At 47.6% G+C, this 278,145-nt stretch overlaps 2 protein-coding genes across 9 annotated transcripts; one reads left to right on the top strand and one right to left on the bottom strand.

The window, feature by feature from the left end:
* On the bottom strand, positions 15,048-28,683 carry NSMCE4A (NSE4 homolog A, SMC5-SMC6 complex component). Its single transcript, XM_018041579.1, has 11 exons — positions 28,286-28,683; positions 27,520-27,597; positions 24,867-24,997; positions 22,541-22,692; positions 20,436-20,535; positions 19,594-19,684; positions 18,586-18,680; positions 17,218-17,266; positions 16,252-16,340; positions 16,075-16,161; positions 15,048-15,219 (listed from the first exon to the last, which is right to left on the bottom strand). Exons 1-10 carry the CDS (start codon positions 28,575-28,577, stop codon positions 16,087-16,089), a joined length of 1,152 nt encoding a protein of 383 aa, XP_017897068.1. The 5' UTR covers positions 28,578-28,683; the 3' UTR covers positions 15,048-15,219; positions 16,075-16,086.
* On the top strand, positions 66,906-273,766 carry TACC2 (transforming acidic coiled-coil containing protein 2). 8 transcript variants are annotated; one of them, XM_013975232.2, is made up of 24 exons: positions 66,906-67,144; positions 69,997-70,075; positions 75,015-75,074; positions 88,231-88,343; positions 113,582-118,840; positions 119,406-119,519; positions 156,831-156,956; positions 173,246-173,380; positions 226,442-226,578; positions 235,131-236,442; positions 240,452-240,512; positions 241,633-241,834; positions 248,680-248,741; positions 249,779-249,894; positions 251,280-251,451; positions 252,716-252,856; positions 253,743-253,832; positions 260,695-260,838; positions 261,303-261,379; positions 262,800-262,843; positions 268,815-268,975; positions 269,194-269,300; positions 269,958-270,078; positions 273,208-273,766. In XM_013975232.2, the coding sequence occupies exons 2-24, from the start codon at positions 70,043-70,045 to the stop codon at positions 273,271-273,273; spliced, it is 8,853 nt and encodes a 2,950-aa protein (XP_013830686.2). In that variant the 5' UTR covers positions 66,906-67,144; positions 69,997-70,042; the 3' UTR covers positions 273,274-273,766. The 8 variants fall into 8 exon arrangements, with proteins under 8 accessions (XP_013830686.2, XP_017896772.1, XP_013830687.2 ...); XM_018041283.1 differs by lacking the exons at positions 66,906-67,144; positions 69,997-70,075; positions 75,015-75,074 and having other exon boundaries at positions 240,464-240,512; positions 273,208-273,763; XM_013975233.2 differs by lacking the exons at positions 66,906-67,144; positions 69,997-70,075; positions 75,015-75,074; positions 253,743-253,832 and having other exon boundaries at positions 273,208-273,763.

Raw genomic sequence — 278,145 nt, 5'->3', positions numbered from 1 at the left:
CATAGCGGGTACTTACTAAATATCCCCTAGGTTGGAGTACACATGTAGGTGTTCCGTGGATTGGCAGGGTAGGCGAGTTGAACACTTCCCTCTTTTAAGGAAGACAAATGTCAGAGCCAGTTCCTGTCTTGTGCCCAGTGCCACCGTATCTTGCAACTTTCAAACAGAAGCTGAAAGTCAGATTTTTTTTTTTTTTCCTTAGTACAGCTTTTAAATGTTATTTTAAAAGAACTTTTTAACTGTACAGGCCAAACACAGCATGTATATAAGCTGAATTCAGTGCACCAGTCTCCAGTTTGCAACCACTATTTTAAAGGGGATTTTTCAAAGAGTAACGATCCAGGAGTAAAGTATAGAAATGAGTGACTGCTTCCAACGAAGTAGTATTCCTTAATCTTTAACTCTGTATAGGCAAATAATTTAAACCAGTCTGTCCTTATGTTTTCCCCCTGTTGGTAATAAAGTTGATCATCTTTTTACAATGTTTAAAAAGGTGAAATCATGAAACTTGGAGAAACAGGTAAACTTTTGAAGTCAGTTTCAACATTCTTGACCCCAGGGCCCTCTGTGCTGGCTATGTGCCTGTAAACACGTCACATTGCTAAGCATCACCTGTGCCTCACACAATGAGGAAAAAAAAGCCTAAGGATAACTATGTAGCATGCAGGAAGACCCTAGCTTTATCCAGCTCCTCCCAACTTCTTAGATTTAAAGGCCCCTTACTAGATCTCAGTACCCATGTTCTTGAACACAGACCTTGTCCATCTTATTACAGCAGATGTGATTACTTCTTGTCCTTTCCTGGACTACACAGGAAACAAAGGCCAGAGAGGCCATATAACTTGCCCAAGATCATACAACTAGTAAAAGACAAATAGGAGGAAAAGGTGATTTTAAAAAAATTAATTGAAGAAGAAAAGAGATCGACAAATACTAGGTTTGGACTTGTGTCACACAACAGACCCAGGTTCAATCCCTGGGTCGGGAAGATCCCTGGAGGATGAAATAGCAACCCACTCCAGTACTCTTGCCTGGAAAATCCCACGGATGGAGGAGCCTGGTAGGCTACAGTCCCTGAGGTTGCAAAGAGTCAGACACAACTGAGCGACTTCAGTAGACACAAAGTTTTCATCTTTCAGGCCCCAATGAGAAAAACAATGCAAAGTTTCATTTAGTTTCCATCTTGGGGCAGGGGTTTGGGGAATTGGAAGAGGGCACTATTAGAATGTCCTTTTATTTATGAAACTGCCAATTATAGATAGCTGTCTTTGTTTATAACTTTCATACTTGACAATAAAATGCTGACAACACTAGCATGTTTGGTTCCATTAACAGTTTACATAAACTTGAGTGTGAAATTGAGTTTACAAAACTTCAGTGTGAGGTTCGATCCGATCCTAGGCACTAATGATGTAAAGGACTCTGCATGGTGATAGACCCATGATTCTTGCATTAAAGTGAAACGTGGGACTTCACTGGTGGTCCAGTGGTTAAGAATCCACCTGCCTGTGCAGGGCACACGGGTTCAATCCTTCATCCACATGCCATGGGGCAATGAAGCCATGTGCCACAACTGCTGAGGCTCTCTAGAGCCTGAGAGCCACCTGCGTGCCCTGGAGTCCATGCTCTGCAACAAGAGAAGTCGCTGCAGTGAGAAGCCCGTGCATCACAACTAGAGTAGCCACTGCTCTCCAGAACTAGAGAAAACCCTGAACAGCAGCAAAGACCCAGCACAGCCAAAATAAAAGTTAACTGATTTAACTAAAATTTTAAAAAATAAAGTGAAATGTGTTTCTTTGAATAAAGTGTTGAGTAGATAGCAAGTTTGGGAGGGGTGTGCAGTTAAATACAGAGAAGAGGGACATGCTAGGAAAGAGCTGCGTTATGAGCAGAGGCAAGGAGCTAGATACGGGCACCAAGTGTCTCAGGTAAGGGTGGAATCCTAGAAGACACTTTCCTCTGTGGGGCACTCACTGCCAGGAGACCTCAGATTAGACCCCTTCTCTCCTCTGTCTAGATGTTTCTGCTCCAGTCAGTATTCTTGCCTGGAGAATTCCATGGATAGAGGAGCCTGGCAGGCTGCAGTCCATAGGGTCACACAGTCAGACACGACTGAAGCAACTTAGCATACATACACGTACGCACTGGTAGCCACTAGCCACATGTCCCTACTGAGCGCCTAAAATGTGAATAGTGTGACAGGGAAACAACTTTTATTTAAATTTATGTGGATTTTAAAATTGAGGCAGTACAGACAAGCAGGATAAATGCCCCAAAACCAAAAACCTGCATGTAGGCATATGATGTTCAAACTGCAGAAAATCTTCAAAACGGATTCTCAAAGACAAAAAGAAATTTTTGAGCCAGAGAGAGGAAAAATTTTCATCTGTAGAGGAACAAGGATAAAAATTACATCAGTCTTCTTGTTAGAAACCATGCAAGCAAGAAGAAAGGGAAGTGAAATATTTCAACTATTGAAAAACACCACCAGCCTAGAGTTCTGTATCCAGCACAATTATCCTTCAAATGTGAAAGAGAAGACTTTCTCGAAGAAAAATGGAGGGCGTTTGTCACCACTAGATCTGATTTGCAAGAAATGTTTAAGGAATTCTCCAGAAAGACAGAAAATAATACAGGTCAGAAACTCAGACCTACTTTTAAAAGAGCATTAGAGAAGGAATAAATGGAGAGGTAAAATCAATTTTTAATCTTTCAAAATCTTAGTTGATCTGACAGATAACAGGCTTTTTAGTTAATAATACAGGGTGCAAGCTTATAGGTAAGTGAAATGAGTGATAGCAGTGTTTTAAGGGATGGGAGGCAGGAACTACGAGGGCCTCCTTCATAGCTTAGTCGGTAAAGAATCCACGTGCAATGCAGGAGACCAGGGTTTGATTCCTAAGTCAGGAAGATCCCCTGGAGAAGGAAATGGCAACCCACTCCAGTATTCCTGCCTGGAGAATCCCATTGACAGAGGAGGCTGGCGGGCTACAGTCCATGGGGTCACAAGAGTCGGACACGACTTAGTGACTAAATCACAACCAGCTAGGAACTGTGAATACTGTTATAAAAAAGTTCCTGCACTGCCTCTGTAGTAGCTATTTGAAAAAGAACTTGGATTAGTTGTAAATGTATTCTGCAAACTCAATGGCAACCATGTAAAAAAGCACATATAATTGTTATGCTGAGAGAGGAGAAAAAATAGAATCATAAAATGTTTAATACCAGATACGGCAAAATACGACAAGGATGACAAGATGGTTGGATGGCATCCCCAACCTGATGGACATGAGTTTGAGCAAGCTCTGGGAGTTGGTGACGGAAGGGAAGCCTGGCGTGCTGCAGTCCATGAGGCTGCAGAGTCCGGTACAACTGAGTGGCTGAACTGAAGGCAAAGTAAGAGTGGAAGACAAAAGTAAGGTAAAGCAAGAGCAACAAGTAGAAAACAGCAACAAATATGGTAGATACTAATCCAGTTATATCAATGATCACTTTAAACACCAATGGTCTAAATACAGCAATTAAAAAAGACTATCAGACTGGATAGAAAATGAGAACCAACGTTATCTACAGGAAATGCCACTTTAAATATAAAAACAGATTAAAGGGACAGAAAGATAAACAGTAATAAAATACTTTCATGACTTGATGTTTGAAATTCTTTGATATTTTTTCATCATAAAATTCCCATATTTACTTTTTTAACTCATTTACTACTGAATGAGTTGGAGACTATGGTTTCAAGCGCATCTCTACAAACAGCACATTTTAGAAGGGGTAGGTTTTATTTCTACTGAACAAAAAGCCAGGTTGTAATTAATCACTGTATTTTCTCCTTTTCACTTTTTTCTTTCCTTTTTAAGAACTAGAGCATCATAATGGGCTACGTGAGGACTTTGAATGGATGCCGCTCACATGTATGGTGAAGGGTATCGTGATGTGACTATGCAGAGTCATTTTCATTAATGTTATTTCAACATTGGTGTCTTTTCTGCTGCTTCAGTGACCAGTTATGAACATATTAATAATTAAATAGTATATGACTAGAAGTATATTAAACAGTATCAAAGCTCAAAACTTCATTGCAGCAACAGTATTTAGGTGAGTGACAGCCAGCTAAGTAATAATGAGACCATGCCACTTGCCCACCTGCGTATTTGTCCAACCTCCTCCTGCTACTGTGAGTGTGCCTGCAGTATCCACTCCAGGGTACTCCACCGACCACAATTCCATTGCCATGGACGGGACACAATATATATTCCAAAAGGAGAAAGATGCTCCTGTTACCTCGAAAGATGCTTTCTCTAACTGCCCTAAACTGGGACACTTCTCTGTGTAAAACAGGCCCTTCCACTTTCTGTCTGTGGCCGTTTACCCCAGCTCTCCCTAAAGCTCCTGTCCTGCCAAGCAGATGCTGTCTCCACCTACCACCTCACAGTAGTTTCAATCTAGGATAGTGATGACACACAAAAAAAGCTTGTGACTGCTTCTGGTTGCCCTAGAAATCAGACCAAGGCATCCCAAAGGGTCAACAGTAGGTAGCTGAAAAGTCTGCAAGAGGGCCAGAAACTTTAATGGCTGGAAAACAGGAATATGCAGAATTGAGAATGGGAGATTAGAGCTGAGAGAAGAGGACACGAAGAGAGGAAGAGTGAAGAGCAGAGATGTTGCTCATAAAGCTAGCGATTGATAGGGCAATGGCTGAGGCAGAAGACACCAAAGATAAACAGCCTGGGGCCCTAGGAACAGCGGAAGTAACCAGTGATGTTCAGAGGAGAAGGTACAATGGGGGGCTGAGGAAGGAGCAGCTGGCAGTGCAGACCCAACCCTCCCAGCCTCCTTTGGTGACCGACTCAGAATGGTTGGCTCTGAGTGCAGAAGAACAGTAGGTATTACCGTCCTTACTTTTTGAGTAAAGGCAGGAGAGTATCATTTGTGCGGGGATGGGTGCAGCACAGGAGAGAAGGCGTGATCTGGAGTCACCCAGACACATCCCGCCTCTGAAACAGACTGTGGGGTCACACAGACACATCCCACCTCTGAAACAGACTGTGGAGTCACACAGACACATCCCACCTCTGAAACAGACTATGGGACTCTAGCAAGTCCCCGAACCTCTCTTCACCTCAGTCCACCTGGCCGTGAAATGGGGGAGAATGAGGCTGTTTGGAAGACTAAGTAAAGGAATCTATTTCCGTTCTTAGTACTATGCCGAGAGTATGATAAACTCTAAAATGTTGCTATGGAGATAATATAAGAATTGCTTAACAAAAAATATGAAAGCAGAAATGAGTCTGAGAAATTAAATAGCAAATAGTGGGGGTTTTTTTCCTAGTTCTGTGTTATAAAATCCTCCTCTTTTGCTAAGAGAAGTCAGAAAAACAATATTTACAACCCAGATTGCTACACAGAGAACCCTGTTTGCTAACTGAGGAGGTTAAGAAGCAAGGTCTTGAGGATGCCTAAATATGATTGTGCTGTGTCATCAATGGATAAAGTCTCTGCTTTATTTTTCTGCATTAAATTAAAACCACAACCCTTTCTTGCTGTCAGATTGTTTTATTATCTATTTAAAATGTAAATCTTTCACAAGATTAATGAAATGTTATAGTTAGTGGTTATTGGAAATTAATGATAGCTTATAGATTGAATTTATTGTTCATCACCTCATGCATAAGTGAACTTAAAATGGACTTAACTTTGAAAACTCAGCTTCTCATCAAAGGCAAGTTCTCTGTTCTACTAACAATATACACCGTGGTTTGTGGAAGTTGAAATCGTAACTCAGCTTCTCCTCTGGTAAATATACGATTGACAGCTTCAACCTCAGACACAATTTGGCTCTTTGTTTATGCTTTTACCAAAGAGCATTTCTTCCTTAATTCAAGAAAAGAAAAAAATTAAACATATCATAGAGCCCTGCCTATTGACACACAGAAACACCTTTTGCTACATATTAAAAGTGAGTCCCCAAATCAACTCACATTACCTTTCTACCAGAGTATGTTTCCCAAAACCTTCCTCCAAGTCTTAGTATAATTTCTCTTTTTGCTCTTCTAGATTGGCCTGGGCCAAAAATATTCAAGACCCTCGGATTGCAGTAGGTTCCCACTCCCCATTAGAAAAGAAGATTAAGGTGAGGAAATACGTTTATGTGAACATTGGAGCCAGTCATAAAATCATAAAAATGTGCCACCAGGTAAAAAGGGCCCAGGAATTTCAAGGGAGCATGCTCTGCTTGTACTGTTTGATTCACTGAACACCAGTGGTGCTGGCTGGATAGCAGTGAAGAAAAGAAACACCCTGCCCTCGTAAGGGCTTAGTCCAGTGAGGGATGCGAACATTAAACAGATAGTGGCTGCAGACTGTGAGAGGTGTCGTGAAAGGAATTTTGTTTTATTTGAATGAGTTTATAGGTCTGAAGGAGTGACACTTAGGCTAAAAACTATAATATATACATATGTGCCCTAGGGAGAGTTGCTATATTTTGTGTTTGGGAGTATGTAGAGGAAGAATGCCTGAAAAGACTCAGATGGGGAAGCTTTTGTGGAACAGAAGAGTCAGTGCGGCTGCAGCAGAGGGAGCAAGGAGTCCCCCTGGGAGACTCGTTTGGAGCCGTAATCAGGAACCAGTTTACGGATGCCATCCTGGACTCTGTGAATTTTCTCCCAAAGCAGTAAGATGCTGTCCCAGGTTTCTGTGCAGGAAAAGTGGTGTGTGCAGATTTATGTAACACAAGAGATCATGCTGGCTGCTGTGTGACTGGTCTGATGGGGCTGGAGACAGAGGGAGAGAAGTGGATTCAGGGAAGCTAATCAGAGGCTGCTGCCCTCTAGGGTGGGGGCATTTTGAAGTTAGAAGGGGCAGATCTGAGAGGGGAAGACAGAAGGAAGCACTGTGACGGAAGAGACACGTGGGGCCGTGAAGTAGGCATATCCAAGTGAAGCGGAGGTGAGCGCCCCGACTGTCTCTCTCACCCCTCGCTCCCACTCCAGTGCCCGACGCACACGGTGCATCACTTGTCGAATGATCAAGACTGTCTTGGTCCGAGGAAGCCCGAGTGTGACTGTGCTCCGTCCCAAGTTGAGTTTCTCGGCTACACTTTCCTCCATTACATGTAGAAGGCAGCCAGCAAAGCAGGTGGAGGGGGTGGCCATGACATGGGAAGAGGATGAGGGACCTTTCAGTTACTTGGGACATTCGGCTAATGGCTGGAGTAGTGCAGGGGCCCAGCGTAGCCTTAGGCACACTCCCTCAGCTACAGCCTGGAAGTAAAGTATTCTAAGGAGCAGAGAGCAGTCCCCTCTGGAGAATGCTGCTGAGAGGCCCATGTGACCCAGACGAGAGCAGGCTCAAACAAGGGAGTGGGGGGAGGATGGAAGCTAAACTTAAGAGGTAACTGCTTCAAGTTACACAGCGAAGGGGAGCAAAAGAGGGGATGGGCCGTAGAGGAAGTGTTTTCCTTTTTTGTTTGAAGATGATATATACTCAAGCATAATGTTATGCTGATGGATTGATCCAGTAGACAGGAAATTTTGAAGCAGGGAAGGGAATTTGATGGTTGTAAACTGAAGTTCTCGAAGCTCAACAAACAGAGGTGGAAGAACTGACATCTATTTTTCGCCTGCTCTGGGCCTTCATCACTGCACGCGGGCTTCCTAGTTGCGGCGAGCAGGGGCTACGCTTGTTGCAGTGCACGGACTTCTCATTGTGGTGGCTTCTCTTGTTGCACAGCACAGACTCTAGGGCGCACGGGCTTAGCTGCCCCACAGCATGTGGGGGTCTTCCCAGACCAGGGATCGAACCTGTGTTCCCTGCGTTGGCAGACGGATTCATAACCACTGGACCACCAGCAAAGTCCCAGAACTGGCTTTTGATAGGTGAAAGGGCAGGAAGGCAGAGTCCAGGATAGATGCATGGGGTTGTTCCTGCAGTGGGAGGAGTTCCTGAGGGCCTGCTTCTGGTTTTTCAGGGATGTGAGGGAATGCAGGGGGAGGGGAGGGGAGGGGAGGGGGCTTGAAGAGGAAGACAGGAAACAGTTACAAGGCCCTAACTGGGCCATAGTGTGAGGGTGCCAGGCGGGGCTGTGGCTGCGTGAGAACTGTGCCATGGCCCGTATAGAGAGTAAAGCACAGCCAACTGAAAAGAGCTCTCATACTTCCCTTGACAAGAGTTTAGGTGGTGTCCATTCTTCAGAGGTGAGGAAGTTGCTAGCCCAAAAGACTCAACAGGAGAATGAAAGACTCGATCAACTTAAGGCCGTGTCTTTTGACTTCCGGTTCGCCCAAGCAGAGGCATACTACTATCAGCGCTACCAGGAAATGCTGGAAAAAGCATGCAAGCACAAAATGGTTCCAGAAGGGGAAATTAGAACAGAGGAAAAGGAAAGGAGACCACAAAGCGAGAAAAAAGAAGATGCTAAAAAATGGCGCTATTTAGTGTCCGACAGAGAGCTGAACCAGGTACAGAAACACATACACCGAGCCGAACAAGCCAGAGGCCTCAGAGACCGCAATTATCAACTGCTCCCTCAAAGCATCTCAAGTGAAATTCCTTCCCACGAAGTATTAAACCTGAAGAAGGATGTTTCAACTGAAAACATCCAGAAAACACACAAAGCTAAGGCCAAGCAGTACAGAGTGGCCTGGGCAAAGAAACAGATAAAGGGACATCAAGACCGAATGATTCGAGGGAGAGAACTCACAGAGCAAAGAAATGATCAACGACGTGCTCAAAAAATACCTGCACAAGCTCCCCCTTTCCTGAAACCTCGAGTGAAGAAAAAGGAAGTAAAAGAATATGAATGGGTCACCGCCTATCCCATTGTCCAGCCTTATGCGGAAGCACTTTTAGAAGTGACCATTCTGATGGAAAAGTCCAAAAAAGAGAGTAAAATTGGAAAACCACTCCGAAGAGAGCTCTTGAGTATACCATCATTTATGAGAAGTCAACTACAAAAACATAAAGTTTAAATTATTTTCTAGATTATTGTATTTCTTTTTCAGGTGAGCATACCTCCATAGATGTTGGTGCAGTAAAATCTAATATCTTCTAATATTGTTTCTAAATGCATCACACTGGAAAAAAAAGAGAGAGGTTAAACCCCAAGCTCAGCATTCCCAGTGTTTCAGCTCTCTGTATAGCTAACCCAAAACCTTGTGAATTAAAACCACCACCATTTTATTTTATCTCAGTTCAGTAGCAGCCATTCCAGCAGAGCTCAGCTGGGCCATTTTTCTGACCCCATGTAGCACCACTGGCAATGCTTGGAAACATTCAGGTGGTGGCTGGGCTAGTCCGTAGGTCCCAGATGGCTTAGCATGGATAGCTAGAAGGCTGAACCTAGCTGGTCCCTCTCCTTGGCTTCCCTCCCCAGGTAGTTTAAGGGCCACGTAGTAGTTGGACTTATTACCTGGTGATTCAGGGCTCCAGGAAGCTTATGACCTAGCCCCAGAAGTCCCAGAACATCACTTCTGCTTATCCTACTAATCAAAGAAGCCACCACAGCCTACATTCAAGGGGGGAGAAGCAGACTTTTTGTCTCAAAAAAGCATGGGCTTTTTATTTCTACCTACCACTCCAAACCTCTAAAGTCGGTCACACACCTCTATTCTTTATTATACTTTTCATTTTTCTTTTCTGTGAACACTGCTCATAGGAACAAATATTGTTATCCAAAGAATCCTGCAATTCCGCAGCTTCTGCATTGACCTTGACTAAAGAACCCTGGCTCCCTCTCTAAAGACAGAGAGTGTAAAAGTTAGAATTATGATGCAGACAACACACTATCTTGGGTTTTCCAATGCACCTAAAATTTAACTGGATATCATGTACGTGGGCCCAGGGCTTCCCTGATGGCTAGTTGGTAAAGAATTTGCCTGCCAACGCAGGGACATGGGTTCAGTCCCTGGGTCGGGAAGATCCTCTGGAGTAGGAAATGGCAACTCAATTCAGTATTCTTGCCTGGGACATCCCATGGAGCCTGGCAGGCTAGTCCATGAGGTCACAAAAGAGTTGGACATGACTTAGCGACTAAACAACCTGGGTCTAAACCCTAGACCTGCCCAGAGACTCTAGAACATGCCCCTTAAGGGGCTTTCAGTCTATTAGGGGAAGAGAACAGCACATGAGATAAAACAAAGCTATGTCCAATTCTATGGTATAAAAAGGTATACTGACCATAAGGACTAGAGGAGGGTAGCAATTGGTGGGGGATATGGGGTGTGAGAATGCGTTTTGGATGACAACTCCTTGGGTGGGCAGAACAGGAGAAACTCAACACTGATGCCTGCCTCCTGCCAGCCACCCGTCAGCACAGGAATGAGGCACAGACTCTCTCAGTTCCCCTGGGGGATCTCCACTGGAAACAAACAGAAGGCAATGGCACCCCACTCCAGTACTCTTGCCTGGAAAATCCCATGGACGGAGGAGCCTGGCGGGCTGCAGTCCATGGGATCGCTGAGGGTCGGACACGACTGAGCAACTTCCCTTTCACTTTTCACTTTCATGCATTGGAGGAGGAAATGACGACCCACTCCAGTGTTCTTGCCTGGAGAGTCCCAGGGACGGGGGAGCCTGCTGGGCTGCCGTCTATGGGGTCGCACAGAGTGAGACATGACTGAAGCGACTCAGCAGCAGCAGCAGCAGCAGCAGCAGAGGAGCACAGAGGGGCTGAGGTAAGCGCAATGTGCTTTTAGAACACAGCGTTCTAGAGCAGCGGTGCCCAGCCTTCTTGGCACCTGGGACTGGTTTAACAGAAGACAGTTTCCCACAAGCCCCGGGGGAAGGGAAGCAGGAAGGTTTCAGGATGATTCAAGCACATTACATTTATTGTGTACTTTACTTCTATTATTATTACATCAGCTCCACCTCAGATCGCCAGGTATGAGATCCCAGAGGTTGGGGACTCCTATTCTAGAGGAAAAGATGTTTGGGGAATGTTCTATGACTTTGATTTTTGAGAACAGGTGAGTTTGGGTTTTTTTCCCTTCTCTTCGGAGAGTTGAAGAATTAAATGGCCGATAGTCTCGCTGTCCAGATAACTTGTTGATAATTTTTTTAAATAGCGATAAAGTACATGGAAAACTCAACTACAAAAAGGTATAAAATGCAAAGGAACAGCTTTGCCACCTTAGTTTGCAAAAGGTAACCACTTTTAGGGTTCTTAATGATGAGAGTCTGAAACAAGTAGAATACAGATGGAGGAAAAATTGACTCTAAACATACATGCTTGAAGAAAATAAAATGTTAAGACCACATGTTATGTGATTCGATTTATGCAAGATGTCCAGAATAGGCAAACTTATGAAGATAAGAGATTTATAGACAGAGTGCAGGTTAGTGGTTGGATAGGGCTTAGGGTTTAGAGTGGATGGAGGGGGGCAGTGACTGCTACTGGGTTGTGAGGACAAAAATGTTCTAAAACCAGATTGTGGTGATGGTCGCACAACCCTGAAAATGGACTAAAAAATAATGGATTAATTACACACTTTAAATGGGTGAACAGCATGATATGTAAAATATATCTCAGTAAAGCTGTTTTACCAAAATGAAACCAACAGCAGGAATTCAGAGAGGAGGAAGCAAGCCTGGAAATGCAGGTAAAAGGCCTGGTCCTCTGAGGCTTTGAACATTGATAAAGAGCTGCTGCTGCTGTTAAGTTGCTTTAGTCATGTCCGACTCTGTGCAACCCCATAGACAGCAGCCCACCAGGCTCCGCCATCCCTGGGATTCTCCAGGCAAGAACACTGGAGTGGGTTGCCATTTCCTTCTCCAATACATAAGAGTGAAAAGTGAAAGTGAAGTTGCTCAGTCATGTCCAACTGTTAGCGACCCCATGGACTGCAGCCCACCAGGTTCCTCCATCCATGGGATTTTCCAGGCAAGAGTACTGGAGTGGGGTGCCAGAGCTCAGGGTATCAGATCTCAAAGGCAGTGGGGAGATAGCTGAGAAATGGACAAGTGGTCTTGAAGACGTGGAAGAGATCTGAAGGAGAGACCGGAAGTGGGGACACAGACAGGAGCCTGTAGCAGAAAGCTGGGCAAGATGCAGAGAATCAAGAGGCCAGATAGTGATTAGAGACTGATGAAGGCAGAGCCTGTGGGGGTAAAAGAGAAGAGAAACCCTAGGTTTCTTTCTCATTAGTAAAGGTGCAATCCAGGAATTACATGGACAATAATTTTAGGAGCTGTTTTCAGTTCAGTTCAGTTCAGTCTATCAGTCGTGTCCGACTCCTTGAGACCCCATGGACTGCAGCACGCCAGGCCTCCCTGTCCATCACCAACTCCCGGAGTTCACTCAAACTCCTGTCCATCGAGTTGGTGATGCCGTCCAACCAGTTCATGCCCTGTCGTCCCCTTCTCCTGCCCTCAATCTTTCCCAGCATCAGGATCTTTTCAGATGAGTCAGTTCTTCGCATCAGGTGGCCAAATTATTGGAGTTTCAGCTTCAACATCAGTCCTTCCAATGAACACCCAGGACTGATCTCCTTTAGGATGGACTGGTTGGATCTCCTTGCAGTCCAAGGGACTCTCAAGAGTCTTCTCCAGCACTACAGTTCAAAAGCATCGATTCTTTGGCACTCAGCTTTCTTTATAATCCAGCTCTCACATCCATACATGACTATTGGAAAATCTATAGCCTTGACTAGACAGACCTTTGTTGGCAAAGTAATGTCTCTGCTTTTTAATATGCTGTCTAGGTTGGTCATAACTTTTCCTTCCAAGGAGTAAGCATCTTTTAATTTCATGGCTGCAGTCACCATCTGCAGTGAACTTTGGAGCCCCCAAAAATAAAGTCTGCCACTGTTTCCCCATCTATTTCCCATGAAGTGATGGGAACAGATGCCATGAACTTAATTTTCTGAATGTTGAGCTTTAAGCCCACTTGTTCACTCTCCTCTTTCACTTTTAACAAGAGGCTCTTTAGTTGTTAACTTTCTGCCATAAGGATGGTATTATCTGCATATATGAGGTTACTGATATTTCTCCCGGCAATCTTGATTCCAGCTTGTACTTCACCAGCCCAGCATGTCTCATGATGTAGTCTGCATGTAAGTTAAATAAGCAGGGTGACAATATACAGCCTTGACGTACTCCTTTTCCTATTTGGAACCTGTCTGTTGTTCCATGTCCAGTTCTGTTGCTTCCTGACCTGCATACAGGTTTCTCAAGAGGCAGGTCAGGTGGTCTGGTATTCCCATCTCTCAGAATTTTCTACAGTTTATTGTGATCCACACAGTCAAAGGCTTTGGCAATCAATAAAGCAGAAATAGATGTTTTCTGGAACTCTCTTGCTTTTTCAGTGATCCAGCGGATGTTGGCAATTTGATCTCTGGTTTCTCTGCCTTTTATAAACCAGCTTGAACATCAGGAAGTTCACGGTTCACGTATTGCTGAAGCCTGGCTTAGAGAATTTTGAGCATTTCTTTGCTAGCGTGTGAGATGAGTGCAATTGTGCAATAGTTTGAGCATTCTTTGGCATTGCCTTTCTTTGGGATTGGAATGAAAAGTGACCTTTTCCAGACTTGTGGCCACTGCTGAGTTTTCCAAATTTGCTGGCATATTGAGTGCAGCACTTTCACAGCATCATCTTTTAGGATTTGAAATAGCTCAACTGGAATTCCGTCACCTCCACTAGCTTTGTTTGTAGTGATGCTTCCTCAGGCCCACTTGACTTGACATTCCAGGATGTCTGGCTCTAGGTGAGTGATCACACCATCCTGATTATCTGGGTCATGAAGATCTTTTTTGTACAGTTCTATGTATTCTTGCCACCTCTCTGTAATATCTTCTGCTTCTATTAGGTCCATACCATTTCTGTCCTTTATTAAGCCCATCTTTGCATGAAATGTTCCCTTGGTATCTCTAATTTTCTTGAAACACCTCTCTAGTCTTTCCTATTCTATTGTTTTCCTCTATTTCTTAGCATTGATCACTGAGGAAGGCTTTCTTATCTCTCCTTGCTATTCTTACTCTGCATTCAGATGCTTATATTTTTCCTTTTCTCCTTTGCTTTGGGAGCTGTTATACACGTATGTTTAAAACAGGCCCATATGCTGTCCAACAAGCCACTGGTTATGGTACATCTGTGGCTTTTCAGAGAAGTTTAGTCCAGAAAACTTGGGGGAATGTTCAGGACATAGATGAACTACAAATCATGAGATTCCTAAACTGGTGGAAGGGGAACCAGGGAGAGGACCAAGTAAAAGGATGTACAGTTTTCAGAAAGTTTTCAAGTGTCAAATGCATAGTATTTACCCATTGGATTTAACAATTTTGGAAGAGTCACCAACAGCAAGCCTTTCAGGATGGTGGGAAAAGAGGTGCCCCACAGCGTGGTGGGAGTGCTCATGAGGAGACAGCAAGTGATTGTTACTTTAAAAGGAGGTAACTTGAGAAGGGTCACAGTAATTTTTTGAAGCCGAGAGATGAACAGGGTTGAAGGGCAAGCGCTGGGTATGGAGAAGGGCTGACTGACAGCAGAGACCCGGGGATGGGGACGCAGGAGACCAGAGCCTCTGCAGATGAGACAACCCTACCTCTGACATCAGAGGGAAGGAGTGAGAAAGGACGGGTGGAGAAGGGCAAGAAGAGGAACCAACTAGGACTCAGAACATCAAGGACGGACCTGACGGCCCAGCACCCAGGGGAGCAGCATCACTTGACCCAAAGCTGCACAGATTTTCTCTGTGGCAGTCAACAGCCCTCAGGGCAGAGGAAGGACTGCTGCTAAGATGAACCCAGGGTTGGCGTTGCCCCAAAAAGTGGTCTGGCTTGGCTTGAAAGAGGATTGAACAGTTCCTTGTGTGTAAAACAGGCTGAAGCACATAAAATTGCTGATATTTGACTATATCTTACCTATGAAAACAGTTTCATATGGTACAACCTAATAAGTGTTGACCTGACTGGCTAACTTTACAGCCAAAAAAGATGCAGAGAACCATAATGATCTTTAAGCCATTAACAACCTAACTAAAACTTTCAATGGGACAGGGCTAGATAAAGCAGAAACTCTCCCAAGAACAGAAAATACAGAATAACTGCAATTATTTGTACATATGGCAATGAATTTCCTTTAATCCAAGACAAACATGACAAATTCATTAACTATCAAAAGCTACATTTTATTAAAAACAATCTGTCTTTAAAAATGTTTGATCATACAATATATACAATACATGCTGCTTTCCTTTTTGGATTTCAGCATCCACATGAGTCCTAAAAAACAAAGGAGGGAAATAGCTGATTAACAGTTTATAAATGGTAAATCGAAAGTTCATTTAAGAAGATGCATAAAGGAAATCTGCCAACCAGCTCCTCCTCAGTGAGGAGGGCCCAAGCAAACCTACAGTATAGATCTTATGTCAGTTCTCCTCTTCCCTTCAATTACTTTGGAACAAAAGCTCAAATAATTGAAGCATATATTAAGAGTTTACACTAAGTCCTGAAAAGCTAGTTTTAACTTTAACTCAGAATCCCATTTTACAGATTTACAGAGAAGGAAAGCAAAGCAGAGTAAGACTAAAGGGGCAGAGCCAACAGGATCCCATCTCCTGATCCCCACCCACAGCTGTGTGCAGTACAGAATACCAGGTCATTTCTAAGATTCCCTTCCTCATCTCCTTAATAAAAACGGAGAATTATTTCATAAACAAAACACAGGTTTCAGAAATGCCCATTACCAACATCATTCCAAGGTAGTTCTATCTTAATTTTCCTTTTCTACTTTGTCTGCATAAAGTAAGCCAACCTAATGGGACAGTGAACAAAACTGATGGGAGGATTCAATATTCCATCATCTCATTTATCCATTTGTTGCGGGGGTGGGGAGAATGCCAAACCAAGACCAATCTCTGCTCTGTCTCTTTCAACTGCACATCTTAAGGCCACCAAAGGAATCAGTCCAAAGGTGGGGACTTGCAACCACTAGGTCGTGTTCTGCCCTTCTCACCAGTTACACACAATTTTAAGAATGGGGCACTAGAGGGAAGCAAAATCCAATTTCACCAGAAGATGAAAAAGTGAGACAGAAACTATGCTAAATACATGCAGCTGTCCCAGGGGAAATGTTACCTTCAGCTGGTGTCAAGCACTTAGCCTCTGCCGGCTCTGACTTGAAGTAATCACAGGCTCTGAGATCTCAAAGGTCCTCACAATCTCCTGGTAGAGAACAGACAGCATGTGGGCACTGGGTTTACAGCAAAGGAATTCTTGGAAACAAACTGCCCGGGGTAACACGCAGGGCTTTACCTCCCAGTCTCGATAACTCAAGGCTATAATTGCTTGATTCCTAATTTGAGTGTTTTGGTCAATTCCTCGACTTTCTTCATTAACAGGCTCTGTTTGAGAGGCAAAGTTTTCGAATCAGAAGAGGTAATCTGAACAGACACCAATGAATAATAGGAAAGACACCTGTACCAAGCAGACGCTTAGAATATTATATTCTTATTAGGAATTCATGCATTAGTGTTGTATTATTACAACAGAAAGTAACCCCGCTTGCTTCCATTTAAAAAAAAAATACATATGGTAAAATAACACATTCCAATCATTTGAAAAACTCTGCCTATCTATGAACCAAACACAGAGCTAAGGTCTAGTGCATCCAGTATGAAAGTAAGAACTTTTTAAAGGAATCGGTAAATGCAATGAAAACACTTCATTCTGTACAGGAGGCCTTAGAAGACAAAGAGTAATGGAGAATGTGAATCATTCAACAAAATTAAGATTCTCTCTGCATTAAATTAACCATGCTCTTTAATATTTACTGACATTTGTAAATTGTATAGCAATGTTCTTTTTTGACATCAGTTTTCTAACTGTGAGAGATATTTAAATGAAACTTGTATATAAAAGAGGCAAAACAATGAGAAAGAAAACAGATTCTGGAGAGGAGGAGCTGGCATTAGGGATAAAATAGAAGGAAACTATAAAAATAACTGTAATTACAGACTTTCTGAATTAAAATTTTAGGGAAACTATATCATTTCTTGTTATTCTTAACAGCAGTAGATGTTGAATCAATGATAGAACTGAATCCATCAGTTTTAAACTATGATCAAGTTTTCAGTATTTTCAGTTAGTTGAGGAAGACATTGTAAAAGTTCGTTACCTAAAATAAAAACTCAATTTACACTTAATAAAATACATTTCACACCCTCCAGTAACAAATACGTTTTCTTTAAAACTAACTTTTCTGGACATAGAATCATTTACCTATTATTGGCAGTCGGTCTTGGTCAAGTCTTATTCTTGCAAAACCATCCTGTAACACAAAGACTAAAATTTAGATTCAAAACCTTCAGCCACTGGATGAAAAAATTACTCAGTGAGAAAATTCTAAACCTTAGACAATCAAAATATACCATGACAATAACGAGGAGTGTATACAGACAAGCCTTCTCTCATATCTCCCTGTGTGTGGGGTATCTTTCAGGTTCTAATCAGCTCGCTTACCCGGGCACAGCCTCATCCCCAAGATCTCTTAAATAAAACTACAACCATCTTGGCTCTTTGACTGATTCACACTTTTTGAGTACTCCACATTGTATCATTATGATTATTTTTTTTGGCTGAGCCATGCAGCTGGTGGGATCTTCGGTCCCCCAGCAGGGACTGAGCCCAGGCCCTCAGCAGTGAGAGCGAGCAGTCCTAACCATTGGACTGCCAGGGAGTTCCTGAATACAACACATTTTACGATGCGTAATACTATCACTGACCGTTGACAGAATACGCTTTAGCTATCATTTCTGAAAAAACACTTTTGTCAAAAAAAAAAACCAAAAACTTTTTGTCAACACAAGATTTGATTTTGTTAAAATCGAATTAATCTTAAAAGTGCAGGATTGCAACCGGACATAAGACTGAAGACAGCCTGGAGAAAATTCTCAAGGTACTCTTCTGAGAATTTTTCTTTTTCTTTTTTTCTCCTAAACCATCTGTTTTGAAATTACTTCAAACTTAAAGAGTTACAAGACTACTGCAAAGACCTCCCATACACTCTTTACCCAGGGTCACCAACTGTTCGTGTTTTGCCATATTTATGTTACTGCTTTCTCTCTCTGAAAGTGACACTGTAGTCGCTCAGTCGAGTCCGACTCTTTGCGACCCCATGGACTGGCTTCTCTGCCCATAGAATTCTCCAGGCAAGAATACTGGAGTGATGTGCCATTTTCTTCTCCAGGGGATCTTCCAAACCAGGGATTAAACCTGCCTCTCTTGCATCTCCTGAACTGGCTGGCAAATTCTTTACCACTGTGCCACCTGGGAAGCCCTTTTCCCTACAATTTTGGTGTATATTTCTTGAAAACAAGGGTATTTTCTTATATAACAACAAATTTGGGAAATTTAACATGTATATTACATAGTTACCTAATCTGTAAGCTCCAAAAATGTCTACAGTGTAAAAGCAAGCACTTAGTTTTTTAGCTAGTGTTTTTGGCCTGTGACTCGTCAGTGTTTTGCTACAATGGGTCTAAAACACATACTGGTTAGTACAAATTCCTTAGCCACCTCTCATCTATACCTGTTATTATTTACTCTCTTAAAAGCAAAGAAAAACAGAGAAATAATCTTAAATCTTACCCTTATAATAAAAGAAACATGAAAGATGTTTTCCACTGTCCGGGGGAAAGAATGTGGATCAACCACAAAGTCAAAGAAGGACATTGGAGTATCAGCTAAAGAAAAAAGAGGAAAAAATTCTTCAACAGAGGACAAATTACTTTTGCTCATCAATTAAGACCAATATTCTCTAGTGTTAACCAAAGAAAGAAAGTGGGTATTCATCCTATTATGGGATGGAAATCAATACAACCCCGCTTGAGGACAATCTGGTGTATCTATTAAAAATCTGCATGCCCACTTCCCTGGCAACCCTCCTTTAAAAAGCTATCCTACAGAAATATTAGCACACGTGTATGAAGTGGTATGCCCAGATTTTTCACTCCAGCAGTTTATACAAGAGAAAAATGCTATAAAGAACTTGTCCACTAAATAGAGGATTTGTTAAATGTATGATAGATACACTCACCCAATGGGAATCACTGAAAAGAGTAAGCAGGATCTGCATGTATCAATATGGGAAAATGTCCAAATGGACAAGTCATCTTGCAGAAAAATGTGTATATTATTTTGCTTTGAAAAAAGCAAAACACCACCATCACCAACAACAAAAAAATCCCAACTACTTACTTAGTTGCATATTTATTATGACTGACATAGACATAAAAAAAATCTGAAAATACACACATCACATTTTATAAGTGGCGACCTCGAGGGAGTGAGGTCAGGTAGAACAGGTACTTGACTTTTTACTTTTCTCACATCTTTGGCCATGTATTATTTTGTAACAGAAAAAATATCCCATCTTTGAAAAATAAAAATGAGAATTTCTTTCACCACTATGGTGGGATGGACATGTTCTCATGGGATTTCTAGAGAGAAGTCTCATAAAAGACATGTCAAGAGAAATCAAAATGATTCAAGCATTACATATATGCCTTTTAAATAAAAATAGCTTCTCATTGCAAGTGACACAGGCCTAACTGACAAATACAGATTGTTCCATTTTAAGCTTGGTATCGTACTTACGATCTTCTTCAAAGTATGTTTGCAACAATCCCAAGATTCTTTCTACTTCTTTTTCTGTTGCTTCTTGATGAGACTCTTCCATTCTTTTTAACTGAAAATATAAAGCTGTTATCAAGCAGACTGACCTACTTGCCTGCCTGTTAAACCTTTTCTGCTCTCTTCCCCGGCCAAACTCCTCGAAATATCTTTTACTTAGGATTTCTAACAGTTTTTATTCCTGTCTTAAAATTGATAGTTAAAAAAGATTTTTCTAGCTTTAGTAACATTTTCATATGAATTATCTAAGAGAGGAGTAACATGACCAAATCCATCATTTTTAGGTTGAATGTAAAATAGCAAATTATAAAAGGGGCAGTTTAGAACAGTGGTTCTCACCTGGGAGTGATTTTTCTGCAGCGCCCCCCACCTGCCATGAGACATTTTCTAACACTTGGTTATCATACTTGGGACTGGAGGGGGGAACATGAGAGGAGGCTGTTAGCATCTAGTGGGAAGAGGCCAAGGATGCTGCTAAACATCCTACAATGCACAGGAGAGCCTCTCACAGCAAAGAATTATCCAGCCCCAAATGCCGACAGTGCCGAAGTTAAGAAACCTGTTTTGGGAGAACAAATCCATACTACAGAAATGAGTTAAGACCTAAGACAAGTGGTCCATCCAATAAAATGTTTAAAGACTTAAACATATCAAAAATGATTCAAACATTAAATGATTACTTTTTAAGTGACAGAACCTGACTCCAGACCCAAACGCTGAGAAAAGACGGCCAAATTACATGTATATGACACTAATGGCTATTTTAAATTAAGTGTTTTTAAAAAGTAACATTTGAACAAACAAACCTGGGCAGGCATCGCCTGCTGCTCTTCTATCATACGAACTTTTCTTGGACGTTCAATTCGTGGCTTTGGGACAGGGCACTCTCCTTGTATTGAACCCAACCTAATGAAAAATATGCTTTCATGTCTTTGTTTTTAAAACAAACTAATTTCACTAACTGAAAGCAGTTCCCACAGCATCCTCAAATTCAGACCAGGCATCAGTGGTGTATGAGTGACATCAGACCAAGACTCTGTCCGGTTTGTGACAGCCTTTCTGCTCCTCTGTGTTTCTCAAAGAATTCAACCAGATTCCTCCTCAATACCTTCGTATTTTACTCTCAATAGTAAGTCAGTCAATATGCCTGTGGTCCTCCCAGCTAGCCTGTTGTCTGTTTCACAGAGCCAGCTTCAGAGATCAGGGGAAGGACGAACGTGTGTGGGGGATGGCGATGAATAACTCCACTGAGGTTAAAAAAGCCTTTTGTTCTGGGGGTGCCAGAGCAGAGCCCCACTGCCTGCGACTCCAGAACACACCTGTCTTACGAGATAACAGGTAAGGCAGAGGCCATGGGATTCCTTTCCCTTTTGGACTCCCTCCACCTCCCAAAAAAGCCCTACAGCAACAGACATACCAGGCAGAAACAACCAGGGCCTAGAGAATTTAGTCCACTGTGGTCCCTGCACTGGAGGAAATCAAAATATACAGTACAGATCCCATGTGTGCGCTGAGTTGCTTCAGTCATGTCTGACTCTCTGCAGCCCACCAGGCTCCTCTCTCCATGGGATTCCCCGGGCAAGAATACTGGAGTGGGTTTCGGGGATTGAACCCGAGTCTCTCACATCTCCTGCATCAGCAGGCGGCTTCTTTACCACTAGGGTCAACCAAGAAGCCCAAGCAAATCTTACCAGATGGAAAGAAAACATGGGGGAAAGGACACTGCAGGCCAAGGCAACAGCAAGTACAAGGCTGCAAAGTTGTAAGTAAATCACTGTGGCCACAAATTGGGCTAAATGATGACAAAAGGTTTAAGTTATGTAACCCAAGGCTATCTTTCTTTCTTTTTATTTTTATTTTTGGACATGCCTCGAGGCTTGGGGGATCTTAGTTCCCCGACCAGGGATTGAACCCACACCCTCACCAGTGAGAGCTTGAAGTCCTAACCACTGGACCACCAGGGAATTCCCAAAAGGCTATCTTTAGATCCTGCATTTATGCTGGAGCCTAGTTCAACAGTAAAAAAAAAAAAGATTTAGACTTTTCCTATAATAAAGAAGTTTGATCTTTTTGCTGTAATATACAGTGATTCTGGGCACCTGAATTAAGGTAAGTCTTGTTAAAAACAGATGCCTCGGGAAATACGAAGAAAACCCAGACTTACTAAATCTCCATCTCCAAAGCCTTCTGAGGCACTACCAATTTCAGGAGGTTTAGAAGGGCACTCAGAATAGACAAATGCCCTAAGCTATCCACTTAAGGAAGAAACCACTTGAGTGGCTGCCCTGGAGAAATTATCTACTGGATATTTTAAAGGCTGTCTTACAAAAGAACCAGTAAGAGTTGCTCTTAGCCTCTTCATAAGACTAAGCTAGGAAATTAAGACAGGAGCCAATTCCATTTGAGTATAAAGAAAAGCTTTTCAAAATCAAAGCTGTATCCAAAAAAGATGAAGTGGGCAGTTTATGTGACAGTGACTCAACTAGTCTTCAAATATAGGACAGCGATCATCTAACGGAATTATATATAATAAATGGCACTTTACATATATTGGTAGAATCTTAAGATACCTTTCATAGGAGGTATCATCCTCCTACGTAATATGGACTTTTAAAGATGGTAAAGCCAGACATTATGTCACAGACCTAAAGTCTCCCACGCTAGAAAGCAAAGGTGCCAGCAGAGTGCCCTGCTAAGGGGATGCCAGCCCACGGCCTTTCCTGCTCCAGTTAAGCTGGATGAGGATCCATCCGCAAGATACTATGGGCTTTTAAATCAAACTTTAGAAAGTCTCCGAGCAATGGCATCATGACTGTCTGCTCTACAATACCAAATAATTGTTGTCCCTACAATAAAACACAATTTAAGGTTTACAAATGGCTGGTCTGTCGGATTTTCAAAATAATCTTACAGAAAGTGGAATGTATGGGTTTTATTAAAGGTGTTTTCTGCTGTTTTGCCTGATATTTTCCAGGAGTCATAGACTATGAGTTCAAAATCAGAACTGTCTTCATCACGGATGAGTTCTTCAGCTTCTAGCGGATTTACACCCATATGAGTCAGCTACAAAAACGAAGGGAAACAGAAACCCCAGTTAAGCCACAAGCAATCATTTACAGCACTCAATTATCTCTATCACTACACAACAGGCCAGAGGCAAAGTCTGTTTTCAGTGTCCTAACATGTTGGCTCAATTTCTTATTACAAATTTCCTGTTTTCAAAGGCACCTTCTTTTTGGCAGAAACTATTCTTCAAGGTACTCAGGACTTTTTGGTGAGAAAGTGAGATGATCCAGACCAAAGGGTCTCAACCAGAGCAATTTTTTAAGCCTCTCCCCCTCCCCCCCCGCCCCAGCATTCTATCTAGAGACACTTTTGATCGTCACAACTGGGTGGATGGCAGGGAGGGCCGTGTTACTAAATGCTGTAGAGGGCATTTAGTGGGTAGAGGCCAGGATAGTGCTCAACATCCTACTGCAGGTGCCCCCCACAACAGAGACTCAACCAGCCCAAAATGCACGTAGTGCCAAGGCTGAGAAGCCCTGCTCTAGCCCCCTGCAGGACGAGGGGCGGACATACCAGAACTTAGCTCGCTGGGCCTGATCACACACAAGTCATTTTTAAACTATCAGCAATGCTGAATTAGCATAAAAATAGAAATTCACATCCCTAAGCAAACGCTCTGGGATAGAACATGGAAGTTTAGCTGGCTTTCAATTTTCATTTCCAGCCAACCTCCTGGAGACCCCTGATTAGCTTGCAGATTAGGATTTCCAGGGAGCAGCACCTAGCATCAGGGAGAGATTGACTCATCTTAAAGGTGACTTCCTGGGAAGAGTTGGCGGAAGTCTAATAATTGTCTTATCTCAAGCTATCTTGCAGAAAGTGTATTAAATTTGCTTTTATGAAAGTACATTTTTATAACATTATAAAATTATGAAATGCCTAGAAGTTATCAAATTAAAACAGCAATACCATATAAAAACAGTAATAAAAAGCCCTCAGAGAGCTTAACCCTTTAAAGGCAGGTAAACTTTGAAGAAAAGAGAGGCTGCCAGAACCCAGTCAAAGAGAGACGGTCAGCTCTATTCCATTCTCCTGCCAACCGTTCTACCACTGCACACTTGGAGAAGACATTTCAGTTTTTATGTGGTAAAATCTGCCAATTTTTTCTTTATAGTTCTTATATTTGGGGTAATACTTGAAAAAAATCCTCCCGCCAGAGTCTATAGACAGCTATTAGATTGGGGGTCAGCATGGACCGCTTTAAGACTTACGGAATTTAAAGTACAAAGCTCACCCTGATAAATAAAAGTAATTTTTAAAAAGATTACCCAATATATAGTCAACTTTATTTATTGAGCATTTTCCAAAATGCACTACACTTCAAGTTTTTTAAAAAAAATTTTAAGGTTTAAAATTTAAGTTAAATTTTTTTGTAAGTTAAATTTTTTAAAAAACCTAAGGTTTTGAAAACATCAAAAACCTCATCTGCCTCATGCCTTTACAAAATAATTTATCTGTTCGGATCTCATGGTACTAAATCATTTTAATAACCTTTTAACAAACAGAAAGTTAATGTCCTAACAGAAATGCTAGGACAGAGGTTGGCTCAAAGTAAAACCAAGATAAAGAAAAAAAAAAAAAAAAGTAAAATACAAAGTTCAACTCATTGTGCTTTTTGGGGGCAAAAAAATTCATCAAGCCAAAGTTTCAAAATTTCAGGTAACCACCATTCAATCATTAAGAGGCAAAGACAGTTGAATAAAACAACAACAAAAAACAAAAGCAGAACCCCAGTCATATTCGTATGGTTCTGAAATACTCTCAAAGACAAATCAAAACATGCCCCTCCCCCAGACGTAACTCATATCCAGCTGTACTTTGCCTGCATGTGGGTTTCTGCCCAGCCTAGCACAAAGGTCCCGGGTCACTGAGAATGAACTCCTGAACTGACAACCGAGTGAGGGAAAAAATGGCCATTTGAAATAAACAGCACCCTGATTCTTAGAAGGCTAGGAGGTTTTCAAACTGCTCTCAATTCCCAACCTAGATTCCACCACATAGTCCGACTGTCATGTGTTTAATCTGGTAAGATCTCTCTGGAGGAATCTCAGACCCAAACAAAAGGGAAAATGACGTGAAAACCATCTGCATATGGATATAAGCAAAGTGGATAATTATACAATATGTGGCATGAAACATTTTTTATTACGATTCTGTAGCTTTGAACTTACTAGAGTTTCCACATATCGTAACATATCAAACGAGTTCAGATCAGAACGCAGCTGCTTTGCCTTCTCTTTGCCCAAATCTGAAGCCAGAACAAGAAAGTGGGCATCTAGGACTGCTTCTCTTGCTCGGGACACTATTCAAAAAAGAAGGAAAAGACACACATTACAACATACATGTTTATCCACAGGCATTTTCCCAAAACTTCCAACTGCACTTAACTCCCCATTTCCCATTGGACCAAAAGGAAAAAAAAAAAATCTCAAACACACTCATCTCTGTGTAAAAACAGGTTCCCCTGGTTAGCTCACCAAAATCTGAAATCAAAGCTGACCAGTCTTCCTAAAAAGCCAGCTCTCTCTACTACACTGTTCCTGCTTCTGGGAACTGAATAAAAATCCCTTCATTAACTGCAGTTTAACAAAACCTCCATCATCTCTAACACTGGCTTTTCGACCCTCGGACTCCAGTAACCCATCCAGGCACTATGAACACCTGTGTTGATGATGGAAGCCAAGCTGAATGCCCACGTGTGTAAGGCGTTGTGCTTGGGCGTGGCCAAGACCGGTAGGTAATAGGTACGTTGTCGAGGAGCTTCAGGTGCAGTTCCGTACTGGGCAGGTAGTGGGAGGGGCAAACCCTGCCTGGCAGCACAGGTCCCACCAAATGAACAGCCTATAGGCAGCAGGGCCATGACCTCCGAGCATGGATGATCCAAAAAGGGTCATCTTTTAACATTTAAGATAAGCTGCAGACAAGGATTTAAATAAAAGGAGACAAGCAGGAAACGGGGCCAGGAAACTGAAGATGAGGTTTGGGGAGATGAAGGGGAGGGTTCATTAGAGGAAGACACAGGACTGAGGGGAATCGGTTTGACCAGACCCCGAAAGGGAACAGGCAGTGTGGAACCATGCTCCAGGAACACCAGCAAAGGCGAACTGAAAAAGCAGCCAAGAGACAAATCCGGCAGGCAGAGTTCAAACACACAAATGCCTCTGCCTAGCTTGCTCCTCAAGGCCATTTCACTTGAATTTTTGATTGCCCAAACATTCCTCAGGCTGATGAACGCACTGACTCCAAGTTTTGAATTCATATGCATAATTTTCTCCCCAGTTTTATTTCAGGAGAATTACTGTGAACATGACAATGAATGAGAGACAAGAGGCAAAAGCTAGAGACTAGTTCCTGGGCTGCTGCAGACCTGACCTCCCCTCCCCGCCGCCAGCCCGTCACTGCCACGAAAGCTGTGAGGAAAGTGCCCATCTCCCACGGGTGGGTTCACGTCTCTAAGAGCTGCAGAACATGCAGTCTGTATATATGGAGGATACAGAATCCTTTGTTGGCTGACTGTCTCCTAGGGCCTGGTTGAGTGACTGTGCCTTAAAAAGGCGACCCAGCTAGCATAGTAGAATTGGCCAAGCAGGAAATGATCTGTTAATCAACAACTTTTCAGCGGTGGGTGAATAATAGGGGACAAGGGGTCAAGAGCAACCCTGAAGAGACAGCCTGGAGGGGGGGGGGGTCCCAGCTCAGAAGAGAAAAAGCTAGAGAGTGGAGGAGGGGTTGCACCAGGTGAAAAGAAAGAAATGTTCTGGTTCTCAGAGAACATGTGGAGTGGTGGTGTCCAGGCAGCGGCCAGCTCTGTTGACTTCTTCACCTGCATGGGTCTGCACTCTCCTCTTCTGCTCCCATAGAATTGAGAGAAAGGCCAGGAGGGAAAAGTAGTCTGAGGACTTGTCCCCGGGCTCTGTGACCCAGTGCCCACACCATCAGGGGCCGCCTGACCTGTCCTGTCTTCAAACAGAGAGACCACTCTTAGCACTAACAGTGCTGCTGCTTTTCATTCAAACCAAGCTTTTATTTCAGAGCCCCCTTCGCCCCCAACAATGCTAGAGTTCAGTGCTGAGATTCTTCTCTTTCTCAGGCCCCTCCCCTCACTGGAGACCAACAGGGCCACCTCTAGACCCAGCCATCCCCACTGGGTTATATCAGGTGGACCAAAAGCAAGGAGCTTAGGGACGGGAGGTTGGGAGGAAGGCAGGAAAAGAAACAGGATGTCAGAAGCCAGCTCAGTTCTTGCTTTAATACATCTAATGCATCCTAGGTAGTCAATAGAGTAGAAAGATAAGACATAAAAATTCTCAGCAGTCAATACAATAGAAATATAATACACAGAAAGTTCTCAAACTTGAACAAGCAACAGAATCTCCTGGGGCGCCTGTTAAAACTGGCTGCTGCTCCCCATCCCCAAATAAAGCCCTTACTACTTGTTTGTACTTGTGAAAGTGAAAGTGAAGTCGTGTCCGACTCGCCCACCAGGCTCCTCCGTCCATGGGATTCTCTAGGCAAGAATACCGGAGCGGGTTAACCATTTCCTTCTCCAGGGGATCGTCCCTGACCCAGGGATCGAACCCAAGTCTCCCGCATTGCGGGCAGACGCTTTAACCCCTGATCCATCAGGGAAGCAGTGCTTAGGGACTGATAAGTGCACAATCATAGTAGTGGTGCTACAAGGGAAAAGGTTCCAAAACTAGTAAAGCACTCTTATAAATATGGGGGTTGTTTGGTATCAAGCATTCGGTTCTCATGCAAAACTAATTAAAATTACCCTAAAATATATGATCACAGAAAGCTTCCTTTCATAAAATAATGAATTACCTTCATTAAAGAGAGTGTTGGCCTCTTCAAGGACCTCTGTTAACTTGTCGCTGGCATTCAATATATCCTCCCGGTTTTCTATTTTAAAAAAATACAAGCTTTGGGAAAGGTGCTCATCATAGGCTAACAAGTCATTGACAGAGTAACCAGCAGCAGCTGGAGAGCCAAGTCCCAGCCCCTACCCCCACCCCCGCTCCCCGGTGGAATTATTTTCAGCTGTATTTCTTTAACCAAAACGGCCTGACAACAGAAAAGATGACTACCCCTTTAGCAGAATGAACTTGAAAAGGGGACCCACTTCGCTCCCCCTAACCTTCACCCATGGGCTTCCACGCCTTCTGCAGCCTCTGAGGAGCGCTCTTAATCAGAAGGACTCTCCAACTCTGCAAGCCACAGCTTGCACAGCCGGGCCACCCAGTTTCAGAATAGGTAGGTCCAATACACTGGGGAATTTGCATTTCTGGCAGCTGCCTCGGGCGGGCGACTGCCGGCGGGGAACCGCTGGATCTAAGAAAATGCGCCCTGGCTCCTCATGCCTCCTCTCCCCGGCTTCCAGACCGCGCCCGGCCTCGGGCGGTCCCGCCCCTGGGGGACTCGCGCGCCCCCGCCAAGGTCGTGCCTTGCGATCCGCACGACAGATGCGCGAGCGCCTTGTAAACCCCGAACCCGGGAGCGGCCGGGCGGCGCGGGGCTGGTCCCAGGCTCCACGAACCAGCCGGGCCGCGCAGGGCCTGCGCGCGGTTCCCGCCTCGCTACCCTGCCTTACGTTGGACCGAGTTGATAAGCGCCCGGTACTGATGGCGGATCTGGCGGCACAGACTGGGGTCGGTCTCCTCCTCCAGGCTCGCCGGGTCTATCATCTCGTCCCCGGAATCCGACGGTTCGGTATCCTCCAAGCCCGGGCGCTCTGGGGCCTCCCTGCGCTCGGGCGCGGCGCCGCGGCGGGACCCGGGCGACAGCGGGGACCGCGAGCGGGAGCGGGAGCGGGTGCGATCCCGGTGCGGGTCGCGGCCCCGGCCCCGGCCCTCGGGCCGGCGGCCGCTGCTGTCCCCGGACATCGCGCCAAGCCTCCCTGCAACTTTGGAACGGCGGAAGTTCGCGCCAGAAACTGAAAGCCCTGCACACCCTAAGCGCCTGCTCCCCCCGGAACGCGGCTCCCTTGCCGGCGCGAGCGCACAGCGACGCCTGTGGCTGGAGGCCGGCGGCAGGGGCCGAGGCCGGGGACTCAGTGGTTACAGCGCCGCCAGGCGGGCACCGGGCGGCTCAGGCCCCTGACTTTGCACGCCCCTGACGTTGGATACCCTGTGATCCCACTTTAGATGCTTATAATCTTCGTGGTCTGGTCCTCCGTGCCCACCTCATTAGACTTTCACCTTCCCCGGGGTCTCCCTGGCTCTCCCGGACCCAGCCACACCCTTAAAACAAATACTTAGCATTCTTCCAGCTGGAAATTCATTCCAAGCTCCAGACAGAAATATCTGGGACATTGCCAGGTAATGGGCACGCAGACCGTGTTTGTTGATCGAGTCTCCTGCAGTTAAGCAGGATGCGCGCTGGATATGGAGACGAAAGATGAGATTCTGCCACTCACTATCTGTGACCTTAGTTCCTTGAGCCATTATGGCAGGGACCCAATGGAGTTTATGAACAGCTGGTAAACCCCCTCCAGTTTTTTTTTTTTTTTTTTGAAAGTGAAAAGTGTTGATCACTCAGTCCTGTCCAACTGTTTGGGACTTCATGGACTCCAGTAGCCTACCAGGCTCCTCTGTCCATGGAATTCTCCAGGCAAGAATACTGAAGTGGGTTCTTCAGTATACTGAAGAATACTGAAGTGGAAACCCTCAATTCCTGCATTGCAGACAGATTCTTTACCGTCTGAGTTTATTTTTGACTGCACTGGGCCCTTGTTGCTGGGCGGGCAGGCTTTCTCTAGTTGCCACCAGTGGGGGGTTTATCACTAGTTGTGGTTCTTGGGCTTCTCATTGCCTTGGCTTCTCTTGTTTTGGAGCATGGGTTATAGACTTCTGGGCTCAGTTGTGGCACAGGGGTTTGGTTGCCCTGTGGTATGTGGGATCCTCCCAGACCAGGGGTGGAAGCTGTGTTCCCTGCATTAGCAGATGAATTCTTAACCACTGGACCACCAGGGAAGTCCCAATCCCACCTTTTTTGAGGACAGAACAACTGAACAAACAGAAAATTGACAAGGTTCCTTGAGTTTCTTGGAGTAAACTCTGTTAACCATCGTTTTTAAATATCTACACCTTGACGGTTTATGTTCATATTTGGTCCTCAAGCTGAAAGATTCTAAAATACTTTTAAATGGGTCTAAAAACGATGAAATTATATTAATACAGTTTTAAAGATAAGTATATGAATCTCCCATGTATTTTGGATTGTATTGCAAATATTTCTCAAGAGTTCTTTTTGGTGCTGAGAACCCATTTTTTTCAAAGAAACAATGTCAGTTGAGTTACTACCCAAGTCTACAAAAATACCATGTTGTGAATCAGATGTACTCAGTTTGAGGTAAGCACTATTCTTTGAAGCATATATCACACCTTACTCCTGCTTAACCTGGATTTCAGGAAAGTTATGCCCTGAAATGAATCATGGTAATCTCATCCCCATTCCCTGAAGATCGAGCTAGGGATAGGACATGATTCTGTTCTGGACAGTGATAAGGGAGGCAGATTCACATTTGCATCACTCACAAAGCCTGCAGAAAAGAAAGTCTTTATCACCATCCTCACTCTTCTTTGTGATGCTGGCATGAGGAAATGGAGTCTGGCATGATGGCAACCAATCATCTGTCTACTACTGACGAGAAGACAAGCATGAGAAAAGACCAGAATACTGGGAACACTGGAGGGCAAGGATGGACATAGATGTGACTGAATTGCTGAGTGTCTTGGAGTCTGCCTACCTCCAGACTCCTTGTTAAGTCAAAGTGTTAGATGCTCAGTCGTGTCTGACTCTTTGGAACCCTGTGGACTGTAGCCCACCAGGCTCCTCTGTCCATGGGATTCTCCAGGCAAGAATACTGGAGTGGGTTGCCATTTCCTTCTCCAGGGGATCTTCCCGACCCAGGAATCGAACCCAGGTCTCCCGAATTGCAGGCAGATGCTTTGACCTCTGAGCCACCAGGGAAGCCCTATGGGACCCAGAATAGCCAAAACAACCTTGAAAAAGAAAGACCAAGTTGGAAGGACGCATGCTTAATTCCAAAAGTTACTACAAAGCTATAGTAACTAAGACTGTAATACTGTCATGAAGATAGACATAAAGATCAATAGAATAGAATTTAAAGTCCAGAAATCAACCCATACGTCTACTTGTGCAGGCATGTACATGTTCAGTCATGTCCAGCTCTTTGCAACCCCATGGACTGTAGCCTGCCAGGCTCCTCTGTCCTTGGGATTTCCCAGGCAAAAATATTGGAGCAGGTTGCCATTTCCTCCTCCAGGGGATTTCCTTACCCAAGGGAGCGAACCCGAGTCTCTTGCATCTCCTGCATTGGCAGGCAGGTTCTTTACCACTGAGCCACCTGGGAAGCCTGTCATACATGCATGGTCAACTGATTTTCTGCAAAAGTACCAAGATAATTCAATGCGACCCCATGGACTGTAGCCTACCAAGCTCCTCTGTCCATGGGATTTTCCAAGCAATAGTACTGGAGTCGATTGCCATTTCCTTCTCCAGGGGATCTTCCCAACCCAGGGATCAAACCCAGGTCTCCTGCATTGTAGACAGACGCTTTACCATCTAAGCCACCAGGGAAGTCCAAATACTATATAAATAGCTTTAAATATAATGTAAGTGCTACCTAAGTGTTGCCAGTGCATGGCAAATTCAAATTTTACCTTTTGAAACTTTCCAGAGAAAAAATCTTTCCAAAATATTTTTTTATCCTTGGTCGATTGAATCCGTGAATGCAGAAACCTCTGATCTGAGGGTTGATGGTATACTTTTAATACTGCTTACCTGGAGTAGAAATAAGAAGAGAAATAGGTTATTAAATCTGTACTGCTTCAGTGATATGTTAATTGTATCATTTCAGAAGAGAAATTAAACTTTAAAATGTTAATTTTCAATCTGTACTGTGGAACAATAAGTACAAATTAGTAATCAAAAAGTGCAAATCAACATTTTCAAGGATATAGGTGTTTAATGGTCTCAAGGTCTAAATATGGTTGTCTGTTAACCTTCTCACCCCACAAGCATTGCCCTGTGTTTTTTAGAAAAGAGTCCACAGCCATGCTAGTCAACAGCACTTAGAACAACAGCTGGTCAGAGAAAGTTCTACACTTGAAGTGATTTCTAGCTGACAAAAAAAAAAAAAAAAGACCCACAAATGATATTAGCTCAAGGACCTTTTATAGCATGCTTAAGCCCTGGACTTCACACCATTTATCTAAAACTTCCCCCACCCCCGATTTCTTTTCTTTCTGTTTTTAACATTAAAGAGAACTTGTAGAAAGTTCTCTGGTGGTCCAGTGGTTAGGACTCTGAGCTTTCACTGCCAAGGGCATAGGTTCAATCCCTGGTTGGGGAACTAAGACCTACACAAATAAAAAGGATAGATATATATTTTTTAAAGCAAGTAATTGCTTATAAAAGAAAAGAGAAACTTGTAAAGAAATAAAGGCCGACAAACAATTTTTTTCCTAAATTAAACAAAGTTTGTTCTCACATTTTTTTCTGATCTTTCTCATGCCTTTGAAATCAAGTGTGTTCATATGATCACTTGTTCTATATACTTGTCATTCAATGCTAGACCCTTAAGACCTCATTAATGCTTTGGATCATGGTGTCTCTAATTTGAATGTGCCTATGAATTACCTGGGAAGGGGCCCTGTTAAGGTACAGATTGTGATTTCCGTAAGCCTGGGAGAAGGCCTCTCATTGTCCATGTCTCACCCTCAGGCAATGCCTATGATGCTGCTCATGGACCAACCCCTGAACCAGATGATTTGGTAGAGCAGAACCATTTCAGTTCACAGTGCTTGCCTCGGGGTACTACAGTAAGATTTTTCTTCTCATTTATTTTTTTTTTCTTTTTTTTTTCTTCTCATTTAGATAAACTTCACATATCATAAAATCCATTCTTTTACAGTGTATCATTCAATGTTTTTTATTATATTTACAGAGTTTTGCAAATATCACCACAATTATTTTAGAACATTTTCATCACCTGAGGGAAAAACCCCATGCCTATCAGCAGACTCTCCCCCACTACCCCCAAGCCTCCCCCAGCCACTGGCAACCAGGAACCTATTTTCTGTTTCTCCTGATTTGTCATTTTCCTCTGGACGTTTCACATTAGTGGAACCATGCAATCATGTGTTGTCTTTTTGTATGTGGCGGCCTTCATTTAGCACAATGTTTCCAAGGTGTGTCCGAGTTGTAGCATGCGTCAGTCCTTTCTCTGGCTGGATGATAGTCCACTGTGTGGACTGACCACATTTGGTCTAGCCATTCATCAGCTAATGGACACTTAGCTACTCTTACCTTTCGCTATCGTGAATGCTGTCTTGGCATTTTTCAAGAGTGCAAAGGGGCCCCTGTTGTGCCACACTCACTTGATCATCCAAGAGTTGGTTGCATGTAAGGCATGTGGGATCTTAGTTCCCCAACCAGAGATCAAACCAGCGCCCCCTGCATTGGAAGTCCTGAGTCTAAACCGCTGGACCCCAGGGAAATCCCAGGAGTATGATCTATTGTGAACATTTCATTTATGCCCTCCTTCTCCTCTCAATATTCTTATCATATTTTTTCTTTTTTAAAAATCAGCCTTAGCTATGCTATTTTGCCTGATAATAAGGATGTTAATAATGCTACAAAATTGCTGTTATTTTCATTTTTAATTACTGATTGATTTCATGAGTAACATTTGCTAACTTTTAAATATCCCAATCTCAAAACATACTTGAGATAGTTTTCAAAAAATTTTTTGGCACAGAAAACAGGTTTACATATTAATATTGGTCTTCTCAATTGTGTAAAAGAATGCGAACGTTTGCCTAAATGTTATTATTTCTTCGTACACAGAAATTCTCATTGTATTTATCTCACATCAGAAACATGGTATATGTCTACTGCTTTTTAGTCTATTGCCCTGTTATTTTTTATACACGGCACTCTTTTAAAAACACATACCAAACCTGATACTCAGTGTATTTATTTAATTTTAATTGGAGAATAATTACTTTACAATATTGTGACAGTTTCTGCCATACATCAACATGAATCAGCCGTACGTATACATATGTCCCCTCCCTCTTAAACTGCCCTCTCATCTCCCTCCTCCTCCCACCCCTCTGGGTTGTCACAGAGCACCAGCTTTGGATTCCCTACATCATACAGCAAATTCCCACTGGCTTTTTTACATATGGTACATGTGCCATAATGTACATGTTTCAATACTACTCTCTCAATGTATTTTAAGATATAGAGAGTAATGCAGTTTAGCAAAACTCTGAACATTGAAATTAGTGGTTGAAATTAATATTGAAAATATTGCAAAGGGGATGAAATTTTCATTACATTCTAGCACTCTTTGGGAATGCTCACTTACGTTGATATTCTGGATCTCCAGTTTTAACACACACACACATACCCTCATGCGTACACACACACACACTCTCTCTCTTCTTTAGCTGATATACTTCTCTGACAATGGAAAAACAGCACACTTTCCTTCTGGGCAGAGCTATCAGATATCACAGGAGAGATATCCCCTCTTGGCCAAATGAAACAGATGAGACTGTAGGCATAATGGTTAACCAGGCTTCATTGTAAAATAGACTTGAGCTAATTTCTTACTAATTTAGCCACATTACTTAACTGTGTTGACTTACTGCCCTTACCTCTAAAATGAGGACAATAATTTGGCATCAGAGTTATTATAAAATATTAAAATCAGTCAATATTATCCTATCTAAAGTTCTTAGCACAAGCTAAGAAATACATATATTTTAGCTTAATTATTTTTGTTCTTGTTAGTCTTGTGTTACTTAAGGAGTGCCCTGGTGGGAAATATTAAGGAAAAAAAGGCAGGAAGGAAAAATAAACATGGGAGGTGATTAAGGGACTAACAGGAGTGGATAATTTACACTTGATACTGGTTGGAACCTAGCTTAGGAAAGTTGATCTAAGGCATATTATGGATGCATGCATGCAAGGTCTCTTCGCATCTGACTCTCTGCGACCCCATGGACTGTGGCCTGCAAGACTCCTCTGTCCATGAGATTTCCCAGGCAGGAATACTGGAGTGGGCTGCATGCCCTTCTCCAGGGGATCTTCCCAACCCAGGGATCAAACTCAAGCATTGGCAGGCGAGCTCTTTACCACTAGTGCCACCTGGGAAGCCCAATGCGTATTATAAAGGGCTTCAAAATAGAGCAGCTTTGTTTTCCTTTATTATTTATTGACCACTCTGTGTGCAAAGTGGACAGTTTGCAACTTGATTTGATGTATAGAACTTTGCATGCATAAGAATGCACATCTTTCAAATACTCATGGAAGCTTCATGAAAATGGATCAAAGGCAATAAAGAAAAATTAAAATCTGCGAAGTAGAAAAACCGTAAAAAGTGAATCATGTTAGTTAACACGTATATTCTTTTCTTAATCTAAATTTTTAGACTTTCTCTATTCTTTGTAAATATTGTTTGTAACTAGGTTTTTATTACCATTGTTTGTTTTTAAATTTATTTTAAATTCAAATTTAGATTAAAATAAATATTTATTTTTATTTTTAAAAATATTTATTTGGCTGCACCAAGTCTTAGTTGCGGCATGTGGGATCTAGTTCCCTGACCAGCAATCAAATCTGGGCTCCCTGCATTGGGAGCGTGGTGTCTAGGCTACTGGGCCACCAGAGAAGTCCCTAAAATGTATTATTTTTTGTTTTGAATTTATTTGTTTTTTAATTGAAGGATAATTGGTTTACAGAATTGTGTTGGTTTCTGTCAAACATCAGCATGAATCAGTCATAGGTATACATATGTCCTCTCCCTATTTATTTAAAATTTAGTTAATTTCTGCTTTTCATGGCACTCCTACTTTCTAATTTCCGAAGGTTAATTTAGCTCTTCTTTCACAATATCTTGAGTACATTTATTTATTTACTTTTAGTCTTCCTCATTTTGTGTTCCTTCTTTATTTTAAAATAAATTCATTCATAGTGTTAGTTTTCCACCATATACCTTAAACTTGAGAGCTAGTACTTTTATTTCATTTTTTTTAAATAGGCATCAATTTTAACTCATATTTTTCCTCTTTTTCAGCTAAGGATGCTGTGTGCTTAGTCGCTTCAGTCGTGTTCAACTCTGTGACCCCATGGACTGTAGCCCTCCAGGCTCCTTAGTCCATGCGATTCTCCAGGCCAGAGTCCTGGAGTGGGTGGCCATGCCCTTCTCCAGGGGATCTTCCCAACCAGGGATGGAACCCACGTCTCTTACGTCTCCTGCAGTGGCAGACAGATTCTTTACCACTAATGCCACCTGGGAAACTCTCCAAGAGGAAGTTTCAGATTTCTACTCTTGCACATATAAACTACGGGACTCTGGAAGCTACCTCACCACCCTGACCTTTAGTTTTCTTATACCTAAGTAGGATTAATGATAAGGATCCTCAGTTCAGTTCAGTTGCTCAGTCATGTCCGACTCTGTGATCCCATGGACTGCAGTACGCCAGGATTGTCTGTCCGTCACCAGCTCCTGGAGTTTACTCAAACTCATGTCCATCGAGTCAGCGATGCCATCCAACCGTCTCATCCTCTGTTGTCTCCTTCTCCTCCCACCTTCAATCTTTGCTAGCATCAGGGTTTTTTTTTCCAGTGAGTCAGTTCTCATCAGGTGGCCAGAGTATTGGAGTTTCAGCTTCCAGTGAATATTCAAGTCTGATTTCCTTTAGGATGGACTGGTTGGATCTTCTTGCTGTCCAAGGGACTCTCAAGAGTCTTCTCCAACACCAGAGTTCAAAAGCGTGAATTCTTTGGTGATCCTAGGGAGTGTTATAAAATTTTTTTAATTGGCTTTTGTTTGTTTGCTTTTGTCATTCTTTGAAACTAGTCTCTAGTTTCACTGAATTTGGGTCAGGAATTTGTAGAGATTTTTTTTTTCTTCTTTAAAAGTTCAGTTCAGGGGCTTCCCTGGTGGTTCAGTGGTTAAAAATCCACCTTGCCATGCAAGGGACACCGGTTCCATCCCTGGTCCGTGAGGATCCCACATGCCGCTGAACGCCTAATTCTTTGAGCCACCACTACTGAGTCCATGCACTGCAGCTACTGAAGCCTGAGTGCCTCGAGTCCATGCTCTGCAACAAGAGAACCCATGGCAATGAGCAGCCCACACACCGCAACGAAGCGTAGCCCCTGCTCACCACAACTGGAGAAAGCCCACATGCAGCAACAAAGACCTACCGTAGCCAACAAATAAAATCAATACATAAATCTTAAAAAAAAAACCTTTAAATAATTCAATTTAATTAAACGAAAAAAGCAATTCACTGATTTCTCCTATCCACACCTTGCCTCTGAAAACCACTTTTCTCTGTATCTATGAGCTTGATGTTACATAAGTATATACGTATGTATATGTGTTAAATTCCACATAGAAGAAAGATCATATGGTATTAGTTTCCCTCTCTCTGACTTGTTTCGCTTAATACCCTTGAACTCTATCCCTGTCATCACAAATGGCATGATTTCATTCTTTGTTAATGACTGAACAATATTCCATTGTAAGTGTATACCAGCATTTTCTTTCTAATTCATTCATCCATTGATCTTACTTAGGTTGTTTCCATATCTTGGCTACTGTAAATAACGCTGCAATGAACATGGGGGTGCATACATCTTTTCAGCTTAGTGTTTTTGTTTTCTTTGCATAAACACTCAGAAGGGGAGGTGGAATTTCAGAGCCGGACCACTTGCCACCTGGCTGACACTGAGGATACTCTCACTGGTGGCAGATGATATACAGATTGTCCCTGGCAGAGGAGTGGCACTGCAATTGTTAAGTGAACCATTTGTGCTTCTTCCTAGATTGATTTCTGAATCTGAAAATGACAAGCAATGTTTTATTGGATTTCTGTGAATATTGTTTAGCAAGGAGCTAGTGATCAATATGATTACTGGTTCCATTTTTTTTCTTATACTTTAGATTTCTCCTACAGTTTATGATTGCTTTGATTGCACTATTTGAAGAAATATTTTGTCATCTTTTCCCAACTTTTTTCATCCAGTTCAGCTGTTCTACTGGAATTCTCTTTTAATCTGGAGATTTCTGCCCCAGCGCCCTCTGTCTGCACACTTCAATTTGAAGGAGCTGCAGTTCCAGTCTTGTGTACAGTTCTCCTCATGGGGCTTCCCATTCCTGCTTCCTTCTGTCAAATCCATTGTTTTCTGGATTCGACGTTTAAAACCTTTCTTAATTTATGCCCTGATTTTGTGGAGGCACTTTCTTAGAAGAGTGGTAAAGGGGAAAATTTTATGAGTCTGAAAAATGTCTCTAATCTGTCCTTCCACTTGGTGGATGATTTGACTGGACATAGAATTTTGAGTTGAAAACGGTGTTTGTTTTTTAAATCAGAAGCTTAAAGGCATTGCTTTGTTGTCTACTTGAGACAGATTCTGATTCAATAGCTGCTCAACAAACATTCCAGGTAGTGCTTTAGGCATTGGAGATACAATGTTGGCTATGACAAAGCTGCAGGCCTCGCCTGGTCATCCAGTGGTTAAGATTTCACCTCCCAGCGCAGAGGGTTGTGGATTCCATCCCTGATCTGGGAGCTAGGATCGCACATGCCCTGCAGCCACAAAAAACGAAACAAAGTGGAGACAATATGGTAACAAATTCAATAAAGACTTTAAAAATAGTCTGCATCAAAAAAAATCTTTTGAAAAAAGACAAAGTTGCTACTCTCATGAAGGAGACATAATAAAAACAAGAAAAAAAGACTTGGTTTGTGCTATGAAGAACTGAAATAAGGCTAAGGATATAAATGCTGACTGCTGCTGCTAAGTCGCTTCAGTTGTGTCAGACTCTGTGCGACCCCAGAGACAGCAGCCCACCAGGCTCCCCCATCCCTGAGATTCTCCAGGCAAGAACACTGGAGTGGGTTGCTATTTCCTTCTCCAGTGCATGAAAGTGAAAAGTGAAAATGAAGTCCCTCAGTTGTGTCCTACTCTTAGGATTTGCCCGGCAAGAGTACTATGCTATTTTAGATATGATGAGCAGGGACACCTCAGAGGAGGTGACATTTGAGATGAGAGTTGAATTGTGAGAAGTAGTGAGTCATGCAAAGATTCAGGGAACATGTGTTCTAGTCAGAGACAATGACAGAGAAAAGTCCTCGAGGATAAAATGAGTCTGGCACATGTAACTGGAGTGTGGTACACAAGGGAGGAAATGCTAGAAAATGAGTTTGGTTCTGATTCTCTTTACTTTGTAAGTGACCTAGTATGTTTTATTTCTAGAAGCATTTAGGGGGTGGTGGTAACTTGAGATGGCTGTGAACTCTTTGATATTTCTCTCACTGAAATGGAAGATCTCTGTTTCCTCCCCTTTAATCTGGGCCCTGTGATTCTCTGATGAGTAGAATATAGTAGAAATGGCACTGTGTCCATTTCTGGATTCGAAAGATCTGTAGTTTCTCTTTCCTGTGTATTGAAACAGTCGCTCTTGGAACCCATCTGCCATGCTGTAAGGAAGTTCAAGACACAGGAAGAGGCCGTAGGTAGGCCGCTGCTGAGCTTCTAGCCAGTCTGTGTGACCTGCCAGCCATGGGAGTGAGCGTTTTGAAAACCCAAATCCATGGAGCCTTGGAATGACTCTGGTTTTAGCTGCAATCTCATTGCAGCCACATGAGAGCCCTCTCCCAACATGAGAGCTGGCTAACTGAGCCCTGTCAACTCATAGGACAGTGAGAAATAGCTTTAGTTATTTCACCAGATGCCTTTTCAATTTGGAGATTCATCTTCTTCAACTTTGGGAAATATTTTTGTTATTCTCATATTTTTTCTTTGATAATTTCTTCCTTCTTTTTTGTTCCATGTCTGGATCTCCTGTTAATCAGATGTGAGATGTCATGGACTGACTCCCTAAGTCTCTCATATGCGTTCATATTTTAAATCTTTCTTTAAATCTATTTGTAAGTTATTTTTATTAAGTTACCTTTAACTTTCTGCTGTTGTTTCTTTTTCCAGAATACACGGCAAGTGTGGTTTTCAGTTTCGGTTTTGCTTTTGTCTAATTGATAGGCACCAGGAAGGGGTGAGATGGGGCGTTGGCTTCACTTACACCTGGTTTTTATTTTCAGCCCGTTCTCTTGGTTCTCTTGGGAGTTTTCAGCTCTCTGCAACGTTCCTGGTGTTTCATTGCCCCTCTGCCCCCAGCTCTGGGCTGGGACACCTCAGCTCTGATTCCCCTGTGATCAGTGTCCATCCCCTTCTCGTTACCCATAAACATGGAGCCATCTCTTGGCTGGTGTGCTGGCCAATTTGCTTCATTATTGCCCTAAGACGCTTGAAAACAAAAAACATCCTTTAGCGATCACTTTAATGAAGTACCTTGAAGGGAAAGGGTTAAGTGTGTATGTTCCACTTGCTTCCTTAATGGGAGTTTCTTTTTCACTGCATAAGGAGATAAGGAACGGTAAACATTATCTTTTTATTTTAATAAAGCCACCTATTTACTGTCATAATAAACATTAGTTTGAATTTACTTTCCTTTTAGAACTTTTAAATAATCAGCAGTTCTAGACATTTCCCGGGAAATGTTTCGTTTCCTTTTCATTCTCGGCCATATGCTAGTAATTTTCAGCAAGTCTGGATTCATATGATTTTGAATTGGGCAAATAAGTAATACAAAATAAAAATATTATAAAACCTTACTTTATAAGCAAATTTTGAAATATGTCAAATATCCTCAAATTAAAAACAATCTTTTGTTAATTAGTTTTTAGGTTAAGAATCCTTTCAAAGCTGACTGGACAAATGATGAAAACTGCATCGACACAGTAGCCATGTGGTGGCGCCACCTCCGCTGGTACGGACGTATCTGCCGTTTTTTTCCTCAAGACTGAGGGAAGGAACCACACGGTTCATAGGCATTGGGACTTTCGCTAGTGATTTTCAGTCAGTTCAGTTCAGTCGCTCAGTCGTGTCCGACGCTTTGCAACCCAATGGACTGCAGCACGCCAGGCTTCCCTGTCCATCATCAACTCCCGGAGTTTGCTCAAACTCCTCCATTGAGTCAGTGATGCCATCCAACCATCTCACCCTCTGTCGTCCCCTTCTCCTCCTGCCTTCAACCTTTCCCAGCATCAGGGTCTTTGCAGATGACTCAGTTCTTTGCGTCAGGTGGCCAGCATATTGGAGTTTCAGCTTCAGCATGAGTCCTTCCAATGAATAATCAGGACTGATCTCCTTTAGGATGAACTTGCAGTCCATCTCCTTGCAGTCCAAGGGACTCTCAAGAGTCTTCTCCAACACCGCAGTTCAAAAGCATCAGTGCTTTGGCACTGAGCTTTCTTCACAGTCCAACTCTCACATCCATACATGACTGCTGGAAAAACCGTAGCTTTGACTAGATGGACGTTTGTTGGCAAAGTAAGTTTAGTGTAATCAAAAGTTTTTTTTTTTAATATCTCAAGGCAGTCTAGCCCAACCATGGTGCTTTGGTACTAATGTGAGGACTAAAAAAAAAACGCTTCTGGGTGAATGAACTGGGAACAGAACTTAGATTTGCTAGAAAACCTTGCAGGAGGGCAAAACAGCTCACAATGACAGGACAGGAGGTTGTTTAGAAGAATACATCATGTAAAATATGGGAGGTGATGCTGAGAAAATTACGGATAGCACTAAGATGCACATTAACCACAATGACTGTGGACCCAGGTCCTCTGAAACTATGTCTTTGACTTCCATGCTTGTTCTTAAGGGAAAATATGACTTAAAATACTTGAGGGTTGGATTACACAAGAACTTCAAGAAAACATCAAATGTGATCATCCTGAACCATCCTATTCCTGAATTTTCTGCTTTTAGAGGGTTTTTATATCCTTGTCTTATTTCAACTGTGTAGGCCCGTGGAGAAGGTGAGGTGGGGGACAATTTTACACCTGATGAAACTGAACATATAATGTTTGGACACTTGACCCAAGTCCAGGTTAGAAAGATGAATCGGGACTAAACATTCAACATTTAGACGCCTCATTCAAAGCTCACTCAGGTGTTTTGCTATTATAGGGTTTTTACATACACACACATATCACAGAACTCCATCTTCTTAAAGAATTCCTTCTCAATTCAATCAAAATATTTAAATATATGAGAAGTAGGATTTATGATCAGTTGAATTCAGTGCTCTGAATAGTAGAATAGTTTTGAAAATTAAATATTAACGCTAATGAAAATTAGATCACCCTTCAAATTTTCTTCAAAAAATTACTATTCACATGAGTTAAAATTCCTAGACCAGATAAGGAGGCAATCTTCCTCTTTCTCTGGACCCCAGTCTCCACCCCTCCCTGGCCCATCCTGGCCCGCCCCCCGGAAGCAGCCTCTGTCACTAGTTTCTCTTGTGAATTCCTAAAGAGAGTCATTAATTTATGTATCATAATACAGTATAGTGTGAGTTTTTCAGAACATAGAATTTATATACTGTACATAATACTATACATCGTATGCAAACTTATACCCTCCTTTTTTTTACGTAGATGGTGGGTGACATATTAGACACACTGTGCCGCATCTAAATTTTTTTTCACTTAATGATGTATCTTGGAGAGTTTTGGGTGTTGGCATGTAAAGAGCACCCCATCATTTCTAAGGGTTGCTCAGTTTCCCACTGCATAGTTGCACATTTAATTCATTAAATGAAGGAGGAAACAGAACAGGCTCAATCTTGAAAGCAAGACTCCATCTTGGGCCAGATTATGAGCTATATGCCCAGTATCTATGGAGACGACATACCAACTGAAAAAACAGGCCCCCCGGAAGGAAGAGCCCCAGGGCTCTCCATCGCCCAAAAGAGTACCCTAATTATCTGTGTAACAGAATAGAATCATACATTCTATTATGCTTACTGGGGAATGACCACAACCTATTGACAACTGACCGCTGTTGACTACCTAGGCTTAAGGCTTATGAATCACGGGTTAACTTTGATTGTCTCTCTCTTTTTCCTTTGCTCAGACTAGTTTCAGGGAATTTTGGGGATGTGGGTTTGGACACATACGCTTAGGGTATATAAGGTTTTCACAAAAGCTGGTCAGGGTCCTTGGCTAAGAGGATACTCTGCCTTGGGCTCGCGGGTGTAATAAACTGTACTCCACTATCTGCATTGTCTTTCTGAGTGAGTGTTTCCCAGAATGTGTGGCTACAATAAAATACTGATGGAATTTTTTTTTTTTAGGTATCTTTGCCATTTAGAATCAGCATTAACAGCCTTTGCTCACTTCCCCTTTCCCAAGGGGGCCTAGTGACATTTTCAAAAAAGACAACTTGATTTTACAAGGCTGGTAGAAGTTGACAGTGGCCTGTCCCCATTTACCAAAAGAACTTCTCATTTTATAGCTTTCTTTTTTTTTTTTTAAAGACCATTTTGTTTTGAAAAGTAAGCAAAATATAGAACTGCCCTCAAGAAAATTTGATTGCAGCCTGAAGCAGTAGAGACTGGCTTCAGATCCCAGATACACTTAGAAAAACAGAACACCTCAGGCTCCCAGTACCTACAAGCTCTCTGCCCCTTGTCGTCCTCCTTCTGGGCAGCAGAGGTTTCTGGAAAGTTGCCTCTGGCCTGGGTCAGATTGCTTACACACTGCCGGCTCCCAGGCCAGCGTTCCCAACCTTAAGCCAAGGCACATTTATAGAACGCTTCCATGTGATCCTGGGAAGACAGACCGCGGGCGCAGGGCAGTGCTGAAGAGCCGTAACATCAGGAAGAGAGGGCCTCTCCCCCTCTCTGCCCCTCATGCTGAGAGGATACTGGGTGAGTAAGCCTCAGATTGATGGCTTTATTCCTTTGAGCAACATGTGCGTTAAACTGGTTTGGCTGCCGAGATTAGCGGGGTAAAGGCATTTCTTTCTTTTTTCCCCTTATAAAGGGAAATTGAAGGCCCATCTGTGCTTCTTATTTCTCCCCTTCTGATTGTCTCCAAAGCCACATAAACCGTATTGTTTTCTTTCCACTTAGTGATTTGTTGCTTTTGGTAGGACAAGTCCTCATTAACGTAGACCTCCGTCTCTTCCCTGGTAAAATAAAGTTTGGGCTAGGTGACTATTGAAATTTCTTCTGGCTTCTGTGATGATTCTGCCAACGGCAAACTGGATTTTCAAGTATTTATGAGCCTGTGGAATGATGATTTAAGAGAGCCCTGAGGGCCTGAGACACCAAGACTTTATGACAACAAGTTATTTTAAAGCTGGCGATGCTGTTGATTTTGACATGTTTGCACAGCGTCTCTCTAGGCTCCGCAAGTACCTTTTCAGACCTGCTTCTGACGTCGTGACTGCCAACTTGAGCTGCCATGTGATTTCAACAAAAGCCGAGTGTTTCTGAGTTTGACTTGGTGTCAGCTATAACCCAGTCATCAGATCACACTGAAGTAAGGCAGTGAACTTAGCCTCAGGAGAGAATCTAGCAGCTCAGTTAAACACAGTGGAGTGTGGGAGTGTGTGTGTATACGTGAGTGTGTGTGTGTGTGTTTCATTTCACAGCACGTTCCGTGCAACAGAAATGCACAGACTGAAATTCTTTATCCCACTTACTCTTGCGTATAATCCAGTGTGTAATAGCTGAGTTTGTGTGGATGCGGGGGACAAAGCTCCTCCCAGTTTTAGCTGCGGCTCCCATATTGGCCCACCATCCTCTCCAGTGAATACCTGTGGGCTCCCTGGGGGGGCGGGGGGGGGGAGTTCCTGCTCTCAGGTCTAGCTGACCTTGCCCTGTTGCTTCTCTCTGTGTCCTCCTGCATGGATGCCGAAACCAGGTGGGCCCTGTGGATGGCTGAGGTTAGGGGAACCCTTATAATCCAGTTCTGTTGTGAGTGTCCACAGGTTTTTACTTTTACTATGCAGTTTGTTCTGTCTGTTTACAAGAGGGGTTTTGGGAAGACCTGAAAACTCTGCTGCCACCATCTTCCCAGAGGGTGGCATTTCCCACTCTGCAGGCATTTAATTGCACTCAGGGAGACGAGCTCGCTTCTGCAAGAGCGCTTATGGGTAGTCATGAGGGTCTGGCCCAGGAGCCAAGGCAGCGGGCAGGAAGGGGACAAGAAAAGAGACCTCGAGAAGGAAGAATTCAGAGGGCTTGGTGAGTATGTATTGGAGAGACAAGAGGAATGAAGCAGAGGGGCAAATAACAGATAATCATCAATTCATTCAGTGAGCATTTAAGTGATCTCCACGTACCAGACTCCTGGAAACAGTGGCAGGAAAGTCACATAATCCAGGCCCCTGTGGAGCCCCCAGGCTGGTGGGGAGACAGAGACTAAGTAAGCAATCACAACACAGTGTAGAGTTACCGTGAGAGCCCCAGGGGATGTGGCTGAAAGAATGTGGGCCTCTCAGAGGAAATGGGAAAGTCAGGAGAGGGACTGGCTGGGAGATATCAAATGTGCATTTCAGGAGGTTGAGTGACTATGCATCATCCAAGTGGAGATATTCATCAGAGAGTTAAAAATTCAGTGGAGGTGGAAGGGAGAGGTCAGGGCTGGTGTCTAGATGGGGAGTCTTCTCCATGGGCTCAGTAGAGGAAGCAAGGGGACCTGTGGAATCTTCTAGGAGAAACCCAGGCTGGAAGACCAAAACCTGAATCTCATTAGAGGGCTTTACAAAGAGGAGAAAAGGAGCACTGGAGAAGGAAAAAGAGAACGAGGTTTTGCAGCACCTTTCAGAAAAGTCCTAAGTGGAGGGAGTTTGTGGAGGAGGGTGGGTAACAGTGTCAGGTGCTACGGAAATGCTAGAAGATGAGCACTGTGAAGAGGCCAGAGTGTGAAGGTCATGGGCAACTTTTGAGTGTGGTTTTAATCCAGGAACATTTGGTTGCAAGAAACAGAAATTCATTTAAAAAGAGAAAGGGGGATTCGTTGAGAAGACACAGCTCTGCGTTGTAGCAACTCTTTTAACCCCTACTTTTCAGTTCCTACCTGCTTCATTCCAGTCTGAAGGTGGGCCCATCTCTGCTGGGCGCCCATTCCAAGTCCCCACTCAGGTCAGCACACACAGGCTCTGGGGGTCTCTGGCACTGAGCTAAGCCCTCCTTCTTATTGCCTCCTGGCTTGTAGCCTCCTTCATGGACTTCCAAGACCCCTATCAAATAGCAACAGAGGGCTCGATTTCTGTAGCCAGGCTGCTTATATCTGCGCGAAGCTCTGGAATGCCTAAAACTGGTTGTGGCTCAGGGTTCCGGGGCACCAAGGTAACATCCAGACTCTACCAAGGTCCAACTCACCTCTGAATAGTTGCCTTTGGTGCTGATCAAATCCTGAGTTACAAGATTTAAACCATGAAATATTATTTCTTTCTGCTTGTGCTCCTTTGGTACAAAAGGACTGTGAGGGTTTGGAGGTGGGTGAAGCTGGAGTGATCATTTCTAAGTAGGACCAGGTTTCTCATTTTGTGGGGACACAATTTTGTAGGTGACTCAATGAGTTTATAAAACATGGCCCTGGGAATTCCCTGGCAGTCCAGTGCTTTCATTGCCAAGGACCTGGGTATTATGAGTGCTTAGTCAGTATGTGGCGGGCAGAGAGGAGAAGGATGAGAGTGTAGGTTTCACAGCAAAGCATAAAGGCAAGCCCTTGTAAGTCTCCTGCTTGAGTGTGTGATTTGGTGGGAGTAGAGAAGTATAAGCCAGGTGGCTGTGACAAGTGCAGGCAAGGATGTGGATTTAATAGGCCAGGGGTAGGGGAGGGCAGTGGGTGGCTGATAGGGAAGGGAGAGAGCCAGGACAAACGCCATTGACCAGATTGTGGAGTATCAGCCAGCAGAAAACCAAACTCACTGTGATGCTCACGCTGGTCCAATGCTCTGATTCCCAAGGAGATGACAAGCCTAGGTGAGATTTGTCCGGCTCAGCACAAGAGATCCCATCCCAACAGCAAAGGCAGGGCATGGGGACCAAGACTCCACGTAGTGAGACAAGAGAGGAGCAGCCAGACACCAACCAAGAAACACACACAGAGAGACAATCTTTGTGGGCTTGGCTGCACCCTCTGACGGTCGCTGAATAACCCATGGCCCTTGTCCTGGGGTTCTTGATTCAGTTGTGTTCAGAAGAGGTGGAGATCCATGTGTTTTTACAATCCTAGCCTGGCAGGCAAGTTTGTGCATATGTTTCAATCATGGGCAATGCCTACGTACAGCAGGGGCAACTCAGGATAGCTGCCACTTTGCTAACATTTCGTAAATGTTAATGGAGATGTTTAAAACTGACATAGTGGAGTCACTGGTGTGAGAGGGTGCTCTGAGTTTGTGACCTAAAAAGGGGAATTTCTGCTCCACACTCAAGTCAGGGAACAACTTGGCTGAGCCCAGTGCCAGAAGTGGTGCCAAAGAATTATAAAGAGATTAAACCCAGCAACGCAGGCTAATGTTGTTCCAGCAAAGAGGGCTCACTTTCTGTAGCCAGGCTGCTTATATCTGCGCAAAGTTCTGGAATGCCTAAAACTGGTTGTAGCTCAGGGTTCCGGAGCACCAAGGTAACATCCAGACTCTACGTCCAGAGGTCCAACTCACCTCTGAATAGTTGCCTTTGGTGCTGATCAAATCCCAAATTGCAAGATTTAAACCATGAACTATTATTTCTTTCTGCTTGTGCTCCTTTGGTATGAAAGGACTGTGAAGAGTTTGGAGGCGGGTGAAGCTGGAGTGATCATTTCTAAGTAGGACCAGGTTTCTCATTTTGAAGGGACACAATTTTGTACATGACTCTATGAATTTAGAAAACATGGCCCTGGGAATTCCCTAATGGTCCAGTGTTTTCACTGCCAAGGACCTGGGTTCAATCTCTGGCCAGGGATCTAAGATCACACAAGCTGAGGGGCATAGCCAAAACAAACAAAGAAACAAAAAACAGGAAAAAAAAAACAAACAAACAAGGAAAAACATGGCTCTGTATTCACTTTTGGTCACTTAAGAAACCACCCCTATGATTACACTTCTGCCGAAACATAGGTTCAAGTTAGGATCTGATGACGTTATTTTGCATCTCGTATTTCATAGCAAACAGATGAGACAACAACTCTTGAATCCTGTCAGTCACAAGATCATCCTCTTATGTGTTCCAGTTCTTTGAAGAACGTTTGGTGAGGGTATTGTGTGCAGCAGCATCTGGCAGAAGCATCTGATGTGACGTCTGTTGAGTGCACTTCCCTCTCCCCCAGCACCAGCCCCAGGCTGTCTAAGATTGAGATGCTTTTGCAAATGCCTCATTCCTTGGTGGCTTGGGCCTTCCCAGGTGGTGCTAGTGGTAAAGAAGCTACCTGCCAATGCAGGAAACAAGAGACATGGGTTCAATCCCTGAGTCAGGAAGATCCTCTGGAGAAGAGCATGGCAACCCACTCCAGTATTCTTGCCTCGGAAATTCCATGGACAGGGAAGCCTGGGGGCTACAGTCCATGGGATCACCAAGGGTTGGACATGACTGAAGTGACTTATCACACAGCACACACCACTGGTGGCTCACTCAGTAAAGAATCTGCCTGCAATGCAGGAGACCACCTGCAGTGTAAGACACCAGGGTTCGATCCCTGGGTCAGGAAGATCTCCTGGAGAAGGAAATGGCTACTCACTCCAGTATTCTTGCCTGGGAAATCCCATGGACAGAGGAGCCTGGCGGGCAACAGTCCACGGGGTTGCAAAGAGTCGGACACGACTTAGCAACTGAAAAACAACAACAACAAATTACTAGCAGGTCACCTTCGTGCATGCTTGGAAAGGGATGATCTGATTGCAATCATCACCATGGATGGGGCAAAGATCGACTCAGTTGGGGTTGTTGGAGAACTGGAGTCACACATGAAAGAGGAAGAATTTCTTTCCCTCTCTCCCAATCTCCTTCCCTGTCTTCACTTTTTATTGTGCTTTTCAAGCATGCACAAAGGGAAGGAGACTATTATAAGAATCCTCATATACCAATTACTAGTTTCAATGATTATCCACATCTGGACAATCTTATGTAATTTATAACTCTACTTGCCATTAACGTCTGTCCCAACTGTGATACTGTTTTCAAGCAAATCATTCCATCATTTAATCAGTAATATTAAGGTATCTACCTCTAAAAGATGAGGACTCTTTTTAATATGTGTATAATAATAACATCGTACCTAAAAATAAACAGTAACTCCTTAATATTAAAAATCCTGTTGGTATTCAAATATCACTGGTTGTGTCATTTTTTAAGGCAGTTTATTTCAATCAGGGCTCAAACAAGAACCACAAATTTCCTTGGGTTGATATGTCTCTTAAGGTACTTTTCTATTTCACACCCCTCTTCCGCCCAAGTTTCCATAATTCTCCTATATCCTCCATTATATATGTCCTCCAGAAACTTCCTGTCTTTCACCATTGTAGTTACCTATAAGTTCTTGTCGGCTACTTCTGCCTCTAGGACATCTGTGTGTCTGCTTTTGTTGATCATTCTCCCTCTTGATTTCTGTTTTCTGTTCTGTTTTCCTCCTTCCTCACATATCCAGCAGTCTGTTATTATGTATTGGGTATCATAGTAGGTACTACATTCTATTCTCTTCCTTTAAATAATATTGTATTTTCCTCTACAGGCAGTTAAGTTACTGAGAGATTGCCTTGATTATGTGGTGGCTTAGTTTTAGACCTTGTTCAGTTCAGTTCAGTCGCTCAGTCATGTCCGACTCTTTGCAACCCCATGAATTGCAGCATGCCAGGCCTCCCTGTCCATCACTAACTCCCAGAGTTCACTCAGACTCACGTCCATCGAGTCAGTGATGCCATCCAGCCATCTCATCCTCGGTCATCCCCTTCTCCTCCTGCCCCCAATCCCTCCCAGCATCAGAGTCTTTTCCAATGAGTCAACTCTTCGCATGAGGTGGCCAGAGTATTGGAATTTCAGCTTCAGTATCAGTCCTTCCAAAGAACATCCAGGACTGATCTCCTTCAGAATGGACTGGTTGGATCTCCTTGCAGTCCAAGTAACTCTCAAGAGTCTTCTCTAACACCACAGTTCAAAAGCATCAGTTCTTTGGTGCTCAGCTTTCTTAAAGTAGGTCTGTTTTGATTTAGCCCTAATTCCTAGGGGATAATGTTTAGTCCTGAAATATAGTCTTTATTCATATGGTGTAGCTATTCCAGGGTTTTAATGAGAAATGCAAAGCATTAACCAAGCCCCTCTAATTCCATGGGAGGGGGGCCTTCCCTGATGGCTCAGACAGTAAAGAATCTGCTGGCAATGTGGGAGACTCAGGTTTGACCCCTGGGTCATGAAGAAACCCTGGAGAAGGGAATGGCTACCCACTCCAGGATTCTTGCCTGGAGAATTCCATGAACAGAGGAGTCTGGCAGGCTACAGTCCGTGGGGTCGAGAAGAGTTGAACATGACTGAGCAACTAACACTTTCACTACACTTCTAATTCCATGGGACTTTGAACTGCAAACTACCCGCTCAACACTGGGCAGTTGCTTTAACCCCCTCTCAGATCTTTTAGCTTCTAGCTGTTGCTTTTTCTTGAGCTCTTTGGAGCTCACCCTGAGGTTGTGAGTTCTAGGAATTGGTCAGAGACTTGAGGGGAATCTGTGTACAGATTTTGGCTCTTTCCCTAAAGAGCTTCCCCCTTCAATTCTATCCTCTCTGGCAGACTCAAACTCTGTTTCTTTAACTTAGCAACAGTGAGATTTTCTGCATGAGTTTAGGTCCCCATTTATCCAATAGTAAAACTATTAGATTTCAAAGATAAAAGATAAAATTCTCATCACCTCCAGAGAGAAATATCAAATAATTTATAAAGCCAAAAGAATTAGAGTGCTTTCATATTATTAAAAATCAACACACAAAGCAAAGTAATCATGCAATAGCATTTTAAAACCCCTCCAAAACCCAGTGAACTAAAGTGTGAATGAAGGAGTTCATCTTCAGTCAACCTGTTCTTTATCTCTCAAGGCTAGAATAAAACAGGTTTCAGCATATAATAACTTATGAATTCTGCTGCCTCAGGAATTGATTGTTCTGGGTGAATTTTCCCAGGTATTCAGTGATTCCTTTCAATATGTACAGATTCAGGTATTTTTCTATTTCAGGAATTTTTTCTTGGATCAAAGTTTTTAAATATCTACTCTCCTCCATTGCTTTGTTTTCTTGTTCAAGGTCTTCAACAAAAGGGATATTACTCTCTTTGTCTCCCATTTCCGTATTTTCTCTCTGACCCTATTTGCTTCTTTCTTCTTCTTCAAAAAAAATAGTTTTAATTATGGCTGATGCCACAACTAGAATTTATTTATTTTAAAATGTTGTTCAGTGTTGTTGGCTGCCCTGGGTTTTCATTGCTGTGTGTGGGCTCTCTGTAGTTGTGGTGTGGCGGTCGCTCTCTCGATGCAGTGTGGAGGCTTCTCACTGAGGTGGCTTCTCTCGTTGCAGAGCACAGTCTCCAGAGCATGGGCTCAGTAGTGGTGACTCATGACTTAGTTGCACCGTGGCACGTGGAATCTTCTCGGGCCAAGGATCGAACCGTGTTCCCTGCATTGGCAGGCAGATTCGTACCCACTAGGTCACCAGGGAAGTCTTATTTGCTTCTCTCTTGTGTCTTTTTTCATTCTCGTCATCATTTACCTGATTTTCTTCAGTGCCCTTGTTTAACTTTTTTTTTTGAATCTCTTCTTTCTTGGGTGCCTCATGATTTATTTACTTCTGAGGTAATTCAGCTGTTTTCTATTTCCTTCCTGAGTCCAGTGAACTGTCTTTACATTTCTCCCTGATTTTTGTTCATTGAGTTTTTGACTTTCCAGTCTGAAGTGTTTTACTTATGCTCGACAGCACGTTAAAAAGCAGAGATGTTACTTTGCCAACAAAGGTCCACCTAGTCAAAGCTATGATTTTTCCAGTGGTGGTGTTTGGATGTGAGAATTGGGCTATAAAGAAAGCTGAGCGCTGAAGAATTGATGCTTTTGAACTGGGGTGTTGGAGAAGACTCTTGAGAGTTCCTTAGACTGCAAGGAGATTAAACCAGTCCATCCTAAAGGAAATCAGTTCCAAATATCATTGGAAGGACTGATGCTGAAGCTGAAACTCCAATACTCTGGCCATCTGATGCGAAGAGCTGACTCATTGGAAAAGACCCTGATCCTGGGAAAGATGGAAGGCGGGAGGAGAAGGGAACAACAGAGATGGTTGGATGGCATCACAGACTTGATGGTAATGAGACTGAGCAAGCTCAAGGAGTTGGTGATGGACAGGGAGGCCCGGCACGCTCGCCCGGCATGCTGCAGTCCATGGGGTCGCAAAGAGTCAGACATGACTGAGTGACTGAACTGAACTGACTTATGCTCGAATGCTTGTTTAAGAACATTTAATTGTTTGGTGTTGTTGTTGTTCAGTTGCCAAGTTGTGTCCAACTTTTTGTGACCCCATGGACTCTAGCACACCAAGCTATTCCATCCTTCACTATCTCCCAGAGTTTGCGCATATTCACGTGTATTGAGTTGGTGATACTATCCAATCATCTCATTCTCTGCCACCGTCTTCTCCTTTTGCCTTCTATCATTCCCAGCATCAGGGTCTTTTCCAGTGAGTCGGCTCTTCATCAGGTGGCCAAAGGATTGGAGCTTCAGCTTCAGCATCAGTCCTTCCAATGAATATTCAGGGTTGGTGGACTGACTTCCAATTTTCTTCTGCTTTCTAGCTGTTTTGAGGGTGGGGAAAGATTTTCCCCAGGTGATATATATGAATTGCTGTCTCCTGATATTTCCTGTTTTGCAATAGCTCTGTATAGATTTGTTGACATTCCTCTTTTGCATTTTTATAACATTGGGATGCTCTCCAGGATTGCTGGGTTAATACTGCCCTGTTCTGTCTGCCAAGTTTGGTGGCACAGGGTGGGGAAGGTTTTGTTGTTCTCTTTTTCCCTTGTCAGTCTCTAAATTTTCTCTTGCTCCATCTTTTCCCCATTCAGCATGCAGTTACCATAGAGTGCTTCTCCTGTGGTTTTTGCTTTTTTTCCCCCTCCCCCAGAGCACTGCGTTTTACATCACGCCTGTCTCTTTAAATGCCCTGTGTTTTGAGACCCTGCCCGTTTGAAGTCCAGGCTCTGATTTGCTCACACACTATTTTTTTTTTTTTTTTTGGTATTTTCTGACTTAGAGTAATAAGTCAGACTTAATCATTCTGACAATAATTTTAAACCAACTTCATCTTCCTTCTGTCTTCACTGTTTTTCTGATAGCAAAGAAAAAAAAATCATTCAAAGTCAGTCTGAGAAAGAGGAAAATTTCATTCCATTCAAACTGAGGATTATAACCCATGAGACAACCTCCCAGAGAGCTCTGAGAAATGCTCTGCGGAGGTAAAAGAGGAGGCCAATATGTCTGTGATTTTGCAGAAGAGAATACGTGCAATCAGGGACACACTTGAACAGAAGTTTGCTGCTAGCCAGAGGAGCAGACATTTTAGTTAATAGTTTTGGTGCTTTTTTAAGTTAAGGGAAAATGTAAGAATCCAGGTTCATAAAAATTTTCTCCTGAAGATATCTAACTATCTGAAGGCCTGTTTTGTCAGTTTTCGCAGAGTACAGAGTGCCTCATCCTGATCTTTGTCCTGAATTCCTTTCAAGGTGTATCGTATGCAGGTCTGTGACTATAGTGGCTAATGACTTGTGTCTGGTAGAACTGGGTAGTGCTTATCTTTTGGAAGCATATTAATTCCTCCCAAGGTTTGGGAGGCATTTTGTGTCTAATTTGTCCCACTGCACTGGGAATTCTCATTCCTATTTCAGGTGATGATTTTGTTGATAAGCCCCTCAATGTGCTGTTGCTGAATTAGCTCTGTTAACAGAAGTCCAAAGCCTCTGGGCCATCTGTCTTATTAGTCTGTTTGGTTCAGGAAATGGTTTCTTCTTGTTGACTCTTATCTAGGTGTTAGACTATTACCATCATGGTGTTATAGGACTATATATTTGATCAATCATTTCAAGTAATCTAATCATTGTTAATTTTATCTGCAGCTCAGTCACACATTTGATAATGCAAGAACTTAGGATCTAGTAAATAGGCAGAAAACAAGTAATACACCTAGTAACACTAACAAGGTCCTAAGTAAGTATTGGGGCATTCCAGATAGTGCTAGCAGCAAAGAACCCACCTGCCAATGCAGGAGATATGAGACTCAGGTTCCTGGGTTGGGAAGATCCCCTGGAGGAAGGCATGGCAACCCATGCCAATATTGTTGCCTGAAAAATCCCATGGACAAAGGAGCCTGGTGGGCTACCGTTCCTAGGATTCTAGAGTCAGATGTGACTGTAGCGACTTAGCACACATACGCAAGTAGGGAATTAAGCAAAGAACTTCCATTAGGAGCCACCCAGTATCTTCCCAGGTTATCTGACCTGTCTGTTCTGCACCAATCACTATCTTTAAGGGAAATGATATATCGACATTATACATAAAGTTCACCAAAGATGTCCACATGTACAAGGCAAGTGGCGGGTCATCATAACCCCTTACAAAACTGAGAAAGAAATATTTTATTCTAAGGAGTTACCTGACTTGTGCCAGAAGGAGAAAAATTGGTCTTTATGGTTGGATGGGTATTTCTGCCACTGTGGAGGGGGAGTCTGTTGAGGTATAATACAGATACGTGATACATCCCAGAGGGAAGGGAGGAAGCTCAAGTGGGCAGAGAAAATTGTTCTGTTTAAATTTTTCTTATCTTGTCTTGAAGTGAATTTTTCTTGGCTACACCATGTGACATGCAGGATCTTCCCTGACCAGGAATCAAACCTGTGCCCGCTGCACTGGAAGTGTAGAATCTCAACCACTAGAGCACCAGGAAAGTCCCTAAGGTGGGAATTTTTATCCCATCACTAGGGTACTAGGTCTGTCTGTGCTTTCTATAAAGTTCCGTGCTGGGGTGAGCATGGGAGCTGAGGAATTGTGCTCTGGGACTGTCTGAGTTTTCTCTTTTTATTTACAGTTATTTTGAAGGCTGCTTAAACTTCTCTTTTATACTAAGGACCTGGTTTTTGCATACATTTCCTTTCTCTTTCTCATTGTTTTGTATCATTTGGGGCGGAAATAGTGGGAGGCAGGTGGTTAGGATACCTCTATTGTTTCAGCTGTCCCCATAGCTAACTTAAAAACAGGAAAACAGGGGCTGTCTGTAGCTCAGTGGTTCCTTCGACTACAGAGTGATCAAATTACCCAATTACCCTCTCTGAGGCTGGTTCGAGACCAGCAGATGCTCTCCAGTCCTTAACAAAAAAAAGGAAAATAGGATTAAGATGTTCTCTTTTTCTTGCTGAAAAGAATAAGACTTAACAAAGTCTTTAAAAAAATAAGACAACAAAATCTTATTTATTAGGACTTTAAAAATTATATAATAACTATTTTTATCCTTAGGACTTTAAAAATTATATAATAACTATTTTTATCCTTATGTTTAAAAATCAATTAATTATTTTTCTGGCTGCACCGGTCTTAGTTGTGGCATGTAGGACCTAGTTCCCTGACCAGGGATTGAATCCAGTCCCTCTACACTGGGGGCATGGAGTCTTAGTCACTGGAACCACCAGCTGCTAAGCTGCTGTGCAACCCCATAGACGGCAGCCCGCCAGGCTCCCCCGTCCCTGGGATTCTCCAGGCAAGGACACTGGAGTGGGTTGCCATTTCCTTCTCCAATGCATGAAAGTGAAAAGTGAAAGTGAAGTCGCTCAGTCGTGTCCGACTCTTTGAGATCCTATGGACTGCAGCCTACCAGGCTCCTCCATCCATGGGATTTTCCAGGCAACAGTACTGGAGTGGGGTGCCATTGCCTTCTCTGGAGAAGTCCTCTAATATTTTAAAGATAAATTTACAACAAACTTACCTGAAGAACAGAGGTTTTAGAAAGCTATTTTCTGTTTTACATAATGAAAGTGCCCAGTGTTAGCCAAAACTCTCTCTAAAGCCTAACAATTACATTTGCAAAGTCTTATGAACTGTGTCATGTCACTACGTGTTAATCTCCTAGTTGTGTTGACTCTTTGCAATCCCATGGACTGTAGCCCACCAGGCTCCTCTGTCCGTGGGATTTCCCAGGCAAGAATACTGTAGTGGGTTGCCACTCTCTTCTCCAGGGGATCTTCCTAATCCAGGGACTGAACTTGGGTCTGCTGTGCATGGCAGGCAGACTCTTTACCATCTGAGAAGGCAAATATCTTCCATTTCTTAGTTTAGCTCTAACTCATGACTCATCCGTGTTAATATCTTTGGCTCTGATGTGATTGGCACTGGAACTATATCTACACTCAAGATCTTTATCGTGTTGTTTGCATTGAAACAGCCTTCCTAGCCCTCGTTCCAGCCTCCTTTCACCCTCCCCTTAGCCTACAGTTCCCAATTAGGTTGATACCGTATTTAATTTCCAAAAATGATAGCACAGTTCAGCTTTTGGATTCAAAGTGATGTCTGAATTTTTGTGGGTTTCAACAGCTTGTTTTCATAAGAAATATGTTTTGCTAGCATCCAGCCCACAGAGAAGGACTGTATGGAAATTGTGAGTAAGGAGAACCTTATATTTAAATGTATCAGCAAAGATCTGTTTTGACAAGAAAAAAAAGAGAGACCTCTTACTACAAATCAATACTCAGCTTCATGTCTCCACTTTGGGCTAAGGCTTTATGCGTGGTTTGTAACGTGGGATGCTCAGAGCATCATCCTCAGGGATCGACAGGGCAATGACACTTCGTCTGGTCCAGACCACGAGGCCACTAGTGGCCACCCGTCAAGGAGCTGTTCTTGTAAGCTGTCATCTCACCGCTCGAGAGGGATTTGGTCCATCCCTTGATTCTCTCTCATGTAGTGTTCTTTGTGATGTTTTCAAGATGGCCAAGCAGAACTAGGTGCAGGCTGGTATGAAGGAATATTAAAAGGATACCCCTAAACTAGTCAATCCTAAAGGAAATCAACCCTGAATATTCATGGGAAGGACTGATGCAAAAGCTGAAACTCCAATACGCTGGCCACCTGATGCCAAGAACCAACTCATTGGAAAAGACCCTGAGGCTGGGAAAGACTGAGGGCAAGAGGAGAAGGGGATGACAGAGGACGAGAAGGTTGAATGGCATCACTAGCTCAATGGACATGAGTTTGAGCAAACTCCAGCAGAAAGTTAAGGACAGGGCAGCCTGGCGTGCTGTAATTTATGGAGTCATGAAGAGTTGGACATGATTTAGCGACCAAACAACAACAATGTAATAAACCATCCCCAAACTTGGTGGTTGACAACAATAACCACTCATTTAGCCTCTGATTCTTTGGATTGGCAATTTTGGCTGGTCTCAGCTATGATCCCTCATGTGTCTGTGGTCAGCTGTGGGCTGGCTAACTGACAGCTACCACTCATCAATCATGAAGACAAGAGAACATGCTGATTGAATGCAGTCTCAGAACAAGACAGATTTAGATTGGTTCTTGACTAAAGGTCTGCACCCATGTCTAAGATAATGGTCCATAAAGTCAGCTAGATTGGCCCTGTTGGTTCTCAGGCCTCAGCACTGGCTACTGCCCAGCCCACGTCCAAGTTGTAGTCACTGTTGTCCAGAGCCCTTAGTTCAGTTCTCATGGAATCATGAGTGGGAATCTAGACTGTGAAGCAATAGAAATAACTCTCCAGTGAACCAGTATACCTCTCTCCAGACAAGATGCCTCAGGATGGAGTGAGGTTCTCATCGCTGCAGGTATTCAAGCAGGGATTCCATGATTATCCCTAGGTCCTAGTTTAGAGGTTCAAAATTTAGAGGGCATCATCACCATGGATACCTGGCCTCTGTCCCCAAAGAGCCAGATTCCAGCTCATGAACTAGACCTTTCAAGACCTGTGTCAAATATCCTGGGATGTGACTGCCAGTAGAGACTGCAGATGTCCCCGTTAAAAAGGAGCACAGGGCTCCAGGACTCTCCTGACACAAGAATCCTCCCCTCTCCACCCTATCTGCTTGTGCTGGCTCTGTCCTTGGCCCCATTTCTGATCCTGCCAACCTGATTGTGCCCCTAAGTCTATCCCCTCTTCACAAGTCTCTGGATTCAGTACCTTCCTGCTTCATCTAACCTAAGGCAGCCGGTCTAGGCTAACCACACCCCTGGCCCCCGAGACCTGCCTCACCCTACAACCTCCTCCACCATCCCAGGCTGAAAGAAGTTATAAGGAATGAGATGTGCGTTTTTAAACAGCTAAAATTTGGCAACCACTTAGTATGCACTGTAGCTATTAAATACGATACTGTAGCCATGGGAAAATATTTTTGATATGTTACTGTTAAATGGAAAAAAAGAGGTTTCAAAAAGAATACAAACAGTATGTGTGATCCCCGACTTTTATTTTTGTGGATTTTATTTAAGTTTATAAATACATGCTTACCCAGATGTCAGATGGGGTCTCCCTGCCCTATTTTAAATTTAAAAGTGGAATAATTTATTTGGAGAGATTTAGAGAATAGGCATTGAATGCTGATTGAACAACAGTTGCCTGCGATGGTTAAGAGGCAATTTGAAATGCAGAGAGTCTGATAAAATGGCATGAGCAATGAACAGTCATGAACACCTCTCTGGGTCCAGATGATTCCTCGATGGGTCGTGGAGATCAGAGGCAAAGAACTTGTTTATGGCATCCGCCATAATACCATAAACAAGAAGCAGCTTTGAGGAATGCCGTAATGCTCTTCACCTGCTAGTGCTGGAGGGTCTCCCGTGGAAGCGTGGGTCAGGATGGCTCACCACAGGGCCAGGGGCACTGGCCGCAGTAGTGGGAGGTGCCCCTTGGTTTGAGCACTTTTGGAGGTCGCCATCAGCTCTACCAAAGTCCACCCTCAGATTTCCATGAATCCCCAAAGGTTTATGATACTGTCTGTCTCCTCTACGTCAGGCTCCTACTTTATGCTGTCTTTGTTCCATATTGTACTGACTCAAATATGAATAAAACGCAGCCCTTTCCTCAAGCTGCAAACCCCAGTCATAGCCAAAAACCAAATAAAGCAAGACACAGTATTTGCGAAGCACTGGTGAGCGTAGTGTGAAAACTTGGGGGAGAGAGAAGGACTCTGTGATCTGTTCTGTTCAGTTGCTCAGTTGTGTCCGAGACTCTTTGCAACCGCAGGGACTACAGCACGCCAGGTTTTCCTGTCCTTCACCATTGGCCGGAGCTTGCTCAGACTCATGTCCCTTGTGTCGGTAATGCCACCCAACCATCTCTTCCTCTGTCATCCCCTTCTCCTCTTCAATCTTTCCCAGCATCAGGGTCTTTTCCATTGAATCAACTCGTAGCATCAGGTGGCCAAAGAATTGGAGCCTCAGCATCAGTCCTTCCAATGAATATTCAGGGTTGATTTTCTTTAGGATTGATTGCCTTGATCTCCTTGCTGTCCAAGGCACTCTCAAGACTCTTCTCCAGCACCACGGTTTGAAGGCATCAATTCTTTGGTGCTCAGCCTTTTTTTATTGTCCACCTCTCACATTTGTACATGAGACTTTGAGATATGATAACAGAAAACAACGTTAAAATGATGTTAGACATTCTTATTATTCAAGTTACCCCATTTCAGGGGAAGTTCCACCACCCCTTTACCCTTTTCTCTGTCTCACACCAAAGCCCAGATTCATCTCCTCCAGCCCCCAGTTCCTCTCTCTGACCTTGTGACCTCTTCTCTGACCTTCCACCTCAGGAACCAAACCCCAAGTGCTGTCATTTTACACGGGAGCAGGGTAAACAACTCATTTTCCTGAGCTCCAGCTTCTGCCAGTATTTGCATCTACACAGATTAAATCAAGTTGTTCTGCTACAGGAAGACCATTTCTCCTCTGGAGGAATACTGAGCTGGGCTTGAAAAGGAGCCCAGTCTGGCCCGCCGCAGGATGGAGGAGAGCTGGGATGCTCCACCAAGAGTGAGGCTCGTTACACAGGGGCCAGGTAACCTAAATGCTCTGGCTTGATCCTCAACATCTGTCAACAAAAGCCTTATATTAGCTCTCTGCTTCTCCACTCTAGGCCAGTAGCCCTCTGGTGGGGAGACAAGTTACAAGATTTTGATATCCTCAATTCTTGATGTGACCAGATGGGGACTGGGCAGTGGACAAGCCATCCAGGAGCCTTGTATCAGGGGCTGTATTTCTGTGATCATAATCTGTGTGCAGGGGCTTCCTGGGGGCTCAGAGGTAAATAATCCACTGGCCAATCCCTGGGTCGGAAAGATCCCCTGGAGAAGGAAATGGTAACCCACTCCAGTATTTTTACCTGGGAAGTCCCATGGACAGAGGAAGAACCTGTTGGGCTGCAGTCCATGGGGTCTGCAAATGAATTGGACACGACTTATCCACTAAACAACAACAATAAATTCTGTGTGCCATTATGTGAAAAGCTTGGGAGCCTTAGAGGCCAGAGCTGTAGTCCCTCCCAATTCTAATAGCTGGTAATAGAGATTGACATTTGGATGACAGAAAGGCCAGGTTGTAATTGGGTTCAAGTACATTGTTGGTGATGGGGAATCCTAAACAACTCCCTAAGGGCTTCCCTCCCTGGTGGCTCAGTTGGTAAAGAATCTACCTGCAATGCAAGAGATCACCTGTAATGCAGGAGACCTGGGTTCGATCCCTGGGTCGGGAAGATACCCTGGAGAAGGAAATGACAACCCATTCCAGTATCCTTGCTTGGGAAATCCCACGGACAGAGGAGCCTGGTGGGCTACAGGCCATGGGGTTGCAAAAAGTCAGACACGACTTAGCGCTAAACCACCGTAAAAGTTAGAACTGCTGATGGAGTGAACTCGCTTTACTTTTTCATTTAATTGGACCCATGGTTATTGGGTTTCAGGACAGAGAGTCCGGAACCAGGAGAAAGAAGACTTGGGTTTGATCTCAGCTCTGCCAGCATATCAGAGTCAAGTCAGAAGGCAGAATGTCCCAGTTATTTCAACAGCAAGAATTTAATATAAAGGATTGCTATCTAGGTAAATACAAAGGCAGACTTTAAGGGATGATGGGAGGCAGCCACTGCAGGAAGCAGGTGTCACACTTAGGGCTTAGGGAGCACAGAGAAGTAGGGGTTATTATTTAGGGGCGTGGAGGAGGGGCCCCACGGAAGGGGACCTCAGACCTCTGTGGAGGGATTTCCAGTCAGTTGGGGCTGATGTCTATGAGGCTAGCTCTGTGAGAGCTGGGAAAACTGGACTCCTCTGCTGCCCCGGGAGGGGACTGTGGCTGCTAAGAGGGAGTGGTGAGCCTGGGGTGATGCTCCCAGAGGCGGGAGGCAGACAGGAAGTTGTGTGCCTTACTTCCGCCTCACTCCTCTGGGCTCTGCCTTCCCCTGGCAGAGACTCTTAAGGAGCAGTTGGCAAAGCAGAAGTGGGGTTTTCAGAGTCTCCCAGCATCTGAATAGAGTGGATTTGGAGCTGAGAAACAAGAACTTAATAACTGGCCCAGCCGAGCAGATTCTTGTGTCTGATCTCTATGGTGTGAGGACAGGTGATTTCTAAGTTCCATGAGACTCAACTTTTCACATCAAAGTTTCCAGGTGGCTTCAGAGATGGGGGGCTTCCCGATAGCTCAGTTGGTAACGAGTCCGCCTGCAATGCAGGAGACCCTAGTTCGATTCCTGGGTTGGGAAGATCCGCTGGAGAAGGGATAGGCTACCCACTCCAGTATTCTTGGGCTTCCCTGGTGGCTCAGCTGGTAAAGAATCTGCCACAATGCAGGAGACCTGAGTTTGATCCCTGGGTTGGGAAGATTCCCCTGGAGAAGGGAAAGGCTACCCACTCCAGTATTCTGGCCTGGAGAATTCCATGGACTGTATAGCCCATGGGTCACAAAGAGTCAGACGCGACTGAGCAACTTTGACTTTCAGAGATGGGAGAGAGAAGACAAGAGGCTAAGGGAGGATATGAAGGAAGAGCTGTGATTTCACGCAAACCCCTGGAGCAGCCAGGTCCGTGGTGCTCAGGGAGGGCCTCTGCCCGGGCAGAAAGCAGGCAGTGCCTCTTAATATTAACAAATCCCCTTCCCAGGCTACGGGTGTTTGTTTGTAGTAAAACAGGAACATGATAACAGAGCTATAAGTAGCTCCGTGCTCAGCTGTGCAAGGTAGGGACTTAGTAGAACTGAATTCAGCCACTGGAGGAAGAGGCTGAGGCTGCTGCCTGCCTGGAGTGAGGGTTAGGGCCATTTGTGGGAACAGCAGCTAGCTGAGGTCACTGGGTTTGCCAAGCAGCCAAAGGAGCTGCTGGGTCAGGTGAATCTGAGCTCACTGCCAGCGAGTGAGCGTTCCCTCCTAGTCAGGGCCCCCCACATCCTGGGCTGACTCAGGACTTGAATGGCCAGAGGCCACTGTGCCCAGAGGACAGTGAGACGCAGGAAAGATGGGTCTATCTGATCTTGCTAGGCTGGTCTGGAGACCACTCTGGAACCTGCAGAGGCCTTGGCAGGGCAGCCTGCCTCTTGGAAGCAAACCTGGTCTGAGTCCAGTTCTGGTTCCAGCCCGGGTTTGCTGTGAGAGGACAGGCAGATCATTTTCTTCGTCTGGCCTCCACTTCCTCATCTGTGTTGGAGAAGGTGTCTCCAAGGTCAACAATCGAGACGATTCAATGCTGAAGAAGAATCAAAATGTATTAAGCCTGTAAAATACATACACTTCCCCCCATACACACACAAAAAAAGAGTTTTTAAAATAGAGAATTAAAAGCTCTGCACAGAAAACTCAAAGAGACTGATGAATCAACACATCCCAGTAGATCATTCACAGGACAGTGGGAGTTTGGCTGCAAAACCTCGCTGAGTCCAGGTGTTATCATCGATGAAACCAGGCCTGCATGATCTCAGCTTCGTTTCTCCAACTCCTTGTGCCTCCCACCCTGTACACAGCAGATAAACTGGGGGGTCAGCCCAGACAGCACAATCTGGGTTCTGAGCCGAGTCCTCCACCCCCATCCTGCTCCGCACAGTTTAGCTGCCGTGCTGCTTCTCCTGGCTTCATCCCCTCCTCTGTCGGACTTGACTCCAAGTCCCATTTCCCCAGTGATGCTCTTGGCTCCTCTCAGCAATGCTTCTGGCTACCCACCCCCGCTAGGCTGCCCCAGCCATGATTGTTCATCACCAGACCAAACCTTACCTTCTACCCTCCTCCAGATTAGTGGGCGGAATTCATAAGCTGGGGCCTTCCCAAGAAGCTTCAGTGGACAACAGCTGGAAACTCCATGCTCTGCTATGGAAATAAATGAGTGAGCAATAAAGGCAGTTAGTTACCTTTGGACTCTAGGTGACAATCTTCCAGGGTGACCGCACTACATTGTTCATTGAATACTGGAGTTGGGACCAACCAGACTCCATCCTTCCTCTTACTCCCTCCTGAACTTCAACTGTTTATCCATACAAAAAGAACATACCTGCCTCATATTAATAGTTTTGCTGTAAGTGCAGGGGAACATAAGCACCTCAGTGCTTAGCATGTAGAAAGAGCTCAGTATTTATTAAATAAATGAGTAACTGCATGAATGGACTGAAGACAGTCCTGGGGACAGTCCTGATTTGGTGGTCCAGTGGCTGGGATTCTGCGTTTCCAATGCAGGGGTTTGATCCCTGGTCGGGAAACTAGATCCCTCATGCCACAACTAAGACCTGTCACAGCCAAATAAATGTCTTTTTAAAAAAGGGATAAAAGGCTGTCCTGGTTTATATTTGCAGCTGTGATGATATGACACCAATCCATACACCAGTTGAAAAGTAAAAATTCTTGCAAACAACTATCTTTTAAAACAAAGTTTATATTTGAATCTGCAAGAGACTAGGTGGGTAGAAGAAATGTTTGTGAATTCAGTCTTGCTTGTGGCGAGCTGCTTTGAATCAGATAGAAACCTAAACCGTGGATCATTTTTGAACAAGTGCAGCTTCATTCACCCAGGGACATAGAGTAACTCTAGTTAAATTACCATCGGGCACCTAGTGATGATCACATAGAGGGACAGAATTGGAATGACATGTCACTTGCCCAGTAAATATTTCAACGTCAATTGCTTTGTCAGTGTTAAACCATGTACTTCTCATTGGCCTATGTTATACATAGTCTTCATCAACATCTGTCTCTTAATGCACAAGTCAGTTTAGCTGACATACCAATTTCTAGTTAGCAACACCTGAATACGTGATTTTTCTGAAGGGATAAAAAAGAAGGCAGCATAAGCTTTGTTTTGCTGTGGGATTTGCCTGTTGGGGGCTCCAAAGAGACCCACTGCCAGTAATAGTATAATAGCCAACAATTTATCAAGTGTTTAATCTATTGCAAGAGCTTTATGGAACGTATCTCACCACAGTCACGAGGGACGAATTGTTCTGATTCCCATTTTAGAGATGGCAAAGCTGAGCACAGAGAAGTTAAACATTTTGCCAGCATTTATACATCAGGTAGGTGGTGGAGTTGGTGTTCCCTGGGCAGTGCTCTGGCCCCAGGGGCTGGTTCATAATCACAACCTTATCCTGCCTCCAAAGGCAGGTTGTCCCAGAGACAGATGATGGAGCTCACATACGTGAGCCTTTCACCATCTGTGGCAGGAAGTGGAGACTGGTCAGTTGCTGAATGTCCAGCTTGGAAGAAAACAGCACAAAGAGAGGGAAGCTGATTAACTACAAACATGTATAGATTGTGATAAGACTGCTGTTGGGATCCCGTCAGAGTATTGCCTTGAGGAAAAGGGGTCATGGCAAGGAATGAAGGTACTCTGGATTCCATGGTGCCCTGCCCCTGTGTCTGGGAAATCTATCTTTTTAAAAGAGGCCCAGCACTAGTTCCTGGGATAGAAGCTGAAAAGTCTGTCTACTCCTTCACTCTCTTCCCCAGTGGCAGTGACTCTGATGCCTGGTGGTGGTCAGGACAACAGCAGTGAGACAGCTGTCAACAATGATGCTTAATGTCTGGTAGCCGTGGTCCAGGGGCTCGTGGTGGTCACAGCAACAGATGAGGCTGCAGAGTTGACCGAGGTAGTGGTTCCTGGAGGGGCTTTGCCCTGCTGAAGTGTACACAGCTGAAAATTGAATACTGAACATCCCCCACCTTCACGGTCTTTACGGGACTCTGCCATTTGGGTTGGCCATCTTCTCTCTGCCCTTCACCCCTCTACTTGGGAGGGAGCCCCCATTCCCTCCTTCTCTTTGTCAGGGTTTTGCTATGTTTGCTCACCTGCTGAAGACTTGCTTGGGACCTTTCTTCATTCCCGATGGGCTCATCTAAGATATTTTGCTTAAAAAGTTCCTCTTCCCTAGAAGAATTCTCTGTTGATTTTTTTGATGGGAGTGAGAGATGAGGGTAGGCCAATGTTCTTGTTTCTTATCCCTTGAATTCTCAATTTTATGGAACTCCAGTATTAGTAACTTCACTTTCACTTTTCACTTTCATGCATTGGAGAAGGAAATGGCAACCCACTCCAGTGTTCTTGCCTGGAGAATCCCAGGGAGGGGGAGCCTGATGGGCTGCCTTCTATGGGGTCGCACAGAGTCAGACACGACTGAAGTGACTTAGCAGTAGCAGTAGCAGTATTAGTAAACCCAAAAGCAATCGTTTGCAAAAATTTCCCCCAGTAGTAGATTTATTTTTTCAAGCAATATCTTATGCAGAATCTCAAGATATGAAACACATTCACTTTTAAAAACTGAGGTGAAATTCACATGATACAAAATTAACCATTTTATTTTATTATTATTAAAGTTGACTCACAATGTTGTGTTAATTTAAGGTGTACAGCGAAGTGAGTTACCCATTCTTTTTCAGATTCTGTTCCCATATAGGTTGTTAGAGAATACTGGGCAGAATTCCCTGTGTTATACAGTAGGTCCTTATTAGTTATCTATTTTGTATACAGTAGGGTATATACATTAATCCGCACAGCACAGGTGGGATCTTGAGATCGAACCCTGCCCATCACCCCTGCAATGGAAGTGCAGCATCTTAAGCACCGGATCTCCAGGGAAGTCCCTATCTCTGTTTTATAAAAAGTTTCTTAGTATCATTTTTATTAGATTCCACATATAAGTGATATCATATATTTGTTTCTGTCAGTCTGACTTCACTCAGTATGATAATCTCTAGGTCATCCATGACGCTGCAAATGGATTAACCATTTTAAAGTGAGAAATTAAGTGGCATTTGATACACTCACAATGCTGGTATCTGCCTCTCTGGATTTTACCTATTCTGGACATTTCATGTCAAAAAAAAAATCACATAGTATGTGACCTTTTGTGTCTGGCTGCTTTCATTTAACATAGTACTTTCAAGGTTTGTCCAAGTTACAGCATGTGTCAGAATTTCATTCTTTTTTACTGTTGAATAATATTCCACTGTATGGATAGATCTCAACTCGCTCATCCATTGCCTGCTGAAACATACACTCTGTTTGAAGCAGAAGTGGGGCCCTGAGATCCCCCTCCACATCCAACTTTCCCCTCCAAGGAGATCCTGACACTCCTCTGAGCTTGTTGACACCTGGTCTCCAGGAAAACATTGATGAAGCCTGACTTGTTTACCTGGAGGAGTCACACAGTGGGGACAGAAGTAAGGGTTTTCTGCAGAATGAATGCAAGTCTGCCACTACAAAAAATATAGCATATTATATTTTAAAATTGGCTGCATTCATGCAAATAAGTGGCTGATTGTTAATCACTGGAATCCGGGGAGGAAGGAAGCTGCCGGACACAAGGGTCTTCGGGGCCCGCCCATCACCAGCCCCACCCTCAGGCTGCAGAGCCTCCTTCTTGGGCAGACAGGTCTGCCTACCCGCAGTCTGGGCTTTTTACAACTTCACTTGTTGAAACTCAAGCCACGCCTGGGTAAGTACATTCTGCACGCATCATACCATAAACAGGTGCCAGATTGCTGGCGTCATCCTGTTTCCACAAGTTTTCTTTGTCTTTCCACGTTATTTACGGTGGAATTTTCCCAGGTGCAAATGGGAAGCCCTTGGAGCATTTTCTAGAAGGAAAGGTTTGGCCCTCTCTCTAAACCGTAAGGGCGCGAGAGTGACTCATGGTGCCCCTGATCCCGGGGCAGGGCAGTCCTGCTCCACTAGGTGCGGCCAATCAGATCACAGGGGCCAGTGTTGGTATAGATAAGCCTTTGCTGAAAGGAGCCCAGCTTATGTACAAACGGGGAAAATCCTCCGCGTGAAAGGCCAGCCTCAATGGGCTGGGAAATGCTGATGTCTGTGTATTCACTGCGCGGCTCGCAGGCTCTGCCCAGGTATGGGGTGCAGCTGGTTTGTGTCAGCGTCGTGGGTGGAGACTGGGCTGCTTGCCCGACGGCTTTAGGTGGGTCAGCGCCTCTGCTTAGACTTCGCCTGCTTCTGAATGGAGGAAGAGAAAGTCCAGTTGCTGACACGCAGACTTTCCGTGGGCCTCGGCCTCCAAAGTCAACAGACTATCCCCGACCGTAAGTAGATGGCAGAGTGGTACTTTCCCCCCTGGTCTTGGGGAAGCCAAAGCGGGGCAGTTCTAGAGGTCACTGGGAGAGACTTCCAGACACAGTCAGGCTTCCCTCCAGGAGGTTTTGAAATTTACACTGAGCCAGAGGCCGTTTTAAAAGCTAGTTTAAAAAATCTCGTTCAATAGATAAGTGATGAGAACCTACTGTATAGCACAGGGAACTCTACACATGGGAAAGAAATCTAAAAAAGAGGAGATAAATGAATATGTCCAGCTGATTCACTTTGCTGTAGGGTAGAAACTCACATAACATTGTAAAGCAATTGTACTCCAATAAAAATTTTAAAAACTGAAAACCTAATTTAGATGTTCCGATTCTTAAGAAAATTGATTGAATTTTATTTGGTGAATGAGTTTGAAAAATTAATGTCACATCGAACCATGTGTAATTCCAGCTGTGTGTGGTTCGGCCTGGCAGGTGCAAGGAAGTTATTTTAATGGAGAAGGGTGCAGTGATTTTAACATTCATCATTGTTTCCTAGCGAGGCATCATTTTGAAATGAATGGAAAAGATAAACTGAAGTGATTGATTTTAAATAAATGAACATTTTACATTCTATAAGTGCTTCATATGCTTCCTTTTTTTGGTCCATCTTATAAACAGCAAAAGGTGAAAAAGGATTGAGCAATTGCAACTTTTTGATTAAAGTGTTAGGAGGGAGAGGGTGGATCATTACAGAGATGCCACTCATAATTTTCTCTGTTTGGGGCATTTTATTTATTTAATTTATTGAAAACTTTTTATGTTGGAGTATAGCCAGTTAACAATGTTGTGATAGTTTCAGGTGGACCGTAAAGGGACTCAGCCATGCATATACATGTATCCATTCTCTTGAGAGCTTTCTAACTGGACTTGTTCAAAAATTTATATTTTATTTTCCTGGGACTGTTAATGGCACATAGTATGTGGTAGCTACTCACTCAGTGTTGGTTGAATGCCTGAGCAAATCGACGGACACGTTTTATTTTGAGTACGTCCATGAGCCATCCTGCCATGGGAGAAATCTTGAATCAGAAGGAAGGAGGCTGGGGTCTGTTTCCAGCTTTGGCTTCTCCAACTGGGTCTTCGGCAAATGCCTGGCCTTCTCTGCAGCCTGTTTTGCCACTGGATTAAATTGGTGATCTCTAAGGCTCCAGCTCAAATAGTCTGTAGTTTATTTATTTATTTAAGTACAGTCGATTTAATACAATGATATGGTGGGGCTTCCCCGGGTGGTCCGGTGATTTGAGACTCGGTGCTCCCAATGTTTGATCACTGGTTGGGGAAGTAGGTTCCTGTGTGTCACACGGTGCAGTCAAAAGTAAAAACAAATTTTTTAAAAAAGACATTTATTTTATTAAAAAAATACAATGTTGTGTTAGTTACTGCTGCATAGCCAAGTGATTCAGATACACACACACACATATATGTTGTTGTTTAGTCGCTAAATTGTGTCTAACTCTTTAGCACCCCATGGACTGTAGCCTGCTAGGCTCTTCTGCCCATGGGATTTCCAAGGTAAGAATACTGGGAATGGGTTGCCATTTTCTTCTCCAGGGGATCTTCCCAACCCAGGGATCGAACCCACATCACCTGCATTGGCAGGCAGATATTTTTTTACCACTGAGGCGCCAGGGAAGCCAATACATACATATACACATTCTCTTTTAGAGTATTATTTTCCATTATAGTTTATCATAGGATATTGAATATAGGTCTCTGTGCTATATAGTAGGACCTTGTTGTTTATCTGTTCTATATATAAAAGCTTACCTAGTAGCCATATTGCTGCAAATGGCATTATTTTATTCTTTTTTTATGACTGAGTAGTATTCCATTGTGTATAAAGTACCACATCTCCTTTATCCATTCATCTGTCAAGGGACACTGAGGTTGCCTCCATGGCTTGGCTATTGTGAACAGTGCTGCTGTGAACATAGGGGCACGTGTATTGAAAAGTCTGTAATTTTAAAAGCGTTCTATAACTTGGTTTCTCCACCTTGGAAAGAGAACAAATAGTCCCACTCCTGCTTCTGTTATGGGGTCTCGGAGCTGGAACTCTGCTGGGTGATGTCAGCAGACATCCTGGGTTTCTCCGTGGGCTGTGTGGGAAGCACCTTCATTACGACGATGATTAATAAGCAGTGTCATCAAGGGAGCCCGATGCAGTGACTCTGGGTGTCCGGGCAGCAAGCCGCCTTTCATGATTATTTATTCACTGTCTGGCTACAACAACCCATTTTCCTCAGCAAGAAAACCATGCTGCCTTCAGAGAAATATGTGCAGAAGTGAAACTGATTTGCTGAAACAAGTGTTTAGAGTAAAAAAATATCAAAACCACATGTTCCCGAGGCGCAGTGGATTTCACGCCTGCTAATGTTAGGCACCCAGCTTTGCTGTCCCCGACGGTGAGACCCCAGCCTCGCTCTGGATTTCCAAACCGAACACAATTGGAAACAGAAAACACTCTGACAGCGGCGTGCCTCATGCTCTCCTTGGCACACCAGCCCCTTTTGTCACTCCGTTTGTATATATCCGTATATGTGTATCTTGGCGTTAAGTCAGAGACTCAGTAACAAACTTGTCTTTCAGAAGTGTCTGCCAACCGCGGATAGGAGTTAAACACCAGCCTGTACTGGGAAAGACGGCTGGGTGGCACTTTGCAAAGGAAAGCCCTTCAAATGCAGTTTTCCATGATGTGACTCTAGAGATAAACACTCGCCATCATCTGGTTTTTAAGTTCCGGGAGATGAGTAGGCAGAAAAAGCCCCAGACCTCCTTCAGTTTTACAGATGTACATACCCTTTCGTTTCTTCCAGTCGGCACTAATCAAATCCGGAGGGACGCTGAGCACCCTGAGTCGTCATGGGCAACGAGAACAGCTCCTCAGGCAACCAGGTGGGTGTCATGGGGTTTCCCCTTGACCTGCGCGGGGCTCTTGAGTGACACTGACTAGACGTTTCCAGCATCTCCTCTCTGTCCGTCTCCTCTCCTCTCTGTATCCGTGTAGCTGTTTCTCATTCCATTTTCAGAAGTTTCGTATTAAGTGTATGTTAGTCACTCAGTCAGCTCAGTCACGTCTGAGTCTTTGCAACCCCATGGACTGTAGTCCCCCCAGGCTCCTCTGTCCATGGGATTCTCCAGGCGAGCATACTGCAGTGGGTTGCCATTTCCTTCTCCAGGGGATCTTCCCAACCCAAGTGTCAAACCTGGGTCTCCCGTACTTCAGGCAGATTCTTTACCATCTGAGCTACCAGGGAAGCCCTTTGTAGTCAAAGTCTAGCCTTGATTTTATAAGTTATATAAAAACTAGTATTACTTCTTATTCTATGCTTTTAAAATTGACATAGGCGAGTTTGGCACATTTCCGCCCCCCCCCCCCAGGATTTTGCCCCTCCCCCATCCACTAACCTACATGGATATATCATAGGTTAAAATAAAATCATTTCCACACTCCCCTACCACAGCCTCCCCAGCCCCCTGCCGAAAAAAAAAAAAAAAAAAAAGAATTTAAGGTCTGGAAAAAGTTTTAAAATGTATCAATGTTGAGCAGATTAAACGTGAACCATCATTTCCATGTTAGGTAAGTTTTTCAAAACTGAGGAATAGACTTTGCTTAATTGTGTGTAATATTGGGATATTAAAATAAATACAGATTTTATCTTAAGTTTGAGAGTTGTAATTCAATGCCCTGGTGAACAAAATTAGGGAAACACTTTCCCATTGATCGGACACAATGGAAATCTTGGATTAATAGTACAGAGTTTTTTGGATGAGAAAATTGGACCTAAAAGCCACCCTTGGGCAATTCCTTTTCCCTTAGCTTTTTTTCTTCCCTATCTTTTCTCAAGCAGGAAAACAGGAATAATCAAAAGAAAAGGTAGAGAGTTTCCTGTTGACCTAGTGGTTAGGATTCTGGGCTTTCACTGCTGTAGCCTGGGTTCAGTCCTTGGTCTGGGAACTGAGATCCTTTAAGCAGTGCACAGTGCAGCTAAAAAAAAAAAGGTAAAAAGATAATATTTACTTACTTACTTGGCTGTGCCGGGTCCCAGTTGTGTCGCACAGGATCTTTAGTTGTGACATGCCAACTCTTAGTTGGGCATGTTAACTCCTAGTGGGATCTAGTTCCTGGAACAGAAATCGAACCCGGACCCCTGAGCTGGGAGCACAAAGTCTCAGGCACTGGATCACCCGGGAAGTCCCTAAAAAAAGAGATGAAAAGGTGGCCAACTTGAGTCTTTAGGGGCAGAGAAGAAACAGTGATGGTGTTAAATGGCTGGAGGGGGGCAATGGGGAGAGGTGGGGACTGTAGCAAACAGGGGCTTCTGTTCCATTGTCTAAAAGAGAGCACTGCCATCAACTCCAGCAGAGGTTGCCAAGTGGGACTGTGGGCCCAGTGTTACAAGACCTTGCTGTGCCTTCAAGAGAAGGCAGAAACCTGTGTTGCTTTTTTTTCTAAAAATCTTGCAGTTTTTAAAATTAAACTTTTTGTTGTTGAGAGAGTGGTGGATTGACATGATGTTGGAAGATATAATACAAAGAGGTACTTCCCTGGTGGTCCCGTGGTTAAGACTCTGCCGTCCAGTGCAGGGGCTACAGGTTTGATCGTTGGTTGGGGAGCCAAGATCCCACATGCCTGGGGACCAAAAAAACCAAAACAGAAAGCAGAAACAATATTGTGACAAATTCAATAACGACTTTAAAAGAAGAGTTCCACATTAAACAATCTTAAAAAAAAAATTTTTTTTTTTTAAAGAAATAATACAGAGAGATCCCAGATACCCCTTTACCTAGTTTACCCCAAGGGCAATATTTTACAAAACTAGAGTACAGACTCACAAGCCAGATACTGACATTGCCACCATCTAGATACAACATTGCCACCATCTGGATACAGAATATTTCCAGAGGCAGAATTTCTTTTGTTGCCCTTAGAGCCACACCCACCTCCCCTGGGGCCCTTTTCCTAACCTCTGGCAATTTCTAATTTGTTCTCTATCTCTTAGAGATGAGCTAGAGAATGTTATACCATGTTACATAAGAGGAACCACACAGTAGGTGACCTTCTGGAACTGGCTTTTTTCACTCAGCATGATTTCCTGGAGATTCATCCAGATTGCTGTATACGTCAGTAGTCCATTCATTTTTATTGCTGGGTAGCATTCCTTGCTACTGTTGGTTGAACCGTCATTTAGTGAAGGACATCTGGGCTGTTTCCAGTTTGGAGCTACTACAAAGAAAGCTGTTATGGACATTTGTAGACAGGTTATTTTTTTGGTGAACGTAAGTTTTCATTTCTCGGACATAAAGCCCAAGAGTACAGCTGCTTGGTCATGTGGTAATTGCATGCTTAGTTTTATAAGGAACAACCAAACCATCTGCTAGAATCCCTGAATCACTTTACCTTCCCACCAGCAGTGTCTGTGTGAGCCAGTTTCTCTGCATTCTGGCCGTCAACTGGTACTGTCCCTGTTTGGTGTTGACGTTCTGATGTGTCTGTTGTGATATCTCATTATGCTTTTAATTTGCATGTCCCTGATGACGGATGATGTTGAACATCTTTTACGTGCTTATTACCATCGGTTTATTCACTTTGGTGAAATATCTGTGTCTTTTGCCCATTTCCTCCCTGGATTTTTCTTGCTGTGGAGTTTTGAGAATTTTTATAATGTCTAGATACTGATCCTTTTTCAAATTGTGGTTTGCAGATATTTTCTCCTATTGGTAGCTTTTCTTTTCATTCTCTTACCAAGTTCTCTTACAGAGAAGCTTCTAAGAAGTACAATAGATGAGTTTTTCCTTTTATAGTTAGCGCTTTTGGTATCTTCCCTAAGCTGAGAAGAATTTCTACTTGAATATAGACAGAGTTAAAGTAGCTTATATTTTCTCTCCATTACCTGTACTAAATCTCTCTGTGCAGAACTGAAGGCTGGTTTATTTATAATAGATACATAGAAATGGAACTGGTGGAGCAAATGAAGGGTATTTTTGAAAGGTTCTTGCTATATATTAATAGCTATACCTGTAGCTGTATCTCTATACAAAGTGCCTTCTAGAAAGGTGATGACAATTTATATGTCTCTCAACAGGGTTTGAAGGCCCATCTCACTGTATTCCTGCAAGCAGTGATTATTTTAGTGTCTTAGATTGTTATTGATTAGGGGTAAAAATGCTCAGAGGTTTGAAGACTCTTCACCCACACTCCTCATCTCTTGCCAGCTCCCAACCCCAGGCTCCCTCCCCACAGCCCACCTTCCTGGAGCAGATGGGAGATGTTTTTCTGGCACCACAGTTTTTTACATTTCCAACCTCAGCCACACGTGACCCAATGGAGCATCATGGGTTGCCTTTAGGACTTCAGGATCAGAACAAGGCTTGCCTTCCTGGGAGAAACAAATGGAAATTAAGCACAAGTACATTTGGCTTCAGAGCTCAGGGTCCCCCATGGGGCAGAAGCTCCAGTCCCGTCTTTCCACCATCTCCTGGATGCCTCTGTGTGGATGACTCCTCGGCTTCCTTTCCTGATCCTCCCCTCCGCATTCTCTCTCTTGGGTACCATGACCTATCCTACCTTCAAGACAGAAACGTGGGAGTCACCGTTAACTCCACCCGTTCCCATTCTCTGCTTTTAATACATCACCCTATGATTGATTGATTGATTAGTGAACTGGTTGTTTAGTTTTCCAAATTTCTGTTTAATCAGGACTGTTTTGGGTTGTGAGAGACAGAAGCCCACCTCCAACGGCCACATGCGGAGAAGGGGCTCATCTGTCCTAAAGAACCGAGAAGTCCCCAGAGAGGGTCTCGCTGCAGTAGTCACGGGGCTTCAAAAGATGTCGCGGGTGATCTCTCCTCTCTGGATTTTGCTTTGCTTTCCTCTCTGACACCCTAGTCCTCAGGGAGGTGCCTCCAGCCCTATAGGCCGCTCCACGCTTCTTCCAGCTAATGGTCCAGCCTCTGATCAGCTCTCTCTAAGGAATCTGATGGGCCCTGATCTGTCACGTGCCCTCTCTAGCTGGGGTCAGTTGCTGTGTCCTGGAAGGTGGAACAGCCTGAGTCATGTCCCCATGCCTGATGGGGAAAGGTGGCTCCAGGGCAATGACAGTCCCATCAGTGTAGCTTAGAGCACTTTCTCAAAAGACAAAAAATATAACATATATCCTTGTGTTAGAATACACGTGGATATACATGTGTACACACATGTATATACATGTATATCATACACATACATGTGTAGTATACATGTATATATGTGTATGTCATGTATATGTATATCATACATACATGTGTGTATACATACATATCATGAATATCATACGTCCATATAGTACGTGTTAGAAGTTCTGCCTTCTAACACCCTTCTTCCTCTCCATTCCCATCATCACAGCTCTACATCCTCATAACTGGGTCCCTGAAAACACCTCCAAACTAGTTCCTCTGCCTCCACACCCTCTCCCATCCCACTCTTGCTCCCAGTCCTCTCTCTCAGAAGCTTTTTCTCTGTGAAGATGCACTTGGAGGTGCCTGTATCCTGCTTACAAGTGAACTCCTGGAGGGAAAGATCCAGGTCCAGATGAACCTCTCTTCACAGATTAAGGACCAGGCATTGAGAAGCAGCAGCATCACCAGTGCAATGGATGAGAGATGGGTCTTCCTAGTCCTGCCTAGTCCTTGCCTTGTCCTTGCCTCCTTCAAACACCCTCAGGCTGCAGGTCCTTCTTTTGTCTAACTTCCCCTGGGTAGCAGTGGGCCTCCAGCAAGTTAGGATCTCTCTCTGGTTCTTGGGGGATTACCATTCACTGTGGCCCATCCTAACAGCAAGACACTTTGCTTTCAGCAAGAGGACTCTGGCTTGAATAACGTCATCCTGTGGCCTCCAAACCCTGAGCCTCTGCAGGTACTGAGAGACGTGCTCTGTATGGTTTGCTGTCAGACCCCTTCCTAACCTCTAACTGGTTGCAGACTTTTGCGTGCTGTGTTTGTTTGCATTTTTAGTTTTTCTCCTCTTCCTTCTCCCATTGCCTCCTCCTGCCCACCTCAAATAAGTGATACAACAGTAGATACCTGCAATATATGTTTGGATTTTTAAAACTAACATTTTGGTGTGTCTGCCAAACATCTGGGCTTCCCTGGTGGCTCAGTGGTAAAGAACCTGCCAGCCAATGCAGGAGATGTGGGTTTGATCCCTTGGTCAGGAAGATCCCCTGGAGGAGGAAATGGCAACCCACTCCAGTATTCTTGCCTGGGAAATAGCATGGACAGAGGAGCCTCACGGGCTACCGTCCATGGGGTAGCAAAGAGTCGGACACGGCTTAGCAGTTAAACAACACCCAAGATCTGGCTTGGTTGCTATGCTGTGAGATGCTGAGTATGGCTTATGTTCTCAAGGTAATGAAACTGCCAATACTGACCCTTCCAAACATTCCTGCTTTGATTTCCTTTATCCTGGAGGGAGGCTGAGTATGGGGTGCTGGCCGCCCTTTGCCACCAGTGGGCAAAGCTGGTTTGTCCTAAGGAATATTGCTTTCCCAAGCGCCCTCAGTGTGGGTGTGCGTTGGGCAGCTGGCTGAGTCCCCTCGTGTGAGCTCTTCCTAAAGTGTTTGCCAACCACTGGGAAGGAGGGCAAATTGGGGACTTTGCCTCCCTTTCACGGAGATTTATCCTGGAGACAGCATCAAGGTAGGTGTGTGCTTATGAGTGTGGTCAAGTGTGAGGCGATAAAATGTAGCCTGCTGTGACATCCCCACACCCAGGGGGAGGCATGTTAGCCACCCACGTGCTGAGTTCCTTGCCTTAAGTAAAGAGTAGCTCCCACCTACCAAGCGTGGCTTCCAGAAGCTCTGCTTGGTGCTGTTGATGAAAATAGTCAATAATAAGAAAAGAGTTTTATTTGAGCCAAACTTAGGACCAGCCCAGAATCCTAGCTTCCCAGATTACTCTGAGAAACTGCCCGTGAGAGTTTTCAGAGGAGGAATGACTTGAACTGATTATATATATATATTTTAATTTTTTAAAATTTATTTATTTATTTGGCTGCACTGAGGGGTCTTAGTTGTGGCCTGTGAACTCTTACTTGCAGCATGTGGGATCTAGTTCCCTGACCAGGGATTGAACTCAGGCCCCCCACCTTGGACCACCAGGTAAGTTCCTGACTGGAGATTTTTTTAAAAAAGTTGTGGTTGCTATGTTGGGCATGGTCTTTAGGGGGCAGAAGGCAGGAGTAGAGAAGGGGCATTGATTAAGAGGTTATCTAGAGGTCAAAAAGATAGATGATGATGGCCTGGAATGAAGTATCAGGGAAGAGGGTTCCTGGATGGGGATGTATTTTGAAGGCAGAGAGAAATGCTTAATGAGGGATCGAACCTAGGGGGTGGGGGAAAGAGCAGAACTGAGAAGGAGCCGTAGGTGTTGGGCCTGAGCCTTTGGGTAGAGGGGAATGTCATTTCCTTAGATGGGGAGGATGGGAGGAGAGGAAGTTTTAGGGAGAAGGGAGAAAATCAAAGGTTCTGGTCTGGCATAAAATCTGAATGCATATTGGGAGCTACAGTGAAGAGATCTGATGGGCATTTGGATACATAAGAGATGGGGCCTGAGATGTGTATTTCAGTCATCAGCACAGGTATTTAAATCCATCCGACTGGACCTCTGTCCATGGGATTCTCCAGGCAAGAATAATGGCGTGGGTTTCCATTTCCTCCTCCAGGGAATCTTCCTGACCTGGGGTGAAGCCCGAGTCTCCTGGGTCTCTTGCATTGCAGATGGATTCTGTAGCCGTTGAGTCACCGGGGAAGGCCATTGGGAGAGAGTGAGGGACTTGATTAATTGGAGATGCTCCAACATTTAGACATAAGCCCGGGGGAAATGGGAGAACCAGGGTGGGGGGGATTTTTGAAGGAACTGAAGCTGGTTCAACACAAAGGAAAATGAGGGACCTAAGCGATCATGAGTGTTGAGGAACAGACAGGGTATCGTGGCGTCAGACGCTGCTGACAAACAAGGAGCAGACACCTGTCCATTGAGTTGACGATGTGCGGGCCATATGAGGAAAGCCTCATGTTGCCCTGCAGGTCCTTGACAGGCACAGGTCCAGTGAGGACAGGGATGCAGGTTGCAGGGGGGAGATCTGATGCGGAAACTGGGGATAAGGAAGTAGAAAGAGATGTGTAGGTCATCCAAGTGGTTTTCCTAAGAAAAGGAGCATAATATTGGGGCAGTAGCTAGTGGAGAAAGTTGCCTGGAAGCTTTAATTAAAGACTGAAGATACTGGATGCCCTTGTTTCAGTGGGCTTGTGGAAGAGAGACAGGGATCAGTGGAGAATAAATGAGAGAGGTCAATGGAAAGAAGGCTGACCTTGAGTGTTTGAGAGGGAATGGGGCTGGAGCAGAAGTGGGCTTAGAGGAGAGACATTTCCACCACTCTGGACTAGGGGAGAGAGGACAAAAGCAGATACAGCTGGGATGGCTGATAAGGGTGCAGAGAAAGAAGTGCATGTGGGGGGTGTGGAGACGCGGACAGAGGAGGCAGGCAGTGTACTGAGCATGGAAGCTGGGGGGATAACATGTACCTGGGGAGACTAGACCTTCACGTAGTCACTGAGGGAAGCCGGGTACGAGCCATGGTAGGACCTCTCTTCATAGTCTCTTGGCAGTAGGCCAGAAAATTAGCTTAGTGATTTTTTCTACTGGCATTTTTTGGAAGCAACTGATGTGTCAAATTAATTATTCACCATTTTACCTTAAGAAGTCAAGTTTAGTAACATTACTATTGTCCTATATCTAGAATCTGCCAAAGAGCATAGTTATTTCTTCCTTCGTCAGCACAAACACTCTTCAAACTCTGAAATTTAGTTGTGTGGCCTTAGTTTCTTGTCTGTATTCCCAAGGGAAGAGAAGTCATTGGTGGGGAAATTCACACACGCAGACTGGACCAACTCCATCCATTTATTGAAGGTTCCTTAGTGACTGAGGCCTTTTGACCTTGGAGGAGACTCAGCCCCTCCTGGGTGCCTGTTCCTGCATGCTGAGTCCTACTTGTTACTCCCACTCCTTCCCTCCGCTGACTGATTCACTGAGGCCTCCTGGCAGGCCGACTGCTCTCAGGAAGCCCAGAGCAACCACAGCTACTAAAATGCACAGCTGTGACTCATAGGCCTTTCCTTGCTGGTGACTCATCTTCCTGTGAGCATCAGACGTGCCGGCTGGGAATGAGAAGAAAGCCGTATGTCCAACCAAGGCTGTGAAGGGGGACTGGCATGGGGGCAGGAAGGTACAGTGCAGTGGGAGGTCACTAGAGTGACTAACACTGAGCCAAGGGCAGCTGAGCGGCCTGAGCCTGGTGAGCCTTAGTCTCAGGGTCCTAACCGGCGTGTCCTCTTTGGAACAGAGGTGGAGGTGGTTATGGTGATGAGGGTAGGTTCCATCCAACAGCCCTTCCTGGGGTTTCATGCATCAGGACTCTCACAGAAGGATTTATGGTGAGATAAGGGCCTCGTCAGCACACAGCCCCAACACCTGAAAGTGGGCATAACAGTGATTCAGTGTTCTTTCCTGAGTGTTTGGTTCTGGGGAGCCCTGCAGAGACACCTGAGCTCTGAGCACGTGGATTCCAGAGCAGAAGAGCAACACTCATCCCACCCTGCTTTACCACCTCTGAACTCTCTCTTGGCCTTGGGGCTGTCATGAGACCTGTTTATGGCTCTGACAGCATGGGGAGGAAAAGAAAGACAGTCAATCCTATTATTATTATTTTTATTAATATTATGGCTTGACTTAAAAAAATATGATCATTAAAAATGCCCTTTTAAAGCAGCTCCATCATCTGGATGTTTCTGTAGTTTGAAAAAAAGGATTTTCCACTATAGAAACTGTGGTCAGTGCTGTGAAGCAAGAGGGTGGGAGCAAGGAAGCTGAGCTGGCCCTGGGCATCCTGGAAGACTCTGGGGAGCTGGAGGATGAGCAGGAAACAAGCGGCGTAAGGAGGCTTGAGGGCAAGTCACTGCACAGGCCTCCCCAGCCCAGACCTCACTGGGGCAGGTCTTCTGGTTCTGGCTCAGGGCCCATGAGGCAGCTGGGTCTGAGGTTCATTCCTGAAAGCGACCTCAGCGCGGTGGCTTCAGATTCTCTGACATCCATGGAGCAGAGGACCAGGACAAGAGAATCTGTGCTATGCGAGGCACCCCAGGGCATGCTTCCACAGGCTGAGGTCAGCTGTGGCTCAGGCACTGTGTGATTATTATTTTGCTTCTAGGTAAATGGCCGCTAAGTATCTGCAGGGTCTTCCCTGGTGGCTCAGATGGTAAAGGATCTGCTTGCCAGGGCAGGAGAGGAGGGTTCGATCTCTGGTTCGGGAATATCCCCTGGAGAGGAAATAGCAACCCACTCCAGTATTCTTGCCTGGGAAATCCCATAGACAGAGGAGCCTGGTGGGCTACTGTCCTTGGCGTTGCAAAGAATCAGGCATGGCTTAGTGAATGAGCACACACACGGGCACACAAGTATGTGCATACGTTGTTTAAATCTACAAATGTCTGGGATCCCAAGTTCAGCTTGGAGGGAGTCTCTCTATTTCCAGAGGAACCCAGGGTACTCAGCAATATGATGGCATTGGCAGAACAGCATCTTCTAATAGTCTACTGAAGTAAGTGGGCACCTGGGATGATTTAAGTGTGCTTAAAGAGAAATAAATTGAACAAAGACAATTAAACAGCATGAACGCAATGCTGGTAACAGTGGAGAGAGTTTGTTTAGTATGACGTCTGATGGCCCAGCCCAGGGGGTTGGTGCTAATTTTTGCTGGAGTAATTATTAAAGTTTGTGAATTGCATGGCTCCAGGTTTGGCCGGATGCCGCTTCTGAAGAATAGGATTAACTGTTTTAACTCCAAGCCGAGAAAGGCACTGGGGCTCCTAGTTAATGAGCTCTGGATCAGTTTCTTCTTTATAATTATAACTAACATATATGAGTGTCTACTATGATCTAGCCTTGTACCTTGTGCTTCATACATATTATTTTATTTAACTTTCGAAACAACCCTGTAAATATGATCCCTCTTTTCCAGATATGATACTAGAGGCAGAGAAGACTTATGGCTAAATATACACTATAGTTTGGCTTTGAACCACTGCACCTGGCTTCCTGCACCCTTGTTCTTTTTTCTTTTATTTTTATTGGAGTATAGTTGCTTTCTTGAACCCTTGTTATTTTTTAAATTTATTTATTTTTAATTGGGGGTTTCCCTTGTGGCTCAGCTGGTAAAGAATGCACCTGCTGTGTGGGAGACCTGGGTTCGATCCCTGGGTTGGGAAGATCCCCTGGAGAAGGTAATTGGAGGATAATTGCTTTTCAATATTGCATTGGTTTCTGCCATATACCAACATGAATCAGCCATAGGTATACATATGTCCCCTCCTTCTTGAACCTCCCTCCCACCCCTCTACGTTATCACAGAGCACCAGATTTGAGCTCCCTGTGGCATACAGCAAATTCCCTGCTGCTGCTGCTGCTAGGTCGCTTCAGTCTTGTCCGACTCTGTGCGACCCCATAGGCAGCAGCTCACCAGGCTCCCCCATCTCTGGGATTCTCCAGGCAAGAACACTGGAGTGGGTTGCTATTTCCTTCTCCAAAGCATGAAAGTGAAAAGTGAAAGTGAAGTCACTCAGTCGTGTCCGACTCTTAGCGACCCCATGGACTGCAGCCTACCAGGCTCCTCCATCCATGGGATTTTCCAGGCAAGAGTACTGGAGTGGGGTGCCATCGCCTTGTCTGACAGCAAATTTACTGGCTCTCTATTTGGCATATGGTGACGTCTGTGTTTCAACGCTCTTCTCTCAGTTCACCCCATCCTCTGCTTCCTCCGCTGTGTCCGCATCTGCTCACTGTGTCTGCATGTCCGTTGCTGCCCTGCATGTAGGTTCAGCAGTTCCACCTTTCCAGATTCCTTAAATATGAGTTAACATAACATAGTTGTTTTTCTCTTTTTAACTTACTTCACTCTGTATAATAGGCTCTAGGTTCATCCACCTCTTTAGAACTGACTCAAATGCGTTACTTTTAATGGCTGAATAATATTCCATTGTATATATGTACCACAGCTTCTGTATTCATTCATCTGTCGATGGCCATCTGGGCTGCTCCCACGTCCTATCTAGTATAAACAGTGCTGCAACGAACATGGGCTGCATGTGTCGTTTTCAGTTATGGTTTCCTCAGGGTGTATGTCCAGTAGTAGGATTGCTGGGTCATCAGTTCAGTTCTGTCGCTCAGTTGTGTCAGACTCTTTGTGACCCCATGGACTGCAGCACGCCAGGCCTCCCTGTCCATCACCAACTCACGGAGCTTGCTCAAACTCATGTCCATCAAGTTGGTGATGCCATCCAACCATCTCATCCTCTGTCATCCCCTTCTCCTCCTGCTTTCAGTCTGTCCCCAAATCAGGGTCTTTTCCAATGAGTCAGTTCTTCAAATCAGGTGGCCAAAGTATTGGAGTTTCAGCTTCAGCATCAATCCTTCCAATAAATATTCAGGGTTGATTTCCTTTAGGATTGACTGGTTGGATCTCCTTGCAGTCCAAGAGTCTTCTCCAACACCACAGTTCAAAAGCATCAATTCTTTGGCGCTCATACTTCTATATGGTCCAACTCTCACATCCGTACATGACTACTGGAAAAACCGTAGCTTTGATTATACAGATCTTAGTCCACAAAGCATTGTGCTTTTTATTATGTCATCTAGGTTGGTCATAGCTTTCTTTCCAAGGAACAAGCGTCTTTTAATTTCATGGCTGCAAGTCACCATCTGCAGTGATTTTTGGAGCCCAAGAAAATAAAGTCACCACTGTTTCCCCATCTATTTGCCATGAAGTGATGGGGCCGAATGCCATGATCTTAGTTTTTTGAATGCTGGGTCATGTGGTAGTTTTATTCCTAGTTTGTAAAGGAATCTCCATACTGTTCTCCACAGTGGCTGTATCAATTTATATTCCCACCAACAGTTGCACCCTTATTCTTGAATCAAGCATCATGCTACTTTAGCATGAAAATGAATAGATGTATTGAAGAAATTCTAGAGGAGCAAAAAATAAGATTTATATCTGTATTTCAAGTGCAATCATGTAAAAAAAATCACAGGACATTACAGTCCATCTGACAACCCCAATTCTGAATAAAGGGACCCTGCTCCATTTGGACAGGTTTTTGTTTTTTTTTTTTCCGTATTGACAAAGTTCTCTCGTCACTCACTTGCGGCAGGCAGGTCGGGGATTGGGGTGAAATAATTTGGGTTTTCTGACCTTATGTATCTCTCTTTAAATCACATTGATACTAAAATATTAAGCACAGACAAGATGTTAATATTGAGCAGTTTTTTGAAGTCTCAAAGGTTTTCCTCTCCCCTCAGACTCCAGATGTTGAACTTGTGAACTCCGGCATCTTTGAGGTTCCTGGGTCCTTTGGGGAATAATTCTTACCACTTTTGATGGCAACAGTTTTGAGGAAGGGAAGACAGATATTATTCATTGAATGTTATCTCTCGTTCATTCACTAAACTGTAAGTTCCATGAGGGTAGGAACCATGACTCTTATTCTAATTAAATGTTTTATTTGGAAATATTTTCAGATTTACAGAAAAATTGCAAAGAGAATAGAGAGAATTCCCTTACTCTTTCCCTCAACTTCCCCTAAAGTTAGTATCTTACACCATATCTTTTAAAATATATATATATTTATAATACATCTGTCTTTTTAAAATGTCTTTATTTTTGGCTGCACTGGGTCTTCGCTGTTGCACACAGATTTTCCTCTAGCTGCGGCAAGCAGAAGGTCCTCTCTATTTGTACTTGTGATTCGGGGCCTTCTCTCTGCGGGGGCTTCTCTTGCGAAGCCCAGGCTCCAGGCTGTGTGGGCTTCAGTAGCTGTGATCCGTGGGCTTAGTTGCCCTGCAGCCTGTGGAATCTTCCAGGACCAGGGATCAAACCCGTATCCCCGCATTGACAGGTGGCTTCTTAACCACTGGACCACCAGGGAGGTCCACGTCTTATCTTTTAAAATCTTCTGTATCAACCTGAAGTCTAGACTCAGCCCTTCCTGAACATGAGACGGAATCACCCAAACCCCCACGCAAACTTGATTCTCTTATTTTCTCTACCTTCTCAGGGTAGAGTGAGGATTCAAACCCAGCTCTCTCTGACTCCAAAGCTCGTTCATTTATCCTACCATGTCGCACCGTGTTTCATGAGAAAGCATTCCATTTGGGGAAGCCTAAAATTCTGCCTGGGGGCCTCCCCGTTCTTGGCCTGACAGAGAGAGAGGGAAGTGAAGAAATGGTTGGGATGATCTAGCAGAACCGGTCTAAGCCTCTGCCCTCGCTTGACAGGGAGGATGGGCGGCCCACCGGCCCTAGCGCAGAACATGTGTTCCCCCTCCATATTTGGCAGCCTGGCAGTTGTTTCTGAAATCCGATTCCTAATGCCATGGGGATGACCTTTGGTCTACTTCCCAGCATTCACCTGCAGTCACACTGCTCCCCAGAAGCTCATTCCAAGAGTGGGCGACTTGGCAAGACACCCTGGTCATGATCTAACCGTGTTAATTAAACCTCTTTATTGGCATGACCAATAAGCCGTGGTCCAGAGAGATGGAGCGTATTTGAGAGGTAAGATCAGGGGAATTTTTCTTTTTTAGTAGGGAAGCACTTTAGCTTTGGATAAAGTATATTTTTTAGGACTGGAAAATTATGACTGTTTGAAGACTGCTTTAAAATAAACCCAGAGCTCTGGTGTATTCCTGAGCCAAAGAAAGTCTGTTTGTTTACTCAAGCAATTGCAGCAAAGGAAAGATTTGAAGAAGCAACCTGACAAGTCTGTTTGTCATGTGGAACATTGCCAGTTTTTTTTTTTTTTTGCCAGCCTGCTGTTTGGAAGTGTAAGGGGTAACTTTAGAAAGGTATCGTGTTTTGTAGTGACACCTGTTGACACAGCAGACCCCTAGGAATCCTGTAAGCAACAGGGCTTAGTACTGTTGCTAGGATGGGGAGACTGGATGGGGAGCGGTGGGGGAGGGGAGGGGGGATGGGGGAGGAAGAGCTCAAAGGCACTGTGGGAAATGAGGCAGAGGTGAGAGCTCCCGAGTATGTGCCCCTCGATTTGCAGAGGTGGCTAGCAAACTAAACAGGAATGATCTATTTTTCATACATTCAACAAGTATTTCTGGAATGCCTCTCTGTGCCAGGGGACCATTCTGGGCATTGACTCCAGGCCTCTGTACCACAGTGTTCATAGATGTTCAGTTGGTTTAGTTCCTTGGAGCATGGCAGGAAGATGATAGGAGTCATAGGCAACTATTTCCACTGCCCGGTGAGGCAGCATAAGGCAGGGAGTCAAGGGCGCCAAGCCATCTGAGTCCAAGTCCTGGCTTCACCGCTACCAGACCGTGTGATTTGGGGCAAATGGCTTAACCTCTCTGTGCTAAGTGATCTTAGTGGTAAATAGGGTTGTTGTAAGAACTAGATGAGTTCAAATATGTTACGCACTTTAAAAAAATAGTACAGGCTACCCTGGTTGTCTGCCTTCTGAATGTAGAGCATTTCTAGGAAAGCTTTTGGAAGCTGATGTGGCTTAAAGCAAAGAAGTGATTACCTTAGGACATCTCTTGCTAATAGATGCACAAAATAAACTGGATAAAGCCCAGGTGCTCACAGACACAGTTCAGAGACACGGCGATGTGATGCTGGGATGCTGAGTGTGGCTTCCAGGGAAGGCGCGTGGCGTGTGCACTTCAGTGGTTGCACCACGTGGACTCAGAAGTTGTGGTGCGTGCGTTTCGGGAAAACATGTACAGGTCTTTTGTAAAAGAGAAGTGATGTAAAGCAAGCTTGAAAAATCAGTGGAGCCCTGTATGTGGGACATAGAAAATGTTCATGATAATGTCTGCTGTGATTATTACACCAAAAAATATGCAGTGTAGGCATGGGGTGTTATTATTGTGGAAAGAGTATTGGACTTCAAGGCAGGAGACCTGGCAAAAGTTCCTTAACCTTCTGTTTCTGAGAAGTGGAAAACAGTATTTTACCTGCCTGCTTAGCACACAGGGAGTTTTGTAAGAATCCGAGGATGTGAAATAACTTTGCCCAGTGCAGTGTGCTGTCCCCGCAGGTAGTACAACTGCCTTTATTTTGATTCCAACCAGGTCTGTTTTCGCTGGAGAGAACTGCTGTTCTTCTTACAGATTCGCTTTCTGTTAGGAGGACAGGCGGGGCTGAAAAGTGATAAAGGTCTACCCTATTTTCTTCTCTGAAGACAAATATGAGGCCTTGTCATGTTTCCTTTGCCGGAGGAAATTCAGCACGTGGTAGCAGAGCTCTGCTTCCTGATTCCATCTGTTGTTTGCATCTGTCTGAGCTGTTAGACACATCAGTGTCTTTCCAGAATTGCTTTAAATTACCCTTGATTGTGGAATAAAGAGCAGGAGATTTATCTGTTCAATTATTTGCAGATAATGTGGTGATTGAAAGGGAAGCCTGGCTGCAGAAGGTATTTGGAGCTGAGACCTGTATGACAGTTAGACAAGCCGGAATTGGGTTAATGTTTTAAAAATTCAGGACCCTGATGTGAAAATGTCACTCACTCTGCATTATGATTCTGGAGTCATCATAGTAAAAATTGTAAAGCAGGCACCCAAAGGTAGTAAGATGGTATAAAGAGCCTTCTTCAGAAGAGTCAGGGCCACTTTGGAGTTGGAATGTACTGTGACGGGAAGTTTGTATTGTATTGATACTGCTCTAGAGAATGATTTCTGTCCAGGACTCACAGATCAGAAGACTGAGGTCCACAGGACAGAGCAGGGAATGGGTCAGCCAGCATGGAGGTCAAGCCAGCCTGGGGTCCACAGTTCCCCTCTTAGGTGAGGAATCGACCCCAGCTCCCCACCTCCACTGAGATGCCTCTCCCTGGCTTTGGGATCAGAGAGAATCAGGTCCACCAGACTCCCCTGCTGTGTGATCTTGGCCAGATACATAACTTCTTTGAAACCCTGTTCTAAGACAGCGACACAGGTGCTGATAATACAGCTCAAAATACTTCAGATTTTTGGTTGGAGTGGCTTCATGCAGAAATTTGAGTAATGGGATGATAAACCAAAAATAAGCCCATAAGTAGACTTACTGTTACTTTTTTATTTTTCGTTGGCGTCTGGTCGCTTTACAGTGCCGTGCTGGTTTCTGTTGTACAGCAGCATGAGTCAGCTATACGGATATATTTGTTGTTCAGTTGCCCAGTCGTGTCTGACTCTCTGCGACCCCTCTTAAGCCTCCTTCCCACCCCCGCCTCACTCCTTGGGGTCATCCCAGAGCTGAGCTTCCGGTGCTATGCAGCACCTTCCCACTAGCTATCTAGTGATAGTATAAGTATGTCAGATTTACCATATATGAGATTTATCATTAAATTTTTTAAATAACCAAAAAGAAAAAAAAATCCCCAGCGGCACACATAGCATCTTCCTCTTAAGGTTGCGGTGAAGGTGGAAAGCAAAGCTGCTGGCCCAGTGCCTGGCACTTAGGAAATGCTCAATAAACAGGTGCTGTTATTATTGTTGTGTTCTTTCCCTTCATTCTGTCTCAGCAAGAGTGAATGAAGATTTTTCGAACTGTAGTATTCCTATTTAGCACTGGAAAGTTTGAGCTCTCGAGAGCTGAAGCATCTTTTATACTTTACCTCTGGACACAATGGGGTGACTACAAGCAGCCAACCACTCAGTGAAAGAGACCAGATGGGGAAACATTCTGTCTGGCTTTTCTCTACCGGCTGAGTTGGTACTCTCTGCTGCAGCCTGCCTTCCTCCACCATGGCAGAGACAGACTGCCAGGAGCTCTTGAGTTCATATTCTAATAGAGCCAGCGACCAGTTTACCCTCCCTCTGGTTCTCTGGGGAGTCTTGGGGAAGGACCTGCCTTAACCCAAGTCTTGTGCATATCTGGATGGGCAGGGGTGAGGGGCGCTAGGACTGACGTTTCCATGAGAACCTTAGGGACAGACGGACAGAAGAGCAGTTCTTTAGAAGAGGCAGATCTGGCCCCAAAAGAAAGTGTGTGTGTTGTTTCAGGGCCCCCGCTGCGAAGACAAAAGACAGCCACTGGGGACTTCCCTGGTGGTCCAGTGGTTAAAACTCTGTGCTTCCATTGCAGGAGACATGGGTTCAATTCCCACTGCAAGAGACATGGATTCAATTCTGCGGGGAAGTAAGATCCCACAGGCCTCTCAGTGCAACCAAAAAACAAAATAAATACATAAAAAGCTGTTTTAAAAAAAAGACAACGACTGCTTTGAGGAATACTGCTGGGGATTCCTAGAAGTCCTTTCCCCCATTTCTGATGTTTGTGTCAGACTTGAATGAACATCATTTAAATTCAGTTTTTAAAACATCTCATCTCTTTCTGTCCTATGATTTGACATTTTGACTGTGCTTTAAATGTTTGCAGTTTGGTTTGAAAAAATCATGTGAACAGCAGACAAGCTTATTGTGCCATTTAAGAAATGATGACCAACTCTCAGAATGGTTGAGACCTCAGTGAGTGGCCCCAGGGTTCCTCCTCATTTTCTCCCTTCAGTATTTTTTTCCTGTTTCCAGCTGAATTCTGGTGTGCAAACCATGGGGCAGGGGCAGGAAGTGTATTTTCATTGAGGTGAGGTCACAGACAAGATGCACTAAGATCTTAGATTCGATATCCCACTTTCTTCAGAAGCAGATGGCCCCCAAAGTGTGATGGGTGTCCCCAGTATGTTTTTTTTTTTTTTTTTCCCACTGAAACAGTCAGCCTACTCAGCGCAAATCGCTGGTTTGCTGTGTTTCTCCTCCATTAGGTGAGAGCAGGGCTTTGCTCACCATGTGCTTCCAAAGCCTCGCTCAGCACCTAGGTCAATGCTCAGACGGACAGTAAAGCAAAACCACAAACAAATAAAAACACCCCTGCTCTTCAATGTTGTGATCAGTGACCTATTGATAAAGTCTGTGTTTTCAAAGATTCCTGCTTGATTTCCTTTCCAATTTCTCTTTCTTGTGGCCCAGAAGACTTCTTTGGCGCGAAGTCCAGGATCTGTGCAACCGCCTGGGAACAGTCAGAGAATAGAAAGGAAGCCCGAGGAGGCATCCGAAGGCACGGACCCAGGAGACCGGCCCAGGTAGGACCAGGTCCAGAGGCGTGACCCAGCCCAAGGCGTAGCCAGCTCTTGGCCTGCTCAGCGTTTGTTTTGCTCCATTTGCTTTGGAAATTTTATCCTAAAATCCATGATGTAGTCGTCGGTGGTAAGATGTTCCAAGCAGTGGTTCCTAGACGTCTTTGTGATTTGCCTAGACCTGCCTGATTGCAAAATTAGTATTTTCCTGCCCAGAGATGCAGTTAGTAATGATAGACTTCCATACCATAGCATTCCAGGTCTTTATTCCTCATTCTCAGAACTTACAATAAAAAAGATCAAGGCTGCCAAGGGCCTTAGGAGGGTGTGGCTAATCTGTGGCAAAGCTGGAGTCTGTATTCCAAGACAGAAGTCAGGGCGGGCTTCCGGACGGTGAGACAGAGGAGTCAAAGAGCAATCATCCAGTCCCAGGGAGGCTGGTGGATGCATTTCAGAAATCAGCAAGGCTACCGTGCCACAGTGGAACTCGGCCAGTGCAGGTGTGGCCCAGTCGTCAGTGGTTGCTCATCCTGACCCACAGTCAGGCCCCGATTTCCCTGTTGGGGCTATTGTTCAGCACCCACAGGTTTGGAATCATTCAGAAGTAGAGGGTGAGCATACTTGAACATTCTGTCCCCAGAAGAGACACAGGTCAGGACACTGGAAGCAATGAATAATTGTGAGTTCAACATATGGTCTGGTTAGAAAAACCTTGCTTAACAAATTGAAGCCCAGCTTCTGGGAGGCTGTAGTTACAGACCTTAAAGGAACAAATGAACAAGGACCAAAAATGCAAAACTGAGTGATACACACTGTCCCCCGTCCATCACCATCCTGTCACACCCACCACCAAGTCCTGGTCATTGATTCTGGGTTTCAAAAGCTTTGCAGTCACTTTTTTTTTAATTTTTATTTTTACTTTATTTTGCTTTACAATACTGTATTGATTTTGCCATACATTGACATGAGTCAGCCACAGGTGTACATGAGTTCCCAATCCTGAACCCCCCTCCCACCTCCCACCCCATATCATCTGTCTGGATCATCCCCGTGTGCAATCACTTTTCACTTGAAGAGTTTAGCAACATGTTTTGCTTTGGCTTTGAACTATGGAAGGTCCTGGGTGAGTAAGAGCGGCCCCTGGTGGCAGGAATTTCCATGCCTGCTGGTGTTATTTTCTGGGTGGCTTTGGTTACACAGTCCACTGGGTCGCAAGAGTGGGACACGACTTAGCAACTGAAGAACAACTGATTATGCGGTTTGAGGAGAAGGCGCTTTGAACGTCTTGCATAAACATTGGATTTCTTTAGGGAAATGATGATCATATGGGGCAGAGGTTTCTTTTTTTGCTGAGAGAGGCTTGAACTTGAATGGCACCTTTGATCTTAATTCTTTGCAAAATGGGAGCCTCCTTTGCCTCCCAGAGTTCCATGGCTGTTCCGCCTTCATGAACTTTAAAAAAAAAATCAGGACCAAAGGTCTACTATTTGGCTCGAAATTGACTGGGTGACAGTCTAGATTGGCTCCCCGTGATCGCAAATCGAATGATCTGGAATCCTGCACAAGGGAAGTCACTCATGGCTGATACCCAACGTCCAGCTCTTGTCTCCATCTTCATGTGGTTCTGGGATTCCTTGAGAGGTTTGGGAATTACCTGGGGAGGCCTGTGTCCCAGCGGGACTGGGGAGGAACAGCAGCTCAAAGGTCTTTCATTTCTTGTTACTCAGCTTTAGTCAATTAACTTTGCCTTGAAGACGAATTGTCTCTAATTGGCATGCAAATTGAACATAAGAGGTGCCTTCTAAGAGCAAGCTCAAAAAAAGCAACTTTCTGTTGGCAATTAAAAACATGATTCCCCTCCATGAATGTGCCCATGTCTATCGCGCAGGGGTCTGCACTAACAAACTCAGAAACTAGCAAGAAGCGGCCAGGAAACAGGATGTTTACAGGAAGAGAGTGTGAACCCGGGTTCCCCCGTGCGAAGTTTCAGTGGGGCACGCCACCCTTGGCATCTACACCAATGATCACCCTAGCATTTGACGTTCATTTTGCAGATGGGGCACCAAAAACTATGCCAAATGCTCTATGCATACAAGACAATTTTTTTTTCTTTAAATGAATTCATTTCCAATTGAGCCCTTACTCCACTAGGCTGGCGAGAATGCCCCTGTCACCGTCCTTGGGAACCCCTCTCCTGACCTGATCTACTGAGACGGTCACCTGTCTCCTCCCACCCCATCATCACTGAGATGTCCACTGGCTCAGGCCCTGCTGTCCCTTGGGCCCTGAGACGGCTGCTTTCACAATACACCTGGCACAGGGGGAACTTTGGTGAGGCTGGGAGCCCTGGTTACTCCCTTCGGCACTCTGGGCTCATCTTGTCTTGAACCCGAGGACACAGTCAGGAAGCAGGGAGGGAGGCTGGGCGATTCCCTACTTCCTGTGACCTTCCCCTGCTCTCTCCTCATCGTCCTTGAATGCATTTATCTTCTCCTTTTCCCTCAACGGATAGCCAGCACTTTTTCTTCGAAGGACATGCTACAGATTTTTACAAAAGATAGAAAATGCCAGTGACCTCAAACTATTTCTGCTTTCTACTTGGAAAACACAGAAAGGGCTGCAGTGGCCCTGTGGACCTGGAGGCAAGAGAATATAAGGAGGAAGGCATATGTTAATATTGCCAATGGTTAGTGAGAGGGGGAAAAGGAACTCCCTGGTTTTCCAGTGGATAGGACTCTGTGCTTCCCTTTCAGGGAGCATGGGTTCAATTCCCGGTCCGGAGAACTAAGATCCTGCTTGCTGTGTATATATATCCAAAGATTTGTCCTTCTGCACAAGCCGTCATCTCTACTCTTCAGAGGAGGAAACTGAGGCTTGGAGCACTATGCCATCCAAGCCCTAGTGGTAGAAAGTCCATTGTATCCCCCTGGAAGCTCTTCTATCCTCTGAATACATAGAACGGATTCGTACGTCCGCAAAGACATTCTATCTTCATCCAATAGGGAGTCCCCGCCGTTCAGCTGCTTTGCTTTCCAGTTGCCACAGGGTGTCGCTGTTGTAACTTAGCCCTGCATTGGCCAAACTTGTGCAGAGGATGGGCGGAGCCTCCCAGGTGCTCCGCCTTGCCTAAATCCGTGGGCTCTTGAGTGTGAGGCCCGGCCCCCACTCACGACGAGCGTACCCCTAGGCTGCCCCTCTTACTGCTCGTCTGTGTCCACCCTCGAGCACAGCTGCCCTGGAAACGCATCTGGACTGGTCCCAGCTCCACTGTCCAGTCTTTTGGAGCCCTTCCCCTCTTTGGGTCCCAGGAACCTTTGCCTTCAAAACGCTCACAGCATGATGGATCTTATGATACAATCTTCCCCCAGATAATGAAGCCATCAGGTTGCACCAGCGGAAATTACAGTTTTGGCAGGTTAAGAAAGATCTTGGATAGTGGCCATTTCCTGTGCTTCACCGTCATACCTGCTCATTCTCAGAGAAAGGCGCCAAGCAATGTTTCAGAGACAACTGACCTTTCTCAAGGAGGGTCCCTAAGAGATTCCTGGGTAAACTTCTGGCACCGGTTTGTCCCTGAAAGAAGAGTGGAAACTCAACAGCCAGCGGTCTTAACTGCTCTTCTTTGGCTCTCAAATGAGAGCAGGCGTCAGAATCACCGGCAAGGCTGGTTAATACCCTGGTTGCTAGACCCATCCTCCAGAGATTCTGATTCAGTAGGTCTGGGGCCAGGCCTGAGAATGAGCATTTCCGACAAGTTCCAGACCAGGTGCTCCTGGTCCTGGGATCGCACTTGAGAAGTGCTGCATTGTGCTGGAGTTCTGCGTGAGCCGTTGGTCTGTGCTGCTGGGCTCCTGGGGAACTTGAACCAAAGGGATGACTGTAGAGGCCATTCCAGGTAGGGGCAGAGTTCCCAGTTGGACCTCTCAGAGGCAGAGCAGGAAGTGAGCCCAGACCTGGGGGTGGATGTTCATTAAAAACAAGGCTGGAGAAGTGACGCCAGATTGAGGAGAACTTGGAGGTCAGGGGAAGGGTTGAGATTTTATTCTGCAGGTAACAGGAAGCTGGGGAAGTGCTTTGTGGTTGGTTGGTTTGTATTTAAACAAGGGTTTCTGTGAGCAAGCAAAGTGTTCCAGGAATTTAGGTCCCGATTGACGCACTGGAGCTGGAAGGCTGGAAGGGCCCTAGGGGATGCTCTTAATAGAAGGATGGTGGCTGGGAAACCATCCCAGGATAGAACCTGTTACTGAACCAAACTTGGGTCTGCTGCACGTGCAGCAAAGCTGATCTACTGACACTGAGCTGTGGTGAGTGAAAGTACAGTGTTTGTTTCAGGCCACCAAGTAAGGAGAATGGGCATCTAATGCTCAAAAGATCTAAACTGCTTGATGGCTTTCAGAGAAGGGATTTTAAAGGTAATATTAATGGATGAGGGTTGATCACCTCATGAACAATTTTCTTACTGGCTGATGGTAGGTAACAGGGTGATGCTATGACAAGCCTAGACAGCGTATTAAAAAGCAGAGTCATAACTTTGCTGACCAGGGTCCATGTAGTCAAAGCTATGGTTTTTCCAGTAGTCATGTACAGATGTGAGAGTTGGATCATACAGAAGGCTGAGCACCGAAGAACTGATGCTTTCAAACTGGTATTGAGGAAGATTCTTGAGAGTCCCTTGGAGAGCAAGGAGATTAAACCATTCAGTCCTAAAGGAAATCAACTCAGAGTATTCACTGGAAGGACTGATGCTGAAGCTGAAGCTCTAATACTTTGCCCACCTGATGTGAAGAGCCAACTCATTGGAAAAGATCCTGATACTAGGAAAGACTGAGGGCAGGAGGAGAAGGGGGCAGCAGAGGATGAGATGGTTGGATGGCATCATTGACTCAATGGACATAAGTTTGAGCAAACTCCAGGAGACAGTAAAGGACAGGGAAGCCTGGCCAGCTGCAGTCCATGGGGTCGCGAAGAGCTGGACATGACTGAGCAACTGGCAACAACAACAGGGTGATGATTCTGGAATCTCAGTCACCAGCTTTCTGGTTCCAACCAGTCTGGTGTCTACATGCTTTTGGTCCGCACACAGTCACCATCCTCCACCAGGATATTTTTATTTATATCCCTTCAGGAGGAACCAGAAGTCCTGTGACTCAGTTGGTCTAATCATTAACTGCTTGAGTCTGCTATTTGGAATTCAGGGAAGGTCAAACAAGAGGCAGGGAACAAGGGAGTAGTTTGTACCCAGAAAGGCCCCACAGAGTCTTCCTTGGTTTCAAACTCACAGAACCTGGAGATGGTCTGGATGCAGGCAGAGGAGAGAGAGTCTAAGAAGATGCTAAGGTTCTCGACCAAGAACCTAAAAGAAGGATGCAACATTAGAAACTAGAACGTCCAAAGTGAGAACTGCTATAGGAAACCTGTGATCAATTTTAGACACATTGAAGAAAAGAGCATCAGGCTTTCTGGGAACCCTGCTGGTATGGTCTTTATGTAAGCGGGCCCCTGGCTTGGGGAGGAGTGACAGTTTAATGGGGTGATGATGGAGCATTGTGGCCTCAAATGCTCTAATATCCTCTTGGTGGCTTCAGTTATTTACACAAGTTATTCTCAGATAGCTTGGCTCATTCCTGTGTTGCTGCTTCCGTGTGTGTGTGTGTGTGTGTGTGTGTGTGTGTGTGTGGTGTGACTGTAAAACTATATTAAATAGCTTAGAAGCAGATCAGGGTTGAGGTGAAAGATTGAAAGATAGTAAGTGAAATCATAAGGGACGGTGTTTTCCAGACTTCTCAGATCGCAGGATTTACCCAGGTGTTTGTTAGGCCCCATCCTAGTCCTTCCGAACCAGAATCACTAGATGTGGAGTTAAGGAATCTGTGTTTTGAATAAATACTCTGGGTGATTGTTTCCAGCCAGGACATTTGTGGATAGTGATCGACTGTCAGGGTCACCTTCTTGTGAGTTAAAATACCCCGTTTCTTAACCCCCTCCCTTAAAGAGGCTGATCTAGTAGGTTTGGGGTGAGGTCCCCAAATCTGTGTTTAATAAAAAAGCCATGTGACTCTCATGATAAAGTTTGAGACACACTGACCCAGGGGTTACTCTCAGGTCAATAATCATAGCTGACTTTTGTTTGCTCTTCTCTGAAGTTCATATATATATATATATATGTATGGCTCAGAAATCAGGGATAATTAGCATACATTAAACTCCTGCCACCTCTTATTTTCTCCTCTGTGTTTTTCTTTCACTAAATGTCTATTGGGACTCCATTTGGGACCTGTTTTTCTGGAAGGCACTGGGGACACACACGCATCCTAGGTGGCTGGGGACTTCGGTTCCAGTGGATGAGTAGGTTGTAGTGAGGAAGTCAGACATCGAAGTAGGAAACCAAAGGAAGAGGGGCCCTTTCAGGCAGTGTCACAGCTCTGAAAGACACCAGTGGGTGTTATGATAGACAGTAAGGAAGAAGGGAGTGGCTGGTTTGGATTAGACTGGTGACTGTCAAAGTGGGGATCCCAGATCAGCAGGCTCCGCATTACCTGGGAACTTGATAGAGATGCTAAGTCTTGGGTTCTTCTCCAGGCTCTGGGGTGAGCCCTCCCCGGAAGCAATTAGGTTGTTCTGATGCACCCTAAGGTTTGAGCACCACTGGATTAGATGGTCATGGAGGGGGATGATACTTGAACTACGTTTGGAATGACAAAAAGGGGGCAGGCAAGGGAAGATCTAGGGGGAGGATCAGGCAGTGCGAAGACCTGAGGGGGAAATGAATTTGTTACAGAAACTGAAGGAGGCTTGTGAAGGAGTGGGAGGTGGGCAGGGGCCAGGTCAGCCAGGCTTGGGCCTTGAAGGCCAGCTATAGTAAGACATCCAGATTTAGATATCGTGAACCAATATGTGTTTCAGCAGGACCTCTCTGGATGCTGTGTGGAGAATGCAAGGGAGCAAGACTGCAGGCCAGGAGGTCTGAGGAGAGGCCACTGCAGGACCCTGAAAGGTGGAGGGGTGCCTGGAACTAGGACAGAGAAACCCATCCTTATTTTCATTATCTTCTTTTCTCTGTCCTCCCACAGGAACCTCAGTAGAAACGTCATTCCTCGTTGCCTTCCCTTTCCCCGAGAAAAGTTCAATCCCATAGATAGATTGTGCATGTCTGTGGACTGTGGTCTTTGCAGGGCCACAAACCGGGTGGTGCCAGTGGTAAAAAATCCGCCTGCCAATGCAGGAGACGCAGGACACTCTGGTTCAGTCCCTGGGTAGGGAAGACCCCTTGGAGGAGGAAATGGCAACCCACTCCAGTATTCTTGCTGGGAGAATCCCATGGACAGAGGAGCCTGGCAGGCTTACAGTCCATAGGGTTGCAAAGAGTTGGACATGACCGAGGATCTGAGCACATAAATATGCTCGGATGTAATAGCTAAGGTTTTTTCCTGCCTCCTGAGAGCCAGTTTTACCTTTCTGTGGATGTTATCGACCCACTGATGATGCAAGGACTAGGGTGATAACAGTGAAGATGGAGAAACATATGCAGTTTTGAATATCTTGCGTATTTTGAAGCTAAAGATGCCAGGACTTGCTGAAGGATGGGATTTAGGAGGGAGAGAAGAATCAAGAAGATTCTTGAAGTTTGGGCTTGAGCAGTTAAGTAAACGGAGACATTTGCTGAGATGTGAAAAACTAGCCTGATCCGGTCTATCTGCCAAGTTCCATAGGCACAGACCCAGTGTCCAGGAGGAAACCCCCTATTGCCACCAGGTACCAGTCTGACCAGACAGCGAACTGACTATCACAAACCCTGTCTCAAACTAGGGGAAACTTAGGGCCGCCCCCCACATTTGAGAGAAGAGCAGTGTTCTCCTTTGTGCTTCACAGATGGCTCATTTCCTGCTGTATACCTGTGGTCTTGTGATTGATAATAAGAAACATATATTTGGTTTTCATCCCAGCCCTGGCACTGAGCTCCTAAGACCTTTGGAATTTCCTAAGTGGTGAGAGCAATAAAGGTGTCTTTTGTTATGCTAATGAAGCAACTTTTGGAAAGCACTTAAAAGTGGGGGCTGGCTGCCAGGGGAACCAACTCTGTGATTTGCGGGTTGGGACCTTGAAAATTAAAAACTTAGAGGTTCCTCTGTAGGGGACTTATTGTGCTGACTTTTAAAATTTTATGTATTTTTTAAAATTAATTAATTAATTAATTTTGTCTGCCTTGGACCTTAGTTGCAGCCCTGGGCTTCTCTCTAGTGTCATGGGCTTAGTTGCCCTGTGGCGTAGGGGATCTTAGTTCCCCATCAGGGACTGGGGCATTGTAAGGCAGATTCTTAACCAGTGGACCACCAGGGAATTCCCACGTACTGACTTGTTAAAAAATCATTTTTATTTTTAAATTTGAAGTGTGTTAGTCAACTCAGCCATGTCTGACTCTTTGCGACCCTGTGGAGTGTAGCCCACCAGGCTCCTCTGTCCATGGAATTCTCCAGGCAAGAATACTGGAGCGGGTTGTCATGCCCTTCTCCAGGGGATTTTCCCAACCCAGGGATCAAACCGGGGTCCCCTGCATTGCAGGCCGATTCTTTACCATCTGAGCCACCAGGTGAAGTATGGTTGATTTATAATGCTGTGTTAGTTTCAGTTGGACAGCGAAGTGATTCAGTATATATATATATAGGCTACCCTGGTGGCTCAGTGGTAAAGAACCTGCCTGCTAAAGCAGGAAATGAGGTTTCAGGGTCCAGTCCCTGGGTTGGAAAGATCCCGTGAAGGAGGAAGTGGCAACCCACTTCAGTATTCTTGCCTGGGAAATCCCATGGACAGAGCAGACTGACGGGCTACATGGGGTCAGAAAGAGCAGGACACGACTTAGCAACTAAACACCACCAGCTACTATACATACATATATTCTTTTTCAGATTCGTTTTCCTCATCGATTATTTTTGAACTAAGGCTGCTGGATGCTGGTGAGTGGACTCAGGACGTAAACACAGACCTTACCTAGCTACTCTGTGTGGATGAGTGCAGGTGACCTGAGGGGTTATATGGGGAAACTGAGGTTCAGAGGGGTTAAGGAACTAGCTAGCCCCCAGGTCACACAGATAGAACCTGGCATACTGGGGACTAGAATCCAGTTTGGTTTGATGCCACCCAAAGCCCAGGCCCGCTAATCATGAGGCCGAGTTCTTACAGGTGCCTGAAAAGATTTGTGTCGTGGTCTCCATAATTAGAAAGCAAACCTCAGTCTGTTTTAAAGAAGGTCAGTTCTCAGACCCAGAAAAAAGGAAAAGCAAAAAAGATCTGATCAGTTTTATGAGCAGCGGCCAAGGGCCGGCGCTTCATTACCGGGACCCTTGTTTCCTAAAGCAGTGGATTCTGTTCCTTTAAATGAAGCTTTGTGAAGTCCTGGATTCCGGATCCCGGATCCCGTAACAGGCTCCTGCCAAGGCAGGGTGTGTCAGGCAGGGCGGTGCGGCCGGTCCAACTTCTGACTCACTGTTTATCTCTGGCAGGAAGTAAACACGGGGAAGAGAGGGAGGGAGGGAGCTCGCGGACTTCTGACGCTAACTGGGAGAGGTCATGTGCTGAGTTAGGTGAGTGTCTGCTCTTCTGGTTTCAGCCTAGAACCTTAAAGAAGTGAAGAACAGTGCTGTTCTATTCTAAAACAGTACTTGGAAAACAAAGGAAATTAGAAAGTAGAGGGGGAAAAAGAAATCACCACCTACAGACAACTATTCTTAAAATATTAGTGTGTTTCCCTCAGAGTTCTCTGTTTATTTCTAGTTCTTCACTGATTGTGATAGCTCTGTACATATATACATTTTATATATCATTCAGTTCAGTCACTCAGCTGTGTCTGACTCTTTGAGACCCCATGGACTGCAGCACGCCAGGCCTCCCTGTCCATCGCCAACTCCCGGAAGTTGCTCAAACTCACGTCCATTGACTTGGTGATGCCATCCAACCGCCTTATCCTCTGTCATCCCCTTCTCCTCTTGCCTTCAATCTTTCCCAGCATCAGAGTCTTTTCCAATGAGTCAGTTTAAAAAAATTATAAACTATTAAATATATACAATAATAAATTATATATTTAAATATAAAAATATTTAAACATGTTACTATAAATGTTATATAAATGTATAATATATTTGAATAATTAATAAGCTATTTTTAGAGCAATTTTACCGAAAAACAATGGTACAGAGAATTCCCTGAAGCCATCCCTTCTCTGTACAGTTCAGTTCAGTTCCGTCGCTCAGTCGTGTATGACTCTTTGCGACCCCATGAATTGCAGCACACCAGCCTCCCTGTCCATCACCAACTGCTGCTGCTGCTAAGTCGCTTCAGTCGTGTCCGACTCTGTGCGACCCCATAGACGGCAGCCCACCAGGCTCCCCTGTCCCCTGGATTCTCTAGGCAAGAATACTGGAGTGGGTTGCCATTTCCTTCTCCATCACCAACAGTTCCCCCTTTTTATTAAGATTTTGCATTAGTGTGGTACATTTGCTACAGTTAATGAGCCAGTGTTGAGAATTATGAACTAAAATCTGTACGTTCCATTAAGGTTCACTCTGTATTATACATTGCGTGTGTTCACCATTATAATACCATGCAGGATGATTTCCCCGCCCTAAACATCTCCTGGGTTCCGCTTATTCACCCCTTACTCCCTCCTGCCTTTCCTCCCTCCCCTGGCAAGCACCAGTATTTTGGGTCTCCGTAGTTTCTTTTTTTCCCTATTACCTTTTTTTTTTATCGGAATAAAACGCATACTGTTTAAGTGTATAAATCTGAGCTTGATGAGTATTTGCACTCCTGTGCCCCTGTAATCACACTCAGATCTGTTTCCATCACCCCAGAACATTCATTCATGTCACTTCCCAGTCAGTACCTCTGTCCTAGAATAACAGCTATTTGAACTTCTTCCACCGGTGACGAGTTTTGCCAGTTCTTGAGCATCGGATAAATGGTATTGAACAGTATGTATACTTTGGTATCTGGTTTCTTTTACACGCTGCTACTCACTGATTTTCTAAAATTGCTTTTATTGTGGTTTAAAAAGGCAAAGCGTTCCATTTACTGTCTTAACCAGTGTAGTGTTTAGTAGTACCGTTCAGTAGTGTTAAGTATAACACGTCTTACAGTTTCTTGGTTTCTTAAGGTAGAAACAGGTCATTTCTTTGAATCTTCCTTTTTTAGTGTAGGTGTTTGAGTGTCTTAAAAGCCACTCGAAATGCTGCTTTAACTGTATCCGTATCAATTTCATTTCTTCTTTGACTCATAGGCTATTTAGAAGTGTATTATTTAATTTCCAAATAGTTGGGGATTTTCCAGTTACCTTTCTGTTATTGATTTCTAATATAATTCCATTGTAACCAGATAATATACTTTGAATAATTTAAATCTTCTAAAATTTATTGAGATTTTTTTAATGTGTAGAATATCATCTGTGTTATAAATGTTTCACTTAACACTTGAGATAAATTAATTCTGCCCCTATTAATAAATGTCAGAGAGTCCAGTTGGTTGGAGTGGTTGTTCCAGTCTTCTGTATCTGTGCTGATTGTCTGTCTCTTCTATCGATTATCGAGAAAAGTGTATGGAACTATTGCCTTTTAATTGTGGATTTGTTCATTTCTCCTTTTATCAGTTTTTGTGTTATGTGCTTTGAAGTTCGGTTATGAGGTAGATAAACTTTCAGAATGGTTACATCCTCTTAATGAATTGACCTCTTTTTCATTTAATCTTTCTTCCACTTGGTAAGGTTTTTGCTCTGAAATTGACTTTGATGTAAGATAGAGACAACAGCTTTCTATTGATTGGTGTTTTCATGCTATATCTTTCTCCTCTTCATTTTCTGACTCTTAACAGATTTGTGCTTGTTAAGCAAAGTTTGCAGTGCCTTTTTTGTAGGCAGCATATAAGTTGGATCTTGCTTTTTCGATGCACTCTGAATATCTCCAACTTTTGACTGGAGTCCTTATAACATTTACATTTAACATGACTATTAATATGGTTGGTTTAAATCTACAGTCCTATTGTTTTCTCTGTCCATCTCTTGTTTGGTTCATTTTCCCTCCTTTTTGGCCTTTTAAAAAATTCAATTATTTTTACGATTCTCCTTTATTTCCCTTTAGATTTGTAGCTACAGTATTTGTGTTATCTTAAGTGATTGCTTCAGGATCTATAATATGTGTCTTTAATGTATCACAATCTACTATTAAGTGGTATTTCATCTTTCACATGTATTAGAAGCATCTTGGAAAAGTATACTTGGTTTCTCCTCTTTTGGCCTTTGTGCTATTGTTATTGTCGATGGACATTTTACTCCTACTATTGTGTTACAAATCCTACAATATATGTTATTCTTGCTTTACATAGTCGGTTAACTTTTAAAAGCTACTTAAATAATAAGGAAAATTGACTTTACATTTACCTGCATAGTTAGCATTTCTGGTGCTCTTTATTCTTTTACATAAATACTGATGGCCATCTGGTATTGTTTTCTTTTGATTTAAGGGACTGCCTTCAATATTTCTTGAGATACTGATCTGCTGGTGTTGAATTCTTTTAGCTTTCCTATGTCTGAAAAAAAATCTTTATTTCATCTATGTTTTAGAAATTTATTTTCACTGGGCAAAGAGTTGCAAGTAGACAGTTTTTTTTTTATTCCTTTTATTGCTTGAAAGATATTACTCCATTGTATTGTAGCTTGCATTGTTTCCAACCAAAATCTGATGTCATCCTTAAGTTCTTCTGTCTTTTTTATCCCACACTGACTGACTTTATCATATTTTAGTTTTTCACTGGTTTGAAGCAATTTGGTTATGATATGCCTTGGTATAAGTGTCTTCTTATTTTTTATGCTTGAAATTATTAATAGTTAGATTTGTGGGTTTATAGTTTGCACCGTATTTGGAAATTTTGCAGTCATTATTTCTTCAAGTTTTTTTTTTTTTTAATCTCCTTGCCACCCTGGGACTCCAACTACACATACCTCCAGCTGCTTGAAGTTGTCCTACAGTTCACTGATAATCTGAATCTGTTCTTCTTCTTCTTTTTTCCAAGTCTTTTTCTCTTTGTGTTTCATTTTGGGAGAATTTCTATTGCTGTGTCTTCAAATTCACTAATTTTCCCTGTAATGACTAATCTGTTTTTTAATCCATCCCAGTGTGTTTTTCATTTCAGGAACTGTATTTTTCATCTCTAGAAGTTTGATTTAGGTCTTTTTTATATTACTATCGTCCATGTCTGTACTTAACACTCTAGCATCCAATAACATTCAGTGTCCAATTCATAAGACATGTACTTTTCTCTAGCATCCTGAACATATGTACTACAGTTATATTACTTTTAAAAAGTCTTTGTATACTAATTCTGTTATTTGCACAATTTCTGGGTTGGCTCTGATGAACTGAGTTTTCAGTATGGGTCTATTTTCCTGCTTCTTTGAATGCCAGACACTGTGGACTTTATGCTTCCAGATTCTGGGTATTTTTGAATTCCTATAAACATTCTTGAACTCTGCTCTGGGATGCAGTTATTTGGAACAGCTTAATCTTCTGGGGTTTTGCTTTTAAGCTTTGTTAGGAAGGACTAGAGCAGTGTTGATTTTCTCGACTACTGAGGCAAGACCCTTGTTAGTACTGTAACAGATGTCCCATCAATTATGAAGTTTTCCACCCTGTTTGGTAGGAATGGGAACTATTCCCAGCCCTGTATTAGCTTTAAGGATTCTCTCTTATAAACCGTGCAGGGGGTACCTAGTCTCATGTGGTTTCCATACATATACACGCCAATCAGTATTTAGTGTATCTCTGGAGTTCTCTTTTTGTGCAGCTTTTGCGTCTTGGTAATTTGTCTTGGGAACTCTAGATGCCTTGGTCACTGCTGACATCCAGCTTCATCTCCTTAAGTCAGGGAGGCTAACTGGCTCAAGCTGGGGTCCCCTGCCCTGGGACACTCTGCAGGCCATAAGCTGAGGCAATAGCAGGGCTTACTCTGCTCCTTCCCATCTCCAGGGATCCCTGCCCTCCATCTCCGAAAGCAGCCAATCTCCTATCAGCCCAAACCCCTGTTAGTTAATAATTCTTTATGTGCCATTCTCCAACCCTGGCTCCCTGAAAACTTTGGAAAATCTACTGTATCAAATTTCTTTCTTTAAATGGAAATGCAGCAAAAAAACACCTGGCATTTATTTTAGGAGCAGTGGGGAGTCCTTCTAGAAAAAAAAATAATAAGAGAGAGGATGCCAGGAGCAAGAGTTGTTTTTTTTTTTCTCTTCAAGAGCAGCTTGTATCGCAGACACTTGCTGTCTCTTGTATCTTTTTTACAGCCTCAAATGCCAACTTTGACAGCAATTAATCTTCCAAAATGTATCACTGCTGCTGTGTTAGAGCCGGGAAGGAGCCTAGGATGGTCTTTATGTCTTTGACATTGAACCAGCTTGGCCCCCACTAATGCTGACTCACCACCCCCGACCTGCCCCCCTGCTGTGTAGACCAATGGGCTTACAGAGAGACACATCTCAGCAAAATGGCTTGTGGCTGGGGATTGTTCTAACAAGAAATCCTTAGTCAATGTTTTTGAACTCAGTCGCACACAGGCAACATTGGTAATATCTTCTTTTTCAGAGGGTGGCCCAAATTCCCTGAAGGATTTTTCAGTCATCAAGAGAAAACTGCATTATGTTCCCTGATATTGTACTTTGTTGGCTAAGGGAGGAAAATTTTTCTAAAATATGTTAGAAACCTTATCAAGAAGGAATATAACAAAAATATGTTTACCACTATTTCTTATTCAAAATACCTTTGTGGTATCAAAATAAATACCCCATAATCTAATCATATGGGCAAAACTGTCATTTGCATTTTTCCAAGGATGACTAGTAGGATTTAACTTGCAGTTCAGGAGATCTTCATGTTCTCAGTTAAATATTCTGCCCGCTTTCTTGATTTGTGCTTATTAGAGTTTTAAAAATCTTTTTTTATTGTGCATAAAAATAAATATCTGTAAGAAAGCAAAACTATGGTTAACAAAGAGCACGGTGGAAGCTGGGTGGGGTGGTGGAGGTAAATTGGGAATTTGAAATTAACATATACACACTACCATATATAAAGTAAGTAAATCACAAGGACCTTCTGTGTAGCACAAGGAACTCTAGTCAATATCTTGTAATAACCTATAATGGAAAAGAATCTGAAAAGGAGTAGATGTGCTGTGCTCTGCATAGTCCCTCAGTCGTATCCGACTCTGTGACCCCATGGACTGTAGCCCGCCAGGCTCCTCTGTCTATGGGAGTCTCCAGGCAAGAATACTGGAGTGGGTTGCTATGCGCTCCTCCAGGGGATCTTCCCAACCCAGGGTTCAAGTCCAGGTCTCCCATATTGCAGTCGGATTCATCATCTGAGCCATCAGGGAAGCCATATATATTTATATATAAATATGCATAAGACAAACAAAAAACTACCTGTACACAGCATTAAAGACATTGACTGACTAACTGTGAATAACAGTTATGGAAATTTCACTTTGTGATCACATCTTACTAATTTTATCCAATAAATATCTTATTAGATTAAAAACAAATAAAGCCCCAGATATCTCCTCTGATGGGATTGTAGTTTTATTTTTGATGTTTGATTGTTAAGAAGCATTCAAATGACCAGAAATAATTATTATGCCATAAATGTATTTAAGTGAATTTCTGTTTTCTTGTGCTAATATCTACATACATTTGAAGTACAGTGACAGACAGAAGGAAGAGACACAGAATTCATTCCAGCTGCATGGAAGGCTTGTGGGTCACACTTCAAGCCCAGCACTGAAGTTGGGGACCACACAACTGGGTCAGCCCCATGTTTGGTGGTGCTGAGAAAAATCGATGACAAGACAGTTTTTTAAGAATTCAGTTGCCTGTACCCGCCTCCACTCTGCTGGATAATGGAGTTCATGAGTGTGCCAACACATCGACCTTTCAGTTCAGTTCAGTTGCTCAGTTGTGTCCGACTCTTTGTGACCCCATGGACTGCAGCACGCCAGGCCTCCCTGTCCATCACCAACTCCTGGAATTTACTCACACTCATGTCCATCGAGTCAGTGATGCCATCCAACCATCTCATCCTCAGTCGTCCCCTTCTCCTCCCGCCTTCAGTCTTTCCCAGCATCAGGGTCTTTTCAAATGAGTCAGTTCTTCGCATTGGATAATGGAGTCTCATGAGTGTGCCAACATGTTGACCTTAAAGTCATATAAAAGTTCACGTGGCAAAGTGTAGGCTAAATATTAAGAATGCTTTGGTATTTTATCTACCCTCGCACATACCCGTTTCTCCCCAATAATGTTTTAGACCCTACCAATATTTTCCTTTCATCTATTGCTTGAATTGCCCAAGCATTGTGGTCTCTCTTTTTTTCTAACACAGAATGAGCACAGAAAAGAGTTAAAACTGCATTTAGAATATACATTTAAGTCTGATGGGGCTGCCAAGGCCAGCAGGCTCCCTGGCATCCAAGTAGGGAGTGTTGTTTGGACAAGTTAGGACCGTGAATGTGGATTGGACCTAATTTCTAAGATCACAGAGAAGTTGCTGAAGAGGTGCCTTTCTCTGTGAAATACTATGTTATGGTTGTTAAAGCATGGCGGTTGTCATTGCCTTGTTAACTTGAGAGTTCTTTGCACAGATCACTCAGAATGTAAGTTTCTTCTCTGAAGTCTCTGGAATGGTGATCCATACCCACAGTTCAGGAGTCAACCTAACTGAGCAGTTATGGTGTCAGTTAAAAAAATTTTTTTTTTCACTTTATTCATCCCATTGTCAACTTAAAAAAGAAAGGCACAATGTGAGAGTTGTGAGTTAAGTTTTATTGGCGGCAAATGAGGGCTATAGGCTGGGAGACAGCAGTTCAGAGAACTCTGAGGAACTGCTCCAAAGAGGTGGGGGGAAAGTCAGTGTTATATATGATTTCAGTGAAGGGGGTACATGCAGTCAAGCACACATCTTGGTAGAAGCTTGCTGCTAGTCATGAGAAGATGTCTCCATTAATGATTTTAGTCTTTTTCTAGATATGTGTGCTAAACTGGTTTAAAGCTCAACATTCAAAAAACAAATATCATGGCGTCCGGTCTCATTGATGTGGAAGAAAATGGAAACAGTGGCAGATTTTATTTTCTTGGGCTCCAAAATCACTGCAGACGGTGACTGCAGCCACAAAATTAAAAGGCACTTGCTCCTTGGAAGGAAAGCTACAACAAACCTAGATGACATATTAAAAAGCAGAGACATTACTTTGCTGACAAAGTCCTGTATAGTCAAAGCTATGGTTTTTCCAGTAGTCATGTACGGACGTGAGAGCTGGACAATAAAAAAGGCTCAGTGCTGAAGAATTGATGCTTTTGAACTGTGGTGTTGAAGTCAAGACTCTTGAGAGTGCCTTGGACTGCAAGGAGATCAAACCTGTCAATCCTAAAGGAAATCTGTCCTGAATATTCATTGGAAGGACTGATGCTGAAGTTGAAACTCCAATACTTTGGCCACCTGATGCGAAGAGCTGACTCATTGGGAAAGACCCTGATGCTGGGAAAGATTGAAGGCAGGAGAAGGGGACAACATAGGATGAGATGGTTGGATGGCATCACCAACTCAATGGACATGAGTTTGAGCAAGCTCAGGGAGATAGTGAAGGACAGGGAAGCCTGGAGTGCTGAGTCCATGGGGTCGCAAAGAGTTAGACATGACTGAGCAACTGAGAAACAACCTGTCCATCCATCCATCCGTTCACGCACACATCCATCCATCCACTGCCACATTCATATATTCAATGTTTGCTCTATGCCAAGCACCAGAGACATCATACTTAAAAGAGGCAAGACCCAGTCTCCGTCATACTCCAGAGGGAGAAAGGGTATCCTTCTTGATGGCAGCCGTGACTAGTGCCGTCACTCGGCAGGGCTGTCGAAGGAGATCTGATCCCAGAGGCCAGGCCACGGAGGCTGCATTGAGAAGTGGAGATTGGGTCTGAGATTCTCAGGGAGAAGCAGGAGCGCGCCAGCTCCAGGAAGATGCAGGGATGGGGAGCTCTGTGTGGGATGCTGTGGGAAAGGCAGGCTAGGGGCACAGATGACTGCAAACTGAAGTCATCACCAGAGGGTCTTCCCACGAGGGTGACAGGATCAGGCTTTCGTGTCTATGCCATAGTTCTGGCTGCAGCCTGGAGAACAGAGTGCAGGGGCCAGAGTGGGTGGGAGAAGAGTTTGCTGCTTTGGTCCAGGAGAGGCGAGGCCAGCAAGTTACGAGGCAGCCAGAGGCGGTGGGAGCCCGGAGCCCAGCGGGGCTTGGTCTCACTTTGTACCAGGAGCTCTGCGTGCGACCTGGGTCTGGTCTGGAAGCTTTGTGTGGATATTTTTTCGTTTGTGTATTGAGGGGCGGGGCAACATCCACTCTGCCTGGCTACTGTGTGAATTAAATGTCATCAGAACTGAAAAGTGCTTAGCGTGGGCTTGGCCTTAGTAAACACTCAGGATGTGGCAGCTGTCCATCCTGGTGATTTTGCTTTATGGTTTTGCTGGTTCCCTTGAAGCCTGGTAGTGCAGAGACTGTTTGTCTTTCCCCAGCCAGTCTCCTTCCTCTTCTCAAGCATTCCTAGTTGGCTTGAGTGTGCGTCTTCGGAACTACGCCTTAGGAACCCATCTGGATGTGATTGTCTCCAGCTCCGGTGGTGGGGAGGGCCTTCTCTGCGTCTTCATCATCTGCTCAGCCCTTTGCTGCAGTGAATCAGTCCTCCTCCCAGGTCTCTGCACGTGCCTCTCTCCCTTTGTTGGCGGGGCGGGGGCGGGGTGTGGGCATCAGGGCTGCACCGGGGAGGCTGTGGTCTCTATGCTGTGCCCTCCTCAGCTCAAAGGCAGTGCCCCCCCTCCTTTGGGCTGAGAGCCTTGCATTTAGAACACACTGCCCAGCCCACAAGAGCTCGCCTTTACATTCTGAGCTGAACCTCCATCCTACACATTTTTTAATTCCATCTTGAAGCACAAAAGGACATTGTGCAAGCTCCAATTAATGCAGAGCCCTTACAGATCACTTTGTAGAATTTTTCTTGCCCTTGGGCAAATCTCCTCCTGGTGAGTGACTTTAATCTGGTTTAGAAATTGGCTTCTGACGGGAAATCATGGAGATTACAGGTGCTCAGTTCAGGTGAAAGAGAGCCAAGACTGGGTCTTTATTTTAAAGGGAGTCCGTGTTCACACTCTGGGGGATGTATTCCTGGTTGCTCTCTTATAAGACCCACAGGTCTTCAAGGTGCCCCAGTGGAGTGAATTTATCATCCTGTCCCCAGACGGTCATGACTTCAAGTAGCCTGAAGGGAAATCACACACTCTCATGAGTTGGCCACTGCTCTCAGAGGCAGATCAGTAAAGCCGCTTTGTTCTTTTGTTGCCAGCGCAGAGGGAGCTGTGTTCTGTGCTTCTTGAACAAGCAGACGTCAGTAGGAATGCTTCATTTCTGAATTACATGCCATTAATCTCATTAGCTACTAAATGATTTGACCCCCTGCTTAATGAGTGGAACACAATTAAGCATAAAGTGCCTATTAAAAGGAAAATAGGTTCACAAGTACAGAGTTGCTGGTTCTGGAACAAACCATTGAATTTGAGAAATCCTGCTCTGCAGAGGTCATGTCAAGGAATGTTACCTGCAGTTCTAGTGGTTTCACCCCTGTCCATCAGCACAAGGCCAGGACTCCCCATGGGCACGTCTGTCCTAGTGATCACTTGGGGATTGGAAGGATTCATGTAACTTAACCCTCGGAGGAGGCAATGGCACCCCACTCCAGTACTCTTGCCTGGAAAATCCCATGGATGGAGGAGCCTGGTAGGCTGCAGTCCATGGGGTCGCTAAGAGTTGGACACGACTGGGCGACTTCACTTTCACTTTTCACTTTCATGCACTGGAGAAGGAAATGGCAACCCACTCTAGTGTTCTTGCCTGGAGAATCCCAGGGATGGGGGAGCCTGGTGGGCTGCTGTCTATGGGGTCGCACAGAGTCGGACACAACTGAAGCAACTTAGCAGCAGCAGCAACCCTAAAGAGTTTTCTCTTCTTTGCTCTTGTGAGCCCTGCTTTTTGTCTCAAAATGCTAATCTCGTTGAGATAGTAGCCAACTCTCTCTCGGGTCCATCTGAAATATGTTCAGTGTCATATGTGCAGAGGCATTACTTTACCATTAAGGTCCGTCTAGTCAAGGCTATGGTTTTTCCAGTGGTCATGTATGGGTGTGAGAGTTGGACTATCAAGAAAGCTGAGCACTGAAGAATTGATGCTTTTGAACTGTGGTGTTGGAGAAGACTCTTGAGAGTCCCTTGGACTGCAAGGAGGTCCAACCAGTCCATCCTAAAGGAAATCAGTCCTGAATATTCATTGGAAGGACTGATTTTGAAGCTGAAACTCCAATACTTCGGTCACCTGATGCGAAGAACTGACTCATTGGAAAACACCCTGGTGCTGGGCAAGATTGAAGGCAGGAGGAGAAGGGAATGACAAAGGAGGAGATGGTTGGATGGCACCACCAACACAATGGCCATGAGTTTGAGTGTGCTCTGGGAGTTGGTGATGGACGGGGAGGCCTGGTGTGCTGCAGTCCATGGGGTCTCAAAGAGTCAGACACGGCTGAGCAACTGAACTGATACTGAACTGATGTGCAGAGATGGGCATTAAATCAGGATGACTGGTGTAATGACAGCTGAACACACCTCCTTCGAGGTTGTCATGTGGTAATTCATAGGTGAGGGGCTTGGTGAGAGGCTAGAATGGAGTCAGGTAAAGAGCCTCTTGCCTTCTGTCCTAGTTCATTCAGGCTGCTATAAAATGACATAGACTGGATGGCTTAGCCAACAGACACGTGTTTCTTGTGACTCTGGAGGCTAGAAATCTAATATCAAGGTGCCAACAGATTTCAGATCTGCTGAGGACCCACTTCCTAGTTCATAGGTAGATGCCTTCTCTGGGAGTCCTCACATGGCAAAAGGGTTAAGGGAACTCTTTGGGGATCTCTTTTCAGTTCAGTTTGGTCCCTCAGTCATGTCTGACTCTGCGACCCCATGAACCGCAGCACGCCAGGCCTCCCTGTCCATCACCAACTGCCGGAGTCCACCCAAACCCATGTCCATTGAGTTGGTGATGCCATCCAACCATCTTATCCTCTGTCGTCCCCTTCTCCTCCTGCCCTCAATCTTTCCCAACATCTCTTTTATAAGGGCAGTAACCCTCATGACTTAATCACCTTCCAAAGACCCTCCTTTTCTAATACCATTGAGAGGGTTAGTAGGTAGGAAGGCCAGAGGTCCCCAAGGAAATAAACTGGCGGGAGGAAACAAACTGCAAGTGGCTGACATTTTTCCCCCCTTCTCTGTTGAGGACACCTGGTTCTGCCTGAACTTAACCTTTTTCAGACCTTGAGATAACCAATGCGTTTTTCTTATAGAAGTGTTTTTCTTGAGCTATGTTAATGAAACTATGTATTTGCTTTAAAATTTGTCTTTCTTCAAACCAGTTTGTGTAAGACGAACCTTATTTTTTTTTTCCTTTTCTCAGACCTTGGGCTGATAATGGCTCAACAAACCAACATTCATGTCAGTTGTTTTATGGCCAGGGATGACACACCTTGTGCCGTTCTATCTCAGAAACGTATAATGTGGGAGAGGGGCCTGGTATAACGCCTTCAGCCTTGGGGGGTCTCTCTTGTCTGATTAACAGTTTGCTAACTATGGAATGAGGTTCGTGACATTGTACAGGAGACAGGGATCAAGACCATCCCCATGGAAAAGAAATGCAAAAAAGCAAAATGGCTGTCTGGGGAAGCCTTACAAATAGCTGTGAAAAGAAGAGAAGTGAAAAGCCAAGGAGAAAAGGAAAGATATAGGCATCTGAATGCAGAGTTCCAAAGAATAGCAAGAAGAGATAAGAAAGCCTTCCTCAACGATCAATGCAAAGAAATAGAGGAAAACAACAGAATGGGAAAGACTAGAGATCTCTTCAAGAAAATGAGAGATACCAAGGGAACATTTCATGCAAAGATGGGCTCGATAAAGGACAGAAATGGTCTGGACCTAACAGAAGCAGAAGATATTAAGAAGAGGTGGCAAGAATACACAGAAGAACTGTACAAAAAGGATCTTCATGACCCAGATAATCACAATGGTGTGATCACTCACCTAGAGCCAGACATCTTGGAATGTGAAGTCAAGTGGGCCTTAGAAAGCATCACTTTGAACAAAGCTAGTGGAGGTGATGGAATTCCAGTAGAGCTCATTCAAATCCTGAAAGATGATGCTGTGAAATTGCTGCACTCAATATGCCAGCAAATTTGGAAAACTCAGCAGTGGCCACAGGACTGGAAAAGGTCAGTTTTCATTCTAATCCCAAAGAAAGACAATGCCAAAGAATGCTCAAACTACCGCACAATTGCACTCATCTCACACGCTAGTAAAGTAATGCTCAAAATCCTCCAAGCCAGGCTTCAACAATACATGAACTGTGAACCTCCTGATGTTCAAGCTGGTTTTCGAAAAGGCAGAGGAACAGAGATCAAATTGCCAACATCTGCTGGATCAGGGAAAAAGCAAGAGAGTTCCAGAAAAACATCTATTTTTGCTTTATTGACTATGCCAAAGTCTTTGACTGTGTGGATCACAATAAACTGTGGAAAATTCTGAGAGAGATGGGAATACCAGACCACCTAACCTGCCTCTTGAGAAATCTGTATGCAGGTCAGGAAGCAACAGTTAGAACTGGACATGGAACAACACACTGGTTCCAAATAGGAAAAGGAGTATGTCAAGGCTGTATATTGTCACCCTGCTTATTTAACTTCCATGTAGAGTACATCATGAGAAACGCTGGACTGGAAGAAACACAAGCTGGAATCAAGATTGCCAGGAGAAATATCAATAACCTCAGATATGCAGATGACACCACCCTTATGGCAGAAAGTGAATAGGAACTAAAAAGCCTCTGGATGAAAGTAAAAGAGGAGAGTGAAAAAGTTGGCTTAAAGCTCAACATTCAGAAAACGAAGATCATGGCATCTGGTCCCATCACTTCATGGGAAATAGATGGAGAAACAGTGGAAACAGTGTCAGACTTTATTTTTTTGGGCTCCAGAATCACTGCAGATGGTGATTGCAGCCATGAAATTAAAAGACGCTTACTCCTTGGAAGAAAAGTTATGACCAACCTAGATAGCATATTCAAAAGCAGAGACATTACTTTGCCGACTAAGGTCTGTCTAGTCAAGGCTATGGTTTTTCCAGTGGTCATGTATGGATGTGAGAGTTGGACTGTGAAGAAGGCTGAGCACTGAAGAATTGATGCTTTTGAACTGTGGTGTTGGAGAAGACTCTTGAGAGTCCCTTGGACTGCAAGGAGATCGAACCAGTCCATTCTGAAGGAGATCAACCCTGGGATTTCTTTGGAAGGAATGATGCTAAAGCTGAAACTCCAGTACTTTGGCCACCTCATGTGAAGTGTTAACTCATTGGGAAAGACTCTGATGCTGGGAGGGATTGGGGGCAGGAGAAGAAGGGGATGACTGAGGATGAGATGGCTGGATGGCATCACTGACTCGATGGATGCGAGTCTGAGTGAACTCCGGGAGTTGGTGATGGACAGGGAGGCCTGGCGTGCTGCGATTCATGCGATCGCAAAGAATTGGACACGACTGAGCGACTGAACTGAACTGAACTGAACAGACATAAAACATCTTGCTAAAAACTAGCAAGCAGGCACTCTTTCTGTCCCCTTCTGATGTCTATGTCAGAAGTTTTCCCTGTCTCTATTATGCTTTAATAATAAAACATTGCTACACAAAAGCTCCTTGTAGTCAATCCTCGTCTCTGGCCCTGGACTGAATTCTCCTTCGGAGGCCACGAATCCCAGTGTAGCACATGGCTTGCAACCTCAACCTTTCACCATCATCTTGGGGATTAGTTTTCAACATATGAATTTTGGGGGACACAAACTTTCAGTCTCCCTCTTTAAAAGTTTTTGCTTTTGGAGGCATAGAATGAATAAGAAGATCATGGTCCATCAGATTCAAGCTTAACCCCTGTGTTCTCAGGGTTCTTCTCTGCAAAATGGCAGTAGTAATATTCACCTTGCAAGGCTATTGGTAGGGTTAAATGAGATAATCCAGGTAAAGCACTGATGTTCAGTAAATTTCATCCAAGTACTTTCCCAACTTTTCATTTTGGAAAATTTGAAACCTTAAAAATGCTGAAAGGATAGTAGAATAATATCCAATATACCCATTGCAGTAGTATGTTCATAGTGCCATAGAGAAACCCACAGACTGGGTAGCTTCAACAACAGAATTTTGTTTTTTCACAGTTCCAGAGGCTGGGATTCCAAGGTTAGGGTGCCGGCAGAGGTGGCTTCTGGTGAGACCTTTCTTCCTGGTTTGCAGATGGCACCTTCCTGCTGTGTCTGCTGAGGCCTCTTTGTATGAGTAACTCCTGGTGTCCCCCTTCTTCTTACAGGGACTTCAGTTCTCCTAGATTAGCGCCCCACTCTTATGACCTCAGTTACATTTAATTACCTTCTTAAAGGCCCTATGTCCACATATACAGTCACATTATGGATTAAAACTTCAATATGGATTTTCAGGGGGACACAGTTCAGTCCATAATTGTTGTTTTTGTTCAGTCACTAAGTCACATCCAACTGTTTGTGACCTCGCAGCATGCCAGGCAGGCTTCCCTGTCCTTTACTATCTCCCAGACTGCTCAAACTCCTGTCCATTGTGTTGATGATGCCATCCAGCCATCTCATTCTCTGTCATCCCCTTTTCCTCCTGCTTTCAATCTTTCCCAACATCAGGGTCTTTTCCAGTGAATCGGCTCTTTGCATCAGGTGGCCAAAGTATTGGAGCTTCAGCTTTAGTATCAGTCTTTCCAATGAATATTGAGTTGATTTCCTTTAGGATTGATTGGTTTGATCTCCTTGGTATTTAATTTCCCTATTCACTACTGACCAGCATGGAAAACCTCAGACTGAATGTTTGAGATTCTCTGCATTGATTTTTGGAGGAAGTCATGTTTATGGGTGTGGTGGAGCGCGGAGGGGGCTCTCTTCATGGGGAGGATGAGCCGCATGAGGATGGTGTGTTATATCCTTCAATGGGAGAGGGGTGGGGTGACTATGCCTGTGCTTTACTCTCTCCTTGCCATCCATGAGAACTGATGAAACATTAAATCTTTTCATTGTTGGCAGCATCTGGCATGGAGGTTCCAGCTCTGCTTCTGAGGGTGCTGCCACTCCAGACCCCTGCCTCGTGTCCCCAGAGGTGACTGAGTCGAGAGAGCACCCACAGGCAGCCAGGGGTCCAGAAGATTCTCCATGTCCCAGCACACCGGAGCCCCAGGAGTGGGAGAGTCCCTCGTCCTCCATGCGCTTTGCCGAGGGCCCCCCGGAAGGTTGCTTGGCAAGCCCAGAAGGGGAACCTGAAGGTTGGCCCCTGGTTCAACACTCTTGGAGGGAACTTTCTCCAAATGGCCCAGGAGAGGCCTCGCCAGCCTCTGTCCCTCAGGACGACAACTTGACTCAGCGCAAGGTGGTTTCTGTCATCCCCAGTGCCGAAGAAGAGACAGGCTCGAAGGAAGAAGGGCAGAGACTGTCTTCCTCCAGCTCCACTGACCAGTTGGCAGGAATTCCACCAACTGCTCCTCCAGAGCCGATGAAGGTGCAGCTGCCTGGAGAGGATGCCCGGCCTGGTGATTTCAAGTCCCAAGGGCAAGAGGCTGCAGCTGGCTTACCATGGCCAGAGTCCCGGCAGGGAACCCCCAAGGCCCCTGCTGCCCACCAAGGCCAGGAGAGCTCAGCCAGCCTGGAGGAGCCTCCCCTAAAACCCGAGATCGCAACCTCGCAAGAGCCAGTCCCCGAATGCCCAGTGGAGGGGCCACCTCAGGATTTCACCGATGACACGGGATTCCTCGGGGCCTGCCCTCCCACTGGGACCAGTTCAGGGGCCGCCCAAGAAGCCAAAGCGAAGGCCGATTTCCAGGAAAGCTGCCAGCAGCCGATGGGAGCACTCCCACCCACAGGGCTGCCCTGGGATTCACTGGGTCCTGCCCTGGTGCCGGGGGACAAGGGCTCTTGGGAGGAGACTCTGGGTGCCCTTGATGCTCAGAGTCACTCGCAGACCAGGAGCCAAGATGCTCAGCCTAGTCAAGTCACCTGGGCAGCAACAGGTGATCAGCCCGAGGGAATTTTGTTCATGAGCCCTGAGCCTACCCCACACGCCGCAACTGAGGATGTGGGTCCAGCTTCAAGCCTCCCCTCCCAGCCAGCTGCTCTGGCCTCCGTGGCTGCAGAACAAGCCAAGGAGATGGTTTCCATGGCCGAGATGCCTGTTCTCACAGATCTGGCTACAGAGTGGGCAGAAGCAGGGTTGTCAGGACCGGAGAAGCAAGCATCAGACCTCAGAGGAGAAGGAGAGGGTCTGGAAGGAGGCTCCAGAGAGATTCCTGCTCCTGCCCCTCTGAAGGAGAGGGCAGAGCTTGGGAATAGGGAGCTAAGCCATGAAGTCCATCCAAAGGTTCCAGCTCTCCCCACTCCCAGTGCATCAGATGAGAGTGCCAGCAGGTCACCAGGGCCGAAGGATGAAGCTGAGCCCCCCGAAGGCCCAGCTGTGGCTAACGAGGAAAGCAAAGTCTCTGGGGCTGATCCTAGAGGACAGGGAGCAGCCCCAGGGCCCCTTGATGGTGCAGATACTGGGAATCTACAGGCAGAACAACCTGAGGCCTGGGACTGCAAGCCTGACCCAGAGGTGGACAAGGACGAGGTTTCACAGCTGACTGGCGATGAGGAGAGCAAAGGCCTTCCTAACACAGTCCTAGCACAGCCAGTTGGAGAGGAGATCCCTGGGCACGTGGACAGGTCTGACTCTCCCTCAGAAGATGCAGCTTGGAACATGGTGGCCCGTGGGATGATGGGAGAATCTCAAGTGGTCCACGCATCGGGCTCACTGCACCAGCTCCCTGAACAGCATCCCAGCCCACCCTCTGGGCCAGAAGGAACTGGTGAATGTGTTCTTCCCCGGGGAACCGTCTGGGCGGGGCCGGGACCACAGACCAAATGTCCCGACACCCTTCAGGACGTGGAGGGACTGGGAAGAATGGACTCTCTTCCTGCTTTAGAATCTGAGAAATCAGATTTCCTGTCAGTTCCTGCTCCAGAGGTCGTCCCCAAAGCCCAGGAGGCGGAGAGCATGCCTGAAATAAAGTCAGGGAGCCACCCATCCGCACAGAACCCTGGCCATGGGGAAGGGGAGGGCTCGCTAAGATCTCCCCACCCCCGTGGGCTGGGGCGTGACACAGCTGGACAGGAAGTCCTTGCCGATGGGCCCCCTCCCCCTGAGGAGGAGAACTGGGCAGTGGACTGCAGGCTCACGACGCTCAGCCTGGAGCAAGGTCAGCAGGGAAACCTATCCCACCCGGGGGACAGCGATATAGAAGTGACTGCATCCGAGAGGCCCTTATTGTGTCCTGAGAATCATCTCCAAACATCCCAGACACACCCAGACGCATCGGTCTTCAATATGCTCAGGGAGACATCCCAAGGGTGCGGAAGCAAAGAAGAGGCTTATCCAGGTGATACGGATTTTAAGAACCTGGGTGCCGATTCTCCGCAAATCCACATACCCGTGGGACCGCGGGAAGATGTGAACTTGTCCACTCATGGAGGCAAGCAACCGGCTTCTGAAACGGAACTTCAAAGTGAGCTCCCCAAAGGCAGTCTGTCTGATGCTCCGAGTTCACCTCCTGGGGGCACAGTTCTGGAGAATCCTGAGACTGAGAAGTCGCAGTTGTCAGCACCTATGAAGCCTGAGTTGCCTGCACTCAGGGAGAAGGGGCAAGAGGGAGAATGTAGCGGCAGTCAGCCGTCCAGGAGCTCATCTCCTGCAGCAGACACTTCCCAAGACCCTTCTCTTGCAGGTAGCTTGAGCAGAAAAGAATATAGCTGTGCTGGGCAGGGGCCAAACGAGTCCCAACAGGAGCTGGTTGACGGGCTGAACACCGGCAGCCAGCATGAAGAAGCATGTCTTGAGGACGCAGGCATTTCAGGAGCAGCTGACGCTTGGCCCCAGCTCCAGGACTTGGGCAAGACAGAGAAGGCAAGTGGAAACACCGTGGGGGCCCCGCCTTGTTGGCCTGACTCAGTAGCTCTCCCGGAGGCAGCTCACAGCCAGTCGGTTCCAGCACCTGCCAGCCCCCGAGCCACACCCGCCCAGGATGCCCCAGTGAGAGAGGCAGGTGAAGAAACCCAGGAGGGCGGGCAGCAACCGGGGTTGGTCCCACAGAAGGAAATGGAGCACCTCACTGCCTCAGATGCAGAGGTCCTGGAGCTTTCTGGAATTTTCCCATCAGCCAAGGATCACGGTGTGGATGGTGCTGAGACTTGCGGGAAGGTGGACGGTGGAGCCCTGGGGATGTGGCAGGCTCCGGGGGAGCCAGGCTCCCTCCAAACAGAGGAGCACTCTTCCCCTGGGGAGGAAGCCTCTACCTCTGCTCTAGGGGAGCAGCACTTGGCCAGCTGCCAGGATGCCTGGCCACTAGCCAGGGAGCTGGCTGAGAGTCCCAGAAGCGTGGCAGATCTTTCTGCAGCACAGGTTGTGCCCGACCCAAAGAGGCTCCTGCCGTCTGGACCCCCGGAGGAGGCTGCCCCTGGTACTCCTTACCTGCACATCGAGGGTGCTGCCAGGAAAGGGCTGGAAGACAGTGTTGTGAAAGCTGTTTCACCCCAAGGCCCCGGAGCCGCTAGGGAAAGCCCTTGTTCCACTCGGGAGCCCCTGCTTGCCTCGGAAATAGCCTCCTCCAGGGAGGGCTTTGCTGAGTCCTCCTTGCAAGCAGGAGCTGCAGGTGAGGGAATCTCTGCAGCGCCAGCCAGCCTTGGAAGCTCCAAAGCTGCGACCTTGGAGGGTCCTGTGGACTCTGTGCCCTACTTGGACAGGATGCCATTTCTGGCCAAGAGTAAGGAGACCACGGGGGAGGAGAAATGGTCAGGAGCTCCCGGTGCAAGTGCTGAGCCCAGCGAAACTCCAGCATGCCCCGTCAGTGAGGAGAGCAAGGGAGGGGAAGCAGCAAGAGAGACCGAGGGCAGCGGGGAGAGGATGCTAGAGCCTTCCAAGGATCCCAGGCGGGGAGCATCAGCTGGTGTAGACGCAAGCTGCAGGCAGACTGGGATGCTCGCTGGGTTGCCTGATTTCAGGGAGCACATCACCAAGATCTTCGAGAAGTCTGTGCTTGGAGCCCTGACCGCCGATTGGCCCCAGAGCACACAGGGAGAAAAGGCGGGAGCTGGGAAGAGGGTGATGGGCAAGGGCCTCATGGTGCCAAGCCCAGAGAAGCTTCCAGATGGGACTCAAGGAGTGGCCGTCACCCCTCTCCCCACCCTTCCCACTGGTCTCTGGGTGGACTCAAAGGAGAGGAAGCAAGAACTGGCCGTAGAGGCTGAGATTTCTCATCTGGGTCCCCAGGATCCAGCTCCAGGAAAGCTGCCCGGGCTGGGCTGGCTGGCCGCAGAGCACACCCAGCCGGGCGCCAGTGAGGGAAAGGAAGTAAGCGAGGCCCCGCAGATGCTGGCGGACAGCAAGAAGCTGGAGGGTGCCGGGGAAGGCTGGTGGCCGGGACCTGGAGGAGGCCAGGCCCATTCACAGCAGGCAGGTGGCCCACAGGAAGCAGCTTCAGATCTGTCTTCACAGGCGGCTCCTCCAGAGGCTTCCGGGGCTGACTTGCAGGTGGCTCCCCAGAGCCATGCAGAAGGGGACTCTGGTCCAGATGACAGCATTCCTTCTGGAAAACAGAGCCAGGAAACAGCCCACCAGGACAGTCAACCCAGAGAAGATGGTCCCTGGGGCTCTTCTCACCCCCGGGCTCTGGGTGACACGCCAGGATCCACCTCTGCCCGGGGAGCATCTCCCCACAGGGACATCCCACCTCTGCCCGAGGCCGTCGGTGAGCCCTGCACCCCAGACCCACTTGGGGGTGAGAGGAGGCGTGCAGGTGCAGCTGGCATCTCGGAAACACAAGATGCCCTGGGCACCCAGGGCGTCCGGGAGCCCCCAGCTGGGGAAGTGGCAGATAATCCGCTGGAGCCCGGCTTGGAAGCTGGAGCTGCTGGGGAAGCAGAGGGTGACGTCACTTTGAACACAGCTGGGACCCGGACATGTGTGTCTGAGGACCTGCCTGAAACAGGTATTACGAGAATGTTCTCTGGTGCGGCTGTTGCCTCGGCTGTGCCAGGAAGCCCTGGGGACCCAGGCTGCTCAGAAGGGGCTCTGAGGATGGATGCTGAAGTCGCCCCAGGTGGGGGCCGCCCGGCCGGGCCCCCACAGGCTGAGGAGCAACCCAGGCCTGAGTTCCCTGCTTTTGCGGAGGATGGGAAGATAGGTGTCTCCTCACCCACAGAACCTGACGAAACTCGGGACCTGAAGCTGCAAAACCTGGATCCAGAAGCACTGGACGCTGAGAGGTACTTAGAATAAATTCACACGCTAATGTGGGGTCAGCTGTAAAAGTGATTTTCATTTTTAAAAGTCAAAGTGATGAGTGGCTTTAAAGAAGCTTCATTTTTCCGTATCTAATTGTTTAAATTTCCCTACTTACAATCTCTGGATGTGCTGAGAGTCTGAAAACATGTGAGAAATGGTTTGGAGGCGTCTGTTTGGTTTGGAGGAGCTGTCTGTTTAACACATCTTTTTTCCTTTCCTTGTGTTCTTTAATTCTTCTAACGGAAATTGTAAAGCATGAAATATTTACAGGCCAGCAGTAGACTATGGGGTCATAGGTTAGGGTCAGTCAGACTATTTTTCTGGTGTCCAGATACATTTGCTTTTGAATCTGGATTTATTTATGCAGAGAGGCCTAAAGGATCCCAAAGCATCTCAAAGCCTTTCACTGCCTGAAGCTAATTTTTTTTTTTCTAGAGATTTTCCTGAAGTAGCCACTTAAAGCTTAAACTGGGAAAAGGGGTTTTCAATAGGACATGAAGAGAAATGCCCTTTCTGAGATGTATTGCTTTCTTTACATTATCCCAGAAAGATCCCCAAGGCTGGCCCATCTACGTTACCTTTGGTTCCTGAGAAGGATGCTCCAGACATCACGGACGAGGTTATTTCAGATGATGCCAGCAGTGCGGGAGGAGCAGAAAGGTCAGTGAAAAGGCATCAGCCTTTGGAGAACCCTGCCTTCCTTTTGCAGAGACATGCTGGATGTTTGGCAAAGGATAGTACTAAAATGTATGCGTCTTAATCTAAGAAAGATGCACCTCACCGTTCTGATTCTTTACACGGTGCCTGAGATAACTATGATCTCCATTGCTTGTATAAAGGAATTGTTTTCACATCTGAGCTTATCTTTGTTTTTCTTAACATCTTTATTGAGATGTAATTCACATACCATCTCATTTGTTCATTTAAGGTATACAAGTCAGTGGCTTTTAATATATTCACAGAGTTGTGCAGTTCTCAGCTCTGTAGTCAATTTTAGAACATTGTCATCCCCTCCAAGAAACCCTGCACCCCTTAGACAACACGCCCCATATCTCCCAACTCTCCAAGCCTGACACCTCCTAATCTAGTTCATTACCTTTTGAGGTAAATAGGTTCAAGTCTGATTTAATCTTGAGCAGGAATGTCTAATCACCAACAGCAGTCATGCCCCCTAGGGAGGAGGACAAATGACAGATGCAACAAGGAATCCCAGACCTTCACACTTTGCAGGGTACCTGCCTGTTCTTTCCTAAGTGAAATGCCACCTGTGGCTGGGCACCAGCTGCTGCTGGGAAATGACATCCTTCAGGGGAGAGGGAGGTGCTTTGGGCATAGTCACATTCTGAACAAGCTTTGCAGCATCCTTAGCTCTTTGGCTCCTCCAGAGTTCTGTGCGTGTGTGTGTGTGTGTGTGTGTATACATGTGTGTGCACACACACACAGGCACATGCTCATGTGAGGGAGGCGGGGTTGGATTTTAAATTAGTACCTGTGGCTAGCCCAGAGTATCCTGCCAAACAGCTGCAGCCATTTTGTAAATGAATTGATGCATATTTTGCACACGCCAAAAGAATGCATGATCACCTGTTTTTCAAGTCTGAGCACTTCCACCCAACTGCCTTGCCATCCAAATGAGGGCAACTCTCATAACTCTGGGCCAGCAGAGTTGCAAGCCCTGTTGCCAAGACAGATGCAAGTTTAATCTGCACTGGACACTTGTCTCTGCTGCTGACTTAGCACAAAATTCCCCACCACTCTTGCTCGTATGTATTTTTGACATTCCCAGTAAAAGTATAGGAAAAGATGTCTAACTTGAAAAATCCTCCCCTTCCTCTCCCCACAAATGTTATATTAGCTCTTTCTTAGTCCCTGGATGTTTTATCATCCTTCCTGGAGAACAAGGTCTTAGGACCAGGCATATAGTAATCCAATAAATATTTCATGACTCGATGTTTTAATCACTTTTAATTTTAAAATTGTAATTTCTAAATTAACACTAGATATGTGTAAGGTGTAGAAAAGTATAAGGAAAAAGAGAAAAATCCACAGCCCCAACACCTAATGATTGCTGGTATTTATGATGTTAGTGTGTGCACAAACGCACATTATGTTAGGGTAGTTTCATCCATTGTTTTTTTTTTTTTTTTTTCTGTTTAAATTCTCAGAGTCCTTTTTTTCCTGCTGCCATCAGAACTCTTTGCAGACATAAATCTTAGTGGCTCAAAGTGTATGACTTATAATTTACAGAGCAGTAGATATTGACCTCAATATAATGGGTGTTCTGTGCACTTTGCTCTGGTTGAGGATTTGTTGGGTGATAGACTTTCAGATTCTCGAGTTGTGTCGTTCATTTTGGCAGCCCTGGTCACATGTGTTCGGAGATGCACTGTGAGGGTAAAACGCATCTCAGATGTTGAAGATTTAGTGTTGATAGCTTACGGTGAACGGTGTCGGATTCGTGATCTCTGAAGAAGATTTAGCTTCGGGACCAGGGACCAGGCTTGATCACTCAAGAGCTTTTGTGTAGGATAGTTTTATTAAAGTATAAAAAGAGACAGAGAAAGTTTCTGACATAGACATCACGAGGAAAAGTCTTACCAGACCCATTCCCACAACCTACATCTTTTGTTTTATTGTTTAATCATTAGCTCTGGGCTTAAAGAAAATAACATCTTATATGACTAAGACTAAGGAATGTAGGGGAAAAAGTTTGTCCTTTTCTCCTCCTGGACCCCTTCCTCCTTGAGGGCCCCGGACTCCTTGTCAACCTACCTAAGGATTGGCTCTCTCAGTGTGAAGCAAAGAATACAGGGAATTCCCTGGTGGTCCAGTGGTTAGGACTCTGCACTTTGAACTAGGATCCCACAAGCTGCATAGTGTGACCAAAAAAAAAAAAAACAAGAAACATCAGTAATAATTTTTATATTGCATGTTAAAATGGTAATATTTTGGATGTTCTAGGTTATAATGTTATTGAAATTATTTTCATTTTTTTTTCTTGTTTTTACTTGGCTACCAACATTTAAACATTACTAAGTGGCTTTTGCATTCATGACTTGCATTTGTGACCTGTGTGGCCTTGCATGCTCAGTGGTGTCTGATTCTTTGAGATCCCATGGACTGTAGTCCGTCAGGCTCCTTTGTCCATGGGATTTTCCAATCAAGAATACTGGAGAGGGTTGTCATTTCCTCCTCCAGGGGTATCTTTCCAACCCATGGTCTACTTCTATTTAGATCATTTGGATCTATTTAGATCAGCTTTGCTCTGGTCCTTGAAGGGAATGAGGATGGAAGAGGGCTCACCTTTCCTGTGCTTTGGGTTCTTAGGAAAAAGGCCTGCTACTCTCCCATTGGCTGAGGATTTCCAGAAAGAATTCCAGGTGGGATGACCTCTGGCTCCCCTGCCTCGAGGGCAGTTACAGGGACAGCCACATCTGAGCAAATGGACCACAACAGAGCCTACTTTATACTCAGTAGACAATCGAAGGTCTCCAGAAGGTGCAGACCAGCTCTGTCCAATTGAAATAGGACATAAGCTGCAAATATAATCTTAAATTTTCTAGTAGCCATATTCAAAACAAATAGAAATTATTAAAATTTTAATTAATATTAAACAAATTAAAATCGAAATATTAAAATTAATTTTAATAATACATTTTCAGTAACACAACATGTAGACTTCCCTGGGGCTCAGTAGAGAACTTGCCTGCCAATTCAGGAGATTGAGGTTTGATCCCTGGGTTGGGAAGGTCCCCTGGAGAAAGAAATGGCAACCCATTCCATATTATTGTCCAGGAAATCCTATGGACAGAGGAGCCTGGCAGGCTACTGTCCATGGGGTTGCAAAAGAGTCAGGCATGTCTTACCAGCTAAACAACAACAACAAAACCCAATATATGACAGATATTATCACTTCAACATGCAATCAATATATAAATTATTGACTTGGTATTCTGCATTCTTATTTGCATATGAAGTCTCTGCATGCTGGGGTGTATTTCATGTCCACAGCACACCTCCGTTTGGACTGGTCACATATCAAGCCCTCAACGGTTCCATATGGTGAGTGGCTGCTGCCTGGGACACCCCAGCTCCTCCCAGAGCTCTCAGAGTCATCGAATGATCCATAAGGCCAAGCCTTCCCACGGGGGCCCCAAAGGTTCTCCTCTCTCAGCCAAGCAACTTCATTCCTACTTTAACACCAGTGCTAGGAATGCTTCTTTGCCTTGAGGGGAAGCTCAGTAGCTCCAGTGGACCTTTCACCCTGAGGGAGCTGTGCTGTGGATCTGAGCGGGCCTCAGAGAAAGTCCCGCCAAAGTCGGGTGTGTGTGCCCTGGGAATGGCAGATGCTGCATGTGAAGGTGAATTTGGCAGCAGCCTGGGGGAGGTTGTGTGGTCACACTATGGCAGATGCTACCAGGAGCTGGGTGGTGGTGGAGTTTGGGTTCACACCCAGCTGTGTCTCTTACTGGTTTCATGTCTAATCTGTTTGTCCATCTGTAGAATGGGGAGGTCACAGCTGTAATTGCCTCCCTGAGTTGCAGTGAGGGCCAGGATAAGTGATCAGATGCAATAATGGTGCGTTCCGGCCCAGGCAGAGCTTAGGTTTTCTCTTTGCAATTCTGTGGGACAGGCTTTTCTCCTGCAGTGAACTGCGTGGCCAGTGTTCCTCTTCCTGGGGTTGAGGTTCCAGCCTGGCCATCTTTCTTTTCCAGAACTAACTTCTTTGTTGAAATGTCTTCGTGGCAGAGGAGAGGGAATTTACTGCCCACAACGATCTGCTTCAAGTTTAAAAATTTTGAGATTGTATTTTATTGTAAAACTTTGTGTGTGTTTTTTATTGTATATTGTATTGTATTTCAACATAAAAATAATACTTGCGTTGCCATGAGAAGAAGCAAGTCAAAACCAAATTTTCTACTCTCTTGGTTATCGGGTGACACAGTTCTGTTGAATCTACTGAAATTTGGAGATTCTTTTGACTTGGTTAGAGCTGACCCCACAGATCAGACTCAGTACCTAAGAAGGGTCTCTTTTCCATCTTGGTGACAGGATCATTTGAAAACTCAGTCTCATTTCCATGTAGATGCAGGGAGCAGATATTTTGCTGCTCTATTTCCCATCTTTTGAAGTCAGATTGGGCCTGCTGGCGCATGTGCTGTGGGTATCCTGTGGCTTTGCTCACCTCCACCTAAGGGGTCTGTGTACACCCATCTCTGAGAAATAGGCGATGACAGACAGCTTGGCTGTGGATTTCTGTATACATCGCGTAGTCCCTCCTTGTGGAAGACTCTGGAACCCATAGATTTTATTTTTAGAATGTTCTACAGAAGACGCTTGAATGATTTTGACTTTGTATCCATCCAGCTGTCCTCAGGGGATGGAAAGTCTATTATTAGAATTTGCCATTTTGCTTTCACGCCACTGATGATCAGATGTGTAGTTCTGAATCCATTGTGGACATGACCAGCTTGCTTTTGCTGAATATTTATTTCAAGGGGTCTCTCTTTTCTTCCATTTGAGGAAATGGCTGGAAAGGTATCATTTTCAATTACTAGTGCTTTTGAGAGAATTAAATGATTCCCAGATGCTTCAGGTCTTTGAGTACACCTAGGCTCAACCACAAGGGGCAGTTGGTTGAGGAGCGGAGGGAGGGACCAGCAAGGTCCAGCCGGCCTGTTGCCTAGGAGGCCCAGGCTGGACCTGAAGGCGGGGCTGGAGTGGGTTGCCACCCTTCTTCCTACTCCGTCTGTATCTTCCTTCTCTTTCCTTTTCTTTCTAAAATTAGCAGCTGTGACACCATGTTTTCAAGTTTAAGAATAAGGTTTTGAAGAGGGCTATAGTCATAGAAATTAAGGAAAAGAAAAGAAGCTAGCAAGCCTAGCAGCTAAAGCCAGGACAACAGACCCATCCCGTCCCCACCCCCATCCTTCTGGGTTTGATTGTATATTATGTTGCTTGGACTATTTTAAACTTTCTTTTGAGAAGTTTTGGGCTATTACAGGGCTATTACAGAGCTACACTGACACTTCATTCCCTTGGAGCAGTTTTCTTCCCAAATAGGAGATGATAGAGTAAGACAGAGGGTTCATATCCCAGCAACCTCTTCCTGGCTGTGTGATGCCTGGAGAAGCTGCTTGACTTTTCAGTCCTCAGTTTCCAAATCTATAAAATGGGAAAATTCCCCCCTTCCCCATTAGGGTTGGAATTAAGATTAAAATGGAATGTTTTCAAAGCAATCTAGTATAATGCCTGCTATATGTTAAGTGTAAAATACAAATGGTAACTATTATTCTCATTTTTAATGTATTTATTAAAAAATACATCTCGAAAATCTAGCAAACAAAGAAAATGCCCAAGGTCTCCAAATGAAATGGGAACAGGCCCTGCAGGGAGGGGGGAAATGTGAGACTGGGTGAGACTGTGCGTGCCTCTGCTTCTGTGTGTCTCTGTCATATGGGAGCCCCACTAGTGCTGCCAGCTCACAGGGGCTTGTTAATGGTTCAAAGCAACCGCAGAACTAACAACTCTACAAATGATGCGGACTTATATTATGATCAACAGCTTCAATCATTGTGAACCATCGTATTATAAAAGTCAAAGGAGCTTTTAAAATTCCGCCTTTATGTTCTGAAGGTTTTGTGTTCCATAATTAAAGCGATTTTTTAAAGAGGTGAACCCATCCTTTGGAAAAACGCCAAGTTGCCATGGAAAGCTGGGGTAGGAGACACCTGCACCGAAGGCAGCAGCCTCTTCAGAGGCCAGGGGCTGACTCTGCCTCCAGGAGCCTCTGATGGGACCCAACGCCTTGGCTTCCCGCCCTTCTGGGTTTCTGGGCCTCTCTGCTCTGAGGCCTGTGTTATGTGGATCTGAGTGGGGGAAGAGCCACTTGAGATTCCGGGCCAATTTCAGGGCAAGGTGGTGATTTTCCAAATGAATGTGCCCAGACTGACCCTCTTTTCTTCCTGGAACCTCTCATCACCGCCACTCTGTTAGACGGGGATTCAGGTTTGTTTCAGCAGCCGTGTTTGAGAAATGGATATTTTAGACTCTAGCTGGCTATCTGGAAGAAATTCGGGTGCATTCTTGCCGAGACTGGGAATAGGGAAGGGAGCACCTAACAGAATCTGACCTCCGATGGCAGACCTGCCCCCTGGACAGCTGAGCTGACCCAGTGACCTGCCCTGGGGGAGGGGGCTGTTCTTCTCAGCAACTCCACCCCGAACCTGCTTCTAGGCTTTAGCGAGAAGACTGTAGAATTGAGTTCTATGGTGTGAGACCAGCTTCAGCCTTGAGGTTTACAATTAAGTTACTGCTCAAGTTCTAGTTCTCTGACTTTGGGGGCATCACCTTTGATGAACCTGTTTACTTGCCTGTAAAGTGGGGGCATATAGAACCTAGGATTCAATGAGCCGCTTTATTTAGGGTGCCCAACACAAAATAAGTACTGCTCAGTGTAAGTTCCTTTTTACTTATTCCTCCCTCTGAGCCAAAGTACTTCTACATCCAGCATCGTATTTCATCCTCACCTTGAGCCTTCGTAGGTACCATCTGTGCCCTTCTTCTGTAGAGGAGGAAGTGGATGCTGGGACAGGTGACGTGGCTTGCCCAAGGTCAGTGGGCTAATGAGAGTTAGAGTCGGGACTGGAGTCTCTCTTCTGGAGAGGTCTTCAGACATCAAATCCATTTTTGGACCTCTGATCAGTAATATTAGCCAGAAGGAATCTTGGGGATGTTACTCTGAAACATGCTGTCCACTGGAACTTTCTATGATGATGGAAGTATTCTGTGTCTCCAGTATCCAGTAAGGCAGCCACTAGTCACATGTGGACATTACACACCTGAAATGAGGCCACTTGAAAACCTGGGGTCCGTTTCAGGGTGACGTGGCTTCGGGGTCACGGAGGAACTGAAACTGTGGATTTTAATTAACTGTGACTAATTTTTTATCGATTTTTTTTAATGTGGACTATTTTTTAAATCTTTATTGACTTCATTACAATATTTCTTCTGTTTTGATTTTCACCCCCGCATTGGAAGGTGAAGTCTTAGCCGCTGGACTACCAGGGAAGTCCCAACTTTCATTAATTAAAACTGAAATTGGAATAGCCATGTGGGACTCTGCATGGCACAGCCCAACCTGAAGACATAGTTTCATCTCGTATACATAAGAGATGAGTCATCCCCGCCAGCAGTGTGGATTTTGAGAGTTTCTGGGTGAAGCGCTTACAAGGCTCAGATCCCTGGTGGTGTCCAGTGAGTGCTGGGTCCCTCCTCACTGCCTCCCCCCGGCTCTGCCAGTGGGAAAGCCAGGCCGCTGTGTCTCCAGAGTGCAGACTGGGGTGTATTCATGGGACATGTGCCTGACAACACGGATCAGCAGGAGGCGTCTCCCTGGCTCCTGAACCAAGGAGGTTCACCACTGGGCTGACCAGAGGCCTTGGGCTTAGCCAGTGCAACCTCACGCCCAGGCCTGGTAAGGGGGCTCAGGTAATCCAATCAACTGGTTTCAGACACTTAATCTGGAACCCTCTGTGCTCACCCATCCCCAGTGGCTGCACCTACAGGGATGCCCCTCCAGGCTCGTAGGGAGCTGACATGGGTCCATAGCAGAGAATGGATTGCCAGTTGCCATCTGTCCCTAGAAACTGGCAGCATGGAAAAGAGGCTTCCTGTGGGGTGTGCAGGGCCGGTGACCCCAGCTAACTGCATTTCAGCCTCCCTTTCTTCTCAGGCCTGTTAAGTCATCCAGCATTAAATATTTTAGCAGCCTGCTGACTCCGAGGTGCGCAAGTGTTTCTCTGTTTCCAGGGAAGGCGCTGGAACAGGTCTGATTACTGAGACTTGTAATGCCTTTTCCTTTTGTAAGGCGGTCAGAGGGTATTTGGGAAGCAAACCCTCAGGGGAGGGGGGACGGCTGTGTCCTGGAGTGGGCGGGCTGGGCGAGAGAGGACCGAAGTGCGCAGGGGACGCAGTCAGCGCTGAGTCCTCAGGCCGGGAGCACTTGTAAGTGGAAGGAAGCTGGGGCCCCGAGAGGTGAGTGTGGAGGGCGAAGGAAGAGGGACCAGAGGCCGAGAGAGGGAAGCCTTAGGTCCTGGAGTTGAAATCCCTCCCCCATCTTGGACCATGTTGGGCGATTAGGTCACTGCACCAGTCTCAGCTGCTTCTTGGGTCAGTGGGCCACTGACGTCTCCCGGGGCTTAAAGGAAGTTTAAACGGGTTTAGAGGAGGCAAGACGCAGAGTAGCCTGCACAAGCCAGCCCTCCATAGCCAGGAGCTGTGACCGCAGAGCCATAGACAAGGTCCCTGGGCTGCGGGGGCCTCGGCAGGCAGGTCCACCCCCACAGCCGGCCCAGTCCTCCAGCCAGCGTGCACCAGGCTGGTGGCTTAGGAGGGAAGCCAGAGCGTCCCATGATAGGGAGTAGCCGGGACACTGGGCAGTCCTCCCTTGGAAAGAGGGCTGGGGTGGCTCGGTAGGTGGGCAGTTGGTGGGCAGACACACTGCCAGGGAGTGATGCACGTGGTCTGTTGACTCCCAGCCCAGTGCTCAGCAGCCTTCATCCCAAGGGGTCGGGTGGCTCACCAGCTCCTGTCCGCTTACGTGTGTCTTCGTGCCTTCACCAACAGACAGCCCTTCCTTCCCCTCCCTGGGCCTCAGTGTCCTCTGAGACAGGTCAGGAGGTGGGTGTCATAAGCCTGAATTCTCCACCTAGAAATGTTTGCTCAAACACACGGCAGTGGTCATCTCTGTAAAGAGTGGATCTCAGCCTCTCGCTAGGAGAAGAAGTCATGATCTTGTTTCTTTGGGAAGGTTAGACTTGCAGATGTAGCTCTTGGTTACCCAGCACCCGATACTCTGCCTGGCGCACAGTGGGCACTCCGTAAGGCCTTGCTGAATAATTCATCCCAGCTCATTATCAGTTGGAGGCTTTCTGTCCTGGAAAACCAGGTCAAATGAGACTCTGGAGGCAGATGGCTGGGTCTAACTTCTGGCACTACCATTAGACTCTTCAGTTCCTCTTAAATTCCTTAGCTACTCTACGCCTCAGTTTCCTCATCTGTAAAATGTACATAATACTAGCTGCCACCGCAGAGAGATATTAGGGAGATTACATGTGTGTTAAAAGCTTAGTAGAGTTCCTGCCTGGCATGCAGTAAGCACTTACATGTAAGGGGTAATTTTTATTACTCTCATTATTACTATGATAATGGGGCTTCCTTGGTGGCTCAGATGGTAAAGAATCTGCTGGCAATGCCAGAGACCCAGGTTCAATCCCTGGGTCGGGAAGATCCCCTGAGGGCATGGCAACCCACTCCAATACTCTTGCCTGGAGAACCCCATGGACAGAGGAGCCTGGCGAGCTACAGTCCATGGGGTCACAAAGAGTCAGACACAACTGAGCAACTAATAACTGGATTCTTCAGAAGGTGTCATTACCTTCTAAAGCTACCTCCCATCCTGCGGCCTGTAGCCTCCCCACTGGGGTGGCCTCAGTGTTGCAATGTTGTATTTGATGCAATGCAAGCCTTCAGGCACATATGGGGAAAGGTTCTCTGCCTTGAGAAAACTAGGGCTTTGGGGTTAACCTCTTGCCAAGAGTGGCTGCAAAGAGGCTGAAACCTAACATTTGTGGCAGGGAGGGAGTGCCTGTGTGTGGGAGCCCGGCTGGGCCTGCACCGGAGGAACGCAGGCTCGGAGTGCATCTTATGGGGCAAATTGCCCAGCTGTCTGGCATGACGTTTGGAGCAGCTGGCCCATCCAAAACCTCCCAGAGGAAGGGGCAGGGATGAAAGTTGTCTGGCCCTGCCTGCCTGCCAGATGCTGTAGCACAGTAGCTGGTGAAGGAGACCCCTTCCTGGCAGATGACCAAGCAGCTGGTATTTAAATGGGCACAGCCAGAGTTGTCAGAAAGTGAGAATTTTGGATGCGGGGAGAGTGCCAACCTTGGGCTTGAAGTCTCAGTTTAGGCCAGACAGCCTTGCAGGGGGGCCCACCTATGAAGAGTGTCTGGGGCAGACAGTCCCTTAGGTCCTTAACAGGATGCTCACCCTTGGAGACGAGTGCCACCCACCCATCTCAGGTGTTCATAGTCATGAAACATCTGGACCAGAAGGATCTTCGGGCTCCTCATTCTACAGATGAGAAACTTGAGACCTCGAGAGGATGTGTGACTTCCTTACGGCCCACACAGCTTGTCGGGGGACCACTGACCTATAGTGGATGGAGTTCTTCTGGCCTCGAGACCAGCACTCTTTCCAACAAACCCACTGGTGCTCTAATGAGCAGGCACCCCCTTTCCTCTACACAACAAGCACCCCAGGTGGGCCTGGTATGAACTGGCATTATAGAAGGTCTTCTGGAGGTGGTGGCAGCATTCTAAAGTTATTTTGTCCTCTAGTTGTATCTGAGAAAGCTACATATGCAGTCCTTTAAAAATAATTTTATATATTTATTTAGTTTTGGCTGTTCTGGGTCTTTGTGGGCTGTGCAGGCTGTCTTCAGTTGTGGCAAGCGGGGCTTCTCTCCGTTGTGATGCTTGGGTTTCTCACTGTGGGGCTTCTCTTTCGCAGAGAATGAGCTCTAGGCGCCTTGGCTTCTGTAGCTGTGACACATGGACTCAGCTTCTCCACGGCACATGGGATCTTCCCGGACCAGGGATCGAACCTGTGTCCCCTGCATTGGCAGGGGAATATTTTACTACTGAGCCTGCACATGCAGGCTTGCTCCAGCTGTTTTGCAAAATGAGTTAAACTGCAGCCTCTGTGCTCTGCTGACCCTGGCTTTCCTTTGCTTGTGGCCAGTAGCATTTGCTGTAGGATTGCAGGAAAACCACTGTGAGAAGCTGGTTGGACAGGGGCTCACAGATTCTCTAATTTGCTATGATTTGGGGAGTGTGCAGATACTTGTGGGGAGGGAAGTTAGATTAGAGTCTGATTAGAGTTAACTCAGGAGAGAGTTGTGCTGAAACTTGAGATCTCGCCTTCTGTCCCAGTGTGTCTGTGTGAGCAGTTTACTGAGGAAACTCTCAGAGGATACCACAGTCTGTGTCAGGTTTCTTCACAAATAGTTGAGCCATGAATCCTTGGAAGATAAAACACTCTTAATGATCACTGCAGGGTCTAGTTTTGTTTTTGCATGAAGATGGGAAGTTTATATTAGAAGCCACGAGACTCCCTGTTGACTTGCTGTTTATACCTCTTCTTTGGTTCCTCTTTGATCTTCAGTGGAGAGAAACTATTCTGCAGAAGTAGTCCTGCATGGGCGTGATGTAGGGGAGGACAGTTTTGCCTTTCAGAAACTGGTTTTGCATTTTGTGTTCGGAAACTATAACTGCCCCAAATGGGAAAGTGTTACCCCTTCCTACTTCTTCCCGGCAGTCCTGAAAAGCCACTGGCTCTGCAAGGTTCATGAAGGGCATTTTATATTTTCTCTTCTAAATCTCTTTTCTTTTGGTATAAGAATTGGAGGAATGTGTAAATGCAGAGGCAAGTCCAGACTTAAAAAAAAATTATTTATTTGGCTGCTCTGGATCTTAGTGTAGCACGTGGGATCTTTCACTGAGGTACACAGATTCTAGTTGTGGTGCGTGGGTTTAGTTGCTCATGGCATGTGGGATCTTAGTTCCCTGACCAGAGGTCAAACCCACGTCTCCTGCATTGCATGGCAGAGTCTTAGCCACCAGGGGAAGGCAGACATTAAAAAGCATTAGAGGCAGGAACTCCAGTGTGGCTGAGAGATGCTGGCCAGACTCATCCCTGGGTGAGCCCTCTGCCTGCTTTGCCCCTCCCCCTCCATCTCCGCCCTCTGGGGAACCTCCTTCTCCTGAAACCATAGACGATCAGGCAAATGTGGTGCCTATGGAGCCTTCCCATTCTCCAGTGCCCCAGGAGTACCCCTCCTGCCCTGCCCAAGCATCAAGAGTTCTTCCTGTAGCCTGACCACAGTTTTAAGACAAAGCAAATGTGTTATAATTTGTATAGGATTTCATCTTTTGCAGAAGAGATTAGATGTTTTGAACTGGGCAAATACAGGTTCAAATTGGTCACTTATTCACTCTAGGACTTCGATCAGGTTACTTGCTCTCTTGAGGCCTCAGTTTCCTCATCTGTACAATGGGTATAAAGTTAGTACCACCCTCCAGAGGATCATGTGATGGTGTATGGGAAGTGCTAGCTCGGGGCTGGCACAGGCAAGCGCCCAAAGCAGGTCTGTCCCCGTTTGAGGATAAGGTCTTTGAGGACAGGGTCCGAGTTTTTAGTGCAATGGACTGCACATAGTAGGTCTTCAACAGATGTTTGTAGGTTGGTTGTGTATTGTCCAGCAGATAGAGGGTGTGTCTCTTTGATGCTTCCCTCAGAAGAGAAATCCAGGTCTACTGGCCAGGTTAGTTCAGTAACACAATAACAAAATGATTGTACTTATAAATCATACATTCATTCATTTTTTCATTCACTCAGACTGAGGGTCTCTTCCATGAAGGTCAAGGCTAGGTGCTCTAGGCAGAGTTTCTGATCTTCAGCACTACTTCCCAGCACTTAGCTGGGTAACTGATGGAGAGGGTCGTCCTGCACATAGTAGGCTGTCTGGCAGCCCTGGATGCCAGTCGCATCCCCCAAGTCATGACAGTCAAAAATGCCCGCAGGTACTCCTGCTCCAAATGTCCCCAGTGGGCAAAACTGCCCTTGGAGAACCGCTGCAAGGTGTGGTTCCTTAGACCAACAGCCTCGGCATCACCTTGGAGCCTGTTCAGCTATGCTTTTTTCATCAAATACTCTGTTTTCAACCATGGCCTTGATGTGACAAAGACGTCCGACTCTGGCTTCCAGGGAAGATTGCTTTTCTGCCCAGCAAGGTGGTATAGCAGTCAGGGCTTGCTTTATATTTAGTCAGACTTACTTAAAATTAGGATTAGGTCAAATTCAAATACAGGTACAGCTGAGTACATGCTCAAGCGATGCAGACCCTTGTGTAAAGTGGGCTTCGTGTGCACTCAAGGAAAATTCCAAAGCCACGTCTAGAAATCCTGGATGAGGCTCAGAAGTCACATGGAACTGCCCCCACCCTTTTAGATTTCGGGTGCAGGCTGACATTTCATCTTAGCATGGGTGGAGGCTATGGCTAAATTTTTGAAGGCCTGAATCCAGTGTTTCACTTTGTGCTTACAACTACATTTTGCTGGGCTGCAGTTCAGAAACGTAACTCCCTGCCTGGACAGCCATTCATAGAATGTGAGGATGTAGCTTAGAAGCCCAAAGCAGGGATTCCTTCTAAAAAAAAATTTTTTTTTCCCAGAAGTGGATCTTATATTATTAGTGTGAGAGCTGAACTCTCATGCTCGAGCCAGGCACTGGTCCTGTGTTCCTCATGGCATATTCCTTTGCTGACGTGTTCAGAGTATATAAAAATAACCTGAAGCTGGCTGTTTGTCACTGTGGATGGGTTAGGAGTTTGGGTTCATAGACACACAGCCTCTGCGTGAACCTGGCTTTGCTTGGGGTGACCTTGGGTAAGAGACATCACCACTCCAAGTCTATTTCTTCCTTTGCAAAGGATAATAGCAGTGCCCATCACACAGGGTCATGTGAGAATGAAGTCGGAGGAGAGATGGAAGCCCCTTAGCAGAGTGCTGGCTGGGTAGCAAATGCTCAGAAATGTCAGCTAATATTAGAGTGGTCATTTCAAACAGTTTTTTTCAATTGCCATTTTGGTTTTCGTGATCTGATAGTGGAGTGGGGACAGTAGAGTGCACACTGTCTCATGGGTGGCATTGTGTCACCCTTCAAAGCTGGCAGATGACAGGATAATCTTCTAGGTGAAAATGCCTTTTCAGTTTGGGTTTCTGGTAGTTGGATGAAGCCCTGAGACATTTAAAAAGCAGAGACATTACTTTGCCAACAAAGGTCCATCTAGTCAAGGCCATGGTTTTTCCAGTAGTCATGTATGGATGTGAGAGTTGGACAATAAAGAGAGCTGAGTGCCGAAGAATTGATGCTTTTGAACTATGGTGTTGGAGAAGACTCTTGAGATCCAACCAGTCCATCCTAAAGGAGGTCAGTCCTGGCTGTTCATTGGAAGGACTGATGTTAAAGCTGAAACTCCAATACTTTCGCCACCTGATGCGAAAAGCTGAGTCATTTGGAAAGACCCTGATGCTGGGAAAGATTGAGGGCAGGAGAAGGGGATGACAGAAGATGAGATGGTTGAATGACGTCACCGACTCAATGAACGTGAGTTTGAGTGAACTCCAGGAGTTGGTGATGGACAGGGAGGCCTGGCGTGCTGCAGTCCATGGGGTCACAAAGAGTCGGACACGACTGAGCGACTGAACTGAACTGAACTGAACTGAGACGTTGCCATGCTGGAGAAGGGCCTCAGGGAACAGGGAAATCCGGGCAGTAGGGAGGGCTGGGGGGGTCTGGCCCTGCAGCGGGGGAGTCTGCCAGCTGCGCAGAAGGATGGTGGGCGACAAGCACTTGGCTGCGTGTCAGCACTGCTGCCGGTGGGCATAAGAAGTCTCGTTTTTCTGCCCTTGAGCTGACAGTCTGGTCCAAGAGACAACATTAAAGGATTACAACGCACACGGCCCTAATTGTCTTTGCCCCTCATTTGGTAATTAATGTAGATGGCCATTAGTATTTATCTAGAAAGTATTAAAAAGCAGAGACATTACTTTGCCAACAAAGGTCCGTCTAGTCAAGGCTATGGTTTTTCCGGTGGTCATGTATGGATGTGAGAGTTGGACTATAAAGAAAGCTGAGTGCAGAAGAATTGATGCTTTTGAAGTGTGGTGTTGGAGAAGACTCTCGAGAGTCCCTTGGACTGCAAGGAGATCCAACCAGTCCATCCTAAAGGAGATCAGTCCTGGCTGTTCATTGGAAGGATTGATGTTGAAGCTGAAACTCCAATACTTTGGCCACCTGATGCGAAGAGCTGACTCATTTGAAAAGACCCTGATGCTGGGAAAGATTGAAGGCCAGAGGAGAAGGGGACGACAGAGGATGAGATAGTTGGATGGCATCACCGAGTCAATGGACATGACTTTGAGTAAACTCTGGGAGTTGGTGATGGACAGGGAGGCCTGGCGTGCTGCAGTCCATGGGGTCGCAAAGAGTTGGACACGACTGAGCGACTGAACTGAGAAGGTATTCTCTACAAGGGCAGATATGTTGTCTCTTCTGTTCACTCCTATCTCCCTGCTCCTAGAAAGTGCCCGCCGAGAAATACTTGTTGAATGACTTAATCCCATGCCTCCTTATCACAGCCAGTTCCTGGTTATACTCAAGAGCAGATTTCATCCCCACTGCCCAGCACATTCTACTTCTCTTCTCCAAGTCCATTTACCTCTTTTTGGCTCAGTGTTTCATCAGTGTGTGTCTCCCCGGGACCACTTTCAAGACTTTTTACCACGTCTGTATACCATTTGTATTATTATCTACTTACTATTTTTCTTTACATTGATTCACTTTTTTATTTCAACATATTGCGTTAGTTTTGTTTTAGGTGATGTCAGTGAAGTTACAGGTTTGGTGCACTAATAACTTTTCCCTAATATGCTTTAAATGTATAACTATAACTATTAAAAATATCCTCATGTAAGAAACTTGACTATGGTAACACCTCCTTACCCTATAGAACTCAAATAGTCCCTCTTCTGGTAAACCTCCCCAGACCTCTTCCAAGGCAGATTTAAACATTGCTTTCATGTTTCTGTCACGTGGCAACCTTTCCATCAGCCATCTACAGAAGTGGGCAAGGGACCATGAGGCTTCTGACTTGGTACAGGGCCAGGAATGCAGTCGGTCCTTAGTACCTGATTTTCAAAGACTGAAGGAAACCCCTCGAGTCTAGGAGTTTGTCCTGTCGGGCCACGTGTGGGTGCCCTGAGTGGAAGCCCTAGGATTCTCTGAAGACAGTTTGCTGTAGCCAGCCTTCCATGTGGGTGCCATCCACAAGTCAGATACATGAACTTCCATTTCGACTCACACCCCCAGCAGGGAGCTAGTGTGTTCTTTGCAGAGGGGGAGTTTGGCCTCTGCCCTTCAGCATCACATATTCCCCATCAGTTGACCAGCCAGCCTTGCATGTTTCCAGTCTCTGGCTTTGCTTCCCAGGTTGCTTCATGTATGAAATCGTGCCATTGGCAGACTAGGGAGGTGCCGTTGGCCCAGTGGGGCAGACGCAGGTAAAACAGAATGAATAGAATTGGAGGGGCTGAAGGTTCCTTTCAGTCTCCTGAATAACTTCTTATACACACACTGTACTCTCCGTTCTTCTTAATCTGAACACTGACTACACCTGGTGTCTGCCAGTGTTCTTGATCCCACACTCTTGCTTCTTGCCCCTCCAACATGAGTCTGTCTGGACAGGCAGAGTCCTGTCTTATAAAGTTTTACGACCTCCTTCTGCACTTGCGACAGTGCTCAGTGAATATTTGATTAGCTCATGATATAATGTACATATCAGGCCAATTTGGGCATAGTTTTCTAGCTTGGCTTCCCATTTTTCACTTGGCTTGTCACTTCTCAGCTAAAACAAAATATTGTTGCCCCAACAGAATGTAAAGGAAGCTGCAAACACAGAACAGGGCACTGCTTGGTGGACAGGGCTGGGGATATTTCCTAGGCACTGATTCTCCTTTTGTTAGAGAACTCTGTTGACAAAGAATCTTTGATTTGCGTTGTGGTTTTACATTCTTTTTTGTAACTGAGTGCTTCGCAGTGTCACAGTTGACAGCCTTTTCAGGATGCTTTTGGCTTCAAGTAACAGATAACCCAATACAAGAAAACAGTGTTCGCTGTTGTCATTCAGTTGCCAAGTCATGCCTGACTCTTTGCGACCCCATGGACTGCCTGTAGCACAGCAGGCTTCCCTGCCCTTCAGTATCTCCCGGAGCTTGCTCAAACTCATGTCCATTGAGTTGATGATGCTATCCAACCATCTCATCCTCTGTCATCCCCTTCTCCTCCTGCCTTCAGTCTTTGCCAGCATCAAGGTCTTTACCAGTGAGTTGGCTCTTCACATCAGATGGCCAAAGTACTGGAGCTTCAGCTGCAGCATCAGTCCTTCCAGTGAATATTCAGGGTTGATTTCCTTTAGGATTGACTGGTTTCGTCTCCTTGCAGTCCAAGGGACTCTCAAGAGTAGCTCTTTTTATCTTCCTCTACCTGAATTCAATGTGTTGGTTAATGTCCTTTCATTGTTTCTGACTGGCTGCAGCAGCTCTGACTATCAGGTCCCACATGACAGTGTCGAGTGGCGGGAACATATCTGAAGAACATAAAATTTACAGTCTTGTATCTCCTCCAAAGAGTGAGAAAAATGACTCCAGAAGCACAGCTGGCTTTCTTTTCTGTTTCATTGGCCCAAGTGTATGTCACATGACCATATCTAAGCTAATTATTTGAACATTAGTAAGTATGTAAACAGGAGAGGGAACATAGGTTTTGGAAGCAAAAAATGACTTCTGCCACAAAAGTTCAGATTCAGAGTTTCTCCTACTGTGATTTGGAAAGCATCGCCCCAAGAATCATCTAGAATATGCTTGCTAAACTGCACATTCCTGAGCTCTTCCTGACCATTTTAGTCAGAAGCTCTGGGAATATTTTAACAATAATCCTGGGAGTCTTAGATGCAGTAGGCTTCAGATCCATAGTCTGGTGTTTGTGGTTGTCACTTACCAATATTTACAAGGTGCAGATGGTCCTTTAGCAGTGTTGATCCTCTTGACAGGAGGAGGAGAAGACAGATTCAGCCTTCAAAAATTCCCTTCCCAGCCCTAGCCCTTTGGAGATTCAAACAGAAATATTAACTGATACAATGATGATATCTAGGATTTGCTTTAAAATAATCTGAATAGCAGGGGAGAAGAGAGTATGTGAATACAACAGAGTTGGCCCTGATCTGATAATATTGAAACTGTTTGATATAATAGAGTTCATTATATTGTTCAATTTACTTAAGTTAAAAAAAAAAATCTCGTAGATGTCCCTGGTGGTCCAGTGGTTAAGAACCTGCCTGCCAATGCAGGGAACACCGGTTTGATCCCTGCTTTGGGAAGATGCCGCATGCCTCGGGGCACCTGAGCCCATGTGCCACAGCTACTGAGCCCGTGCTGTAGAGCCGGTGCCCCACAACAGGAGAGGGGTCCCTGCTGAGCAGAACTGGAGGAAGCCCCAGTGCTGCAACGAAGACCTGGCACAGCCAGCTTTATCTCAAATTCATGTGCCCACTGCCCAGTGTGCTCAGTCGTGTCCACCTCTTTGTGACCCCGTGGACGGTGGCTCACCAGGCTTCTCTGTCCATGGGGATTCTCCAGGCAAGAATACTGGAGTGGGTTGCCATTTCCTTCTCCAAGGAATCTTCTTGACCCAGGGTTCGAACCCAGGTCTCTTTTGTATTCTCATTGGTAGGCACATTCTCTACCACTGCGCCCCCAGGGAAGGAAGCTCTATACTTAATCGGAATGCTCAAGCTTAGGAGATGGTGAGTGGAGCACCTTTTTTACGTAAGTGGGTATGACCTGGGATTAGGATACAAGACACAGAAGACTGGGCATTCCAATTCTTGTGTTACCAATAGCTGATGGTATACATTCTAACAAATTAGCCTATTTGAGTGTTAGTTATTACAGTGAAATAGGCACTTTAAAAGTAAAGCATGGAGTCCATGATAAGCATATGAAGAAGGAATCTATTTAAATTTCCATCTATTTCAATTTAAATGTGACTCTTAGAAGTATGTGTGTGTTAGTCATTCAGTCATATTCGACTCTTTTTGATCTCATGGACTGTAGCCTGCCAGACTCCTCCGTCCATGGGATTCTCCAGGCAAGAATACTGGAGTGGGTTGCCATTTCCTTCTCCAGGAGATCTTCCCTACCCAGGGATTGAACCCAGGTCTCCTGCATTGCAGGTGGATTCTTTACCATCTAAGCTACCAGAGAAGCCCCTGGTGTTTTGCAATAAAAGTGTATTTCTTTCTTTCTTGTTTTTTTTTTTAAACCTTTTTGGCATCTGGGATCTTAGTTCCCCAACCAGGGCCTGAACCTGAACCCCCCTGGATTGGAAGGCAGAGTCTTAACCACTGGACCACCAGGGAAGTCCCAAAAGTATATTTTTTTATGCTGCAGAGAATTCTTGTTTGGGGCCATCAAGCCTTGGGGCATCTGTTTCTTTAAGAGGAAGAAATGAAGCCTGGAGTCTGTGAGTCTCTTGCCCTTCGGTCCCAGAGGATATAAAACATAGCAATGCTTTCTTGACTCTAAAGATAGGAAGCCTGGCGTCCACCTATAGCCACAGGCTCTTCCCCATGGGGGCCTAGATGCAGAAATTTCCAGAGAAAATGTGCTTCCTTTTAGTGGCGTGGGCAGGTAAGCGCCACTCTGGGTGAGAGGTCTATGTCAGCCAAGGAGCTGATCTGGGGCCCTCTGAGGAAACAAAGCAAAATCCACAGCTCACAAATGGCAACTCCTTCCCTAACAGTACGGCCCAGGAACGGGCGGTTGGATTTAGCCTCTGCCCAATTCAGTTGGTAAAGAATTTGCCTGCAATGCAGGAGACTCAGGTTCCATCCCTGAATGGGGAAGATCTCCTGGAGAAGGAAATGGTAACCCACTCCAGTGTTCTTGCCTGGAGAATCCCATAGACAGAGGAGCCTGGCCGGCTACTGTCCATGGGCTCGCAAAGGGCCAGACACGACTGAGCAACTAAACCATTTCAGAGGGTACCTCAGCCCTCTGAGGTAGGCATGTTAATAGACTTTGCAAACTGTAGAGCGCCGTGTGCTCTACGATCCGTGGTTAAGCAGCGTTAGGACTCCGCAGGTGAAGAAATAAAGGGCCAGAATTGGGCTCCGGGAACAAGTGAGGCCCCATAACACCCGCAGCTTCTTTCTGACGCCCCAGAGGGCAGCGGGCCGGCATCTCCCCTCCTCACGTCCGCCCCCACGAGCGCGCCTGAACTCCGAGTCGGGGCACCGGCCAGTACTTGGCCTTCTCAGTGGGTTCACACGCCGGTGCCTTCCCCGAGGTGCCCTGCGTAGTGGAAAGCGCCGTGGAAAAACTTAAGAACTGTGACAAGTTGTCATGACTCAGACTTCTTCTGGAGGAAGTTGGCATTGCCTTTCAGGACCCACTGCCGGGCCGCGCGTCCGTGCGTCCGTCCCACTAGCCCTCTGTCCCCTGCGCGCTGTGCGGCCGCGGGGCGAGTGGGCGCGCCGCCACGTGGGCCCCTCGGTGGCCTGGGCGCGCCGCGGCCGGCCCCGCGCATTCCTGGCCCGGGAGGAGAACGCGGCGGGCGCCCTGCGCGAGCAGCTGGCTGCGCGCTGGCCGGCCCGGAGCGCCGAGAGCTGGGGGAGGAGCCTGGCCCGGCCGCCGCCGCTCTCCCCACTCCTTGGCCTTTTGTGCCGCCACTTTGCCCGAGCCCTTCAGGGAGCCGCGCCTCCCCGCGCCGTTGCCCCGGGAAAGTTTGCGTCCCCGGGCCGAGCCGGGCGGTGGAGACTCCGCGCGCAGCGCCGCCGCCGGCCTCGGAAACCTCAGCCTCTCCAGGGCGGGGTGGGGGGTGGTTCTCGGGCACTTGCGTCCCCCCGAAGGAAGCGGCTCCCTCGGGCCATCTGCAATCGCCCCCAACTGGTAAGTGCGCCGCGGCCAAGGGCGGGCGGGAGGGCGAGCGCCTGGGGTCGGGGAGGAGACCCGCGTCTCCGGACTTTGGCCGCCAGACAAAGGCGTGCTAGAAGTAACCAAAGCTCATGTCATCTCTCCCCACCGGGAACTGGTTAAGGGGAGGAAAGGGGCTGGACACACATATGTCCCCTTGCCGGCGGAGTGTGTGTGTGTCTGCCGGGCAGACGCCCTCGGCGTCGGCCCAGGAAGCTCGTGCCGTCCGGTGGGGCGGGTCGGACGCGGCGCCCGAGGTCGGGGTGCGAGCCGGCGGCTGCGATCCCGCCCACGGTGGAGGGAATCTGTGCCCGCGGCCCGGGGCCCCATCCGTGGTCGGGGTTCCCGCCCGTCCCCGGCTCCGCGCCATCCCCGCCGGGTTCCTGGCGAGCTGGTGTGGTCCCACCCGGTAGCGCGGGGGGCTCCCCTGGCGGGCCACCGCGGCGCGTGGGTGAGCCATAAAACTCCGCACTGGATTGCCTCCGAGTTTGGGACTTTTAAATTCTCTAACAGTTACGTCAGCCGGGCGAGCGCACTTCGGGGCTCCCGAGCACCACGTGACCCGCCCCCGCTTTCACCACCACCCCCCCTCCGCCTCCTTCGGCGTCCTTGGCTCCCGCGGCCTCGGCGGCCGGGTCTTCCCTGCCCTTCGGGGCGTCCTGGAAAGGTGACTTCAAAAGTAGTGATTCACAGCGGGGTTCTGCGGCAAGCTGTTGATGCACGGTGCTCCCGCGGTGCCTGTCTTTTCTGAAAAACGGCATCATCACCGTGATATTATTATTATTGTTATCTTTTGCCTCCGTCAAGTGCACGGACAGGAAGAAGTGAGAGTGGGTTGAGCTGCAATGAAATAGACACTGTGAGACAAATGTCTCCAAGGTGGCCTGGGGAAATGGAAATAGAAGCCAAGTCTTGGAAGGGTAGCCAGGGGTCTTGGTTGGTGCCCGAGTGTGTGTGTGTGTGTGTGTGTGTGTGCGCGCGTGTGCGCACGTCTTCATATGTGGGCGTGCATGTGTACACATGACTGTCCCAAGTAATTTCTATCACAGTACATGGAAAAGCAAGGGTCCTAGTGAATTTCCTTTCTGTTTTATGCTAGAGGAAGCTGCAACTCTGTTAATCGGTGGAGAACTTTTTATTTTTTTAGGATTCCCTATGGAGGCCACATCTCAGAAGCTGTTTTCACTGTATTTGGAAATGACTTTGTCAGGGGTCTTGTCCCAAGGCTGGTTGTCATCTGGGGGTTCCATCCATTCAGATTCACTTGTGTATTTCAGAGCTAGTCTTCACTAGTGTTTTTATGGGGCCCGTTTGGACAACTGATGAGAAGCAGAGGAAGGATTTAGTTGGGAACTGTGGAGTGAGTGACCTGTTAGACTGTTTGGTTTCCCTGTTCTCAGGTGGAGCTGGGAGCTCCTGCAGAGAATGGGGCCAGTTGAGCTGGGCAGGTGAGAAGGGACTGAATTCCCATGGGGCTTCTCACAGGCAGTGTCTGGGGCTGGGCATTCTCCTCCGAGGAGAGTCGGAGCAGTAAATAGGTCAGGGACCCGCCTCCTTGTGCAGATACCACAGCCAGCTCTCAGCTACCCAGAGCCTCACCTTTGGCTCTTGCGTTGTTACTGGTTTCTCATCAGAAGTTAACTTCCTGAGTCTCAGATAGGCCGGGCAACATGGAGTGTGACATACAGAGGCATTACCGCTTATGGAAACCCATGGAGCCAAGGTGCCTCTCCTGGCTCCCCCTGGGAGAGTTAGAATTGGCCTCTGGTCCCTCCATCCATCCTTTTGTTCTCCATCCCTTTTGTCTCTCTAAGCTTGGCCACTTAGAATATTTTAGCTGGAAGGAAACTTGAAGGTCAAGGTTTTATCTTCTAGATGTGGAAAGGGAGACTCGGATAAGTCTCAGGTCTTGGCTATGGTCACACGTGAAGGTGGGACTCAAACTCTAGACCACAGAATGCTGGCCTGGTGGCCACATCCTGCAGCCTCTTTGGTTTCATCCCACTTTGTACCATGGTTATTTACATTTGTCATTGCCATGGAAACAGACAGTGCTTGCCAGATACTTGTCTAGTTTGTGGTACCACTCCATAAGAGTGAGGAGGGGTCTGGGGGTGAATGATGGTTGAAGTAAGTAGTAAGCCTGTCCCTACTTGCTGGGAGGTAGGGGTGTGTGTGTGTGTGTGATATATCTGAGCATATACACATTGGCCAAAGGGGTGTGTGTGTGTGTGTGTATGTGTGAGATATACCTGACATACACACATTGGCCAAACTTCATGGTGGGGATAGTGTCCCAGGAAGGGATGTCTGGATATGCATAAGGATGTTTTGGTCGCGTCAGTGACTAGAGCGGGCCCTATCTGGTAAGAGCCAGCAATGCTGTGTACGGGGACAGTCCTGTCCAACTGAGAACCGCCTCACTCCAAATGCCGATAGCACCCCCTGTAAAGGACACCGCAAGGGCTTGAGGAGTAGGGAGAGACCAGTTCTAATTGGGAAAATGAGAGATGCCGACCTGTGAGCTTGCTGGAGCCCAGACTTCAGGATTGGGTGAGGCTGGGAGAGACTGAGGGTGGAGTTAAGAGCACGTGTGTCTGTGTGTTTCCTCTGTGTGTGTGGGACTCAGTTCCACAGCCAAAAGCAGATGGTTCTTGAATTAACTGTAGTTTGAGTCTAGCAGGCCCTGGCACCTTTTGCACATTCAGGAGAAGGTTTAGGAAGCTGGTGGTGGTATCGCTGACTAGTTCTGGTGGAGGAGAAAATCTAAGGAGAAGGGCTGGGTGCCCTGGTCTCTCTTGCTGTGACCTGTGGCCAAGGTGCGTGAAGTCCATCCTGGTGGCTGGGTTTTGCCCTCCCTGCCCCCACTGAGGTCACAGTCCTTTGTTTATAGCCTCAATAATCATTTCTACAGCAACTCATCCTGATGACAAAACAGCCCATGAATTATGAAATCATTCGAGAGGAAAGAAGGCATGAAAAAGAAGAGCTGGAGAAACAAGTTTGTGGGGAAGTGCCTCTAAAAATAGAGTAGAGGGCAGGCGAAATTCTCCAGGGACTACAGAGCAATGATCTGTGATGGGGGTTTCATCTCAGATCTGTTGGGTATCAGCGGCACCCCCCTTCCCTTCTTATCTGGCCCTCTCTGGTGTGTAGTTTCAGTCTGTCATTTAGCAAATGTAGCCAGTGCTGCCAGTTAAAAGAAAGCAAAGTTCCCAAGACGTTTTTTTTCCCCTGGGTTGGAGAAAGGCAGGACAGAGCTAGCTCCAAATTTAGGCAGAGATTCTCCATGAGAATTCCTGCCCCACTCTCACCAGCTGTGTGACCTTGAACAAGTCATGAAGAGTCTCTCTGAATCATGATTTCCACTTTTAAAGGCTGGGGATACTTACCCTGCCCGCCTGGCTCACAGATCTGTGGGGGCAAGAAAAGTCCTGTGCATGAAAATACTTGGCACACTGTGAAGTGCTGTGCAAATGGAAAGTCATGCAAGTATTTTTCACCTTGTTAGATTGAAAGGGATTTAATTAGAAGAGCTTGTTTTCCTAAGCCCTTCTGAGGCTTATTTTTGTTGCTTATTGTTTTTAATTGGAAAGGAGGTGCTCCCCATGTGGCACTAGTGGTAAAGAATCCTCCTGCCAATGCAGCAGATGCAAGAGACATGGGTTTGATCCCTGGGCTGGGAAGATCCCTTGGAGGAGGAAATGGCAACCCGCTCCAGTATTCTTGCCTGAAAAATTCCATGGAAGGAGGAGCCCGGCGGGCTACAGTCCGTGGGGTTGCAAAGAGTTGGACACGACTGAGCACACGTTATTTTTAACTGGGAACGAGGAAGGGTGCTCTTCCATGCAGATCTCTTTCATTTGGAAGCTGCTTATGTAGGTTTTCTTTCTTTCCATCCTCCCGGGTTTTGTCACCCTCCATTTTAATTGCTTGTTTATACGTTCCCCCACAAAGCAAGTAAAAATAAAAGAATAGGAAATGCATGTTGGTTCTGCTACAGAGAACAAGTCTGGGGGGAAAAAAGGAAAGAGAAAGCAGTTGCTTTACTGGCTCAGGCAGGATTGGCTATTTACAGTCCTTCTGACTCCTGTTACTGACTGACTATGTCTCAGTGGTCCTCTGAGGTCCAGAGCTTTCCCACTGGGGTCATCGAGAACATACAGCTCCTGGCTGGCATCCTCTTGTTTAAGCGCCTGAGGGCACTTGGTTTCATTTCCCTGATGGGGGCCCATTCCAAACTGAGAAGAGGCGGCTGGGTCATGTCAGTGTCAGGAGCATCTTCTTCTTCCTTCATGTCAGGAGGTCTCTCCCTCCAACCCACGGGCTTCCCCTGGCTGCCTGCTCTGCAGCTGCGTGCTTCACAGCAAACAAGGAAAGGTCCAGTGTTTCCTTCAAACCTTGACCGAGGCGTGCTCGCCTTGTGAATTACTTGGCCAGGGAACCTGCATTCCGCTGCTTCCTGCTTCCAGCTCACAGGTTGTCTTGTGTCCAGCTGTGTGTGCTAGGGTCCCTCTCCTCCAGGGCTGACAACACCCTGACTCACTTCTCCCAGCTTCCTTGTACCCAGTGCTGTGCCAGGCAGGATGCATTTCCCGCAGTTCCTTCTTGGGTTGGTGACTCTCTGCCTTGACTCCTCTCTGGAAGGGTGGGTACAAGCCTTTATTCCTTGCATGAGTTCTAGACCTCTCGTTGCATTCGTGGGTAGGGAGAGCTTTTGGAGGCAATGTTGCTACTTGTGTGGTTTGGGAATCAGGGAAAGTCTGTCATTGTTATAAGGTACTGAGGACTCCAAGAGGCTTAAAAAAAATTATTTATTTACTTCACTTGTTTGGTTGAGCTGGGGCTTCACTGCTGCACTCGGGCTTTCTCTAGTTGTGGGGGACTGCTCTTCGTGGCAGTGTGCAGACTTCTCATTGCAGTGGCTTCTCTTATTCAGAGCATTGGCTGTAGGGTGTCGGCTCAGTAGTTGTGGGTTCGTTGCTCCAAGGCATGTGGAATCTTCCCGGACCAGGGCTCAAACCCACATCCCCTGCATTGGGAGGTGGATTCTTACCCATTGTACCACCAGGGAAGTCCCACAAGTTTTTTTAAAAAAGAAACACTACATTTTGCCTTTTCTATAATCAAGGCATTTGTGCAGTCCTCAGCTTAATTGTGGCACCCCACTCCAGTGCTCTTGTCTGGCAAATCCCATGGACGGAGGAGCCTGGTGGGCTGCAGTCTATGGGGTCTCTGGGAGTTGGTCACGATTGAGTGACTTCTCTTTCACTTTTCACTTTCATGCATTGGAGAAGGAAATGGCAGTGTTCTTGCCTGGAGAATCCCAGGGACGGGGGAGCCTGGTGGGCTGCCGTCTCTGGGGTTGCACAGAGTCGGACACGACTGGAGTGACTTAGCAGTAGCAGCAGCTTAATTGTAGACTTCCCTGTAGCTCAAACTGTAAAGAATCTGCCTGTGATGCAGGAGACCAGGGTTTGATCCCTGGCTGGGGAAGATCCTCTGGAGAAGGGAATGGCAATCCACTCCAGTATTCTTGCTTGGAGAATTCCATGGACAGTGAAGCCTGGAGGCTATAGTTTGTGGGGTTGCAAAGAGTTGGACACAACTGAGCGACTAACACACAGCTTAATTGAGCTGAGTTGCCTGCTCTCAGTGCAGAAAAGTTAGAGAGGAAGCTGGTTCTGGCCTGAGTTAAGTGGCAGCTAGACACCTCTGGTGGCAGCGTCTTTCTGTCCTTGTTACTTGCCGCACATCCATATATCCAGCTTATATTTATCAGACGCTTGCTGCTTGTTGAGGACCTTTTGTGAGATCCACACTATGCTTTACATACACATTTTGCTCTTCTTTTCTTAAAAAAAAAATTATGATTACTTGTTTTTGACTTTGCTGGATCTTCGTTGCCGTGTGGGCTCTTCTCGAGTTTCGGCAAGTGGGAGCTACTCTCTAGTAGTGATACACAGGTTTCTCATTGCGGCGGCTTCTCTCGTTGAGGAGCACGGGCTGTAGGGTACATGGGCCTCAGTAGTTGCGGCTCCCAGTCTCTCAAGCACAGGTTCAATGTTTGTGGTGCAGGGGCTCCAAGGCATGTGGGATCTTCCTGGACCAGGGATCAAACCTGTGTCTCCTGCATTGGTGTGAGGATTCTTTACCACTGAGTCCACCAGGGAAGCCCTCTTATTTCTTTTAATAATCTTTCCCAGTGATTCAAAATGTCCCCATTTTACAGATTCAGAAACTGAGGCTCCAAGAAGACTGCAGCAGGCTGGTCAATGGCAGAGCTGAGTTCAGGCTCATGTCTACCTGAGCTGTGCTGTCTGTCTACACTGGCTGCCCTGCTCGTGCACGCGGTAGATGCCTCAGGTTGATTTCTTTGATTTCTGTGCCTAGTGTTCTGGTGAAGTCAGGGCACCTATTGCGTTTCACACCCTGGCTCTTGGGAGAGGTCGGCAGCCTTGGCTGAGGTCTTGCCCCTGAGGTGCTGGCCTGTTCAGCAGGCATACCCCCTTCACTTTGTGCACTCTGATCAGAAGGATAGTGATGTCATCACTTAGCCTGAGCATGCAGCCTCTCCCAGGGCTTGGATGGGTTTATTTCTTTGTCTTTTAAAAAGAACAATGACTGCTCTCTCCTTGCCTTGTCCTAGAATAACTTCCTCCCCTTTGAGCTTTGCATAAACCCCAGTCCTCCAGCTCATTAACCCTGAGAGGTGTGGGAATGATAGTCCCAATTTTAAGGAGTGCTAAAGTCATATACAAGAGGAAGGCTCACCCTCTGTACCCGCTCCCCACCATCAGATCTCCCCAGGGAGCTGGTCCCCTCCACCTCCCATCCGTACATCCTGACCAGGATCCTGGCCTCTGGCCAAGGTGCCAGCTGGGGCTGGGCCACTGTGGGCACTGCCCAGCGCCTCCTCCAAGCTGTCCCTTCTCAGCCAGCCCAGAGGGCTGCGCCTCTGGATCCTTGGGTTTTTCGGATCAGAAGAGCAGAGGCCTGGAAGGGACCCTGGAGACCCAACAGTCCAAGCCTTCACTTTATGGAGGAGGCACTTGCAGGCCAGGTGGGGAAGGGTCTTGCCACTTCCCCTGGATCAGGGAAGGGTCTTGCCCACCTCCCTTGGATCAGAGCCATGCCCGCGCCCCTGCTGGCAGCTGACAGGCTTTCCGTGGGGAGGCCAACCCTGCTGGGTGCCTTTGCACCCACTGTCTTCTCTCTGTATCCTTGAGAGGTGGTGCTTGAGGCCCAGGGTCCTGTGGGCCTGAGGTCTGTGGAGTAGCCGGATGGAGCTCAGCTCAGCGAGGCCACGCGTGGAGGGACTTTTCCCACCCGGGGGGATCCATTTGCTTCTCCTGAAATGGGCTGTCCCGTGGCTCACAGTGGCAGAGGTCCTGCACGGTGCCCAGCAGCCCACAGTAGGTGCTTATAAGTCTTGGTTTCCTTTGCTTGTTGCCACGCCCATTCCACGGCCCCAGCCATCGTGCACACGGGGCCTGGGATGGCTGAAGGGGCAGTGCACACCTGAGGGCGCTCACCTGGCCAGGGGCAGCCGGTGGAGGGGCCCGGGTACTCTGGAAAAGCACCTTCAGCGGGTCCTGTTGTGTTTGCATTGCTGACGCCATTGTTTGTAGAGCGATTCCCTAGAGAAACCTTGACCTGACTGCTCTCAGTGGAGGACCCTCCTCACGCCCTTTCCAGGCAGGACGGCCCTTGCCCTTGCTGACAGGTGGGGAGGCCGACCTCGGAGGAAACTTCTCGCAGGCTCGCACAGCTGTGTTGGTGAGGGCTGCCCCAGCTCCCAGGGGTGGGGGCTGACCTGAACTTGGTTGGGGGCTGCCTGATCCTGCTGAGTTATCTGTTACTCACTCTGTGTTAGAAAAAAGTAAAAGCACAGCAAAACCACTGACTCACAGTTTTTTGTTCCTCAGAATGATGTACCTTTATTTAATTTGAGCAGCTGATTTCATTGAAAGTTGAAGTAAATAATCATACGGAGTGGGGGCTGGAGTCTGAGGTGTTATCCGTGAAGCATGTGGTTAATAAGGTGACCTTCCAACCAATCAGATGCTCAAAACCCACGTGGTCTTTTTTTAAAAGCATCTGTTTATTTGTTTGGCTGTAGAGGCTCTTAGTTGCAGCATGTGGGACCTAGTTCCCTGGCCAGGGATTGAACCCGAACCCCCTGCATTGGGAGTGTGGAGTCTGAACCACTGGACCACCCAGGAAGTCCCCCACTTGGCCTGGATCGTTCCCCAGGGCCCTTCCCTCACACCTGGTGTTGGGTGGATGTCGTGAAGTTCGACGCAGGACTGATCCCGTCTGCTCTGCACCTGCTGGGATTCCACCCCGCATTCCCTGGCCCTGCTCCACGGCCCATGCATCTCCTCCCCACTCCAGCTATTCTCTCCCCACCCCTTGCAGGACAGCCTGTCCTCAGCCTAATGTTTGAGGCCTTCTCTGCAGGCTGGCCCAGGCCCGGCTGTCCAGGTGAATGAACGCCCCACGGACCCCCATTCAGTGCTGCTCCGCTTGTGACCATGCTGTGCCCTCCCGAGCCCAGATGAGCTCTGGGGGTGCTGGGAGAGGCTGGTTGCCTGCATGCCTTTACTCCAGAACGTTTTTGTTCGCTTCTTTCTGAAATAATTTCCTACTTAGAAAAGTTGCACAAGTAGCCCAAAGACCTCCCTACTCCCTTTGCCCAAATTCCTGAATTGTTGCCCTTTCACCTCCTGTGCTCTTGTCCCCCCACTTTATGTGTGTAGGTGTGGATGGAGATACATTTATTTATCCATCATCGTCACTGTTTATCTGAATCATTTGAGAGCCAGTTGCAGACTGGAGAAGGGAATGGCAACCCACTCCAGCGTTCTTGCCTGGAGAATTCCATGGACAGAGGAGCCTGGCGGGCTCCAGTCCATGCGGTTGCAAAGAGTCGGACACGACTGGGCGACTAACACTTTTTGCGACTCAAAGGTGTTCCCATCCAAACGAAACTGAACAGTCCAGTGACCAATTTCCCCAAACAAGGCCCCTCTCCAGCACAACGCTGAGCCAGCCATCCAGCTGGAAATCACTATGATATGTCCCGCCATCACTCAGTCATCAGAAGCCATTTGGATTCATCCACACAGTCTCTTTTCCATCTGATCTGGGGTCCAGCCCAGAGGCATGTGTTGGGCTCTAAGAATGCCCGCAGACTCTCCTTTAGTCTGGAAGGACTCCTCTGTCTCTTGCTGTCTTTCATGACCTTCTGGAGTACAGCTCCTTCATTCTGGGAAGATCCCTCAACCAGTATCCTCCAGAGCTTCCCCGTAACCAGACTCTCTCTGTCACTTGGGGCAGGGGTCCCACAGAAGTGACGCAGGGTGAGGACCATCCACTGCTGAGGACGTGATCTTGGTCAACACCTGGCTGAGTTGGTGCCCACAGCGTTTCTCTAACTTTGAGTCTTCATACACGCCCCCCACCGCCCGCTCAGGTGGGAGAGTCCTCCAAGCCCACGCACTTGCCCTTCAGTTCTTTGAACCTCTATCCATCCACCTTAGAGCCCTTTGATAGCTCCTGACTGACTTCACCACTACACGGGGCATTTTCAGTTTTCATCACTTCTTCTTCATTTACCAGTTGACACTGTACAGTAAAGAGGAACTTTTCACCCCTCCCCTTTTATGTATTTGTTCATGTCTTTGTGTGGACTCATAGATTATTACTTTACTCAGTGGGTTTTATTACTATCTGTATTTTTTTAATGCCCAAATAGTCGCTTATCTGGCTGGTGGCAGCCTCTTTGAGGTGGTCCTTTTGACATGACCTCTTTCAGCAGACAGAGCTGGGAGATAGATGTGTATACACACACATGCGCGTGCGTGCGCACGCGCGCACACACACACACACACACACACACACACACCCCTTTTATCTATGAGTTCAGTTCAATTCAGTCGCTCAGTCGTGTCTGACTCTTTGCAGCCCCATGGACTGCAGCACGCCACGCCTCCCTGTCCATCACCAACTCCCGGAGCTTACTCAAACTCATGTCCATTGATTCAGTGATGCCATCCAGCCATCTCATCCTCTGTCTTCCCCTTCTGCTCCTGCCTTCAATCTTTTCCAGCATCAGGGTCTATTCAAATGAGTCAGCTCTTCGCATCAGGTGGCCAAAGTATTGGAGTTTCAGCTTCAGCATTAGTCCTTCCAGTGAATATTCAGGACTGATTTCCTTCAGGATGGGCTAGTGTGATCTTGTTGCTGTCCAAGGGACTCTCCAACACCACAGTTCAAAAGCATCAATTCTTCGGTGCTCAGCTTTCTTTATAGTCCAACTCTCACATCCATACATGACCACTGGAAAAACCATAACTTTGACTAGACGGACCTTTGTTGGCAAAGTAATGTCTCTGCTTTTTAACATGCTGTCTAGGTTGGTCATAACTTTTCTTCCAAGGAGCAAGCGTTTTATCTATAGCTAGTGTTTATCTGATACCTCTGATTACAGCCCAGCCCTGAGAGTTCTTTCAAGCCTAAATTGCCTTTGTATAGGCAAGTCTTCCCCTGACTGTGAGAACCTGCTCCCTTTATTCTCGATACGGTTATTTTTCTGCTAATCTCCATGTGGGTAACAATTTCCTTAAGACACCAGTCTCATCCTCCCTACCATTGTGGCCCCGTCCTTTCTCCTGTACTTCTTTCTTTTCCTGCCCAAACCATCAGGGAGAGAGGGAGGGAGAAGCATTTTTAATCTGGAAAACCCTCTGCACACGTATGTCTGTTGAAACACTTGGCTTACTCCTGTCCCCTCATAGGCCCTTCCCAGATCGCCCTGGCCTGAAAGGAGCCCAGTTTTTTTCTGCTGCAGCTTGTTTTTCTATTACCAGCCTTCTGAGTTTTTGTGTGTGTGTTAGGTTTTCAACTTGCCTTGCTCTCACTTAGCCTATCAACCCTGCAGTGTGCAGTCCTCCTCGTCTTAAAAACTACTTTATTGAGATGCGGTTGACATAAACGAGGGACTTCCCTGGTGCCTCAGACGATAAAGAATCTGCCTGTAATGTGGGAGACCCAGGTTCAATCCCTGGACCAGGAAGATCCCCTGGAGAAGGGAATGGCAACCACTTCGGTATTCTTGCCTGGAGAATTCCATGACATCTAAAAGCTGTGCTATGCATATTTAATGTATACAGTTCAACGGGTTGATGGAGAAGTATATACCTGTGAGACCATCACTGCCATCAAGGCGATAAACATATCTATCATCTCCCAACGTGTCCTCCCACCCCCACTGCTGTTACTGTTACTAATATGCGCGCTTAGTTACTCAGTCGTGTCCAGCTGTTTGCGACCTCGTGGACTGTAGCCCACGAGGCTCCTCTGTCCATGGGATTCTCCAGGCAAGGATACTGGAGTGGGTTGCCATTCCCTTCTCCAGGGAATCTTCCCGATTCAGGGACCAACCCCGGGTCTCTTGCATTGCAGATGGATTCTTTATCGTCTGATCTACCAGGAACATATGAGGATTATTAATCTGATCCCCATTTAGCTTCTCTTGGTATGGCGCCAGAGCTGTTCCTTTTGCATAGGTCTCATGTGTAAAGCTGAAGCTGTTGGCTTTTTAGACCAAAATCTAAATGCCTGCCTCTTTGAAGCAGAGTCCCCTCTGCCTCAGCCTCTGAAGGAAGGTGACTCATGGCCCTTTGGAGAAGCACTTGTTGATGCAAGCCTCCCTCCCTGACATTCCACTGGAAAATCAACCCTTTGCTGGCCTGACTAAATTTATAAAGGGTTGGCCCCAACAGCTGGTGGCAGCAGCTGGTAGTTAAAATCTCTGACAGATTTTTTTTTCTCCTCTGAAAAATATTTCAGACACTCTGGTCCCAGCTCCACCACTTGTAGAATTTGGAAGCCATTTATAGCTGCTTACAGTTGGTCTGAGAAGAATTCCCCTCCGTCCTCATAAGTCAGCCTTCCCCTAAGACATCTGGAGCATGACCCATCCCTGCGAAGTGACAGGAAGATCCTGGGGCTGATGGTGCAGTGTGAATTTGATGGTTTTTTTCTTTTAGTAATCTCACTTGGTTCAGTTTAATATATAGGTATATACACACACATATATGTATATTTTAATCACCCCTGAATATTCATTGGAAGGACTGATGCTGAAGCTGAAATTCCAATCCTTTGGCCATCTGATGCGAAGAGCCGACTCATTGGAAAGGACTCTGATGCTCAGGAAGCTTGAAGGGGAGAAGCAGGCGGCAGAGGATGATGGTTGGATGGCATCACCGAATCAATGGACATGAGTTTGAGCAAACTCTGGGAGATGCTGAAGGACAGGGGAGCCTGGTGTGCTGCAGCCCAGGGGGTCTCAGAGTCGGATGCAACTGAGTGACTAAACAGCAGCATGGGAGGCTTATAAACCTTTATCTGAGCCTATTAACTCTGCACACTATTCGAATGCCCTTTAATCTGCAGTACATTAGGAGCAGAGAATTGGAAAGCACAAAGTAAAAAGATAGTCAGGTAAGGTGGTGGAGGCAGACGCGCTGGCTCACAGCCTGTGAGGGAGAGGCCTGACTGAGTTTGCAGAGTCCTCGGCCGTGGTGCTGTCCAGGGCCTTCCCTTCTAGAGATGGAAAAGTTAAGCTCAGAGCAGTCACCTGGCTGAGATCCCAAGGTGGGGCTTGGTCTAGAATCCAGCCCTCATGACTCCATATACAATTGTGTTTTAGGGCCATGGCATACCTCCTCACTTACATCATAGTCGCTCAAGACGCTGATCATGTGTCACTGACAGAGTGTTTAATTATATTCAGGATTCTCTGTTCCAAAAAAAACCCCAGCCGTCAAGCAATTGTCCAACATGCTTTGAAAATTAATTCCGTCCCCAATGAGTTAAAATGCCATCTCATAGACTGTGCGGGGAGATACTGTTATCTGACAGATTCTCCACCGGGACCTTAATTTTCCCCAGTGGTGCCTGTTGAGAGAGGCACGGCTGGGTTTCTGTCCCAGGATGAGGCTGGCAAGCCTGGGTCCTCCCCAGTAGGGAAGGTGTGAGTAGAGAAGTCACTATAGGGGTGAGTTTAGAAGCGTTGCTCTGCTTGTCTGCTCTCTTAAAATTTTCACTGAATTATGAATTGAAGTTGCTCCCTGCCATTGAAATTTTCCTCAAAGATGCTTTTTCTTTTGCTTATAAAAGCCGCATATGTTCAGAATAGAACTAGAAAATAGAGTTAGACTCAACGAAAAAGAAAAGAAACACTGCTAACTTTCCTACTGAAAGAGAGTTGCCGTTAACCCCTTGATGTATGTATCTTTCCACATTGCTTGGTTTGTTCACCGTCAGTTGCTTCCTGTGTTGGTGTTTGTACATACATGCGTGTGTACACACATACACACAGATACGTATATATTCATACACACAATGCACATAAAGTCTTGATCATGCTGCCAGTAGTTTTTTTAACCTATTTTTAGTGAATAATGGATGTCTTTATTTTTGTATACATGGAGATCTACCTTCTTTTTGAAATTTTTAAAGTTAATTTTCTAACCTTTTTTTCACATGGCTGCAAATGAGTCCATTCTGTGACTGCTCTAACTTGAGTAACTGTCCCCTAGTGTGGACCTTCTGGTTGTTTCCCTTTTTTTTTTCCTATTGTGGTCACAGCTGTGATTGGCATCTTTGCTCACACCCTTAATCATCTCCTTAGAATAAATTCTTGGAAGTAGAATGGTTGTGTCAAAAGAAACAGAGTCTTTTATGACTTTCGGTGTGTGTTGCCAGAACTCCTGGGCCGTGTTTTTCCGCTCAGGTTTTATGACTTTGGAAGGCCGATGTTGCCTGTGGTTAAGGATTCTCCGAACCGTGGTCCACCAGAGACATCCTGAGTCCCTGTGGGGCTCCTCCTCCAGGCCTGCCCCTTCCTTCACTTCCCTCTCTGCCCATCTCCCTCTGACTCCTCGGGTGTGGTCATCACAGGGCTCCAGGGTCAGAGAGCTTGGGATGGTGGGTGGAACTGTGAAGGAAGAAGGAAGCGTCACAAGATCCATGGGAGTAAATAGAAAGGCGTGGGCACAAGTGTGTGCCAGTCCGGTCCTATTTAGAACGTAGTTTCGGAACGCTCACCCTGAACCTCCCCGCCTCTCTTTCGTCTCAATGCCAAGGGAAGCACTTTGGGGCATTTGAGGCTTTGGGCTGATTCTTCAGCTTAAGATCGAGTCCCAGTCCGGCGCCCTGGCCTTGTGATCTGGCTCCGGCCCTCCTGTCCCCTTCCTGGTCGTTTTGATCTGTGCTCCAGCTGCAGTGGCCTTTCTGCATTCCTCCAGACCAGCACGCTCCTTCCTGGACTGGGCTTTCAGATCTGCGGCTGCCTCTGCTGCGGGCGCTCCTTCCCTGACTCTCCCGCCCTTGGGAAAGAACCCAGTGCGGCGATTAAGGGCATGGCTCCTGGTGTCTGGCTTGGGTTTGTGTCCTGGTTCTGCCTTTTACCAGCTGTGCAACCTTGGACAAATCACTCAACTTCTCTGTGCATTGGTTTCCTCATCTGTAAAATGGGACTAATGATAATACCCATCTCATAGGATGGTTGTGAGCATTGAATATGGTGATGGCTGTGAACACTTAGATCTTAGTTCCTGGCACAAAGCCCGTGTGAGTAAACATTAGCTGTCACTGAGCTGATGGCTGGCCTCAGCTTATAACGTTACAAAGACATTTTCCCTGATCTGCACTCCAGGCTGGGACCTCCTAGTTTATGTTTTCTTAGCCATTTGTATCTTTCCATCTTAGCAGTTACAACAGTTTTTACTGGATAAATAAGTATTTTTATTTTATTTTTTAACACCAAAAACATTTTGTATCAGGGTATAGTTGATTAAAATGTTGTGGTAGTTTCAGGTGAACAGCAGAGGGACTTAGCTATACAGACACATTTATCTATTCTCCCCCAAACCCCTCTCCCATCCAGGCTGGCACATAACATTGAACAGAGTTCCATATGCTATACAATAGGTCATTGTTGGTTATCCATTTTAAATATAGCATTGTGTGCATGACCTCCTGCAGTCCCTAACCATCCCTTCCCCCTGTTTACCATAAATTTCTTTTCTAAGCCTGTTTTCTGTTTTATAAGTAAGCCCATTTGTATAGTTTCTTTTCAGATTCCACGTATAAGGAATGTCATATGACATTTCTCCTTCTCTGTCTGACTTACTTCATAACTCTCTAGGTCTATCCATGTTGCTGCAAATGGCATTATTTCATTCTTTTTAATGGCTGAGTGGTATTCCTTGTATATATGTATCCCATCTTCTTTATCCATTCCTCTGTTGATGGACATTTAGGTGGCTTCTGTGTCTTGGCTATTGTAAACAGTGAATAAGCATTAAGGAAAAAAAAAATTTTTTTAACTTTGGCTGTTGCCTGAGACTGTAAGCTCCATGAGGGCAGGGACCACCTTACAGGGTTGTTGTAACAATAACATAGTTGTTATTCAGTCAGTGTCTGCTCAAGGACTGAAGGTAATGGTCTCGTTACTGACTGCCACAGAGCCAAGTTCATCAGCAAGAAGTAATGACCCTCCCTGATAAGCTAAGACATAACTGGTCATGGAAGGGGATTCCCAGAAGAGTGAAAAGGATGTGTGGGACCAGCAACAGTGTCCGGCCCCCCTCTGAACTTTCAAAGCAGCCTGCTCTTGGAGGTTGTCTAATGCCAACCTTCTCAGTGGACAAAGGGCCAGTGTAATTTTTAATTTCTAACTCACTTTAAGGTCCAAACTTCTGAAAACATATTTAAGAGAATTACTAGAAAGCAAAACAAAGCTCAAGGCCAGGGTTTCTCAACCCGGGCATACTGACCTCTGGGGCCAGATAATTCTTTGTTGTGGGTCTGCCCTGTGTATTGTAGGGTATTTAGCAGCATCCCTGGATGCCAGCTGCACCTGGCCCTCTGGTTGTGATGACCAGAATTGTCTTCGGATATTGCCAAATGTCCTCTGGTTGGCAAAAATCACCCCTTGTTGAGAACCGCCCATCGAGACCTACAAGACAAGCCCCAATTTTCATTACTGGAGTCAACAGACAGAATGAATACCGTGTTCCTCGGAAGGCCTCTAGGCCCTTACCCCGGGTGTGTGTCTTTGTGGAGCAGTAAGCAGCCCCTCCTGGATCAGCACCGCCGTGGGCCATGCTTGAGTAGCCCAGCTCATTCCTGTACAGGAAGGGAAACTGAGGCCCTGCGTGGGACCCAGAGAAAATGTGCAGTTGAAACACATTGAAGACGTTCAGGAACATTTCTGAGCCTTGGTTTTTTCCTCTCCTAGTTCACTTGTACCAGATGATGTCATCCAGCCGGCTGCCCTTGAAGACCTGGAAAATTCACTCTTAGCTGCCTCGACCTCCCGCAGCGATGTCAGCGGCCAGGTCTCCACGGATCTGACAGCCCAGAGGTAGGGTGAGGGTGGGCCCATGGCTGATGGTGGGACCCTGGGGCCCAGTCTCTGAGGCTGCCTCCCATCCTCCCTCCTCTCTTCTGCCCACAGTTCCAGCCCCCTACCCCTATACCCCCAGCCCCAGTGTGCACACTCCCCTGCATGGGGCTGGGCCAAGTCGCTCAGTGGTATCCGACTCTTTGCGACCCCTGGACTGTAGCCCACCAGGCTCCTCTGTCCATGGAATTCTCTAGGCAAGAATACTGGAGCAGGTAGCCATTCTGTTCTCCAGGGATTTTCCCAATGCAGGAATTGAACCCAGGCCTCCTGCCTTGCAGGCGGAGGCTTTACCATCTAAGCCACCAGGGAAGCTCTCCTGGGGCCTTAGGGATGACCTGAGGAGACCCCAGGAAGGAGCTTTTCCCTACCCACCCGCCCCCCCCACCCCAGCACACACAAAGGCCGTTTTAGAGATTTGTCCTCTTGTGTTCTTATTTAAATAGAAGTCCTCCAGGAGTGACATCGTGCTATTTATACTTTCCCAGGAATGACTTAGCTGCCTCTGGCCTCGCAGGACACAAGCTGGGGTAGATGCTTGTGTTCTTTATCTTTGGGAGGTGGGCAGAGACCATAGGAGCCAGCAGCCCACAGGAAAGGGACCAGATCCTGTGCCTTCGCTCAGCAAATGGGCCTGGCTGGGGACTTTTCGTCACCTTCGAGCCGCCCGCCCGCCCGCATGCCCTGCCCTTGCCCTGCGTGCCCCGCACCCCACCCCTCACTGTTCTCTGTGTGCAGTGTGTTCATTGTGCGTCTGCCTGCAGACTTCACACTTAGTTTATTGAAACCAGGCTTGTCCACAGCCAGCCTTGGGACTTGGCTCAGATGCCTTTACACACACATGCACACACGCACATGTAATCTCTCTCTTTCTCTACACACAGGTGTATATATATGTATGTCTCTATGATCACATGTATGTGTATATATATACATACTTCTGGTTTATATTGATATATATGTATAGTATATTTATTATATAATGTATAATTATATAATATATAAATATTGTGTATTTATATGTATTTATATATGTATGTATATACTACTTCTGCCTTATTAACTATGCTAAAGCCTTTAACTGTATGGATCACAGCAAACTGTGGAAAATTTTTAAAGAGATGAGAATATCAGACCACCTTACCTGCCTCCTGAGAAATCTGTATGCAGGTCAGGAAGCGACAGTTAGAACTGGACATGGAACAACACACTGGTTCCAAATAGGAAAAGGAGTATGTCAAGGCTGTATATTGTCACCCTGCTTATTTAACTTATATGCAAAGTACATCATGAGAAACGCTGGACTGGAAGAAACACAAGCTGGAATCAAGATTGCTGGGAGAAATATCAATAACCTCAGATATGCAGATGACACCACCCTTATGGCAGAAAGTGAAGAGGAACTAAAGAGCCTCTTTATAAAAGTGAAAGAGGAGAGTGAAAAAGTTGGCTTAAAATTCAACATTCAGAAAACTAAGATTATGGCATCTGGTCCCATCACTTCATGGCAAATAGATGGGGAAACAGGGGAAACATTGACAGAGTTAATTTTGGGGGGCTCCAAAATCACTGCAGATGGTGACTGTAGCCATGAAATTAAAAGACTCTTGCTCCTTGGAAGAAAAGCTATGACCAATTTAGACAGAATGTTAAAAAGCAGAGACATTATTTTGCCCACAAAGGTCCTTCTAGTCAAAGCTATGATTTTTCCAGTAGTCATGTATGGATGTGAGAGTTGGACTATTAAGAAAGCTGAGCACAGAAGAATTGATGCTTTTGAAGTGTGGTGTTGGAGAAGACTCTTGAGAATCCCTTGGACTGCAAGGAGATCCAACCCATCCATCCTGAAGAAAATCAGTCCTGAATATTCATTGGAAGGACTGATGCTGAAGCTGAAACTCCAATCCTCTGGCCACCTGATGTGAGGAACTGACTCATTTGAAAAGACCCTGATGCTGGGAAAGATTAAAGGCAGTAGGAGAAGGGACGACAGAGGATGAGATGGTTGGATGGCATCACCGACTGGATGGACATGACTTTGATCAAGTTCCAGGAATTGGTGATGGACAGTGAAGTCTGGCATGCAGCAGTCCATGGGGTTGCAAAGAGTCTCTGACAGGACTGAGCGACTGAACTGAAAGGACCTACTGGGGGATCAGGGCAAGCCCATAGGCTGCCTCCAAACCCTGGTGGACCCCACCCTGTCCAGGGCCCTGGTTGGCTGTGTGGGTTCTTCCCACCCCGTGACCCTAGACAGCCCAGCCCCTAGACCTTTGCCCAGGTAGTGCTTGGTTCCTGATGTGCTCTTCCCTACAATCAACCCCAGGTCTTTCTGGAAAAAAGCTTCCGAACTGGGGAGAGTTTGACAGCTTTTGGAGGAGGAATTGCAGACTGAACCCAGGGGCGCTCGATGGGTTAAGTTGCCTTGCTTATGAGCGAGTTACAGCTAATTAGTTGGTGTGAATAGATTATGGATATGGGGGAAAATGGCAAAATATGGAACGCTTCACGAATTTGCGTGTCATCCTTGCGCAGGGGCCATGCTAATCTTCTCTGTATCGTTCCAATTTTAGTATATGTGCTGCCGAAGCGAGCACAAACATCACGTTGATGCCTCAGCTATTTATAGTGGACAGAATTAAAAACTTTACGCTGAGGGTGAATTCCATTAACCACCAATTCAGCAATTCTTCTCCCCCCCGCCTTTTTTTAACTGTATTAGTGCAATAATAGCTGAATCTAAGGGTGTTATTCACTGAAACTGAGAAAGTGTTTGTTGCTTCACCAATTATAAGGCAGATCAGTGGTGGGAATCAACGAACGTATGCAAATTACCCCGGAAGAGGGGCGGAGCAACTGCCGTCCCAGAGGTGTCCCGGAAGCTGAACCTGAATGTATATATACATGTTGTTGTTCATCGTTTTTCCGTCCCTTAGTCGTGTCCGGCTCTTTGCGACCCCGTGGACTGCAGCACGCCACGCCTCCCTGTCCATCATCAACTGTCGGAGCTTGCTCAAACTCTTGTCCATTGAGTCGGTGATGCCATCCAACCATCTCATCCTCTGTCGTCCCCTTCTGCTTTCAATCTTTCCCAGCACCAGGGTCTTTTCAAATGAGTTAGTTCCTCACATCAGGTGGCCAAAGGATTGGAGTTTCAGCTTCAGCATCAGTCCTTCCAATGAATATTCAGGGTTGATTTCCTTCAGGATTGACTGGCTTGATCTCCTTGCAGTCCAAGGGATTCTCAAGATTCTTCTCCAGCACCACAGTTCAAAAGCATGCATTCTTCCGGGCTCAGCCTTTTATATTCTCCGCCTTTCTCATCCATACATGATTACCAGAAATACCATAGCTTCCACTATATGGACCTTTATTGGCACAGTAATGTCTCTGCTTTTTAAAAGAGCCTTGACTGTATTTTTTTTTTTACCTCAGTGTGTGATTGTGGGATCTTAGTTTCCTAACCAGGGATCAAACCTGGGCCCTGAGCAGTGCAAGCACGGACTCCTAACAACTGGTGTGTGTGTGTTACGTTGCTTCAGTCCTCTCAGACTATTTGCAACCCTGTGGACCATAGCCCACCAGGTTTCTCTATCAATAGGTTTTTCCAGGCAAGAATACTGGAGTGGGTTCCCATGCCCTCCTGCAGGGGATCTTCCTGACCCAGGGACTGAACCCACCACCTCTGTTAATTTTCCTGTGTTTGCAGGCAGTTTCTTTACCACTAGCACCACCTGGGAAGCCCTCCCCCCCACCCCCAACAACTGGACTGCCAGAAAATTCCCCCTACACACATTTTAATTATATCTTATCAGTAAAACTGCTGCTTTTGGCTGCCTAGTGCGGGGCACTGGGGAGCCGTAGTGAATGGAACAGGCTAGGAGTCCCTTCTCCCCAGGCTGAGACACGAGCCTCCCTCTGAACTCTTTCAGTCACCCTTGCCCCAGGTGTCACTGCCCTTCTCAGATACCTATGAATTATCTGTCTCAGAGGCCCTCTCTGTGAATGGAGGAACTGGATCAGTTGTGATCTCTGGAACCACAGCACCCAGCCAGAGTTCGGCTGGCCCTTGGGAAATGTTGCTGAACTTGAAACGGGTTAGAGAGGAGTGCTGGGGAGGGCCTCCTTCTCTGTCTGCTTGGGGGTCAGGGTGTGCTGACCACCTCACAGCTGGCTGTCTCAGGGGGCAGGCTGTCCATTCCTGCTGTCCCGCTGGGACAGTGTCGAGCGACCTCTCCATAAACTGGGAGGAGGTTTGCCTGGTGGAGGAGAAATGTCAGGGTAGGGCTGACACAGGAGGAAGCTCTAGGCCAGAAACAGATGCTCTAAGGAGGGTGCATGTTGACATCGAATTCTGAATGTTTGTTACTGGTGGGAGCCAACCATAGTCCTTATGTGTGAGTTTAACTTCTTAAAGAGAAATCTAGCTGGGGAACAAGACCCTCAGCACCCAAGGAGCATGCAGAAGCTTCTAGGGTGGTCAGGCACGCCTTACCTTCCTCCTGCTTGGCTTCCTCCCCTCCCCCATGGCGCTCCCTGACCCGCACCGTTTTTATTTTATTTTTAAAAATTCATGCATATTGATTTTTGGCTGCACTGGGTCGTCTTTGCTGCGTATGGGCTTTCTCTGCTTTTGGTAAGTGAGGGCTACTCTCTAGTTGCGGTGAACGGGCTTCTTGTTGCAGTGGCTTCTCTTGTTTTAGGGGACAGGCTGTAGGGTGCCCGGGCTTCAGGAGCTGTGCTCTTGGACTCGAGAGCACAGGCTCAGAAGTTGTGCTAAATGGGCTTCGTGGTCTTCTCCAACCAGGGATCAAAGCCGCGTTTCCTGCATTGTCAGGTGCTCTCTTAACCACTGGACCACCAGGGAAGTCCTCCCCCACCATTTTAGCAAGGCCGAGGGGCCTCCAGCTGCGGTGGGCGGGGCTCACCCTTAGTGGGGCCTGGACAGGGGCTGAGATCATCCTTATTCAGAGCTCCAGGGAGACCCCGCGGCCATAGGAGCAAAGGCTACAGGAGGACTTGGCTGGGCGGCTCTCAGGAGAACTGAAGTCCACTGGGGGTGTTACTGGTGCCCCTAAAGTCGTCTCCCCTCCCCGAGACTGTGTATTTCAAATGGCTTGTCCAGGCTCCACTATAGTCCAGTGATGTCTGTTCTTCGAGCTCCTGCTGAGGGCACTTTCTGTGGTCCAGGGGCCATGCAGACTGCTCACTGTAAATGAGCAACACCCCCAGGAGGGAGGGGGTTCTGTTATGACTGCTCTGTTACAGATGAGCAGACCGAGGCTCAGAGATACCAATGTGTTCAAGGACATGTAGCTAGTGAGTGGCAGAGCTGGGCTTTGAAGCAGGTCCAGCTTGGCTACCAAGCCTGGTTCTGAACTTCTCCTCTGGCTGCAGCAAACTGGGTTCCTTCCTTCCCCCAGGCCATGGGGTCCTGCCTACACACTGGCCTCTCCCAAGTCCGGGGAAGACACGAGTAAAGACACTGTGTCACCTGTGACCGGGACCAAGTGTGAACACAGGATGCAGGAAGGAACCTATGACTAAGTTCCAAGGGCTGATTCCATTCATGCTGAGAGCCTGGCCAGCCCTTTGGCTTTATTTTCCAGTGGAAGGATTCGGTAGATCTTTGTGCCGACGAGCGATTTTGGTGCCTTGCCAACGTGATTGGACTTTTGTCCAGAGTCGTGTTGTCCTATTCTTACTGGAAATTGGTGGGGAAGGGGTAGTCCATATTTACTGCCATGCTTTTCCTGATTTTGTGCATTTTGTTGGTGATGTTGCTGTTTCAAAGCACAAGAAGGCTATGATGAGCCTGATGTAGAAAATGCTTGTGTTAGCTAAGCTTCATTTGGGTGTGCTGTTTTCTGTGAATTCAGCATTAAGGAATATATATTGTGTGCGTGCCTACTAAGTTGTTTCAGTCGTGTCCATCTCTTTGCGACTCTGTGGACTATAGCCTGCCAGGCCCCTCTGTCCATGGGACTCTCCAGGCAAGAATAGTTGAGTGGGTTGCCATGACAGGGGATCTTCCTCACCCAGAGATCAAACCTGCATCTCCAGCATTGCAGGCAGATTGTTTACCGCTGAGGCACTGGGGAAACCCCAGGGAATATATATGAATTTATATTAAGGAATATATATTAGCTACACATTAGATAAAATATTATTAAACAGAAAGTCACATAAAACAAGGTTATATTTTGATCGGTTGACAAAAACACTATGGCCATTGGCTCACAGGAACCTATCCCTGTATTTCCCCTAGGAACAGTGGTTCAGTGTTTGCTAATCCAGTGTCTACATGACTTTATAGAATGTAATTACTGCAAATAAAGAGAATCAACTGCACTTCACTTTGCTGCTCTGTGGGAGTAATTAAGAAGGGCGTTCTGGGTGTGTGGTGGTGGCTTTTTAAACCTCAGAAATGGCCCTGCCTACTCACCCCATCTGTTTTAGTCTCTTCCTGCTGCCATAACAAAATGTCACAGACTGGGTGACTTAGAAGCAGCAGAAATTATTGGACTTCCCTGGTGGTCCAGTGGTTAAGACTGAGTTTTCAGTGCAGGCGGCTTGGGTTCAGTCCCTCACTGGGGCAGATCCTGATGCCAAACAAAACAGCAAAAAGTATTGCTCACAGCTCTGGAGGCTGGAAGGCCACAGTCAGGGTGCCAGCATGATTCGAGTGAGGGCCCTCTTCCTGGTTGTAGATGTCTCACTATGCCCTTACAGGATGGGGGGCCCTGGGGAACTCTGCAAGGTCTCTTTTATATTGTCACCAACCCCTTTCATGAGGGCACCACCCTCATGACCTAGTCACCTACCGAAGGCTCCACCTCCTAATGCCATCACCTTGGGCATTGGGATGTCTGTGTGGGAATGCCAGGACACAGACATTCAGGCCATAGCATCACCCAAGTTCCTGTTCAGAGCAGGGACAGGAGAGGCAGGAGAGGTGAGTAGTGCCAGGGAGGGAAGAAAGCAGAGGGCAGTCTGGAACATCCTCCCTGGAGTTTTGCCACCCCGCCCGAGCAGGGTTGGGACCTTAAGTTAAAAAAATTAAATTTAAATAAAAACGTGTAAAAAATTAACGTAAGGAAAGTGGGGCTGGAGCATTTTCTTTAAGCCCCTGGAGAGAAAGCAGAGCTTTCTCCCTCCTTTCTGCCGCTACTATTTCTTTGGCCCTCGATCTTTCCTTTTAAGAACTCTTCTTTCTGAATAAGAACCGACAGGACACCCTGGTCCTTGCAGCGTTTCTCAAATACAATGGGCGGGATTTCAATGCACCCTCCCCCCCCCGCCCCGCCCAATTAAAGCTGCTGGAGGACATCAGACTTGCCCCCTCCTCGGGGAATAGCCTCTGAACCCGCTATTGGTGGTTGGGCTTCCCTTTGACTTTCGGCATCCTGGGATGGCACAGAAAGTCCAACCCAGACCCTCTAGAACATTCTACAAATGACCAGATTGCCTGTGGCCACTTGTACTCCCATCTGTTCAATATTTTCTATTTTTTTTAAATAAGCAGCAGAATTGCTTTTCAATTGAAACCATGCAGCTGTACTACCATTTGTTAAACAGAGTAAAATAGGGCACTCTGGTTACATCTGGGAACTCTGGTGTTTTTCCCATAGTCAGGACTCCAAGCAGAGGGGTCTCTTTAGATCTTGAGGACTCCCTGGATACAGCTGGGAAACTATTCATTTGAGTCATGTCCGCGGGGTCCAAAGGTTAGCGTGCCTCAAGAGAACCCAGTTCCAGCCCAGATTTCTGCCCCATTCCTTGAGTGTCTGATTCAGGAGGTCTGCAGAGGGCCCCCCGCCTCCACAAACTTTGCGTTTTTTTAGAAGTTCCCAGGTGCTACTGCTTCTGCTCGTCTGGGGTCCGCACTTGGAGAACCACTGGGTAAGGCAGTCGTGTCCAGATGCTTTCTCCTCACCTGTCAGGCTGTTCACAGCTCCTCAGGGTAGGGAAGTCCTGACCCAGCATCTGGTGTCTGAAGTTTCTGATTAATCTCCGACTTCAGACAGGAGAGCCAGGGAGGGGGGAGAGCCCCTGCTCTGTGTGACAGCCTCTCTAGAGTTTCCCGATTCTGAAATGGAGCTTCAGAATTTTCCAAAGTTGAAAGCACAGGGAATTCATACTGACTTGCAGCTTCTGTTGTTCCTCTTGCTCCAAATAGTGTGGTTTATTTTGGTTTCCTCTGTTTGTACTGTGAGATTTTTTTTTTCATCTTTCTGCTATGGATGTGCCTGAGTGGGTTTAACTACTTCAGAAAGGTTAGCTGAACCTTTATTTAGGCAAGTACCTTGTTAAAACTGAATGATAAAGTGGGACTGTTATTTTTTTAATTTAGAAAAGGAATCACCTAAGCTTCCCTGGTGGCTCAGAGGTTAAAGAGTCTGCCTGCAATGTGGGAGACCTGGGTTCGATCCCTGGGCGGGGGGAGATCCTGGCAACCCACTCCAGTATTCTTGGAGAAGGAAATGGCAACCCACTCCAGTATTCTTGCCTGGAGAATCCTATGGACGGAGGAGCCTGACGGGCTACAGTCCACGGGTCGGGTCGCAAAGAGTCGGCCTCGGCTGAGCGACTTCACTGTCACTTTCGAGTCTCTTCTGAATAATGGGATTCCTTTACACCATTTCAGAAGTACATGGTGAAGGTATTTACACGCTCTTGAGACAAATTTACGTAGCCAGTACCCAGCAGGCTGAGTCACTTGGTTGCACCTATATTTGTTCAGAACCTTAGAGTTTCCAGCGTCGAGCTGGGTGCTGTTAGGTTGAAGCACATGAATTGCCACACTGGCAATTGTCAAAATTTTGGCAATTTCATATGGTTCAGAGTAGCACAGGATCTTGTTCTTGGTCTGGTTTTTCATGGTTCTGGAGCTGCTTTATGTAGTAGATAGGTTTTGACTTTCTGAATAAGAAATTAAATCTTGGATATCTGATATCAGCTTCCAGTTGGTCCTCTGAATCCACATCTCTGCATTCTCTGTAACCACGCAAGGGGTCTTGCACCTGGAGAGAGGATGCAAAGGACTGGGAAAGACAATGGTGGGACTTAATGGGCTGGATGGTCCAACCCAGATCAAAGCCTCTTGTGGTCTTGGGATGGTATTTACAACTTTTCCTTTAGGTATTTTCCTTCCTGATTAAGTTTTGCTTCAGCCAAGTTTAATAGTAATTTCTCCCCTCTGAGCACAGACTCTCTCTGTGAAGAGGGTATGAATGTGCTGGGTCAGAATTAACAAGCCAGCTCAGGGTTAACATGTGTGAAGCCAGCCTACAGTTGGCTGGACATCTGAAGGTCAGTGGTGTTTAGGGGCTGTGTACATGCTCACGTGGGCTGCTGCTGGCAACTGGAGATCTCTTGATGTGCCTGCTTTGGAGTTTCCAGCCAATTTGCAAGCCTCTCTGGGCACCTTCTGATTTTGGCTCGGCTGCTTCACGGTGGCTGTGTCTCGAAAGAGGACGATCCTGGATCTCCCATCTCGACGACTCCTGGTATCAAACCCCAGGCCTCTGCTGGACTGATTGTCTGGTCCTCCTATGGACTGAGCGTAGCTCTCTAAGCCAGCAATTTCTAATTGCTTTTTTTTTTTTCCTTTGGCTTGCATTGCACTTTCAGTCTGAGCCGAGTCTTGGCCTTAGCTCTTGTCCTATTACGTGATCGTGTGCACTTGGGGATTCAAGAAGAATAAAATCAAGGGGCCTGTGAGGAAGGGGCTGTTGGGCTAATACCTTCCAGATGGCGATGTGAAATGGGAGATAAGATGCTGCCGCCCATCTGGCCCGACAGGACGTGATACGCTCCACTCGTATCTTTGGGGCTGTTATCACCCTCCCGTGATAGCCAGGGTCAGTCTGGTGTTTGTCCTTGGACAGGGGCTTAACTTGGCAACTCGAGCCACTCTCCGAAATGAAATCTGCTATCAGGTCAGTGGGGGGTCTGCCAAGAAGGACTCAAAAGCCCTGAACAGGGACTCAAAAGACCACAGTTAGTGACAGCAAATCACTACAGCTGGGCCTGGAGGACTTTCGGGCTGAGTGCAAGCCCCGAAGCAACATCCTCTGTGTTCTCTGGTTCTCTGCGGGCAGAGACTGCGTCCCTCACGGTTAACGGGACCAGCTGTTGGTAGTGGCGACCTTGGTGAGGTCCTGCATCAGGGGAGGCCAGCTCTGACCCGTTAGTAGTGGTTCCCTAGGGATCTGTGTTGAGAAGGATTCAGAGGTCTCGTCCAGCTGGGCCTCTCAGGAAAGATGCCTTGATCAATAGGCCATTTCTATCTGCTAACAGTATGGTGAGTTTATTTGCCTTTTTTGGGGTCAACTCTTCTCTTTAAAAAAAAAGAGGCGGGGGCTTAAATTAAATCAGCATTTCCTGCATCTTCCCAAAATATAAAAACTTGACAAGAATTTGAATTCAGTTTCTTTGTTATTCCATAGGAAATATTGATTAACTCCTTAAATGGGAAAAGGGATTAGTGGACTTTTACAACCGGAAGGGCCTTCACAGTCCTATTCCTGGCCTGTTTTATAAGGACAGAGGTCAAGGGCAAGTGAATGTAAGCGTCTTGGAGAAGCCACCTGAGAATGCGCTGTGGACCCTGTCTCAGGGCGCTGCCCTCCTCAGTGCTGGGCTTGGCAGCTGTCCCGGAGTTCCCACTGAGGCTGGGAGTGGTACTGAACATCCGAAAGGACCTGACTCCCTGGGGATGAGGTCCCTAAGACGAGTCATTGCTGCTCAAGGGAGGCTTGAGTGGACAGGAGCTGGCAAGGGATGCCAGCCTGGTTAACTGCTTCTCATCTGCTCCAGCAGCATGGCCCTTGGCAGCTCAAGAGGCTTTTCGGGGCAGGGGGCCCTATGGAAGCTTTCCCTCGGAGGCCAGAACCAGGGCTGGCTTCAAGGGCATGTGACTTGGGCAGTTGCCCGGGGCCCCATGCTTGGTTCAGCACTCTGCCATCACCTTCCTGAAAGGCTTACCCTTTTGCAGTGCGGGGCCCTGCGTTTTCACTTCGCTTTCATTTGCATTCCTGTGGCTTATGTTGCTGGTCCCACCTCAAGCTGGTTGCACTCTGGGATTCCAAGAAGAGAAGACAGTTGTCCCGCTATCGGTGGCCCACGTGTTTGGGAGGCCAGGGGCAGGAGGGAAAGAGCTGCTCGGTGTTTCTTCCTTGCTCCCGGCCTGGCTCTGTGCTGGGGGCTGGAGACCACCGTGGCCAAGACTCTAGTCGGAGAAGAGGATGTTAGTAGAAAACAGCAGGAGACGCAGAAGCCAGGCTCAGCCCAGCCCAGCAATCCAGGGTGGGCATCATTACCCCTGCTGGGGGTTGGGGGCACTTCCTCGCTTATGGGGTCAGCTAGGAGGGGTGCTAGGAGGGCTTCCCAGGTGGCGTGAGTGGTAAAGAACCTGCCTGCCAGTACACGAGACACAGGAGATGTGAGTTCGATCCCTGGGTTGGGAAGCTCCCCTGGAGAAGGGCATGGCAACTCACTCCAGTATTCTTGTCTGGAAAATCCTATGGACTGAGGAACCTGGCAGACTCTAGTCCATAGGGTCGCAAAGAGCCAGACACTACTAAAGCCACTTAGCACAGGAGGGGATCTGAGAGAGGTAGGCAGGGATTCAGGGGCAAAGATACAGAGGCAAGAAGCTACCAGGAGCCCCCAGACAGGCTTGGTGGGGTCAGGACAGCGACAAGGTAAACCTGGGAGGGAACAGAGGCAGGCTGATGGAGCCCCAGCTTTTGAAGCCCAGGAGTTTCACCTGCATTCTGTTAGATGTAAAATGTGGAAAGTGGCCGAGGGCTTCTGGCAAGGAAAGGACCTCATCAGGATTCAAGGTGGGGCACTCTGGTGTCTGGGGGAGATAGATGCAAGGGACAAAAAGCAGGATGTGCCGGAGCCCTGCTCAGAGAGGCTGCCAGCTTGGACCAGTGGGATAAAGAGGGCAGATTCTGGAAGGATAAAGGAGGTGACTCAGCACAAAGGGTGATGATGGGGGGAGAGTCCAGGACAATTTCAGCTTCTGGTCCAGGGCCTGGATGGCTGATGGGGCCACTTGCCAAGCTGGGGAGAAATTGGGGAGGGGAGGAGGGTTAGGAGGGAAGAGGAGGAGTTCTGTGGGGTTGGGAGGCATCAGTTGGTGCCCACGTGCCAGAACGTCAGTCGTGAGTCACTGAGTCCTTCCCTGTTGGGACCTGACCTCCCCGCCTCTGGGGTTGGGCCAAGGGCAGGCTGCAGACCAGGAGGGAGGGGTGCCGTCATTCTTAAGAGAGCTGTTGAGTCATTTGTTTGGTGCCTTTAGCTGATGGGAACAGGCGAATGCAGGACGGGTGTGGCCATGGTGATCAGGTGCCAACGGAGTGAAGGGTGGAGGGGGCAGGCACCCTGGTCTCCTGGCCAGAGAGCTGAGGAGACCCCAGGGCGTTCTCAGAGGTGGGGACAGTCAGCCTTGGGACATCCTCATCACAATGAGATGGCCTTTGTGCTTCCTCTGCGGGCCTGACCTTCTGAGCCCGCAGAGCCTGCCCTCTGCCAGTGTTTTCAAAGAAGGAGACCTTTCCTTGCACTTTGATGGGAGTCGTAAAGTGCAGAACCACAAACCGCGTCACCTGTCCTCAGTTTGCGTTAAATAAGACACTTCATGGCAAATAGAAGGAGAAAAAGTGGAAGAAGCAGTGACAGGCTTTATATTGTTGGTCTCCAAAATCACTGTGGACGATGACTGCAGCCATGAAATTAAAAGACGCTTGCTCCTTGGAAGGAAAGCTATGACCAACCTAGACAGCATATTAAAAAGCAGAGACATCACTTTGCTGACAGAGGTCCGTCTAGTCAAAGCTCTGGTTTTTCCAGTAGTCATGTATGGATGTGAGAGTTGGACCATAAAGAAGACTTGAGTGCTGGAAAGCTGATGCTCTCGAATTGTAGTGCTGGAGAAGACTCTTGTCCCCTGGACTGCAAGGAGATCAAAGCAGTCAATCCTAAAGGAAATCAACCCCCTGAATATTCATTGGAAGGACTGTTGCTGAAGCTGAAGCTCCAATACTTTGGCCACCTGATACAAAGAGCCAACTCACTGGAAAAGACCCTGATGCTGGCAAAGATCGAAGGCAAAAGAAGAGGGTGGCAAAGGATGAGATAGTTGCATAGCATCACCAACTCAAGGGACATGAATCTGAGCAAATTCTCAGGAGACGGTGAAGGACAGGGAAGCCTGGTGTGTTGCAGTCCATGCGGTCACAAAGAGTCGGACACGACTTAAGCAGTTGAACAACAGCGAAATAAGATCTTCAGAGGGTGTGCAGAGAAAGGGGCCCGGCCAGTGTAATTTCTTTAGAAAAATAAATTTTAGACTAGGAGTTTGGGTTTGTGAGTAGCCTGTTCACTGCTCATGAATAAGAATAAATGTCAGTTTCCAGATGGTGAAATGGCTTTCTTAAGGAGTTTAACAGCCGCCAGTAATTTGCATTATTCATTTGAGTCATTCCTTTATGAAATACCTTCCCAGGTGGCCCTAGTGGTAAAGAATATGTCTGCCAACGCAGGAAATGCTGAAGACACAGGTTTGATCCCTGGGTTGAAAAGATCCCCTGAAAAAGGAAATGGCAATCCACTCCAATGTTCTTTCCTGGGAAATCCCATGGACAGAGGAGCCTGGTGGGCCACAGGCCACGAGGTCACAAAGTATTGGACGTGACTGAGCACGAACATGTACAAAATATTTCAGCCACTGCCCGTGTTGTTACAAACAGCAGTGTGAACGGCGGAGGCATCGTGCTGTCTGCAACCCCGCTCTGAACGTTTGCTGGTCCTGTCCACGAACTCACTGTAATTTTTGTTCATGTGTGGATTGCCTTGCTCTGGGCTTATCCAAGGCCTTTACTCTCAGGTCTGCTTTGCCCCTTGTTTCCATGAGGCCCAGGGGCGAAGGTCTTGAGGGTTCCAGCTCTGCTCCTGCTCCCCAAACCTTGTGTGGTCATAGCCCTTTGGGAGCCCTTCCCCGCTCTTCCTCTGCCTGAGTGCGTACTGGGGGTGGCCCGGCTAGACGATGGGCTGCTGGGATGACTCTTGACAAGTACAGCCCCTGTCCTCAAGATATTCAGTCTCCTAGTGGTCTTCAAGTCTCTGGTGATGCGTGTCACTGAGGAGGAGTTAGGGGCTTCCAGGTGTGTGCTGGGGAGTCCATTAGAAAGTGGACAGGGAAGAGGTTAAGGATTCGGAGTCTGGGTTCACATCCTGGCTCCACTTCCCACTCTGTGACCTTGGGCAAGTGACCTCACCTCTCTGAGCCTTAGTTTTTTTGTTTTTTTTTTTTTTACTTATTTATTTTTAATTGAAGGGTAATTGCTTTACAATGTTGTATTGGTTTCTGCCATACATCAGCATGAATCAGCCATGGGTATACATATATCCCCTCTCTCTTGAGCCTCCCTGTCCTACCTCCCACTCCATCCCACCCCTCTTAAGTGGTCACAGACCCCTGGTTTGGGCTCCCTGCGTATGTGCGTGCGTGCTTAGTCACTTCAGTGGTGTCCGACTCTGTGCGACCGTATGCCCTGTAGCCCCCCAGGCTGCTCTGTCCATGGGGATTCTCCAGGCAAGAATACTGGAGTGGGTTGCCACGCCCTCCTCCAGGAGATCTTCCCAAACCAGGGATCGAACCCACGTCTCTTATGTCTCCTGCTTTGGCAGGCGGGTTCTTTACCACTAGCGTCACCTGGGAAGCCTTCGAATTCCCTGAGTCATACAGCAAATTCCCACTGGCTATGTATTTGTGTATGCTTCCAGGCTAGCCTCTTCATTCAGAAATATCAAACGCTTCACAAGTTTGCATGTCATCCTTGCACAGGGGCCATGCTGATCCTCTGTATCGTTCCAATTTTAGTGTACATGCTGCCAAAGCAAGCACTGGGCTTAGTTTTGATCTCTGTCGAGCGAGGATGATGGCATATGACTCAGAGGTTGTTCCAGGGGTTCCTGAGGTTACATACGTGAAGCTCCTAACACAGGACCAGGTACACAGGGTCAGGCACCTAGAACAGAGCCACTCATGCCTGGGCACCCAGGATCAGGCATGTAGGACCGGGCCTCAGCCAGGTTGAGCTGCTGCTGTTTTTATAGCTGTTGATGAGTGAAGACCAAGCCAGGACTCAGAATTGCTCGCCTGGGCAGGGGACGGGGCTGCACACCCGTCCTTCAGGCCAGGAAGCCACCTCGTAGGTGGACTTGGAGGAGGTGGAGATTAGCAGAACCTTGACACGGAAGGCCAAGCCTCCTACCTTCCTGCAGTGGGGGAGCTTCCTGCAGGAACTCACGCCCACAGGGAAGAAATGAGTCCCTGCCACGAGGCTGTGAATCTTGTAACCCCAGCTTAGACCTCTGCCTGGGCTTCAGGCTCTGTGCTGAGTCCCTTCTAATTCCAGCCCCACCCCAGACAGCCGTTTGGATAGCCGGAGAGGCTGGGAGGGCTGGCCCTCCCTGGAAGTCTGTGGGCGGCATTGCTCATCTTGCTTTTGCCAGAGGGGAAAATGAAAACCTCTTTTGAGCTCCAGGCCTGGTGCCTGTTGGCTCCAAGGACATGTTTGCAGGTGGCCATCCTTCCTGCCTTCCCACCTGCTGGAGACCACCCTGCACTCCCAGCGTTTCCCTGTGTGTCCAGCAGGGGGCACTCACCCATTGAACCAGGGACAGGGCTCTTGCTCTGAAACGCCTTCAACCAGGGAAAAGGCATCCCGAAAGGTCCCTGGTGCAGTTTCCTTGATTTACCCATTAGCCGCTCCGCCTTGACTTTTCTCAGCCTCAGATTTGGTGGGGGCAAATCCTGGGGAGTTTGCAAAATTGTATTTTAATTTTCAACTCGCAGAGATTCACTGCCTATTAAAAAGCGATTAGAAAGGACCATATGAAACAAACACACAAAACTCCAGACAACTCAGCAGAGAGTGTTCTGACACCCCAGCTACTCCGTCAAAGAAACCCCGGGTTCTGCTGCAGACTCCGTGTGGAGGGGGATTCACGGCCTGGCCTGGGGGCTGCTGCACAGGAGAATGCAACCCCCTCCACTGTGTCTAAGCAGAGGCCTGGGGAACTCTGTGGGGTGCCCTGGCCAGCAGTGTGCTGGGTCTTTAAATACCCCAAGCCATGTGTGTGGGTGGGTTGGGAGGGATGAGAGGGGGCTGATGAATGTGCCGTTAATGAGCCGAGTTCCACTGGGAATAATTCTCCCTTTGTGTCCCCAGCACCATCCCAGCTGCCGCCCGTGTGGATCTCACTGCCCCAGCCTCAGAATACACATCTTTGCCTTCCGCCCCAGCTGGTGATGGAGTCGAAGCTTCCGTTCCCTCCTGCCAACGTCTGGCCAAGGACTTAAGCAGGTATTGTACAGAACCCTCCCTCCTAGCTGCTGCCCCCAGAGAGGAGGGGCCTGGCCGTCTCTGCCCCATAAACCCTGAGGGAGCTGCATTTAGGAGGGTGCCAAGAAGGCGTTGAGAGTTTGGACCTGTGACGCCAAGTATAATCTTTTGGCCTATGGTTGATCTGAAGTTTACCCTTGCGAGCAAGCTCTCCATGTAACAGTGGGGACACCCTGTGTGAGCGTTCATGTGATAGTATTAGTCGGCGTATTCCAGAGAAGCAGTACCAATAGGATATACATTCACATATACAGGCATAACTTATTTTATTGTGCTTTGCAGATACTGAGTTTTGCACGGAGTGAAGGCTTGTGGCAACCCTGAGTTGGGAAGTCTGTTGGTGACATTTTTCCAACGGCATTTTTTTCACTTCATGTTTCCGTGCCACATCAAACTTCCTCACTACTATATATGTTACGATCATCTGTGACTAGTGATCTTTTGCATATCTACCTATTTTATTTATTTATTTCCCTGCACTGGCTCTGAGTTGTAGCACGTGGGATCTTTAGTTGTGATACGCAGAGTTTTAGTTGCAGCATGTGGGGTGTAGTTCCCCGACCAGGAATGGAACCCAGGCCCTTAGCCAGTGGACCACCAGCGAAGTTCCTGTGATCAGTGAGTTTTGATGTTACTATTGCAAAAAGATTTTGACTCATGGAAGGCTCAGTAATTAGCATTCTTCACTGATTAGCATGTTTTAACAGTATTTTTTTAAATTAAGGTATGTACATTGTTTTTTTACACATAGTACAGCCCCCTTACTAGTCTACAGTAGAGTATAAACTTTTTTTTTGCATTGGGAAACCAAAAAATTCTTGTTGCTCACTTTATTGTGATACTTTCTCTATTATGGTGGTCTGAAACTAAACCTGTACTACCTCTGAGGTCTGCCTCTTTAGCCTGGAGTAGGAAATGGCAACCCACTCCAGTATTTTTTTGCCTGGAGAATCCCATGGACAGAGGCGCCTGGCAGGCTGCAGTGCATGGGGTCACAAAAAGTCAAACACGACTGAGCGGCTTAGCATGCACTACCTCTTTAGAGAGAAATTTATTTAGAGGAATTGGTTCATGCAAATGTGGAGACTGGCAAATCCAAAATTTGCAAGGCAGACCAGCAGGCTGGAGACCTGGGGAAGAACTGATCTTATAACTGGAGTTTAAAGTTAAATGTCCTGGCAGACTTCCCTCTTCTTTGGTGGATCTCATTCTTCCTGTCTTAAAGCCTTCAACTGATTGGGTGAGGTCCACCCCCATTATAAAGGGTAATCTTCTTATTCAAAGTCTACTGGGTTAAATGCTACTTTCATTGGAAAAGTCCCTAATGCTCGGAAAGACTGAGGGCAGAAGAAGAAGAGGGTGTCAGAGGATGAGATGGCTGGATGGCATCACTGATGCAGTGGACATGAACTTGGGCAAACTTCGGGAGATGGTGAGGGACAGGGAGGCCTGGTGTGCTGCAGTCCATGGGGTCACACAGAGTCGAACAGGACTGGGTGACTGAACAATAACGACTCATCTAAAAAGATATCTTCACAGTGACATCTACAGTGGTGTTTGACTAAATGAGTACGATGGCTAAGTCAACGCTTAAAATTAACTCTCACAGCAAGTAGTCAGAAATCCTGGTTCATGCAAAACAATTGATGCTGATTAGAGACTTTTCTGCTTAGCTACCAAGTCCTCTGAAGAACGTTCTTGGACAGCCTTTTCTTGTGTAGAGCTAAACACACCTTGATGTGTTGTGAATGGGCAGCCTGTGACCTCAGCAAGTCTACTACTGGGGAGGCGGTGGGTGGGGATGGAGCTAGTCCGAGGCCCTCTTATCTGGATCGTGCATCTTGGAGGAGAAGCTCTTTCCCTCCCATCATCTCCTGAGATCGACCTGCTGCTCTGCTGGTCTGGAGACCCAGAAGAATGGGTGGGATAACTTATCTGCAATCCCTCAACTCCTTGGTGGCAGAGCAGGAACCTCATCCTACCCCTCCTGGTTCTAGGACACTGCCTTCTCTACTGGTGCTGGCCTCAGGCTGAGTGAGAAAGGTCTGGGAAGCCTGGCTTCTGGTGGTGAGATTGCGTGAGCCTTCATTCGTGGGTGTTTGGGGAGACCCTCTTGGTTTGCCTTAGGACATAGTAGGTGCTTGATAAAAATGTGTTTAAGAAAGAAGTAAGGTTCTTAAATAGTCTGTCCTTTAGTTTCTTAAAAAGGAAGCATACATCTACTGTCCGATCTAGGAAAGCCACTTTCAGATATTTATCCGTGAAAAATGAAAATATGTATCTACCTAAAAACTTGTATGTTTACAGCAGCTTTATTCATAATCACCCCCAAACTGAAACAGCCCAACTGTCTACCAGCTGGCAAATAAATAAACAAATTCTGGTCTATTTAGCCTATAGACTACTGCTCGGCATGAAAAGAAACAAACCACTGATTCATGCAACAAAATAGATGAATCTTAAGTATATTATGCTAAGTGGGAAAGGTCAGGCTCAGAAGGCTACACGATGTGTGAGTCCATTTATTTGATATTCTGGAAAAGGCAAGGCTGTAACAAATGGATACCATGTCGGTGGTTGCCAGGGCTGGGAATTGACTACAGAAGGCCATGGGAGATCTTTAGCGGGTGATAGAAATGTTCCATGTCTTGATGGATGTGGAGGTTACATGTCAAAGTTCTTGGAACTCTACATCTGAAAAGGATGAATATCACTGTCAATAAGTTATATCTCAATTTAAAAAAAGTTATGACAGCCCGTAACTGCCACTTAGGGTAGCCTCTACCTTTAGGTTACATCTTTTAAAAAAGTAAAATTTGAAACATAAAATAAGGAAAAAGAACCAAGCTTATCCAAGGGCTGGAGTAAGTTTTTGATGAAATTACACACACAAACTGCACCCAAAACAACTGTGTCATCTAGACTGTACCGAAAGTACAGTCATCCAGACAGCACCGTAAGTACAGTCATCCAGATTGCACTGTAAGTACAGTCTGGTACCGTAGCCCATCTGCTCAGCCCTCCCTGACATCACCTGGGTTCCACATTTTGAACCTCGCACACGAGGTGCGTCTGGTTCACCTCATCCCTGGGATTTATTCCTTGGAGCCAGTCTTCTTGGGTTGCTTCTGAATCTCATTCATTCATGCATATGAGGGTTCAGTAGTATGAACTTGGGGTTTTCTGGGCTGTAGACAGGCACTGCCCCTGTGGCTCTTACAGCTCGCTGGGGAAGACAGCTGAGCAAGCAGTGTTGAATGGGTCAGAAGAGGGGTGCAGTGCTGGGCGGTAGAGGAACCGCTTTCCATCTGGGTGACCGGGGAAGGTTTCCCCGGGGGAGGTGACTCCCAAGCTGAGAGCTGAAGGCTGAACGGACTTAACTATGTATGGGCAGGGCAAGGCACCGCGTCTGCAGAAACCTCAAAGATAGAGACGGGAGCAAAGCTGAAGGGTCTTGTGGAGGATGCGGGGCTGGGGGTGGCCCAGGGCACAGAGGCAGGTGGTTGGCACACCGTGGCTCATGGGAAGGATTGGGGGGCTTTATCATTTTTCTTGGTGGAATTTTTTTTAATGTATTTCTTTTAAAAACTTTTATTTATTTAATATTTCTTTATTTTTGAGTGTGCTGGATCTTTTTTGCTGTGTGTGGGTTTTCTCCAGTTGCAGGGAATGGGGGCTTCTCTCTAGTTGTGGTGCACGGGCTTAGCTGCCCCATGGCACGTGGGGTCTTCCTGGACCACAGGCAGATTGAACCCGTGTTCCCTGCATCGGTGGGCAGATCTTTAACCACTGGGCCACCGGGGAAGTCCTATTAGATTTCTTTTAAGAATAGTTTTAGATTTACCAGAAAACTGAGACGATAGTGTAGAGAGTTCCCATTTACACACCCATAACTATCACTCACTCACTCACCATTTCCCCTGATACTAACACCTTAACAATGGCATGGTACATTTGATACAATTCGTGAACCAATACTGACACATGATTATTAACTCAAGTCCATAGTTTCTTCTGATTTCCATATTGTTTTCTCCTAATATCCTTTTTCTGTCTCAGGACCCCATCCAAGACATGACATGGCATTTAGTCTTCACGTCTCCTTAGGTTCCTCTTGGCTGTGACAGTTTCTCAGACGTTCATGTTTGTAGTGACCTTGACCATGTTTGTTTTGAGGAGGACAGGTCACGTGTTTTGTAGGATGTCCCATGGTTGAGATTTGTCTGGCATTTTTCTTCTGATCAGACTTATGGGGTGTGGGGAGGAAGAGCACAGAGGTTAAATGCCGTTCTCATCACATCATGTCAAGGGTGCTTACTCTCAGCGTGGTTTATTTCTGTTCTTGTTGACCTTGATCGCTCCGCTGGGGTCGTGTTTACCAGATTTCTACACTGTCAGGTTTCTCTTTTTTACCCCTTAACATATTGCCCTCTTTGGAAGGAAGTCACTGTGGGCATACCTCAAGACTGGAGCGTTGCACCCCTTCTTTTACGGGGATTATCTATCCACAAATTTTTGGAAATTTATATGGAAGATTTGTCTCTTCTCCCTCATTTATTAATGTATTTAGTCATTTATCTATATCACTCTCGACTCAAGGGTGTCTATTTTATGAGTTATACAGTACAATACTACTTTATTTGGTTGCTCAGATTGTTGTTCCAACTTTGACCACTGAACCTTTGGCGCTTAGGGCTTTATTTTAAGGAGGTCCAGAAGCCCCATGGCAGGCAGAGATTTGAGCAGATTTGCATTTTTGAAGGATCTCTCCAGCTGCTTGGCAGGGAAGGAGTGGTTTCAGGGTGGATCAGGGCCCCCAGGGTTTAGGGCTCTCTGTCCTGGCCCAGTGGATTGGATGGGACCGGGGCAGCTGCGGTCTCATCGCCCTAAGTACATCTTAGCTCTGCCTTCAGCGTTGCCAGCTCCACCCTCCACCCTTTCCCTGGCTGCTTTTTACAATGGGGCTGTGGCCTGGATCCAGGGATCCACATAAATCCTGTCCTTTTGCCTTTGCCGTGTCCTTGGAAGTTTTCAAAGCAAGTTTCAAAAATGCACAGATGAAAATTTCATTTCACTGAGATGGAGGTTGTTATTCAGGTCTAGGCTAGAGTCCGAGGTCCCTGCTGGTCTCATGATTCAGAGATATATCCTTCATCAGTACGATTTCCAGGTTTACCTGGTGGCTCAGTCGGTAGAGAATCTGCCTTCCATGCAGGACATCTGGGTTTGATTCCTGGGTCGGGAAGATCCCCTGGAGGAGGAAATGGCAACCTACTCCAGTATTCTTGCCTGGAAAATTCCATGGACAGAGGAGCCTGGTGGGCTACAGCCCATGGAATCACAGAGAGTTGGACACGACTGAGCAACTAAACCACCCCCAGTGCCCGTTTCCAGCCAGGCGTCTCTCGCTGGAGCTGGCCCACGCTCTGTGTGTTTTTGTGTTTTCTCCATGCTCAGGCGACTGCGGTGGCTTTGTCTTCCCCTTTTTGGGCTTGGAGGGGACCAGGAGGGCATCGAGACCCGGCATCTTAACAAAGGAAGCCCAAGGCACATCTCATTACAGAATCGACAGATGTTCTGTTCTTGCAAGCACGCTGGGTGACTTCCTGCAGCCTCCTCCTGCTTCTGATGGCTGTTGTGGAAATGATGACATCAACCCACATTTCCAGTGCAAATGGCTTTCCTCTGGGGTTTTCCCACTCCACCCCTCCCCTGTGCCCATTGCTAATCATTAGGCCGCAAGCCTCGGGGAGAACAGATGTGACTTTGACAGAGTCCAAGGGAGGGGAGGAGGAAAGAGAGCTTCAGTTTCTCTGCTTCCCAACCCTGCCCGAAGCAAAGAGCTCGTCCTGGGAGGGACACTGTCCACCAAGGTGGCAGAGCTCCGACAGGCCCTCCTTGCTCCTGCAGCACGACCCGTCTGTGGCCTTTGTGCTCAGCAGACACTCTGACCTACTAAAGCTGTTTGGAAGGCGTTATGGAGCAATTAATTGAGCTTTGAGAGGCTGAAGCCAGGCACAGCGTCTGAAGATAAAGCATTTCTAGGAATGCAGGTCCAAAGCCCTCACTCTTACCAAGGCAGCCACCGCTGACCCCAGGTCTTGGGACCGCGGGGGGCTTGTCACAAAGAGCCTGCTGTGTTGGCGCATGGGCCAGGCAGATGTGAGCCTGAGTACACATCAGAGCTGACCTCCCACTCTGCCTGCCGGGGACGGTTGTCCTTAAGGAAACGGTAACTTGGAAACCTGGCCAACGGCTGCCTGCACGGCCTGGAAGGAATGAGACGGGGGGGCGGGGGCGGGCAACTGAGCTTCTTGCAAGGAGGAAGCTCGTTCCATATTGATGCAGGAAGGCCAGGGAACAACATCCCTGAAAACCACCACCCTGAATGCAGCCAGGGGTTTGGGGAGAGGCAGGTGGTCTGGGCTCACCAGGGTGTCTGGTGAGATGTCCCCAGCCCCCGCTTGCCATCGCCAGCCCCCAAGAGCTCTTGGCTCTGTCAATCCTTCTCCTGGATTTGAGAGCTTTGCCCAGAAGGAGAGGGAGCAGAAAGCTCGGCTCCCTGGCCCCACCTAGGGTGGTCCTCTCCTCCTGCCAGTTCTGGGGAGTGGGCCCCTCGAGAAATACTGCACATCCTTGCACACAGAGCCAGTTCATTTGTCCACTCACAGCTCAGTGGTTCATTTTGTAGGTGGTGGTTTAGTTGCTAAGTCATGTGCAACTCTTGTGATTCCACGGACTGTAGTCCGCCAGGCTCCTCTGTCCATGGGATTTCCCAGCCAAGAATACTGGAGTGGGTTGCCATGTCCTCTTCCAGGGGATCTTCCGGACCCAGAGATCAAACCCCCGTCTCCTGCATTTGCAGGTGGATTCTTTACCGCAGAGCCATCAGGGAAGCTGATCAGGACCACTCTTGGGTTTGCTGATGATGAGCCGCTGCACCAAGCAGACTGGGGTCTGATCCAGCCTCATGGTCCATTTCAGCCACTCTCCTGCCTATCAGACCCGCTTCTTGCAGGGCAGCCTGGGTGTGGCTATGTTGCCAAGCATCCCCATCCTGGCGGGACCAGCAGAGGCCGTCTGATCCGGGCCTCCCCGGCTTTCAGTCATTCTCAAGAACAGGCCCCGGTGTTTGTGAGCTGCTCAGCTTCCCATTGTTTGTGGCGGGCGTGTCCGGGAGCTACACCTGACTGACTTCAGCCCCGAGTCCAGGGAGGGAGGGAAGCTGGTACCCTCTCTCCAAACGCAGTGCAGCAGAAGGTGGACTCCCCAGTCTGGGCGGAGCCTGCATGGAGTGGGTCGCCCCATGCTCCAGCCCTCAAATTCTTCTTCCCACTTCTTGGGGGTGACAGAGAGCGGGCCACCGAGCAGTGCTCCCCTGACCCTGCTTATTGGGGCACAGCTGGGACATCCCTGCTCTGGGCTGAAGTCCCAGGACCCTCTCCAAAGCCTGGAAGGGAGTCCGACCTGATTTGGGGCTCAGTGAGGAGCAGGGGGTGGCCTTGGAAGTTTGCGGAACCAGTGAGGGCCTGCCTGGCCCACCTCCGGTTTGGTGGGAGGTATCAGGGCAGCGAGAAGCCTGCAAGCTCACTCCCCATTCCCAGTGGTGCCCCGGACCCTATGTTAGGTTGGCTGCCACTTTCTAATTGTAGATTTTGTTAGGTTGGCTGCTTTTCTTCCAAACCAAGGATATGCCTTTGAACCCTCAGACCCAGCAGGAGGCATAAGCGGGGTTGCTAGGAGCAGGTGGAGAAGTAGACCCCCGAATTGAAGGAGGGGCCAGGAAGGAGACAGGACCCAGGGAGGCAGGGTGGGGAAAGGGCTCCTTGTCAGGACATGCTCAGCTCAGGGCCCCCATCTCCAGTTGCTGGGCCTTTGTTGGTGAGTCTGTTTCTGTTACACTTTGACTCTGGGGGTGAAGTCGCAGGTGCGATGCTCTCAGCGGCAGGACGTGCTGAGTGCGCTGAGTCTCAGTGGTCCTGTAGTGTGTCTTCTGCTTTGTTTCTGTCCATCTGTCCATCTGGACATCCCCCTGTCCAGTCCTCCACTCATTTGTGTCCATCCACTCACTCAGCCCCCACACTGGGTGGATTCTATGCCGTATCCTGTGTGTGGCACAGCACAGGGGAAGGTGCATAAAGTCGGAGAGATGGGCTCCTGGCCCATCTGTGAGCTGTGTGACCTTGGACAAGTTACCCAACCACTCTGAGCCTTTGTTGACCTGTCTGTGAAATCAGTCTAGGTAGTACGAACCTCTTGGAGGTAACTGTGAGGAGTAAATGAGGTCAGTGAAAAATGTCACCTGGTGCTCCACTGGTGAAAAGTGAAAGTTGCTCAGTCGTGGCCACAAGGGAAGCCCAACAATACTGGAGTGGGTAGCCTATCCCTTCTCCAGGGGATCTTCCCAACCCAGGAATCGAACTGGGGTCTCCTGCATTGCAGGTGGATTCCTTACCAACTGAGCTATCGTTTCATCAGCATCAACTCCCCTGATGCCCAGAGATGCTGGGAGAATGGGGGCAGACAGAGAAGGCTGTTCTGTAGACAGACACAGTGTGGTCAGCATGTAGGCTCTCCAGCAGAGTTAAGAACAGAGGACCCAGCAGAGCCAGGCTGGAAGGCACCTCGGGGAGGGGGAGCCACACATGCGAGGCCTGGTGGGAGGCTCAGCAGTTTCCAGCAGCAGGTTGGGAGAAGCCTAGAGGGACCAGGAGGAGGATGTGGCAGTGATTTTCAGATCTGCAGCCAGACTGGGAAGTTCCATAAGTGAAAGGATTGTCTCCTCTTTTTAAGCAGGGGACAGTCACGACCGGATTTAGTCTGGGGAACTGTCTCTGAAGGCCAAGGGGAGGGTGGATGGCGAGGAGAGGCTGGAAGTCTCTGGACCACTGGAGTTATTACCATGGTCCAAAGGGAGGCGATGGTGGCCCAAACTAGGGCAGTGGCCATGGGATTGGGGAGGATAGGAGTTGGTCTTTCAGGCTTGTGTTCGTTCATTCTGCTGTGGGCTGGCTTGAAGCTGGGGGCTGGGGATATAGTGGTGCCCCCAAAGACACAGGCACATTCTTCTGAAGGGGACCCCGCAGGAATGGCCATTCCCGGCTGGACTGTGATTCTGGGGCAGGAGCTCCTGGACGAGTCTCCTGGTCTCCGAGGCCCTCTCCCAACATTTCCTCCCATCCTACCCGGGCTGGGCTCAGGGTGGAAGGGGTGCAGGGCCCACATGGTTCCACCTAGGACGGAGCCCCTGGTGTTTCCTTCTGGCTCCTTGGGGATGACTCGCCCACCTTGTGACCCACCTCAGCAGCCCTGACCCCAACTCTGTCTAAAAACCATCTCACTGAGCACCATCATCCCCCAGTGGCTCCACGAAGCCACAGAGTCTGAGGCCTTTCTCAGGTTTCCATAACATGGCTCCCCATTTTTATTGTCCTGATTGTATAGATGGGAAAGCTGAGGCTCAGTGAGGTCAGGGCCTTGCCTAAGGTCACAAGCTCCTAGAGCAAAACTGAGGTGGGAGGTGTTTGGGTTGGGTCATCTCCGGGACTCCTGCAGATGCCTGCCAGCTTCTGACGCCTGAATGAGGTGCTCTAGGCTTGGTGTCCCAGAGATGCTGTTAAGAGTCAGTGAAGCAGGGACACGGAGTCCTCCACTGGACAGAGTGACTTGCTTTTTCACCAAACAGCTGCAGCAGCAGGTAACCTGGATGGGCACTTGCTATATACCTGGCACAACTGTACTAAGGACTTTTCATATATCATCTCATTTAAATCTTACACTGTCCCTGTTGGTGGGAAGGTACGATCATTATCATTTCCATTGCACACAGGAGAAAACAGGAGCAGGAGGGTTACGTAACTTCTTTGGGTCAGTTTAAGGATTCAGATGAGTGAAAACACTCCCCACTCACCTTTTTGATTTAGGTGTCTGGGGAAGAGCGTTTAAGTCAGACCTCGTTCCTGGGCACCCAGCCTGGCCGTCTCTCCGAGTATCACACACACAGAAATCAGGACTTGCCATCGAGGAGGGTGATGAGGTTGGTGGCGGGGCTGGCACTTGCATGGGATACCAGCGAGAAGACGTATCCTTGGGATCACTCCACTGATCTTCCTTCAGCTCTGGCCTCACTGGGAAAGGACTCTGGTTTCTGCCTCTCTCCTCTGTGTCTCTTAAGTACAGATCTGTCCACCCATCTGTCCATCCACAGCTGTTGAAGGTCTCCGAGTGCCGGCAGTGGGCATTCCGTGGGGCACGTAGGGGGCGTGGCCTCAGCCCTCCGGGAGTGAACCTGGCCCAGACCTCTGCTTTGTAAGGAGAAGCTGGGTGCTGGCGGGGGGGCTGGGGATGGCGGCCACCCTAGTTTGTAAGGGTCAGAGCAGGCCCCTCTGGAAAGCGAAGCTGACCTTCCAGAAACCAGGAACCTTTGGTACCCCTGATGCTAGGGGACCAGAGGCATGTTCCCAGGCTGGACAGTCACTGCCCCATGGAAATGTTCACATAAAGTAGGACCCCTTCGTCTTTCTGGATTAATGGCTTAAAGGGATGCAAAAATAATAATAATGTGACTATACCATGCACTTAACTCTGCACTGAGCTTTTTATAAGTCATCAGCCTCTGAAAGCTGTCAGGAGACCTAGAAATGTCTCTTACACATTTTCTTAAGGTCAATGGGATGAGGCAGAATTGGGTCAGTCTGTTGTCATGGAAAGACTGTCTTCCCGTGGAGAGCTCAATTCTTAAAAATCTGAGTATTGGGGTAAAATAATCCCTTTTCCTCAGGCACGGTTAAAAGCTAATTACATCCAGTGACAGATAGGCAAGTGCCTTGGGAATTACACAGACAGAGCCTGTGGGGTGGTTATGAACAGAAGGATGCATTTTTAGGGTTTGGTAGCACATGGGTGGGCACACACATGCCAGCATGCACACACACTCACACTCATTCACCACCCTCTGCTCTCAGATGCTATGCTAATTATCTCTCAGAAGATGCTCACGGCTGCTATTTCTGGCCTAGCCGTTCTGGATTTCTCTTCTATCCCAGAGCCTTGAGTCAGCAGTTCTGGGCCTCAGTGCTTGGTTTCCACTGCTCCACTCACAAGTAGGGCAGTCCCGTGTCAGGCTCTGTGTCAAACCGCTCGTCGAGGGTGGGAAGGAAGTCAGTGATTCCAGACTAGCTGACAGCCTGGCCGCCTTCCTGAAGGGGCCGCTGCTCCAGGGCAGGGGTCGTCCCAGGGACCCAGCGAAGCAAGGGCCATAGAGTCCAGCACTCTGGCCTGCGCTTGTTTGCATTTCCATCTTGGAAGCGTTTCCCCGCTGAACGGCCACGGTGGTGCCACTGAGGAGAGACCTCCCCCAGTCCAGACAGGCAGCACCTGCACTTCTCAACCCGTTTCTCCAGTCCGGCTTTGGAAAGCAGCTTTGCTGTCCATTTTGGCAGCGGTGAGGTTCCCTCTCTGTTTACCCCTGGATGTTCTCTTTAAAAGGCCTCTTATTCCTGGTACACAGTAGCCTCTAAAACCAGTAAGCTTAAGCTCTAGAGGAATTCTCTGGATTAACACATCGACAGTCCAATCAAATACAATATTTAAGCCTTTCTAACAAGGACTGAAATGTTTTTACAGTGCTTTTGCAATATTTGGTTCTTCTTGGAAACAGTTCTCTGGGAAGAAAGATGGATTTCACTGGTTATGTTTTTGGCCCCAAACAGTCAGCTGGTTCTCTGTTCCCAGGCTTGAATGAAACTCCACTATTTCTACGCAGAAGCTTGCCCTCCGGAGGTTGGAGTTTTGTTTGGCCAAATGTCTACCTGTTTGGTTTTGCCTATGATCTTAAACTTAGTTGGTAAAATTAGCTACAGGAAAGAGTCCAGATTATCTAAAGAAAACTGTTCCCTGAGAAAGGCCACTTAACATGAAACCACTTACTGAATCGAACTTTTAAGGTGATTGTGTGGAAAATGTTTGATTGGGACTTGATGTTGAAGAAAGAAGTGAACAAATTATGAAAATGATTTATATTTAACAGAATGTGGACTTTAATGATAACCACATGTTAATGCTTAGCATGAACAAAGGATTTTGGCCATATTTTTCTGGCAGATTTTCAGACTCGCATATTCTTCACACTTGACTCCTGCATCTCAAGAACAGAGTCACTTTTAACATAAATGCTTCAGTTTTAACATAAATGTTTCATTTAATATACATGCTTCAGCAGTTTTCTGAAGGGCTCTTTCCTTTCTTGGACGTCCTCTCTTGGAAGCTACCTTCTTCCTCATCTTTGAGAGTTTTTCCTCTTCAGTTGTTCACAGATCGCCATTTCTCAACGGCTCTGGGTGGCTTTGGAGCAAGTCCTCAGGATCAGATTCGTCCACTTCATGGTGTCCTGCAGCTTCTGCTAGGTTTGCAGTTGTCTTTGCAGTTGGTGGTGTATGCTGCTGCTGCTGCTGCTGCGTCGCTTTAGTCATGGCCGACTCTATGCGACCCATAGACGGCAACCCACTAGGTTTCCCCGTCCCTGGGATTCTCCAGGCGAGAACACTGGAGTGGGTTGCCATTTCCTTCTCCAATGCATGAAAATGAAGAGCGAAAGTGAAGTTGCTCAGTCGTGTCTGACTCTTAGCGATCCCATGGACTGCAGCCCACCAGGCTCCTCCGTCCATGGGATTTTCCAGGGAAGAGTACTGGAGTGGGGTGCCATTGCCTTCTCCGGTTGGTGGTGTATATTTCCCCACAGTCAACACTGGCAAGGACTTGTGAAGCCAGGAGGATGTGAGGGACAGCTGAGTCCAGAAGTGGTTGCTTTGTTGATGAACATCTTCCAAGGCTGACCTTTGCTTCCTCTTTGTAACCTTTGCCTTATGTAACTATAGAAACATTTGAGTCTTTTCGGGAGCATAGATGGGGAGACCCTCTCTGTAGGATGGGACAACCAGAAAAATATCCTCAGGGAAGTTCATTTATTTTTTCAGTATCGTTTTTTGATGTGGACCATTTGTAAAGTTTTATTGAATTTGTTACAATATTGTTTCCGCTTCATATTTTGTTTTTTTGGCCATGAGGCATGTGGGATCCTAGCTCCCTAACCAGGGAGCAAACCCTCACCCGCTTGCACTAGAGGGCAAATTCTTAACCACTGGACCACCGGGGAAGTCCCTATCTTTCCCAGAACTTCTGATTTTATTAATTGCTGGAGGAGCTGGGTAGCTGCTGGTGTGCTTGCTGAAGTAGCCACATGAAACTGAAGGTCGTGTTGGTGGAAGGATATTGTTGACGGCACTGTCTCCTGTATACACCATCTTCTGATGGAGAACCCATAGGAGTGAACATATTGAGAACAGCAATCATGCAAAAAGCTGTTTATCTGTGAAATGGCCTTAAAAAAAATCTGCTGGGTTTTATGAATTGTGTAACTGAAAAGGATTGTTTCTTTTTTTGCTTTTTGTTGTTCACTCGGTCAGTCACATCTAACTCTTTGCGACCCCATGGACCAGCACACCAGGCTTCCCTGTCCATCATCATCTCCCAGAGTTTGCTCAAAGTCATGTTCATTGAGTTGGTGATGCCATCCAACCATCTCATTCTCTGTCGTCCCCTTCTCCTCCTGCCTTCAATCTTTCCCAGCACCAGGGTCCTTTCCAACAAGTCAGTTGTTCACATCAGGTGGCCAAAGTATTGGGGCTTCAGCTTCAGCATCAGTCCTTCCAGTGAATATTCAGTGTTGATTTCCTTTTTGCTTTGGCTGCTCCAGGCCTGCAGCTGACTCCAGCCAGGGCTCAGGTAAGTCCTTTCAGGATAAGCTCACTCTCTCTGGCTTTTATCTAACTTTTCTTTCAAGATTCTTTTGCTGTCTTGAGTTGCAAGCTTGAGTCATTTCTTGAAATGGTAGGATATATTTTCTAAAATGTTATCTCAAGAGTGTCTTCTACCATTTCCATCTCAAAAGAGCTGAATTTATTTGGTAAAGAAAGAAGGACTTTTAAGGCTTTTATTTAATCTTTGGGGATGTGGTGTTTGTGTTACTGATTTCTTTTTTATATGCGATGAGACTTCTTAATACTGTGCTGTCCTAATGTGCGTAGCCCTGGGTTTTAATGTTGGCCTGCTTTCCTTCCTTCTTGTAGGAATCAAAGATGTAAAATGTATCCTGAATTCTTAATTTTAAAATAAAAGTGAGTCTTGGGACTTCCCTGGTGGTCCAGTGGTTAAGATTCCACCCTCCCAATGCAGGGGTCTGGGGTTCGATCCCTGCTCAGGGAACTAGATCCCCATATGCTGCAGCTAAAGAGCCTGCATTTAGCTATGAGGATCCTGCATGCTACAACTAACACCCAGTGCAGCCAAAAAAAAAAAAAGATGAGTCTCTTTACTGATGAGAGATCTCTTTACTGATTCCTTTTGTAGCACATTCTGGGTTGCCTTCCTGGATTTGCTCAAACGGGGATCATGTCCATTGAGTCAGTGATGCCATCCAACCATCTCATCCTCTATTGCCCCCTTCTCCTCCTGTCTTCAATCTTTCCCAGCATCAGAGTCTTTTCCAATGAGTCAACTCTTTGCATCAGATGGCCAAAGTATTGGGGCTTCAGCTTCAGTCCTTCCAATGAATCTTAGGGATTGATTTCCTTTCAGTTTGACTGGTTGAATCTCCTTGCTGTCCAAGGGATTCTCAAGAGTCTACTCCAGCACCACAGTTTGAAAAGCATGAGTTCTTTGGTGCTCAGCCATCTTTATGATCCAACTCTCACATATGTACAGGACTACTGGAAAAACCATAGCTTTGACTATGCAGACCTTTGTCAGCAAAGTGATGTCTGCGTTTTTTAATATGCTGTCAAGGTCTGTCATAGTTTTCCTTCCTAGGAGCAAGCATCTTTTAATTTCATGGCTGCATCATAACAGAAATGAATTTTTCCCCCATGAAGAGTAGCTGCTGGAGTGGTCCTTGCTTGAAAGGATCTTTGAAAGATCTCAGGTATAAATATGGTAAAGGAGGTGAAAAAAATATGGATCAGCCCTTTTCAAAGAATGAGCAAGAGAACGCTGGACAAGATGGGGTTCTGCCTGAGCTGGCTCTTCAACCCAAGTTAACCACTCAGACTCTCCTGGGTGACCACATGGGATGTAATGTTGGAGTGTAAAAGATGGTCAGATTTGAAAATGAGGGAACCTGACAGTGAGCTCAGTTGCTCAGTCATGTCCAAGTCTTTGCAACCCCATGGACTGTAGCCTGCCAGGCTCCTCCATTCGTGGGATTTTCCAGGTAAGAATACTGGAGTGGGTTACCATTTCCTACTCTAGGGGGATTTTCCCGATCCAGGGGTCGAACCCGAGTCTCCTGCATCTCTTGCGTAGGCAGATGAATTCCTTACCACTGAACCACCTGGGAAGCCTGACAAGCTCCTCCCTTTTCTCTGTTCATTGTAAGAATGAAGACTTTTGCCAGGGCAGGCAGGAGAGCAGGGACGCCAGACACAGGCACAGGATACAGTGAGATTCCGATGAGGCAAGAAAGCACCAGAGCTAAAATTTGCTGGAGGTAGTGCATGGCAGGGACACCTGTGGGCTGGAGGAGACTTACCCCTTGTAGAAGCTGACCAGGAGCTGGGCCCTGATGCATAGGGGGAATGGGGGGACCTGGGCCCTGTTCCAGTGCAGGATGGACCCAATGTTGGGATCAAGGCCAGGATATCGAATTGGGACTTTCTCCTGAAGGCAGCGGACAACTTTTGGAGCATGGCTCTGCGACATAAAAGCTGTGTCTTCAAAAGCCCAGGGAAATGGACCCCAGCACATAAAACCTGGATGGATAAAGTGCTAGCAACGTGCCACTCTTGACCTGCAGGCTGGTCTCCTGTTTGCTGGTCAGCTTCGTTTGTCTCAGGCTCCTGTTTACCTCGGTTGCTGAACATGGGCCTGAACTTGGGTCTGAAATCAAACGGCTCCCAGCTCTTACAGCTGGGAAAAAAATAAAAGTATTTTGTCTTTTAAATTTTATTTATTTGGCTATCCCGGGTCTCAGTTGGGATCTTCGATTTTTGTTGCGGCATGTGGGATCTAATTCCCTGACTGGGGAACAAACCTGGGTCCCCTGCACTGGGAGCATGGAGTCCTAGCCACTGGACCACCAGGAAAGTCCGCAGCTCTTGCAGTTTTAGGCAAGGCAGTACGTGACGAGCTGGGTGGAGCTGTGGGGTGTGCAGCTGGACTTTCTGGGTCTCAGATGAAGGAACAAGTTGCAAGCGGGTGGCGATGCTGGAGCCTGTGGAAAGGTCGGCTTCCTGAAGAGAACTCCGCGTGCTTTTGTGCAGCCTCTCTGCTGTCCCCCAACTAGCTGCCGCCCCCTTCTCCCCCCATGATGGTGAAGGCGAGAGACTTGAAGAAACAGGACCTTGCCCGGGCCCATTTTCCATCTGTATTTACATTCCCAGTGCTCTCCAGATGGATTTTCCTGTGATCTGACCTACTTTCTGTTAGCAAGTGTGCACAGGCTAATTAGCAGCACAGGGGTCCATTGGTCCTGTTTGGAGAGCATCGCTGCTATGGCAACTGGAGACTGCCCTGAGGCTGGATACAAAGATAAAGCCGCTTAAGTGTGTTTTCCTTGGGGTGTCAGAGGTGCTTCAGATTACTTGCCCTTTCTGACTATGTGTGGTTCAGTCCCTTGGACCTGAGTGGGATTTCAGAGTCTGTATCATATACCTTATTTCTCAGCTACGGGATTGGGCAGGTTTGCTGAACTTGTGTCAGGAAGTCACTTGAGATCAGATTCATCTTCTAGAGGCCAGGCAGATGCTAAGTGCACTAGTATGTGTGGAATCTCTAATTGTTCTAGAAATGATGGGTGCATTCTTTGATTTATCTAGGTTTCTAGGATGTCTGGGGGCCGTCAGTAGGAGGGTTGGCAGTGGAGCCCATCTAAGCGGGCTTAGCCTACCTTTAGCATCCTCGAATATGCGTGCTCTGGTCCAAAAGCTGACAGAGGGAGGGCCTCCCTGGTGGCTCAGTGGTAAAGGATCCACCTACCAATGCAGGAGACGCAGGTTCCATCCCTGATTTGGGAAGATCCCCTGGAGAAGGAAATGGCAACCCCTCTCCAGTATTCTTCTTGCCCGGGGAAATCCCATAGACAGAGGAGCCTGGTGGGCTACAGCCCATGGAGTCGCAGGAGTCAGACACGATTTAGCAACAAGGGCCGTGGTTAGAAAGTCTGGGCATCCCTGATTTGGTGGAGAGAGGAGGTGCCCTGTTGTGGCGGCCTCTGCCCCTCCCTGGGTGGCCCGGGTAGAGTCTGGAGTGTGGGCTGGGCGTGAAGAGGCAATAAGGAAGGGAGGAGCGGGCGCCTGAGAGCAGTGCCTGGGAAGGAAGGGCGGGACAAAGCAGAGCGCACTGACAGGTTGTCTGCAGCCTCAGCTCCAGCCAAGGGCCTGGCCCAAGTGAGCGCTCAGTGCAGATTTGAATACACTAGGGAATGTGTGATTGCAAGGCTAGCTGCTTGCATTTTAATAATTTGGGGTGGAATCTGTGCTTTCTTATTGTCCAAACCCATTATTTAGCTTCCTTGGCCATCACTTGGGGTGGGGGTGGGTGAGGAAGAGAGGATTTGGAGGCAGTAAACAGGCCAGAGTGGGATGTAGCCAGTGGTTCCTGTGGAACAAGAACCCAGGATCTATGATGCATTTGAGCTGGGTTACATGGCCCTGAAATTGTTTCGAATTTCCTTGTTCTAACTTGGAGAGTTGTTTCTTTCTTTCTTGTTTTAATCTTTTCCCTTCTTGTTAGTTATTCTTGGTCCCTTAGCACTGTATCTTAAACAGCCTGTCTTGGTTGGTCCGCTTGGGCTGCTGTAACACAAAGAACTTGGGCCTGGTGACTTCAACAGAAACACTGATTTCTCACAGTTGTGAGGCGGGATCAGGGTGCAAGCATGGTCGAGTTAAAGAGAGCCCTGCTTCTGGTGTGCAGATGGTTGCCTTCTTGCTGTGTCCTTGAAACAGCAGAGAGAGAGATTATGTGTCTTTTTCTCCTTTTATCGCTGTAGTTCTGTCTCTAAGTCGTGTCTGACTCTTTGCGACCCCGTGGACTGTAGCACGCCAGGCTTCCTTGTCCTTCACTGTTTCCCAGAATTTGCTCAGATTCATGTCCATTGAGTCGGAGATGCTAGACCCCTGTGACTTAATCTAACCCTAATTACATCCCAAAAGCCCCCTCCAGATACCATCAAATTGGATATCCGGGCTTCAGCTTATGACATTTTGGGGGTAGATACATTCAGTCCATAGCACAGCTCTTTTCCTCTCTAATCACTCGCGCTCTCCATGGTTTTTATGTTTTCCTTTTTTTTTTTTCCTGTAGGCTGAATTACTAGATAGCCAAGCTTGTTTTATCATTATTTTTGGGCTGCACTCTGTGGCATGCAGGGATCCTCGTTCCCTGACCAGGGGTCAGACCCATGCCCCTGCAGTGGAAGTGCGGCGTGTTAACCGCTGGACCGCCAAGGAAGTCCTCAGGCTTGTTGTAAACTGTGTGTAAAGTAAACCATCAAATGTCTTAAATGAGAGTCTGAAAAGTTCTTCCAGCAGTTTATTATACAAACTAGTAACGCACGGATTTCAGTTGCATTGACCTCAACGGCATCCAGATTGTATTTGTTTTTCCCCTGGTTCTTGGCCATGTTGTTAACATCACTGCGATGGTGTCAGTGACACATGAATGAAGTGTCACTGGGTCGTAACTTTACGATTGTTGAGATTCTAAATAAAAGCCCTTCGCTGTAATGCCCCCTCATTTTCTATGTGGTGCTGTGCTTAGGGGAAAATGTTTCTAATAAAGAAGGAAAGAAAATTAACACTGCTCAAGCATCAGTTAGTCCTGGTCCCGGGATTTCATATATATAATTCAGTTTTCCCAGTACTCTGCAAAACAGATGCTTTCTCTCTCTTGCCAGCTGAGGAAGCAGTGGTTCAGTACCATCAAGCAGTTGGTTCAAGGTCACACAGCAAACGAGGGAGAAGTCAGGATTTGACCTCCTGTCTCATTTCAAAGCCCTCTCTAGTTATTGCAGCAGACCCCTACCTGTTACGGATCAGGACACTTGGAAGGTTTCGTGCTTTTGTGTATCATGAGAAAAAATGAGCGGATGAGTTCTAATTGTTGTTTCTCATTTTTTTCCCTGTGTGTTTTCCTAGGGTTGGGTTTGGCTGCAGGCCATACGTACCATCAATGCCCAGGGAAGTGGTCACTTTCCTCACAAGGTGAAGTCTAGGCTTGTTGTTCTTCAGTTGCTAAGTTGTGTTTGACCCATTGGGACCCCGTGGGCTGCAGAACACCAGGCTCCTCTGACCTCCACTGTCTCCCCGAGTTTGCTCAAATTCATATCCATTCAGTCAGTGATACTATCCAAGCATCTCATCCTCCATCGCCCGCTTCTCCTCCTGCCTTCAGTCTTTCCCAGGCTCAGGGTCTTTTCACATCAGGTGGCCAAAATATTGGAGCTTCAGCTTCAGCATCATTCCTTTCAGTGAACACTCGGGGTTGATTTCCTTTCGAATTGACTGACTTAATCTCCTTGCTGTCTGAGGGACTCTTAAGAGTCTCCTCCAGCACCACAATTCATAAGCATCAATTCTTCAGCACTCAACGTTCTTTATGGCCCAACTCTCACAACCGTACATGACTACTGGAAAAACCATAGCTTTGACATAACGACCTTTGTCGGCAAAGTGATGTCTCTGCTTTTTAATATGCTGTCTAGGTTTGTCATAGCTTTCCCTAACTTAACACTTATGAAGTTTTCAGCTCCACGTGGTAAGGTTCTTTGGACTTCTAGCTGCATATGAAGCCCAAGAGGTCTGTTTTCTGATGAAAAAACAGACCCTCGGGGTGCTGAGAATGACTGGATGAGCAAAGCTCAGAATCCCTGCCACCAGGTGACTCCTGGCACTGACTGTGAGTGACAGGTCATGGGACATGCTTTCAGGAGCAAGCCTCACCTAGCCACCCCCGACAGTCACCTTCTCTGTGAGACTGACAGGATCATTAGCTATTTTCATATAAATTTGAGAAAGTCAACCTTCTTAGTGTAGCCTGGACATTTCATGTTGTTGCAGCCCAGGAAACAATTTTGGCTTTCTGGGTCTCTGTTTGACACTAATTTTAAATATCAGCAGAGGAAAGTCAGCCCACCATGAAGCTCTGGAACCATCCAGACATTTGAGTCACAACTTCAAAAGTAGCTGTCCAAACATCCTCAGCCACAGTTTTAGGAAACACTCAGTGTGTGTAGGACATTTCAGAATGTTTTGAGCAGTTTTGTTTCCATTTTATTTTTGTTTTGGCCATAATTTACATGCATTTTAGGCTGACTCTAAAGAAATGCTGGGAAAATGAAGATGAGTTTTCAACTTACACATCAGATGTGCTCAGTAGCTCAGTCTTATCTGACTCTTTGCGACCCCTTGGACTGTAGCCCACCAGGCTCCTCTGTCTCTGGGATTTCCCAGGCAAGAATCCTGGAGTGGGTTTCCATTTCCTCAGAGGTTCCACTTTAATTCCATTGTGAGTCTGATTGGAGCTCAGAATGGGGATGGACGGTCAGTTTCCAGGTGGGCCCCCAAACCTCCTGAACCAAAAGGAGATGAAATCCTTCTTGAGTAGCCTGCAAGGAGGAGGCCCAGGAGCCCAAGGAAATCTGGAGGGTTTGGGAGCAGCCAGAGCCTGGCGAGGGGGCCTGGCTACCGGGGAACAGGCTACCGCAGCAGAGGAATGGGGCTGGGGGCTAGGGGCACTGAATACGGTGTCACAGACAGTCCTGCAGGCCCGGTTTGGGCTCAGAATCACGGAGACAGATGGTTAGATCGTGTGTCATGGAGAGCTGCTTTCCCCCTGGACACTCTTGTGGTCTTAAAGGCCTGACACGGATGGGCCCTCTCAGCTGGCCTGACCTCTGATGGTTGGGAATGAGCCTTTGCAAGGGGCGTCTCCGTGGAGCCTCCTGTGGTGGCTAAAGATGGGAGGTGCTGCAGGCTTGCCCCAATCCGCCCTACCCCAAACTGTGTCCTTGGAGGCCGGGCCTGGGCTCAGGTGAGGTGGCTGGGGGGTAGCAGGGGGGGACTCGGGAGCCAGGCCGTCGCATCTCCCTGGTACAGGCCTCAGCCTGAAGGAGGCAGAAGCCACCCGGACACTGCAAGCGTCTAGCACATTTTCCGCTGCAGCCTGTTTACCTGCCCGCCCAGCCCTGGGAGAGTCCATTGCCTCCCTCCGGGAGGGGTGAGCCGGCCGGGAAGAGGATACCCTCCCCCGCCCCCTACCATGGTCCGCCTGGCCGGGACCACCGCGGCCCTCCCGCCTGGGGCCCCCGACTCCCGGGTCCGAAGTGTATTTGCATTTCCAAGCCACACAATGCCAGCGGTCGGGGCGAGGCTGCGGAAGGCTGGGGGAGGCGACTCGGGGGTAGAGAGGGAGGGTCTTCGCCCGCCCTCCCCCTGGCCCGGTTTCCCGAGCCAGCGCTGGAGCTTTGTGAAGATGCAGGCGTCGGGGGCTGCTCGCGGATGATGACATCACCGTGTCCTACGCGGGAGCCGAGCTGCCGGGGGCTTTAAGAGCAGATCCCTTCAGACCCCGCCGGCGCTCACGCTCACACTCGCGCGCCCCGGGCAGAGCCGCGCGCGCCGGCCACCCTCGCGCACACACTGGGGGCGCGCGCCGGTCACCCTCGCGCGCACACCTCCGTGGCGCTCGCTCCCCGGGCTCCGGCTCGGGCCCCAAAGCCGCAGCTCCCCGCCGCCGCCGCCGCCGCCCCGGATGCCAGCAGCTGCTCCCATCTGCAGTGCAGCAGCCCCGGCCGCCGGCCGGCCCACCCCGGGCTCCCGCTGGAAGTACCGTGCCAGGACGCTGGCCCTGCTCGCGGCTAGCCTGCACTCCAGGGCGCAGCGAGGATGGGAGGGTCGCAGTCTCTGCAGCCAGTCCCAGCCAGCGACCTGAACCAGGAGGCTTCCGAGGCAATGTAAGTGCTCCGCCCGTCGCCCCGGAGGGCCCCCCGAATCCTCCCAGGAGGAGAGGGTGCTGGGGCTTTGTTAGTATCCTCTCCCCTGATGCCCCGTGCAGCCTGGAGCTGGGGCTGGCCCTGATGTTCTCGGGCAGGCTAGCGTGGTTTTTACCTGGTGGCTCCCCTTCTAGCGTTTCGCGCCCCCCTCTGGAATGAGCATCTGGCAGCCCCTGAAGATTCCTGGGGGCAGAAATGACCCTCCTGGAATTTGATGGTTGTTCAGCAGCCCAGTGCGTGCTTGGGGGGCTTCTCCCTGCATCTTAACACCTCACCCCGCCCCCCCCCCCGCCCCCGGCACAGTGGTATTTCCTGCAAAGGGAACAGCCGGGCATTAACAAGGGCCTCATGGGAAGAATCCTTGAGGGTGGCAGTGCCGTGCCCATGGAGACAGACCAGTTTAGGGGCAGCCACTCACAGTAGCTAGCTAGACGCATGGCGTGGAGCTTCGTTGCTAGACGTTCTGTCGGATTAACCCAAGCGTCCACACACTGACTGGTGAACATCGGAGGACAAGGCTGCTCGCTATTATTAGTAAAGCCAGCCAAACAGTCTTGTCATTGGTCCATTGGTGGAAGCAGCATTTGACTGTGCATCCAGTTTCTGTAAACCTAGAGCCAGTGGGGCCTTTATACTGGATGGGTGTTTATTAGGATTTCCGTTTTTAAATGGTCATCTCCATTACCTACCTGGGCCTGTCTGGAGGATGGGGCTTATTGAATAGATCCGGCTGCAGGTCATCCCCTCCTTACCTGCTCTCCTTTCCCAAAGAGAAGAATGTGTTTCAGCGAAGAGTGTTCTGTGGGGGTTTGGGGGTGGGGAGGCGGTAAAGTGGTCATGGGAGCCACTGATGTGTAGATGAAAGGACTCCAGGGATTGGTCTGTGTGTTGTAGTAGGGACGTGGGGTGCCATGTGGGGCTTCCTCACTCGTCCCTGTGCCTGGGGTTTCAATGAGGACCTGGCTCAGTGCGGTGATGTAATGCTAGGCTGAGCCTCGTGGTTTTCCAGGCTCCAGCTCTTTAGCGGCGAACCATTCTAAAGAGCAGGTGTGCACCGATCATTTGTCTTCCTCCTTGTAGCTCGAGACAGCATCATCTTACAATGGAGGCGCGTTGTGTTGGAGGCTTTTCAGTGCCAGGAGCCCTGCGCTTTGCCTGCCCTGGTTTTCATTCGTGTGTAGTATTGTTCGATGCATGGAAATATGTACTACCACCTGGGACTTGAGCCTAAGCCGAAAAGAACAGTTCCAACCTATTTTTGAGAAGTCTCTAAATTGAAAATCAGTTAAAGAGTGGTAGGCGCTAATCGGCTACTGACCTAGCTAGCTGTCAGGGCTCCGATCTGTCTAAAAGCTTTCGGGAGACATGAAAAAGATAATGTGACCATGTGTTTGGGAAAATCCGCTCCTCAGCCATCAGGGATTCAGTTCACGTGTCCCCAGCGTCCCCGCCCTCTTTCCCAGTTGAGTTAATAAATGACCAGGGTTCTGTTGGCTGAGGGCTGAGTTGGGAGAGATTCTGTTAGATGGACGCTGGGTTAAGGTGTCCTAAGTCCACCCTAGGGGGATGTTATTGTTGTTTTAGTCACTAAGTTGTGTCTGACTCTTTTGTGACACCATGGACTGTAGCCCTCCAGGCTCCTCTGTCCATGGGATTTCCCAGGCAAGAATACTGGAATGGGTTGCCATTTCCTTCTCCAGGGGATCTTCCCAACCCAAGGATCAAACTCGCATCTGCTCTATTGGCAGGTGGATTCTTTACCTCTGAGCCACCAGGGAAGTGTGTGCTAAGTTGCTTCAGTCATGTCTGACTCTTCTGTGACTCTGTGGACTAGAGCCCACCAGGTTCCTCTGTCCATGGGATTCTCTAGGCAAGCATGCTGGGGTGGGTTGCCATGTTTGACCCAGGGATCAAACCCACACACGTCTCTTATGTCTCACTGCATTGGCAGGCGGGTTCTTTACCACTAGCGCCATCTGGGAAGCCCACCTACCAGGGTGTTTAAATAAAACTCCAGGCCAAACGGCTACGTTGTAATGGAAGCTCCTTCTCAAATATTGCCTGGATGAGCGGTCCATGTGTACTAGCCAGAGTCTTCTCTCCTTGAACCTATTTCTGAAATGTCTTTAAATCTTTAAGATAGTATATTTACTCCTTCACAGAATCCCACCCTCCATCCCGTAACGCTTTTGTTTTTTAAAAATGGAGAGAGTGGAAATGATTGGGGCTGGTTTCCTACCTGGCAACTGTTCTCTAAAATCATGTCTCTGCTGTCTGAATAACTGGGAGTTTTTCTCCTATCGATTTGCTTATTTCCAGTCTAGAGATTTTAAAAAGTGTATTAAGAGAGTACCTTTCCATGCACCTAAAGTCACATGCTCGTGAAGAATAATAAGACAGGGTAGCCATGTGTGGTCTGTGGCAGGAAAGAAGCTTCCACTGCAGGATAATGCTGTCAGAGCTGTAGGGGTGGAGAGGAACTCAGGGAGCACAACCTGCCTCGGCGGGATACAGTCCATGACAGCTGGTAACTAGACTGAACATGTGTCTCTTTTTCTATGATGGTTCCCTGTGAAAGAGCAAATCAAGGAGGCCCTGGGTGTAAGAGTGAAACCGAAGACGGGGATGTTTTGAAATTCCCTGCAGAATATTTTCTCTATTAGTTGCAGGGTTTCTGTGCTTCTGCATTCAGGTTTGGGGTGCCTTTGGGCAACTTTTGTAGCCCCACCTGATAGCTTCATTCTGTCCCCGGAGAGCAGTGGAATAAGGAAGGAGGAAGATGGGGAGTCCTGTGTCTCCCCTCTGGGGTGCAGCAGCAGGCTGGAGGTGCAGGATGGCACATGGGATTGAGAGGGGAGGCGGAGATGGAGGTTCACGTGTTGAAATCCCTGTGACTCTTGGGATGGTCCACCCCTCCCGAGAGGGCAGCATCACCCTCCGCTTTGCTCCTTAGAAAGGCAGAATCAAAGGGCCCACCTTTGAGTCTTAAGTCAGAATCTCCATTTAACTAGTGATTTGTAAAGACGCCCAGATGACTTTTAGGCAGGAAAGTTTGAGAAGCCCTGAGCTTCTCCATCCGGGTGAGTCCCTCCATCTGGGTTCCTAAGAAACTGCTGGACACTTCTCTAACTGCCGCTTTCTTATCTGGAAAAGAAGTTCTGGTAGCAATAGTAGCCTTTGTTTCCAGATAGAAGACATTGGAGGGGGGGGGGGTGGGCGGTGGTGGAGGAGTCAGGGAGAGGAGAATTCTGCTGCAGAAGACACTTCTCAGCACGGACGGATGAGACACACACAGGAAAGGGACGGGAAGTACTTGCGTCAATGTGATCTGAGTCCATCGATTAGACCCCGCCACTGTGCCCTCCTTCCGCTGCAGCCCCTCGAGGCTGGGCTTCTGCTGAGAAAAGCAGCGTTAAATGCTCTGTCTTTTGTGCAGCCGGAGACCCCCATCCCGGCGGCTCCCTCTGCTTCCTGCAGATCCCCACACCCGGGCTCTGCGGGGACAGCCAAGGGCCATCAGCATCTGAGAGTAAAAGTGGTAAAAAAAACAACCAAAATCACAAATAGGGAAACTGCTGCCTGTGTGGACCCATGAGCAGCAAAATAGAAGGGCTGGGAGGGATGGCGGGAAGTGATGAAGGATGAAGCAACAGGCCGCAGTGATTGATGAGCAGGGGAGGGAAGGTTATAAAGACAGCGGGGAATACAACCAGAGGATTTATGCTTAGATGTCCAAGGAGAGGATGTGGCGTTTGCCAAGACAAGGAAGTGGAATTTGGGAGTGCATCTGGGGAAAGGTTGATGAGTTTGGGCTGGGATTGGAATTATAGCCGAGAGAGTGCCCAGGACCCGAGAGGCCCTGGGCACCAGCTGCACCAGGTGAGTGCTTCTGGGATGGGGTTGGAGCTCTCTGGGCGGCTGTGGTCACAGATGGGAAAGTGGAGTTTTGGTCTCTCCCATCCTCATGTGACTCCTCTCCCTCTCAGTCTGGGGGCTGTTGAGAGGGTCTAGCGGCTCTAAGCTTGCCCGGCCTGCCTCTTAGGGCTTCTCGGGGGTGAGGTTTTGTGTCTGTGAAGACCCTGAGAAGACAGAGGCACCAGCCAGCGGGAAAGGCAGGAATGCTTCTGTGTCTGAAAGTTGCCAGCATGTCCGTTGCTCAGAAGCCCAGAAAGGGCCCCTGGGGCTCCTGGCAGGAGCTTTCTTTAGGTCTCATTGGATTTCTTTCAAAGTCTTATTTCTTAAGGCGACCCTTGGCTAAGTCATTAAGCTTCAGTGACAGCATCTTGACTGTGGGCCTCTCAGTTCTTAGAAGCAGATACTTCACTTTGGATATTATGGTTGGATGAAAGGATGAGCCGTTTCCCCCCTGAAACTGAATAAGCTGTAAAGTCGTTTGTAGAATGGGCATTGCCTGAGTCCCAAAGGAGCTGTCTTAGTTCAGGTTGCTATAACATAAAATACCACAGAGGACACGGCTTAAACAACAGATAGGTATTTCTCATAGTTCGGGAGGCAACATAATCCAATGTCATTGTCAATGTCAATGTCAACGGCTGTCTGCTTGTCCTCTTCTTGTCCTCAGACATCAAGGCAGTGAAAGAGAGCAGAGCAAGCACTCACGTTCTCTTCTTACAAGGACACTGATGCCCTTATAAGGCTCCACCCTCATGACCCAGAAAGTAGTGAAAGTGAAGGTCGCTTGGTCCTGTCCGACTCTTTGCGACCCCATGGACTATATAGTCCATGAGAGTCTCCAAGCCAGAATACTGGAGTGGGTAGCCTTTCCCTTCTCTAGGGGATCTTCCTGACCCAGGAATCGAGCCGGGGTCTCCTACGTTGCAGATGGCTTATTTACCAACTGAGCCACAAGGGAAGGCCAAGAATACTGGAGTGGGTAGCCTATCCCTTCTTCAGGGGATCTTCCCGACCCAGGAATCAAGCCAGGGTCTCCTGCATTGCAGGTGGATTCTTTACCAACTGAGCTATGAGGGAAGCCTCCTCATGACCTAATCACCTCTCAAAGGCCCCACCTGCTAATACCATCACATTGAGGGGTAGAGTTTCAACATAACAAATTTTGGGGAGACACAAGCAGTAAGTCCATCCATAGGAGATCCTTTTCCTTGGTTATCATTTCTGAATATCTCCATCATGGGCCCTGTGTCCAGAAGGATCTCGGCCCTTCCTGCCTTCTCTCTGCTTATATGCTGGCTTTCTGTAAGAGGGGCTGAAGGCAGGAACATTCTGAAGCCGTCCAGGGAGCTGCCAGTGATCCAGGGAGTCATGCCACCCGCTTCTTCTGGGGCCCTGGGACAGGGCACCTGCTGATGGTGGGTGAGCAGCTAGGATTGGGAGATGGATTAAGTGACTGTGGGCAAGTGTTCCATCTAGGTCATTGGCTTCAGGGCACTCTCCCCGTCAACCCTCTGTCCCTGTCTTCATGTTTCTTCCTGCCATCAACAGCCTGTTTCTGTGGCTATAGTTCTGGTTGCCTAGAAACCAGTGTAGTCTGAATAGCCAATATGATTGGCTGTTCTTACTAGATGGATAGCTTGAGCTGGGGCAGCGTTCCGGGGTAAGCAGAGGATGGTGAACAATTCCATCCTCTCCCCCTAAGATTAATGATGAGGACATAGGCTTTGTAAATAACTTTTTTTTCCATGAAAACCAGTTGTTCATGGACTCATGCTTTTGTTTCAGGTTGGATGGGAGTCTGAGGGAGATTGGTTGGCCACAAAGAACAGACTTAGAACCGCTCAGTTTATATCCATTCTACATTGGAAATGGTGGCTTAGATGACACTGGCTCTGTTTATATTTACAAATTCACTTTAGCAGTTGTTTCTAGAGAGCTGGTGGGTGCTGTGTGCTTTTGCCACACGTGGAAACAGCGCTGGATGCTGTGAGAATGAAGAGCTCCTCTCTTAGCCTTGTTCAGTATAGACTCAGGTGTTTCCCATTGCAGACACATATCCGTTACTGCAACCCAGGCACTTCTGCTCCCATTTTATAGATACGGAGACTGAGGGCCGCTGCTGCTGCTGCTGTCACTTCAGTCGTGTCCGACTCTGTGCGACGCCGTAGACGGCAGCCCACCAGGCTCCCCCGTCCCTGGGATTCTCCAGGCAAGAACACTGGAGTGGGTTGCCATTTCCTTCTCCAATGCATGAAAGTGAAAAGTGAAAGTGAAGTTGCTCAGTTGTGTCCGACTCTTCGCAACCCCATGGACTGTAGCCTACCAGGCTCCTCCATCCATGGGATTTTCCAGGCAAGAGTATTGGAGTGGGGTGCCATTGCCTTCTCCGGGAGACTGAGGGCACTCCATGCTTAAATCAAGGGGTTGACAGGCGCTTTCTGTGAAGGGCCAGACTGGCTTTGCAGGGTGTAAGATCTCCGTTGCAACAACCCAGCTCTGCCCTGAGAGTGTGAAAGTAGCTGCGGACAGTTAGTAAATCAATGTCCCAGTTACGCTTTAGTTACAAAAAGAGACAGAGAGTTTTATTTTGCTGGTCCCTGCTTGTACAGGGCTTGGACCTGTGTGCTCACCCCTCATGACCTCATGGCCATTTATCAACACTAGAGTTCTTGAGTCTTGGGCCTGGGCCACCTTCTTTGTTTCTGTAAGACGTCTCCTCCACACTCATGGGTGTAATACCATCATGTACTCAGAACGCCCCCATTTATATCCTCCCGTGTTGTTCCAGCACCATGCTTATCCAGCTGCTTACTTTGTATCTCCTCTAGGGTTTCTCAGGGAGCTCTCAGGCCTAACTTGTCCAAAATAAAATGCATGACCTTCCTTGTATCAAAAACAAATAAAGTATATATAAAGTGGCCCAGCCCTCACCCCAGTTCCCCATCTCAGCACGTGGTGCATCGCCTTGCAGCTGCTCTGAGCAGAAACCTGGTGGTCAAGCCTTGTCCTTTTCCCTTACCTCCCTCCTTTCTAAAACAGTTCAGATGATGGTTCTTCCCTGTGTCTGCTTCCTGTTGCTTTTAGTCTAAAATCCAACCCCGTGTCGGAGCCCACTAGCACACTAGTCACCTGTCAGTTCTCTGAACATTCAATGCCCACCTGCCCCGGGGCCTTTGCACATGCAGCAAGCTGTCTAGGAAGCATTCTGCCCTATGCTGGCATGGCTGGCTCCTACTTCAGCTTCCATTCTCGGTAGATTTCCATGCCCTCACTCTCTGGTGCTGTCCAGTAGGACCTGTGACAATGGAAAGATCCTATATTCTCATTGTCCCATATGGTAGCCACTAGCCGCACTTGACTCTTGAGCACTCGAAATGTGGATGGTGGATCTGAGAAGCTGTATCTTTAATTTTATTTAGTGTGATTTAAATTAAAATAGCCACATATGGCAAGCGGCTGTTGTAGCAGACGGTCATCACAGCTCAGCGTGTCAGTCTTTTGTTTGAGGCCTTTGTAAAACTTAGCGAAAGGTAGAGTTTCTTGATTTGTGTCTTTAAATGTTGTTATCAGGATGTGAGCCATGTGAGGGCATTTTCCTTGGGTTTTTCCTTTTTTGCAGCTTTTAATTTATTTATTTGAATTTTATTGAAGTATAATGTATTTGAAGTGAAGTCACTCAGTTGTGTCCGACTCTTTGTGACCCCATGGACTGTAGCCTACCAGGCTCCTTGGTCCATGGGATTTTCCGGGCACTAATACTGGAGTGGGTTGCCATTTCCTTCTCCAGTGGATCTTCCCTACCCAGGGATCGAACCATGGATTTAATTTCTGCTGTATAGCAAAGTGACTCAGATATACATATATTCTTTTTCATATTCTTTTCCATTATTGTTGCTGTTTGTTGTTTAGTTGCTAAGCTGTGTCTGACTTTTTTGACTCCATGAGCTGTAGCCCACCACACTCCTCTGTCCATGGGATTTCTCAGGCAAGAATACTGGAGGGGGTTGCCATTTCCTACTCCAGGGGATCTTCCCAACCCAGGGATAGAACCCAAGTCTCCTGCATTGGCAGGTGGGTTCTTTACTTCTGAGCCACCCGGGAAGCCTTTTTCCATTGCTGTTGTTCAGTTGCTAAGTCATGTTGACTCTTTGTGACTCCATGAACTGCAGCACGCCAAACTTCTCTGTCCTTCGCTATCTCCCTGAGTTTGCTCAAGCTCATGTCCATTGCGTCAGTGATGCCATCCAACCATCTCATCCTCTGTCGCCCCATTTCTCCTCTTGCCCTCCGTCTTTCCCAGCATCAGGGTCTTTTCTGTTATTATAATTCTACTTGTTTATGCTTCTGTACCCACATCCCTTTTTTCAGTAAACAATTGGTTGAATAAATGAATGCATGGCTAAATGAATGAATGTCTCACTAGCTAAAAGAAGTCTAGGCATATCTGCTCCACACTGAGCTGTGCTAATGAGGGACTTACAGGGGCAGGGAGAGACTCAGCTGGACCCTAGGCATTAAGGTTCTATGGGACTTGACCCAGGAAGACAGCCGGTTCAACCCTCAACCTTCCCGTCGCCACTGTGTGACATCTCAGGATCCTGCCAGAGCACCAGGTTAAAGGAAGCACATGTGTGCGCCGTGCGCAGTCGCTCACTCACGTCCAACTCTGTGATACTCTGGACTCTAGCCCTCCAGTCTCCTTTGCCCATGGGATTCTCCAGGCAAGAATACTGGAGTGGGTTGCCAAACCTTCCTCCAGGGGATCTTCCCAGATCAGGGATCGAACCCGGGTCTCTTCTGTCTTCAGCATTGGCAGGTGGATTCTTTACCACTGAGCCACCTGGAAAGCCCACATCCCTGCCTTAGTGCTCCTGCAGAATATCCCAGCATGCACTGCAGCCTGCAGGTTACTCAGGTCACCGTTGGACACGTACCACAGCCTTTTCCTCTCCCCTCCTGGATGGTTTGTTTCTGTTAGATGTCTGTTGTCTCCCAAACCTCTGTGCACCTAAGGGTGTCTGTCCATCTCTCAGCTGGTTTCTTTTCCTTGCTTTCATCTCCTTGTCCGTTTGGAAGCTGCTGCTTGCTAGGTGGATAAGGCAGAGCAGAGGCTTGCAGGGAAACTGGGCTTGGGCTGTGAGCAGCAAATTGCCTTTGTTCTCTCACTCTTTGCCCTAGCAAAGGAAAGCACCTCCTGGGGTCGGGAAGGTGGGCCTTGTGCACAGTGCGTCCCACGGCTGTGCGATAAATTACCTGTTGGAGAGGTGGACTTCCCGCAGGTTTTTTGTACATGCCAACCTTCCTTATTTAGAAGGAATGTTCCCTTTGCTGCTTTCAATGTTTCCTGCTTTCTCCTTAAATGGAAGCAGCAGCAGCTCCTGGCTCTGGGCCGGGGAGGGTGGGGTGGAAACAGGGGTGGGGGTGGCCCTTTTGCCCAGGGTTTGCTCCAGCCCTGCTCTGAGGCGGATCCTGGCAGCTCTGTGTCCTTCTGGGACTGACTGGTCAGGCCAACTGCTGGACCCAGTTTGCGGTCAGCATCCCAGCTTCATTTCCTTCAAGGTGCTGCTAGAGTTCCAGAGCCTGAGAATTTTAGAGCTGGAAGCATCAGGATCTTAGATATCACAGGGACTTTTTCCTAACAGAAAGTTTGTCTCATGAGCGCATATCATTCATAAAATATCACTCAGGCCTCTCCTGCTAGTCATGATTCAGACTCAGTCAGGTAATCCTTTTAGTCTTTTCCCTTTACCTTCTGATTTGCTAAAAGATATATATTCATTTATTTGTTTTGGCTGCTTCAGGTCTTAGTTGCGGCATATGGGCTCTTTGTTGTGGCTCGCAGACTTCTCTCTAGTTGCGTTTCTTGGGCTTTGCTGCTCCAGGGCATTTGGGATCTTAGTTCCTGGACCAGGGATCAAACCTACATCCCCTGCTTTGGAAGACAGACTCTTAACCACTGGACCACCAAGGAAATCCCTAAAACAATATATTTAGATATATCATTTGGTGAACTGAAATCAGAGGTGTGTTCCCAGTGAAATCTCTTAAGTGCAAATTCTCTACCTGCTGAGAAAATGTAGTGGATAGTTTATTTGGGGATAAAAATGAGTGACGGGGCCCTTGGTCCAGGCCAGTCTCAGCTTGTGGCTTTGCCCTCACGTGTCTTTTTCTTTTCTTATTCCTTGCATCATCTCAGGGATGTTCCAGAGGTCAGTTTCTAAAGGAAGCGGGCATTTACCCTGTTTATCCAAGTGGGAGGTGCCTGAAGTTCATCTACGTTGAATTTGACCTTATTAAACACCCAGCCACCCTTAATCGAGGCCAGGGGAGAAAATCACGCTGATATTTGCCAGCCCGTGAGCGGCTGCCCGCCCAGGAGGAGCCATCCTTTCTGCAACTCCCCACCCCCAACTTGCATGCAGCCACCATCTTTAATGGGGTTTGGATCTGGATCTTGGGGACTTCAGAAGCAGTCTGGATCAAAGAGGGCTGCAGCATCTGAGAGCTGCTCTTTTGTCAGGGCCCTGGTGGGATGCGCTAATTATTCATTGTTCTGCTTTAAAGGGACTCGCCTTTAAAGGGAGCGGTCTGGAAGTATTTTCCCTCCAGGAAGGAGGCAGGAGAGGCTGGCTTTACTTTGGAAACATCTGCACACATGTAGCCTTGCGTGGAATTTCCCAGCCCGACTTTATTCAGAGAGGATCCTGTGACTGTGTTCATTTCCTTTAATGCCCTAGGAGAGAAAGACTGATCCTGGAGGTGCTGGGAGAGTGAGGTCAACACTCATAGTATCGGTCTCCAAGGAACTCTGCTTCTGGGGAGAAGGAAGAGGCAGGGGTGCCCAGAGAGTGTGTGAGACAGATTGTGGGTGTGTGTGGGTAGTGCAGGGGTCAGACTGGGACTCCAGCCCGAGTGTGTCTCTTTCTCAGCAGGGCTTTGCCTGTGGCCTCAGCTAGGCATCTTTGCTGGCACTAGGAAAACCAAAACTTCAAACTGACTTTAAGAAAGAGGGCAGGGAGAGATAAATTAGGAGTTTGGGATTAACAGGTACACACTACTATATATAAAATAAATAACCAACAAGGACCTACTGAACATAGCACAGGGAACTATATTAATTATCTTGTAATAACCTGTAAGGGAAAAGAATCTGAAAAAGAATGTATATAGATGTGTATGTAACTGAATCACTTTGCTCTATACCCAAAACTAATACAACTTTGTAAATTATTAATATAATAACTATACTTCAATTTTTAAAAAATGGCTAAAAGATAAAATGAAGGTCCAGAGCAAAAAAATTAATAAGTAGAAGGAAAGAAAAGAGGAAAAATGTTTCCTATAATTGACAGGTGGTCATTATCAGGATGGCTTGGAAAATGGGATCTCCTCCCCACTCCACCCCCCGCCAAAAAAAGAAAAAACTGGACAAAAACCTGAAAATTTTAAAACATCAGAGTTTGTAGTGTTTAGACTCAAGGTTTTTGATCTACAGCATCTGAGTTCCTCCTGGAGCTGCCCCTCTAGCCTTGGGATGCCTCATGGGCTACCAGCTGCTCGGGTTCAGACCCGGCTGGGCGGTGAGGAGATGGGTGGTGCTCTGGGCTGGTGCTCGCTTGGCCAATGAACTGACCTTCGGTGGCTCAACCTGTGTCTGGGGACCTAACAGGCGTGTCGTGGAAGGCGAGCCTGTTCCTGGGATGACTCCCGGGTGTTTTCGGCGCCTGTAGTTGAGTGTGTTCGGGTCCCAGGGCCAGGCCTGGAAGAAGACCCCAGGCGCCTGGAGAGGTAAGGAGCAGGAGGAGCATGGTCTTGCGTGGCTGGAAGCTTCTATCTGTGATTTCCCCAGAGACTCGCTGCCGATGGTTCTGGGGATACCCTGAGGTGGGGTTCAGTGGGAAGGACTGCCAAGTGAGAAGGGCAAGGCCGACTCTGGGGAGAGGTGGCGCTCAGCGTGCTGCCTTGAGGATGGAGAAACTGGACCTCAGGAGTGGAGAGGTGCTTGTTCTCCATGCCCCTTACACCCAACTGTTCCAGTAACAGATGAGGGAGAACGGGTCTGAGCCCACCCTGTGGACCGCGCACCATGATTGCTGACCCCGCTGCAGGGCATAGCTCTTACCACCCGCAGACTGCACGGAACTGGGGCTGTCCCCAACCGCCAAGGCCATCGCGGGATTGAGTCATAGCCCCGAGATCACTGGCCACCTGGTCCCGATAAGACAGCGGGCAGAGGCTGCAGCGGGCAGAGGCTGCAGCGGGCAGCTTCTCTGCTGCCTGCCCTCTCTGTGTGAGTCTCTCCGTATCGCTTGGCCCTGCCCCTGAGCTCTGAGGACTGTCTGAGGTCAGGGTTACAAATACAGCAAAGGTAACAAATACCACCTGAAAAAACAGGGGACCACTGCATGCAATGCAGAACTGTTCCCGGTTCCTGGACGCAAAGCATTGCCGACTCGGTTATGACATCCATGAAATGGGGTTAACACCCCATCCTTTGCTTGTTGCAGAAGGATTCTGCATCTAAGAAAGATAATATATGTGAAGAAATGATATGAAATGTTCCTGTCTTTTTGTGGGTTTGAATATAACATAGTTCCTTTGGGGCTTCCCTTGTGGCTCAGCTGGTAAAGAATCTGCCTGCAATGCAGAAGACCTGGGTTCGATCCCTGGGTTGGGAAGATCCCCTGGAGAAGAGAAAGGCTACCCACTCCAGTATTCTGGCCTGGAGAATTTCACGGACTGTATAGTCCATGGGGTCACAGAGTCGAACACGGCTGAGCGACTTTCTCTTCACTTTCATAGTTGCTTTGAAGTCTGTTGCAGAAAGCCCTGAAATGCCCTGAAATGCCAGCATCTTGGGCAGCACGTGTGTGCACCCTTAGTCACTTCAGTCGTGTCCGACTCTTTGCAAATCTATGGACTGTAGCCCGCCAGGCTCCTCTGTCCATTGAAGTCTCCAGGCAAGAATACTGGAGTGGGTTGCCATGCTCTCCTCCAGAGGATCTTCCTGACTCAAGGATCAAACCCGTGTCTTACGTCTCCTGCATTGGAGGGAACATAAAGACGGGTTCTTTGCCACTAGCAAAGAACCTACGTTAATATCACTTGTCTGAATGGTTTATAACAACAGGAAAAGCCCTTAGTGCTTGTGAAGTGGAAAAGAAGATGCTAAATCTCAGAGCCAGCTTGCCAGGGAAGGGGAGCCTTAATACTGCTCTTTACTTCTCTGTGCCCACTGTCTTGGGTTTACATGTTATATTTCCCAACCTGTGCTCAAAGTATTAATATATGCTATGACAGGATGAGATGGCTGGGTGGCATCATCAACTCAATGAGTTTGAGCAAACTCTGGGAGATGGTGAAGGACAGGAAAGCCTGGAGTGATACAGTCTATGGGGTTGACTTGGCTACAGTTGCAAAGAGCCAGACATGACTGCGTGACTGAACAGCAACAACATACTATGACATGACATGATATTTGTAATTTCCTGGATGTTGGCTTTCTCCCACCTCTTCAAATGTGATCACCCCTTCTAAACCTCGAGGCTTAAATGCCTACGGTGGTGGGTGGGCTGGGCCAGAGATGTAGGGGTAAATGGGGTACAGCTTTCCTGGAGATGGTATGGATTGCCCAAATATCAGGGGCCCTGGGGAATATCTCCCCCACACCCAGATGTAACCTTTTATTGGTAAGAAAAGGAACCTGGGGATGAAAGTCTATGAAATTGGAGCGGTCAAGTTGTAAGATAGAAGAGACCCATGTGCCAGAGTGATGGCTGCACATGAGGAATTGGGGGCCAGGGTGCTGCCGCTAGCCCACATCTGCTGGGGAGGCCGATGCTGCACACCCCAGCTGAGCACACGGGCTTCCGAGACCAGGCTGGAGACCTCAGCCTTCAGCGGGGCTGGGGACACGACAGAGCAGCATTCCATGTCTTTGCGAGATCTCCACGTACCCCGTTGACAGTGTGTCCATGTGTTAGGAAGTGAGTCTTCTCTTGTCTTCTCTTGTCTGGGACCTGGAAAATCTAAGGTGGAGAGCACTGGATACTCCATGATAAGATGGGTAAGGGACTTCCCTGGCGGTCCAGTGTCTAGGACTTGACCCTCCAGTAGGGGGTGTGGGTTCCATCCCTAGTCGGGGAGCTCAGATCCCACGTGCCTCATCGCCAAAATGCCAAAACACAGAACAGAAACAATTTTGTAACAGATTCAATAAAGACTTTAAAATGATTTGCATCAAAAGATGGATGAGTGGACCTCTGGGCATCCCTTAGACAAGCATCTCTTATGGGCTCAGAGGCAAGCGTTTGTGCCCGTGGAGTCCTTGTTCTGAGTGACAAATACCCACCCCTTCTTACTCTCCTTTTGGCTCATCCTGAGGCATTGCTTCCAAGGCCTCAGTTAGTTCAGTCACTCAGTCATGTCTGACTTTTTGTGACCCCATGGACTGCAGCACGCCAGGCTTCCCTGTCCATCACCAACTCCTGGAGTTTACTCAAATTCATGTCCATCTAGTCGATGATGCCATCCAACCATCTCATCCTCTGTCATCCCCTTTTCCTCCTGCCTTCAATCTTTCCCAGCATTAGGGTCTCTTCTAATGAGTCAGTTGGCCAAAGTATTGGAGCTTCAGCATCAGTCCTTCCAGTGAATATTCAGGACTTGATTTCCTGATTTCCAAGGCCTAGGGTGAAAATAGTGTCTAAGGGGGAAATTGAGGGTTTGTGGGGCCTCCGTCTTGAAATGGTGTTTAGGAAGTGTCTGATTATTTTTCCATATCCGAGTACTTTTCATTCTTTGGCCGAAATGCTCTTTTTCCGTCCCTATAATCTTTGTTGTAAGATTTCTGTTTACTTGAGGCTAGCGGCTGTGGAATGAGGATTCGGTTGGTGGGTTTTCATCCAGGAGTGTGAGCTCAGCTGACCAGTGCTCTCAGTGGTCCCACTGATCCTCATCATCCAAGCCAAGCAAATGAGACCCCTCTGGTGTTTTTTGAAGGAAGTGTGGGTGTGGGAATGTCTAGAGTCAGAGCTTTTCCATCTTAATTTTGGGCAAAATGTATCATTTTCTCCATTCATGCTCCCCCAGTTTTAAGAGCCAAGGCTTGAAGGAAATTCCTGATTCTTTCCTTCTAACCTAATCCACTCATGTGTCCTGTGGCTTCATCCATCCACATATCCTGAGACAAAGAAAAGAAGAGATAAGCCCCTAATTATTTAATTCATCTTACATTAAGATTTTTAGCTGAAACCAGAAGCACAGGACTTTTACATAGCAGGAACCTTGAGATAATGGAGAACTTTGAGCCTAGGCGACTAACACGTTTCTACTTTCACTTTCATTCTTAAAGTCTTTATTGAATCTGTTCTGTTTTGGGCCCCGAGGGATGTGGGATCTTAGCTCTCAGACCAGGGATGGAACCCAAATCCCCTTCATTGGAGGGCCAAGTCCCAACCGCTGGACAGCCAAGGAAGTCCCTGATGTATATTCTCAAAAGGTCATTTGAAGAAACTCACTAAGAGAAGGAACATATGGTTGTCAGTGTGGGAGGGGATAGTTAGGAAGCTTGGGATGGACACGTCCACACTTCAGTATTTAAAATGGATAACCAACAAGGACCTACTGCACCACACGTGGACGCTATTCAGTGTTCCGCGGCAGGGAGGGGAGTTTGGGGGAGAATGGATGCATGTATCTGAACGGCCCAGTCCCTTCCCTGTTCACCTGAAACCATCACAACATTGTTAAATAGGCTATGTCAGCTGCTCTGCTGCTGCTGCTGCTAAGTCGCTTCAGACGTGCCCGACTCTGTGCGACCCCGTAGACGGCAGCCCACCAGGCTCCCCCATCCCTGGGATTCTCCAGGCAAGAACACTGGAGTGGGTTGCCATTTCCTTCTCCAATGCAGGAAAGCGAAAAGTGAAAGTGATGTCGCTCAGCCATGTCCGACTCTTAGCGACCCCATGGACTACAGTCTACCAGGCTCCTCCGTCCATGGGATTTTCCAGGCAAGATGTTAGCTGCTCAGTCATGTCCAATTCTTGTGACCTTATGGACTGTAGTCCGCCTGGCTCCTCTGTCCATGGAATTCTCCAGTTAAGAATACTGGAGTGGGCAGCCATTTCCTTCTCCTGGGGACCTTCCAGACCTAGGGATCAAACCAGAGTCTCCTGTATTGCAGGCAGATTCTTTACCACCACGCCCACCTGGGAAGCTGCAATACAAAATAAAAAGATTAAAGAAAAAAAAGGTCACGTGGTTGTTCAGAGAACAGCAGCAGGGGCAGAAGTAGGGAGGGAGATGATCCGATCATCAAGGAGACAGTAGAACCCAGAGAAGAAGGGGCTCAGGCCAGCAGATGAGCAAGGGCCATGGTCGGGAGCAGCGGCCAGAGCTTCCCAGGTGCCCGTGGGAAGTTCAGAGCTGGCTGTCAGGAATGGAGCAGAGAATGCTTTCAAAAACTTCTGGTTAAACCTGTCTTTTTAATTGCACCGTAACGGATACAAGGAAAGAGCTTTTCTCGACTTCGAGAGACTCTGAATCATCTTTTATACCAGTTGACATAATAACAAAAATAGCAGAGTCATATTACTAGTTTAAATATGACAAGGCTGGTAAGTAACCTCAGATTTCAATTATGTATAGCAAAGCTCCAACAAACAACACAATCTCCCTCATCAAACAGGCACACTGTCTCAAAGTTAAGGTATTTGTGACAATAAGCCAATTGGGTTAAAATAGACTCTCAGGGCTGGCCTTCTTGCCACAAACAACTCAATTTCATGATAAAAGGACCAGAACATTTTGCAAATCTGACCATAGTCCCCGGTTATTTCTATTCATCTTGCCTTCAAGCCCAGTCACTTACAAGCATGCTCCAGCCTCCTCCCTGTCTTATTTTTAGGGCAAGATGTTAAAGGCCAGCTTTGTGCTTTGTTTTCCAAATCTCTTGCATCAAAGGCTGTCCGACTCTTTTCACCCCCATGAACTGTAGCCCGCCAGCCTCCTCCGTCCATGGGGATTCTCCAGGCAAAAATACTGGAGTGGATTGCCATTTTCTAATCCAGAGGATCTTCCCGATCCAGGGATCAAACCCGGGTCTACTGCATTGCGGGCAGATTCTTTACTTTCTGAACTACGAGGGAAGCCTTCAAGAATGAGCTACATTAACAAGAACAACAAAAAACTTAAACAAACAAACATACGAACATGAGGAGTAGAACCCCGGCCCGTGTCCAACTCTTCAAGGCAACCTCCTCCTCCCACCCACCCACCGTGCCCTCAAGATCTGGGGCCTTAGCCCCGTTCCTTGCACTTGGCAACCTCCTCACCTCCGGGCACTTCATCTTGCGGTTCCCTCTGTCCAGAACCTTCTTTCCCCAGCTCTGTGGGGTCTGGCTCCTTCCTCCTTCTTCATGTCTGTCTCTAAGAAGCCTTCCTTCTAGGGAACCCGAGAGAGAGAGAGGCTCCAAGTGCAGCCCAGAGCCTGAAACAAACCAGCGTCAGCACGTCTTCTGTTTCGTTGATTGCAGTTCCTCTCCCAGTGGCTGTGAATTAATTCAGTAAATATTCGAGGGGAGTTTCTTGCTTAATTTTACAATTCCTCGCCCACAGCCATTTTAGCAGTGATTGTCTGGGGGCGGGGGTTGGTGTTAGGTGTGTGGGAAGAGCAAGAAAATCACACTGTTTTCTCATGACTCTGTAAACTCAGAAATCACTGGGACAGCTGTTCCCTGACTACAGGGGGCTTTAAAGAAAAGAAGACTACGCTTAGAGTTTCTCTAACTTATTCTAATTCTCTGGATTATGTTTAGGTGATGGATATAATGATCTTGGTTGTAGAATTCCTTTGAGGACTGTCGAGGGTAAATGTGTTCTAACTTCCTGGCCTCGTGCGTGGCACTTTCCAGGTGTAAACTCACTTCCCAAAGCCACCCCATGTGGCTAGTGGCTATTACCGCCACCTATTACCTGCTACTGCCCACGCTACATAGACAAGGAGAATGAGGCCCCGGAAATGTTGCAGAAACTGTCCTGAGTGTTTAACAGGTGGCGGAGCAGGAATTTTGGAACCAAATCTGTTGATCTCATTTTTTATATTCGGTGCGTGTTCTTCTGTGTGTATTCTACGAAATGATAAGAATCATAAGTTCATATATTATACACGAAGAAAGTGCTTTCATTTAGATTTCATCAGTTCAGAATTTTTAATAAGTGGGTCAAAGACTGGATTGATGTCGCTGCATTATGTATGAGCGAAAAGGGCGTGACAATAAACTGAGACAGGCAGTGCCTCAAGGGAAAAGCACATTTTCAAGGCGTTGAACAGTACTTATTCTCTGCAACTGGCATGCTGTTTACAAGCTGTTCTTTCTCCTTTTTATCGTGTAAAGAGATGGGAAAGAAAGGGACAAAAGATTGAAGTCCTCCTCTCTATTGTACAGAAGCACTGTTTGCAGACAGTGGTAAAAAGTGAGCTTTTAACACTTTAAAAACGTCGGACTTTTTACCTAAGTATTCTGGCCACTCCACGCTGAGTCCAGGTTTGTGCATCTGTTTCTGTGCGCAGCATCATGATTGAGGCTCATTGAGACCCACAGAGGACCACAAGTTATCATTCATTTCGCAGAGCTGGGGAAGAGGTTTTCTGCAGAATGCATCTTTCTCCTTAGCAGAAAGCGACTGTGGAACATATTTGTTCAGATAAAAGAAATACAGCAAAACCCAAACCACTTCTGGAGACACATGCTGAGCTGTCAGAACCTCAGGGTCTCTACATGCCTCACTCAGGGTCACTGTTCTGCTCCCCAGCAGAGGCCACTTTCCTGACCCCAGAGGTCTGGGTGGCCCATGACCTCCCCTCTCACTCCCTGTAGGTTCCCAGAACCTTAAGCTTAGACACCCACTGGCTGAATGAGGGAGGGGATTAAGGTATGGCCAAAAGGAAGGGGTGAAGAAGGAAATGGCAACCCATCCCAGTCTTCTTGCTTGAAAAATCCCACAGACAGAGCATGGGATTGTAGAGTCGGGCATGACTTAGCAACTAAACCACAAACGGAAGCAAAGGGAGAGGGTGTGCGGAGGCTGGAGGCCCGGCTGGCCCGGCTGGCTGCCCCGGTGGCCGGTTATGGATCCAGATGCAGAAACTCCGCTTCATCTGTCGCCTTGGAAGTGAGGTTGCCCTGGGAAACCGACAGCATCCAAATGCACCAGGGACTGATTTGCAAGTGAGGAGCACAGCCTGTCGATGTCCAGGAGCCTCTCAGATGTGGAGGATGGTTCCTAGGTTAGGGTGAGAGATGGAAGACACGTGCTGGAGCCTTTGACAGGTCACTGAGCCTTGAGAGTGGGAAGAAGAAGCGTGCTTCTTGAAAGTGGGAAGCTGATCTGACTCAGCTGCCCAGGTGCCCAGCACCTGACAGGTCCTGCTGAAATTGTCATGGAGTGAAATACACATGCCTGCCCTGTTGTGAGGATCACCGGAGAGGGTGGATAAGGACATTCCGAGGTACTAATTGCACAGTGTTGGCTGAGATGAGCAGCCTGGGCCTCGGAGTCCCTCGTGGGGGTATCTCCATCCTGGGACCCAGGTACCTGCCTGGAAGACCACCTTGTTACCAAGAAGAGTGCTTGTTGAGTGCGGAAGGTGAGGGTGGAAGGATGGGTGCTTCTTTCAGGCTGTGAGAGCACCTGGACTGTGGCCCCACGGCACCCCTGAGGGTGGAGCCCCTAAGGGGCCTGCCCCCAGGTGGGCGTGTCTGCCCGAATGTGCAGTGGGGGTGGGGTGGGCGTGGTGCTGCATTCTAGCTGCCCGTCTGCTTTCTCCAGCCTCCTTGTCAGCTCCTTCCCTTCTACCAGTGTCACCTGGACATAATCCAGCTAATCAGACCCCAGCTGTGTTCTATTCCTTGTGTCCTGGACCAGAATGAGATCTGGGTGAAAAAGCCAGACAAATCTGGAAAGATCCCAGGTGTTCCCAGCAGCTGGGTTGGGCTCCACCCTGTTCAGGCCTGCATCTTCCCCTATACCTGGCCAAACGTGTCCTCCTGTTTAAACATCTTTTTCTGATTACAATCTCAACACATATATGTTGCCTAGCCTTGAAAGTGGCTCAGTCTTGTCCAACTCTTCACGACCCCATGGACTGTACAGTCCATGGAATTCTCCAGGCCAGAATACTGGAGTGGGGTAGCCTTTCCCTTCTCCCTGGGATCTTCCGACCCAGGACTCCCGTGTACGTGTTGCCTGTATGTGTGTATTTGTCTGTGCAGAGGTGTGTAGTGAGTGAAGTCGCTCAGTCTTGTCTGACTCTTTGGGACCCCATGGGCTGTAGCCCACCAGGCTCCTCCGTCCATGGGATTTTCCAGGCAGGAGTACTGGAGTGGGATCTTCTTGACCCAGGGATTGAACCCGGGTCTCCTGCGTTGCAGGCGGACGCTTTACCGTCTTAGCCACCAGGGAATCCCTGATGGATCGGCAGGTAGGTATTAAATGTGTATATGTGTTTATGTCTATTCGTCATGTTTATATATAATTGTTGTATCCAAAATAAGCTCACACTGTACATACATTCCTTAATCTGCTGTCTTTTTCTACTGATTATTTAGCTTGCAGTTTTCCTGACTGTACATGTAAACAGCATGTGGTTCTGAGGGAGGGTCTGTTATTAATACTTGCCAGGTGCTGGCGGAAGTCCTAGTGGTTGACCAGACTTGACTGCTCTTTTTGAGTTTTTACATCCTCTCCTATCGTTGTTCTGTCTCTTTTTTTCACTTATTCTTTATAGATGTTGTTTATCTGCCTGTTTTTAACAGCACCCTTTATCTTCTAATTTGTCTAGATTTCAGAAACCAGATTATTGAATTGTCTTTGTTTGGGCTGCTGTAAAAATTACCATAGGCTCATGGGCTTAAGCAGCAAATGTTACAGTTCTGGAGCTAGAAAGTCCACGCTCAAGGCATGAACAGATTTGGTGTCTGGATGTCTTCTTACTGAATCCTCACATGGCAGAAGGGGCTGGGAGCTCTCTGGGGTCTTTTATAAGGGTACTAATCCCATTCCTGAGGGTTCCACCTTCATGTCCTGATCACCTGCTAAGGACGCCAGCTCCTAATACCGTCACCTCGAGGATGAAGTTTTGATGTGAATTTGGAGAGACACGCACATTCAGTCCATAACACCAACCTATTGGAATAGTATATGAAAGAAAGCTAAGCATATTGTTGAACAAGACCAAAAGAGGTTTCTCTGACTGCAGGAGCTTTAGTGCAAGCTCTGGGTCATATGACTTGGTTGAGCAGAGACATTTTTGTATTTTCTTGGAAGCTAGCTGTCTCTTGGCCAGCTGAAGATACTGCCTGCGTGTTGAGTGGCTTCTCACTAGGTAGGGTGTTCTATAGTTCTTGCTAGAGAGAAGAGAAGGACTTTTAAATGACAGCCCGTCAGAAGCGCCTCCTTGTGTCTTTTACAGTCTTTTTTTTTTTCACTAGCATCCGTAAATGTCTTTGGAGAGGGGAATGGCAACCCACTCCAGTATTCTTGCCTGGAGAATTCCATGGACAGAGGAGCCTGGCAGGCTACAATCCATGGGGTCACAAAGTGTCTGACACGACTGAGCAACTTCCATCACCGTAAATGTCTTATTTCCAGTTATGTCTTATTTTTTTGAGAATCTGAGTTTACAGATGCTAATTTAGGTTACTCAAGCAATGAGTTAGGCTACAAAGATGGGGTTTCAGGACTATCAGTGTATGAAAGCAAGAACATAAAAGGACTGCCTGAGTCCCTTCTCCCTCTATTTTTCCTAAGGCTTGAGTCAGTCTGGCCTTTCTCCAGGAAGGAACAACACGATCCAGCTACAAATCTGTGGCATCAAGAGCCCAGAGCCCATTCAGTGTTGATTCTTTACTACCTGCAGTGGGGCCTGAGGCTACTGAGAGTCCCTTCCCCTTTGCTAAGTACTTGGTGTCATTACAGTTAAGTCAGTTTCAAAACTCGTGTTGTGTGTGTGTGTGGGGAGGGGTAGCAGGGTTCATTGGGCACCTGTGTACACAGCCACGTGTGCACAGTGCCACACCAAGCCTTCTCCCCGTCCCTGGCGAAGTGGGTTGTGTGCACCTCAAGGGAAGGGTGGAGTCCAGCTCGGTGTAGCTCCGAAAGGGTCCACGTTCTCCTGGATACACTTGGGTCCACGGACCGCCTGGCAGGACAGCCCTCCCACACTGTGTGTGGCCTCCAGACTCTCTTTCATGCCTAACTCAGGAGCTCTGACCAGATGGGCGTCTTAACTAGCTAGCAAATCACATTTCCCAGAATTTCTAATGCTTGGATGCCAAGGGCAGAGCCGGAGCTGCAGGGACGTCCCTGCTGGTCCAGTGGCTAAGGATCCGAGCTCCCAGCCCAGGTTAGATTCCTGGTCAGAGAACTCGATCCCACATGCCACAACTAAGACACGGTGCAGCCAAATAAATAAATGCAGATTAAAAATAAAGAATCCGAGCTGCAGTAATAAGGTGGAGAGCAGTATCCTCACCACTTTTATCCCCGCTTACTGGGCAACAATCCAAAGGCTTGGAAGGTCAAGTGACTTGTCTAAGCTGACACAGTTATAGCAAGTGACATAGTTATAGTGTAGTGAGAGCTTGTGGACGCCGTTCCATTCATTCCAGCTTCTGATTTCTTTGGGGGACAGTCTGTCTCCCCCATTCCATTGAGTCTGGATTGTGCTAAGTCATGTCTGACTCTTTTACAACCCCGTGGACTGTAGCCCACCAGACTCCTCTGTCCGTGGGATTCTCCAGGCAAGACTACTAGAATGGGTTCCCATTTCTTTCTCCAGGGAGTGTTATGGGTTGCTGACTTATTAGGGTTCCTCACCCTTTTCTGGGCTTCCCCCGGTGGCTAAGTGGTAAAGAATCTGCCTACCAGCGCCGGAGACGCAGTAGATGCGAGTTTGATCCCTGGGTCAGGAAGATCCCCAGGAGGAGGAAATGGCAACCCACTCCAGTATTGTTGCTTGGATAATCCCATGGATGGAGGAGCCTGGCGGGCTACAGTCCATGGGTAGCAAGAGTCAGACACAATTTAGTGACCGAGCACTCAGCACTCACACCTTCTTCTAGCTAAGTGATGAACATAGGACCCAAGGTGGGCCAGTTGGATGCTTAGTCCTGTCTCTTCAAATCTGACTCCTCAGCCACCATAGCCTTTTAATAAATCCACTGTTGCTTTAGTTATCTAGTTGGTTCCTGTTTCTTACTTTAGTCAGTTCACAACTGGCCATCACCAGGTCTGCGGGACTCCTCTGTGTCTGAGGATACTCTTCCCCTTTGTGATTGCATTTCCCTTGTAGCCAGTGTGTTGATACCCCTGGGAACCCTGCTGACATCTCTTCGTAACCACCAAACGAAAGCTGCTTGAATCTGAAAATGCATCTGCCTTATAACCCAACGCATGTTAGGTACTGGGAATCTTAGGATGCGGGTGTCAGCATCAGTGGGACTTTCCCTAGAGTGTCAGGCTGGAAGATCCTAGCTGCCTGGCTAGGACGCCTGGGGGCTGTGTTCATGGGAGACAGCACCTGACTGTGGGCTCCTCGGTCACCTGACAGACCAAGAAGCACCTCAGCCTTTGGCTCCCTTTACTGATTTATTGAGGAGTCACGTTGCTGAGCAAAATCCTGTTTCTATATCCAGGATGGGGAAATTAAAGCGACAGACGCTTTTCCATCAGCCTGAAAAAAAATGACCAGTGTGGCCAAGTTGTTTTAAGCAGGAGGGAAGAGTGTGTGTGCGCGTGTGTGTGCGCACGCGCTCGTGCGTGCACATTGGGGCAGAGTCAGAGTTTCTTGACAAGGCTGTCACAGCGGAATATTCTGATGAATAGAATTTAGGGCACAGCAGTTTCTAAGATATCTGCTCACTCACAAACGCATCAGATTCTTACACGAGGTGCAGAGATGAATGAAGTGGTCTGATGCGCCGAGAGCCCGGGGTTCTTTCCTGGAAGGTCTCCCTCTGTCTCTGGGATGGCAGATGGTCTTCTGACCCGGAGGACACGAGCCCTCCTCCCTGGCTGGGCTTTGGGCCCACACTCTGGGTTTGTCTTCAAGGGGGAGGACCACCAGAAGGAGCACTCACACTTCTTGCTCAGGTGATCTCCCAGGAGCTCAGAGGCTGGGGCTCGTGTCCTGGGAAGACCCCCCACCTCTCAGTGTCTCCACTGTGTCCTTTCCCTCTTGGGGGGTGGTGGCAAGAACTTATAGTGCCCGAATTGCTTTCACGGTGAGAAGTGCAAACTGAAGTTCTCAGGAGCTGCTCTGCATGTGAGGGGTTGATTCACATGTGGAACCCCCCTTTCCTCTAGCCATCCTTAAGCTTAAGCTGCATTTTGATAATCACTATCTGATATCCTGTAAGTATAAGTAATTTTAGATTTCTTGAACAGGAGGGGCATTAATTCTATTGTATTAATTATATTAGTTATATTTAGAACTAAAGCTCTTACTTGGCAGCAGTTTCATGCAGGCAAGCCCAGTTCCATGGAAGACCTGCCAGGAATAGGCCTTGGGAAGCACTTCAGCTCTCCAGGCTTAAGTTTCCTCACCTGCGTAAAAAGATATGATGAGTGTATTGAAGTAGGAAATAGTCTCTAAATTTTCTTCCCGCTTTGAAGGTGAAAGATTCTATGTTCTCTGAAATTTATTCTTCTGAACCCTTGAATGATCTGTAGTAAAACTTAAGCAAAATGTGAAAGATTGAGGGCAGGAGGAGAAGGGGACAGCAGAGGATAAGATACTTGGATGGCATCATTGACTCAATGGGTGTGAGTTTGAGCAAACTCTGGGAGATGGTGAAGGACAGGGAAGCCTGGTGTGCTGCAGTCCATGGGGTTGCAAAGAATTGGGTACGACAGAGCGTGAACAAGCCACTTAATAGTATGCTGGAAGATGGCATTTATAGTTCTTCTTTATTAAAAGGTTCCAATATTTTATTTGTTCAGTTCAGTTCAGTCGCTCAGTCGTGTCCAACTCTTTGCGACCCCATGAATTGCCGCACTCCAGGTCTCCCTGTCCATCACCATCTCCCGGAGTTCACTCAGACTCATGTCCATCGAGTCCGTGATGCCATCCAGCCATCTTATCCTGGGTCGTCCCTTTCTGCTCCTGCCCCCAATCTCTCCCAGCATCAGAGTCTTTTCCAATGAGTCAACTCTTCACATGAGGTGTCCAAAGTACTGGAGTTTCAGCTTTAGCATGATTCCTTCCAAAGAAATCCCAGGACTGATCTCCTTCAGAATGGACTGGTTGGATCTCCTTGCAGTCCAAGGGACCCTCAAGAGTCTTCTCCAACACCACAGTTCAAACGCATCAATTCTTCGGCGCTCAGCCTTCTTCACAGTCCAACTCTCACATCCATGCATGCACAGGAAAAACCATAGCCTTGACTAGACGGACCTTAGTTGGCAAAGTAATGTCTCTGCTTTTGAATATGCTGTCTAGGTTGGTCATGACTTTTCTTCCAAGGAGTAAGCGTCTTTTAATTTCATGGCTGCAGTCACCATCTGCAGTGATTTTGGAGCCCCCCAAAATAAAGTCTGACACTGTTTCTACTGTTTCCCCATCTATTTCCCATGAAGTGATGGGACCAGATGCCATGATCTTCGTTTTCTGAATGTTGAGCTTTAAGCCAACTTTTTCACTCTCCTCTTTCACTTTCATCAAGAGGCTTTTTAGCTCCTTTTCACTTTCTGCCATAAAGGTGGTGTCATCTGCATATCTAGGTTATTGATATTTCTCCCGGCAATCTTGATTCCAGCTTGTGTTTCTTCCAGTCCAGCGTTTCTCATGATGTACTCTGCATAGAAGTTAAATAAGCAAAAAAAAAAAAAAAAAAAAGGAAGAAGTTAAATAAGCAGGGTGACAATATACAGCCTTGACATACTCCTTTTCCTATTTGGAACCAGTCTGTTGTTCCATGTCCAGTTCTAACTGTTGCTTCCTGACCTGCATACAGATTTCTCAAGAGGCAGGTTAGGTGGTCTGGTATTCCCATCTCTTTCAGAATTTTCCACAGTTTATTGTGATCCACACCGTCAAAGGCTTTGGCATAGTCGATAAAGCAGAAATAGATGTTTTTCTGGAACTCTCTTGCTTCTTCCATGATCCAGCGGATGTTGGCAATTTGATCTCTGGTTCCTCTGCCTTTTCTAAAACCAGCTTGAACATCAGGGAGTTCACGGTTCACGTATTGCTGAAGCCTGGCTTGGACAATTTTGAGCAGTACTCTACTAGCATGTGAGATGAGTGCAACTGTGCGGTAGTTTGAGCATTTTATTTGTAGATACACATATTCACACATATATGTGTGTTTATACGTATGCATGTGTATGCCATTCCCTTCTCTGGGGATCTTCCCAACCCAGGGATTGAACCTGGGTATTCTACGTTGCAGGTGGATTCTTTACCATCTGAGCCACCAGGGAAGCCAAGTATTGTATTATACTAACTTCTCTGTCTATATTATATAACTTTATTATATTATGTTACATTATTATTATGTGGATGTTGATCTTACACTCCTTCACTATTGTCGTTTACAGAAATAAAACGTAATGTGTTTAAACCAAACCAAAAATATAGGTTGATAGGCCTCAGGGTTCTGCATTTTGCTGGCTAACTGTCTTGCTTTGGGGAGAGTTGCCATAAAATACTCTCTTTTGCCTGGATGGAAGGGGAGTTTGGGGGAGAATGGATACGTGTATATGTATGGCTGAGTCCCTTCACCGTTCACCTGCAACTACCACAACATTGTTAACCAGCTATACCCCAACACAAAGTAAAAGTTAATAAAGGCAACACCTCCCTCCTCAAAAAAACACCCCAAAGATAAAATACTCTTGTTTTGATGCAAGTTGCCATCTGTGAGGGGTCTGGGTTCCTTGTTGTGTGGAGGAAGTTTCCAAAGTGTGCTTGGTGGGGCTTTAGGTCCTATAGAGACTTTCCAAAATCTGAGAAAAATATTTGAGGAAGTATTTTTAAACTTTGCAAGCCCACTGGGGAGCCTGGCAGACTCGGGTTTCAGCAGGCAGCACAGTCTACGCCCGTAGTTACGCGTTTCCGTCTCCCCTTCTCTGTGCACACACGCTGTGTGAGTCGCCTGCCACCAGCATATGGCCTTGTGCTGATAGATTAATTTGGTCTTGCCCAGTTAGGTAGCTCTCCTGTCCTGACTGCCTTATTAAAGAATGTCCCATGGTCACAGGACAGGCTGTTCAGAACAGGTGCTGTTCATGGTTGCTCATCAGGACTTCTCGATAATGTGCAACGAGGAGAGAAATCAACAGACCCAGTGCTGCAGTTGGCATCCTCAACCCCCAGGGTCAGATTGTTTAAGTTCATAAAAATAGCTTAATTGTTCTCAGTGATGGGCTTCCCTGGTAGCTCAGCTGGTTAAAGAATCCGCCTGCTATGCAGGAGACCCCAGTTCGATTCCTGGGTTGGGAAGATCTGCTGAAGAAGGGATAGGGTACCCACTCCAGTATTCTTGGGCTTCCCTGGTGGCTCAACTGGTAAAGAATCCATAGGAAATTCGCATAAGATGCATTTAGAAAAATAGTTTTGTTGCTGGAAAGGTTTAGAAGCCACTGATGTATTAGTAAGACAGCACAGATTTTACAGGCAGACATTTCTAGATTTGAGCCCTGCACTTCCCTAGTTTACTAATGAAGTGGGCTTGGGCTAAGCAGTGTGCCTCTCTAAGCCATAGCTGTGTCATCTGCAGAACCGGCCTGCTCTCCAGTAGCGGGATATTTTGTAGCTTGTAGAGAAATGTGCAAATGGCTTAGTCCAGTGCTTGATATGTAACAAAAAAGTTCAACATATGGTAGCTATTAGAATGCTCTTTATGCTGGGAATTAAAGTCATTATATTTCATGCCCGGCCATTAAGAGGTACACCTTTACACTTTGGAAGTGCATATACCTTATTATATTTGCATTCATTTACATATTTACTTACGGAGAACTTAGTATTTGCATATCCTGGTAAATACATTTCTCTGTAATTTAGAGTCATTTTAGCGGACTGTAATGGCACATTTCTCTTTCTGACACAGCTTCTTGGCAAATTAACTTACTTGCTTTTTCATTTTAAAAACGTGTGATGCCTTTGCAGAATAATTTCCCGTACTTTCAGTTCTTCTTGTAGGAAAAAAATAATTGCACAGCCAAGGAAAGCTGCTTTCATGCACTGGGACTCTGGAATGCTGCTTTATGTTTATGTCCAGGCTCTTTGTGGGTGGACTGCAGAAATCCCCGCTCTTGGGAATGTTTCTGAGCCCCCTCTGAGAAGCGGAATAGGGAGAAAAGAGCTAATTAAAAAAGCTGCCGTCCACCTCCTCTAATTAACTTGCTCTCCACTCCTGGGGGAGGGTGTGAAAATATGAAAACAGCGCGTGGTGCTGGAAGTGAATGCCATTGTAGGGGTCCCTGGTAGCCTCTGGTGTTCTGATGCAGAAAAGGTTCGTAGTAAACAAGGCGAGGAGCCTCACAAGGGGCCTGGTGTACCCTTGCCCTCCCCTGACACTGCCTCCCACACGGGGCTCTGGTGAATAGTGGTGCTCTCTGAGCAGGTGTGCACGCTGGGCAGCTGCGAGCTGGGGAGACCTCATTGGAATTCTGCAGCTTGAATTCAGGAGCGTCCAGCCCTCCCTGTCGCTTGCTTATGCTGCTGGGAAAGATCAGGGGCCCTTTGTGCTCTGAAGCCGCACGTCGCTGGAGCCCGGGGATGCAGAAGCCGCGGGAAGAGCTCCCTCTGCATCTCTGCTGGCCGTTGGGGAAGCTCAGAGCATCCCTGCCTGGTGGTGCGGCGGCTGAGTTTCTCGTGACATCGTAAAGAGATTCAGAACCCAGACATATCGGCAAAGAAATTAGGGGTAGAAGTTTGGGGACAGAAGCTCTTCTTCAGCGGAAATGGCTTTGGCCTCCTGGTGGACATGGGCCCGGTGGATGTGGACAACGGTAACCGGCAGTGGGGATTCGGGTCTGCAGGTCCTTCATGGAAACCCAGGAAAGAGGCAAGTTGTCTGTGTGCGTCTCTTCAACATTGCTGCTGATGTGTGCAAAGCTGGGGGCCAGGTCTACACCCAGAGCCCACCAGGCAGATCTAAACTACTGTTCGTCTTTGATGCTTGGTTGCATGACTTCCTTGTGATTTTCATGCCGGTTAAAAGATTCTGCAAAAGTTCAGCTACCTAGATCTGTGGTTGTCCAGGCATGGATCTTAAATCCTGCCCCGCCCCACCACCCCACCCGCCCCCCCCCACCTCCCCCGCCACCCCAGATGAAAGCTACATTTAATATTAATGTGTATTTGTAAAAGTTGGTATGGCCCCTGTTGCATTTGTATAAATTAAGTCTTGTGAAATTTGATAGTAAACAGGCTTCAGCTCATTGGATTCCGTCGAATCCAGCTCTGATATTTCTCTTCACCTGTTTGTGTCCCTGGAGAGCTATGTGGCTGGTTGCAGGAGCCAGGGTCCTTGGAAGGATGGGAGTGGGGGATCTTTGGCTCTGATAAAGTGAGTCTCTGACACACAAGTTGTAAAAACCTCGATGGAGATTTTCTGGAGGAGACTCACCAAATGGCTCTTTTTCTCCTGCCCTGGCTGACTGCGGAGGGATTTGTTGGTCGTGGTGCTCTCTGCTGGCTGGCAGATGGTCTTTAGAAGACGCTGACTTCTGGGGAGGACACTGGTCCTTTGATCCTTGTGATGTTCAGCTCTATGAGCGTTTCAGCGTCCGTATGTACCTGATGCGTCGCTCTCTGATTATATATCTTCTGCCAAATTGCCTGCTGGGTCGCTTGTGCCAGCAGCAACCCTAAGTATCCACCGTCTTGATAATTACCTTCCTTGTTGCAAATAAATAAGTGGCATTTTGGTCAACTTAAAATATATTGAGATGGGAGTGAGACTGGGTGATGCTGCTGATCCTCAAAGTGAGCTGAAGCCGGCACCACAGACCCCTCCACAATCTGAGCCCGTAAGGAGCTGCCCTCCAGCCTGAGGACACATGCCTGGCTCAGTGATTTGGGGATGCCTCATCCTTTCTGGCTCGAAATTGAGTCCCTAGTGGAAGCAGGGTGATGAGAAGGGCTACCTGCCCTTGATTTTCAAGCCAGGATAAGGCTTTTTTAGCTTTGTGAGGCCCTTCCCCTTGTTACAGGGTGGAATGGTGGGCATTCCTCTGGGTGGGGTTTTGGTTCCTTTCTCTGGGTGAAGAATCTTCTTTGAGAGCAGACATCACTGCAGACCAGCAAGGGCGATTTTCATACTGCTGGGATCAGCAGGCTGTGCTTTGAGCTTTAGTCTGACACATCCTCCACTGACTTGCCAGCTTTCATGCCTTCCTTCAGCGACTTAACAGATGTTTATTCACTGCCTCCTGGTTTGGACTCAGAGATGCAGTGATAAAAAAACACAAGACAAAAAAGGCTGCCCTCTTGGCGTTTTCAGCTCAGTCAAGGAGAAATATAATTAACATGATTAGAAAGTGAATACATCTATAATAACAAGTTATGTGATGCGGTGGGGAAGGAACGGCAGTGGGAGAGAGTGGTGGGGTGAGGGGAAGGGGCCGAGTGAGATTCCACTGCATGGGGTGAGGGTCCTTTGAATGTGTTGGAACCACAGCATTGCCAAGTATCCCTGGGAATGCTTGCCTATCGGTTTGACTGAATTGATGCCAAGTAACACGTGCCAAAGTTGTTCAAAGGATTCTACTGTTGTATTTGCCACTGAGGTCAGAAATGTGTATTTCGAGTAGAGCTGAGTTCAAAGACTCTGTCATTTGGGCCCAAAGCTGGTGCTAATGAGATTCCTTCCTGGGAAGCACACTATTTCAAGGCTGGCCCTGGACCATTTAATTGGGCTGCAGGCCTGGTTGCGGTGGTCCCAGGAGGGGTCATTAGGCCGTGCATTGCTCCTCAGCACCGGTCCCTTGGAGCAAATACAGCCCCGGCCCCTGTCTAACCTGTGCTTCTCCCTGTCTCTCTCCATCAGGAGTTCTGACTCTGAAGAAGCATTTGAGACTCCGGAGTCCACGACCCCCGTCAAAGCTCCACCAGCCCCACCCCCGCCACCCCCCGAAGTCATTGCAGCACCTGAGGTCAGCGTGCAGGCTCCCCTGGAAGAACCAGGTAACCAAGGGCCCGGCACCCCTGGGGCGGTGTGGGGGCAGCCCTACTGCTGAGCCCTGGGGACACTCACAGCGGCTCCACTGGGCACCCGGCTGGAGGCGGGCATCCGCCCCTGGGGACTGTCGCTGGAGCGCTTTAGGTCCTCCCCAGGCTCAGGGCCTCTCAGCGCTGGGCTTTGTTTTATGTGGTGAAAACTAAGGGTCCAGGAGTACGGTGGGTTATTTTGTGTTTGCTTTGTAGAAGTTTAGAGGTGGCCTCTGAAGAAATAGTGCATTTAACTCTGGGTGCCTTTCAGCCATCCCCCAGAGCTGGGTTTGTATGGGACAGTGGGGTCTTGGAATTTTCTGGTGCAATCTTGGATTCTAATATCTGGCCCCTGGCTCCCATAAGAGCACTGGTTCTGGTCACCCATGTGACCTGCATTTTTATTAAAGGACACAGGAGAAGAGGAAGACAGAGGATGAGATGGTTGGATGACATCACTGACTCAATGGACATGAGTTAGGGCAAACTCTGGGAGGTGGTGAGGGACAGGGAAGCCTGGCGTGCTGCAGTCCATGGGGTCACAAAGAGCTGGACACGACTGAGCGACTGAACAACAGAAGGCCACGTGGGCTTGGGGATGATAATTAGTGAATGGGCAAGAAGAGAAAGTGGTGGGCGGGTGAATCTGTGCAGGGGTGAGTCCTTTATTCCTCATTAACTTCAGACTATTCAGATTTCCTATCACTTCCCCACATCCGTTCTCCGCTAGTGTGACTTAAAGACCTTTCAGATGCAGTGATTACCAGGGGTGGGGATGGGGGAGGACAGGACAGATCTCGGGCCCCAGCCTCCAACCTGCCCACCTGCCTGCTGTCATCTGTGTGTATCCTCCAGTGACAACAGCAGGGGTGGGACCACCTCGAGCATCAGAGTTTCACATGAGGCCTGGAAAGAGATGTAGGTTGCCGGAAATGACCCCACGAGCTGGTTGGGGGCCAGGTGGTCCAGAAATGTCCACACAGGCTGGTCAAGAGACCACATGGCTCAGAAATGGCCCCCCCTAGGCCAGTTAGGGGGCCAGGTGGTGCCGTCTCCACAGCCAGACAGCCTCCTCTGGACCCTGAACTTCAGAGGGCCCCACTCTGGCCTTCCTCGGCCGCAGCCCTGGCAGTAAAAGTCTGTAGAGCTGAGCTCCCCCGGACCACGTCCTGGATACCTGGGAGCAGCCGCTTCCTGGGCCCACCCAGGCTCCTTCTTCTGTCCCGTCTTCCCGAAGCTGACCGTGCCCATGTTTACACCCTTTAGCCGAGAAGGAACCAAGGCCGGGGCTGGGACATACAAGTGGATGTCCACACACCTGTGCTTAGAGGCTGCCCCAGGTGAGGGATGGAGGCTGGGGAATGGAGGAGGGGGCCAGCGTCCATTTGTACTCCTGCCCTAGCCAGGAGCCAGGTGAATGGCAAAATAAAAAGCCATTTTGACCTTGATGTTGGTCTTAGAAAGAAATGGGTGGAATCCATTCCACCCGCTCTGGCTTCAGCCTGGCCGTTGATTAAAGGCAGACACTCCTGGGGCTTTGTTCCTAAGCACATATGCTTCCTGGTGCTGGGGGGAGAGGAAGAGACACCTTTGCTGGGATCTGATGAATGCAGTTTTCATAGTCTCCCTTTTCTGACAGCTATCAGTTAGTAGTACCTGATTCTGCGCCATTAGTCTAGGTGCTAAGCTCTAAGAGGGTGGTGATTGAAATTTATTTGATTTTAAGGTGGGGAAGAAGCAGGAAGGGCTGCTTATAGTTCTCAGAGAGTCTTTTGCATATAGTAAAGTATGTAAAAATTTCATTTCCTACAATATCGTAGAAATTTCACCCTGAGGTTTTAATGGAAAGCAGCTGAATGACGAATATATTTTAATCCTTACATCAAACATCCACTTAAGAATAAATGATCCTTTTTTTTATGGGTGTAATAAGTTCACACTCTGCATGTGTGGGATACCTTAGAAAGGATGTTAGAAGGAGAAAGAAGGCCTAAGACAAAGTGTGGTCCATCCTTGAGCATCACTCAGCGTCCCAAGGGCAGTCATTGCTGCCAGCATGCGTGTGTCCTCTGGGATTTCCAGTTTTTTATGTCCTGATCGCTTCTGGGGATGGTTTGCAACCCTCGTTCTTTTCTTCAGCCTGTCTTTGTTCCTTCTGCCTACTTCTTTTTTCAATAAAGCAATGAACAATTTCCATTCTAACATACACACACACTCTCAAGCACAATACCCGCCCCTGGCTTAGATGGCAGTTTCTGAAAGAGTGAATATTATGGAGGATTAAGAGAGACCCCCTGCCAGAAGGGGTTGGAGCCATGCATGGCCATGAGTCACAGCCCCACAGAACTTTTGATTGCACCGGCTGGAGTCCGACTTTATGCTTCTCCTCCTTGGAAAACTATAGTGAGGCTAAATGTGGATTATACAGTGAGGACGCTGAAGGTTGGGATTGTGTCTGCCTAAAGCCCCCTGGCTTGGGCTGCACAGAAGTCCGTTTGATTTGCCACATTCATTTGAAAGATCTGCTTGTCCCTTCTGTAGACATCATGGGACATTACCCAGAGTGGGCAGGTGGCCATGCATGCCTGTGGAGGAGAAGAAAGCATCCTTCTGGGAACCACAGGAGAGAAAGGGCAAGAGGGGAACATCTGTTATTTGGTTTGCCACTGTGAAGTGCCTGCGTCGTTGCTAAAGGTACCAAGAGAACCTCGGGAAATAATAGACGAGACCTTGGGCTGTGAATAAGGACATAATTTTTCCTCCTGGAAACTTACATTTTGCAAAGTAATCCATCACTTTATTTTGGGCTTTGCATGATTGTGCGCCACGGGAGAGGAGTGGGGCTGAGACCCTGGTGGCCACCTTGCGTCTGCCGCTCTTCTGGGCTGTGCCGGGATGTGGCTTACCTGAGCCCAGTTTTCTTATCTGTAAAATGAAAAGAGTGACCCGTGAGTCCTCTGAGATCCTTACCACTCCCACTTCTCATGCTTCTGTGATCAGGACGCTTGGTTGCTCTAGGGTGGCCGCATTATTAGAACTCAGGACTGGCCACCGAAAGATGTAATGAAATGTCCCGTAATCAAACAATAGCTCCATTTAGCGTCCGCCATGTACCAGACCTGTGCTAAATTATTTGCATGTTTCATCCCAGCTCAGATGAGGGAAGGATCCCCAGGGCTCCAAGCCTGTATATGTGGGGCATCTCATCACCTGCTTCCCAGTGAGATGTGGAAGTAAACCCTATAAAATGTAGCCCACTGGTTCCTCTGTCCATGGGATTCTCCAGGCAAGAATACTGGAGTGGGTTGCTATTTCTTCCTCCTGGGGATCTTCCCAATCCAGGGATCGAACCCACATCTTTCGAGGCTCCTGCGTTGCAGGCAGATCTTTACCCCTGAGCCACCAGGGAAGCCCTTATTAATTACAATCGGTTATTATTCATATACTTGGAGGATGGAGAGCTAGGCTCCCTTTGTATGGGACCATTTCCCTTTGGATATATTGGATGAAGCTAAGTGTCTGAGGGCAAGGGTGCCTTGTGTTAGCACCTTTGTGCTTCTGGGCCCGTGGATCTCTGCCCAGGGTGAGCTCACAGGGGATGGGGGGAGGGGAGAGACGCGCAGCACAGCTGACAGAAGTGCTCCAGTTAGAAGCGGTCAGCGCGGCAAAGTGGTATGGCCTTTGAAGACAGTCGGGGGAGAGGAGACGTCAGGAGGTGAGTTCATATTGAGCAAATACGTGTGCGATACAGACAGAAGATGCCCGTCGGCAAGTCAAGGAGGACTGGGGACATCCTGACCTTGGGCTTCCGGCCTCCAGAGCTCTTCATTCAGCCTGTGGATTTGTTCCAGTGGCCCGAGCTGGACTGCTGCCGCCACGAACCACCTTGTGAGCCTTTTAGCGTCATGAACCAAGGAGGCTGACTTTGTTCTCAGAGTGGGCCCGAATCTGGAGCCAGGGCAAGCACTGTCCAGGTCTGCCTGGTGGGGTGGATCCCTCTGGGGTCCTGACCCTCCTTACCTCTGTGTCCACAGCATGCCTCCCAGTGGCTGACGTATAGGAGGCACCCAGATTATCTGATGTATAGGAATGCGTGTGTGTATGCTCAGTCCGACCCCATAGACTGTAGCCTGCCGGGCTCCTCTGTCCATAGGATTTCCCAGGCAAGAATACTGGAGTGGGTTGCCATTTTCTTCTCCAGGGGACCTTCCCAACCCAGGGATCAAACCTGCATCTCCTGAATTGGCAGGGCAACTCTTTACCACTGAGCCACTGGGGAGGCCCGGATACATAGGAATGAATGAATACATTGTCTTCGTGTTGATACGGTGTGTGAGCATTTAGAAGTCCAGTGTGGGCGACTGGGAATCCAGCTGGCCCACACGTGCTCTGGAAAATCAAGGCCTGCGTGTGGCGGTGGCCCATTTCTCTGGTCTAGGGCTTCTTCTGAAGAGAACCGAAGGGCCCTCCCTACCCTGCTCCGGTTGCCAGACAGTAAGACGGTGGTTCTCAACCAGGGATTATTGTGCCCCATCCCTGGGGGACATTTGGCAATTTCTAGACAGGGACAACAGAGGATGAGATGGTTGGATGGCATCACCGACTCAACGGACATGAGTTTGAGTAAGCTCCAGGAGTTGGTGATGGACTGGGAAGCCTGGCGTGCTGCAGTCTATGGGGTTGCAGTCTGACACAACTGAGCGACTGAACTGAACTGAACTGAACTGAACTGAGTGAGACACATTTTTGACACATTTTGGATGGCATCATGGACTCGATGGACATGAGTTTGAGCAAGCTCCAGGAGTTGGCGATGGACAGGGAAGCCTGGCATATTGCAGTCACAAAGAGTCAGATATGACTGAGCGACTGAACTGAACTGAGACACATTTTTGGGTTTCTCTGCTGGTTCAGATGGTAAAAAGAATCCACCTGCAATGCAGGAGACCTGGATTTGATCCCTCAGTCGGAAAGATTCCCTGGAGAAAGGATAGGTTACTCAGTCCAGTATTCTTGCCTAGAGAATCCCCATGGACAGAGGAGCCTGGCAGGCTACAGTCCATAGGGTTGCAAAGAATTGGACACAACTGATCAACTAAGGCTTTCAGACACATTTTTGGTTGTCACAGTTCAGGGTTGGGGAGGGTAAAGGCATCTTGTAGGCAGAAGCCAAAGATTCTTCTAGATATCCTACAGTGAACAGTATCTCCCCCAACTCTTCCCCCTCCACACACACTGAGACAAAATACTTACCATCCTGACATGGACACAGTGCAGGGGCTTAGAAACCTTGCACCAAGATTCAATTTCCTGGTCCATGATGATTTAATTATGGTATGTCACATCTAAAGAGGAAAGCCACATTAGGCAGTCAGAGAGCTTTTCTTCTGAGGAAAAGAGTGAGCAGATGGTTAAGCTGAGTATCCGCTGCATGTTTCGTGGTTTGGGGAGAACTCCTGACATCTGAAGGCCCTCATAAGGCTGCTGGGATGTGCCTAGTAGCCTGGGAGAAAGCAGGCTGGCAGTTGTGGGCCTTGCTTTGGAAATGATGGGAAGCACTGAGGCTCCTTCTGCCCCCCGCAAGGCCCACTTGAAACGCTGCGTCCTCTGCGTTCCCTGGCCCTTCTGTGCCCTCTGTACTGTGTGTCCAGGGCAGGAAGAGGAGCCAACTGCTGATGGAAGGAGGGTGCAAGTCTCTGGAGGAAATTGGTTTTAGAAAGGAGGAGGGAGGGGACATCTTCTTTTGAGATGAGCATGAATCAAGAGTGTGTTTGAGACATGGCGAATCTTTTGGTGGAAAAGGTTGAGAGGTTCCATCTTCTAGGACATATGCTCCAAGTAGGGCCTGGGGTGGCTTTGGATGCCGAAGAGAAGGGAAAGTTTGAAACCATGATTAGCGAACAGACCTGCTTCCAGAAGGTCATCTCAATGCCAGAGGCATTTATTCAGCCAGCAAGAGAAAGTGTGACAGGTCCGGGGAAGACAAAGATAAATCAGAGCAGCTCCTGAACTCAGGAGGCTGGAAGTTTCCTTGTGTTGTCATCTCCTGGGCAGCCCTTCATCTCCTCGGGTTCTCTGCCAACTGCTCACCCCCTCGGAATTGCAGCCATGAGCGTGAGTGGCCCTGAAAAAATCTACAGTGAGAAGCCAGTTCAGGTGTTAAGTGAAAAAGAAAGTGAAAGTCGCTCAGTCATGTACGACTCTTTGTGATCCCTCTAGGCCAGAATACTGGAGTGGGTAGCCTTTCCCTTCTCCAAGCGCTCTTCCCGACCCAGGGATCGAACCCAGGGCTCTGGCATTGTGGGCAGATTCTTTATCAACTGAGCTCTCAAGGAAGCAAGCATCTCCCAAACCTTGTTAGTTTGTTGGAATGAGGCGTTAGGGCTGCCAGATTTAGCAAACAAACGTACAGAGCATCCAGTTAAATTAGAATCTTAGATAAATAATGAGTGATTGGGACATATTTATATAAAAAACATGTTCGTTTATCCGAAATCCAAATTTAACTGAACATCCTATATTTCATCTGGCAACTGTTCTAGCAGGGGATGGGGTAGGTACTGCAGGATATAACTGCTGTCAGTGAAACACACTTTGGGGATGCTGGTCCAAGTCGCGTATATGCTAGCTCTCTCTCTCTCTCTTTTTTCCCTTTTTTGGCTTCACTGTGCAGCATGTGGGATCTTATTAACAGTTCCCTGGCCAGGAATCAAACCCGTGCCCCACCCCTCGCAGTGGAAGTGTGGAGGCCAAACCACTGGATCAGGGAAGTCCCTGTGCCAGCTCTTTAATCCCTTCTTCTGCAGACCACTTTGCAACGTTTCCTCCCCTCCCAAAGATTTACACATCTTTGGTTTTCTGGCCAGTCATTTTCTGGCATCTAGACTGCCCAGGGTCTCTGTGAAGCCAGGAGAGCACGCAGGGCACCACCTGGTGCAGGCAGAACGCAGGGCAGCCGAGACAAGGCCAGGCTGGTTGCATCCCCGTGGAGCAGCGGGGCCGTGAGCTGACGGAGCATCTCTTGACCAGCATCTGGAGCATCCACGTGCCTGCGTGCTCTGTCGTGTCCAATTCTTGGCGACCCCATGGACTGTAGCCCATTCTCCAGACAAGAATACTGGAGTGGGTTGCTGCGCCCTCCTCCAGGGGATGTTCCCAACCCAGGGATCGAACCCACATCTCTTCTGTTTCCTGCCTTGGCAGGTGGGTTCTTCACCCCTAGCACCACCTGGGAAGCCCAGGGCATCCACAGCATGTTTTAAAATAAGAAGCAGCATCCTTGGCTGGCACTGGCTGAGCGGGAGGGGAAGCTAGGAGGGAGCTGCAAAAAAATGGAGAGAGAATGGATGAGAGGGAGGTTGAGAAGAGAGGCGTGGCAGGTAGGGTGGGAGGGAGAGATTTCAGGGGGTGCCTAGAGTCCGGACAGGTGGCAGATGCCTAAGCTTAGCTCTGCTGCAGTTGCCTGGGGCCTGCACTTAAAGGCTCTGCATATTCTAGAGCAGGCTGGTGGATGATAGTAGCTAATATTTACTGAAGGCTCACTATGTTTTACCTGCATTATTTCTCTGTCTTCCTTTCCTGCTCCTCTCCTTTACTTTAGCCACACTGGCCTTTGGTATTTCTGCAACACCCGACTTGTGGACTGACCCCAGGACCTTTGCACTTGCTGTTCCCTTTGCCTTGGATGCTTTCCCCCAGATATCCCCACAGATAAAGATAAACACCTTTATCTTGTTTCTGACCTTGGCTTAAATGTTATTTCCTTGATGGGCTTTGCCCAACTACCTTATTTTAAAATTGCAACACTCCTACCCTGACTTTCTTTTTTTCCTTAGCACTTACCACCATCTGACAGCCCATACATGTTACTTGTTAATTGCTTCTTGACTGTCTTCTCCCTAAAGAACCTAACTTGCAGGAGGGCAAGGATTTTGTTCGTTATGGAGGCCCCAACGCCCAGAATGGTGCCTTGCTTTGATCTGGCGCTTGGTAAATGTGTTTTAAATTTTTTTAATATTTATTTTTTGGCTGTTTCAGGCCTTAGTTGTGGCACACAGGATCATCGATGTTCATTGCATTTTTAGTTTTGGCATACAGGGTTTTTTTTTTTTTTTTTTCTTCTTTTTTTAAAGTTGCAGCAGGAGGGCTCTTTAGTTGCAGCATGTGGGGTCTCGTTCCCCAGCCAGGGGTCGAACCCTGGGCCGCCTGCACTGGGAGTGCAGAGTGTTAGCCACTGGACCACTGGGGAGGTCTAGGTAAGTGTATTTTAGATGACAGTGTTTAAAGGTACCCTTTAAACAGCTCTTATTGGTCCCATTTTACAGATGAGAAAGCTGAGGGTCTGCTTGTTCAGGGCCTGGAGCTGCCTGGTGAGAGGAGGATTTGTACCCAAGCAGCGTACTTGTTGAGGGGTGGGCGGGCTGGCCTGGGGCACTGGTGTTAGAGGGTGGTGATGGTCTGGCACTAGAAGAGGGACTCTCTTAAGTGTCCTGTGTCCTTCAACGATGGCTTTGTCTCCGTTCCCTCAGGATGCATCTCTGAGCCGGCTTCCGTCCCCGATGGTCCCCGAAGCAGCTCCGTGGAAGGCAGTCCTTTCCATCCCCCACCACACTCCTTCTCCGCCGTCTTCGATGAAGACAAGCCGATAGCCAGCAGCGGGACTTACAACTTGGACTTTGACAACATCGAGCTGGTGGATAACCTTCAGACCTTGGAGCCTCGCCCCTCAGACCCTAAGAATCAGGACTGCAAGGTGAACTCACGGAGGAAGTCCACGGACTCCGTCCCCACCTCTAAGTCGACGTTGTCCCGCTCGCTCAGTCTGCAAGCTAGTGACTTTGATGGTGCTTCTTGCTCAGGCAACCCCGAGGCCACGGCCCCAGTCGCAGATGCGTACAGCGCGGGTTCGAGCAGTGCTTCCAGTACCCTTAAGCGAACTAAGAAACCGAGGCCACCTTCCTTAAAAAAGAAACAGACCACTAAGAAACCCCCTGAAACGCCCCCAGTGAGAGAGACGCAGCACGAGCCGACCGGAGAGAGCCCTGACCCCAGCGAAGAGAATCAAACAGCCGGAACGAGACCAGAACCGGCCAGGGCAGAAGGCTCCAGATCAGCCTTATCGGAGGAGGCACCCCCAGAGCCTGCTGCTACCCCCAAGGCGGCCTGCCCCCTGGACTGTGAGGCTGCAGAAGGGGCCTTCCCCCCAGCTTCGGGGGGTGGCAGAGTGCAGAACTCACCTCCCATTGGAAGGAGAACCCTGCCTCCGGCCACAGCCCCTGAGGCAGTGGAGGTGACCCCATCAGATAGTGGGGGGCAAGAGGACTCCCCAGCCAAAGGCCTCTCAGTGAGGCTGGAGTTTGACTATTCTGAGGACAAGGGTAGTTGGGACACCCAGCAGGAAACCCCGCCTCCCACTAAAAAGATAGGCAAAAAGCCGGTTGCCAAAATGCCCCTAAGGAGGCCAAAGATGAAAAAAACACCCGAGAAACTCGACAACACCCCTGCCTCGCCTACCAGGTCCCCTGCTGAACCCAATGACATCCCTATCGCTAAAGGTACCTACACCTTTGATATTGACAAGTGGGATGACCCCAATTTTAACCCTTTTTCTTCCACCTCAAAAATGCAGGAGTCTCCCAAACTGCCCCAACAGTCCTACAACTTTGACCCGGACGCCTGTGATGAGTCCACTGATCCCTTTAAGACGTGCTCTAAGGCCCCCAGCTCACCTTCTAAATCCCCAGCCTCCTTTGAGATCCCAGCCAGTGCCGTCGAAGCCAATGGAGTGGACGGGGATGGGCTGAACAAGCCTGCCAAGAAGAAGAAGACGCCCCTCAAGACGTAAGTTCAGGGGTGCAGGTGGTAAGGTCAGAGGCGGGGCTGGGCGCTGGCTGTATCGTTGCTCACTTGCCTGGAAACCTGGGCTGCCGTGCCCCCCGCCATTTGCCACAGCGCCACATGCTCGCAGCAGGGTACCCATTTTCATTCCTCTCCGCGCCCATAGTGGTGCTGTGTCCCATCCTCACGTCCCTTTGGGTCTAGAGTCCTTGACCTCTTGCCTCAATCAGTTAGTGGTCTAAAGCTTTACTTGTAGCTGAAGACCTGACCTTGAACTTCAGGAGAGAGTGAGGGAATCCATGGAAAGGGAACAGCCCAGTGGTGGCCTGGTCAGCCTCCTTATTGGTGATTTAGCATTTTCTGTTTAACATGTGGATTGCTTTTTGGAGTGCCCTGGAAACTAAGGGATCCACCCTTTAAAATGTTATTAAGATTTTGTAGTATTTGTTTCTGCCCTTTAATGAGACATTAGGCCATTGGAAAGACCCTGATGCTGGGAAAAACTGCAGGTAGGAGGAGAGGGGGCGACAGGATGAGATGGTTGAATGGCATCACTGACTCAGTGGACATGAGTTTGAGCAAACTCAGGGAGATAGTGAAGGATGGGGAAGCCTGGCGTGCTGTAGTTCATGGGGTCACAAAGAGCTGGACACGACTTAGTTACTGAACAACAACAAGCCCAAGAGGCAAATACAATAGACTCAAGAAGCCCATGAGAGAGAGGCCTGGTCTGGGCCCCTTCCTGTACCCTGGCTACCCTGTAGGAAGCACCCATGTTGTTTCTGCCCCTTTGTCTACTCATCTTCATAGATGAGAGTCCACAGGCCCTGTGGATCCAGAAAAGATCAATGGAACCTGAAAGGGAGAAGCGGTCCCCACAGTCTCCAGGAGGCCATGAGTAATCGGGTCTACTGTCCAGACTGTGGTTGAGTGGATTGCACTTGATACACATGTCCATGCCTCTGGAGTCCAGCCCAGGATGGCTGCAGGTCCATCCTTGGGGCTTTGGTCCAAGTGTAGTGTGGTTTGGTGCTTGGAGCCTTTCTCCTTGCTCTCGAGTGAAGTATCATCAATCATTTGACCAGAAGGCCAGGCTTCTGGTGGCATCTCAGCAGAACAGACCATGACTGCTGGCCCCTCTGAGTCTGTCTGGCACAGATCAAGATAGGGTAACCTGCTTACCTCTCTTTCTGCACTCCCCACCGCTCCCCACCGCCCCCAAACATTTAACATTTGAGAAGAACCCGAGGCTTGCTGAGAAGAGGGTCTCTAAGCAGGCTTTGACCTTGGGTGGTGGTGGTGGCTGGAAGGCAGTCCTAGCCAAAAATGTGGACTTGGTTTTTTTTAGATCACCTGCTAAACCACGCTCTTCTTAAAGATTCCCTAGAATCTGTGTTGGAAGCTTTATTTTAAGCCTCGAACAGGAGAAAAAGGAAATGGCTACACCACAAAGCCATTTGTCTCATTTTGGTGGGGTGAGAGTCAACTTGAAGGCATCACCTTCTCCTTCCCCACAAGACAGCTTGGTTCTGTTCTGTTCTGTCACCAGAGCCAACTGAGGTCAGGGACGCCTACCTGTCCGCAGGTCTCACCTCTGGTGCAGATGGCTAGGAGTCCTTCACTGGGGTGGCAAGGCTCTTTGAGCCACCAACACTTTATGGGATAATTGGAACCGAGGGAGGAAGGTGTTCCCCAACAGCTCCTCTCCAAAAAGCTGGGATGTCGCCCCCGCGTCCAAGCCGAACACTGGACGGCCCCATCAATAGCCAGTCATCTGCAGATTTATCTTTTTTGTCAGTTCCTTCTGTCTGTCTCTCTTTTTCTTTGTCTTCTTGTCTTAGGATGGTTGAAGATGTGATGTCTGTATGTTCTCTGTTGTAAGTAAATTTAACGGAATCTGCCTCTTATGCCAAATGTGCTTTTTCCTGCCTTTGCTTTTGCTTCCAAGCTCTTTTTTATTTCCTTTCCGTGGCTGCTGCTTACACATTTCTGTGGCGGGCCTGGGAATGACGGGGCATGGGGCTTCCCAGTAGCAGAGGTTATTTGTCTGTTTCATAGTGATTAGCATAAGTGAAACTGCTTGGCTGTGAAAACGTGATTATCCAACATCTGCCTGCTTGTCAGGAATGGAACCTCTTTTTTTTTTCTCCCCTTGCATATTGGATGTCTTCATCTGAAACCCATACTTTTTTTTTTTATTTTTAAACTCTCATTCCATTCTTCCATTTTAAATGGGACAAGTAGGCGATTGCTTTCAAAGTATTGTGGCTTCACCTTAAAATAACCATCCAGTCTGACCACAGGCAGGAACTGCTGTTGCTTGCTCTGGCTACATGTGAAGCAGAAATGTTTGGGCTGTTTCAAATTGAGACCGATGGGAGCCCCCTGAAATGCAGGGTCAGCTCAGAGTGGAGCACACGGCTGAGAGCCATCGCCAGGCGGCTTCCGGGCAGGGTATCCGCATGCCATCTGGGGGTTGCCTTGTTGAGGGAAACAGCAACAGGTCGGACCACCTCTGTGCCTGCAGTGCTGTGCATTCCAGGCCGTGAGAGATCATGCAGGCCGCTCCCAAGGGCCCGTGGACAGGCTTCTTCTTTGCCTCAACGTCTTTCCAAGAGAAGCTGGCCTGGTCCCAGGCTCCCAGCAGCCCTGGGATAGAGTGGAGTCTCTCAGGGTCTCTTCTGCCCTAGGGGTTTCTCCAGTATTTTAGAGCCACTTAGCAACTGTAAAATACACAGTTGCGTATTTATATGCACGAATAAATATATGCTTCAAGCTGTAATGGCGCTGTTCGCGTGACAGATGCCACAGATGCTGTAAATAACCATTTATAGTATCTTTCATAACTGGATGCCATTGTTGGAGTGTTTTATCTGAGAGAACACAAGGAGGAACTTGGTGCCCGATTGCTCTGTCCATAGAGCAGGAGATGGAGAGTGGGAGTGTAAGATGAGGGGACCCCCCCCGCCCAGGCCTTTGCCTCTCTGGAGGCCGGACCAGACCACTGAGGGGCCTGAGACCATGGGGCAGAGTCTGGTCTACAGATGGAGAAGTCTCCATTCTGATTGCGGAAATTACCCCCCTATCACCCAGTAAATATAATGGAACCATCTATGCTAAAAAATCCCTTCCTTCTGAATCTTTCAGGAATCTGAGCTGATGTCTCCTTTGCCTAGGTCCTCCTCTCCCCCACCCTCACCCCCAGTTATTTATATGAAGGACAAAAAAGCAACCAGAGGTGTTCATTGTGATTAGGAAAGGCATTTTTTTTTTTTTAATGATCTCCTCTCTGAAAAAATAATTTTGGAGTTTGGTTGCCCAGCAGTATGTATGTACTTCACTGAACTGTACACTTAAGAGTGTTTGAGATGGTAAATTTTATGTGTATTCTGCCATAAATGGAAAAAAAAAAAAATGATGTCACCCCTGGCCCTGCCTTTAATCAGAATCCCACCCAGAAGGTCAGAGGTGCGGGAACCCCTTAGGCTCAGAGTTCCTGCATGTAGGAGGGAATCTTCCAGTTCCCTCCGAAGACCCAGACCTTGCCTTCCTATTTCTGCACGGCTCCTTCGGCTGTTTGAGTGCCGTGTCGGCTTGGCCTTCTGTCAGTTGGTTCCTGTTCATCGGTGTCGTGAACTCATATCCCCTCTCCCACCTTAGTTGGTTCAGACCCTCCTGGATGAATGCAGACATGTTAATCCGCTCACCAGATTCTGGTTTTTTAAAGTAAGAGCATCTGGGCAAAGTTAGCTTCACTTTCTGGGTCAGCTCTCCACAATGGCAGCTCTTCAAAACACTTCTGGCTTGATGAATCTTTCCCTCGAGGGCAACAGTGTCTGTTGAAAAATCAGAATGGATTGTCGGTGTGAACGTCTTTCACTCGGGGTGGGAGTGGTGTGGACGGGAGGGTGTTCTGGGCCAGATACTCGGCACTCACGCTGCGGGCCTGGGTTGGCTCTGGAATGTTCTGTGCCTCTGTCCGTTGTGTTTACATTTCTCATTTTGTTTCCAGTGACACATTTAGGGTGAAAAAGTCGCCAAAACGGTCTCCTCTCTCTGATCCACCTTCTCAGGTATACTGTTCCCTTGATATTTATCATTTTATCGCTCGCTCGGGGGTGGGGGGGCGAGAGTCAAGACTGATGGGTGTTTATCCTCTACTAGTCAGTTGCTCATCACGGCCATGTTTCCAACACCTTCTCCTTGTCGTCTACGTGGAGGGCCCCTCAGTGTTTGCAAGACTTGGTTTTGATCACTTCCCTTGGGGAAATGTCAGAGAATGTCCCCAGAATTGGCAGATGCCCAGGAAAAATGTTAGTTCTCTGGGAATTGTGCTGGTCCGTTCTGGCCAGTTAATCTGCTGAGAACATCCTTAAATATCAAGTTGAGGAAGTCTGTGGAGATAAATGCATATTCAGTGAAAAAGAACTGAACGTGCGCGAGGAGCCCTGGATTGTGTAACCAGCACCAGGACTGGGGTGGAAAAGGGACCCCATCCCCTAAAGAAATGGGGGCTGGGCTCTTTCTTCATACAGCTCCCTGTCTCCCTCTTACCAGTTCCTCTCACCTGTACAGGCCAGGAAAGTGTGTCAGGCCATTCAAGGTCATAAAACAAGCAGATCTCCTCTGTCGCCCTCATCCAAGCCAGTGAGACCCCAGCCAGGCCAACCCTGGCCAGGGCAGGGCTGCAGAGAGGCGCCCAGCCCCACCAGAGGGGTCTTGGGTCCAGTGCCACATCTGTGGCAACATTTTTGGGCTCCCACCCTGCCCTGCTCAGCTGCACACCTCTGTGGAGATGGGGCTGAAACTCACTTTCTCTACCTCTGGCATCAGGCATGACGATTGTTGGGTGATGTCGGTGGTATTGATGTCCAGCCCTTTGTGGGCATAACGCTATAGTTGTCCTAATAAAAGTGCCAGTTGTAAAAATTTTCTTTATTTTTCTCAAAGTGAATGAGCAGGAATGTCTCAAATAATCAAAACACAAAATCCTGATTCCTTTTTAAACCCATGGTCATCACCCCCTGAAGCAAGCCATAGAAAAGGAAATTCATAGAGGAAAGAATTTGTTTCCTTGGAACAGTTTTGAGCAGAGGAATGTGACAGGGTCCTGTCCTTGGTGGAGGTACCCAGATCCCGTGGGTGGGCACAGATACGGGACGAGAGGAGAGACGGCTTCCCTTCTCCTCGTAGGACCCCACCCCCGCGGCCACGCCGGAAACGCCACCCGTGATCTCAGCGGTGGTCCACGCAACTGACGAGGAGAAGCTGGCGGTCACCAATCAGAAGTGGACGTGCATGACGGTGGATCTGGAGGCTGACAAACAGGACTACCCCCAGCCCTCGGACCTGTCCACCTTTGTGAACGAGACCAAATTCAATTCACCCACGGAGGGTAAGCAACGTGGTGGCCAGCTGGACTCCCACCCTGCCTTGGAGGCTACTGCCCCTAGGGAGCAAAGGGCCAGGAAAGAAACCGCTAAGCCAGGTAACTGTGCTGTGGATCGCTGCGTCCCGGGGCTCCCTGAGCTAGGCTGCCTGTTAACACAGCCTGAGGCTTGAACCCAGCTGTGCTGTGACCCGTAAGCACCTGCTAAGAGCTAGCAGAGTGCCCACTAACACCTGGCCCTGAGCTCCCCCGAGCTTTGTACCTTCTCAGCTGTATGGCTTGTGTTCCTTGAGGATTTTGTGTCGAGTGCTCAGCTGGGTAAACTGGCCCGGGGGCCTCTGGGGTCCCCACAGTTCATTGGCCCCTAGGGACCTTCCACCGTGTGACCAGCACCTTCTGCTCAAGCCCTAAACCAGAGGCGCCCCCTCGGCTTGCCTGCGAGAACCCTGAGTCCTTCTCACAGGCCCTAGGCGTGTCATTTACATCATTCATATCTTCTTCCCCCTTAACATGTATCAACTTGCAGCTGTCTGCCTGGTTCTTTGGCTTGAAAGATCCATATATCTTAAGTTGGCAACTAGAACCTTCCAGGGAGGGATATGATGGGACCCTGCATTCCCAGTCCTCATGGGGCCTGTCCTCTACCCACCTCATGTGGGGCTTGTGAGCCTAGTCTTCGGCCATCATTCCAGTACTCTGGGCTGTCGTTGATGGGTCTGAGTTTCCCCTTTCTAAGATCTTAATTTCTAGCAAGTCTTAAAAATTAAGTAGCATTCAGTATGAGGACAGTCATACAGGGAAACCTTATCCACTTCTTCGCTGCTAATAAGGAACCGTGATCTTTATGAGGCCACCTCCTGCCCCCGACCTGGGTGGAGCAAGGGTGTAACCAAGAAAATTTTTTAAATTTATTTTTAATTGGAGGAAAATTGCTTTACAATATTGTGTTGATCTCTGCCGTACATATTGGAAAAGGAAATGGCAACCCACTCCAGTGTTCTTGCCTTGAGAATCCCAGGGACAGAGGAGCCTAGTGGGCTGCCATCTATGGGGCTGCACAGAGTCGGACACGACTGAAGCGACTTGGCAGCAGCAGCAGCAGCTGCCATACGTCAGCGTGAATCCGTCATAGGTGTACATATGTCCCCTCCCTCTTGAACCTCCCTCCCACCTCCCCTCTGAAAGTGAAAAGTGAAAGTGTAGTCACTCAGTCATGTCCGACTCTTTTCAACCCCATGGAGTGTAGCCTGCCAGGCTTCTCTGTCCATGGAATTCTCCAGGCAAGAATACTGGAGTGGGTTGCCATGCCTTCCTCCAGGGGATCTTCCCGACCTAGGGATCGAACTCAGGTCTCCCACATTGCAGGCAGATTCTTTACCGTCTGAGCAACCAGGGGACTCCCACCCCTCTAGGTTGTCACAGGGCATCTGACTTGAGCTCCCTGCGTCATACAGCAGATCCCCTCTGGCTGTTTTATCCGTGGTAATTTACACATGTCCATGCCACTCTCTCAATTCATCCCGCCCTCTCCTTTCCCCACTGTGTCCTCAAGTCTGTGCTCTATGTTCTTGTCTCCACTGCTGCCCTTTTTAACTTGGAAAGCTTCCTCTGGAGGCTCTTCTTGATCCGGGGCCTGGGTGGCTTGCTTTGTGCCCAGAGGTTTCTGAGTAGTGGTACAGTGAGAGCCGTTTCAAGTCTGGGGGAGACTGTGGATGCTTATCTTATGACACGCCTTTCTGTATTTTGATGTATTTTGATGTTGAAAGACTTGGACTTCAGGGCACTGTATTTCCTGAATAATGGAGGCTTTGGTTGGCTGTCAGGTTAGCCCTGTGGCCAGGGGCTTGGGAGGCTTAACAGTGACCATCTTACTCCACCGTGACCCTGGGGGCCTGGGATCTGGCCTCAGCTCTACTTCAGTCTTCCTCTTCCTCTCTGCACACACCCCTGGGCCAGGAACCCCACCGGATGGGACCCCCATCTAGCCCCTCTGCAGTGGCTGCTGCAGGATACCCCGCACCTCCCTGTCTCTCGGGCTTGTCCTGCCCACTCCCAGCCTTTCCCTGATCATGGCCCCTCGCTGCCTATCCTCAGTGCCTGCTCTGAACCTACTTTGAGGTTGCTTGATGCGGTAACCATGATTCGAGTGCATCTCCCCTAGATTGTGTCTTTCTTGACAAAAGAACCCTATCTGAGGCAGCTTTTCTCACAGCGCCATGAACACAGTGGGAGCTAAAGACAGCTTTGTAGGGAGAGAAAATAGAAGGCTAGGCAGATGTACAGGGTAGTGTCCACATAGTCTGATTTTTGCATCACTCACGTCTTGTGTGAGGGAGATGTGCGGAGGTGTGTGGACATCCCAGAAGCAGCAGGAGTAGGTGAGGACCAGCGGGGACCTGGCCATTTTGATAGCTCCTGCTGGTTCACATCTCTTGAGGTTTGAAAAGGATCTGTTAAATGTCATGGAAACGTATAGAAGCCAGCCTGAGCTTGCCATTGTAGACAGGAATCAAAAAGTCTATGTGTTTTGTGGTATATGTATGTGGTTGTATTACCAGGAATCAAATAGATACATGCATTATTTTCATAGAAAACAAAATCTCTGGGTCAGGAAGATCCACTGGAGAAGGAAACGGCAACCTATGGACAGAGGAGCCTGGCAGGCTACAGTGCAAAGGGTTGCAAAGACTCAGACATGACTGAGTGACTAAGCACGCAAGAAAATAGAGAGATCCTAATGATACCTTTTAAGCTAATAGGTGCCTCATTCAGTGGTGACATCCATTTCTTCATCTTCAACTTGGAACGAAGACCACTCACTAGCTCACTGACATATTCGAGAATTGTTTTCTGCAAAAAAATATTTACAAATAGGTAAATCCGTAAGTTTGGAACAAAACTCTAGTAAACTCTGCCTTCTTAGAAAACGACTGTGAAGATTTGGGAAGCCCTGCACGTAGTTGTAGCTGGTGGGCGATGGGAAATCCACTGGACGTGTGAATAAAGAAGAGCTGCCGTTCTGGGAGGTGTGGTCTATGTCCATCTCTTGGGTGTTCCCTTCAGCAACCGGACATAGAAACTGATGGAGCCCTGTTCTTGAATTGACCTTCCTGTTCATGAGGTCACATCTGGCCACACCAGGTGGAGGGTGTGGAGCAGATATGTTCCCCAGAAAGAACCTGAGAGCGGAGGATCTGAGCTGTTAAAGATTGAGGGGCTAATCCACATAGGACCAGGTTTGCCCAACTTGAAGGGCCTCTTCTTCCCTACCACAGTCTTTATGTGACCATCTTTCAGGCTTCCTTTCATTAAGTGTAGAATGAGGATGTTGAACTTCCTTACCTGGGTCCCCAGGAGATTCACATCATCTTAATATTCCAAAAAAACCCCCGAATAGACCTAGTTTAGATGGATGCCCAGCTAGTTAGAATTGCATGTTTGGGGTCTGTAAGCACATCAGCTCTGTGGCGACATCAGTAGTCTCCAATTGCTTAAAACCGGAGCTTTATGATCAAACATTTTCCTTTGAACCTTTGCTTAGCAAATGCCATTTTCTAGGGCAGTCTTTTGAAACGTGATGCCTTGAGAGGAAACTCAGTCTATGTGATTCCCAGGGATGAAAAGTTTAGGAACCACTGGGCGACAGAGCCTCCGAGATCCCCCCCATCTCTGGTCCGAGACCCTGAGGGAGTGGTGGCTTTAGATTCACAGATCTGGATGGCCCATTGCTAGGGCATCAGCCTCTCCCTCCTACATCCATTAGAGGGGAAGGTGTCCTTCGGAGGAAGCCTAACCTATTCCTCAGTTCAGTTCAGTCACTCGGTCGTGTCCAACTCTTTTTGACCCCATGGGCTGCAGCACGCCAGGCTTTCCAGTCTATCACCAACTCCCAGAGTTTGCTCAAACTCATGTCCATCAAGTCCATGGTGCCATCCAACCATCTCATCCTCTGTCGTCACCTTCTCCCATCTTCAATCTTTCCCAGCACCAGGGTCTTTCCCAATGAGTCAGTTCTTTACATCAGGTGGCCAAAATATTGGAGCTTCAGTGCTGGGCACCATTGCCATTGAGATACAGACATATAGAAGGGCCACCCCAGGAAATCGGAGCAGTGTCCTTGTCCCTTTCTGAAAGCCTCTTCTCCTCTCATCACGTATGTTAAAAGTTTCAGAAATATTAGCAGTGAGCAATTAGACCTGGTTGAAATCCGTTACCTTTTGCATGACCAGATGTGGGGCTTTACATCATTTCATTTTATCCTGTAAGACGTGTGCACTTTGAACTCTATTTTATGAATGAGTCAATAAGCCTAGAGAAGTTGGTGAGGTGGCTTCCTTGATCCTGGGAATGACAATCTGGACTCAGCTGCATCCTTCTGGCTTCTGCTCAGGCTCCTTCTGGTCCTCTAGCAAAGCTCCAACAAAGTCCCATGAAAACAGCAGTCCAGCCCTCTCAGTGTGCATTGCCTTCAGAATGACGGGACCCATTAACAATAACGTCAGGCCTCTTCAGCTCAAAGCAGCACATGCTTTAGTGAGCTGCCTCTTAGATGTAAAGACATTGAGCTGCTTGGTATAATTGCTGTTACCTTTCTTTGCTGGTCTGCCAGCTGTGTGTGGCATGATGTAAAAAAGGGGCTAAAATTTGCATGTGGCTCCCCTCTCCGAGCCTACCCTCTGAGGCTTAGAATTTAAGGCAGGTGAGTGAGATTTTGAAAAGCAGTAAGATGTTTTCTCAAAATATCTGAGAACCTGGGACTTCCTTGGTGGTCCAGTGGTTAAAACTCAACACTTCCACTGCAGGGGGGTGTGAGTTTGATCCCTGGTCGGAAAAGTTAGATTCTCACATACCACGTGGTGCAGCCAAAAAACAAAAAAGAATATATCTGAGATGCTCTTGGCAGGTAGGAAAGAAGGCAGATAAATGAGCTCAGCGACCTAAAACTCACCCAGATCTGCTGCCAGGAAAACGAGCACAGATTCCAGGTGGGACCCTGAGGCGAGCTGGTAACCAGAGCTAGCTAAGCTGGGGTCCCAGGGCCCAGAAAATCTCCACAGTGGCCCCCAGGTTATTCGGTGCCACGGTAGGGTATGTTTGTGTGTGTGTGTGTTGGGGGTGGTGGTGGGAGGCTTTCTGTTAAATCAGTTAGGATAAAATCATGCCTTGGCAATAGCAGTGATACCTTGGAGGAGCAAAGAGCTGATTTTGTAGTATCTTCTCCACTTAGTCTTTAGCAGAACAATAAAAATGAGCGCTGGCATCCTCCAGAAGAGGCCCTAGAAATCACTCTGTCTTTCACTATCCCCTGCCTTTGGAAGATAGTAAGTCTTAATAAATGAACGCTTCTGTGTCTTCAGTCGAGGCAGACCCCGGGGACAGGTTCACAGCACAGTTATAGACACTGAGCTCCTGCCCAGCATGTGATTCGGCTTAGTCCGTGTTCCTCCGCAGGGATGCACCAGTCAGCACCTTCAGGATGTGTGAGGTATTTCTGGCCATTAATCCACAAAACCATCTCCATTCCCATGAGCAGGTCATGCCTGCCAGAAAGATGCATTTGCTTCATCCCAAAGATTCCTGAAAAGTCATCCACGGGGTTAAGTACTGGAGTTTATTCAGCCAAAACCACACACACTTGCAAGTTTTGAGAAAGTCTTTGAGGAAATCCTTCATTTATTATTTTTTTGGCCTTGCCTCGCGGCATGCAGGGTCTTAGTTCCCTGACCAGGGATCGAACCCATACCTCCTGCAGTCTTAACTCCCAGACCACCAGGAAGTCTTGGATATATCTCATTTTAAAGTTCATATTTAAAGGATCATTTAAAAACGATCCCTTCTGTTGAATATGCTTATGAATATGTAGGAATGAGGGACTTCAAACCAGAAGAACTGCTGCTATTTCTGTTTATTTAAAAAAATTAAGGCGTTGGGCTTTAGGGATTGCCATTGACACTCTTGCTTTCTGAGTGGGTCATGTCACGTCTTGCTTTTCTTCTTAAGTGGAAAAGAGCCGTCGGGTAGCTGTGGGTTGGGGTTTTTACGATGATAGGATCCTCTTCTGTCTTGTTCACTACCGTATCCACCGTGCCCTGCACTGTCAGGCACTTAGTAGGTGCTCAGAGTCCATTCACCAGACAGGGACCTGGATGGAATGGCAGAGCTGGGTCTCCACCTGTAACTGCCTGGGAGCCGAGGCAGGCAATGGGATTTCTAGTCTCCAGTGAGAGTATCTGGAGTTTTCCTTGTAGCCTAAAGTCTCCTGTCAACTTGAAATAGGCCATTACTCCACCAAATTGGACTTTAATAGTCTTTGTGTCTGAACATTTGATTCAGACCAGCCCCTTGGTACTGGCAGAATTGGGGGGAATGTTCTAAGCGACTTGAAGAGCTTCTCTTATAGCAGCCCTGCTCTTCCCCCTTGCTTCCATCAACCAAATGGGCAGCTCGGGTCCAGTTCCAAAATGTCACCAGGGCTTGGGAAGATTCCCTGAACTGCACTTGAGACTTTCAGAGAAAGCAACACCCAGAGGGTACGCACGCTCTGATCTGAAAACTCAGTGCAGGATGCTCAGATCTTTTCCCAGTCAAATCCGTGCTTGGTCTTGACATTTAATTCCCATGGACTCTCAGACTCCCAAGTGGCCGAAGCCCCTTTATGGTAAGAGGTTTACCACTTGTCTGAAAATAGCTAAGGCGAGTCTCCCCTTTTGACTGTATTGGAAATCTCAGTCAGTGGACATTCTCAGAAAGCCTAAAGCCTTGTTCCAGGCCCCACCTTGCCCAGCCAAACAAATCTTTTGTTTTCATTTCTCCCTCGCTGGTGCTCACCTCTCCTTTTGTTTCATTTGCAGAGTTGGATTACAGAAACTCCTATGAAATCGAATATATGGAGAAAATCGGTTCCTCCTTACCTGTAAGTTCTTCTGCCTCCAGCCAGCAGGGGACTTGCTTTCCACCCTGTTTTGGGGTCAGTTTAGTGACCCGGGGCTGGAGTGGGGGACGGGGTTGAGATTTGTCTCAGTCCACTTCAGATGCCATTTTCAGGGAGGAGATGATAGGATGCTGTTAGACTTCCTGCAGAACTACTTCCTCTGGCTGAGAAAGCGCTGGTCCGAGGTTTCTTTTGAAAAGGCAGAAGGCTAGTGGTTGTTTTTAAGGTATACCATCGTCCGGTTTCTTCAGACTAACTGCTTTCTGTAATTGAAGATGATTCCTTTGAGCAGTAAGTCTGTCCCCCATTCCTTTTTCGTTTTGAGTCACTATGATGGGCGGCTGTCTTCCCTGGCTTCGTATGTGTTGCCCCCGGGTGTTTGGTCCTGAACGCGACCTCTTGCGCTGTGCTGTCTTCGGGCAACACCCACAGGGGCGTGGCAATGCCCAGGGGTGGGGGGTGGCGCTTGTGCGACACCCAGGATCCCAGACTTGTTGCTCTTCTATTTCTTTCTCTGCGTCGTTCGTAGATGTGAGGTCGCTGCTTCTAAACCACAGTTGCTGTAAGTCAGTGAACCTCGATGGTGATGCTGATCACACTAGTCCGTCACGCCCGAGTCCCCCCATTCAACTGTGGGCAACACCTGGGCGGGCTCTCTCCGACCCCTCTGTTTATCCTGGGTGACCAGTGTGCTCGTGCACCCAGAGGGGATGGCCGCTAAAGTCAGTGGCCGAGCAGCAGTGAGTGTGTCTCACACCAACCCTATCGCAGTCAATCTGTCTCAGAAACGTTCCCCCCGGGTGGAGTCGCACTTTCTCTTTCCGCCTTCCCCTTCCTGCCATCCTCGCCTCCTCTCTCCTAGCCGGTACCACTTTCTCCTCTCTTCGGGGAGGCTGGAGAGAAAGGAAGGCTCCTTCCTGACCAATTAGCTGTCCCCATCGAAGTGTGCTCTGGTTTTCGTCTCGGTAGCGCATTCAGACCACGGTGGCTGAGCTGACATGTGACTTTGATCCCTGCAGCAGGACAACGATGCCCCGAAGAAGCAGGCCTTGTACCTTATGTTCGACACGTCTCAGGAGAGCCCGGTCAAGTCTCCCCCTGTCCGGATGTCCGAGTCTCCAACGCCGTGTTCAGGGTATGACTGCCGTGATGAGAGAGCTATGTCCTGGAAGGCAGGTCCCTGGCCTCTGAGCCCCTACACTTCTCTCCTGACCTCGATTCATTTGTACACATGCAGCCCATGTCTCCATCTCAGCGTCCACTCTGACGCAGATGCAGTGGGTTTGTCCCTGGCTGCCCTTTGGACTGAGCTGGGGTCCTTTAACCAACTGAATGTGTGCACCCCTCTCATCACCTCCCAGCACACACGCCGCTTGATTCCGTGATTCGTGCCATGGGGAGGTAGCATGCTGGAGCATTCCGAGCCGCAGTCCCACTCCTGGTCCTCACTGGTCACTTGAACCCTCCAGGGCTGCTCTGCCCTCATGTGTAAACTGAGAGTAAGGAATACAATCGACCTTGTAGGGATTTTATGAAGATGAATTGAGGTGCTGAGTCTTACAGGCATCCCCCAGTGGGGACGGGGCTAGGGGTCCCTGTCCAAAAAGTCATCAGGGGGAATGAACGGAGCTGCTGTAAGGAGAGCACCGGTCACGAGGCCTGGCACAAATAAAGTGCCTGATAAGTGCTGATTGTTAATAAGATGGGAATGTAAGCCTTTGTCAGGGTCCGGTTCTGAGCTGTGTGGTGCTGGGTCGGGTGCGGGTGGGGTTTCATGCTGAGACTGGGACCTTCCTGCCCTCCCCTGCTGGCCTGGTCACTGAGTAGGAGTGAAAGCACTTGCTTTGACTTCCCACACTTACTCCAAAATCTGCCCGGGGCGGGGAGAATGAAATGATGACCTTATTACGACAGCAGTCATGGTACCTTGTGACCGGCACGGTGTCAACATGCGTCCCATGCAGGCAGTATCTCCCTCGATCTTCACTAAGTTAGAGCCCCTAATCTCTCCTGAGGTGCACAGCCAGGGGCCTAGTGGTCTGCTTAACTCCAGAGCTTGTGTCCTTGGGCTTCCCTGGTGACTCAGACAGTAAAGAATCCGCCAGTAATGCAGGAGACCTGGGTTCAATCCCTGGGTTGGGAAGATCCCCTGGAGGAGGGCATGGCAACCTACTCCAGTATTCTTGCCTGGAGAAACTCATGGACAGAGGAACCTGGTGGGCTACAGTCTCTGGGGTTGTAAAGAGTCAGACACTACTGAGCAGTTAATACTTTCACACTTTGTGTCCTTAGCTAGATGGCATCTGGACTTCTGGTTCTACTGTATCAGCAGGCCTTAGGGTGGGACTGGACCACCCTCCACTCAGCCAGCAGGCCCCTTGACTGTCTAAGACCTGTCCGTTTTCCTGGGGTAATATAACCCTGAAAGTCCAGCATCCCTTGGCATATTAGTTGAGGCATCCTGGCTGATTTTGGTGGGGTTTCCAGTGCAGACTCTAAAGATGCCCTTTGCTTCCTCAGCTCAAGTTTCGAGGAGACTGAAGCCCTTGTGAATACTGGGGCAAAGATCCAACATCCCGTTGCACGAGGGCTGGCCCCCAACCAGGAGCCACACTTGCAGGTGCCAGAGAAGTCCTCCCAGAAAGAGCTGGAGGCCATGGCCTTGGGCACCGCGTCGGAAGTGATGGAAATTGTAAGTGGGGTCGGAGGGACCTGAGATGAACTGTGGATGAACCCAGGACCAGTGGGCTCCCATCACTGCTCGGCCCAGGTCTTTAAAGCACCACTTGCTTGGTACCGGGCATGGGGCTGGAAGCTAGCCTAGGTCACCCTACCCAGTAATGATCAGAGGAAGGCTCTCCATCCTCACCAAGGTGGTTTTGCAGTTCTCACCTAAGTGCGTTATTTGCTGTCAGGGTTATTAACTTTCCACCTCCAGCCCCTTCCAGCTGGACTGTGGCTTTGGAGCTGTCGTCCATCTATATCCTACCTCTGTCTTCTCTGGCAGAGGGCAGAGAATGGTGGAGCAGGAAAACGCTCTCCTTTTGAGAGACAGTTGGTTTTCCTGGGCCTTGGTGATGGGAAGTGCCTTCTGCGTGTAGACCAGGACTTAACACCTCTTCCTTCCCCAGCCCTGTGGGGCTTTCGCAGAGCAAACAGACCTGAGCTCAAGGCCCCGCCCCCAGCCTCCACACATCTAAAGTGAATCATCCTTCTAGATGAATTTTCTCTTGCTTATTTTACCTCCCTGCTCGCAGTCCCTAAGAGGATTTGAGGCCATTGACTTAGCATGTTACCTTGTTGTTCCGGATGAGTAGACGTTCATTTAACTCATGCATCGAGTACTTAATTTAGCACCTACTGTGTGTCTGTTGGACACTGGAAAGATAATTATGAGCAAAAACATGGTCCAGACAGGACTCAGAGCATCTTTCAAACAGACATCATGAGGCACTCATGCTTAATTCAACTTTCTGCCAAGTTGGCTTCTGGTTTTGAAGTCTTTCTGATCTTTTTCTTTTGAAAGCATCTTTCCATTATTTAGAAAATAACCTTTTACCAAAACCTGACTTTGGATATTTACACTGGAAGGTATTTTCCTGATGCGTTATGTTACGTTTGGAATCCCCATCAGCTAGCTTGTCTCCCACCTGCTGAGGTTTTCAAGTAACTAAGGACAGCTGTCCTCCCAGCAACTACTTATGGAATGGGGGTGGTGTGGGGGTGGGGAAGGACCCTAAGATGGTGCTTTGGGGGAGGGGGTTGGGCCTGCCAGTCTCGAGATGCCCGTCGTCAGCATGTGGACATCTGTCCAGGTAAAGAGGGAGGTATTGGCACCTATACTCTCTTTGGCCTTAAGGCAGAAATGTTCAGCCAATAGATGGGTGGTCCTTGCTCAGAAGCTGTCACTCTGTCTCCTCTGTTTTTCCTCTGTGTCCTCCTCTGCCGGCCTTCAGACAGCTCCCGAGGGCTCCTTTGCCTCTGCTGACGCCCTCCTCAGCAGGCTAGCTCATCCAGCCTCTCTCTGTGGTGCACTTGACTATCTGGAGCCCGACTTAGCAGAAAAGAACCCCCCAGTCTTTGCTCAGAAACTTCAGGTTTGTAGCCCATGTGTGACTTTGGGGGAGTTTGTAAAAAACCTCAGTAGAGAATGAATCTCCGAACTCCAAAAGCTGCGAGGCAGGAGTTCATGGAGCATTGCTGTGAATATTCCAGATGGAATCGCTTCCCCTCCAAGACTGATGTATGTGGCGTTCTCTACCCGGGACGCCAGAGTGATATAAATCGTGTCGTTCCATATGGAACAAACCGTTTGTATTTCAATTTGGAAATTGGATCCTAACAGTCATTTTTCAGACGTCTTGATAGCCCCAAAAGCAGCTTTCTGTGATTTATTGATGGAACCAAGGGTATTAGCTCACCAGCAAGCCAGGCTGTTTATATATATGAGATTATCTCAGACCCCCATTGAGATAACATCTGGACTCAGGTCTCGCATCTGGAACCAAAACCATTCTCTCTACCCTGCGCTTTAAATTTGACCACTTAATTTGATATTCCCCTAGACTGGGGCGTGCAGAGCAAACCTAGAGAGATGGCTTATAGTCCTTTGAGAGATGCAGATCCACTCATGGAAATTGTTGGCCAACCTTACATGAAATGAACAAAAGAGAAATCGAAGGAAACGGTGCACTAAAAGTTCTGATCCCGTTTTAAAAATCATATCATATTTGATGGCATAATACTTCTGACAGACATTCCAAAGGGTGATTTAAGAAAACAAACAAAAAAAACGGAAATTAAGCACCTATTTCATGATCTGCTGAGGTGTTAATTGTGAAAGAAAGCCAGTGCGTGTGTTTTCCCGAGTACCTGTTACGACACATTCACGTGGCCCATTCGTTTCTTGGATGTGGACAAACATTTCCGTCCTGTCTCGCTGCATTTTCCCTGCGGTCTGCTCATTCCCCACCCCTCCGGCAGGAGGAGTTAGAGTTTGCCATCATGCGGATAGAAGCCCTGAAGCTGGCCAGGCAGATCGCCCTGGCTGCCCGTAGCCGCCAGGACACCAAGGTACTGGTTTGCTGCTGCTGTGTGCTGCCTCTGGAGAATGTTGTGTGGTCCAGAAGCTTCTTTGCTAACCGCGGCCAGGCAGGCGTTCGACAAAGGATACCTCCAAAAAGCTAAAGGCATAGCTCATGCATAAGTACGCACTGAGTGCATGTCTTAAGATCTGGTCCACTCAGGGAGGAACCAAGCAGGGTGGGTGGAAAAGCTGGTTGAATGGAGGAAAATATGAGAAGCTCACGTACAGTCAGAGGAGGGAGGAGACTGGAATCAGATTGCAAAGTTAGATAGATATAAAACTGGTTAATTCTATTCATAGTTAAACAGGACAGATAAATCCTAACCTTTGAAGTTCTTTTTTCTTCCTACAGAAATCATTTGCTTCTCTGTTGATGAAAAGTAATTTGTAGCTTTTCTGTTTTCTACAGTTATTATAGAATAATACTAATGATTATACTGAGACTAGACCCTAATAAATAGGTGAAATAGTAAATAGCTGAAAACGAGACCTTCTTGACATGTCAGATGACCCTTAGGCCAGGGTCAAGAGGATTACAAAAAAGCTATCCTTTCCTGCAAGTAGAGAGCGTAATGTTTGAGGCTTTGCGGTTATCTATCTGATCTCTGGACAACTACTCAACTCTGGAGCTCTGCCAAAGCAGCAGTGGACAGCATTGGATGAATGGCTATGGTGGGGCCTGGTAAAAACCTTTTACAGGAAATGGCATTAGGCCATGAGGCCCACACCCTATAGTTTGGCTCAGACGGTAAAGAATCTGCCTGCAGTGCAGGAGACCCAGGTTTGATGTCTGGATTGGGAAGATCCCCTGGAGAAGGGAATGGCAACCTATTCCACTCTTCTTGCCTGGAGAATCCCCATGGACAAAGAAGCTTGGTGGGCTACAGTCCATGGGGTCGAAAGAGTCCTACACGACTGAGCGACTCACACTTTTGCTTTCTCATTATAGTTTGCCAGCCTTTCTCTAGAGGAGAATATGATGTTGACAGTCCCTGCAAAGATTGTTTCGCTGGCTTCCAAGTTTGGAGTCATTTTGCTCAACAGTTGGGATGAGTTACTGTTGCCGTGCGATATAGCACGTGGTCCACGGAGGTTTAGCCCACTCCAAGGGCTGATGGGTGCCCTTGGAGTTTGAGAAGCCTCCTCATTCCCTCCCCCACACCCAACCCCCAGGTGGCAGCCCAGTAAAAACCTGGGCTATTAGACAAGAACTGGGCCCCAGTGCACTCTGTGGCCTTGAACCAGTGGGTGAGCCTCAGGTTCTCCATCTGTGTCAAGAGGCTAATAGCAAGCTTGCTGTGAGGACAGTAGGTGATGTGAAGAGAGCGGCACCATGCGTGGCGCACAGTAGGCCTGCAATCAATGAATGGGCGCTGACCTTCACTGGTGCCTCTGTTTCCCAGTGAGATGCTCCCAGTATCTCTCCTCATACAGCAGGCCCAGGTCCCGTTTTACACAGGGGGAAGATGGAGCCTGGGAGCCAGCCCAAAGCCTGATGGTGATTCACTGGCTTTCTGAGAGCTAGTGCTTTCATCTCCAGATGGGAGCCTGTTGCCCGTCCATCTCAAGTGACAGCTCGCATAGCAGCAGGACCATCTCTCATCCCTGATACAGGATCAGGAATTCACGCTGCTCCTGCCTTGAGTGAGGGCCCCCTGCATGTGGTCCCTCTGGAGCCAAACAGGGACCCCCCTTCCAGATACATCTCTTGAGATGTCTCCCCATGGATGTCCATACCAGGAGCATTTGGACCCAGAGTCGAGACACGAATGTAAAGTCTAATTGTTGGTGTCCTTGTTCTTGTGGCCAACCCTTAAACCTGTGTTAAATTTCCATGAAATGAGATTTTTAGAATACATTACGCAGTAAGGAATTTTCCCCCCTTAGGTTTATTTCTTGATATTCTTGGTTAGTGGCCTAAACACAGAATGAATTGCTTAAAGTTTGGTCACTATGAATACAGTTTATTCTTGTCCAGAAGTGTGTGGCAGAATCACGTTCTCAGTAGTTCTTATTGAGTATGAAGTGTTTGGAACTGTGTGGTACCCTTGCCTGCTTTCTCAGAGATGGCCAGCAGTTGACTCCCAGGCAGTTACAGCCTGTTCTCAGACCATGTGTCCTGGTTCTGATTTAGAAAATACTGTCACGTGAAGTCTCCTGAGTGTAGTTTGGAGAGACAGCACCCGCTCCCTCCTTGCATATTCCAGAAGGGCGTGTTAAAAGATTCCACAGGGTCTTGGAGTCTGAGGAGTATTTTCCTCCACTGTAGGAACTTGTACCGCTTTTGTAAGAAGTCTATTATCTAGGGACCTTGGCCCATGGAAAATAGATGCTCTTTCCTGTCGTTAATTAGCCCTAGGGTGATCCATTTGCCTGAACCCAATTAGGTCCCTCTGGGTTTCTTGTTCGTGAGAGGCTTGATAGTCCCTTAGTGCATTGGAAACTGTTGATATATAGGAAGAGAAAACAGCAGCTGTATATCCAATTGGCTCTTTTTGCTGCCCGTATATTTCAGCTGCAAGTGACACAGCCCCCATCTTTTTGGCAGCATGATCTTAAACTGTGGCTCACACAAAATGAAATCTCTCAGAATGAAAAAAAAACAAACAAACTCGCACCGAGGGGATGAAAAGCATTGTGAAATATGACAGGGGTGATTTCTAGTCGCTCCTTGGAGCAGCTTCACTGGCGTTTCCCTTTAGACTGAGGGTCAGCAAAGCCAGACTCCCAGGGACTGCAGTGGGGTTTCCTCCTCCTCATTAGTCAGAAAAGGTTAGAAATGAGGGAAACTGCAGGGGCTGGGATGTAAGACTCCAGCTTGTTTTTCTTCCACACGCTTCTGGCAGTGTGGTGTCCCCCTGGGGGTAGATCTGACCGGTCCCTGGCTCTGCGGTGCCGCAGCCCTGAATTTACCACTGAACCGGGATGGACAGAACCTCGGAGTCCCATCCGCATGGCTTTCCAAGGGCTGCAGGACTCAGGGATGGATTGCCTTTGTATGTGTAACAGACGCTGGTTGTGGTCCCTAAATCTGTTGGCCTTTTGGGAAGAGGGGGACCCTATATAAGGAAAGAAGGCTGTATCTGGGTAACTTAGGAACAGGCATCATACAAACGGCAAGCTTTGGGGTTGGAGGAAGTCCTAGAAAGAGGCTTCTCTGGGCAGGAAAGGGCATTACTGCTAGTATATGGTTCCTGCAGGTGTCCTAGCTGATGAAGGCAGAGACCTGGCTGTCGCAGCAGGAGAAGGAGGAGTCAGGTCTGGGGCAGTTATGTGGTTGCTGAGCAGCCTGATATCCTAGGGTCCCTTTCTCCTGCTGTGTCCAGGCCCCCACACATGATGCCTCAAACCCACAGTGACCATCTGAAGAGCAGTGGCAAAGGGCTCGCACATGGGTTTCAGCTTACTGCCCAGTTGCAAGAATTTGTGGTTATCGCCTGCAGCCTAATGTTGAGGGTTAAGGCCATGCCTTCCCCCCCTCCCTCCAGAAATTTGATTATTTTTTTAAAGGGAGAATATGTTATATTTTTTATTTTTAAATTTTTTTTTTTTAATGCATGCTTTTTTAATCTGTTCTAATTGGAGGATGACCGCTTTACAGCGCTGTGTGGCTGTCTGCTCTACGACACCATGAATCAGCCATAAGTATATGTCTGTTCCCTCCCTCTTGAGCCTCCCTTCCCCCCTCGCCCCCCGTCCTCCCCCTCTAGGTCAGAGCACTGAGCCGTGCTCTACAGCTTCCCACTCGCTCTCTGTTTTATACATGGTAGTGAATATATGTCAGCTACTCTCTCAATCTGTTCCACCCTCTTTTCTGAGGCCATATTTTGACCCACTGGGATGGAGTGGCCAGTTGGCGCTGGCGGTGCCTCCTGTGAGAGTGGATTAAGGGCACGTGTCAACTCCCTTCCTCTTGTTTGTCATCCTGAGCTCAAGACCGCCCGTTGTCAGACTTGGGTAGCACAGCAGCAGGGTGAGGCTGCTCTCTGCCTGACCTGGCACCCTGTGGCCCAGACACCCCCGAGGGTCCAGCCTGTGTCCATGCTCCATGACCTTGGCCCGTGGCCCGATCTTGTCTCCTGGGCCCCACTCTGTGCTCTCACTGCTGTGCCTCCCAGTTCCGAGGGACAGCAATCCTGCCTTGGTCCCGGATGTGGCAGCTTCCCCTAAACCTGGCAACGGGATTGCCCAGGAGGGGGACTGTGAGCCCGGATGAGGGGCAGGGCTCACAGCCCCTGGCTGCAAGGCTAGAAGGACCCCAGGCATGTCTGTAGGTCTCACTGGGGTGACCGTGCCCCAGGGGTCCCCATAGGGATCAAAGCTCGAGGGAGAGGATTGAAGGCATGGACGTCAGTTCCACAGTCCCATGTGATCTGAGTCACGGCCATTTCACATTTTAATTTGCTATTCTAGGGGCTTCCTGGCTCCTCTAAAGTAGCAAGTGGGAGAGTATGTGAAAGAAATACAGCTTAACCTAAGTCTGATCTTAAAATATCAGGAAGAGACAGAGCTATTAATTTCAGTTTAAAACAATCCTTGGTTGTAAGAGAAAACCAGGATGTGTATCTTGAATTTCATTGACATGCAACTACGTGGGTGATAATTCAGGTGGACTCTGAAAGTCATCGTTTCTGTATTGAAAACACAGGTGGCCAGGATGACCAGAGATGGTGAATCAGTGTTTCGGTAGTAACTATTTGCATTTACTTAGAAAGCTCATCCTTTTGTTTGTTTTTCATCCTCGTCCTTGTTTCACAAAGGACATGAGGCAGCTTAAAAATAATTAATTCCTGCATTGATCTTATTTCATTTCTGCCCAGTACAGTAAAATTAGTTTTCATTCATTTTTCTCTTCTACTTCAAAGAGCTGGTTTATTTGGAGTCAGAATTCAATCCCATTCTAGGAAATGATCTGGCCAAATCTTATTTAGATTCTCATTTTTTTCATCATCAGAGGTACCGGGATGTTCTTTCCATTTTGAAATTTTATTCTGATTTTTTTTTCAAAGAACACATTATTTTATTTAACTGATAGGAACAATTTTTTTTTAAAATCCTCTTCAGAATTTTATGTTTTTGAACTCTCATGATAAATGTAAGTACTGAGTCTTGATGCCATTATAATTTTCCATTTACTTCCTGAGAAGTTTCCCTTTTGACAAGCGGAATGTTGTCAACGTTGCAGACATTACAGATTAACGCCTAGACAGGAGAGGTTCTGCCCTCCAATCTGGTTGGTGGCCCTCTTTCTTCTAAGAGGCCAGTCTGCCTGCTCCCGAGAGCTGTTAGCTCTGGCTGTTAGCTGTTCTGCTCAAATGTCCGGCCACAGAGTACCTTTAGGACCTGAGGCTGAAGGATCCTGGCATTCCATTTGATGGGTGGGCATCCCTAATGTCTGGTTGAACAAAACTGTGTTCTCCCCTCTGAGCAGCAGTCGTTCTGACTGCACGTGAGAGTTAACCCAGATACTCAAGATCAGGCTGGGGTGTGACAGCCACATAGCAGACCCTTGCTTTCAGGAGAGCATAAACCACTTAGTTCATCGTGCATGTGTACAACTAACTAGTCCTAACCCTGTGACCTCCAGTCCTATCCATTAAGCTTCTACCTACGTTTTCCGAGCTGTCTCAGGTTCCTTGTCTCTGAGGCCACAGAAGGGTAGGTGTATCTGTTCCCATGATTGAAGAGAGAGGTTGTGCTCAAGCACCTTCAGGTCACTCCCTTCCCACTTACTATTGGTTCTTTAATCTCTGCTTCCACCTACATGATAAGTCCTCCCTGTTCCATCCCCACATTTCTTTCTTCTACATCACTGTTCTGTTCATGACTCCGTTTCTTGTACACGTTTCCCAAGGAAGAAGCAGTTGCCCTCCTCCCATTGGACCACCACTGCTTTGCATCGAATCAGACACTAGTAACCAGGGTGGAGGTTTGCCTTGGCAACCACGACGGGCCAGGAGGTTAATGAATGGGACTGAGAGTGTGATTGGTTTGGCGTTTCTTTGCAGTAGAGCTAGACTGACAACCCTGCTGCGCTGGTTGGTGATGTTCCTAACATTGCATTTCAAGTGTGTTGGAAACGGCTGAGCGTTTGTGCAAAAGGAAGAATAGTCAGTGTAGACCTCTCCTCCCTGGTGACTGTCCAGTGTCAGTTGTGGGCGGTGGGGAATCACAGTGCTTGTCGAGGGTCTTATTCGCACACATTCACGCACATGAATATTGTCAGTAATCCAGTTTTCTATTTTCCCATTGATACCATTGAACTCCAAGGTAATGCTTACCTTTTGGCATCCAGAAACTCATTCACTGAAGGTGACATTGCTTGACGTCTACAGTAGGTCTTAAAACTTTGTATGACTTTTATACTTTCAAAGAGAGCTAACCAATGCCCCCTAAACTGAAATGTGGACAGTCTCACAAAACCATCAGATCTGTGGTTATTCAAAACGAGGCAAACGTAGAGCAGAATTCAGCATTGTTCGCCATCAGGCTTTTATTTTGGAAGTGGTGCCTGCTGGAAGGTGGCCTTGGTAAATACTCGCTGTGGCTAAATGCCTGTGTCTGATAAACAGCAGTGATAAACAGGCGCTAGACGTGCTTGACTCCAGGGGCCGGGAGCTGGGGAGGCCTCCGCCACCAGCCTCTTTGTCAGCCTGTGCAGGTGCAAAATGATAAGACTGCCATAGATTGTATCTGGCATTTCCCCATTCATTAGTCTTAGCATTTTCTCATACTTCCGATGTTCTTTGTTTCAAAACCATACAACCAACCCATTCGTGAGAGGATGAATGCAGTTCTCCTTGTCAGAAGCGTGATGGTCACTTTTTAAAACTAAAAACCGTTCCACAGAGAGAAGCTGCTCACCCACCGGATGTCTCCATCTCCAAAACAGCCTTGTATTCCCGCATCGGGACGGCCGAGGTGGAGAAACCCGCGGGCCTTCTGTTCCAGCAGCCCGACCTGGACTCCGCTCTCCAGATTGCCAGGGCAGAGGTACTGTGGTGTGTGGGTGCCTCCGAGAAGGCAGGGCCAGCTCTGGGTGCCTGCGAAAAGCTCCCATTCTGCCACTTGTAAATAAACATACGTCCCCATGGCCCACAAAACCAGCATCTCTGGACACAGACCTTCTCCTCTGACCACTGCCGGCAGAGATAGGTAGCAAACCATGGGTTTTGATCTTGGACACTATTGTTAAATAAGCCTTTGTTGGCCTTGTTTGATTTATAACAACAAAAAAAAGCACACACGTTTTTGTTGCACTCCAAGGGCACCGTGAAAGTCTGGCATATGGCTTATTTCTGTCACGCTTGGGGAAATTCTTTAGGGACAATACTTGTTTGGTGCAGCAGGTTTTAATCCTATGTTTGTTCATGTCTCCTTGTCTCGGTCTGTGAATTGCTCACATCAGAATGGACTCATCTGGGACTAACCTTTCCTCTTCTTCGCCCTGATACTAGATCATAACCAAGGAGAGAGAGGTCTCAGAGTGGAAAGATAAATATGAAGAAAGCAGGCGGGAAGTGATGGAAATGAGGTCAGTTGTGATGCTTGGGCTTCCTGGTGACCTGGGGAATGCTTACCTGTGGTTTGATAACAGCTAGAACTGGTGTGGTCCCATGAACAGTGTCCTCTATAGAAGTTACTCTTTATTCCACGAGGATTCTTAGTATATTACTATTATTAAAATACCATGAGCATGAGTTAAACAACGCACTCATTGGGAAAGACCTTGATGCTGGGAAAGACTGTGGGCCGGAGGCGAAGGGGCAGCAGAGGCTGAGGTGGTTGGATGGCATCACCGACTCAGTCGACATGATTGAAGAAGCCTGGCGCATTGCAGCCTGTAGGGTCGCAGGGAGCCGGGCACAACTTGATGACTGGACAACAACAAAATATACCTACAATGAAAAACAAATCTCCTTCCCACTCAGCCTCTGGTTCCACAGCCAGGTAACCGCTGTGTACCATTTCAGGGGTATCCTTCCTAGACTTTTGCATTTCTGATCCCAAATGTGTTAAGGTATCAGTATAACCTCCTTTTTTCTTTAGTGTAGTATAGAAGTGTACATGACCCTACATTCTTTTTTAACTTAAGATAACTTAGATTTTTATACATCTCAATCTTATTGTTCAATTGTTTGACAGTCCTCATGAAGGTCTAATACAATTAATTTCACCAGTCTCAATGGATAAACATTTAGGGTGTCTTCCAAATTTCACCTGAGTGATTTATTTTCATTTTCTACATATAGTCATAGAAGTATGATGTCTACCACATGGGAAGCACCTACTGTGTGCCAAGCTCTGTGCTTTTGTCTAGAGACACACCATCTGTTTCTCCCCACAGCCCTTAAGGGGATGGTCAGCCCCGTTTGAAGCCTCAGAGAGGTTAAGTGACTTGACCAAAGCCAAATTTAAAAAAAGAAAATGTTCTTGGGTTCTAAAGAGAAATCAAGGAAGACTTCTTGGAGGAGAGAGCATTTGAATTGGACCTTGAGAAACAGATTCTGACAGGTGGAGATAGAGGGGAAGTGAACAACCATGTTCAAGGCCACAAAGACAAGAAAGCTCAGAGCAGATAAGAAATCATTTGCTATCATTGCACAGGATGGTTGACAAAGAAGATCAGGCCTGGGTTACAGAAGGCTTTGACTATCAGGCTGAAGTTTTAGCCTTATTGTTTTCTCAATGAGCAGTGGAGAGACATGGAATGTTTTGTATTATACAAGGGAGTGATGTGTTCAGAGTCGTGCACTAGGAGCATGAACCTACCTGGGTGTGCAAGGAGAGGGCTGAGGTTGGAGGGGACCCACGACCTCTGAGCCACCTGGGACCCAAAGGACTTGTCCTCTTGGACAGTGCTCAAGCTGTTGATGTCCAGCACATGGGCACCCGCGTGAAAGTAAAAACCATTGTGTGGGCCTAATACCAACCTGTTTCCACTTCTCTTACAGGAAAATCGTGGCCGAGTATGAGAAGACCATTGCCCAGATGATAGGTGAGTGTCTTCACTGGCAGGGGCTCAGGCCCGCCCTGAGGTTTCTGAACTGTGGGGAGGGCTTTGAAGCTAGAGACCCAGAGTGTGTCCCTATCAGGCTCCTCTTAGCACATGAAGCCCTTGAGGGAGGGACCAGAGCCTCCCAGAACGAGGCTCTGCTGCAGGCGGTGAGTCTGGGGACCTCCTGGAAACGCCTGCCCGCACGTCCCTTAGTATGCAGTGGGGACCCATGGCCATCACCTCGATGGTCACCACGTGACCCAGCCAGGATAGTCCACCTCATGGGGGCCCAACCCTAATCAAAAATTGGGATTGGTTCCTAAGGTGTTTGGAGGCTTTTTTGCTCACGAGAGAGAATTAGATCTCTAACATCAAATCGCTAAACCCTAGTATAGATTAGATGCAAGTAAAAAAAAAACCCACTGGCCTTTACATAGGGTCCAGGACAAGGACTATTAGAACATGCGACAGCCCAGCTGCCTGCCCCTGTTAACTGATCACTGCTCTTTCTTCCTGAGGTTGGATACTGCCTCAGAGACTGTCTTAACACAGCATCCCTGGCAGCCAGTAGTGACAGATTACTTTGGCCTGCAATGAAAGAAGGCCTCAAGTAACTAGACCTCAAGTAACTGGCTCTTCTGCTTTTAAAGACAAATCGAGAAAAGACCTTGCAGAAGTGCCAAGCCCAAGATTTTTCACTGATGATCACTATTCAGAAATGCTATTAAGACTCTGGGGGTCAGGTGTGGAATTTTTGCTTATTTGTTCATTTGCTTAGGCCCATGATACTGGATTTAAATTTTTTTTTTTTTACTCCTAAGGACATGTGCTCACTGCAGACCACAGTTTCTGTGTCCCAACTTGATGTTTGTTTCAGCTGATGACTTCTCATATCATATGAGCCATACCATACCTCTAGCTTTTGTCCCAAGATAAGCATGACAGGAACCTTGGGAACACTGAAGAAGCTGCCTATTGAGTGCTTTCCTTTCAAAAAAGCTTTCATTTTGGTTTATTATAATAAAGGCCATTTCTCCTAGAGCTCAGGGGAAAGCCCACTGGGATCTTTTTTAAGGATCAGCCTCATGGTGTATGCTTTCTATTAAATGAAACCTCTTTGTTAAATGGGCATAAAAATTTATGGATACATATGGATGAGATTAAAAAAAAAATTCTTGGAACTGAAAGTGCTGCTGAAAGTGTTCAGAAGGAAGCATTTATATCTTGCAATATACACTGTTTAGTGAGCTGAATGAGACCTTTCCACCTCCTGGAGTCGGAACGTGAAAGCATCACTCAGATCTACCTGGCTCATCTAGAAACATCCTTCCACACCTTGGAGTCGTACATTTTTATTTTTATTCTTGACGATGACAGTTAGGCCAGTGTTGGAGAGAACGTGAGCCTTTTCCCTGACAGCAGGCTGTCCACAGCAACCTAACTTACTTGCTCGACTGGCAGTTTGATAGAAGCCGACATTTCCCTCTTGAAAATTGATAAGACTCAGAATCTCTAGTTGACCTAAGTGGCCTGTCCTTACGTGGTCACCGTAAGTGGGGACAGAAAGCTTATTCCCCTCTGATGCTTTTGCTGTGTGTCTGCAGGCGACAGTCGTTAGAACAGTGTTTTCAGTTCTAGACCATCTGAGGAGCGTGTGGAACCCTGACTCCAGGGATTAAGGCTACACACACCCAATCTCCCCTCCCAAGAGACCTGGCGTGTTTGACCTGAGGGTCCACCTCTTCCAGAGCTCTAAGTTCACCTGCTTTGAGTGATTTCCTGTTTGGGGGTGCTTGAGCACTCTCCGGTGGCTCTGCCAGCCCCCAACATCCCCATTGGAAGCAGCTTTGTCACTCTTTAAGGCGCCCCTTTATGTATCCCCATTGCCACTCACTGCCCTCTTCATCATCCACGTTCCCAGAGCGGGTCTCATCGGAGCACGGTGGCCCGTCTGTGCATGTCATCCCTAGTCATTACGGCAGGTCGCCGACTGGGGCCCCTGTCCTCCCCTTGCTGAGGACACGGGCTGCAGCGCGGCTGGGACTCACTGTAGCCGTGGGTGGGACCTGCCTTCTTTCTGAGCAGGACACCCAGCCATGTTTCCCATCCGGATCCTGTCTCTCTCTTCTCGTTCCCACTCACCCACCCAGCCTTCCCCATGGAAGGGCAAACTCAGACAGCTGGGCAGTTCAGGGCCCAGAATAAATGTACCAGCATTCTGAGGTTAAAACCAGCTTCCACTCCACCTCCACTAGCCTTTCCTGGTTCCCGCCTGGCTCCCTGGCTTCCATTTAACCTTTATAAATGCTCTATGTCAGTGTAACATCTGTCCTGCCATCACTGTTCATTCTCATCATATGATACTAAAGAGACTATATTTCATTAAGTTCAAATATCAACTGTTCAGAATTTAGGACGAAAAGGGATTTCTGTGCTTTCTGCATTCTGGGTTGTTGCAATTGATTTTTTTTTTTTCCTCCCTGCTTTCCTAACAACTGCCCTGATTATCTGTTTTGCTTCCATTTTCTGTTGCTTCTTGCCCTTTGCTTGCAAAACAAACAGGCAAGCCTGGTAAGTAAATGCTTTTTCATCTAATTTGACACCCACCCATTGCAACCCTCATTTGTTGGTTTTTCTATTTTTGTTACTTTTGCTTTAGTGTTTTGGCTGCATTTCCCACAGGGTTTTATAGTGTTTTGCCTGAAAAAGCCAAAAAAATCTCCAGGGCCATTGTTTTCCTGTGTTGTCTAGAACATCTTGGGTTGTGAGCTGATTTCCTGATTTGAAGAACCTAGAAGCATTTGTCATTTACAAAAAAAAAAAAAGATGTGTGAAGCATTCTCTCCTTTTTGGTCTCCTGGGAACAGGGAAATTCTATTTTTACAAGGGTTATGGTGGGGGGTGGTGGAGGGGTGGAGGAGGAAAGGAAGCCTGAGGCAGTCTAATCTCAGATCCAGGAAATCAGATGGATTCCGTTTGATAAATGACTCCTTTACCAAGCCAAGTGAAATGTATACATGGCCTGAAACCAGCCCAGAATGTGTATTATACAGTTTGCTGAGAACTAAGAAAGCAGCTAAAATTCAAAGAACAGAAACAAGCATTTGGTTACTGGTGGAGCTTTGAAGTGCCCTTTCTTTTAGGAGTCTAGACGTAGCAGGCAGATTGTTGGTGGTTCTCGTCTCACTATATGTTCAAAAGCTCCCTCTCCGTGGGTCCCTACAACTTGACATCATAGCAGTTCAGGGAGATAGTGATGCTGTTGATAACAGATCACTGATCCTGAGTTCTTACTATATGTTGAGGGCTTTATATTTAATCTTCCCCAAATGCCATAGATATATCCTCTCATCCCATGTTTTCAGATGTGGAGGACAGAGCTGAAAAACTCTGCCCAAGGTCACACTGCCAGGAATTATCAGAGCTAGGACTGGGACGTGGGCTGTGAGACTCCCTCCTGGTTCTTCACCTCTGCCCTGGGAGGAGCAACTCTGAGAGGCAGGACATCAGGTGTCGTCCCAGCCTATGGTTCTTCAGACGTGGTCCCTATACCGGCTGTCTCAGCATTGCTGGGGACCTTGTCACACGCACAGATCCCACCGCAGAATGACTGAATCAGATCCCCCGGGTGGGCTCAGTCTCCTACGTTGAAACAAGCTCCCAGCCGATCAGGGTGCACGCTCACATGTGCGAAGCCCCTCATTTTGGAGCTGAGGCCCTGGGACCTCAAGTGAGGACTTTGAGCAAGTTTACGGTCAGGGCTGGAGCCGAAACCCCAATGTGGTCCCTGTTCTGTGCTCTTTACTCCTGTCCACACACAGGCAGGAAAACGCCCGACGTCGGGATACAGAAAGATGCCCCTCTATCGAGAATCTAAGGGGAAAGAACCCAAAGCAACATCTTCCCACTTTTAAGAGAGCTCCTTCCTTCCATCGGAAGGACTGATGTTGAAGCTGAAACTCCAGTACTTGGCCACCTGATGTGAAGAGCTGACTCATTTGAAAAGACCCTGATGCTGGGAAAGATTGAGGGCAGGAGAAGGGGGTGACAGAGGATGAGATGGTTGGATGGCATCACCGACTCAATGGAGATGCGTTTGAGTAGACTCCGGGAGTTGGTGATGGACAGGGAGGCCTGGCATGCTATATGGTCCATGGGGTCTCGAAGATTCAGACATGACTGAGCGACTGAACTGAACTGAACTGATCCTTCCAGTTGCGTTAGTAAGAGGCTCACGTAGAGACACAGCTGCGAGCACAGCCTTGCGTCTGGTTCTGGCTCTGCTGAATCCTCAGTGAAAAAGTACTCAGCTTCTCCTGTGCGGGAGACTGGAGTTCAGCCTTTGGGCTGCCCTGCTCATTCATTCACTGCACGACAACAGGCGTGTGTTGCTGTGTCCTGTGAGTCAGGCCCTGTTCTGGGCCTGCGACAGAGCTGTGGACAGAACAGACTCACAGGACCCTGCCCTCGTGGAGTGTGCATTCTTTATACAAACACATGCACACCCACACGTCTGGTATAACGATAAGGAGTGGTCACTGCCAGACACGGTGCTGGGTGCTCGGTTGCTCGGTCGCTCAGTCGTGTCCCACTCTTTTGCGACTCTATGGACTGTATGTAATCTGCCAGGCTCCTCTGTCCATGGGATTTAGCAGAAAAGAATACTGGTGTGAGTTGCCATTTCCCACTCCAGGGGATCTTCCTGACCCAGGGATCAAACCTGCGGCTCCTGCATTGGCAGGCAGATTCTTTTATCACGGAGCCACCAGGGAGGCCCATGCTGGGCATGGAGATGAGGCGTTTCCCACGTGGGTTCAGGAAACGTGTCTCTGAGCGAGGTGGGGCCACGGGGGGCTCCAGGTCAGCTTTCCCAGCAGAGTTGCAGCAGTGCTGAGAGCAGAGAGCATGTGGGGTGGGGGTTTATTCCAGTGCAAAGAGGGGTCCCTGGGAGGAGGGTTGACCCGGTTTGAACTACTTAAAGCCCAGACCAACTGCCGGGTGCTGGCTGAAGGGCACTGAGTCAAGAGGACAGTCAGCCCAGCGCCTGACACGTGCAGGAGCCCAGTACACACAGGCCGCTGCTATGCTGTGGCGCTGTCATCGATGACAGCTGCTGTCCATCCTCTGGCCCCAGCGCCCCCCCACCCCGGTGACCTGAGAACGGACAGGAGCTCCAAGCAGGGGTGCTCCCCTCCACAGACTCTCTGCTGCCAGCAAAGTTCCAGACCGATCAGAGCAAGGGGCTCCTTCCCTACGCAGACCAATGACAGACTGGTATACAGAGCATGCCACCAGGATCAGCCACTCCAGGCGGGGCCAGAATTTAATTGTTTTGTGCAACACTAAGAAAGTCACTCCAACAGAAATAGCTCCATTTTCCTGGGAATTAAAGAAGACACTCGCCGTATCAAAAGAAATGGCCGTTTTTGTAGAGCAGGATTTCAGGGCCACGGTTATGTGGGCTTGGAGTTAATGGGATGTTTTAAGGATGAAGAAGCCGTTTTCTTTTCCAGTGCCCGTCTCTTTAGCTTCATCATGCTTAAGAAGGGGTATTCCTTCCCTCACAGCTCCATCTACAGCACATTTTATTCTGGCTCAACACCAAATTCAGGAGTGATGTTTTCTTTTTTACCTTATGGATTGGTCCTTATGCTATCAACAACCAAATAGAATCAGCAGGGTCTCCAAGGTAGTTTAAGGGGCTGCAGTGATCAGGTTAAAGGATACTGGTTCATTTCCATCCCATCTAATGTGGCACAGGCCCAGGTCTGGGATGATGGAGCCGTGGATTTTGTTCCTTTAGAGGCGGAGTCTGGGCGGGCTCGAGGGAGTGGGTCTGTGTCAACTGAAAGCTGAGGTCCTAGATGGCCCACAGGTCAGACTTGAGCTGCACCCGACGCCTCTGCTGGTCCCCGAGACCAGGTCCAGAAGCTGTGGGCTCCATCGTTGTGCTCCTTGTGTCTCCCACCAGAGGATGAACAGAGGGAGAAGTCGGTCTCCCACCAGACCGTCCAGCAGCTGGTCCTGGAGAAGGAGCAGGCCCTGGCCGACCTGAACTCGGTGGAGAAATCCCTGGCCGATCTCTTCAGGAGATACGAGAAGATGAAGGAGGTCTTGGAGGGCTTCCGCAAGGTGTGCTGGCGTTCGCGGGGAGGGAGGGCGAGACCCGCGTGGTAGGGGAGGAGGCGCGGGTTGGGAGGATCGTGGGGGCGCTCTGGAAGGCCATCCTTGCCGGATGGGGGGTAGGACGCGGCGGTCAGGGGTTACACCCACATCCATAGCCCTCGGGGTCCCCAGCCCTCCTTGGGTTTTCTTCTGGGGGCTTGACCCCCGTGCTCTATCGTTGTCAGAATGAAGAGGTGCTGAAGAAGTGTGCACAAGAGTACCTGTCTCGAGTAAAGAAGGAGGAACAGAGGTACCAGGCGCTGAAGGTCCATGCGGAGGAGAAGCTGGACAGGTAAGGCTGCCCGGAGTCTGCTCCCAAGGGCCCCTCAGTAGCCAGCCCTGGCCGAGGCTGTCTGGGAGCTCCCTGGCACCCCTGCCATCGCCTTGGGATAATGGATAATTCCCAGTCCCAATCCCACAGCTGAGTGGATCATCCAGCTGCATTTTTCAGTTCAGTTTAGGATAGCACACTCTCCATCAGTGTCCATCTTGATAAGTGAGGGATGCATGTTGCAATTTCCAGGGTACCCATTGGAAGTACCTCGGCATCACAGGGACAGGGATTCTCATGGGCTCCTGTGCTCATGGCCCTGTTGGAGGGAGCTGGAGCCAGATGGTTGGTTCCCCCTGCCCAGATTTGAAGGGCTTCCTGGGTGACACTAGTGATAAAGAACCCACCTGCCAATGCAGGAGACTTAGGAGACACAAGTTCGATCCCTGGGTCTGGAAGATCCCCTGGAGGAGGGCATGGCCACGCACTCCAGTATTCTTGCCTGGAGAATCCCATGGACAGAGGACCCTGGGGGCTACAGTCCATGGGGTCGCAGAGTCAAACACGGATGAAGCGACTGAGCAAGCACACTTGCCCAGACTGGGGAGGAAGAGGGTGGGAGGCATCTCCAGGGAAGAGTGATCATATCTGAACCCCATCCCCAACCCGCTCCTGCAGGGCCAACGCCGAGATCGCCCAAGTCCGGGGCAAGGCCCAGCAGGAACAGGCTGCCTACCAGGCCAGCCTACGGAAGGAGCAGCTGCGAGTGGATGCTCTGGAGAGAACGCTGGAGCAGAAGGTAACAGGCAGGCGGAGCTGGCCAGAGGCTCAGACACACGGAGGCTGGGCTTCTCTGCGCCCACAGCAGCTCAGAGGCTCAGACACACGGAGCTGGGCTTCTCACTCTGGGCCACTCGTCAGGCATTCCTGGGGCAGGGTCATGCTTCGTGGGCGTGGCCTTGCCCTCCCTCTAGGTTAACCCCGCCCTGAGACTGGCTCCCTTTCTGCCTTCCCTGGAACTGTCATTTTCCGTTCCTTTTCAACATTCATTCATTTGTCAGATGTTTGCTCAGCAGCTACGGTGTGCCAGGCATCGTGCTTTAACCCCTGCACCTAGCGAGCAGGATGGTGCCCACCAGGCAACGCCCTGGGCAGAGACACCTGCAGAACATGGGCAGTGCCAGGGTCAGAAGGGCCCCCAGGTGTCCTCCTACTCCCGAGGATTAGAGGGGGATACTCCTGAGGATTCTCAGCTTACGCCCAGATTTCCTGATGTCCAAGTCAAGGGCTTGGGTCACCTTACACACCAACTCCCTGGGTGTCCTACAGAAAAGCCTCTTCCACCCAGGAGAGCTGTGAGGCTGATTCTGAGTGAGTGTGTGCTAGTCAGATTCCCTCCCTGGATTTCCAGACATGCACCCCCGATTCTGGTTGATTTACTGAGCCCCAGGATGGTCATCGAAGGCCTGGTGGCCTGGGATAACAGCGCTTCTCATGCACTGGGGTCTTGATGGGCATTGGTGGGGGTACTTTAAAGGCAGGTGGCATCAGGAGTCCAGTCTCCCAAATGGCTTCTGCTCCTCTCGAATCACCCAGCTGGCTTCCAGGGTGGCTGGCTGGGCCCCAGGGGTTCTGGGCCAAGCAGTACTAACCTCTGCAGTGGGTGGATACCACCTCTCACATCCCCTACACGGTCTCAGGGAAAGAGCTCGAAACTCAGGAGATTCAGGTCCCCACACCTCCCTGCTGTCCATCCTGCCCCTTGGCAGGCCCGGCACTCCACCTAGGTTTGTAATGCTGGGGGACTAAACTGGAAGATCTTGAAGGTGTGAAGTTGTTCCCTCCTATTTCCATCAGGGTATGATGGTATTTAAATCACATCAGGATATTAGCTAGAACAATAGAGCTAAAACCAGAGTCAGGAGAGATGCTTTGAAGGCACCTGGCCTGTTCGGATGATTATAGTTGCAAAGTGAAGATGATGGATGTTAGGTTTTCTGGCAAACTAGAAGACAAGGAAGAAAGCAAGTAAGCTCTGCGCTGATTTGGATAACAGAAAAAAAGAAAATGTATCCGCAAACATAATTTTATCTTAAACTAAAACTCAGGAGGAGTGGGTCAACCACATGAGTTCTTCCCTAAAGGGCTCCAAGTGATATGGAGGGGGTGGTCTCTGTTTTCAAGAGATTCAGAAACCTTATTCCCCCTATTGCCCAGCCCAGGCATCTCTTAGGTGAAGGCATTGGGCGTTTCGCCCAGCTGAGACTTGATAAAGGACCTGGGACTTCTGCCTGGTGAGCTGAGCTCCGTGATAGGGCAGGTTCCTGGCTGGTGGCTGATGGCGCCAGGATAGAGCTTGGAGAACCTCCAAGAATCCACAGCTCGTGGGTCTGCTCGTGCCCCTACGTCATCAGTCACTAGGCGTTGTGCCTAACACGTGAAATAGCCAAGCTGTTAGGAACCAGGCTGACTGGAATTCGTGTTTCAGGTTTGCTGTGTCTGACCAACGGTGTGACCTTACGCATAAACGCTTACCGTCTCTGAGCCTCAGTCTCCTCATTGAAAAGTAGGGGTATAATAATGGCTTCTGTTAAGAGATTACGATGAGAACGGAGCGCAATCCAGGGCCTGCGCTGGGTTTGCACGCTGACCAGCATGTGCTAAAAGTGCTCCAGTAACATGAAATATCACTGCAAGCAGCCCGAGCGGTGATAACAGGAATTCCAGGATTAGTGGCTTGTCCTGAGTCCCATGCAGAATCCATCCCCCAACAGGCATTTCAGTGCTTCCGAGAGCACAGGACTTTAGGTGGGAGGTGGGCCAAGGTGTATTCCTGGCGGAGCTGTCTCCCCGTGGGGACTGGAGGCAGGACTGAACCTGCAGCTGCAGGCAGGACTGAACGTCCTCTGCTAAGGAGGCTGGATTCCTCCGGAGCACCGGCTCAACGATGAGTGGCACCTGGAGCCCAGCCCGGGTACCCAGGGCACGTGGCTTCCGGCTGGACCGTGTCTTAGGAGGCCCGGAGCTTTCTAGAGAAGGGCCTCAGTGCAGCCTCAGAGCACAGCCTTGTGACCTAAGACTCGCCTTCCACGGGGACCTCAAGGGAAAGCTGGCTGCACCATGTTCCAGGGATACAGAAAGGTCTCGCCCCGTTGGAGAGGACCTGCCAAGACTGGCTGCTGAGCCAGATGGGCATCAGGCATGGCATTTAGTCCATGTGAGAGCAAAGCCACCACCGTCTGGATGGAGGTCCCACCCCGTTGGATGCCTGTTGCTGGAGAATGGACAGTGTTGAAGATCTCTGCTGTGAGATGAACACATGGTTGGCTCCTCTTGAGGGGGCTTCAGAGGATGGGCAAGATGTGGCCCGAGAAGCCCCTGAAGATGTCCTGTGTCTGCCCTCACCCCTCTCCGCACGCCCTGTATCCACAGCGCCGCCTCACTTGGCATCCTCTGAATAATGCTACGGGTCCCATCCAAGTAGAATTGCTTAACCCCTCTGGTGGCATTTCTCAAAAAGAGCCACCGAAGAGCTCACCGCGGACCACCCTTTGGTGCCCGCAGCCTTGGGGACAAATAAGCAGAGATGATGAATGCTGGTTAAGCCATACTCTGCGCTGGCCACTGTGCTAGGAAGCTTGGCATTTCTTACCTCACTAAATTCTGAGAGGGACGGATGTGATCATCTACACTTTTGAGATAAGGAAACTCGAGGCTCAGAGAGGTTGTGTAACTTGCCCAAGGTCACACAGCTAGAGCTGGGATGTACAGGTTACTTGGCTCCAGGTCATTTCTTTTGCTGCTTTAGATATCCTCAGGGGGACCAGTCAGCCTGGATGACACTAGAAAGCCCAGTGACCATTCTGATTGGCTTGATTTCCAACAACCAGGAGATTTCAGCAACCTCTTTTTTTGTCTTCACTTGCAGAATAAAGAGATTGAAGAACTCACCAAGATTTGTGATGAACTGATTGCCAAAATGGGGAAAAGCTAACTCTGAACCAAATGTTTGGACTCGACCGTTGCGTGCAATATGACCGTCGCACACTGCTGTCCCTCCGGTTATGTGGACAGGCTCTGTTTTCACTTTTTCGTATGCACTACTGTATTTCCTTTCTAAATAAAGTTGATTTGATTGTATGCAGTACTAAGGAGACGATCAGAATTTCTTGCTATTGGTTTGCATTTTCCTAGTATAATTCATAGCAAGTTGACCTCAGAGTTCCTGTATCAGGGAGATTGTCTGATTCTCTAATAAAAGACAAATCGCTGACCTTGGCCTTGCCCTTTGTACATGAGTTTCCAGGGTGAGCGGCTTTTGGATTTAATATGATCATGTACAGCTTGCAAAGGGACTCTTGCCTTAAGGAGTGTAAACTTGATCTGCATTTGCTGATTTGTTTAAAAAAAAGAAAAAAGAAAAATGCATGTTTCAAATAAAATTCTCTATTGTAAATAAATTTTTTTTCTTTGGATCTTGGCAATAAGTGTGGCTATGATTTATTTTTTGGGAAGGGTTGGGTCTTCTCTCGCCTTTGTTAAATCATATCAGATTTAGCCTTTTGCTCTCTTTATCTAGGCTCACTTTTTTGGCCACAGATTTAAATAATGTTTCCTTTGTCATCTTGGCTGAGTTTGTAAGATGGAGCAATTGAGGAATATTGACTTGCTACTAAAATAATTAAGTGAGTGTATTAAATTAGCTTGGACTTTGTTTTTTACAAATGCTCTTTGACTTTAGGGGGCAAAATCTATTTCCTTTATTGGCTCAAAGAAGCAGCAAGCTGTCACTCTTCCTGCTCATTCTTTTAGTCTGTGCAGATCAACCCTGAAATGTCCATTCCTGTCCCAGGGGAATAGGAAAAGGTGGGCAATTCACCATGGGTGACAGATAATTAGGCCACTTTGGAGATTAAACGAGGGATATGGGCGGTTAGATTCTCTAATTACTCCTGACCTTCCCAGGGACCCCAGGTTGGAAGGATGGTATATACGGGGAGTAAAGGGGTGGGAGAGGTGTCCATTTTCCCAGGATGGCCGTCATAAATCACTTCACAGCTTAAACAGCAGAAGTTTATCCTCTCATAGTTCTGGAGGCCAGAAGTCCAAGGCTACCCTCCAGCTTAGCCACCTCGCTATACCTGCCCACAGGGCCACCATGGGAAGTGCCTGGCCTCGGGGACCCCTGTGGGTTGGGATCAGCCACTTTTTTCGTAACTCAGTGTATATAATGCCACGTGCACGTGCCAAGTCGCTTTAGTCGTGTCCAGCTCTTTGCAACCCTATGGACTGTAGCCCGCCAGGCTCCTCTGTCCATGGGATTCTTCAGGCAAGAATACTGGAGTGGGTTGCCGTGCTCTCCTCTAGCAGATCTTCCCGACCCAGGGATGAACTCCCATCTCCTGCACTGGCAGGCGGGTTCTTTACCACTAGCACCACCTGGGAAGCCTCATATAATGGCACCTGTGCTTGCAAATGTTTGCCCAGGTGGTGGCCGCTGAGGCCCATTTAAGTTACTTGGCTTTGCAGGAGGAACAGGAGAAGCTGGCACCTGACCTGGCATTGCAACCTTTGAGATCTCAGCATCTTTCAGAACTTCAATTTGCCAAGTCAGTTGACGGCTTGAGCTTCTTGTATCATTTTTCTTTTCTGAGAGCTCATTTGGGGCTCTCATAGGTGACTTTAGGGAGATACTAAAATTACCTTCTGAGGATGGGGCCTGGGACGGGGGAGAGAAAAGAGGGAGGAGTCGCTGGCAATGGAGGGGGCACGTATCTGAGGACTAGCTCCTTAGATGTGAGATCTGAGGGGCCCGAGGTCATGCCAGGGACAACCCCTGCCGACGCCCCTCCCCACTCCAGGCTTCAAAGAAGGAAGCGGCAGGCAGGAACAGGTGAATCTGGGGGAAGGCTTGGGGAAGCAGGACTTTGCTCCGCATTGGAGGTGACGGGCCCAGACGGGGCTGCCCGACTCCCTGACCAGCTCCATTAACGAAATCCTTGGCCCTTGTGGGATGCCGAGGTTTCTCAGCAAAGCCTCTGTGCTTTCCAGGACATTGCATTTGAAAAATTAAGCAGGACAATGTGGGGTGTCCCCGCGCGGCTGGGGTGGAGGTGTGCGCCTGTGCAAGGCACCGGACAGGCGGAAGGATGTTGACATGTGTGCACCCACGGGGGCACCCTCAAGGTAAGCGTTCTCTAGCTCATTTCACCCTCGAAATAGTCTGGTGCGTGGGAATTATTTTTATTTCCATTTTACAAGAAGGAAACAGAGATTCAAAGAGGTTAAAAAACCCCGGGGACTTGACTGAATCACTCAGCCAGGAGACTGAATTCCAGATCCTCGGTGACTGCAAAGTCCTTTGCTTTTCCCCAGGTTGAGAGAGTCCTTCCCCAGGAGGTCAGGACAGGAAGTGGCGGGAAGAGAAGTGGGGATAGGGGTTGCTGTCTGATGCTTGCCGTGGCCCTCACGCCCATTCTTTCATTCGTCTGATTGGTGGCTCTGCCTTGAGTTGGGGCTGGCTCCACTATTGTTTTTTACAGACGATGAAAAGCCTGCTCGTTTATTTCAATGGGTGGGAAGGCAGTGGGGCTGCCCCATGTGCGCACTGTTGGGCTGACCTGAGTGGCTTTGCTCTTCTGGCCTCTTGGGTGTTTCCCTCTGCTGTCGATGGACCCGTGGCGCCTCCCCAGGCTGGTGGTACCCAACCAGGCTTCTGGGTTCCCTGAAACAGCAACGGCAGAATCTGGAGAGTTCACGTCGGTCTTTTGGACAGTTTGTTGTTTAGTCCGATCTTTAGTGACCCCATGGACTGTAGCTCGCCAGGCTCCTCTGTCCATGGGACTTCCCAGGCAAGAATACTGGAGTGGGTAGCCATCCCCTTCTCCAGTGGATCTTGCCCGCGCAGGGTTTGAACTCATGTCTCCTGCATTGCAGATGAATTCTTTATGACTGCCTGAGCCACTGGGAAGCCCTTGGGTTTATTAGGAGCTGGGAAAAACAACCTGGGTAGGACTAGGCAAAACCCAGACTCTTCGGGCCTCCAAGCCCTGGGAGACCTGGACCCTGCTCCCTTTCTGACACCCCAGCCTCTCTGTTCCCACCCTTTCCTGCCATCAGACTACATGGACATTCTCCTCCACTCCAGTCCAGCACATCCTGTTCCCTCCACCTGCGACACCCCTGCCTCATCATTGTATCTCTCAGCCAATCCCTACCCCCTTGAGGCTCATGCTTAATGTCACTTCCTCCAAGAAGCCCTCCCTGAAGCCCGGGTCGATGTTTTAAAATGTAGCTTTTATTATTATTCAGGGAGGATGAGGCCAACAGATGAGGAGACAGTTGCCACTGAAGACAGGAGGAGGGGAGCATGACCAGGTGGAGACACACTAGGGCCGATCAGGAGGTAGAGGGGGAAAGGGGGAAACTTGCACGAGAGCCTTCTTCGTGGTTCCCAAGGGAAGGACCAGGTGAGCAGGATAAGCAGGCTTGGGACTGACTAGCTTAGGACTCCAGCCTTGGCCTGGACCCGGTGCACAGACGGCTTCCCCTACCTTGGGAGCCAGCTGATCCCGATACCCATGGGGCCTTCCACTGCACACACACAGTGTCAGCGTCCTGATTCTTCTAGAACCAGAAACTTTAGAGCCAACACTCAGGCTCTGAGACCTAGATCCTCCAAACTGCCAGGCCCCAGAGGCTCTGAGTCTACGCTCTCCACCAAGGGAGGATAAAGTCATGGCCAGGGTCACACAGCTGGTCAGTGCTAATGTGTGTGTTAGTCACACAGTCGTGTCCAACTCTTTGTGATCCCACAGACTGTAGCCCACCAGGGTCCTCTGTCCATGGAATTCTCTAGGCAAGAATACTGGAGCGGGTTGCCATTCCCTTCTTCAGGGGATCTTCCTGACCCGGGGATTGAACCCAGGTCTCCCACATAGCAGGCAGATTCTTTACCATCTGAGCAATCGGGGAAGCCAGTGCTAGAACCAGAGCCAAGTCAGGTGTTCCTTCCCATGTATCCCACCACCTGTCCACATGAGTCACCAGATGGAATGGCTGAAATGGACCGTCTGGGACCCTCTGGGAAGGGAGTGAGCTCCTCATCCCTGGAGCGTTCTAGAATAAAATGGACTCACACTGGAATCCTGTCACTATGGCGCGGGAGATTTTGGTACAATGTGGTTATAGCTCAGAGCTGTGCTTAGTGAGGTCTGGTGTCTGAACCCCTGAAGTCGTCTTGGGATTTCTTGTCTGGACCTATGGGGCTGGGTCACTACACATCCAAGCAACTGGACACCACCAGAAAAAGAGCTTTAGGGAAGCATTTGTTGTTCAGTTGCCGTCTGAAGCCCTTAGGGAAGCATACTGGAGGCGGGGCATATTTCCATTTATTTGCATTTGTTGTTTTTGACTTTGGCTAGTAACTCAGCTCCCAAGATTTGTGGAGAGATGTATGTAAAGAGGACGTTCAGCTTAGAATGAGCTGTTAAGCTGGATGCTCGAGCTTAGAACTGGAGGAAATGATGAATGCAGCCAAGGCCAGGGTTCCTGTTAATGGACAGAGAAGTGTGCCACCCTGGGATGCTTTCTTAGGGTGGACACCAGAGGGCGCCCAAGGGCCTGTTTTCTGTGCTGTAAGAAGTGGTACCTGAGAGCGTTGGTGGAGGAGGGGGTGGCCCATAGTGGAGTGAGTGGGATTGCTAAATCTTTCAAACTTAAACTGAAATCTTACATGAGGCCCTGCACTCCAGGGACAGGTGACTGGGGAAAGCTGGGTGGATAAGAGGGAGCCACAGCGAGGGAGTGAATCTGCTTATTTGCAGACAAACTTCTGCTGAGATGGAACCTTGACCCACAGAGAAAC

The sequence above is a fragment of the Capra hircus genome, chromosome 26, assembly GCF_001704415.2.
Source record: "Capra hircus breed San Clemente chromosome 26, ASM170441v1, whole genome shotgun sequence".
Lineage (NCBI taxonomy): Eukaryota > Metazoa > Chordata > Mammalia > Artiodactyla > Bovidae > Capra > Capra hircus.
Note: the sequence above shows the minus strand (reverse complement) of the source record. Positions and strands in the feature narration are given on the sequence as shown.

Bases quoted from the DNA above. Each gene is read 5' to 3' on its own strand.
- NSMCE4A (XM_018041579.1), bottom strand. From the start codon at position 28,577: ATGTCCGGGGACAGCAGCGGCCGCCGGCCCGAGGGCCGGGGCCGGGGC. The intron at 27,598-28,285 runs GTAAGGCAGGGT...TTTTTAAAATAG, and splicing joins GCTTATCAACTCGGTCCAAC to AAAACCGGGAGGATATATTG. The intron at 18,681-19,593 runs GTAAGTACGATA...TTTTTTCTTTAG, and splicing joins AACATACTTTGAAGAAGATC to CTGATACTCCAATGTCCTTC.
- TACC2 (XM_013975232.2), top strand. From the start codon at position 70,043: ATGGGCAACGAGAACAGCTCCTCAGGCAACCAG. The intron at 119,520-156,830 runs GTCAGTGAAAAG...TTCCTCTCCTAG, and splicing joins AGTGCGGGAGGAGCAGAAAG to TTCACTTGTACCAGATGATG. The intron at 173,381-226,441 runs GTATTGTACAGA...TCTCTCCATCAG, and splicing joins CTGGCCAAGGACTTAAGCAG to GAGTTCTGACTCTGAAGAAG.